The 269,190-nt window shown below is 45.0% G+C and overlaps 2 protein-coding genes and 1 non-coding gene across 12 annotated transcripts; all 3 read left to right on the top strand.

Moving 5' to 3' along the window:
• The first annotated feature begins 54,092 nt into the window (after positions 1 to 54,092).
• On the top strand, positions 54,093 to 168,254 carry UBN2 (ubinuclein 2). 7 transcript variants are annotated; one of them, XM_030547949.1, is made up of 17 exons: positions 54,093 to 54,658; positions 59,698 to 59,787; positions 68,982 to 69,083; positions 84,898 to 85,035; positions 85,961 to 86,073; positions 94,746 to 95,244; positions 106,226 to 106,308; positions 107,128 to 107,257; positions 110,681 to 110,799; positions 111,516 to 111,629; positions 113,544 to 113,687; positions 121,575 to 121,625; positions 123,770 to 123,812; positions 125,776 to 127,305; positions 149,643 to 149,889; positions 150,790 to 150,879; positions 159,087 to 168,254. In XM_030547949.1, the coding sequence occupies exons 1-17, from the start codon at positions 54,215 to 54,217 to the stop codon at positions 159,134 to 159,136; spliced, it is 3,987 nt and encodes a 1,328-aa protein (XP_030403809.1). In that variant the 5' UTR covers positions 54,093 to 54,214; the 3' UTR covers positions 159,137 to 168,254. The 7 variants fall into 7 exon arrangements, with proteins under 7 accessions (XP_030403809.1, XP_030403819.1, XP_030403800.1 ...); XM_030547959.1 differs by having other exon boundaries at positions 59,695 to 59,787; positions 106,238 to 106,308; XM_030547940.1 differs by having other exon boundaries at positions 59,695 to 59,787.
• Positions 168,255 to 169,376: 1,122 nt separating this feature from the next.
• On the top strand, positions 169,377 to 169,449 carry TRNAR-CCU. The gene has a single exon. It is a non-coding gene; the product is annotated as a tRNA-Arg (tRNA).
• Positions 169,450 to 173,487: 4,038 nt separating this feature from the next.
• On the top strand, positions 173,488 to 244,353 carry LOC115643901 (putative RNA-binding protein Luc7-like 2). Of its 4 annotated transcripts, none has more exons than XM_030547932.1 (11): positions 173,488 to 173,664; positions 174,205 to 174,331; positions 197,014 to 197,108; positions 210,967 to 211,065; positions 212,468 to 212,578; positions 214,658 to 214,801; positions 221,140 to 221,316; positions 230,049 to 230,140; positions 232,295 to 232,324; positions 233,310 to 233,498; positions 243,387 to 244,353. In XM_030547932.1, the coding sequence occupies exons 1-11, from the start codon at positions 173,527 to 173,529 to the stop codon at positions 243,577 to 243,579; spliced, it is 1,395 nt and encodes a 464-aa protein (XP_030403792.1). In that variant the 5' UTR covers positions 173,488 to 173,526; the 3' UTR covers positions 243,580 to 244,353. The 4 variants fall into 4 exon arrangements, with proteins under 4 accessions (XP_030403792.1, XP_030403782.1, XP_030403783.1 ...); XM_030547923.1 differs by lacking the exons at positions 173,488 to 173,664; positions 174,205 to 174,331 and adding exons at positions 185,536 to 185,730; positions 195,293 to 195,363; XM_030547916.1 differs by lacking the exons at positions 173,488 to 173,664; positions 174,205 to 174,331 and adding exons at positions 195,348 to 195,363; positions 196,524 to 196,597.
• The last annotated feature ends 24,837 nt before the right edge of the window (positions 244,354 to 269,190 follow it).

Raw genomic sequence — 269,190 nt, 5'->3', positions numbered from 1 at the left:
GAACTGAAAGAGACTGAGAGGTCATAGAATGTCAGGGTTGGAAGGGACCTCAGGAGGTCATCTAGTCCAACCCTCTGCTCAAAGCAGGACCAGGTCTTCTACTCTACACTCTGCATTCAAGTCAGGACTCAGGCCTGGTCTACACTGTGGGAAGGGGGTCAGGGCAAGCTAAGTCGGTCTAAGTTACGCAACTTCAGCTACGAAAATAATGTAGCTGAAGTCAACATACTTACTGCAGTGTCTTCACTGCAGTTGGTCGACTGCTGATGCTCCCCCGTCAACTCCACATACACTTCTTGCTCTGAAGGAGTACTGAGTTGACGGGAGAGCTAGATGTGATAAATAGACCCCTGCTGGATCGATTGCTCCAGACGTAAGTGTAGACATGCCCTAAGTATTATCTAGACCATCCCTGACAGGTGTTTGTCACTGGAGATTTTTAAGAGCAGGTTACTATCTTACATTGCTCAAGACTTTCTCTTGAACAATGCAAGAGCAGGTTAGACAGAGATGCCACAACCTCCTTAGGTAATTTATTCCAGTGCTTAAGTATCCTGACAGGAAGTTTTTCCTAATTTTCAATCTAAACCTCCTTTGCTGCAATGTAACTCCATTGCTTCTTGTCCTATCCTCAGAGGTTAACAAGAACAATTTTTCTCCTTCTTCCTTGTAACAGCCTTTTATGTACTTGAAAACTGTTATGCTTCCCCTCAGTCTTCTCTTCTCTAGACTAAACAAACCCAATTTTTTCAATCTTTCTACATAGGTCAAGTTTTCTAGTTTAATCATTTCTGTTGCTCTCCTCTGGTCTTTCCCCAATTTGTCCACATCTTTCCTGAAATTCTCCAGTTGAGGCCTTATGAGCGAGGAGTAGAGTAGAAGAATTATTTCTCATTTCTTGCTTACAACACTCCTGCTTATACATCCTAGAATGATGGGTTTTTTTGCAACAGTGTAACACTGTTGACTCATATTTAGCTTATGATCCAGTATGACCTCCAGATCCCTTTCCGCAGTACTCCTTCCTAGGCAGTCATTTTCTATTTTGTATGTGTGCAATTGATTGTTCCTTCCTAAGTAGAGTACTTTGTATTTGTCCCTATGGAATTTCATCCTATTTACTTCAGATCACTTCTCCCATTTGTCCAGATTGTTTTGAATTTTAATCCTATCCTCCAAAGCAGTTGCAATGCTCCCAGCTTGGTATTGTCCACAAACTTTATAAATGTACTCTTTATGCCATTATCTAAATCACTAATGAAGATATTGAACAGAACTGGACCCAGGACCAATCCTTGTGGGACCCCATTTGATATGCCCTTCCAGTTTGACTGTGAACCACTGATAATTACTCTCTGGGAACGGTTTTCCAACCAGTTATACACCTACCTTATAGTAGCTCTATCTAGGTTGTATTCCCTAGCTTGCTTATGAGAAGGTCATGTGAGAGAGTATCAAGAGCCGTACTAAAGTCAAGCTATGCCACATCTACCGCTTTCCCCCATCCACAAGGTTTGTTATCCTGTCAAAGAAAGCTATTAGGTTGGTTTGACATGATTTGTTCTTGACAAATCCATGCTGATTGTTACTTAGCACCTTATTATCTTCTAAGCAATGTGAGCTCATGGGCTAATTTTAAACTTTCTTTGAAAAGTTGTATTTTGTGACTTAATTAGAATGTCCATAATTGTCATATTTTAAATATTTCTTATTTTAAAATGTCTTAGTTGTTGTAACTATCTAAGGTTGATCCATGACCAACTAAAACATTTTGATGCATGCTGTTTGTTTTTTAAACAAGTTAAATTCCTCTTAGCAAATACTGTAAACAAAGTGTTACTTAACATAACTTCCAACACATTTCCCCAGTGTAGATCAAGTCTATGTGCTGACATTAAAGGTGATCTGAATTAGGGGAAGGATTGAACTTTTTGCTTTTGTCAAGGTTTCTTTCCCCACTCTGAACTTTAGGGTACAGATGTGGGGATCCTGCATGGACCCTTCTAAGCTTAATTACTAGCTTAGATCAGGTAATACTGCCACCACCCAGAATTTCAGTGTCTGGGGCACTTTCTGTCCCCCCCAAACTTTCCCCTCCCTGGGTTGCCTTGAGAGGCTTCACCAATTCCCTGGTGAACACAGATCCAAACCCCGTGGATCTTAAAACAAGGAGGAATTAACCATCCCCCCTCCTTTTCCCCCACCAATCCCTTGTGAGTCCAGACCCAATCCCCTTGGATCTTAAAACAAGGGAAAAAATCAATCAGATTCTTAAAAAAAGACAGCTTTTAATTAAAGAAAGAAAGATAAAAATTATCTCTGTAAAATCAGGATGGAAAATGCTTTATGGGGTAATCAGATTCCTATAGACCAGAGGGACTCCCCCCCAGCCTTAGGTCCAAAGTTACAGCAAACAGAGGTAAAAATCCTTCCAGCAAAAACAAACATTTACAAGTTGAGAAACAAAAATAAAACTAACACGCCTTGCCTGGCTAATTACTTACAAGTTTGAAACATGAGAGACTGATTCAGAAAGATTTGGAGAGCCTGGATGTACATCTGGTCCCTCTTAGTCCCAAGAGCGAACAACAACACCACAAAGAGCACAAACAAAAGACTTCCCTCCACCAAGATTTGAAAGTATCTTGTCCCCCTATTGGTCCTCTGGTCAGGTGTCAGCCAGGTTTACTGAGCTTCTTAACCCTTTACAGGTAAAAGAGACATTAACCCTTAACTATCTGTTTATGACAGCTTTATAATATATAAAGAAGACCTGAAAGGTTTAGTTCAGAAAGTTCCTCTGAAAAAAGTGTCCCTATGTGTACTCCACTGTAGGTGCGTTCATGCCCCCCTGCGCCTTTGATCAGAGATTTCTCGTAGTGTCTGTTCAGCCCTCACATGCATGTTACTCAGTCTCATGCTCCGTGCTGTCGTTATGTAGCATTGTACAGGCACGTCCTCAGTTCCTTCTCAATTGCCCTAGCCTAAGATGGAGCCTTTGCAGTTGTCCACATTGAGTTTTACCTCAACTGTGGCCCCTTAGTTAGTTTATTATAGTGGTTCTTAGTACTAGTTGTTCAGTTTAGCTATTGTGACGGAATCACTGGGGCACAGCATGGAACTGTGGGATCGCTGTGCCCCCATAACTCTCCAGACTGGGCTGTCTCTCACACTGCTTTGTTAATGACAAGCAGCAAACCCCTCCAGGTGCTGTTATCACTCAGCCACCAGCATACAGAGACACACACAGCTAAATTGCACAAATGCTCTCTAAGCCATTCATGAATGATATAGAGGGAGACACCAGCAAATCCCCTCAGCTTTGCACCCTAGAAATGTACTATCTTACATTGCTCAAGACTTTCTCTTGAACAATGCAAGCTCATTATTTTGTCACTTTGTCAAGGGATAGAAGACATGAATCAGCTTTTGTAGTCAGAGCAGATTCCCCAAGCACTTTAGATAAACTCATTATTAAAGATAAAAACATTAAAATAAGTTTAACTACAGAAAGACAGATTTTTAAATGATTATAAGTGGTAGGCAGAAAGGTCAGAAAATTACCTTAAACACGCATTCTAAATTCAACCTTTCAGACTAAGCAAGATTGGATGCAAATAGCTTTTCTCACCCCACTGGATGTCACACGCAGGTTACAGTTCCTAATACACAGGCTTAATTTCCTTCTCAGTCTTGGACCAATCTCCCCAGGTTAAAGTCTTTGTCTTTCCAGCATTCTTATTGCCTTCAAAGTAGGTAGTGGAGGAGAGAGGTGGTCTCATAGAATATTAGGGTTGGAAGAGACCTCAGGAGGTCATATAGTCCAATCCCCTACTCAAAGCAGGACCAACACCAACTAAATCATCCCAGCCTGTAGCAGTGCATGGGATTCTTCCTTCCTAAGTGCAGGACTCTGCACTTGTCCTTGTTGAACCTCATCGCATTTCTTTTGGCCCAATCCTCCAATTTATCTAGGTCACTCTGGACCCTATCCCTACCCTCCAGCATATCTACCCCTCCCCCCCCATCTTAGTGTCATCTGCAAACTTGCTGAGGGTGCAATTCATCCCATCATCCAGATCATTAATAAAGATGTTGAACAAAACTGGCCCCAGGACCGACCCCTGGGGCACTCCGCTTGATACCAGACTGCCAACTAGACATCAAGCTGTTGATCACAACCCATTGAGCTCGACAATCTAGCCATCTTTCTATCCACCTTAGAGTCCATTCATCCAATCCATACAACTTTAACTTGCTGGCAAGAATACTGTGGAGACAGTATCAAAAGCTTTGCTAAAGTCAAAATATATCACATCCACCACTTTCCCCATATCCACAGAGACAGTTATCTCATCATAGAAAGAAATGAGGTTGGTCAGGCATAACTTGCCCTTGATGAATCCATGTTGACGCTTCCTGATCACCTTCCTCTTCTCCAAGTGCTTCAAAATGGATTCCTTGACAACCCGCTCCATGATTTTGCCAGGGCCTGAAGTGAGGCTGACTGGTCTGTAGTTCCTCCGGTTCTCTTTCTTCCCTTTTTAAAATATGGGCACTATATTTTCCTTTTTCCAATAGTCCGTGACCTCCCCCGATCACCATGAATTTTCAAAGATAATGTCCAATGGCTCTGCAGTCACATCAGCCAACTCCTTCAGCACCCTTGGATGCATTAGATCTGGACCTCGGACGTGTGCATGTTCTGCTTTTCTAAATAGTCCTTAACCTGTTCTTTTACCACTGAGGGCTGCTCACCTCTTCCCCATACTCTGCTGCCCAGTGCAGCAGTCTGGGAGCTGACCTTGTCTGTGAAGACCGAGGCAAATAAAGCATTGAGTACTTCAGCTTTTTCCACATCATCTGTCACTATGCCTCCCCCATTCTGTAAGGATCCCACACTTTCCCTGACCACCACCTTGTTGCTAACATACCTATAGAAACCCTTCTTGTTATCTGTCACATCCTTTGCTAGCTGCAACTCCAATTGTACTTTGGCCTTCCTGATTATACCCCTGCATGCTTGAACAATATTTTTATACTTCTCCCTAGTCATCTGTCCACATTGCCACTTCTTGTAAGCTTCCTTTTCGAGTTTAAGCTCACTGAAGATGTCACTGTTAAGCCAAGCTGGTCGCCTGCCATATTTGCTATTCTTTCTGCACATTGGGATGGTTTGTTCCTGTGTCCTCAGTAAGGCTTTTTTAAAATACAGGCAGCTCTTCTGGACTACTTGGCTGCTCATATTAGCGTCCCAGGGGATCCTGCCCATCAGTTCCTTAAGGGAGTCTAAATCTGCTTTTCTGAAGTCCAGGGTCTGTATTTTGCTACTCTCCTTTCTTCTTTTTGTCAGGATCCTGAACTCTTTCATCTCATGGTCACTGCTGCCCAGGTTGCCACCCACTTCTGCTTCCTCTACCAATTCTTCCCAGGCTGTAGGCAACGGGTCAAGAGGAGCACAGCCCCTAGTTGGTTCCTCCAGCACTTGTATCAGGAAGTTGTCTCCAACACTCTCCAAAAACTTCTTGGATTATCTGTGCATAGCTGTATTGCTCTCCCAGCAGATGTCAGGGTGATTGAAGTCCCCCATTAGAATCAGGGCCTGTGATCTGGAAACTTCAGTTAGTTGTCCGAAGAAAGCCTTGTCTACCTCCTCCTCCTGGTCTGGTGGTCTATAGCAGACTCCCACCATGACATCACTCTTGTTGTTCTCACCTCTAAACTTAACCTAAAGACTCTCAACAGGCTTTTCTCCAGTTTCATACTGGAGCTCTGAGCAATCATACTGCTCTCTTACATACAGTGCAACTCCTCCACCTTTCCTCCCGAATCTGTCCTTCCTGAACAGTTTATACCCATCCATGACAGTGCTTCAGACATGTGAGTTACCCCACCAAATCTCTGTTACTCCAATCACATCATAGTTCCTTGACTGTGACAGGACTTTCAATCTTTCTGCTTGTTTCCCAGGCTTCTTGCATTTGTGTACATACGCCTAAGATAACTAGCTGATTGCCCTACTTTCTCAGCATGAATCAGGAGGCTTCCTGTCTTGTACCCTCCTCCTTGTGTTTCCTCCCGGTATCCCACTTACCTCTGGGCTTAGGTCACCATCATGATGCCACTGGCCCTTATTTTATACTCTCAGTTCATGTCCCAGGAAAGTTACTGGCTTAAACATGTCATGGTATGTCTTGCTGAGTCACAGAGTTGAGCAGTCTTCATTGTGTGGTGTGCAAGTGTCTCCTGCAGAACTGTAAATCTCTTGTTTACAATTCTCCTGCTGTTCAATGGCTCGTGATGGTGGCTTAACACCCATTTGGGGGTGGGTCAACCCTTGTTGCCACTGGAAGGCCAACTGTGGTCATCTCCCAGACTTGCAACATATTTCAACAACAACTATATAGCAAAATCTCAATTTCATACACTTTATCTATATCTATCTATCTATCCATATATACACACACACACACGAGTTTAGCAGATCGTGACCTTTCATATGATAGCTTAACAAGGCATGCTTTGTGTGTAATATCACAACCATATACAAATGATGAATATGAGAGTTACAGGGTGCTACTTTGAGGTATAGTGCATCCCAGCTATAGTAGTTTTAAAAAAATCCTTTATAAAAATATTTTTATAGATATAGTTTCTTCTGTCCTGGAGTTTTACTGTACTGGAAGGGTCTGCCCGGTTCTCTGGGTTTCAAACATTGCCTATCATGCTGGGAGGCAATCCAAGTGAATGCCTTGGGGAATCTCATATTTCCTAAAAGTGCAATTTCTGTCTGGCATTAAAATTTAGAGCCAGAAAAAAAACAGGAGATCAAACTTCAACCACTTATGATGGAGACCTCACTGCACCCAATGTCTGACCCAAGCCAGGGGACCACCCACCACTCCTTGTATGCCAGTGTCCGAGTAAGTTCACTGAACCCAAGCCTCACTCCTCAACAATATTTAAGAGAAGATCCAAGATTCCTCCCATATGACTCCCAAAGACCATCCCTCGAGTTCTCCGGGTAGGAATTCTGTCTCTGATGACTCCACTCATTTCAGCACTCATTGCTCTCCAACCTGGTACCCACAAAACTGCTTGTTCCTCAGGTACCAAGGGTGCTGCTGTCAGATCTAAAGACTGTAAAGTCTCAGGCTTCAAGAGATCATCAGTACTGTCAGTGGAGCCAAGGTGGCAAGAAGAGCTCTACTTCTCGGTATCAAAAAAATCCACTTGAGAACTCTCTGGACTCCTCTTGGAGCAGTCAAGATTCATGATTCTGTCAACTTCCTCATCCACTATCACTTCAGCGCAGGCCATGGATGCAGTACTGACAACACTCTTGGTACACAGAAGCTTCACTTTCCCCAAGACCTTGCTGTGTCCAAGATGCCTGACTCACCACTGCTCTGCTCTGATACACTCTTGGTACCACAGACTTCCAGATCTCCGGACATTAGCCCGGTACCTACGGTTTCATCTCATGCTTCTTCCAATGCTCCGGTGATACAGAGTGACTTGGAAGAGGTGAATTCTGAAGATCTTGCCTCAGTTTCCCAAATATCTGTGCAGGGCTCTTTTCTCCATTCTTATAGAGGCTCCTTTCTTGAGGTCTCTGAAGAGATTGGTGCCACTCATGAGAGATGGCCACAAACACCATCTTGCTGCTATGAACACCCATGGATATTTCCACCCATGTCATACGCGCAATGTCCTTGGCCTCCTAAGCCATACTGACCCTTGTGTGGCCTATCATCAGCAATTTTCTAGGGCCTATAGCACCATCTGTCACAGTGATAGACAACCTTCATCACCTTCCCTCTCTAGGAAACTGGAACCTCAGGAAGAAACCTTTGTGGAACAGAATGCTAGAGCTGATGAAGATTTCTCTCCACTAGCTAAGATCTCTTCTTCATCCCTGGATGAAGCAGTTAGGCCATCTGTTCCATCCTTGGTAGATAATTTTAAACAGTTTCAGGAACTAGTCAAGAGAATTGTGGACTCTTTGCAGATCCCTCTTGAGGAGGTTAAAGAACCACATCATAAGCTGCTTGATATCTTCCATACAGCTTAATCTGCCCGCATTGCCCTGCCTGTTAACCTTTGCAGGGTCCACCAGGGCCTTATTATCTGGCACACCCTAACCACAATTCTGCCCACATGCAAGAGAGTGGATAAGAAATACTATGTTCCAAATGGACTCAATTTTTATTTTCTCATCTCTCTAACTCTTTGGTGTCAATGTAGTTAACAAACATGGAAGGCACATCTTGGACACTCATGCTAAATCTGCACTCTCTGACAAGGACCATTAGTGCCTGGACCTCTTTAGTAGAAATTTGTATTTGTCAGCTACTTTACAATTCAGAAACAGGCATTAATGGCAATAGTACAATCATACAAGTTATACCTAGCTGAACTCTTTTATTGAGTACTTACCAGCTGAACATAGAGAGCACCTTCAGGCAGTTATTGCAGAAGGACAGATTCTCACTGGAACATCCTTGGAGGCTTCCTCGACACTGCTGATGTTGCTGCCCATTCAGTCCCTACAGCAGTAGTTATGAGGAGGGACTCCTGGCTCTAGCTCTCAGGATTTACAGAGGAGGTCCAAAATACAGTTAAAGATCTACCTTTTGATAGTACTAAACTGTTCATGGACAGCACAGACAAATCTCTGTGCATGTTAAAGGCCACTTTGTGTTCTCTCAGGGTCTATACACCTGCCCACAAGGGAAAGTTTAGCAAGTCCCAGGCAGAACAGAGATCCCTGTCCTGCCCAGTTTGTCAAGCTCCCACAGATCGTATGATCCTCAACATAAAAAACAGAGATTTCAGAGAAGAAAACCACCCACTCCTCAACCTTCAACCTTGCAGTCTTCCACCTCCAAGCACCAATTTTGATGGGTTGGTCGAGGTCCTGAGTTACCATCCCCATTCTTACTAGCTGCATCGATTCACCTGTCTTCCTCCCTTTGGCGACTGCCTTTACCACTTCTGGTGGGCTTGTGAGTCAATCACTATCGACAAGTGGGTTTTGGAGATAATCTCCACAGGGTACTCCATCCACTACTTCTCTTCTGCCTGTGAGCCCCCCTACCCTGTCCCTCTTAAGGGACCCCTCTGAGAACTTGCTACAACAAGAAATATATTCTCTCCTACTCTTGGGTGCCGTAAATCAGATCCCATGCAGCACAGAAGAAAGGGATTTTATTCCAGGTATTTCGTGATTCCAAAAAAGAATGGCAGTTGGAGACATATCCTAGATTTAACTATATTCAACATCTTTGTGATAGCACAAAAATTCAAAATGGTGACACTTGCAGCAATAATTCTATCACTGGACCAAGGAGATGCATATTTCCATATAGTGATCTACCCATCTCACACAAAGGATTCCTACATTTTACTGTCTGTCAAGATCATTTTCAGTACAGGGTGCTCCCTTTTGGCCTGTCACTTGCTCCAAGGATTTTTTGGAAGGTTATGTCAGTGATAGCGGCACATCTCAGAAAAAGAATTCTGGTGTTCCATCACCTAGATGATTGGCTTCTGAAAGGTTGCTCCATGGACATAACATCCAGGCAACGTCTGAGGCCACAGATCTCTCTTTCAAATTGGGCCAACAATCAAACATTCAAAAATCCATGTTGACCCCTGTAATAAACATATAGCTAAGGGTAGCATAAAATCCCTCTTTACCCTGTAAATAGTTAAGAAGCTCAGATAACCTGGCTGGCACCCGACCAAAAGGACCAATAAGGGGAGAAGATACAGTACTTTCAAATTTGTGGGGGAAGGTTTTGGGTTTTGTCTTTATTTTGTTTTCTCAGAGTCAGCAAAGGAACCAGGGCAGGGCAAATACATCTCCCTAAGCTATATCTGGACTAAGCATCTAGTATTGCAGAAATAGTAAGTAATAGCAAAGAAATGCATTAGATTAGCTTTTGTTTTAGCTTGTGAATTTTCCCTGTGCTAAGAGGGAGGTTTATCCCTGTTTTTGTAACTTTAAAGTTCTTCGAGTGCTTGCTCATATCGATTCCAATTAGGTGTGCGCGCACCGCATGCACATTCATCAGAAGACTTTTACCCTAGCAACACTCGGTGGGTCGGCTGGGCGCCCCCTGGAGTGGCGCCGCCATGGTGCCGGATATATACCCCTGCCGACTCAACCGCCCCTCAGTTACTTCTTACCACCTGTGTCGGTTGTTGGAACTGTGGAGTGCGGTTTTACTGACCTCCACCTCCCTAGCTACTCGTAGTTCTCTAGTTACTTTTTGTGTATATAGTTCAAAGTTATATACTTGTAGTTAATTCTTAATGCCAATGCAGGTCTTTCCGTCCCCAACCTCACCACCTGTACTCTGCGCCTAGACAAAGACAGGACTTTGGCAGGTGGCGTGGCCAAGGTGGTTGTAGACAACTGTCAGGACTCCCAAGGGGGCCAAAATCAAGGTCCCTCGAAACCACCAGTGGGACCAAGGACGAACTTTTGAAGGTGCGCCCGAGGGCAGCGTAACAGTTACAGGCCAGGATCCTTCTCTCTTCTCCAACCGTCTCTCCTACTTCCTCCCGGCTTGGTCCCAGTTAACTTCAAATCGCTGGGTCCTACGCATGGTGGAGTATGGGTACCACCTCCAATTTATTTCAACCCCGCCCTCCCACCCCCAATCCCATCCCTCTTCAGGGACCCCTCTCACGAGCTTCCTCTTGCAAGAGGTGCGGATGCTCCTCGCCATGGGAGCTATAGAGGAGGTACTGAAGGACGAAAGGGGCAAGGGGTTTTACTCTTGTTATTTCCTAATCCCCAAGTCGAAGGGAGGTCTCAGACCTATCCTAGATCTGCGAGAACTCAACCAGTTTATGATAAAGTTGAAGTTCGGCATGGTATCCCTGGGGACCATTATCCCGTCCTTGGATCCTGGAGACTGGTATGCCGCCTTCGACATGAAGGATGCATACTTTCACATCGCCATTTTTCCTCCACACAGGAGGTACCTCAGCTTCGTAGCCAACTGTCAGCACTTCCAGGTTACGGTCCTGCCATTTGGCCTTTCTGTAGCCCCAAGGATATTTACAAAATGTATGGCCGTAGTTGCTGCCTGTCTCCGCTGATGTCAGATACACGTTTTTCCTTATCTGGATGATTGGCTCATCTGAGGGGCCTCTGAGACACAAGTCACCCAGCATGTGGGCATCATCAAGAACCTATTCACACGTCTAGGCCTGATGATCAATATAGAAAAATCCACTCTGGTTCCCACGCAGAAGTTAGACTTCATAGGAGCTATCCTGGACTCCAGTCTAGCCAGGGCCTGCTTATCACAACCACGGTTTCAGGCGATGGCAACAATCATCCGAGGTCTACAGAATTTCCCGACGACCTTGGCTCGCTCTTGTCTCGGTCTCCTGGGTCACATGGCTGCTTGCACGTTCATGATCAAATACACCAGGCTCTGCCTCCGTCCTCTCCAAGCTTGGCTCAACTCGGTATACTGCCCGGGCAGGGACCCAATAGACACGATAGTCACCATTCCCCCGAGCACCCTAGGCTCCCTAGACTCGTGGCTGACTCCCTCCCTGGTGTGTACAGGGCTGCCATTCCATCCGCCCCAACCCTCAACGTCCCTGACAACGGACGCGTCATCTCTCGGCTGGAGTGCTCACCTTGGACACCTTCGTACTCAAGGCCTGTGGTCATCTCAGGAGCTGGCATTACACAAATATCCGAGAACTGAGAGCAGTCCACCTGGCCGCTTTCCAGCAACATTTACAAGGCCGTTGAGTCTCAGTGTTTACAGCCAACACAACAGCCATGTACTACATAAACAAGCAGGAAGGGACACGATCCTCCCCCGTTTGTCAGGAGGCCATCCAACTCTGGGACTTTTGCATAGCCCACTCGATAGACCTGGTAGCGTCCTTTCTCCCAGGAGTTTGGAACACTCTGGCGGATTGACTCAGCAGGTCCTTCCTGTCTCACAAGTGGTCGATCTGCCCAGACGTTATTCATTCTGTTTTCCAGAAGTGGGGATTTCCCCACATAGACCTGTTCGCTTCCCGCGCGAACAGGAAATGCCAGATGTTCTGCTCCTTCCAAGGTCTCTCCCCGGGGTCAATCTCGGATGCTTTCCTGATGCCATGGAAGAGCCAGCTGCTTTATGCCTTCCCACCGTTCCTGCTGGTTCACAAGGTCCTCCTAAAACTCCGCAGGGACAGAGCACGCCTAATCATGATCTCTCCAGCATGGCCCAGGCAGCACTGGTACACCACGTTGCTTGACCTGTCGATAGCCAACCCAATTACCCTGCCACTCCACCCAGATCTCATAACTCAGGACCACGGCAGACTTCGCCACCCAGACCTGCAGGCCCTTCACCTCCCGGCATGGCTGCTGCGTGACTAAACCAGTCAGAGTTACGTTGCTGTGCATCAGTACGACAAGTTCTCCTGGGTAGCAGGAAACCTTCCACCTGGTCAACGTATCTGGCCAAGTGGAAAAGTTTCTCCTGCTGGTGCAAAACGCATAATCTTATTCCCACTGAGGTCCCCATTCCCTCTATTTTGGGCTACCTCTGGTCTCTCAAATAGCAGGGCCTAGCAGTATCATCACTGAGGATAAACTTGGCAGCCATCTCTACCTTCCACCCAGGGGAAGGTGGCCATTCCGTGTTCTCACACCCTATTGTTTCAAGGTTCCTCAAAGGCTTGGAGCGCTTATACCCCCTAGTACGCTGCCCAGCCCCGACCTGGGACCTCAACCTGGTTTTAACCAGACTTATGTCTCCCCCATTCGAGCCGTTAGCAACCTGCTCACCACTCTACCTGTCTTGGAAGACAGCTTTCCTCGTAGCCATTACATCGGCCAGACGAGTCTCTGAGCTTAGGGCTCTTATGGTGGATCCACCGTACACTGTGTTCCACAGGGACAAGGTGCAGTTGCGACCACACCCAGCATTCCTCCCTAAGGTAGTTTCGGCATTTCATGTTAACTGAGACATCTTTCTCCTGATCTTCTTCCCAAAGCCACACTCAACGTGACGGGAGCAACAATTGCACTCCCTGGACGTCCGTAGAGCGCTCGCATTTTATATTGAATGGACAAAACCCTTTCGTAAAACGCCCCAACTCTTTGTCGCGGTAGCAGACTGAAAGAAAGGCCTACCTGTTTCCTCTCAGAGGATCTCATCTTGGGTGATGGCGTGCATCTGCATTTGTTATGATTTGGCTCATATTTCCCCAAGCCACATCACTGCACATTCTACCAGGACTCAGGCTTCATCTGCCATCTTCCTGGTTCGTGTACCTATCCAGGAGATATGTCATGCAGCTACCTGGTCTTTGGTCCACACCTTTGCTTCACATTATGCTCTGATTCAACAGTCCAGAGATGATGCAGCCTTTGGCTCAGCAGTTTTGCTGCAACATCTCACTCCGCAACTCATTCTGCAACATCTCACTCCGACCCCACAGCCTAGGTAAGGCTTGGGAATCACCTAATTGGAATCGATGTGAGCAAGCACTCGAAGAAGAAAAGACGGTTACTCACCTTTGTAACTGTTGTTCTTCGAGATGTGTTGCTCATATCCATTCCAAACCCACCCTCCTTCCCCACTGTCAGAGTAGCCAGCAAGAAGGAACTATGGGGCAGTTGGTCGGCAGGGGTATATATCCGCCGCCATAGCGGCGCCACTCCAGGGGGCGCCCAGCCGACCCACCGACTGTTGCTAGGGTAAAAATCTTCCGAAAAACATGCACGCGGCGTGCGCATACCTAATTGGAATGGATATGAGCAACATATCTCGAAGACCAACAGTTAAAAAGGTGAGTAATGGTCTTTTTTGCCTACAGAGGAAATCCTTTGTGTTTGGAATCTTTTTGTTACCCTGTAAAGTTATCTTCCATCTTGATTTTACCAAGATGATTCTTTTATTGTTATTTTTTAAATAATCTTCTTTTAAGAACCTGATTGTTTTTCAGTGTCCTAAAGACCCAGGGGGGTTGATCTGTGCTCACTTTGTAACCAGTTGGTTAAGATATTATTCTCAAGCCTCCCCAGGAAAGCCTCCATCATACTGCACCACATATTCCAGCAATGGGGAATCCCTCAAATAGAGCTATACACCTGGTAATAAACAAGAAATGCATCCGGTTCTGCTCAAGAGGTGAGTTGGGTCATTGATTCTTGGGGGATGCCTTTCACCTTCAGTGGCTGTCGGGTCTATAATACATATTCCCCCAACTTCTGTAATATCCTAAGTTCTCCTCAAAATAAAAAGGACAAGGCCGAGTTATTCTAATAGCTCTGATCTAGCCCAGACAGACATGGTTTCCTTACCTGATACAGCTGGCTGTTTACTCGCCAGTCACTCTCCAGGTCACTCCTCATCTCCTCTCCCAGAAAGGCGGGAAGATCCTTCACCCTAATCTCAGACTTCATCTCAAAGCATTGCTGCTCGATGGTTGATGTGATTAGAAACAAACTGCTCAGAGGAAGTAAGAGTGCTATTACATAGCAGAAAACAGTCTACATGCTACACTTACTTCCAAAAATGGACAAAATATTCCTGCTGGTGTGACTTCAAACACATTCTACCAACAACCTCATCGCGGACAGATATACTGGACTACACCCTAGAACTCAGGGCTCTTGTTGAGATCAATTAGATTCTATCTAACAGCCTGTCATAAACAGATGGTTAAGGGTTAATGTCTCTTTTACCTATAAAGGGTTAACTAGCAGTAAACCTGGAACACCTGACCAGAGGACCAATCAGGAGACAAGATACTTTCAAATCTTGGTGGAGGGAAGCCTTTGTTTGTGCTTCTTGGGGTTTTTTTCCTGGGTTCTCTCTGGGTTCTGAGAGGGGACAGACATGTAAGCAGATTCCTCCAATCTTTCTAAAACAATCTCTTCTGTTCAAATTAGTAAGTACCAGTTAGAAAGGCGGTTTAGTCTGTTTTGTTTGTTTTCTTTATTTGCAAATGTGTATTTTGCTGGAAGGATTGTATTTGTGCGAGGGGGGAGGACTCTCCCTAGTGTCTATAAGCTGAAAGACCCTGTAACATTTTCCAGCTTGACTTTACAGAGACAATTTTTACTTTTTCTTTCTTTTTAATAAAAGCTTTTCTTTTTAAAAGACCTGATTGATTTTTTCCCCTTGTTAAGGCTCAAGGGAATTGAGTCTAAACTCACCAGGGAGTGGTGGGGGGAAAGGAGGAGGGGGAAGGCGAATTTCCCTTTGTTTTAGATTCACGGAGCTTGAATCTGTCTCTCTCTCCAGGATAGCCCAGGGAGGGAAAGCCTGGGAGAGGACACAGTGGGGGAAGGGTTTATTCTTCTTCGAGTGATTGCTCACATCCATTCCAGTTAGGTGTGCGCGCCGCGCGTGCACGTTCGTCGGAAACTTTTTTACCCTAGCAACTCCAGTGGGCCGGCAGGTCGCCCCCTAGAGTGGCGCCGCCATGGCGCTCTATATATACCCCTGCCGGCCCGCCCGCTCCTCAGTTCCTTCTTACCGCCGTGTCGGTCGTTGGAACTGTGGAGCGCGGCTTAGCTGTCCTCCACGTCCCTAGCTCTCCTAGTTTTCAATCGCTTATCTCTAGTTCTATATAGTGTTAATTAGTGTTGTTAAGTAAATAGTTTAGTCAATAGTTGTTACATAGTTCTTGGCCGGGGGCTTAGCCCTTCCCGGCACCCGGCGCCAGGCTCATGCCTGTTTCGCCGGGCTTCAAGCAGTGTGCGGCCTGCAAGAAGCCCATGCCCACCAGCGATCCCCACGAAGCGTGCCTGAAGTGCCTCGGGGAATCGCACAGGTCTGACAAGTGCCGCATCTGTAAGGCTTTCAAGCCGAGGACAAAAAAGGAGAGAGATCAGAGGCTCCGAACTCTCCTCATGGAGGCGGCACTTGACCCGTCGACTTCGCGGACCGTGGTCTCGGCACCGGCACCGGATCGCTCCGGCACCGAGAAGACTCCTCGGCACCGACCTTCTCCGGCACCGGAATCACAGCCTAGGCCGTCGAAGTCTGCTACTCCGGCCAGGCAGACCCGGCTTGAGCGCCCGGCCTCGACATCGGCCGCGGCACCGCCGGCACCGTCAGCACCGTTGACTCCGGGCCTGGCGGGTCCGTTGAGTCCGGTGCCGCCGAGCTCCCCCATGAGATCTGGGGTTGAGATAGTGGTCCCGTCAACACCGGAGACCTTCGCCTCGGCTCGGGACCTTATTGCCCTGACGGAGCCCACTCGGCTGCCACCCCCGGTACCTCCGGTGCGGGTCGTGTCCAGGGGCAAGCCCATGATGTCGGCGCCGCCCAGAGACAGTCCTTCGCCATCTAGGTCCCGACGTCTTGGGCGCTCCAGATCCCGACGCCGCTCGCAGTCCCGGCACCGCTCCCCTCAGCGGCACCGGTCGCACTCGCGGCAACGGTCGACCTCCGGACGGTCGCGGTCAAGCTCCAGTCGGCGTCACCGGCACCGCGACTCCAGGAGCAGGTCCCATCGCTACTCGCCGCACCGGTCGACCTCCCGGCACCGAGCTGGTGGCAGGTCCCGGTCTCGGTCGACCTCCCGGCGCCGAGCCGGTGGTAGGTCCCGGTCGACCTCCCGGCACCGAGATGGTGGCAGGTCCCGGTCTCGGTCGACCTCCCGGCGCCGAGCCGGTGGTAGGTCCCGGTCGACCTCCCGGCACCGAGCCGGTGGCAGGTCCCGCTACCGAAGCGACACCCGGTACCGATCAGGATCCCGGCACCGTGACAGATCCAGGTCCCGGTCCCGATCCCGGCACCGATACGACTCCCGGCACCGGTCCCCGGCACCGAGACGATCCTCCGTGCCGACCCGCGCCGGCCCGTACCATCCGGGGTCGGCCCCGCCGTGGCCCTCGAGACAGCCGTCCGTATCTTCGCAGGCGGACAGTGCGTATGCGCTCGGCACCGACCGGCAGGCGGCGCTCTTCGGGGATCCGCCGCTGGAAGACCGAGGCCCACCACAGTGGGGATTCTGGACACCCTGGGCATACCATCAGGCCCAGGGCCCCCAGCAGCTCCCTCCCACACCGGCGAATGCGGAGCGTAGGGCCCCTGAAGCCTCCTTGTCTCGCCCCCCTCCCTCCCCGGAGGCGGAGGAAGGGTCCAAACAGCAGGACTCCGCTGTGGCTCCGGAGGTAGAGGCGAGGGCTGAGGAAGACCCTCAGTTGGACACTATCGTGCCTGGGGTCTCCTCATCCTCCTCCCCGGATGAGGCGGTGGCGGGTACCTCCTCCAACAGTCCCCCCCCGCTGGATCTCAGGGCGCACCAGGACGTCCTCAGGCGGTTGGCCCAAAACCTGAGTCTGCAGGCAGAGGAGGTCTCGGAGATAGAGGACCCGATTGTTACCATCCTCTCTTCGGATGCTCCCACCAGGGTCGCCCTGCCCTTTGTACGGACCATTCAGGCCAATGCCAATACTATCTGGCAGTCCCCGGCCTCCATCCCTCCGACAGCAAAAGGAGTCGAGAGAAAGTACATGGCCCCTTCCAAGGGGTATGAATACTTGCACGTTCACCCGACTCCCGGTTCACTGGTGGTGCAGTCGGTGAACGATAGGGAGCGTCACGGCCAGGAGGCTCCGGCCCCCAAATCCAGAGAGGCCAGGCGGATGGACCTCCTTGGCCGTAAGGTATATTCGGCTGGGGCCCTGCAGCTCAGGGTCTCTAATCAGCAGGCCCTGCTGAGCAGGTACGCTTTTAACTCCTGGGTGGCAGTGGACAAATTTAAAGAGCTGCTGCCACAGGATGCTCGCCAGGAGTTTACGGCCATCCTGGACGAGGGCAAAAAGGTCGCGCGCACGGCCTTACAAGCATCCTTAGACGCTGCGGACTCGGCTGCCCGTACCCTCGCGTCGGGAGTTACGATGCGTCGCATCTCCTGGCTGCAGGTTTCCGGCCTTCCGCCAGAGCTCCAGCACACGATACAGGACCTTCCTTTCGAAGGCCAGGGCCTGTTTTCGGAAAAGACAGACCCCAGACTCAAGAGTCTGAAGGACAACCGGGTCATTGCGCGGTCCCTCGGGATGCACACCCCCGTGACGCAGCGTAGACCCTTTAGGCCACAGCAGCAGCCGTACCGTAGGCCGTTTTCCCAGTTCCGCCAGCGGCAGGACCCTTACAGGCGCCGCGGCAGGAACGGCAGGCGCAGGCAGTCTGGGAACCAAGGGGGGCAGAACCAGGGCTCCTCGAAACCCCCGCCTGGTCCTAAGCCTTCATTTTGAAGGTGCGCCCGAGGGCGCTGTAGCAGTTTCCCCTATGGATCCTTTCCCCCCGTTTTCAAACCGCCTTTCGTTTTTCCTCCCGGCGTGGTCCCAAATAACATCGGACCGCTGGGTCTTAAACCTGGTGCGGACGGGATACCGCCTGCAGTTTGTTTCGTTTCCTCCTTCCCGCCCTCCTTCCTCGTCCCTCTTCAGGGACCCCTCTCACGAGCAATTCCTTCGACAGGAGGTGCAGACGCTCCTCAGCAAAGGAGCCATAGAGGCGGTTCCGGAAAACGAGAAAGGCAAGGGGTTTTATTCCCGCTACTTTCTGATCCCCAAGGCCAAGGGGGGCCTCAGGCCTATCCTCGACCTGCGAGAACTCAACAAATACCTCGTGAAGTTGAAGTTCCGCATGGTATCCCTGGGGACCATTATTCCATCCCTGGATCCGGGAGACTGGTACGCCGCCCTCGACATGCAGGACGCGTATTTTCATATTGCCATTTGGCCGCGCCACAGACGCTTTCTCCGCTTCGTTGTGGGGGCTCTTCATTATCAGTTTGCAGTCCTCCCTTTCGGCCTGTCCACGGCCCCGAGGGTGTTTACAAAATGCATGGCAGTTGTCGTGGCGCATCTTCGACGCAACCGTGTCCACGTGTTCCCTTATCTGGACGACTGGTTGATTCGGGGCACGTCGGAGCAGCAGGTCAGCAGCCATGTCCGCCTGATCACCGCCGTATTTGCAAGTCTGGGCCTCCTGATAAACACAGACAAATCCACTCTGAGGCCCACGCAAAAGGTGGAATTTATCGGGGCGGTCTTGGATGCCACGATGGGCAGGGCCTCGCTGCCTCTGCAACGGTTCCAGACCATGGCGGCGATCGTTCAGCGTTTGCGGTCAGCCCCGTTGACGTCAGTAAGGACATGTCTAACCCTGTTAGGCCACATGGCAGCGTGCACTTTTGTGACCGGCTACGCTCGGCTCCACATGAGGCCTCTCCAGCTGTGGCTTATCAGCCGTTACAGGCCGCAAAGGCAACCTTTAGACATGTTAGTCACAATCCCCCAGAAGGTCTTGGACTCTCTCGGCTGGTGGTTGGACCAGTCCGTGTTATGTGCGGGTCTTCCCTTTCACCCCTCTCAGCCATCGGTATCCCTGACAACGGATGCCTCAGATCTGGGCTGGGGGGCCCACCTGGGGACCCTGCGGACACAGGGCCTGTGGTCCCAGGAGGAGGTGGGGCTCCACATCAACATACGGGAGTTGAGAGCGGTCCGCCTTGCTTGTCAAGCGTTTTGTCATCAGCTTCAGGGTCGTTGTGTCGCCGTGTTTACGGACAACACGACGACGATGTACTATATCAACAAGCAGGGCGGCACCAGGTCCTCCTCCCTGTGCCACGAGGCGATACGTCTCTGGGACTTTTGCGTAGCCCACTCCGTTCACCTCAGGGCTTCCTTCCTCCCTGGAGTACGGAACACTCTGGCAGATCGACTGAGCAGATCCTTCCTGTCGCACGAGTGGTCCCTTCGCCCGGATGTCGCTCTCTCCATTTTCCGGAGGTGGGGTTATCCCCGGGTGGACCTCTTTGCGTCCAGGGGGAACAGGAAGTGCCCAGCATTCTGCTCCTTTCAGGGCAGGGAACCGGGGTCGATAGGGGACGCCTTCCTCATCCGGTGGTCGACCCACCTGTACTATGCATTTCCCCCGTTCCCTCTAGTCCACAAGGTCCTCCTGAAGGTGCGCAGGGACAAGGCGCTCGTGATCATGGTAGCCCCGGCGTGGCCCAGGCAGCACTGGTACACCATGCTGCTGGACTTGGCCATAGCCGACCCAGTTCCCCTGCCCCTTCATCCGGACCTGATTACCCAGGACCACGGGACCCTGTGTCACCCAGACCTGCAGTCGCTGCACCTAGCGGCGTGGCTCCTGCGTGGCTAACTGGTTCCGAGCTGCGCTGCTCCACGCCTGTGAGAGAGGTGCTCTTGAGCAGCAGGAAACCGTCCACAAGAGCCACATATTCGGCGAAATGGAAACGCTTCTCCTGTTGGTGCGTAGAGAGAAATCTCCGCCCTATGGAGGTTTCGGTAACCGAAATCTTAGACTATGTTTGGTCCCTCAAGGAGCAAGGTCTGGCCTTATCGTCGTTGCGAGTCCATCTAGCAGCTATCTCCACCTTTCACCCGGGTGCAGACGGTCGCTCCGTTTTTTCTCACCCGACGGTGTCGAGATTCCTTAAAGGGCTGGAACGGTTATTCCCTAACGTCCGTCCCCCTGCTCCAACCTGGGATCTTAACCTGGTGTTGTCCCGGCTCATGGGGCCCCCCTTTGAGCCGTTAGCTACTTGCTCCCTGCTTTACCTCTCTTGGAAGGCTGCCTTTCTAGTAGCTATCACCTCAGCTAGACGGGTGTCGGAACTCCGAGCCCTTGTGGTAGACCCCCCATATACGGTCTTCCACAAAGACAAGGTGCAGCTTAGACCACACCCTGCCTTTCTACCCAAGGTGGTCTCAGCCTTCCACGTCAACCAAGAGATTTTCCTCCCGGTTTTTTTCCCAAAACCTCACTCCTCAGGCAGGGAGCAGCAGCTCCACTCGCTGGATGTCCGTAGAGCTCTCGCGTTCTACATAGAGAGGACCAAACCCTTCCGCAAATCCCCCCAGCTTTTCGTGGCGGTAGCGGACCGTATGAAAGGGCTTCCTATCTCCTCCCAGAGGTTATCCTCGTGGGTTACGTCCTGTATCAGGACCTGTTATGACTTGGCCCATGTCCCTACGGGCCGTGTGACTGCGCATTCTACCAGGGCGCAGGCGTCGTCGCTGGCTTTCCTTGCCCGTGTGCCCATCCAGGAAATCTGTCGGGCAGCGACCTGGTCATCGGTCCACACCTTTGCTTCCCACTACGCCCTGGTACAGCAGTCGAGAGAGGATGCGGCCTTCGGAACTGCAGTGCTCCATGCCGCGACTTCTCACTCCGACCCCACCGCCTAGGTATGGCTTGGGAGTCACCTAACTGGAATGGATGTGAGCAATCACTCGAAGAAGAAAAGACGGTTACTCACCTTTGTAACTGTTGTTCTTCGAGATGTGTTGCTCACATCCATTCCACACCCGCCCTCCTTCCCCACTGTCGGAGTAGCCGGCAAGAAGGAACTGAGGAGCGGGCGGGCCGGCAGGGGTATATATAGAGCGCCATGGCGGCGCCACTCTAGGGGGCGACCTGCCGGCCCACTGGAGTTGCTAGGGTAAAAAAGTTTCCGACGAACGTGCACGCGCGGCGCGCACACCTAACTGGAATGGATGTGAGCAACACATCTCGAAGAACAACAGTTACAAAGGTGAGTAACCGTCTTTTTTCCCTTGTGTTAAGATTCAAGGAATTTGGATCTTGTTTCACCAGTGAGTTGGTGAAGCCTCTCCAGACAACCCAGGGAGGGAAAGTCTAAGGGGGGAAAGGAGGGGGGAGATAGTCAGTTCCTCCTTGTTTTAAGATCCAGGGGGTCTGGGTCTTGGGGCCCCTGGGAAGGTTTTGGGGGGACCAGAGTGTACCAGGCACTGTAAGTCCTGATTGGTGGCAGCCCTATCTGATCTAAGCTAGTAATTAAGCTTAAAAGGAATTCATGCTGGTACCCCATCTTTTGGATGCTATGGTTCAGAGTGGGGATTCATACCATGACACAGTCATCATGGCTTTCTATTTTCCAAAGGAAGAGTATTCTGTATTTGCTGACCTAAGGACAATGAGGTTTATTCAGGGGGCTTGGAAATCCCTTTCCACCAGTCAAGCGTCCTACTCCAGTTTGGGACCTCAGTCTGGTTCTTAAATTCATTACAAGATCTCCATTTGACCAGATGGCTTCCTGCTCACTCACTCATGTATGAAATGATGAAAAAAGCATTTCTTGTAGTCATCACGTCGGCTCAGTGAATTGGGGAAATAGGGAACCTTATGGCATATCCCTCTTTTCACAGTATTTTTGAAGGACAAGGTCACATTACGACCATGTTCCAAGTTTTTACCAAAAATATTTTCCAAGTTCCATATTAACCAATCAATTCATGTTCTGATCTTCCACCTTAAACTTTGTGTAGGCAAAGAAGAGGGGCTGTTACACACACTTGATGTCAGGAAAGCCCTGGCTTTCTATCTTGACAGACTAAACCTTTCAGAAAGGCTCACTAATTATTTGGCTTGATTGCAGACAGATCAAATGGGTCTGCAATTTCTAAACAGACTTTCCAAGTGGATATCTGACTGCATTTGTTCTTGCTACTGATTTTGTAATATTCAAGCGTCCTTGTTCATATGAACTCACTCTGAGGTTTGTTTCCACCTCTGCAGCCTCTCTCAGAAATGTTCTCATCACTGAAATATGGAGAGCCGTGACTTGTATCTCCATACATATGTTTGCTGAGCATTATGCAATAACTCACAACTCTGCTGCTGATGCTGCATTTGGCTTGGTTATACTTTCTTCGATATTGGACTCAACTCCTGTCATAAACAGATAGTTAAGGGTTAATGTCTCTTTTACCTGTAAAGGGTTAAGAACCTCAGTAAACCTGGCTGACACCTGACCAGAGGACCAATAGGGGGACAAGATACTTTCAAATCTTGGTGGAGGGAAGTCTTTGTGTTTTTTGTTTTTGAGTGTTGTTCGCTCTTGGAACTAAGAGGGACTAGACATACATCCAGGCTCTCCAAATCTTTCTGAATCAGTCTTTCGTGTTTCAAAATTGTAAGTAATAGCCAGGCAAGGCAGATTAGTCTGTTTGTTTTCTCAACTTGGGAATGTTTCTTTTTGCTGGAAGGATTTTACCTCTGTTTGCTGTAACTTTGAACCTAAGGCTAGAGGGGGTTTCCTCTGGGTTATATGAATCTGAGTACCCTGTAAAGCATTCTCCATCCTGATTTTACAGAGATAATTTTTACCTTTTCTTTCTTTAATGAAAAGCTTTCTTTTTAAGAACCTGATTGCTTTTTCCTTCTTTTAAGATCCAAGGGGATTGGGTCTGGACTCCTGTCATAGCATTCTTTCTCAAATCTGAACCTTAGAGTCCAGGAATGAGATACTAGCATGAATTTCCCTAAGCTTAATTACCAGCTTAGATCTAATAGGCTGCCACCACCCAAAAATATAGTGTTTTGGGGCACTCTGACCTCCCCAACCTTCCCTGGGGACCTCAAGAACCCAGATCCCTTGGGTTCTTAAAACAAGGAGAAATAAACCATTCCCCCACCTTCTCCCTCTCAGAACTTCCCTCCTTGGGCTATCCTGAGATACTGATCTAACCTCTTAAATCACCATACAGAGAAGCATCTTCCTTCCCTTCCACAAAGAGGCAAACAGATTCAAGAAAAACAGAGAGAGATTTTATCTCTCCCCCTCCCGTCTCCCCACCCGTCCTGGTGAGTTATCCCAATCCCCTGGGATAAAACAAGGGAAACAGAGAAAAAACAATCAATCAGGTTCTCTAAAAAGAAATTTTTTAATAAACGGAAAAAGTAAAGAATTTTCTCTGTAACTTCAAGATGTAAATATTACAGGGTCTTATAGCTTACAGACACCAGAAAGAGACTTTCCCACCAGTACCAATACAAATCAAAATATTCCTAGCAACTACACATATAAAAGTTAACCAGCCAGATCCACAAATGCAAATAGTGTAAAACAATTAAAAAGCCTAAACTGCCTGTTTTACTTACTATATGAAAAGAAACTTAGAGATCCTGTAGTAATGTCTGGTCTCTCTCAGACCCTCCGAGAGAAGAACAAAGAACTCACACCCAAACTTCCCTCCACCCGAATTTAAAAGTATCTTGTCTTCTGATTGGTCTTCTGGTCAGGTGTCCAGTTTCCTGCTTGTAACCCTTTACAGGTATAAGAGACATTAACCCTTAACACTCTGTTTATGACAATTCCCCAGGAATTGGTGGGGGGAAAGGAGGGGGAATGGTTAATTTCTCCTTGTTTTAAGATCCAAGGGGTTTGGATCGGTGTTCCCCAGGGAATTGGTGAAGTCCCTCAAGGCAGCCCAGGGAGGGGACAGTTTTGGGGGGACAGGTAGTGCCCCAGATACTAAAATTTCTGGGTGGTAGCCATGTTACCAGATCTCAGCTAGTAATTAAGCTTAGAAGTGATCATGCAGGTCCCCACATTTGTACTCTAACGTTTAAAGTGGGGGAAAAAAACCTTGACAACTCCAAAGCCCACTTTTCCTCAGAGAAAACTGCTCAGTAGTCACCTAGAGTGGAGCACCCATAGGGACACTACTTGAAGAAGAAGAAGAAGAAATGATTATTCACCCTGTGCAGAAACTGTGGTTCTTTAAGATGTATGTCCCTATGGGTGCTCCACTATCCACCCGTCTTACCCTCTGCTTCAGAGTTCTCTGATGGAGCTTTACTGTAGAGAAGACAGTTCGCTTTCACAATGCTATATAACAACGTCACGGAGCACAAGACCGAGTAACACACATGCACAGGCTGAATGGACACTGCTCTGAGAAATCTCCAATCAAAGGTGCAGAGGGCACAAGTGAACCTAGAGTGGAGCACCCATAGGGATACACATCTTGAAGAACCATAGTTGCTCTACAGCAGGGGTGGGCAAACTTTTTGGCCTGAGGGCCACACTGGGGTTGTGAAATGGTATGAAGAGCCGGGTAGGGAAGTCTGTGCCTCCCCCAAACAGCCTGGCCCCTGCCCCCATCCACCTCCTCCCACTTCCCGCCCCCCTGACTGCCCCCCTCATAACCTCCAACCCATCCAACCCCCCCATCCCCGCTCCTTGTCCCCTAACCACTCCCTCCTGGGACCCCACCCCCTATCCAACCCTGCTACTCCCAGTTCCTTGACTGCCCTCTGACCCCTATCCACATCCCCCCTGACAGGTCCCTCATCGCCTATCCAAACCCCCCCCTTGTTCCCTGACCGACCCCTCCTGGGACCCCACCCCCTATCCACCCCCCCCCTCCAGCCCTTTTGGAATGTGGCCCTGCAAACATGGGTGCAGGACTCAGGAGGAGCAGGGACGATGTCTCCTTTAAAGCGCCGCTTCTCTCCGACTGGCTGCGCAGCCACCCGGTGCTCCTCCTGAGTCCTCTGGCCCAGGCTTGCAGCGCTCCTGTCGCCTGCACCTCCGGCCTGCTTCCCTGAGGCTGCGGGTGAGCCTCCCTCCTTGCTCTCCCCTGCTCTCCTCTCCCCCCGCCCTCCACAGGGGATGCGCCGATGCTGAGCTGCCCGGCAGCATAGTGAGCTGAGGCTGCAAAGGAGGAAGTTAGCAGGGGAGGGGCCAGACAGAATGGTCCCACAAGCCGGATGTGGCCCATGGGCCAAACTTTGCCCACCTCTGCTCTACAAGGTGAGTTACCATTTCTTTGCTGCTGCTTAATATTTTTAAGATTAAAAAAAACAAGTCTTCTCTGATTTAGCTTGAGATCTTATTAGAAGAACAGAGATGTGGAGCTGGAATTCCTGTAGCTCAGAAAGGGGAATTAAGGGTGAATCCTTTATTAAAGAGTTTCTTCAACTATATATTCAGCCCCCAGCCAAACAAAACAAAACCTTCTCCCTGTCCAATCCAGCTCAGTTCCCCTGACACCAGAAAGCAGAACTGTGGGATCCGGGTTGGAGAGAAACAGCCATGTATGGGGAGAGCAGGGGTCAAGTGGAGATGTGAGGCAGCCTGGAAGGAACAGAAGGAATGTGGAGAGGGAAAGAGCACGGATATGAGGAATGGAGGAGCAAAGAGTGGGCTGTAGGAGGGAAAAGGGGATAAGTCAAATACAAAATGGAAACTGGTAGCTACGAAACACAGCCTGAACACTGAGAGGAGTTATTGTACTGCTAATTTAAGAGAGGCGAGATTGAAGCAGAGACACTTTCCTTCTTCAATATCCAAAATACAAGAAAGTTCAAAAAAGATCTTTCAGACTATCAGGAGTCATAAATGACTTCATCAAACAGTGATGAAGCAAAATTGTACCTAATGCTGTGAGAAAGGAGAGTAATGGTACAGATGGCATGGTGTTATATAGCAATCTGCCACTGGATCAGTAACAACAAATGGACATGGGATCAAACTCCAAATATGTATTGTGATAAAGTTCCTCCTCTACCTTCGTGGGTCCTGTGCTTATTAGCAGATTTTGCTAGCCTCAGAGATCTTCCTGTGCTGGATCAGGAGTTGGGAGGTTTTAGGGGGAACCTGGGCCCACCCTCTACCCCAGGTTCCAGCCTAGCGCCCTGTGGACTGCAGATGTCTAGAGTGCCTTCTGGAACAGCTACAATTCCCTGGACTACTTCCCCATGGCCTCCGCCCAACACCTTCCTTGTCCTCACCACAGGTCCCTTTCTCCTGATGTCTGTTAACACTTGTACTCCTCAGTCCTCTAGCAGCACATTCTCTCACTCCCAGCTCCTTACACACACACACCACTAACTGGAGTGAGAGCCTTTTATACCAGGTGTCCTGATTAGCCTTAATTAATTCTAGTACCTTCCCAGTTGGCTACAGGTGTCTTAATTAGCCTGCCTGCCTTAATTAGTTCTAGAAAGTTCCTGAGTGTTCTGGAATAGTCCCTGTTATCTTACCCAGGGAAAAGGGACCTGCTTTACCTGGAGCTAACGTATCTACCTTTGACCACTCTCTTGTAGCCATCTGGCCTGACCCTGTCACAGTATGTAACCCTATCTTGGATGGGTCCTACTCATCTGACATAGCTGAGGAAAGTGTTTTTTTCTTAAACTTTGGCAACACCTGAATAATTGTCATGCTAATAAAATCTCACTAAATCATACTGTGGGGGAAGGAAGGGTAGTCCTACGTCCTTAACTGATAGAAGCAAGCTCAAGGGGAGGTGGTCTCCTTGACCAGAATCTGAACTGGTCCAATAGAGCAGCATTCCTCTCTTACTAATCCCTGAATCTAGCATGTGGCCATATAACCTTTAAGAACTGACAGTTGGGCCTGAGCAATCTCCCAGTGACAGGTATCAAATTTGTTCTGTGGCAAAAGCCACATTCCATTTTTAATGCTTGTCTGTCGTATACATTTAAGATTACATGCCCCCTCAATCTGCAGTGGGTCTCCCTCTGATGTCAACAGTTTGCAGTAAGGTCAAAGTAGAATATGGTCTTTAGCTGAACTAAGTTTAGTTATTCAGTGTCTTCTTAGATATTTTTACTTCTAAGAGCACAACTTTTCTTCTTTTGAGTGATGTTCCCTGTGTGTATTCCACATGTGGGACACGCAGGTTCCACAATGTGCCTGAATCTGGAATTTTTTAGTAAGCAGTGTCAGTTGGTCCACACATGCACTGTAGTTCTCCTTGTACCCCAAACTGAGGATATATGGGATGGTGCAGACTGACATCTCTCCTGTTCTGTCTTACTGCTGCATGGTCCAAGTTGGAATCATCTTTGTCCTCAGCTGCTTCAGCTGCTGTGTCATTTCTGTAAATATATGTAAATTGTTTTTAGTATTTTTCTCCTTTTTAGACTCCAGTATAGTTTAGTGAAGTAGTTGTTCCCCTTTTTTTCCCCACCCTGGAGAATTTGCTCCCTCAGGAAGGCAGGGATTATGCCCAGAGTCCAGAAGTTGTTTCCTGCCCATGCTCTTTTTTCAGTTAGCAAAGGACATCGATAGTGTCTCTGCTGCCTCAGCAAGGCTCACATCTCAGACTAGAGCACCATTTGTCTCTCCTTTTCCTCCAGAACTTGTGAGGGCTGGGAACTGAGACTTAAGAAACACCTGATGGGCCAGGCAATGAGATCCCAATCAGATCCAGGCTGGGGAGACCCCATAGTACATCAGCCTCATCAAACAGGCAGCACCCCTCCAAGCACAAGCTCAGGAGTGGAAGCTAAGACTTCTAACCATAAAAAGGCAGCTTCCCATGAGAGTAAGGGGCACTCTGATAGGCAGAGGGACAAATTGTCTTCATCCAAGACTGCCCCGAAAAGCAAGCATCCCCTCCAATCTCATTAAAGTCGGGAGACTCTGTGTGCACAGGTGCTAAAGACTTAGGCATGAGTAAAACTTCTTAGTAAGAGAAAGTGGTGTGTACGCCTATGGAGTTGCTGGTTCTAACATGTAATGCACAGGAAAAACATCCCTCTGTTGCTCTCTTCCATATCCAGAGCCAACGCAGTGCCTATACCAACACATCCCTGGAGGGATCCCACTTCCACTATGATCAGGGAAGCTCTGGATTCGACAGATCCACCAATGGACTGACCCCATACTCCCAGGACTTCTGAGACCTATATCTTCCCCGGAGAACATTTTTGCTCTCCCCTTTCCTTATTCACTCCTTCTCTCTGGCCTACCTCTGTTCGGGGACATAGTTACTCCAAAGGAGAAAGCTATTCAAAAGGTGCACAGCTGTTCTCCCCTCAGATCTGCGAGCCTTGGCACGCAACCATTGGTACTGTTGGTTCTGCTGGGAATCTAGGATCTGACCTTTTCTTCCAATGAGTTGGAAGTTCCTCAGGAGTCTCAGAGGTATCAGGTGGAGATGGTCCTAGACAGAAACCCTAGAAGATTAGGTTTCATTCTCCTGCCAAGAATGAGTTGCTAGCGACTGGTAATACTCTATGCCATGCAGCCCTCCCCAGCTGGGTGATCCCTCCTCCTGGCACTATTGGGGCCCATGGGATCAGTACATGAGCTGTAGTTGCCACCATGAACCAGCTCTGTTGGAGTATTCAGAGAAGGAAGGTAAACTGGATATGATGATTCCAGGGACAATTTCATCATTTTCACTGGATAAGGATCACCTGAGGTATGGCTTCCCTCCCATTACATTAATATCTATGGCAGGAGTAGGCAACCTATGGCAAGTGTGCCGAAGGCGGCATGCAAGCAGATTTTCAGTGGCACTCACACTGCCCAGGTCCTGGCCACCAGCCCGGGGGGCTATTCATTTTAATTTAATTTTAAGTGAAACTTCTTAAACATTTAAAAAACCTTATTTACTTTACATACAGCAATAGTTTAGTTATATATCTTAGACTTATAGAAAGAGACCTTCTAAAAACGTTAAAATGTATTACTGGCATGCAAAACCTTAAATTAGAGTGAATAAATGAAGACTCGGCACACCACTTCTGAAAGGTTGCTGACCCCTGATCTACTGGAAATCCATCAAGACAGAGCTTAAATCATCCTTGTGGCACCTAGCAGGCTGAGACAGTTCTGGTTTACAGACCTAATGAAGCCTTTGTCTCAAACGCCCATTAACACCTGCCCATTTCTGGACTAACACAGCACAAGGACACTTTCAGACACCCCAGTCTGGAACCACTGCAGCTCAGAGCCCCATATTTGGATGGGCATCGATGTAGAGCACTTATGTTCCAGAGTGGGGCAATCCACCCTTAACCAAAGCAGGAAAGACTCTACTAGAAGAGGTTATTCAGCTAAAAGGAGGAATTTCTCCTCTTGGACTCAGCAAGGCCAGTTATCTCCAGAATCTGCTGGGATTCCTGCTGTCCTGGAATACCTATTTGCCCTTAAGTCTTCAAGTCTCTCTTTTAGTTCTCTTCGGGTTCATTTAGCAGCAATCAATGCTTTTTGTCCTCCTGTTAATAATCGCACAATCTTCACTCATTCTGTCACAGCTACATTTTTAAAGGGGGTCCTTCGATCTTTTCAACCCCATTGGTGGAATTTGTATCCCAGTGGGACCCCAATTTTGTTCTTTCATCTCTCACCAGATCTTCCTTTAATCCTCTAGCCACACACTGTATGGCCCATCTGTCTATGAAAGTGGCCTTTCTGATCACCATAGTATCATCCAGAAGAGCTAGCAAGCTGAGAGTACTCATGGCGGGCCCACAATATACTACCTTCCATAATGAAAAGGTCTCGCTGTACCCCCTCCCAAAATTCATCCCTGAAGTAGTTTCCAAGTTTCATATGAGTTAAACCATCAGCTTACTAGTATTTTTTTCAAAACTACGTGCCTCAGTTGAAGAGATTCTCTGGATGTCTGAAGGGCACTGGCCTTTTATCTACAAAGAAAAGATGATTACTCACCTTTGTAACTGTTGTTCTTCGAGATGTGCTGCTCATATCCATTCCAGTTAGGTGTGTGCGCGCCGCATGCACATTCATTGGAGAAACTTTTACCCTAGCAACTCTCGGCGGGTCGTCTGGGCACCCCCTGGAGTGGCGGAGCTATGGCGCCTAATATATACCCCAGCCGACCCAGCCACCCCTCAGTTCCTTCTTGCCGGCTACTCCGACAGAGCGGAAGGAGGGTGGGTTTGGAATGGATATGAGCAACACATCTCGAAGAACAACAGTTACAAAGGTGAGTAACCGTCTTTTCTTCTTCGAGTGATTGCTCATATCCATTCCAGTTAGGTGATTCCCAAGCCTTACCTAGGCAGTGAGGTCGGAGTGAGATATGGCAGTATGTAGAACTGCTGCGCCAAAGGCTGCATCATCTCTTGATTGCTGGACCAGTGCGTAGTGCGAGGTGAATGTGTGGACCGATAACCAGGTCGCTGAACGGCATATCTCCTGGATAGGTATGCGCGCCAGGAAGGCGGCTGATGACGCTTGAGCTCTAGTGGAATGCGCTGTGAGGTGGCCAGAAGGGACATGAGCTAGATCGTAGCATGCGCAAATGCATGCAGTCACCCAGGAGGAAATCCTCTGAGAGGAGATTGGCAGGCCTTTCATCCACTCCGCGACAGCCACAAATAGTTGAGGAGACTTTCGGAACGGCTTTGTTCGCTCAATGTAGAAAGCGAGTGCTCCGCGTACATCTAAGGAGTGTAGCTGCTGCTCCCTCCGAGAAGAGTGGGGCTTCGGGAAGAAGACCGGGAGGAAGATGTCCTGGTTGGTATGGAAGGCAGACACAACCTTAGGGAGGAACGCCAGGTGGGGTCGCAGCTGTACCTTGTCTTTATGGAAAACAGTGTAGTGTGGGTCCACTGTGAGAGCTCTCAGCTGGGAGACCCGCCTGGCCTATGTAATGGTCACCAGGAAGACTGTTTTCCATGATAGGTACAGGAGTGAGCAAGTCGCTAGTGGCTCAAATGGTGGGAGCATGAGCCTGTTTAGGACCAAGTTAAGGACCCAGGTAGGGGCAGGGCGACGTACGGGGGGATAGAGATGCTCTAGGCCTTTATTGAACCGAGTGACCAATGGGTGGGAGAACACGGAGTGGCCACCTTCTCCTGGTCGGAAAGTGGATATGGCCACTAAGTGTACCTTCAGGGAGGATGTCGCCAGGCCCTGCTGCTTAAGGAACCAGAGGTAGTCTAGGACCTTGGGGATCGGAGCCTCCAAAGGGGTAACGCCCTGAGTTGCACATGAGCAAGAGAAGCGTTTCCACTTCGCCGAGTACATTAAGCGGGTGGAAGGCTTCCTGCTGCTAAGGAGAACATGCTGAACCGGCGCGGAGCAGCTCAACTCCGTCGCGTTCAGCCATGTAGGAGCCAAGCCGTGAGGTGGAGGGCTCGTAGGTCCGGGTGACAGAGCCTGCCGTGGTCCTGTGTGATCAGGTCTGGATGGAGAGGGAGAGAGACTGGAGAGTCCACAGACAGATCCAGCAGTGTGGTGAACCAATGCTGTCTGGGCCACGCAGGTGCGATCAGGATTAGATGCGCTTTGTCCCTGCAGAGTTTCAATAGGACCTTGTGCAATAGGGGAAACGGAGGGAAGGCATACAATAGGTGGTGCCTCCACGACAGGAGGAATGCGTCCATGATCGACCTGGGAGAGAGACCCTGAAAGGAGCAAAACTCCTGGCACTTCCTGTTCGAGCGGGAAGTGAACAGGTCTATGAGGGGAAATCCCCACCTCTGGAAGAGGGAATGTATGACATCCGGTCTGATCGACCATTCGTGGCAGAGAAAGGACTGGCTGAGCCTGTCCGCCAGTTCGTTCTGGACCCCTGGAAGAAAGGACGCCATAAGATCTATCGACTGGGCTATACAGAAGTCCCAGAGTCGAATGGCTTCCTGACATAGGGGAGACGAATGGGTCCCTCCCTGTTTGTTGATGTAGTACATGGCTGTTGTGTTGTCCGTGAATACCGAAACACAACGGCCATGTAGGTGTTGTTGGAACGCCTGGCAGGTGAGGCGGACTGCTCTCAACTCCCGGACGTTTATGTGAAGTGTCAACTCCTGGGACGACCAGAGACCCTGGGTACGCAGGTGCCCTAAGTGGGCCCCCCAACCCAGGGATGATGCATCTGTTGTCAAAGTCATCGACGGTGGCTGTGGATGGAACGGCATCCCCGCGCATACGAGGGATGGAGTTAGCCACCAGTCGAGGGAGCGGAGGGGGCCGGGGGGGACTGTCACCAGGACGTCTAGGTGGTCCCTGCCCGGGCAGAAGACCGAATGAAGCCACGTTTGGAAGGGTCTCATGCAGAGTCTGGCATACTTTGTCACATAAGTACATGCGGCCCTATGTCCCAGGAGTGCGAGACAGGTGCGAGCTGAGGTGATCGTGGAGGCCTGCAAGCTTCGTATGATCGAGACGATCGTCTGGAAGCGGGGCTGAGGTAAGTAGGCCCTGGCTTGAGTAGAGTCCAGGGTTGCGCCTATGAAGTCCAGCCTCTGCGTGGGGACCAGGGTGGATTTCTCGGCGTTGAGGAGCAGGCCTAACTGGGAGAAAAGGTCCGTAACCACCTCGACATGCTGCCGTACCTGCTACTGGGAGGACCCCTTGAGGAGCCAGTCGTCCAGGTACGGTAACACATGAATTTGCTGCCGATGGAGGTGGGCGGCCACGACGGCCATGCACTTCGTAAACACCCTCGGGGCCGTGGAGAGGCCGAAGGGGAGGATTGCAAATTGGAAGTCCTGGTGTCTGACTGTAAAGCGAAGGTACTTCCTGTGCAGTGGAAAAATGGCAATATGGAAGTACGCGTCCTTCATGTCGAGGGCGGCATACCAGTCTCCAGGATCCAGGGATGGGATAATCGTTCCCAGGGAGACCATGCAGAACTTCAACTTGAGCATCCATTTCTTGAGGCCCCGCAGGTCTAGGATAGGTCTGAGGCCTCCCTTTGACTTGGGAATCAGAAAATATCGGGAGTAAAACCCCTTTCCTCTCTCATCTAGAGGTACATCCTCTATAGCTCCTGCTGCGAGGAGAGATCGGACCTCCTGCAGGAGGGTTTGCTCGTGAGAGGGGTCCCTGAAGAGGGACCGGGAAGGGGGGTGGGAGGGTGGTGAAGAAGCAAATTGTAGGTGGTATCCTTGCTTCACCGTGCGCAGAACCCAAAGGTCTGATGTTGATTGGGACCACGCCGGGAGGAAGTGGGAGAGGCAGTTGGAGAAGGTAGGGGCAGGATCCTGTCCTGAGGCTGGTATGCCGTCCCCGGGCACACCTTCAAAAGCCGGACTTGGGGCCCGGTGGTGCCTTAGAGGGCCCTTGGTTTTGGCCCCTCGGGGAGCTGGACTGGCGTCTGCGGCTCACCCCGTCCGCTGAGGACCTGCTGAGGACCTGCTGAGGACCTGCCTTTGGCGGGGTGGGAAATGTGGGTGGCGTGCTTGGGGCCTGAAGGGTCTACGCTGGGTCGCAGGGGTATGCATCCCCAGCGAGCGTATGATAACTCGATTGTCCTTCAGGCTTTGCAGCCTGCGATCCGTTTTGTCCAAGAACAAACCCTTGCCATCAAAGGGTAAGTCCTGGATGGTGTGCTGCAGTTCCGAGGGTAGGTTGGAGACCTGAAGCCAGGATATGAGCCTCATGGTAATCCCCGAGGCCAGGGTTCTGGCTGCTGAGTCGGCCGTGTCTAAGGAGGCCTGGAGGGAGGTCCTGGCCACTTTCTTACCCTCCTCCAGGAACACATTGAACTCCTGGCGTGAGTCCGGGGGTAGTAGCTCGGAGAACCTACTCACCTCCGCCCAGGTGTTGTAACTGTACCGATTCAATAGGGCCTGTTGGTTGGCCACACGGAGTTGCAAGGCCCCTGCTGAGTACACCTTGTGACCCAGGAGATCCATCCGTCTAGCCTCTTTGGATTTAGGGGCCGGTGCCTGCTAGCCATGTCGTTCCCTTTCGTTGACCGACTGGACAACTAGGGAAGAGGGTGGACGTACAGGTATTTGTACCCCCAAGAGGGTACTATGTACTTTCTTTCGACTCCCTTAGCCGTCGGTGGAATGGAGGCTGGCGACTGCCAAAGGGTATTGGCAGTGGCCTGGCTGGTCTTGATAAACGGTAGCGCTACCCGGGTGGGAGCATCCGCAGTGAGGATGCTCACTACTGGGTCCTCAACTTCTGGGACCTCCTCCACAGGTAGATTGATGTTAAGGGCCACTCTGCGCAGGAGGTCCTGATGGGCCCTGAGGTCTATCGGCAGGGGCCCTGAAGATGAGGTCCCTGCCACGGCTTCATCCGGCGAGGAGGAGGAGGATATTCCGGGGATGAGTGTGTCCTGGATGGCCTCCTGCTCTTGGGTCGGTTCCTGCTCCAGCTGCCCCGGGGAGTCTGGTGGTATCTGTTCTTCCGACTCAACCATGGGGGGGCGGGAAACGGTGGCCTCTGGTACCCGATGTTCCGAGGTAGCAGAACAGGTCTGGACCAGGGGAGCACCCTGGGCCTGATGGTACGCCCAGGGTGTCCAGAAGGACCACTGTTGGGATCCTACGTCCTGCGGACGGGGGTCCTGGAACACACCCACTGGTACTTCTGGATCCCAGTCCCGGTCGTAGTAGCTGTCCGCCTGGGAGGATGCAGATATGTGTCTGGACGGCCATGGTGGAGCAGCGAAGGATGGAGCCGAAGTCCCAACGGACCTCACACCCCTCGGTTGTGGCGACCGGTGCCGGTACTCGTAACGGTACCGAGAGCGAGACCGGGACCTGCGACCGGCTCGGTGCCGGGAGGTTGACCGAGATCTCGAGTCTCTGTGCCTTGACCTGCTCCTGGAGGTGCGGTGCCTGGTAAGGTGCCGGGAGCTGGAGCGGTACCGCGAGTATCGGGTTGACGCTCGAGATGTTGACTGGTGCCAGGAGCCTGACCTGTGCCGGGAGCCTGAACGGTACCGAGGTGAAGACCGGTGCCGGGAGTCCGAATGGTGCCAAGTAGGGGAACGGTGCTGAGACCGGGATCGCCGTCGAGAGTGGGAGCGATGTCTCGATCTGGAGCGTCTGCGGGATCACAATCTGGAGCGGTGCCGGTCCGCCACGCTGACAGATGATGGTCTGGTCAGGGTCGGCTTGCCCATTGATTGCAGTACCCACACCGGCGGTGCCGGGGGTAAGAGCGGTGCAGCATCAGTGATCGCGATCAGGTCTCTTGCCGCAGAAAACATCTCCGGGGTAGACGGCAAAGTAAGCTCTACCATGGTGGGTTCCGGGGAGCTGCCAGGCGCCGGACTCGATGGCCCTCGTGGGGCTGGAGTTGACGGTGCCGGCTTAGGCGGTGCCACGGCAGGTATCGGTGCCGGGCGGTCCGACTTCGGTGCAGGCTCTGGCTGCAAGGCGGGCGTTGGCAGGTTCACCTGGGTCTTCACCATCTTCGACCTCGGGGAGAGGGAGCGGCTCAGAGTAGGTTTCTGTGCCGGTGGGGGCCGGTGCCAGGAGTCCTTGGTGGCAGCGCTCGGTGCCATGGGGGTGCCTTTGCTTACCGGCTGGCTTGTGCTCGGTGCCGAGGATGGAGGTGTCAGGGCCGCTTTCATGAGGAGCTGCTTTAACCTGATGTCCCGCTCCTTCTTAGTTCTCAGCTTGAATGTCTTGCAAATTGAGCACTTAGCCGATAAGTGTGACTCCCTGAGGAACTTTAGACAGGAGTCATGGGGATCTCCTACCGGCATAGGCTTGTGACAAGCCGAGCACTGTTTGAAATCCGGTGAGCCAGGCATGAGCTCCGGCTCCAGGTGCGGGGAAGGGGTTGACCCCTGATCCCCTCAAACAAGTACTAACAACAATACTATTAACACTAACTAAGTCTAACTAACTATATATGTATATATATAGAAAAACTATGAACTGCTAGGGAATGTGGAGGTCAGCTAAGCTGCGCTTCACTGCTCCAACGACCGACATGGGCGGTAAGAAGGAACTGAGGGGTGGCTGGGTCGGCTGGGGTATATATTAGGCGCCATAGCGGCACCACTCCAGGGGGCGCCCAGCCGACCCGCCGAGGGTTGCTAGGGTAAAAGTTTCTCCGACGAACGTGCACGCGGCGCGCACACACCTAACTGGAATGGATATGAGCAATCACTCGAAGAAGTATAAAAGTTATTAGAAAGACACCTATTATTCGTTACCATAGCTTGATCCCTTGATTTCTCTGCAGCCTCTGTGCAGAGACTTTCAAAATGGATCTCTGGTTGTATAATCCTTTGCTACCAACTAGCTCACATCCCACCCCACACTCCCGAGGAGAGGATCATTTCTCCAGAGCGCAAGGAACCTCTATTGCATCTCTGAGAGACGTACCTCTACTAGACATATGTAGGACAGCTACCTGGAGCTCTGTACACACCTTCACAAGGTATTTTGCTTTGGTCCAATCTTCAACTACAGATACAGCTGTGGGGACAGCAATATTACAGTCAGCTATCACTTCTGTGTCCTCACAGCCACCTCTTGTTTGACCACTGATTGTTACTCTCTCTCATGTGGAACACACATAGGGACCATCACATGAAGAAGAAAGAGAGATTACTTACTTGTTACTGGAAGTTCTTTGAGATGTGTGTTACCTATCTGTATTTCACTACCAGCCCTCTGTCCCCTCTGCTGTGGATTATCTGAATTTGTGGTAAACGAAGGAACTGGAGAGGTGTCAACCCACACTGTCCCTTAACCCCTTTATTTGGAGCATGAGGAGAGCTACGGTGCATATGTGGACCAATACTAAAAATACGGTGCACATGCGTATCCCACATGTGGAATACAGATAGAGACCACACATCTCAAAGAACCTCCATTTACAGGTAAGTAACCTCCACTTTCTACATTTTCTCTCTCTTTCCTCTTCTGATTCTCTTTATTTGAACATGCCATGCAAGCATATCAAGTAAGCCAGGTGTCTGACACCTCTGACCAGTGAGGCAATTACTGACATTCTTATAGGGCCTATTTTTAATTTTAATTCAAATGCTATATTAATATTTACTTATACATTTTCAGAAAATTCATTCTGTATTAGTAAGTGTTATAAATTTAGGCTGAATCCCCGTTTTAAGTGCAAAAATCAACTCAACCCTACATATAGTGTTGTGTCCAATGGGTCTATAACATATTTGTTATCTTGTAGGATATGCAGTGCTGTATAAATACCTTAACATCTCTGTACACAGTTTCTTTTTTACATGGATTTTAAAAAGAAAAAAGGCCTTGAGCTATTCAATATTCAAATACTGTATGCAAGTAGTTCATACATAACCATTTCATGTGTCAATCAAACCTGTTTGAAAAATGGGATAACTGATCCAGTGTGGTCCCTGAGCTGTGTTTCCCTGGATGTAGGAATTACATTACAAAGTCAGAATCTTCAAACCACATTTTAAACTGGCTGCAGGAGGGACAATGTGCCTCATCTTTTATCATCTGTTCCTTTAATACACGATCAGTCTCAAGTGACCAATATTCTGTGGGACACCATGCACCACATAGTGCAAAGTAACTGCAGTAGAGAGATTTCTTGCTGTGTGGAAAAGCATCTTATTTGTTATGTAAAACTTAAAGGTATATCTCATCTTGCAGGATTAATTAATTTATGCAAGTAGCACAAAGTGAATGGCTTTAAAATTAGTCCTTAAACTACTGCCACACACAAGCAAACTAGAAAAATGTTGTTACCAAAACTCTGTCAGACATGATCCTGAAGTTTGTGTTTCTTTCTCATCATTGCTGATTATCATAGTATCTGTATGTAATATGGCTCTCCTTTATAGTGTACATCCTACTCTTATCCTGTTCGTTCACGGATGTCACAAATGCAGTGAACTGAGAAAGAACAGAAGGCTGGTTGTTACATTCATAAAGTAAAGATCTATTAGGTCACATGCTGAATAAACTCAATGAGAAGGTATACAAGTTTTCCCACTCAATGTACCTAGTCAGTCTAGGGCAGGTTCTGTACAATGTGTACATTTTGCGTTTCAGTCACAGTACCACATGAAGATATTTCTGCACCTTAACTTTCCTGCTAAATTAATTTCCCTTCTCCTCTATCCTCTAGTGTGTGATTGCTCCTATAATATAAACCATAGCTTTGTCTAATCTGTTTATAAATTACCTGCTGAAGGGGTGGGCCTTCCAACACTTTCTTTATGGTCTATTTCAAAGTTGAATAGATCTCATAATCAGAAAATGTTTCCTGCTAATCAGCTACATTTTCTCTTTTTCAGTTTAATCTGAAAACCCGCTATGCTTAGCTTGCCCTACCCAACAGAGGTATTATGTTGAGACTTTATTAGTTATTTGTTGAGTATACTGAAATCTTCACATAGAAGATTGTATTTAAGTGTGATTTATTAAATAACTCCTCTCATTCCTTGGTTTTAGACAGTGAACCTCTTACTTAAAATGGTGAGCAGTTATGTGAGTAGTCCCACTGACTTAATTCTGATTATTTGTTTAACTGCTCACCAGTGTAAAAGCTTCAACAGGAGAGGTTAAGGGAGCCCTACATCAGACTATCCCATTGATCAGGCGTTCTCAAAATGCGGGTCATGACCAAATAGGGGGTCCTGAGGTTATTATGTGGGGGTCGTGAGCCACCCAGCTCTGAAGGCAGTGCTGCCAGCAGCAGCAGCAGCAGCAGCACAGAAGTAAGAGTGGCTAAGTCTGCTGTGAAAAGTGATATCAAGTTTCTTTGCACTCCCAGTATTAAACATTGACTATTAAAAAATAAAAATTCTGCTTATAACAATAATTCAATAAAAATGTTTGTCTTTATTTAAAAGAGGTGAGAAAAGGTACATTCATTTTAAACAGGATTATAAATTTAGCATTTAAAATGATAAATTAAAAACATATTTTTATATTTAAAAGGGATGGGGGGGTCACACTCAGAGGCTTGCTTTGTGAAAGGGGTCACCAATACAACAAGTTTGAGAACCACTGCCATAGATCAGCATTTAGAGCATTGTCTTGAGAGGTGAGAGACCCCACTTCAAATATTTTCTCCCCCACTGCCTAAGGGGGAAATTGAACCTAGGTCTCCCACATCCCAGGTTAGTGTAGTATTCTGAACACCGCGCTAAAAGTTTTTGAGGTGGACAAAGATACCTTGTTCAGTGGCCAGATTTTGAATGGGACACAATTCAGTGGGCAGCCTCTGAGCACACCTAGCAGGTTGGGTCCCACATGAAAGTTGAGCAGACAAACACTTATTTTCCCCTGGTTCATGGATTGTGCTGGAGCTTAGGCATGAGATACACACCTGATCAGCTAGAGTTGTGCAGCAGTGTACCTGCTGCACTGGCAGAAATTTAGGTGCCTGGGCTTCGGTGCTGGAAAGGGGGGGGGCAGGATGCCATGGCCCTCCCACTTTTTGCCATGGACCCTCCTGCTCCCACCCCTCCTCATCCCCCCAAGGCATCACCCCCCTGGCCAGGCTGGCAGCTGGAGCCTGACTGGGAAGCCTGGGGCTGTTGTTTAAACTGTGCGGACCCTCCACCTGCCTGGGGTGGGAGGGCTGAGAGCAGCCCCTGGCCTATGTCCCTGCCCCTGGGCCCCCAGCCCAGAACAGGTGGAGGGTCCACGGCTCCTCACAGCTGCCCGGCCACGTGGGCTCTTACCATGGCTGGGTGCAGCTCCCAAGCCCCAGCCAGAGTCGGGTTGGAGTAAGAGCCACGAGCAGTTGTGGGGAGCCACAAATCGTCCACACACCCTGGGCAGGGGGCCCATAGGACAGATACATGGGGTGGGGGCTACTCTTGCCCCCCACATCCTGGGCAGGTGGAGAGTCCATGGCTCCTGGCACTCTCTGGCTTCCAGGTTGGCCAAGGGCCCTGGCCCTGACCCCCCCTCCACATTTTTGGGAAAGCTCTGCTGAGGCTGAGCCTAGGGAACTTTTACTGCAAAAATTAGATGATGAGTAAGCTAAGTGCATGCAAGGTTAGGTGGCAGCCAAGTGGCAGTTATTTGGATCGCATTGGAGCCTAAACAGGGATTTAGGCATCCAAGTATCTTTGTGGATTTGGCCATTATAAAATGGCCATCATTTTAGTTACTCAAAGCATTTTGCAAATCACTGAGAGAAAGGCATGAAAGAACCGTTTATGAAATTGGTAAACAGGCAAAAAGCAGTTGAGTGATTTTCCTAAAATCCCACAGCAAGTTGGCGGTAGAGCTGGGAAAAGAACTCAGCAGTTGAGTCCCAATTTCCTGCTCCATTTGCTCCCCAAAAGGTTGATTTGGATCCACTAATCTTTCTGGTTCTCATGGAGACAGCTTAGAAATATTCACCTGAGCTTGTCCTTTCTCTGGGAGAGAACACTGCTCAATGCTTGTTTCCTGCCCTAATAGCCCTTATCTTATTACCTGTTCAGTAGTTTGAATTGCTTTGGGGAATTAATGAAGTACTGGTAACAATTAAAGATGACATTGAAGAGGAAATAGCTAGCTGCTTAATAAGCAGTCTGTTCTGGTCTGAATGTGCCCAATTTTATTCTCATCTAGTTTCAAAAGCAGGATTGTGTCCGCTCACTACCTACATAAGATCCCTCAAAGGGAAAACATTTATAATACAAATATATATATTGTACAATGTGTTACTTACAGGCTTCAAGCAAGAATGTTCACAGCTTCTCTTTTAGAACTATTGCCTTTGTATTGAGAAGTTCCCATTTTCAAGTCTTTGCTGAAAAGGATTCCTCATCAAGGATAATCCTTATTTGTGTTACAAATGGGTGTGGTGGCTGCATAAAACAAATCTGTGACTCAGGGCTTGGCTACACTGGAGAGTTGCAGCGCTGGTGGTGGGTTTACAGCGCTGCAACTTACTCACCATCCACACTTGCAAGGCACATACAGCGCTGCATCTCCCTGGCTGCAGCGCTGGCTGTACTCCTGCTCTGCCTGGGGAATAACGAATGCAGCGCTGCTCCGCCTGTGTGGCCACCAAAAGCACTGTAATTGGCCTCCAGAGGTATTCGGAGGTATCCCAGAATGCCTGTTCAGCCACTCTACTCATCAGTTCGCACTCTACTGCCCTGGCCTCAGGTGACCCACCCTTTAAATGCCCCGGGACTTTTAAAAATCCCCTTCCTGTTTGCTCAGCCAGGTGTGGAGTGCAATCAGTGAATCTTTCCAGGTGACCATGCCTCCACGCGCCAAACGAGCCCCAGCATGGAGCAATGGTGAGTTGCTGGACCTCATCAGTGTTTAGGGGGAGGAAGCTGTGCAGTCACAGCTGCGCTCCAGCCGTAGGAATTGCAATACCTATGGGCAGATATCAAGGGCCATGCTGGAAAGGGGCCATGACCGGAACAAGGTGCAGTGCAGGGTTAAAGTGAAGGAGCTGCGGAGTGCCTATTGCAAAGCCAACGAGGGAAACCGCCGCTCTGGCACTGCCCCCACGACCTGCTGTTTTTACAAGGAACTGGACACAATACTTGGGGGTGACCCCATTGCCAATCTGACGACCACGATGGACACTTCAGAGCAGGGGAGAGGGGGAGGAGAGAGGGGGAGGGGGAGGAAACCGAGACTGAGGGTACTAGGGTGGGGGAAGACACCCTGGAGTCCCAGGAGGCATGCAGCCAGGAGCTCTTCTCACGCCAGGAGGAAGGTAGCCAGTCGTAGCAGCCGGTACTTGGTGAAGGACAAGCAGAGGAGCGGGTTACCGGTAAGCGGCTTTTATTTTCAGGATGGAAATGTTTCGGGAGAGGAGGGAGAGTTAGGGCTGCATGCATGCATGCTTAGATGTGGAATAGCCCATTGATGTGGTCTATCACATCACGGTAATCAGCCTCGGTAATCTCTTCAAAAGTTTCAGCTAGAGCGTGGGCAATGCACTTGCGCAAGTTTATAGGGAGAGCCACTGTGGTCCTTGTCCCAGTCAGGCTAACGTGTCCGCGTTACTGTGCCGTGAGGGGTGGGGGGACCATTGCTGCAAACAGGCAAGCTGCATAGGGGCCAGGGCGGAATCTGCATTGCTGTAGAAGACCCTCCTGCTCTTCCCAGGTGACCCGCAGCAGCGAGATATCTTCCAGGATTAACTCCTGTGGAAAATGTTGGGAGACTGTTCAGTGTAGATGCCCCCTGCAGCAGTTTGCTTTCCCCAATGCACAGAAACCCCAGCACATCCCTGAAGCAATCAGTCCCCCTTACTCACCATTTCGTGGCTCCTGTGGGTTATGTGCGCTCTGTTTGGTATGGGAAAAGTATGCCAAAGTGAAGACTGTAAGCTCCTTCACTGTGTGGGAATAACTGTCTGGGTGAGATTATAAACAATGCTGCCTATGTTAACTGTTGCCATTTTTGCCTTTCGAAAAGTGTCCTTGACTACTCGACTGCCTGTATCATCGACTGCTCAGAGGCTACAAAACCTCAGGAAAAAGCCACGAAAAAGCAAAGAAGACATGCTGAAAGCAGCTATGGATCACTCTGCCAGAGAGAGTGAAAAACTGCAGGACTGGAGGAAAAAACTGTAGGACTGGAGGGAAAGGGAAAGCAGGATCCGTCAGAGAAACGCAGCGGCTAAGAAAAGCACAAAGCAGCTGATAAGCATCCTGGCGCGCCAAGCGGACTCTATCCAGTCACTCGTAGCCATGCAGGCAGAGCACTACCGTGCTGGCCCCACCTCCCATCCCAAAGCTCTTTCCCTTGTGCCCCAGTGTCAGCTCCAAACCCCCTTCCCCAGGATCCAGCTTCTTACCACCACCAGCTGTCCCCAACACCTGTACGTTCACCAACCAGCCCTGAGAACAACGACCCTTACCCTCTGCACTCAACCCCCATCACCATGCAGTATTTTCATCCTGAAGTGCAGCAGTCATTGCACAGCACTCCAGGCAGGACATATTCAAACCTGTGACTGTACAGTTCACCACCCCACCCCCCTGCCCTTTTAGGTTCCCAAAATGTTGTGGGTCTGTCAAGAAAGTTATTTTCTTTTCAATAAATGAATTCTTGGCTTTGAAAACAGTCTTTATTATTGCAGAAAGTGAAAGATACTGTAGCCCAGGAAAGAAACAGGCACTGAAAATCATTTTAGGAAAAACAGATTCCTACTAACATTGTAACCACTGCACTTCACTCCCGTGCAAGGCACCAAACATTATTGTTGATTTTCAGCCTCAAATTCCTCCCTCAAAGCATCCTTAATCCTTGAAGCCCTGTGCTGGGCCTCTCTAGTAGCCCTGCTCTCTGGCTGTGCAAATTCAGCCTCCAGGCATTGAACCTCGGAGGTCCATTCCTCACTGAATGTTTCACCCTTCCCTTCACAAATATTATGGAGGGTACAGCACGCAGATATAACCGCAGGGATGCCGCTTTCCCCCCAAGTCTAGCTTCCCATATAGAGATCACCAGCGCCCTTTTAAACGGCCAAAAGCACACTCCACCGTCATTCGGCACCGGCTCAGCCTGTAGTTGAACCGGTCCTTGCTCCTGTCAAGCTTCCCTGTATACAGTTTCATAAGCCAAGGCATTAACGGGTAAGCGGGGTCTCCAAGGATCACAATGGGTATTTCAACGTCCCCTACTGTCATCTTCCAGTCTGGGAAAAAAGTCCTGGCCCGCATCTTCCTGAACAGGCCACCGTTCTGAAAGATGCGTGCATCATGCACCTTTCCAGCCAGCCTGTGTTAATGTCAATGAAATGCCCACGGTGATCCACAAGCGCCTGGAGAACCATAGAGAAATACCCCTTCTGATTAATGTACTCGGATTCTAGGTGGGGTGGTGCTAGAATAGGAATATGTGTCCCATCTATCGCCCCTCCACAGTTAGGGAAACCCATTTGTGCAAAACCTTCCACAATGTCCTGCACGTTCCCCAGAGTCACGGTTCTTCTTAACAGGATGCGATTAATGGCCCTGCAAACTTGCATCAACACGATTCCAACGGTCGACTTTCCCACTCCAAACTGGTTCCCGACCGATCAGTAGCTGTCTGGAGTTGCCAGCTTCCAGACTGCAACAGCCACCCACTTCTCCACTGGCAGGGCAGCTCTCAATCTCATGTCCTTGCGCCACAGGGTGGGGGCGAGCTCAGCACACAGTCCCATGAAAGTGGCTTTTCTCATCTGAAAGTTCTGCAGCCACTGCTCGTCATCCCAGACTTCCATGATGATGTGATCCCACCACTCAGTGCTTGTTTCCTGAGCCCAAAAGCAGCATTCCACGGTGCTGAGCATTTCCGTGAATGCCACAAGCAATTTAGTGTCATACGCGTCAGGCGACTCGATATCATCGTCGGACTCCTCACTGTCACTTTGGAGCTGAAGGAATAGATCAACTGCCAAACGTGATATGCTGGCGACACTCATCAGCAAAGTCCTCAGCAGCTCAGGCTCCATTTCCCACAGAAATCGCGCTGCACAGAAACCGTTTGGAGAGTCACAATGGCACCAAACGTGGATGGAAAAACAGTGACTGCTGGGATGTGAAGCGATGCATCACAGGGCATTGGGACAGGAAGCGGAATGACCCGCACCCTTCCATCCCCTTCCCACAACCCACGGTGCCAAAATGAGACAAGGTGCTCTGTGGGATAGTTGCCCATAATGCACCACTCCCAACAGTGCTGCAAATGCTGCAAATGTGGCCACACTGCAGCGCTGGTAGCTGTCAGTGTGGCCACACTGCAGCGCTTTCCCTACACAGCTGTATGAAGACAGCTGTAACTCCCAGTGCTATACAGCTGCAAGTGTAGCCATATCCTCATTAAAGTTTTGTTTAAAGCTTGACTGTGAATATAAATAAGACACAATAACCTGGCTTCAACGTTTCGAAGACAGATCTGCAACCTGCCTCCAGATGTGCTGGTCTGATAGAACAGCTTTTTATACCAGTCAGGTATCCCCTTCAGGCAAACTTCTTTAAAGAAACAGTGCAAATAACCAAAACAGCATTTAAGACAAAACTCCAGGGGACACAATCCCTCCTGTCCCTGAAAATGACCTGGCATTTCTAAACTGCAAAATGACCACGGTTTCTACCAATACGTAGATAGACAGCTCAGCTGAATTTTAGCACCACAGTGGTCACAATCAGCATTTTACAGGCATGTGCTGCTCAATTTAAATGTCTCTTTCAGCTAGCCCAGCAGTTCTCAACTAGGAGTTTGGAGCTCCCTGGCCTGGGGGGGAGAAGGGGGGCATGAGCAGGTTTCAGGGTGTCCTCCGAGCAGGGCCAGCATTAGACTCACGGTGGCCCAGGGCAGAAAGATGAAGTACCACCATCCAGGGCTGAAGCCTGGGTCCCTGAGCCTTGCCATCCAAGGCTGAAGCTGAAGCCTGAGTAACTTAGTTTTGCAGGGCCCCAAGGCAATTGTCCTGCTTACTGCCCCATAACCCCGGCCCTGGCTTTTATATGCCGAAAAACAGTTGTTTAGGCACAGGTGGGCCATGGAGTTTTTATAACATGTTGGGAGGCCTCAAAAAGAAGGTTGAGAACTCCTGAGCTAGCCCGTTCAGTGAAGGCTTTTTTTAAAAACAATGTTTATCTTCTATGTTTTCAGGTTAGTGGGGTCTTCTCTTCAAAATCTTTTCTGTATTTTTCTTCTATGTATTTCTTTTTGATTTCCTAAGTGATCTGTCATAACCCCTCAAAAGGAAACAAGCAGCACTGTAATTAGCAGGCCTGTTACATATCTTCAGTGATCTACAGTTCACAGAAACAACAACCAAAAAAACCCCAACCCAACTGGTCGTCACTTTTTACCATAGTTGTTTTGGTCTCCTGGAACTTATCCTTCATCAATGGGAGAAATCCAACAGCAAAGGTGCTACTTCTGTCACAGGCTTACTGTTTACCAGCGGGTTTGCCTCATTTTTTTGGGTGTTCCAAGTCCACCCATGTGCAGTGCCTTTCCTTACTTCAGCAAAATGGCAAATGAAGCAGCTAAACATAAATACACTTCTAAAGGAAAAATGTGTTCTATAGCTACAGTACCTGTCTATGTATGAAAACTACTCTTACTTGCAAAGCTCCTTGTTGGTCACTGAAGATTTGAGCTCTAACCAGAAGCTGCCAAATGGCTTCTGACCTTAGCCCAATGAGCCATAGGTCCAAACTTCCTCCTTCAAACAGTAAGACTGTGACCAGACCACAGAATGAAAAACCTTGGATGGGGGAGCGGGCTGTTTCACAGCCACTGCCCTGAAATAGTGATTTTATTTGGACCAATACCTTCATTAAGTGTATCTTTATTATACATGGCTAAATGCAGGTTTTCTGCACCTCCTCACTGTCGGGTATCTCTGCATCTATCTAGAATCCTTCTGAATTATTTTACTTCACCTTCATCAAAGAAATACCAGACAACTTTACATATTCATCTCAAAATTACTGTTCTTCTGAGGGCTGGTAAACTCTCTTCCTTCCTTATAATTTAACAGATGCCTCCTTCAAGAAGAGAACTTCAAACTCCCTCCAGAAGGCTTGCTCACTGCATTGGATATTTCAGTCTCTAAGTGTTATGCAGACAGGAAACCTTCAAAATAAAGATGCAAAAAAGGGAATCTGTATTCTGTACTGGATCACTTAAATGTTTAAGTCTGAATGGTTGCATCCTGAGGAGAAAAAAATAAATGGTCATGACATGTACATTTACTACACTTGTCTTTTATAGTTTATGATCCTACAATGAATGTTTGTCTTGAAACTTGCAAAGAAAATGTATCCTGCAACAGGACTTTGACTCCAAAGAATAGAGTGGATGACAAAGCAGAAAACTCATAACTTGCTTTGAGAGAGGCCTCCGATTCCTCTTTCCAAACTACTTTGTTGTATGGTAAAACGCCAGAATATTCTGCTGGTGCATTCAAACAAATCTCTAAAGACCAACAGCAGCAAAAATGTTTGAATTGCCTTAAAGTGTTGTGTTCTGTTTATATTAAATGCAACAACTGATTCCAGTGACTACTTTTATTGCATCTGTTGCTGTGTGTCCTCTTTTCAATCTCTGATGTAGATATACCACCCCTCACCACGTCTGGGTTCTCTCATGGTGCAATATTCTTAGGAAATTCTCTGGATAAATCCATTAATGAAACTATTAATCTGAACAACTTTCAGACAATCTGAAAGATAAGAGAAGAACTTTCAGCGTAGGCTTATACACAAGGCTTCTGGCTTTAAGTTTGCACCATAAAACAGTCCCAATTAAAAAAGAAATAGTTTTTTATCCAATAAACTCTGTAAATGGTACGCTATGGAAGTGTGATTTCTAGCATGCACTAATGTGTTGCACATTAATTGGTCTACGTAGACCCTGCTGGTATGCACTAAAGCAATACATTAAAGTGCACTAGGGAACATCTCAAAGAGATTACTCATTACAGTATATGATACTGAAATAAGTGATAATATACATTACTCATTACCATATGTACAAAGAGAGCCCCACAAAACCCCAATTTTTGGACATCTATATAAAACTAAAAAATTGCTAAAAAATAAATCCTGAAAAATCAAATGACTAAATTCCCCCAAAACAGAAGTCCTATTTATACAAAAAGAGACCACTCTCCTTATGAGATAAGTTGACTTGTTCTTGGTAACTTCAATTTAAATCCAAAGAAAGATCCAGACCTAAGATTAGAATTATATAGTGCCAAAGGAATAAGGAAACATGTTGCTGCAAGCTCACAATTTAAATTAGACATATACAACAAACAACAGTGAGCTTATCATGTAACACAAGTCAAGAGGAGGAAAAAATACACCATAAAGACCTGTGGCATAGATGCTGACTCTGTGGGTGCTCCAGCACGAGCACCAACGAAAAAGAAATAGTGGGTGCTCAGCACCCACTGGCAGCCCCACCAATCAGCTACTCCCCTTACCCCGCAGTGCCTCCCACCTACCGGCGGGCCCTGCTGATCAGCTCATCCCCCATCTCCCCCAGGGCCTCCCACCTGCTAGTAATCTGCTGTTCAACAGCATGCAGGAGATACTGGGGGAGGAGCGGGGGCAGGAAGAGGTAGGGTGGGGGTGGGGCTTGAGGAAGGGGCAGGGCCTGGGGTGGGGGGGCAGTCGAGCACCACTTGGGAACACAGGAAGTTGGTGCCTCTGCCTGCCAGAACCTTGCAGGTAGAAGACTGCTACTTTCATTAAGGTCTGGTATGGCATAATTCAGAACAAGTGTTTGTCTGAGAATATTTACAAGAAGTAACTTCCTCTAACTAACATTTCTGTAGTCCAGTCACTTACCATTAACACTATTTCCTGTTTTCTCCTGTCAAAGAAACAAACATTCAGACACTGTACGCAAAATCTAGCCAGGGTGTGTATGCACTCTTTATACCCAACCTCCACTTTGAATGCAAATTCAAGGTAATTTTCCAGCTACGATGTATTGATTAAAAATTTGAGCTGGTCTGCATTCATCATTTCTCTGAATGTCGAGAATGTAGATAGCCAGTTTACCAGTGATTTCTCTGCCTTCCGATCAGCAACTTAGTTTTACAGTATGTAGCCTCCTAAGGGTTGTCTTCAAACTTGCAGTACAAGTTGGCCCATGCTCAACCTAGAAGATAGTATCCATGTGTTCTTTTTTCTAAATAAAAAACAAGCTTCTGTTGGCTCTCACATCCTTGTCAAATTGAAAACAAGTATTCAGCAGAAGGGGTTCACAGCAGCTGGCTCAGAGTTCCATAGATCCCACACAAGACCTGTTACCTGAGCATCAAGTTCCTTCCTCAATAAGTTTCAGTGAAATACGGAGTTTAATCTCACAGAACCTAACAAGCCCTAAAATTTCAATCTGGCAGGGTCAGTAGATCTTAATTTGATGGTTTCCTATGCCAGTCCAGAGAGTAAAGCAGGGGTTCTCAAACTTCATTGCACAGTGACCCCCTGCTGAGAACAATAATTGCTACACAACCCCTGGAGTGGGAACCAAAGCCTGAGCCCACCCAAGCCCTGCCATTCTGGGAGCGGGGGCCAAAACCAAAGCCCCACTGCTCTTGGTGGGGTGGGAGGAGGAGAGAGAAAGAGTCGAATCCCAAGGGCTTCAACCCCAGGTGGGAGGCCTGTTATCTGAGTCCCCCCGCCCCACATACTCAGGGCTCAAGCCCTTGGGCTTTGACCCCAGGCAGTGGGACTCAGGCTTCAGTCCTGGGCCACAGCAAGGCTAATGCCAGCCCTTGCCAACCCCATTAAAATGGGGTTGTGACCCACTTTGGGGTCCCGACCCACAGTTTGGGAACCACTGGAATAGAGCAATGCCATTTTACCTCATCAGATACAAGTTTCAAGAAAACAACAGAGGAAAAGTGTTTTTACAAATCATATGTTTTACTCATTGTAGTGCCGGAGTCCAAACACAAGTTGCTTTTATGAAAACCTGGATGAAAGCTGCAAGTTTTCAGGGCTGAGAAGTCCTCTTGGATAGCAACACTTGCCAAAGACTGCCAGGCTTCAAAGGGAAATTCCACATTTCTCAGAGTTACAGTCCATCAGCAGTGTTTTTCCTATTGCTTTTTTCTACTCAGAAACAAAGCAATGGCCTACACTTTCAAGTAAAAAAGTATGATTTGCACTATCTTTGACCAGGCGATTTGAATTTAGATGAGAGAAAAAACAGTGGCTAATCTATGCAATTGACAGATTATGAGGTGGGAGCAGGAGAACATGGGAAACTGAGAACTAAGTTAATCCTTCACAACATCTTCAAAATATAGGACAAGCCACCCTGGCCCCATTTTTCCACAATAAGGATACATCATATGTTGTTCAACCCTGAAAAAGTGTATGGCTGATTGCTTCTTAAAAATCTACATTTTAGACTCCTACTCCCCTTTCTCGGATTGCCAACATGGCAAACTTTTAGAAGTTATTCTTAGTACAACTCCGTACCTATCTCCTGGGCCCTGGCTTTCCCTTTCCAGGATATGTCTATATCTAAGTGATGGTGACAATGAAGCTGCAAAAAGTTCTTGGCAGGAATGATATGGACACAAGATATTTTCATGCTTTATTCCCTGTTAGTGATTTGAAAGGATTTGTGGGATTTAGCTTGGTTTTTTTTTGGCATACTTGTATGTCCCCACCAGGGCTGTCAGGATTTCCCCCCCGTAATAAGTGACTCTCTCTTTTCCTTGCTTTATTTCCATACTATCCCATGCTCTTGCTTACCCCCGTATACCAGCAGAGCTCAACAGCTATCAGGATCACAGAAATACAGAGCTGCAGGAAACCTTGAGAGGTCATCCACACCATCCGAACAAACTGAGGCAAGACCAATTATGCCTAGACCATCCTTGAAGAGATGTTTGTCTAACTTGTTCTTAAAAACCTCCAATAATGGGGATTCCACAACTTCCCTTGATAAGCTAGTCCAGTACTTAAACTAGCTTTAGTTAGAATGTTTTTCCTAATATCTAACGTAAGGGTCCCATGCTACAGGCTAAGCGCATTAGTTCTTGCCCTACCTTCAGTGGACATGGAGAACAGTTGATCGCCATCTTCTCTATAATAGCCCTTAACATATTTGAAAACTTATCAAGTTTTCTCCCCCACCCCCAGTCTTCGTTTCTCAAGACTAAACATATCTCATTTTTTAAACCTTTCCTCATAGGTCAAGAATTTTATCTTTGTTGTTGCTCTCCTGTGGACTGTCTCCAGTTTGTCTACAACTTTCCTAAAGTGTGGTACCCCAAACTGGACACAATCCTCCATCTGGGCCATCACCAATGCCACATAAAGTGGAACAAATACCTCCCATGTTTTACATGCAACAGTCCTGTTAATACACAAGATACAGAGTATTTGCCTTTTCTGAAACTGCATCACATTGTTACTCATAAACAATTTATGATTCACTATAACTATGAGATCTTTTCCTGCAGTGTTGCTGCTTATCCAATTATTTCCCATTTTGCATTGTGCATTTTGATTTTTTCCTTCCTAAGTGTAGAACTTTGCACTTGTCTTTACTGAATTTTATCTTGTTGATTTCAGATCAATTCCCCAATACAGCCAGGTCCTTTTGAATTCTAATTCTGTCCTCCAAAGTGCTTGTAACCCCTCCCAGTTGGGTGTCATTTGAAAATTTTATAAGCATACTCTCCACCATCTCAGTCATTAATAAACATATTGATTAGTTCTAGACATAGGATAGACTCCTGTGAAATCCTAGTAGATACATCCCTCCAGTTTGACAGCAAACCACTGATAACTACTCTGAGTATAGTTTTGCAATGAGTTTTGCACCCACTTTATAGTAATTTCATCTAGACCACATTTTCTTAGTTTCTTTATTAGAATGTCATGTAGGATTGTGTCAAAAGCCTTACTAAAATCAAAATATATTTACATAGTACTCCCCACCCCCAATCTACTAGGCAAATAACCCTGTCAAAGGAGGAAATTAAGTAGATTTGGCATGATTTGTTCTTAATAAATCCATGCTAACTATATTTATCAAAATTATAAATTAATCAATTTGTTCAGGATTTTTCTGAGTATCAAAGACAGGCTGACTGGTTTATAATTCCCTAGGTCCTCTTTGTTCCTCTTTTAAATATAGGTACTTTGTTTGCTCTTCTCCAGTTCTCTAGCCTCTCATGCGTGCTCCATGAATTTTCATAGATTCCAAGGCCAGAAGAGAACATTGGGATAATCTTGTCTGCTCTCATGTATAATACAGGCCATAGAACTTCCCCAAAATAATTCCTAGAACAGATCTTTTAGAAAAAATCAAATCTTGATTTAAAAATTGCCAGTGATGGAGAATCCACCATGAACCTTGGTAAATTGTTCCAATGGTTAATTACTCTGTTAAAAAATGTCCTGTCTGAATTTGGCTGGCTTCAACTTCCAGCCATTGGATATTGTTACACCTTTCTCTGCAAGACTGAAGAGCCCATTATTAAAAATTTGTTCTTCATGCAAGGATATTTTAGCACTGGCACCATGAGACTGCTAGTACTCAAACTGAAGTACTCCAGGGTCACATAGCTTTTTTCCTACTCACTATTGAGAGGTGCATCAAGAGCTAGTCATCTTATTCCCTAGTGTGAACTGGTAGTCTGTAGCAGGCACCATTGTGTGCTTTATCTGTTTGGACATCAAGCCACAAGCATTTAAGATAATTTTCTTTAAAGTTATAAGAACCAGGCAATGCCCTGACAGAGTGCCACTCCTGTTCCCCTTTTGCCCACTTGATCCCTAAATAGGAAATAGTCGTTGATTTTTATCATTCCCATTGTGCCATTCATACCATCAAGTTTCAGTAATATTAACTATATGAAACTTATGCTCACAAATGAGGAATTCCAGGTCTATTTATTTTAGCCAGGATCCTGGTATTGGTATATAGCCAATGAAAGAACTTATTTTCTTCACGCCCTTTTGTTCTTTGATTAATGTTCTCAACATTGTGATTCTGTGCTAAATAAATGGGCATATCTTCCCCCATTTTACCCTCCCCTTTTGTTATTAGTTTACATAAGGGGAGCATAAAAAGGGAAAAGATATGAGTACTCATTCAGTTTTTGAAGTTAACTAATGGTTCCAAGATTGCTTCACATAGTTCCTTAAGTAAATCTGAGGTGGATTTCATCAGGGCCAGACTATTTGAATACATCTAATTTATCATAATATTTTAACCTGTAAGTTCCCTCTTCTGCCTTGTGTTCCTTTTGTCTTATTGTTAACATTGTGTTAAACATCTAGTCATAACCTTTTTAGTGAAGACTGTGTGAAAAAATGGTATTAAACACGACAGCGTTCTTGGTGATGGTGTCATCCATTATTCTCTCCCTCTCCAGTGAAGTGAAGGCCTTACACTTTCCTTCCTCTTTCTCCTACTGTATTTTAGACTCACTTCTTATTGCCTTTTATGTCCCTTGCTAGCTGTAACTATGTGCTGTGTCTTAGCTTTTCTGATTTTATCACTATAACCATTCGCTAGTCTTTTGTACTCCTGGCAATCTGTCCATGTTTCCACTTTTTGTAAGACTCTTTCTGGATTTTCCGGTGATTAAAGTGCTCCTGCTGCAGCCATATTGGTCTCATTCTCTCCTGTCTTTCCTCTACAGCGGGATACTGTCCTGTTTTGCCTTCAAAGATGACAGCTGAGCCCCCCTGGCTGGCTTGCGCAACGGGCAGGACGGGGCCCTGCGCTCCTGGAGCAGAAGGATTTTACTAAACCAAAGTGTGCAGTCCCCAACGGGGCCGGGGCTCGCCGGGACACCTCCGCTGGTGGCACCGTGAGGACGGCCCAATCCGGGCAGCTGAGTAAAGCAGGTCAGGACTCAGATGCCAGCCCCTCCCCAACCGCGTCACACGCGCCCACACCGGACGGGCCCAGCCGCTGGGGTGGGCCCCGCTGCTCCCTGGGGAAGGCGGACGAGGGGACGCCTCTGGCGGGGCGCCCGGCAGCCGGGCCCGGCGTTTCGCGCTGCAGCCCCAACATGGGGGTCACGGTGCGGCCAAGATCCGTGCCCCACGCAGGTCCCGCGGTGAGCCGCCCCCACTGTCCAGCTTGGCTCTGTGCAGACCCCCGCGCCGTGATCTCCGCACTCGTGGCCCTTTAAGAGCCGTACCGCAGGCAGCGTGCATATTTCCAAGGCAACTGTGGGCGGGAGCTGGCGTCCGCAGCGCGTGGGCGCTGGGGCTGCCGTGACGTAGCAGTCGATGAGCAATAACAACAGCGACGTGGGGCGGTTCGCCCGTGGCCTACGGCGTCTTGCGCATGCGCGGCTTAGCGGCCTGCTTCTATTTATGTGGGGGGGCTCCAAAATGGCGGCGGTGGTAGCAGCGAGGAGAACGTAGGGGGCAGCTCCGATCGGGTGGGGAGGGAGGGAGAGGGAGGAGGAGCCGGCGGGGGAGTGTCGCCGTACGGGTGAGGAGGGGGGTCGGAGGATGGCGGAGCCGCGCCGGGTGCCGTTCATTAGTCTGGCACCCGTGAGGCGACGCGAGGGTGAGAGCCCGTCACTGGAGCGCGAGCCTGGGGGCCGCGAGCCGGAGCAGCAGCTATTGCTAGGGCGCGAGGTGGTGCCGCCGCCCGACCAACAGCACGAGCTCTCCCGGCCGGAGCCACAGGCTCAGCTGCCGCGCGAGACCAGCCCGCGGCCGGAACCGCCGTGTGAGACCAGCCGGCCTGAGCAGCAGCGCGAGCCCCCCCGGCCAGAGCCGCCGCCGGCGCAACAGCAGCAGCGCGAGAGCAGCAGGCAGGAGCCGCCGCCGCCGCAGGAGGCGCCACCGCCGCGGCAGACGGTCCGCCTGGAGGTGGTGCTGAAGGACCCAACCGAGGAGAGCTGCGTGGAGTTCAGCTACCCCGAGCTGCTGCTGTGCGGGGAGCCGCGGGTACGGGACCCCAACACCTCCCCGGGGAGCTGCGCACAGTGCCCGCCCCACGCCCTCGGAGCTGGGCCTGCTCCCTCTTCCCGGCCGGTTTACAGCCGGCCGCGCCCGCAGCCTCTCGGCTCCGGCAGCGCATATAAGGCGCTTGTTACTGAGCGACTTTTCGCTTGGAGGTGGGCCCCGCCGGAGATGGCTCGGGCAGCGCGCTGCTGAGGAGTCCAGTTGCCCTGCTCCTCTACCGTGTGCCCCGTGCGGAGGACGGGACTCCATCTCCGCCCTTGCTGGCTGGTGTCTCAAGCACAAGTCCCCTTTTTAGGCGCCAGTATGTTGCCCCAGTGCGTGGGGGAGGCCGTGCTATTATTACGCGCCTCTCCCAGGTCTTTCTCCCCTGTCAGCGGGTCAAGTGTTGTCTTTCCTGCTGTTATAAGCTCTGCCAAACAGCTGCAGAGTGAAACTGACAGTTCCTGTCAGGTCACAGTTGTCTGCAAGGTTTTCATCAGCAGGATGAAACTGAGTCAGAGCTGTGTGAAGTTATTGGTGTGGCAGAAGTACAGCGTTAGCAGTAGCTGTGCTGGAGGCATGTATCTGTAGATTCAGGCTTAATAGGAATGTTAGAACTGCTGAAAATGTCACTTAATGGGGGGGGAAAACCCTGAATTCTTGGGGGAGACCCCCAAAACTGTTGGGGTAGACCCCCAGAACTCCTCAGAAAAGCTTCCCATTTGGCACTGGTGAGTGGATTACAAAAAAACTTGTGGATACAACTTAATGGGAAATAGGCAGCAGGTGCTGCTCATCAGAGACCAGCATGTGGAGCAATGCTAAAGTAGATACACTAGGCCTATCCTATTCTTATCAGTTCTTGAGTGTTGAATGCTGCCCATCATCATAATATCTGAGCATTTTTTTGTATAATATGCTGGTAGTAGTGAAGTTGCTAGAGGACTCGTTTAACTTGCTTTTCTTTCTTTTAGTATATAGAAAATTCTTGGGTATTTTTTCTCTTTTTGGAGGGAGTGGTGAGGAAAGGGGGTAGCTGACATCATTCTGGTTATGGTGGTTATATTGATTACAAAAGGCTTAAATGCCATTGTCTGTAGTACCACTAGACTTGAACATCCAGAGCACTGGGTAGATAAGCCCTGGGTTCTCATTCAAAGCCTTTCAAACAGGTGGTACTACAACCTTATATTCTACCCTCCTTGACCTTCTCCTCTGTTTGGAATGAATAACATCACTTTATCCTTGAAATATAGAGGGATTACAGAAAATGAGCAACTTAACTCCTAATTATTTCTGTGGGATCTGCTTCCTATAGTGAGATCCTTTCCTACAGCTACTGTGAGCATACAGTGCCAGTGCAGGCTACTTAAATGGCTGGTCTGCACTTTGGTGGAAATCTGTATATTGCAGGGCTGTATGGAATAGTACAGTACCAAATTTGTTCACTATTCCTATATGAATGTTAAGGAGTGTTGGGAGAGGGGGTTGGAAATTGATATTAAATGTTCAGAGGTTTTGTGTTTGTGGAGGTTGACTTCTTCCCAACTTTTCTTTAGTCCAGTTTTCCCTGAAGGTCTTAATATACTTAATTCTGGTAACATATAATATTCATTTCTGGCTGATAGGTGATGATCTGATATAGCTCATTTCCACATCTCTTTTCTATCTTTGAAAGCAGAAGAGCATGAAATATGAATTTTGACCATTGTTAGTGGTTGTGCTGGCAAGGGCCTTGCCTACACTAAAACAGTTGTATTGCTTTAACTATGCCAGTATAGTTAAAGTGTAAACTTCTGCTCATGTGCATATGAATATACTGCATCCAACGAAGTGGGTATTCACCCACGAAAGCTCATGCTCCAAAACATCTGTTAGCCTATAAGGTGCCACAGGATTCTTTGCTGTTTTTTAAAGATGCCTACATCAGTATAGCTATTCCTCTAAGGGAATGGGAATAAGCTATACTAGTCTGAGTCCATCCTGGAGTAGTACTAGTATACCTATACTTGTTTTAAAAAAAATGCCCCCTCAGTGATTATACCAGTACAACTTTCACATGTAGACCAGTTAAAAAAAATATTGGCGGGTTAGTGGATTTTAGTACCACTGGGATGAGAAGGAACATGTTTCACTTTAGGTATTGGAAAAGACAAGAATTATACATGCTCTCATGTTTATCAATTCCCTGCAGAGTCCTACTTTATAATAGCAGGTCATGATGTCTTCTCTCTCCTGAACAGTGTGAAACCATCAAATGGTGAGATTTTTTTCCATAAAGAACCTCCATCCTTTTGAAGTGATCTTTTGAGTTTTCATTCCTCCCATCCTCTTTTGAAACTGTTGAACAGTAGAGGCTTAAAAAAGAAGTCTTAAGTTAAAGACAGGAGTGAAAGTATCCTCATTTAATGGAGTAGAGTAACAAAGGGGAAAAACACTTAATCAAGCTGTATTATAGAGGCACAATTGTACTCCGTAGCTACTATTATTGAATTTTTCACTTAAAGCAGGGAGATATGAGACAAAAGGGTAGCTCTGCAAGATACAGGTGCCGTAGGCCTTGGGGTGGTGGTAATCTTTTTTGGACCTGCTGTTTTTCAGTCTACTTCCCACTTTTCTGGATGTGTTACAGATGCGATTTTTCGAAGCAAACTAAAATAACAGGGAAATGGCTTTCATGGTGTTAAAATGGGAATTGATGACATTTGTTGTGTAGAAGAACCACACTAACATTTTGCCAGTTAATGCAATGAGGAAAATATCCATATTAAATGAGCCTTAAGAATTAACACTCTTATCCTTTATGGCTCTTTCAATAGCATCTCTTTGGGCCTATTCAATCTCTGCTGGAAAGGAAGAAAATTGTTATTGGCACTGTTGGCTTTTTTTTTTAAGTAGTAGTTTTAGCTTTTAGAATTTAGCATAATTTTTAGCAACATATCGGATTTTAAAATAAGATCTTTATATAAACTTGTTAAGTTTTACACATTACTATTGCACAAAGGAAGATTAGGTTTTTTTAAAGCTTTTGTTTTCTCCCAACTTTCTTATAAGGAGTTGCATAACAAGAAAGGGAGTACACTTTTCCATCTTACAGTATCTGATAGAACTGAAATAGCCTTAAAGGAATCCCCAAGAGACAGATGATTACTGCAAGAAGTGGAAGGGCATTTCACAGTTTTGTCGTACATATTTCCAAAGGAAGTTATATAACTTTAAAATATCACTATAATAATTGATCCCTTGTTGCCAGACTCAGTGAAGAGCCCAAAAATTTACCGGCCATGAAGAATGAATTCCTCTTTCCAGCCTAGTGATGGGTTTCCCACCCCAAGTAAGAAACAGATGGCTGGTTTACATGGAAGAAATTTATGCTGCCCTTGCTCTGTTTTTCCTCTGGATAGATGGAGAAATTCATTTGTCAAGGCTTTTAGTTTAGTGCTGACAAGATGTGTTCTACTAACTCTAACTATGAAAGATTGTGGCATGTAATTAGCAGGATGTCTTGGTAAGTTGCAGTAGTAATAGTTGTCCTTAAATGTTAAGAAGCCTGTGGTATTAACTAACAGAAGTGATATAACAATCTAGTGTGGCTTTTAGGGGTCCCAGCAGGAGGAAAATTAACCTAGAAATAAAGGGCTGATATATGCCAGTGTAAGATTGTGCTTGTGAAGTTATTTCTGCTGCCAATGTTTTGTCTTCATGTGACATTTCACTTAAGTATAAACCAGGCTTTTTCTGTTTCAGAATGAAAGTGACCAAGGGGTTAAGTTTAGTTAATCCTGCAGTAAATTTTATACCGTTACAGAATTTCTCAGATAAGTAATTTCTTCTACCTCTTCTCTAAGCACTTGATTCAGAAGCCCTGTGAACTTTAGAAATGTGGGCCTTGCAGACCTACTTCACTGTGACCCCATCAAACTGAATTAGGGAATAGTTCACAATCCTTCATTGGGCTAGAATTGCAACTAGTTGCTCCTAGGTTGGACTTCCATGTCCTAATTAGAAGGCACTTATCTTTCTGTAAGTTTTGAATGTCACCAGTTTTCTTATCCTGAAGTGCTAAAATAAAACTAGAATAGAAAGGCCAGGCTCAGCCAAATTAGTTGGCATCCATTAAGGACTGCATTAACCTGAAAAAACATTCTGTGGACCATTTTAGTATTTTTTGTTACAACTCCCCCATTCTATAGATGAAATCTTGTCTGAGGAAAGTAATCCGACTTCCTTTGCTACACCTTACTCCCAAACAAAAATCCTCATGTTCTTGTCTACAGGTCCCTTTTTGTCCCCATCAGTCCTTACATCAGTTTATCCAAAGCTGAGTGAAAATGGCTTTTTTGAAACCAGTACCTCTTTCCTGCTTATTTGTACTATGAGGTCATAATCTCTAGTTTGCATCATCCCTATGGCTGCCATAGCAGCAGATGCAGACAGTATGTACTGTGACTCCTTATTGTTTGAAAGAGCCAGGAGGAGATGGTGAGAGAATGCAAAGGGAATTACCCTCTTTTCCGTTTTGGCTATGCTTTATTGAGCATCATAGTTCTTTTGCATTGCTTCCATGCTGAAAACATACTAAGTTCATCTTTTTATCATCACAAAAATCACATCCAAATTGTGTTGATAAGCAATAAGTGAGTACGTTTGGTTGGAGGTAATTCTTCCTTTTGTTGCTCCTCAAACAGCAGTTCTCCCATGTCTGCCAAATGCTGAGGCTTGCCAGGTAGGATAATTACTTGGGCAAATGGGTATACTGTACCTTGGAATATGCTTGATTTCAGATATACCAGCAAAAGAGTTATGAACTGAAGTATAAGATAAATGAGTAAAAGGGCAATTGTGTAGCTCTGACTGATCTGAATAGTTCAACTCCTTTTTAATAGCTATTGGAAGCAGAAAAGTTCATCTGTATTTTTTTAAGTGAATTCTAACTACTTAGGCTATCAGAACACAATTTGATATTAAATAAGGCTTCATTTCGTCATGTCTTTCTGTGAAACAGAATGAATGTGTAATTTCCACCTCTCTTCTCTCAGAAGAAACCTGCCCACTCAGAAGATCCATTTAGTGATGAACAACGTGAGCGGTATGAGGTGGAAATGCTGGCCAAGAAATTTGAGGCAAAATATGTGAGTATTTTAGCAGAGCTGCTGTAACACCCCATTTCTTAGTAATAACATTAGATGCTAACATTTTCAGGTTTTTTGGGATATGGTTGCTACTCTGACTTCACAGCTGCTTCTTATACCTATATCAGTCAAGTTTCTCGTCTTATTTAATTTGCTCGGATTGTAATGGACACACTTTCTGTCTGATAAGGCTATACTAATGAAAAGAGCTCAACTAGATATTATCTGTGCCTTGGAACATATTCTTAGGTGAGTTCCCTAAGCAAATACCCGCACCTGTTATACAGTGGTTGGTACTCATGATAGATCTCTCAAGGGAAGAAGTCATTGCACTTCTTCAGTACTGGATGAGAAATCTCAGAGGAAAAACATGTGCTGCAGAATACAAGGATAGTGACGATAGATGGTACTCTTCTCTCTATATTTGTACCAGTGATGCGGACCACTCTGCAAGAGGATTATTTTCCCCACGCTACCATCGCAGTCCACTTCTCCTAGCCTTCAGATGTCAGTCATTATTTAATGCCTTTTCTCAGGCAGCCGCCACATCACCAAAAAAAAAACCCCAAAAATTCAGATGGTGCAGTTCTTCGAATGAAAGAAAAAAATGTAGGTACTGACCAAAGTGGTTATCGTGGTTAAGAACATGATTGTGCCATGGGTATTTGTATTAAAAGTCACTGACAGGATGTGGGCTGTAAATAATAAATCACAGAAATGTACACATACTAATTCAGTTTTCACTAAATCAATACAGAAACTTTTAAATTGTCTATTAAACCGTGTATAATTTTGACAAGATTGTTAGTGTTAAAATGGCCATTTACTAACAGAGCTTTCCATGATTCTGAAAGCCAAAGCCTGAACCTTGCTGCCTATAACTTAGCTTGTTAGCCAGTAATGCCCTGCTTATTACTCACTAACGTTGTCCTCAGTAACAGTGCACAAAATGCTATTTTCAACACTTGTACTGCAGACATTAAAGGGAATAAGTGATTTCTCATTTTTCCTCAAATCTAATGCTTTTATTGGAATTTTCAAGAACTGTGGACATCTGTTAAAATCACCAAACCGTGACCTCTGTGACAGAATCGTAGCCTTACTCCGGATCTTTTTTTCTAACATTAGTAGTGTGAGCCCTATTTGATACCATATTCTCTCTCTCCCTGAATTGTCGTGTAGTAGTATTGGGCACTGTTAAATAGTTGCTACATTCTACCTCAAATGTAGATGCAGCAAGATAGAGCCATACTTGTTTTGGGATGCCTCTGTTGGAAAGTTTTATAATAGAAATTTCAATCTTGAATGAGTTTTATCTGGCAGCCGCCACATCACAAAAAACTTGCAGGCTGCTAGGGACAAGCACTAAAATAGTACTGAGAGTAATTTGAACAGCACTGTGTAGTAATGTAAACAAGCCAGAGTGGATAAAAATCAGTGATTTTTTTTAAAAGTTTTTAAAAATTTAAATCAAAATAATTTTTTCTTTTTAAATAGGTTGTCATAATTTCACATATGTAAAGGCCTAAATTTACTATGATCTATTAAAATCACTTAAAAATATTAAGTAGTATATTTGATGCTGACATTTTCAAGAAAGTCGAACCACTGAACTGGGGGAAGTCATGGGCTAAGCACTTGGAACCAGAGTTTGACAGCAGTAACTGCTGCTGCAGAGAATATTTTTCATTTCAGTTAATTCAATTAGTTTAGTTCCAATGAATAGTTCATTCAGAGTTGAAAAACTGGGAATGAAAAAGGAGGAAAGCTTTTCTTTTTCAAATGTGTGAATAAAAAGTAAGCATGAGAGGATGAGATCTGCTAGTTCTAAAATCTTGAAGGATATGGTGACCAGAAACAATCACTTTAATTTACTAATTGCAGATATTCTTTTTTTAATAAATGTGAGTTTTAAATGCAAAAGTTCTTTTGATTAAATTTGTTTCTTGTGTCTAGCATCTTTTAAGGTAATTATATTAACTAATAGAAAAACTAAACGCTGTTGTGCATTTTTCTTTGATTTACAATTTCAGTCCAAATATAACTTGACAGAAATCATAAGTAAATTAATAATCTAGTGAATAAGAAATTGCCATCTACTGACTTTAAAAAATTCAGAATCCAAATAAATATATATTAAGCTTTGTAATTGCTTAAATAAATGTATATAGAGTATACCCTTCTGGTTAGTAAAAAAAAATTACTGAATTTAGTGTAAAAACTACATTTAGTTGCAAAAAAGCATGTTTGAAATGGTTACCAATGAATGAGGCGCAGCTTTTTCTTTAAGAAAATAGCTTAAAAGTACAAATGCAAAGCATGATTAAAATCAGTTGTTTAAATCAACATTCCCTGCTTGGTAATTCAAATCATGATAATATATTTGAATTGCTTTGATTTTTAAATAGTCCACCGTGAAAAAAGCTTCCACTAATAAATGCCAAAGTAGAAACCAAGAGATGTTAGATAAGACCACACCCAGCCAGCTCCTTAAATTCACATGGATAGTCTTAGGTGATAGATTGATCTGGCAATAAAAACAACTTAATCATTGTATTTAGAAGACTTCAGTATCCAGGGCTGTTAGTGTGGTGCCTTTCACTAGCGAAAATACGTTTGGTATTAATGTTCCTATGTAAACTGATTTTTCTGACTTCTCTGGAATTTTTCTATCAAAAAGGCAAGTTTCTTTAATAGGATAACAAACATTCAGTCTATGATATAAATATATTATACAGAGATAATTGTGTTTTAGACACAATGCCTTAGACGTGTTATGGGGGATGAGATAGGTACATAAAATGTTTGGTATAGAAAAAGGCAGTTGAATATTACTGTTTCCCTTGTCCAATAATAAAAGAGCAAGATGGCACTTATTGAACTTGAGAAAAATTTAAAGTGTTAAAAACAATATTTGTATACAGTACATCATGTTATGAAATGCATTTCTTTGGTAAGGGCTTGAAATATTGTGGAGACAATTTATTTGTATTTAAAGGTGCAACTAAACTCCTATCCTAAGGTCAGTTTTCACCTCCCATTTCCCTTGTAACTTTTTTTAATTAATTATTATTATTATTATTAAAGTTCACTCAGTGACGCAGAACTTTTTTCTGGTATGTAGAGATTTAAAAACTAATTCTTTTTGGAAAATTAACTGGTTAATGTTTGTATATATTGAGAATGGAGTTAAATGCTCTAATTATGAGTGTTTATAGTGTCAGTCACTAAAATATCCAGATCAGAGTTCCCCAAACTGTGGGGCATGCTGCCCTAGGAGGCATGAAGGAATGTTCAGGGGGGCAGAGCGGGGCCTGGGCCAGCCCCCACCGGGGGGGCAGGGAGGGAGCACCACCTAGCCCTGCTCTGCCCCCAGTTCTGCTCCAGCGCCAGTCTGGGTCCATGGCCCCGAATTGCGTCTTGGCCCCTGACCGTGGCTCTGATTCCATTAGTGGTAAGGGGGGGCATGACAGAAAAAGTTTGGGGACCACTCATCTGGATGCTGTGTTTCACCGGAACACCCTGTTCATTCAGCTGGTAAATAGCCAGCATCAGAACCTTATGTGTAGGCTAGTTTTCAAGCAGACCTGTGTGTGTAAAATATATATAAAAAAAAAAAAATCAGGCATAAGTCTCATTGAACCAAATGAAGAAGAGGAAGGAAAAAAGCATGCCAATAGAAATTTTTTGCATAAAAGTAGATGCATTCTGTGAGCATTTGAACAGGAACACTTTACATAGCTGCTCATTTGATCAGGCAGAATTTTCTAGGTGGACTGACTCCTGCATGTTAGACTTCAACACACAAAGTATGCTTTGAATGGCCCCATTCTTGACTTGATCCATGCAGCCATTTTCCTTTCCTGACTAAAATCAAATCTATGGTCTGTGCTTCACATTGCTATCTAAATGACCAATCCGTGTAATTCTTCTAAGATCACGCTGTGCTTTCAAACACCACATAGATTACAGATGCTAGGAGAGAGCGTGGACCCAGAACCTTATTCTTTCTTCTGGATTTAGAGGCTTAAGTTCTTAAAAGGATAGAATCATTAGGCACAGTTCAACTCACTAAGTTTTGGGTGCATATTGTGCAAAGAAATATTTTCATTGTCTTTTTGTGTTCAGAATAATTCAATACATGGTTTCTGCACATCACATTTAATATGATGAAAAGACACAATTACACAGTGCATACTTTACTATGAAAAAAGGTAATTAGCTGAAAGGTACTTGGTCCTTCCTCTTCAACTGCCACTGATATCTGCAGCTAAACTGGATAGGCTTCTGATTCTGAAACTTATCTAAGCGCAATATCTGCATCTTAAAGATGGTGCTTTTATTTCCACATTGGTAGGTGGTGTCTCTTGAATAACTTTGAGAGACAGAGGCAATACCTTGAGTGATGTATATATCAGATTGAATTAGCTGAAATGGATATAATCTCTGACTTTTTCAGTGAATAGCTTTGATTTGACTAGGGATTTTCTTTGACATTGTTACTTGATTATTTTTGAAATGCAGCAGATTGTAGTGTATTGCTACATCTTGACTTAATTCGTAAGGTACAGATGATAAATTTGCATGTGAAAAGGTGAAAGCTTTCATGTTTTTTGCCAAACAATTACTTTTTTTTTTTTTTAAGTGTGGATGGCCAGCACCAATAATAGTCTTGGTACTAAGAGTTTTGCTTAGTGGCTCAATGTCAGGACACTTCACTTCATTCCAACCCAAGAATCCACTTTCTGATAACTTAAGTTCAAACCAGGTGAACCTGGGTACATATGGTATCCACAGGCAGGTCTCAGGGTACGTCTACACTACGGGATTATTCCGATTTTACATAAACCGGTTTTATAAAACATTGTATAAAGTCAAGTGCACGCGGCCACACTAAGCACATTAATTCGGCGGTGTGCATCCATGGTCCAAGGCTAGCGTCGATTTCCAGAGTGTTGCACTGTGGGTAGCTATTCCATAGCTATCCCATAGTTCCTGCAGTCTCCCCCGCCCCTTAGAATTCTGGGTTGAGAGCCCAGTGGCTGATGGGGCAAAAATCATTGTCATGGGTGGTTCTGGGTAAATGTCGTCAGTCATTTCTTTCTCCGGGAAAGCAACGGCAGACAATCATTTCGCGCCCTTTTTCCCTGGATTGCCCTGGCCGACGCCATAGCATGGCAACCATGGAGCCCGTTCAGCCTTTTTTTTTTTTTTTTTTTTTTTTTTTTAAAGTCACCGTATTTGTACTGGATGCCGCGGACAGAGGCGATACTCCAGCGCTACACAGCAGCATTCATTTGCTTTTGCATGATAGCAGAGATGGTTACCAGTCGTTCTGTACTGTCTGCGGCCAGTGTAATTTGGCAATGAGATGAGTTATCTGTCCTTCTGTGCTGTCTGCTGCTATCATGGGTGCCCCTGGCTGAGATCGGCCGGGGGCGCAAAGGCAAAACTGGGAATGACTCTCTGAGTCTATCCCTCCTTTATGGTTTCTAAAAATAGTCAGTCCTGCCTAGAATATGGGGCAAATGTACTAGAGAAGCGTATCAGAGAGTACAGCTGCTCTGTCAGATCCCGCAGAAATGATGAGCTACATGCCCTGCAACAACCCCACCCGTTGCTTCCCTCCTCCCCCAACCTTCCTGGGCTACCGTGGCAGTGTTCCCCTCATTTGTGTCATGAAGTAATAAAGAATGCAGGAATAAGAAACACTGAGTTTTTAGTGACATAAAATGAGGGGGAGACAGCCTCCCGGTGCTGTGATAATCCAGGCAGGACATTAAGCAGTGTGGGGAAGAGGAGCCCCGCATCCCACTGCTATGATAGTCCAGGCAGTACAGAATCTTTTCTTTTCACATGAAAGGGAGGGGGCTGATTGAAGCTCAGCCCCCAGTTGCTATGATGAGGACGGTTACCAGCCGTTCTGTACCATCTACTGGGAATGACTGGGAGTCATTCCTATTTTCACCCAGGCGCCCCCGGTCAGCCTCACCTGAAGTCAGCCAGGAGCACTCACGGGTTGATAAGAAGGACAGTTACCAGTCCTACTGCACCATCTGCCACCACGGAGGGGAGAGGAGTGGATACTGCTCTTCACTGCTGCAGCATCGCGTCTACCAGCAGCATTCAGTAGACATAGGGTAACATTGAAAGAAGTCAAGAAACGATTTCTTTCCCTTTTCTTTCACGTGTCTGGGGGGAAGGAGTAAATTGACGAGCTATACCCTGAACCATGCCGGACAATGTGTTTGACCCTACAGGCATTGGGAGCTCAGCCAAGAATGCAAATACTTTTTGGAGACTGCTGTGGACTGTGGGATAGCTGGAGTCCTCAGTACCCCCTCCCTCCCTCCATGAGCGTACATTTGAGTCTCTGGCTTCCCTTTATGCTTGTCACGCAGCACTGTGTAGCCTGTAGATTTTTTTTTCAAATGCTTTGGCATTTTGTTTTCTGTAACGAAGCTCTGATAGAACAGATTTGTCTCCCCATACAGCGGTCAGATCCAGTATCTCCCGTACAGTCCATGCTGGAGCTCTTTTTGGATTTGGGACTGCATTGCCATCCGTGCTGATCAGAGCTCCACACTGGGCAAACAGGAAATGAAAATCAAAATTTCACAGGGCTTTTCCTGTTTACCTGGCCACTGCATCCGAGCTGAGAGTGCTGTCCAGAGCGGTCACAATGGTGCACTGTGGGATACCGCCTGGAGGCCAATACCATCGATTTGCAGCCACACTAACTCTAATTCGATATGGTAATACCGATTTTAGCGCTACTCCTCTCGTCGGGGAGGAGTACAGAAGCCGATTTAAAGAGCCCTTTATATCGATATAAAGGGCCTCGTAGCGTGGATGGGTACAGCGTTAAATTGGTTTAACGCTGCTAAAATCAGTTTAAACGCGTAGTGTAGACCAGGCCTCAGACTCCAATATCTCGGGTGGTGTCTACAAATGGGTCTTACAATTGTGACTGCAAATGATCTGCAGCAGAGTGCAAGCATGCCCACAAGAAGCACTCTAATTGCAACCACAGGCAGTTCAAATGTCTTCACTTGTTTGAGTGTAGCTTACTGTTCCTTAGTTTTGTTTTATTCCACTGAAGCTTTCTGTTACGTTTATTTACACTTTCCCATGCCTGCATCCTCAGTTGGCTGAAGCAAAGCCCCCTTCTTTCATACTGAAAAACCATTAAGGTTTTACTTTGAGAAGATGACAAGCCTTAGAAGCACTATTCAACTTTTTTTGGCATCTTTCCCTGGTAATATTGCAAGAGGACCATATTAAAATTACTTCCTGATGACATTTCTCAGTGCAGTGATATAGCTGGCCTGGGTCTTAAGGAAAATGTTAGGGTTCTGTTAGTCCTTAACCAAGGCAGCTTCTATTTTCTCCTGTAAAAAGATATTTAAATTATGGGAACGCACAAAGTAGTCATTGAAGCCCTGCTCCATATGTTTATCTGTTGGCCTTGCTCCTGTTCAGGCTGTCAAGCGGGATGTTTATTTTATCATTGTTAGGGCATCCCTCAATCTACTTCCTTTCCAAAAGCAGAATTCTTCCATGAGAGTATTTTAGGGAAGGAAATGGTTGACTACATGTATCAAATATTTATATTTAATCTGGAGACCTGAGTTCTGTTCCGTGCTCTGCCACAGACTTCCTGTGTGACCTTAGTTGAATCATTTAATTCCTTTGTGCCTCAGTTTCCCATCCATAAAATGGTGTTAATACTTCTCTACGTCCGATGTTTTGTGAATATAAATATATTAAAGATTGTGAAGTGCTCAGATACTAGGGTAATGGGCTATATAGATATATACCAAACAATGTTTTGTATATAATTCAACTTTAGGGAGCTCTTGAAAGGAACTGTTGAGGTGTGTTGGATCCAGTGAGATACATGGGGATGAAGCATGCTTAGCTCAAGAGCAATGTTCTTCTATCTTAGAGGTGCCTCAGAAGGCCAAAAATCTAAGAATTGGGGGACTTTCCTGCATGATTTACATTGGAGACCCAAGAGTGAGAATCCAATAGTAACATCGTGTACTTCTTTAAAGAGAATTAATTTCCCTTACAGAACTTTGAAAATGTTCTGCATGTGTGGTGACATGAAGTTATTCCAAGTTTGACCTGCTCTTTGAATGAAGGAGGAGTTGGGGAAGGTGTTATAAAATTAAAACCAGGAAGCTCAAACCAAAAGCTAAATTTGCCCTTGTATATTTTTTCCTTAGTTGCCATTTGCTGTTGAAAGGGATATGCTCAAGTTGTCTTAAAAAAAAAAAATTGAAAAATAAGATGAGGCTTCATTCTTCCCATTTGTTTCTGTCTGCAGCTATAATAATTTATGATGACAGCTGTCAAGTGATTAAAAAATTAATCTCTATTAATTGTGCTGTTAATAATAGAATACAATTTATTTAAATATTTTGGATGTTTTCTACATTTTCAAATATATTGATTTCAATTACAACACAATACAAAGTGTTCTCAGTTTATATTTTTTATTACAAATATTTGCACTGTAAAAAAACCAAAAGAAATAATTAATTCACCTAATACAAACACCATAGTGCAATCTCTTTATCATGAAATTTGAACTTACAGGTGTAGAATTGTTTTTAAAAAAACCCTAAAAACTGCATTTAAAAAATAAAACAATGTAAAACTTTAAGATCTAAAGTCCACTCAGTTCTACTTCTTGGTCAGCCAATTGCTCAAACAATTTTTTTACATTTGGAGGCGATAATGCTGCCCGCTTCTTGTTTACATTGTCACCTGAAAGTGAGAACAGGCATTCACATGGCACTGTTGTAGCCGGCATTGCAAGATATTTACGTGCCAGATGCGATAAAGATTCATATGTCCCTTCATGCATCAACCACCATTTGGTCAACTTGAATGTCAACTGTGTTTGTGGTTTCTGGTGTGGATGTTATAAAGAATTGCACATACCACCAACTAATTTTGTGCATAAGTTAAAATATAGGCATTGGATATTAATGGCTTTTTGGTTTCTATATTCACTAGTTCAGAGTTGTCCCAAGTGTCCAAGAGGTGAAAAACTCTATCTGATTAGTAGTCTCCTAAATTTGAGCCATCGTTCCAGGGTTCCTGTTCCTGTTTCACAGACTTCATTTGATACCAGAACAGTGTGATTCCCAGACTGGCTTACCACAGTTTTGTTTTCTTTGCAGGGTGGAAAGTGTCACAAGCATCGAAAGGATCGCTTGCAGGATCTGATTGATATAGGTTATGGCTATGATGAAACAGACCCTTTCATCGATAACTCTGAAGCTGTGAGTAAATCTCATTTAAGCAGCAATAAAGACGTGAGGCGGTACTTATTTTGAAGGAGGGTGAGGGGAACATACTTTTTATTCTGTGTGCATGATATGAATCCAAAAGACAAATGACTTCAGGCACCCAAGAAACTATTATTGTATTAATTTTTATGGTCATTCACAGGCATCATTGCATCAGAAGATCAAATGTTCACTGTATATTAAAATAAATTCTTTGCCTTGTTACTATCCCATAAATTATTAAAACCCAGTGATTTTAAAAATCAAATTGACTTCCTTATTGATGCAATAGTTCACTTTATCATACTTCACTCAGCTTTGTTAGTGAAATTAGACCAGCTTTGTTTGACTAGGTCTCCCATTCCGGCAAAATGCTGGTATATTTGGTTTTCCAACACTTCAGAAGAATATTTATTTAGGTTCTCCTCCTCTCCTCCAAAAACAATCACCTTGTTTTCATTACCTTTAAACATTTTGTTATTGAAATACAGTAACTCCTCACTTAGTTATCCCCTTAATGTTTTTTTGTTGTTAGTAGCTGATCAGTTGTAGAACATGCTAGTTTAAAGTTGTGCAATGCTCCCTTATAACGTTTGGCAGCCACCTGCTTTGTCCACCACTTGCAGGAAGAGCAGCCCATTAGAGCTAGCTGGTGGGGGCTTTTAACCAGGGTGGGTGGGCAGCCTCCCTATCAGCTCCCTGCTCCCCGAAGTTCCCTGAGCAGCAGCTGCCCAGCAGGCTACCAATTGTCAGGCAGTTCAGCTGTCCCTCCCCACACTATCATGTGCTGCTCCTGCCCTCTGCCTTGGAGCTGCTCCCAAGAGCCTCCTGCTTGCTGTGTAGGGTATAGGGGGGCTAATGTCTGGGTGTCCCCCTCCTCATGCCCCCCGCTTACTCCTTGTCCATATAGAGCAGGGTGGGGACAGGACAGGGCTTAGGATGGAGAGAGCTTGCTGACCGCAGCTTCTGTCTCAACTTCCTGATTTTTTTTAAAGGCAATGTACTTAGAGTGGTGTCAGCATACTTAAAGGGGCAATGTGCAGCTCTCTGTTTCCCACAGACAGGTTCTGTGTCTCTGTCTGCCATGCTGTCTCCCCTCCCTCCATTCATGCTGCCTTGTAGAGTATGAGGCTACATTAACAACAATGTGTTAACCCTTCAGGGCTCAGCCAAATGCTAGTTCATCATTTAGCAGTAAGGCATTCTCCAGGAAATATCCCACCTTCTTCCACCCTCTATCTTCACCATCTCAGCCAAGCTTCACAATAATCATTGCAGTGTACAGTATAACTTGTTTGTTTAAAACTTATACTGTGTGTGTCCCTGTAACCTAATCCCTCCCCCCTATTTAAATTAATTCTTATGGGGAAATTGGATTTGCTTAACATCGTTTTGTTTAAAGTTGCGTTTTTCAAGAACATAACTAAACGTTAAGCGAGGAGTTACTGTAAGTACATAAGGAGTACTGGTGATAAGCAGGTATAGTTTAACAGCAAGGTTCAATAGCTTATTTAACCTAAACTTCAAAAACTAGACATCCAGTTGAAATGAAGTAAATAGAAGCATTAACTCAGTCCAGGTAAAATCTTAGATGGAAATTAGGCTATGGCCTAGTCTACACCTGAAACTTAAGTCAGTCTAACTATTGTTGCACACGGTGTGTGAAAAATTCACACCATTGAGCCAGCCTAAGCCCCGGTATACACATTGCTAGGTCAACAGAAGAATTTTTCCATCAACCTATCTGCTGCCTTTCGAGGGGGTGGATTTACTACAGTGACAGAAAAAACCCTTCTGTCACTGAAACAAGTGTCCATGCTGCAGTGCTGCTGTAGCACTTGCAGGGTAGACCTATCCTAAGAGAGTATTTGAAGAGAAGCTAGTCAGATATAAAAACAAATAACAGGAAATTCTTTAAGCATATCAGAAGCAGTAAACTTGTGAAGAATTCACTGAATATGAGGCAATCAAGGGAGCAAACAGGCTGAGGGAAATTCTGTTACTCGGGATAAGTGAAGTGCTATCCAGGCAAGTAAAAATGTAGGGCTTCCTGCCTGCAGTACAAAGGCAATAGCAGCGCTCTGGGTATAGGCTGAGTCCTATCAAGCCCAGCAGTACTGAGCTGCTATTCCTAGAGGAAGGTGGCCAGAAGGCTTGAGAGAGAATGGAGCAAAGAGAACTGAAGTGAGTCATAGCCAGAGGGAAGGAGAAGGAAATTGGACCCAAGAGAAGTGCATTGGTTGACATATGTCATGCAAAGCCTCATTTGAATGTGGTGTTGGTTAGTACTTTAATTAGAGGCAGAAATTAAGTCTGGGCTTTTTAGTGATAGTTATGTGCTCAGATGCAATTAGAATAGCTAGAAAGACAAGGAACAATTGATTTTTTTTTTTTTTTGTTTGAGGGCCACTGTGCATTCTTACTGAGCTGTGAAACTGCCTCGAATAGCAGTGTCTGTTGTGGGGTGCTCAGGAGATCTCATATGAAGATGACTTCATTGCCCTATTTAAAGGAAGTCAGCCAGCTCTCACCCACCTCTGTTCATTTGCTGCCACTACAGAGAGCAAAGTGAACTTGCTTTCATCTCCTCAGGCTAGAACTTCCCTTAGTCTAGCTTGATATTTACAAGAAAATTGTTAATTTAGAGTAGCATAGGACAGTTTAGTGAAGACACCCCCTCCCATGTCTTGGGAACCTGTCAGGTCCCAAACCAGGCTAAACTAAAAGTGACTTGAATGACCAAATCAGCACCATCTATTCAGGTCCCAGTAACCTTGATGGTGATTCAGGAAGCCTACATTTGGGTGCCTACCCTCACTCAGCACCACTGCCCTCTTCTCTGACACCAGACCTATCCTCCATTGCCCCAGTCTTGGCACTGCGATCCACTCAGAGGCCCATCTGGCTAAAAGGAAGGAGAAGAGGAAGTACATCTCCCACAAGAGAGACATAAGCAGAAGAAAAGGAGGAAGTGCTCTCTCGATTCTGGAAGGCCTGGAAGACACTTAAAACAGTACTTAAACTGTCACCTCTTCTCTGCATACCACTAGAGCTAAACATCTCGGCACCGACTGGACTCCTCATTGCTTCAGATTCTGATAAAACTTTGACCTCTGTGTCCGAGTAGGGAATCCACCATGGAGGCTACTAGCCACCCCACCGCATGGTTTGCTGCCTGACTTTGCTGACTTCTCCAGTCTCAATCTGGAACTGCTGGAGGGTCCCTCAACTTGACCTCAAGATTCTGGTCCTCATTCCTTGCCTCAGATCCAGACAGTCTTCACCTCATCTTGTGGCCCTACATATGGGACTCCATGAAGGACCTGCTGGAGGCTGCAAGATCAACTCTGGCATAGACCTTCACACTGACATCAGTGCCAATACTTCTTTCAGCACCGTGTCCTCCTCTAGCATCAGTCCTTTTATTAACATCTCTATTCCTCACTTAATGTCAATGCAATCTTCCTTGCTTTTACCAGATTCCTCAGATCTGCAGGTAATCCACCTACAGTCTGAGAAATACAATGAGATTTCTTCAGAGGAACCGTATAAATCACCATTAGAGAAACATACAGATGGCACCTCACTAGAGGATCAGATTAATGCTTCATCTCTTTTTTCCCTTCTGACTAATAAATGTTTCAGAAACTATTGGGTACTGGCAAATACTCCAGCTAGCTGCAAGCAGGGATCACAGCACTGGAGAAATCCTGTGATTCTCCCTGTTGAACATATTACAGATGGAGATTGGGGAGAAACTGCCTCTGCCTATTGGCTTCAGCCTTCTCAGTGCAGCCCAAAATTATTTCATTTTATTTTTACTTTTTTTGGCCCTGCCTGTATCCAAGATAATGATCGGATATACCCTGTACTAAAAGACATCAGTTCCTGCTGCAGCAGCATCCTTTGGCAAACTCCATGATTGTATCTGCAATATAGGAGATTTAAGGGCAACAAGGCATCTTATAGGACACGTAAGTGCAACACTCTCGTCAGAGAGAGATGACATGGATGTTTTGGCAGGAGAGCTTTACTTACCTGGTTAAATAGGCCTTCGAGTGGTCAGCTATAAAGCTGTGTTGTCCCACTACAGTTATGCTTTGTTTGATGTCACAAGCCCCAGCCTTGAATCCTTTTTCATGGAACAGAAGGAAGTGGCCAAGACTGTTGTCACCAATAGTTGTATGCTTGCTTGAAGAGCAGCCTGGGTTGCCTTAGATGCCAGTGCAAGGAAAATGGCCACAGGAATGGCTCTTGGGAGGTACTTCTGTCTGAGGGCTTCTGGTCTTGTACCTGAATCCTGGGGAGGGCTGGGGAATTCCCTTTTGAGGGCACTGCCACTTTTAGTGACAAAATGATGAAGGCCTAGAGATGATCATGGCCACTCTCCACTCCCTACAATTAACACAGTCCTCTTCCTCAACTCTGAGGTTTTTTTCTACCTGTCATTTTGCTTCCAAAGATAAGCTCCTAGGCAACACCAAGGGATACATAACCAGAAGTGATATCAGCCATCTCTTAAACCTGCTATTGGCAAATAACCTCAGCAGTATAGAAGTAGGCTTTCTCCCTGTGCATCCTCACAGCCATCAACATCAGCTTCTAAACAGCAATTTTGACTGTATGTTTGTCGTGTACCATGCCTCCAGTCTGCATCTCCTCTCCATTCATTCACACTTTCAGACTTTGTCTTTTTGCAGCATCTGTTGCATGATTACTTCTGATTGCTGGTTACTGAACACCATTTGTGACAGATTCCATCTAGTTCTGCACATGACTGCCTCGCCACCCTCACTTTTCTCTTCAAACACCCATCCTATAAGAGAATCCTGGTGGAAGAAGTTGATTTCCTTTTCAAGAAGTGAGTCAGAGAGGTGGGACACTGTGAACAGTGTCTGCAGGAAAACTCAGGGAAAGTGAGACTAAAATCCATTTCCTGATCCCCAACAAGAGCAACTTTGAGACCCTACCTTGACATCAGGTTCCAAAACAGATATATAAAAGCATTCAAGTTCAGGATGCTCTCTCTAGGGAACATCTCTTCCTTATGCCAGAGGATAGGTGTGCAGCCCTCAATTTAAAGGATGCCTGCTTTCATCTGGCAATCAAACATGCTCACATCAGGTATGTGAGATGGGGCACAAGATGCTACCAATTCAGAGGCCTTCCTTTTGACTTGTCTACAGCCCCAACAAGTGCCTCACAGTAGCTAGTGCACACTTCAGACACCAAGGAATATTTGTCTACCCGTACTTGGATGATTGGCTCCTGAGGGCTAACTCACTGAGGGACCTCTCCTCAGAGATCACTACGTGTGCAACTCCTTCCAGTCTTTGTGACTGTTAACTGGAAGAAATTGACACTTCAACCTATACGAAGAATCCATTTTAATCAGAACAGTCCTGGGCACCACTCAGGCCAGAGCCTTTCTTCCACAAAGTTTTCAAATTCAAGACCCTCCAGCAATTCTCAGGGATTAACAAGTATGTACTACGTGATTTTTTTTTTCCCCCTAAGACTACTAGGCCTGATGGTTTCATCACTCTGTCACACCCTTTGCTTGTCTGAACATGAGACTTTTACACCACTGGCCATGCCAAATGTACAGTCTTCAAAGGAGACTGTTCCTTCTCAAGTGCTCCAATAGCTTCATTAGTGGGAACAGACAGTACTGCAATACAAATAATTCACAGGGGCCATGTCCTCCAGGGAATACCTTTTGCTGTCCCCTCCCTTAACATTGTAATCCTCGCCAATTCCTCCAGTCTGGTCTGGGGTGTGCATTACCAAGACTGCCAAGGACATAGGCCAGGAAACACTTGAGAATCTACACTTCTTATCAAGATACTGGAACTTAGGTCAGCTTGGTGGCCTCTCAGAGCCTTTCAGCTATCTTTGCAGCACTGTGTAGTACACATGCTTACAGACAATACCACTGTCCTGTGTCACAGCAGCAAATAGGGAGGAGTATATTTGTAGCTCTTCTTGCTTTCACAAATATCTTTGGCTGTGGTGCATCCAAAGCCGCTCAGTAGCTCTTTGCCTTGCAGGCAAGGCAAACGTGTGGGCAGGACTTGCTTTGCAGGAAGTCTCAGGATCATCAATAAAAGCCATGCTTGAATCCAGCAGAGCTAGTGTGCTATTTCACAGATGGGCCCAACCAATAATAGATTTGTGACCAAACAAAAGACCAGTTGCCAAGTGTATTGCACAAGTGCACTCTGAGACAAAAACCTTCTTAAGGATGTTTCTCTGTTGGGCTGGAGCCAACATCTTCTATATGTCTTCCATTCCATTCTTGATATTCAAGGTCATAAGAAAATCAGGTCATACTGTCAACATCCTATTAAAAGCCACAAGGTGGCCTCATTAGCGCTGCGAGTGGCCCAGAGAACCACCATACCTGCTGCCTTCTGTCTCTGGATGTTTGTCTCAATAGCAAAGGAAGATTCTGCATCCCAGCTCAGAGATGTTCCATCTTGCAGTGCAGAGGCTAACTACCTGACAAATGTGGACAGTTTGATTTTGGAGGGTTCAGATGTCCTTTTACAATCCAGGACTCTATCTTCTCTATCTTAAAATGCAATATGCAAAAATGGAAACGGTTGACTGTCTGGGCCATAGGTAAGGGACTCACTCCGTCTCCAGCTGAGGTCCTTGCAGTTATAGAGTACCTCCTACATCTTAAGTTTCAGGACCTAGCCATACTCTCCATAAAAGTCTGTTTGACAGCAATATTTGCTTTCTTGCAATTGTTAGGGACAAATCCATCTTCTCATATCTGATGGTATACAGGTTCCTTAAAGTTATGATAAATTTACTTCCTGCCTCTCCTTTCATGACACCTAAATCTCGTTTTAATGAAGCTGATGGGCCCTCTGTATGAGCCTTTTGCACAAGCCTGTTCAACATTTTTTAATCAAAACTAGCCCTCCTGATAGGTATTGTCCCTTCTAGAAGCATGAGATCAGTGCTCTGTTAGCCACTCAAACGTATACTAGTGCACAAAGACAAGCCCCATTCCAGCTTCATGCATAAAGTGGTCTCAAATTTCCACCTATCTCAATGTATTTCCCCCCAATCCCATTCCCACTTAAGAATCTTGTCTACATACTGTAGATGTAGTGAGGGCACTTTCTTTTTGTGTTAAAAAAAGGACATTTTTAGAAAATACTAATGGGCTATTTGTAGCATTTGGGGAGAAATGCCATGTAGAACCTATTACCAAATAGACTTTTATATTGGGCTAGGTGGTGCATAGAACGCTGCTACGTGTCAGTTAGGAAACCAGTACCCCTTGATTTAAATACTCATTCTGCAAGACCCACTATGTCATGATTTGCAGAGCAGCAACTTTAAGTTCAGTGCATACTTTCACAGACATTGATCCTTGGATTTAGCATTATGCTCTGATGCATAGTTTGGAACGCAGTGCTACAGTGCACATTTAGTGAAGAACTCCTTGCCTGATGTACTTCTGATAGAGCACTGTTTGATGATCTGCAAATTAGAATACTCCGAGGCTCTCAAAGAGAAAAAGGTTACTTACTAGTCGCTCTGGTTCCTAGAGTTTCCTCTGTTCATGCTACCTCTCCACCTTCCCCTGTACATCTGAGCCATACATAACACAGCACTTTGCGGTTGGGAGATGTGTCCACACTACACAGTTTTGTCGGCAAAAAGTAGCTTTTGCTGACGAAACAGTGGAGGTGTACATACCACAAAGCTTCTTTTGATGGCAAAGTGACAAAGCATCAGTGTAGTTTCTGCCGTTCATTACGTCAACATAACTGGCCTCCCCCAGTATCCCACAATGTCCACTATGACCACTCTGCTCACTATGCCCCTCCCCTTTCAAAACTCTGGGAAACTTTGACATTCCTCAGGGTGGAGAGCTCTCAGAGCTGATGAGGATGCAGCTCCTGGTATCTTAGGAGTCTGTGGGAGAACTCAAAGGGAATCACAGAACTATTAATGTGAAATCAGCTGTCAGGCAGAGTGGGCAGGTGGTGGGACAGTGTTAGGGGAAGAGGCTGCTAAGCAAAGCTGGGGACTGATATGGTGGTGGGTGTCCCTCTCCCCCAGGATTGGTTGCTTGGGCTGCTGTCTGAACTAAGACAGCTTGCTGACTCACTCTCCCCCAACATACACTGTCTCTCACATATACACTCCCCACATACACAATCTCTCGCATGCTTCCCCAAAACATGCTGTCTCCTTCCTACACGTGTGATCTCTTTCTCTCTTCCCCCCATACACGTCAGGTGAAAAGCAGCTGGCAATCTAGTAGGATGCCTATGGAATGATGGGATTGAGAAACCTGCATCATGTGACACTGTATTTGCCCCAGGAGGCATTGCAAACCCTTCTCAAAGTATCCTGTGGCCAGCTGCATAGTGGGCAAGCTTCCCAAAGTGCACTGCTCTCTGTTTCGATGCAAGAGCTGCTAGTGTGGATGTGCTCTGCTGCCAGACACAAGGATCGTAGTGTGGACATGCAACAGCGGTTTAATTAAAGTACTTTAATTGAAGCAGCATAACTTTTGTCAACACAATTCTGTGGTGTAGACAAGGCCTAAAAAAGTGCACTGTTACCCTCACCCGAGCTCTCTTGACCACTTCTCAATAGACACAACTTTTCAGGGCACATCTGTACCTTGATGCCAGGAGTGTCATATCCTAGGAGTGTGAATGCACTAAGGTGTGTCTTGAACAGTTACTAGCAAGTAACTCTCTCTCTTTTCCCCCCACCCCCCCCCAAGCAGGACAAAGTAGGTGGTATAGTAACTTCTAGAACTTGGCAAATGTCGTGGACAGTTAGTTTAAGATGAAGAATAAAGCTGTATTGCAAACTACAGTCAGATAGTTCAAAGGCAGTTGTTTTTGCCAAGTGAGCCTGAGTAGGCTTTATAGTAAAATTTAACAACAATTTAATTATTTGCTATTTCTATAAAGTGTAATTTGATTCCCTTTTAGAAGGGAAAGGGCCTCCGTAGTACTTGATTCAGCAATTTACTTAAACAGGTGTCTAAATTCAAGCACGTGAGCAATGTCATTGACTCTGAGACACCTGAGGTGCTTAAAGTTAGCCATATGTTTAAGTACCTTACTGAACTGAAGCCTTTGGTGCTGTCAGGGCCAGGAAGCTTAACATAGTGCCAAATATTAATTTCCAAACTAAACATCTGTATTTAAAAAACTTACACACCAACTTGGTTGACCTTTTTTTACAAAGAGAAATGTCTGGAAAACATCAAATCACTCTGAGTTCCTTGGGTTTAAAATTAAACTAAATAAAAATAAAATCCTAAATCACCAGAAGGCAGTACTGATGGCCCTGAGCCAAGTAATCTTAAAGCATGTGGTGCAGAAGAGTATATTAAACCAATGTGAAAAACTTAAGACACTTTCACAGTTAATGGAAATCTAAATACACCTGTACCCCGATATAACTTGACCCACTATAACATGAATTCGGATATAATGCAGTAAAGCAGTGCTCCGGCTGTATCAGAACTGAGACTTTATAGTTCTCTTACATTAGAGACAAACCTAAATATTTCTGACTGAGATTCAGACATGCTAAATATAAGAACAAAAATAAGGAGCCTTTGCACAATAGTCCAAAACAGAATGACTAGCATGCATGATTGTTTAAAGAACTACCTTTAAACAGTCATGAGCAATTAATTTCATTTTTAACTTTTGAGAATGAGTCCGCAACCCAAGAGAGGGACAGCCTTTCTTAAGGCTGGCCACACTGCTTCAAGCCAGTGATCCATCAAGCCCAGTATGTTGTCTTTTGACTGTGGCTGATGCCAGATGCTTCAGAGGAAGTGAACAGAACAGGGAAATATATCTAGTGATCCATCCCTTTTTGTCCAGTCCCACTTTCTAGCAGTTAGGTTTAGGGACACCCAGAGCATAGGGTTGTGTCCCTGATCATTCAGGGTAATAGCCATTAATGGACCTATCCACCATGAGCTTATCTAATTCTCTTTTGAACCCAGTTATACTTTAGGGATTCAAAACATTCCCTGGCAATGAGTTCTACTGGTTGACTTCTGTTTGTTTTAAACCTGCTGCCTATTAATTTCATTGGTTCACCCCTTCTTTGTGTGTTATGTGACGGGGTAAATAACACTTACTCCACACCATTTATGATTTTATAGACATATCATATCCCCGCTACTAGCCATCTCTTTTCCAAACTGAATAGTCCTAATCTTTTTAATCTTTCTGCGTATGGAAGCTGTTCCTTAGCCCTAATAATTTTTGTTGCCATCTCTGTACTTTTTCCAATTCTAATATGCCTTTTTTGAGATGGGGCAACAAGAACTGCACACAATATTCAAGATGTGGGCATTCTATGGATTTATATATTTGCATTGTATTTCCTGTCTTATCTAGCCCCTTCCTAACGGTTCCTAACATTGCTTTTTTGATTGCTGATGTACATTGAGTAGATATTTTCAGAGAACTATCTGCTATGACTCCAAGATCTTTCTTGAGTGGTAACAGCTGATTTATACCCCCATCATTTTGGAAAACACAATCTCAACTATACATACAATGTGCACTACTTTTCATTTATCAACATTGAATTTCATCCACCATTTTGTTGCTCATTAGTTTTGTGAGATCTTTGTAACTCTTCTCAGTCTTCTTTGGACTTTATCTTGAGTAATTTTGTATCATCTGCAAACTTTGCCATCTTACTGTTTACCCTTTTCAAAATTATTTATGAATATGTTGAACCTGACTGGTTCCAGTATAGATCCTTGGGGGACCCTGCTATTTACCTCTCCATTGTGAAAATGGACCATGTATTCCTAGCCTTTGTTTCTTGTCTTTTCAACCAGTTACTGATCCATGAGAGGACCTTCCCTCTTATCTCATTATTCATGTCTTTGCTTAAGAGCCTTTGATGAGGGACCTTGTCAGAGGCTTTCTGAAAGTCCAAGTACACTGTATCCACTGGATCACCTTTGTCCACGTTTGTTCACTCCCACAAAGAATTCTAATGGATTGGTGAGGCATGATTTCCCTTTACAAAAGCCATGTTGACTCTTCCCCAACAAATCATGTTCATCTATATAATAATTCTGTTCTTTATGATAAATTTAACCAATTTGCCTGGTACTGAATTTAGACTTAACAGCCTGTAATTGCCAGGATCGCCTTTGGAGCATTTTAAAAATTTTGGTGTCACATTAGCTATCCTCCTATCATGTGATACATGCTGACTTAAGCAAAAGGTTGCATGCCACAGTAGTAGTTTTGCAATTTCATATTTGAGTTCCTCCAGAACTCTTGGGTGAATACCATGAAGTCCTGGTGACTTATTGCTGTTCAGTTTATCAGTTTGTTCCAAAACCACCTCCACTGATAGCTCAGTCTGGGACAGGACCTCATATTTCCGCCCTTAAAAAGAATGGTTCAGGTGTGGGAATCTCCCTCACATCATCTGCAATGAAGATTGATACAAAGAATTCATTAGCTTCTCTGCAATGGCCTTGTCTTCCTTGAGTGCTTCTTTAGCACCTTGATTGTCCAGTGTCCCCATTGATTTTTGGCAGGCTTCCTGCTTCTGATGTACTTAAAAATTAACAGCAATTTTTTTTTTTTTTTTTTTTTTTTTAGTATTTTGCTAGTTGCTCTTCATTTTTCTCGTCAGAAAACCATATCTAAAGTTTTAGCTTCTATGGTGCTGTAATAAGAATTTTTCCCCTAGTTTCACAGCGAATGAAGAGAATTAGGACATTTCAAAGAAATCATTCGGCTCCTTTGCATTAGGAACAAGGAGGAACAAATTGATGAGGGACCAAATATTTTTCATCCAAGAGTTCTGAAGGAGCTTCAGAGTGGAATAGTTAAGCTACTCCCAAGATTATATAATCACATAATCAGCTAATACAGTGGAACATTAAAAGTTAGCAAATGTTGTACCTATTTTTTTAAAAAGTCATTTGGTGTGATCATGAGCGTTATAGATCAGTTAGCATTATTTCTGGGTTGGGTAAACTGGCTGAAAAGAAAATTAAATATAGAATTATAAATTATGCATGCATGATATGATGGTTACAAACCAGCATAGCTTCTGTAAAGGAAAGTCAAGTCTACTAGAATTTTTTTGAGCTGGATGAATTTTTGTGGGCTTTCAAAAAGCTCTTTGACACTCTTTCACAAGCCACTTTTGAAACATCAACTGGTATATTTTTGTCCATCTGTGTCTCACTGATCTTGTTTGCTATTTGCTTGATTGCTTATTCAACCACTGGATAGTTTACATTCTACTTGTTTGGTTTTATACATACTGAATGAATGCCTTTAAATTTCCGTTTGTCTGGTTGATTGACTAACTTTCTGTGGTATAGTTCCTGCTTTTCTCTGTCATCCCACTTCTTTCATACAACTCTCTTCTCCACTCATATCAGCACTTCCTTCCCAACCCTCAGACAGTTCACTCCCTGTTTTTGCTTTCTTCTCTCTCACTGCCAACATTATCTGGGATGACATTTGTCCCAACTTTGGGTACCTCCAATCTCCCTGCATTCTTGCCCTTGACATCACTTGCATCCCCATTCCTTTGACCTTACATATTCCAACTTCACTAAATCTACTCCTGTTCCCAGTGGAATGCCCACTCCATCTTTTAAAAGATAATCATCATTCACAGCCTTTTCTTTTCCAACTTCCTTTATCTTCTTGCATCACTGAGTCTATGAAGAAAGTTACGTGGCTGCATGGAGTTCTTCCACTACAAGTTCTCCCCTTGTTGATTTTTATGCCTGAAGTCCCTGTTGCCTGTTACTACTGTTGATTCTCACCTTAAACCTCTCTCTGCCTTTCATTCTACCTGTCTTCCACTTTCTCTCCCTCTAACACTACCTCCCCCTCCCACTTCCATTATCTATCTTGTGACTTCAGTGTGCTCCAGTGATCCCCATTCCCTCTCGCCTCCTAACCTCCTTTGCCTCACCACTTTTGTGTCCTCCTTCATCTTCATTTAACCTCTTGCCTTTTTCTCCAGTGCCTTCTCCATTTAACTCTTTTTACCTATGACCTTATCAAATATTATAATTTACAAACACTGCCACATTCATCTCCAACTCCCTACTGGATCCCCTCCAGTCTGACTTCTGCCTCCTTCATTTCGTTGAAACTGCTGTCATCAAGGCTTCTAGCAACCTCTTCCTAGTCAAATCTTAAGATCTTTTAATTCATGTTCCTCCTTCTAGCACTCAACTGCTTTTGATACCATTGATCATACCCTCCTTCACATCTTAGTCACCCTAGGCTTTTGCTATTCTGTTCTTTCCTGATTCTTGACCTACCTCTCCTGGCTTTTGTTGACCATCTCTGTCTTATTATTCATCCTTCATTGTTCTGTTCTTGATTTTTTCCCCTCCTCATTTTATCTCTTTTCATGAAGTGATCTCATATGCTCTTATGTCTTCAGTTACCATCTCCATCCCAGTGACTCTCATTCACTTGTTAGCGCCTAATTTGTCTCCATCTGTTCAGTATTGGATCTTCGCCTGTCTCCAACATTTCCTTTTATTGATGTGTCTCAGCTCAAGCTGACATAGGCAGAGAACAATTCCTTTTCTTTCTTGCGAGCCGCCACTTTCTCCATTTCTTTCATATTTGACAAGCATCAATCTCCTTGTAGCTTAGGCCTGTATCTTTGAGGTCACCTTTGACTTTTCCATCTCCTATGTCTAATACCTCTAAGGCACATCCAAATGCTGTCTCTTGTTCTTTCAAAATAGTTCACGAATCCATTTGTCTGTCTCTATACACTACAGTTGTGATAGTTCTTGTAATCTTTTCTCGTAGGTATTATAAATGTCTTCTCTCTGGACTCGTAGTCACAGGTGTTGTACAGATTTCCCATTCTTTCACCACTCCCCATAAAAAATGCTGTCACCAGAATCACATTTCTCACCCCTCAAGATGACCATCTCATCTCTTCCACTCCCTCTTCCACTTCATCAATCTTAACGTGCTTGTCTCATTTTCATTGTCCTTTCATGCTACTGCTCAATGCCCCACTCTTCTAGTCCTCTTGCAAGCACTTCTTTCATGATACTCTATGGAATGTTGTTCCTGAGTGAATCAACAAGACTGCTACTCTCTGTGTACAGAGCCTTCTTGAACATACACTGCTAGCAAAATATCTACAAGAAATTGACTGAGTGAGGGTAAACAGAGTAGGAATAAATCTATAGTTACCAACATGGCCTGTCAAGGATGGTCTGGTTGTACTTGGTCCTGCCTCAGCTCAGGGAGCTGGATGGACTTGACTCCTGAAGGTTCCTTACAGCCCTACATTTCGATGATTATATTGCATAAGGTTAATTTTCAGGTGGTATAGTGTTTTATGCTACCATTGGTGGTATGTGATACATTCGTGAGCTAGGAATGGTAAGATGGTAACTTTTATGTTCTGTAGGCTACTTGAGAAGATAATGAGGCACTACAGATGACTCTCTAGGCCAGTTGAATGGGCAACATGATGGTAGATGACATTTAATGTTGACAAAGTAAAGCACGGTGGAAGTAATTATATGAACTATTCAGAGACACTGCTGAGTTCTAATTAAGTGTAATTACACAAGAAGACAACCTGGGTATCATTGCAGACAGCTCAGTGAAACAAACATTACACTGAGCAGAGATTCAAAAAAAAATATTAAAAGTATAATACTGAACATATTATAAAACCCCTACATAAATTGATTATAAATATTATAAAGCTTGCACATAAATTCATGGGTGTCCCCCCGCTTACTTGCAATGTTCTGTTCTGTCTAGTCACCCTATCTCAAAATATATAGCAGAAATAAAGGGTCTAGGAAGAGGTGATGAAAATAATTGGAGGCATGGAAAGATAAGGACCATTTAAAGAGAAATTGAGAGAGGATCATGTTAGAGGCATGCAAAAAAAATGAATGGTATAGAGAAGGTAAATTGGGCATTCTTTCTCATACTAGAAAAATAAGAGTGAATTCTGTGAAACTGAAATGCAAATGCATTAAAAATTGATAAATGGAGATATTTTTATTCAACTTATAATAAATCTGTGGAGTCTGTGGCTAGCGCATCTTGGTGAGGCCAAGATCTTAGTAGGATTTTGAAAAAAAAATCCAGGTATACTAAATATTAAACCTGCATATTGCAGTATGCAAGTCACCCAGTAACTGATAGAGTTGTGAAGAAATATTCTGTGTTGACCTTTGGGTGGTTATTCAGTAATTGGCTGCTATATGGTTTCATGTACCGTCATCTGAACCTTCTGGTAGTAGACACTGTCAGAAATGGAATATTGACGTAGATGACTGTTGTTACATCTCCTAATAGGGTGACCAGACAGCAAGTGTGAAAAATCGGGACAGAGAGTGGGGAGTAATAGGAGCCTATATACGGAAAAACCCCCAAATATAGGGACTGTCCCTATAAAACCGGGAGGACATCTAACAGGTGGTGTTTTTTGGTGTGCCACTGCTGCCACTCCATGGATAGTGTGCATCAACAGTGTGGTGACCCTGGCCTTCTCCCAAATATGAATTTTTATTAGTTGCTTCAAAAGCGGTGGATTGATACTATGACACTAGCACTCCACAGCCTTGATAAATAACTTTTCAGCAGCCTGGTATGTTTATGATTTGAAATCTAGCAAGTTATGTAAGATGTTTGTGTTTAATACCTCATGTTCAGAGACTGTATTTAAATAAGTGAATTGTTTCCTATTAATAAAGTGATAGATGTTGGTTAATTACCTGACTCTTCTGTTTCCTGCCCAGTATGATGAATTGGTTCCTGCATCTCTGACAACCAAATATGGAGGATTTTACATCAACACGGGAACATTGCAATTCCGCCAAGCATCTGATTCAGAGGATGAAGACTTTGCAGAGGACAAAAAGCACAGGCCACCTAAAGCAAGTGATCTTAGTTTCTTTTCCTCTTGGAATTTATGGCTGATTTTGAAAATCAGGAAAGGCTTTGTAATCTGGCTACAACAAAATGAGAAACTGAAAGCTTGCTGATAAAGAGATATAGGTGATGCAGGGTTGAAGGCAGCTGGTACGGCATACCGGTAAGAAGCCAGTAGCAGCCCGTACCCAGCTGACATTAAAGCGCTGCTGTGGCAAAGGACCCTCTGGCAGGGACTACTGGCTGGGCTGCCAATGGGGGTGGCAAAAGGGGAAGGTGCCCTGGGGCCGGCGATTTAAAAGGGGCTCTCCCAGCTGCTGCTACTGCAGCAGCGGCCAAAGCCCTGGGCCCTTTTAAATCACCACCAGAGCCCTAGGTGGTGCGGGCCAGGCAGTATAGATGGGGTGGCTGGGGGAGGCTGACCCCAAGCCCTGCCCTTTTCTCCGGAGGCTCGGAGTCGAGCCCCCGTACCGATAAGAATTTAATTACTTTCACCCCTGAGGTGATGTCAGTCTCATTATCTCGTATCTTTTTAATTTTAAAAACATTTGTTGTTAATATTCAAGTATTGACATGCACTCCAATAGCACAAGGGTGGAACCTTATTCACGTAGCTGGAGTAGTGTAACGTAGGTTGACTTCACCTGGGTAATGAAGACAAGCCCTTAGTCTAAGAACACTTATGTCTAATTTGTCATCTGAAGTGGTGAGAAGCAAAAAGAAAGTACATAAGAAAATATGTAATTGAGACCTTGAGCTCTTGGTGGGCTAAACAGGTGAAGGAGTGCCCTTCACCCCTTTTTTTTTAAATCCAGTTGCTTAACAGTGATGATGTCGGTTCTGACTTGCTAGACATGAGGCTGAAGCACTTATTATTGTATAAAAACATTGTAGAGCAGAGGTAACGCTATCACCTTTTTGATTCTTTAGGTGTCCAAACTAAAAGAAGGAGAGGACCATGGGATTAAGAAGCGGAAGCGGAAAGAGGAGGGCACAGAGAAGGAGAAAAAGCCTCGGAAAATGAAAGTTCCTAAGCAACTGGGGTAGGTCCATCTGTCAGGTTTTTAAAAGAGAGGGCACCTCACTGCAACAAGAGAAGCAATAGCTTAATGTCCCCTCATCCCCTGTTGAGTTCGTTTGCCAGTCTTGACTTTTTAGCTGAATATAGTTAAACATAAATAGGGTAGGCAGAACTTGAGTTTTATTTTTTAATTTTGAGGGATATTTATGTTTTGTAAAGCTTTTTTAGATTTTTATCTACTTAAATTTTCACAGCTGTGGAAAATTATGGAAGAGGTCAAACAATTTAATGACAGCTGGTGAGATTCAAAGAAGTTAATGCTTTATCACTGTTGGAAAAAATTATCACATCAAAATATACAAAGGAAATATCCTTAAATCAGACTTCAATAAGTTATCAAACTTTATTTTTCTTTCTTTGCCTATCTATGAATTTCCATTATTATAGATATAAAAATTTTTTTAAGGGTTTGTGTATGGAGAAATCGACGTTGGCTGACACCGATAAGAATCTAATCCTTCCAAGCCTAAATGTGAAGTTGTGATATGTGGATATCAAAAGAACAGTGAGGGAGTGGGATAGAAGTGGGGTCAGTCCATTGTACTAAAATGGATATATATTGCTGTCTTAGGGCTTGGGCAGTGGTGTGTGTCTGGATGTTAGTGGTACAGCCTTTTATATAAGATTTTCAGTCACTATCTGGGGACTTCCTTAGTGTTAGCGCAATAATGGAGTTTATATCATACTTCCCAATTTAAAACTCCTTTTTCAGGGGCTTAAAATAATGTGACCATAAATTTTATAAGAATTGTTCTGGGTTGCAGCTTTACAAGCAATATATATCTCTGATCAATTAGTCAAGTTTGATTTATAAATTTCATTTTTACCATTCCTATTTAAAAAAACAAACCAAAAAACTTGTGTGGAGAAAGTCAGTTGCCTAAAGTTGGAAGGAAACCCACATGACAAGATTAAAATGCAAGTTTGAGACTGTTACTCTCAGTAATAGCTGAAACTTAAGAAAACAGAAATTTGTCATGTAATTAGTCTATAATAGAATATGATGTTGGTTTTATTTTAATTGCTTGGGTAACTAAATGGGCACTGATCTAGTTTTCTGTCCAAAATTTTATTTTCCTTTTTGAAGAGGAGTGAGGGAGAATTTTACAAAATGTAATATGGACAAAAATGTTTTCACCTAAGAGAGTAAGAAAATTAATGGGTATTTTTCCTCTACATTTATACTGCAATATTGTCAACTGAGATAATATTAGTATATGCGAATCAGAAAGTGACAACATTCAGGCTAGTGTGTCATTGAACAAACTGAAGCCTCCATCCTGCAAAGACTTATGCATGTTCTTAATTTTACACACTCTGAATAGTCCCATTGATTTTTGTGGGACTACTCACTAGTGCATAAAGTTAAGCGTGCGCACAAGTCTTTGTTGGTTGGAGACTTCAGTTTTTAATTTCTGGCCCATCACTCTGCTTCACTTGTGAAAATTTGAATAGCTTTAATTGTTCTAATAATCTAAAGTGGTGATCTTAATCAGAAGTAGTGGTATATACTCATTCATAAGCCGAATTTTTTTAGTAAAAAAGGGAAGCACCAGAGGACGTCATCTTATGAACGGGTATAGAGAGGGAGAGGTAGGACACAGCCCCTCCTCCCAACGGAGGGAGCAAGGAGAGGCAGCACAGACAGCAGAGACAGAAGGGAAGAGGTGGGGCCAGTGTGTCTCCGCTTCTGGCCATCACGCTGCTCTCCCCCCACACTCCAAAGCAGCTGCAGCTCTGGGGCTGGCAGGTTGCCACTGTGCTGCTCGGCCCCGCCCCCCAGAACAGGCTGTGGCCGCCAGAGCAGGCTGTGGCCGTGCTGCCCAGCCTGCTGGAGCAGGCCCAGCCTGCTGGAGCAGTTCCAGCCAAGTCAGAGACATCCTCCCCTGGCCCTCCCCAGATAAGGTGGAAAGGGATGGGATGGGGAGAGAGTGGGGGTCCTGGGCTAGGGGTGGGATCATGTGGGGGTGGTCATCTGGGTTACTCCCCTGAGTCCCAGCTTCCCCCCCCCCCTCAAAAATTCCCCACCAGTTACTGTCCAGGCCCATCAGAGTAAGCAGCTGGCACGCCGGGACACCTTGTTTAATTAGGTTTACCTCCGTGCCTGCGGACGTTCAAGGTAAACAAACTGTCTCGGCCCCCCAGCGGTTATCCTGATGGCTCGGGAGTCAGTTTGCTGACCCCTGAATTGTAGGGTCAGGTTATAAAAATTTTCTGTTTTCACTTATACATGTTGGGGGGGGTTGGCTTATATATGAACCAGCTTATGATCGAGTATATACTGTATATATATATTACTCAACATATTAAAGGCTTGCAAAATGAGGCCTTTAAGTTCAAAGATTTATTCTTTTTGAATGAAGAACTTTAAGTAGTTATGCAGAATGGAAGTTTTGGACATAGGACATTTTTTTTAAAATGCCAATATATTGCTATCATAACTTTACCATTCACATCTTCATTATTCCTTCAGCATGATTTTTATCATAAGGAATTTAAGCAGTCTTCTACAAGATGAAATCTTAAATCTGAAGAGTGATGTAAACCTAGATGGTATATATACATATACTTGTGTAATTGTCTCATCCGTGTAATTGTCTCATCCATTACTATCTGCTTTTGTATACTATGGTGATAAGGTTTTCAGAGAGCCTAATGTACACAGACAAATATAGAAATAGAGTTATGACACTCTGTGCTGTTAGTCCAAAAAGGAGTTTGTTACATGCTGTACTAATAGCACTATCTTTAGCTAAGGTTACACAGCCATTCTGATTATAAAGACCCTGTTTTCAATAGCTCAGTTATAAGTATGCCAGATTTTAGCCATGTGAGCTGTAATTTCCCATGCTGGGTGCCTTCCTCAGGGTGGTTTTTTTGTTTGTTTCAGCAAAAATGATTCAGTAGTTTGTGAAAGTAAGATTAGGAAAAAGTAAATGGTTTTGCCCATGTTAAAGTCAAATCCAAAAACTGTGTCATTGAGAAGTTTAGTGGCACCATGCTTTGGAACAGTGACTGGAAATTTGGCAGGGGTGTCATCCTGGCCTTGGATGTTTTATTTTGCTGTTCCTGTGATTAAACCACACATATTTGCCCAAGTTCTGAAGATTTGGAAAAAAAAAAATCTCAAATCATATATGCTCAATAGAGTCTTGTTGGAGTTTGGCAGCTAAATTCTGCAGGGCGGCAGGGTCTGAGCAAGACTTACCTTGCAGTTGCTGCTTCTGGCTGCAGTGGCACTAACTTCAAAAAAGGGAGACTCTCTCTCTTTGTAGTTTGTGTTCCCGTTGTTGGCACTCAGGCAGCAAGGAGGAAAAAGCCTTTTGACTTGAATGAAGATGGGGTGAGAACTGGACCTGGGATGGGTGGCAGTAGAGGGAGTAGATTGGGATAAGAGGATGGAGGAAGACGGGGGCTGAGATAGAACTGTGGAAGTAAGAGCTCGCCTTGTGAGGGGAAGGAGACTAGAAGTGGGAGACAGCTGTGGGGAAGGGAAATGTGGGTATGAGACAGGATTGGGAATCAGTTCAGAGGGAAGATTAGGATTTAGAGCCATTGCAGCAGGGAAGAGAGATCACATGAGGAGCCAGTGGTAGGTTGGGGGCTAGAACTGGTTAGGTAAGGAAGTAAGGAGACTGGAGTGAAGAGCCTGGGGAGGGAAACTGGGAGTGGGAGCTGAGGTGGAGGAATGAAGACTCAGATGTGCTGTTCCGAGGGAAGGCTAGTAATTGCTAGCTGAGAAGACTGAGACCATGATGAGAAGCTAGAGGGAGGATACAAAGAGCTGGTGGGGAGGGCAAAGAGACGATTGGGATGGGTATAACTTGGAGAGCTTGGGGCAAAAGGAGTTAGGCTTGAGGGGACCATTAGAGTGAACTCCCCTCCAGAACCTGGAATGTAACCCACAATTCCCAAACCTTCCATTACGTCTGCTGTCAGCAAATATCTGTGAACCCCATTAGCAGTGTTTCTTATCCACTTCTAGTGGCTGGCCCATATATACATGATGACAGTCTGATAGTGCCATCAGTAACTCTGTTAGCTTAAGTGGCAGAGATGTGTGTTGTGAATCCAAAGATTCCAGCTCTGTTGTTGTCACCTACATTGTTCTCGGTTCCACATGATGGAATATCTGTTTTTTCAGTTGGTTTTTTTAAAAACCAAAAGGATTGCACACAACTTCAAGTTAAAAGAATGTTACGTTTGCAAAGATAGGCACTCAAGTTAGCAAATGCAGAATGAAGGTTACCTGTGCAATCCTAATTTGGTCTCCTTGTCCATGGTGTTATCGCCTTTAGTTACATGATCGCATACTATATCCCTTTGTAAATGACTGGAGGATTGCTAATGTGATGCCAATTTTTAAAAAGGGGTCCAGAAGTGATCCTGGTAATCATAGGCCGGTAAGCCTGACTTCAGTACCAGACAGGCTGGTTGAAACAATAATAAAGAACAGAATTGTCAGACACATAGATGAACATAATTTGTTGGGGAATAGTCAACTTGATTTTTATAAAGGAAAATCATGCCTCACCAATCTACTAGAATTTTTTAAGGGGGTCAACAAGCATGTGGACAAGGGGGATCTAATGTACTTAGATCTATAGTGTACTTAGATTTTCAGAAAGCCTTTGACAAGGTCTCTCTTCAAGGGCTCTGAAGCTAAGTAAGCTGTCATGGGATAAGAGGGAAGGTCCTCTCATGGATCAGTAACTGGTTAAAAGATAGGAGACAAAGGCTCGGAATAAATTATCAGTTTTCAGAATGGAGAGAAGTAAATAGTGGTGTCCTCCAGGGGTCTATACTGGGGCCAGTACTACTCAGCGTGTTCAGAAATGATCTAGAAAAAAGGAGTAAACAGTGAGGTTGCAAAATTTGCAGATGACACAAAACTATTCAAGATAGTTAGTCAAAAACAGACTGCAAAGAACTACAAAGGGATCTCACAAAACTGGCTGACTCGGCAACAAAATGGCAGCTGAAATTCAGTGTTGATAAATGCAAAGTAATGCACATTGGAAAACATAATCCCAACTGTACATATGAAATGATGGGGTCTAATTTAGCTATTACCACTTGAGAAAGAGATCTTGGAGTCATTGTGGATAGTTTGCTGAAAACATCCACTCCATGTTTAGTGGCAGTCAAAAATGTGAGCAGAACGTTGGGAATCATTAAGAAAGGGGTAGATAAGAGAAAATATCATATTGCCTCTCTGTAGATCCATGTTATGCCCACATCTTGAATACTGCATGTAGATGTGGTTGCCCCATCTCAAAAAATACATATTGGAATTGGAAAAGGTTCAGAAAAGGGCAACAAAAATTATTAGGGGTATGGAACAGTTTCCATATGAGAAGAAATTAATAAGACTGGGACTTTTCAGCTTGGAAAAGAGATGATTAAGGGGGATATGCTTGAGGTCTATAAAATCATAACTGGTCTGGAGAAAGTAGATAAGGAAGTATTATTTACTCCTTCTCATAACATAAGAACTAGGGGGTCACCAAATGAAATTAATAGGCAGCGGGTTAAAACAAACAAGAGGAAGTATTTCTTCACACTATGCACAGTCAACCTGTGGAACTCCTTGCCAGAGGATGCTGTGAAGGCCAAGACTATAACAGGGTTCAAAACAGAACTAGATAAATTCATGGAGCATAGGTTCATCAATAGTTGTTAGCCAGGATGGGCAGGGATGGTGTCCCTAGCCTCTGTTTGCCAGAAGCTGGGAATGGATGACAGGGGATGGATCACTTGATGAGTACCTATTCTGTTCATTCTCTCTGTTGGAAGACAGGATACTGGGCTAGATAGACCTTTGGTCTGACCCAGTATGGCCATTCTTATGTATGATTAGTAGACTATATATAGCTATAAAGTAGAATAGTGTTTGTTCATCTACTTTACAAGTCTCAATAATGCATTATAGTGGCTGTTGTCATTGAGATCAAACTTCTTATGGGTGGAAAGGTTGTTTTGAGTTTCTTCTCTCCCCAACTTCAGAGCAGCAATACAGATGCAAAGTTGAGACTGGTTTGTTGCTCAGACAGAAGCTTGTGGTCTAGGTAGGTGTACATTAACGAATTGCATGGAAAAGGCATGTCTATTCTGCCCTGCATTTTGGAGTAAGGGAATGCGAATAGCAGTGTATACCAAAGAGCTGTGCTTTCTCTCTCCTATGAGGATGCTGTGGGTGCAGTCTTAAAGGTCCTGAGTTCACACTAATATAGATTTGAGTTCACGCCCACAGTATCTCCATGGGGGAGTTACCGAGCAGCACTTTGGTACATACTGCTATTCACACCTCCTTAGTCTGAACTGTGGGGCATTATAGACATGCCTGAAGTTTAGCATCAGAATTGAATACCTTAGCTAGTGATTTCCACAGTTTAATTTTTATAGTAATTGTTCTCTGTAGTAGCACTTCCAACCATAACTCTTAGCTAATGAAGTTCTTGCTTGGGAAACCCATGGTTTTGCATTAGTAATTTAATATTTAGATATCCATAGTAATGCCACACAACATTGAGCAGGGAAGAGAGAAGCAGGAGAAATTAAGTACAATAGAACCTCAGAGTTACGAACAGCAGAGTTATGAACTGACCATTCAACCACACACCTCATTTGGAACTGGAAGTATACAATCAGGCAGCAGCAGAGACCAAAAGAGCAAGCACAGTACAGTACTGTGTTAAATGTAAGCTACTAAAAAAAAAAGGAAAGAAACATATTTCTTCTGCATAGTAAAGTTTCAAAATTGTATTATGTCAGTGTTCAGTTGTAAACTTTTGAAAGAACAGCCATAATGTTTTGTTCAGAGTTGCAAACATTTCAGAGTTATGAACAACCTCTGTTCACAAGGTGTTTGTAACTCTGAGGTTCTACTATATGCAAATGGAGCCTGGAATCCATGAAGATCAGCATCTCTGTTCTGCCCAGGGCCCCTTACCAGCAATATTTTCTCTTCTCTTTTCTCTTCTTCTCTTTTCTCTTCCCATCCTTAGTCTCCTTTTTTCATGTCGCCTGTCTTTGTGCCCTTGCTTTCCTTTGCTGCATTCACATTTTGTTAACAGCAGGTGCGCATAGAGGCGTGCAGTGAGAAAGGAAACTATATAGAAAGTGTTGCTAGAAAGGTAAGGTGGAAAGCAGTATTGTTGCTCTTTATGCCTCCAGTCTCCTCCTCCCAGCATTTCTCCATGCCTTCCTATATCATTCCCTGCAGTTTTCTAACTGTGTATATCATCATCAGATTTCATGTGTAAAGATTTCAGTGCTGAATGTTTCAGTGCTTGAAGTGCTGTGATACTCAGGTATTCATGCACTAGTGAAATCCTAATATGTTAAATACAGCGTTTGAGCGCCAATGTCAAGTAACTCATTGATGAGGAGCTCTAAGATGATACTGAATTCCAGGTTGATAATGCCAAACAAGACAGCATTTGAGGCACTTGCAGCATGTGTTTTCCTAATGCAGACTTTTCTCCTCTGATTCTTCATTTTCTCACTGTAGTGATTCCTTTTTACACCTATTCCTTTTTACTTCTGCTGTAAGTTGTCATTCCTTTATCTCCTAGTCTACTATTTTTCATCTTTTCGCCATGTTTCTTCTCGTGTGCATCTTCTGTTTGCTCCCTGCCACTCCACCTGCCCTTCTTTCCACAACTAGACTCTCCTGTCCTGCCTTCTCTCGTTACATTTCATAACCACATCAGGTTTCCCCTCTCAGGAAATCTCTGTTAACCTCTTTAGTCCCTACCTTCCTGCTCCAGGCATCCATCCTATCCAGTCTTCCTACCAATGCAGCCTTTGTTAGGTGAGACTTAAAAATATGTATCCAGTGTGACAGTGTCATGTTTTCTTTTATCTGATCCCGGAGAACTTTTTATAGTCCTCCAAAATCTTAAATATTTGTAACAAACAGGCAGCGTAACTAAACTATCATTTGGTTTGATCCTTCCTGTTCTCTCTGGATAGTACATAAAGGTAAAGATTCTTAAATTGACTCTCGGTTAATTCTTCATGAACTAAAACTGACCTGTTTGTGAGTGTCTAAGAATTAACTTTGAAAACCTGCTATTGCTTATAACGTGCTAAAAAAAAGAGAAATCGAGGAAATATATAAGAACTTCATTTTGATTGAGTAGGATATAAACATTAATCCTACACTTTCAAAATTCTTAGGAAAAATTTCTGCCATATGATAGTTAAATATACCAAATCAAAAGCAAACTGGTCACCATTCAAATATTTGGAAGGCAATAGAGAAAATAGCTTTAGAGTATAAGTTTAGACTCTTGTCTTTAACTATGGAGTCTACTGATTCCTCCATAATTTGCTCTTCATCATTCATTAGTATAAGCTTTACTTTGTTAATACTGTATTGTGTGCAGGATTTAGTAGTGGTGGATGATGAAGAGATGGGCAGCATGGAAAAAGAGCAGTTTGGTTGGCAATGAGGTCTATATTATTTTGATTGGGTAAAAATCTCATGGTGCATGCACACAACCTGACTTTGCTCTTCGTCCCCACTGGTTATTTTTGAGCTGTTGTGAATTCCCATATGCTTGCAGAAAGAGACTTTTTGGCATTGACAATTGTATGCGTTCTAACAAAAGTTTCCATTCTCTGCAGAGTATTGGCTTTAAATTCACACAAATCTGAAAAGAAGAAGAAGAAGTTATACAAGGACTCGCTTTCTTTGGCAGCCGTGTTCCGGAAGCTCCAAAAGGAGAAGGAAGCCCTGAGGAAGAAAGAATCCAATCCAGAACCCCCAGTGACTATTGCCACCTCCACCTCTAGTAAAGCCCCTTCCTCCTTGGCTACCACAGGAAATGATGTCTCAGACTTGAACCTCAGGGTTACCGATCCTGTCCTTTCCATTTTTGGTAGCACAAATGAGCATGAGCTCCTGCAGGAAGCCGAAAGTGCCCTGGAAATTCTGGGAGAAATTGACTTTGACAAGCTGCTTGACGGCACCTCTAATGGCAGCCCAGTGTCCGAGCCATCAGGAGAGAATGGAAGTGCCACTCAGCCAACCAACACCTCTCAGGTCATGACACCGAAGCAGATGCCTGCCCTCCCAGAAGGCCTGCCTGTACTTCTTGAAAAGCGCATTGGAGACCTACGAATAGTAAGTGTAAACTCATTGGTAGGGGATTGCATTCAAGGACCCTTGAGAGCCAAGAGGAATAGTTACAGCCTAAGCTGCATTGTCATACCCTTTAAATGCTGGTAGAAGTATCAGGAAGGGATCATAATTGTTTGGTTCACCCCCAGAGGCTGTGAGTAAGATTAAGTAGGTGAAACTAAGCAAAGATGATGTAGGTTGAATATAAAGGAAATATTTGCCAGAAACAAGATCTGTTGTTTAGTTTATTTCACCTCATTGTGGAATGCTTTCCATAGGGAAATAGTGGGAACTTCATCGCTTGAGCTAAAATGACTAGACAAAACAGTTGAATATTCTGTACAGAAAAATCCAGTACTAGTGAGGTTTGGGCTTCGATAGACTAGATGCCTTAATAAATCTTTTCCATCTTTAACTCCTAATTCCTTGCTCATTTATTTTGCTCATATTGTCTTTTTATTCCTGCCCTTCTTGAGAAGTTCAATCAGGAAGGGGCAAACTGGTGATATTTTTCAAGAGACTTTCCCACTTTGTGTCAGAGAGAGACACAATGTGTCCTTTCAGTTTCAGTGGTAATTTTTAGAACTTGGACTCTTCTGCTAATTTTAATGATTTCTGAACATTTTCATTTGTAGAGGTAGGAAGGAGGACAGAGTCCAAGTTCATTCACAAAGATACTGTCAGGTTTAAAATCTTTGAGGATTTAGTTTTTTATAAAATCTAAGTTATTTTATTGTAACCTTAATCTTGTTGAAACTGAAAGTATTAATTTTTTCACCATGCTGCTTATTTACTGTGTGTATATCAATTTGAAAGATGAAAAATAAACTAGTTAGTTTTTCTTTGGGTGATTATATGTCCATTCCACTTCAGGGGTAGCATGCACCCAGTGCAGTGTGGTCAATTTTTTCTTCAAGGATACCCATTGAAGTGGCACATGCATCCCTAGCTATCCTGCACTGCTGCATGGTGGGATAGAGGGTGGGGCTGTCCCTAACCTCTCCCTCCTCAGTACCTTACCGCCCATGACAGCTGTCATGCAATTGCAAGTTGTGCCTTCTATTTATATATAACTTGTACCCATTTTTATTAGTTTAGTAGTTTATAGTGTTAGCGATGGTTATGTTTTTCTTTTAAATTTTTTTCAAAAACTTCAGTTCCCGTAACTGGGAACCATACTAGGGCATGTCTTGGTCACTAGGATTTAAGCCCTGCTACTCCTGCAAGGAGCTGATGCCACTGAGTGACTTGCATTCCTGTTGCCTGAAGCGTCTTGGGGAGTTGCACATCGGGGATCAGTCTCAATTTTGTAGGGACTTTAAACCTAGAACCAAGAAAGACAGGACAGGCCGACTTAAATTTCTCCTTACGGAAGAAGCGCTGTACCTTCCTGCTTTGAATGGATGCTGAGTGTTCTGGCTTCAGTGAGGACCACTCCGCCTGTATTGTCTGAGTCTCTGCACTGATCACCTTTCCCAGTGCTGAGGAAGTAACATCGCAGGTCTGCCCCGAAAGGGAGAGGGAGAATCCGTGTCACCGAAGTTCAGCAGGCATGCAGATAATGGAAGTAGAGAGCACTCGAAGCTGAGGCACTCCATGAGACAATCATTTGCTCAGTCAGGACTGTCGAATCTGGCACAGGCACTGTCGCATCCGGCCCCTGAAGTGGCACTGTGAAGCTCCTCTGTGCTGTCTGTATTGACTCATCAGCCAGAGGCAATCTTGGTGCCATCGACTCCAGTGGCTTATATTGCTGCAAGTGACTTATTGAGCCTCTCGGTACCATTGTTTCAGGTGGTGTAGGTAGGGTGACAAGACGTCCCAATTTTATCGGGACTGTCCCGATATTTGCTTGTTTGTCCCGCGTCCCGACCAGTGTTAGGTTGGGACACTGGACAAACAAGCAAAGGCTCCGGAGCCCAGAAGTGTTTGCGCCCTCCCCTGCCCCGACTCCGCCCCCTCCTTCCCCCATTGGATCCCTCCCAAATCCCCTCCTCTTGCCAAGCACGCCATGCCCAGGAGACGCAGGGAAGTGCGGGGCCAGGGTGAGTGAGAGTCCGGCTTGACCCCGAGCAGGCAGGGTTTGGGTGCTGTACCTGGAGGGAGAGTAGCAGGCAGCCTGCGGGGCCAGGCAGCGGCTGTTCTCCCCACCTGGGCAGCGGGACTCCAGAGCAGCCGCTGCTGCAGCTCCCACTGCCACGGGAGGAGGAAGTGGCCAAGCACGTGGAGCTCGTCGGCTGCAGCTTTGGCGCCCGGGCCCGAACCTGGGCCTGCTGCGGGGACCCAGCAGCGCGCACGCTGCACCCAGCTGCTGGCCAGTAGCATCTGGGCTGGCTGCCCAGCTGGTGCAATCCCGCGGCGGAGGCATCGGCAGCCCAGCCCCATTCCTTCCCCTGCGGGACCCGAGCGGGCCTGGGGCCTGCTGCCCCCACTCAGGGGCTGCCCGTGGGATTGCACCAGCTGGGCAGCCAGCCCAGATGCTACTGGCCAGGGGCTGGGCGCACACAGTGTGCACGCTGGATCCCCGCAGCAGGCCCGCGCTCGGGGGGTTCATGGGCACTAGAGCCACAGCCGCCGAGCTTGGCCAGCGGCCGCTTCCTCCCCCCGCAGCAGTGGGAGCTGCAGCAGCGGCTGCTCCAGAGTCCTGTTACCCAGGTGGGGAGAACAGCTGCCGCCTGGCCCCGCAGGCCACCCCCTACTCTCCCTCCAGGTACCGCGCCCGAGTTCTGCCTGCTCGGGGCCACAGCGGACTCTCACTCACCCCGGCCCTGCACTCCCCTGAGTCTCCCGGGCCTCCCTCCAGCGCTCGCGGAGGGAGGAGGAATCGGGAGGTGGGGGATTTTTTATTTTTTCTCTACTGCCATTTTTTTCCCCTCTGCCCCCACCCCGCCCCCCTGCGTCCCGATATTTGACCTGGGTGATCTGGTCACCCTAGGTGTGGGAGACTTCTTATCTGGTACCGAAGACCACAGGTCAAACTTTGCCAGCTACTACAATACAGACTTTAGTACCATGGGCGCCTCTGGATATCCAAGAGCCTCACTGTGTGGTGCCATCAAGAAGGAAGCTGGAGATGATTTCTCTGGTACCATCATCCCAGGACTTCCAGTGCTGGTCACCAGCACAAACATGAACAGCACCTCCCTTCCTCCTTGGTCAGAAGAGGCTGATTCATCTTCAGACTATGAAGTCATGTCATGTATTTCTTCATTCCCCTCTGAGGTCTTAACACCCTGGCCCCCAGAGCAGGGACTGTCCTGACTGACCTGTAGCAATCCATGGCCTGGAAGTAATTAGGCTGCTCTACCTAACCAATTGCTGTTTTGGAACCCTTGAGAATTTCCCCCCTACTGCCAGGTCCTTTCCACCCCCACCCCTTTCTGCTGCATCAGGTAAGGTCAAGTAGCATCCCACCAAGGAGAGCATGCCTGGTACCAGGCTCAGTACCAAGCAGGAGGATGTTGCTCAGGTGAATCTCCCCTTTGAAAAGCCAGTGGAGGGTCTTCCTTAGCTAATTTTGGCTTCATCCTGTTCATTGCCTGATGAGGCAGTGGTTTCTGAGGATTCGTCACCTCCACCTGTTGACTGTTTGGCCCATCAAGACCTTTTAAAAAGAGTGGGTTCCACCTTGAATATCCAGGTGGAAGAAGTATCAGAGGGGTAGCCATGTTAGTCTGGATCTGTAAAAGCAGCAAAGAATCCTGTGGCACCTTATAGACTAACAGACGTTTTGGAGCATGAGCTTTCGTGGGTGAATATCCGCTTCGTCAGATGCATGTAGTGGAAATTTCCAGGGGGCAGGTATATATATGCAAACAAGCTAGAGATAACGAGGTTAGTTCAATCAGGGAGGATGAGGCCCTGTTCTAGCAGGTGAGGTGTGTGAAAACCAAGGGAGGGGAAACTGGTTTTGTAGTTGGCAAGCCATTCACAGTCTTTGTTTAATCCTGAGCTGATGGTGTCAAATTTGCAGATGAACTGAAGCTCAGCAGTTACTCTTTGAAGTCTGGTCCTGAAGTTTTTTTGCTGCAGGATGGCCACCTTAAGGTCTGCTATAGTGTGGCCAGGGAGGTTGAAGTGGAAATGAGTGGAAATCCATCAACCTGATGGAGAAACTTGCACAAATACAGACAGATATCATCTTCCTTTTCAAATGCAAACGGATGGACATCATACCAAATGGACTAAAGGTGAAAAATCCACTGCTATCTACATACTACACAGACCACAGTGAGAGGATTATGCCATACTCTATCAAAGAAACTGAGGAACCACCTGATCAGCATCCTATACAGCAAACAGGAAAACATCAAAAAAGAGCTCTCCAACCTGGAGACTCTCATTAATAAACAAATTTCCATACAAACAGACTTCACTAAAATAAGACAGGAGATCTACATTACTCATTTCACTTCTCTACAAAGGAAAAAGGACTGCAATCTATCTAAATTCCTACCTGCCACATGAGGCCACAACCGTGGTACCCCTAACCCACCCAGCAATATTGTCAATCTATCCAACTACACACTCAGCCCAGAAGAAAAGTCTGTCCTATCTTGGGGACTCTTTCTGCCCTGCCACCCCCACCAACATGATACAGTTCTGCAGCAATTGGGAAGCCTACTTTCGCCGTCTCCGATTCAAAGAATACTTTCAGGACAATACTGAACAGCGCACTGATACACAGGTACCCTCCCATCAACAGCACAAGAAGAAGAACTCCACATGGACTCCTCCTGAGGGTCGAAATGACAGTCTCGACCTCTACATTGAATGCTTCCGCCGACGTGCACAGGCAGAAATTGTGGAAAAGCATCGCTTGCCTCATAATCTAAGTCGTGCAGAACACAATGCCATCCACAGCCTCAGAAACCACCCTGATATTATCATCAAAGAGGCTGATAAACGAGGTGCTGTTGTCATCATGAACAGGTCTGACTACCAAAAGGAGGCTGCCAGACAACTTTCCAATACCAAATTCTACAGGCCACTTCCCTCAGATCCCACTGAGGAATACACTAAGAAACTAAGAATAAACTAACACCGGAACAAATCAATATACCCTTAGAGCCCCGACCAGGGTTATTCTATTTACTACCCAAGATCCACAAACCTGGAAATCCTGGACGCCCCATCATCTTGGGCATTGGCACTCTCACTGAAGGACTGTCTGGATATGTGGACTCTCTGCTTGGACCCTATGCCACCAGCACTCGCAACTATCTCCGTGACAACACTGATTTCCTGAGGAAACTACAATGCATTGGTGACCTTCCAGAAAACACCATCCTAGCCATCATGGATGTAGAGGCTCGCTACACAAACATCCCACACACAGATGGAATACAAGCTGTCATGAACAGTATCCCTGATGATGCCACAGCACAACTGGCTGCTGAGCTCTGTGCCTTTATCCTCACACACAACTATTTCAAATTTGATGACAATATATATCTCCAGATCAGTGGCACCGCTATGGGCACCCGCATGGCCCACAATATGCAAATATTTTTATGGCCGACCTGGAACAACGCTTCCTCAGCTCTCATCCACTCACGCCCCTTCTCTGTCTACGCTACATTGATGACATCTTCATCATCTGGACCCATGGAAAGGAGACTTTGGAAAAATTCCACCACAATTTCAACAGCTTCCACCCCACCATCAACCTCAGCCTGGACCAATCTACATGGGAGGTCCACTTCCTAGACACCACGGTGCAAATAAGTGATGGTCACATTACCACCACCCTATACCGAAAACCTACCGACCGCTATGCCTACCTTCATGCTTCCAGCTTCCATCCCGGGCACATCACATGATCCATTGTCTACAGCCAAGCACTGAGATACAACCGCATCTGCTCTAACCCCTCAGACAGAGACCAACACCTACAAAATCTCCACCAAGCATTCTCAAAACTACAGTATTCGCACGAGGAAATAAGGAAACAGATCAACAGAGCCAGACGTGTACCCAGAAGCCTCCTACTGCAAGACAAACCCAAGAAAGAAACCAACAGGACTCGACTGGCCATCACATACAGTCCCCAGCTAAAACCTCTCCAACGCATCATCAAGGATCTACAACCCATCCTGGACAATGATCCCACACTTCCACAGGCCTTGGGTGGCAGGCCAGTCCTCACCCACAGGCTACCTGCCAACCTGAAACGTATTCTTACCAGTAACTGCACACTGCACCATAGTAACTCTAGCTCAGGAACCAATCCATGCAACAAACCTCGATGCCAACTCTGTCCACATATCTACACCAGCGACACCATCACAGGACCTAACCAGATCAGCCATACCATCACTGGTTCATTCACCTGCTCGTCCACCAATGTAATATACGCCATCATATGCCAGCAATGCCCCTCTGCTATGTACATCGGCCAAACTGGACAGTAGCTACGGGAAAGAATAAACGGACACAAATCAGATATTAGGAATGGCAATATACAAAAACCTGTAGGAGAACACTTCAACCTCCCAGGCCACACTATAGCAGACCTTAAGGTGGCCATCCTGCAGCAAAAAAACTTCAGGACCAGACTTCAAAGAGAAACTGCTGAGCTTCAGTTCATCTGCAAATTTGACACCATCAGCTCAGGATTAAACAAAGACTGTGAATGGCTTGCCAGTTGCAAAACCAATTTCTCCTCCCTTGGTTTTTACACCTCAGCTGTTAGAACAGGGCCTCACCCTCCCTGATTGAACTAACTCATCTCTAGCTTGCCTGCATATATATACCTGCCCCTGGAAATTTCCACTACATGCATCCGACGAAGTGGGGATTCACCCACGAAAGCTAATGCTCCAAAACTTCTGTTAGTCTATAAGGTGCCACAGGATTCTTTGTTGTCTATGCCTAGAGGCAATCAACCTGTGGGACTTTTCCATCACCAGTTAAATCAACCTCAAGACCTCTCATGTTCCATGCATGAAGGACAATTTGGCAGACCAGTTAAGCAGATTGTTTTACCAACCACCATGAGTGGTCTCTGTCGGGCATTTCCAAGTCCATTTTCCAGCTGCAGGGGACTCCCCAGGTAGACCTCTTTGCAACAAAAGTCAATAGGCAATGTCATCAGTTTTACTCTCAACAAGATCACAGCTTGGAGTCTCTCTGACACTTTTCTGTTACCCTGGACAAACCTGATCTTGCACACATTTCCTCCAGTTCTACTCTTCCCCAGAGTATTGTTAAAAATCAGATAGGACCATACAATGGATCAGACTTATAGCTCCAAGTTCACCTTGGCAATACTGGTTTTCCACTTGATCAAAGTTAGTCACTCTGCCAGCAGACCCACATCTAATCTCTCTGGACCACAGTCGTCACCTCCACTCCATACTGCAGGCCCTCCGTGTGACAGACTGGATCGCTCTGTGGCTAACCTCCTAGGAAGAGGCTTGTGCAAGAGGAGTTAAGATATGCTTTTTAAATCATAGAAAATAATCCACTGGGTATATTCACCTAGCAAAGTGGAAGAGATTCTCTATTTTGTTCCAGTAGAAATCTGTTTTCCAGATCTGGTTACCAATGCATCATATTCTGGATTATCTGTTATCCCTAAAACATTAGTTGGATCAAACAAAGTCCATCTAGCAACTATTTTGGCTTTTTACCCTCTGATTGATAATAATTGCAATGGAGTTGGAAAAGACAATGAAGTTTTTGAAGGCTCTGGAGAGGTTGTACCCACTTGAACTTGGTGGTGTCAAAACTAATGGGTGCTTCCATTGAGCCTTAGTTACATTTTCCTTGCTATATATATCAGTGAATGTAGCCTTTTTGGTGACAATCACCTCAGCCAGCAGATTAGGTGAATTATGTATTCTAATGAGGTGGGTGACACATCTATTATTCTGTTGGTGAGGGACACAAGCTTTTGAAAGCTTGTCTCTCTCTCCAATAGAAGTTGGTCCGATAAAAGATATTGTCACCCACCTTGTGTGTCTAATGACCTCGGACCAACATGGCTACAACAACACCGCATATGTACTTTGTCTGGTCCTCTATACATGATCTACAAGGACAAGGTTTACATGCATTCACATCCGAAGTTTCTTAGAAAGGTAGTGTTTCGCTTGCATGTCAATCAATCAATATACCTATTTTCTTTCTTTCTGAAGCCTCATGCTCATAAGGGTGAGGAGAGACACCATGCTTTAAAATGTCAGGAGAGCATTAGGTTTCTGTTTGGACAGGACCAAATAGTTTAAATTATCACAATTGTTTGTAACACATTGACTATGGAAATAGATTGGAGAACATTTTTCATTTTAAAAAAAATTGATATTCTCTATATAGTCAATTGCACTGCTGTGTGATTATCACATTATCTGTAGTCTCACGTATTAGAATATCACACTTGCACATTGCTCCAGGCATTCACAAGCACACCCTTTTTCAGTATCCTAACATGCTAAAAATAGCAGTGAAGATGCAGCAGCATGGGTTAGCAACACATGTACCTAGGGTCTCCAGGCCAGCTTGTACAGCCTGTGCTAAAGCCCATGCCACTGTGTCTTCACTCTTATTTTAGTCTCTTAGCTAGATTAAAGCTAATGTGAGTGTGCCTACCAGAGCTGCCAGTCACACCTTCAATTTCAGTGTAGACTGAGATCAATGGGAAGGAGTAGGAGCAAGACCATCTTCCCTCCCACTCCCCATAGGGTTAGGAAGATTCATGGGTTCATAGACTTAAGGTCAGAAGGGATCATTATGGTCATCTAGTCTGACCTCCTGCACAATGCAGGCCACAGAATCTCACCCACCCACTCCTGGAACAAATTCCTAACCTATGTCTGAGTTGTTGAAGTCCTCGAATCGTGGTTTAAAGACCTCAAGGTGCAGAGAATTCTCCAGCAAGTGACCTGTGCCCCATGCTGCAGACGAAGGCGAAAAACCAGGGCCTCTGCCAATCTGCCCTGGAGGAAAATTCCTTCCCGACCCCCAAATATGGTGATCAGTTAAACCCTGAGCATGTGGGCAAGACTCACCAGCCAGCACCCAGGAGAGAATTCTCTGTAGTAACTCATATCCCACCCCATCTAACATCCCATCACAGACCGCTGGACATATTTACCTGCTAATAATCAAAGATCAGTTAATTGCCAAAATTAGGCTATCCCATCATACCATCCCTTCTATAAACTTATCAAGCTTAGTCTTGAAGCCAGATGTCTTTTGCCCCCACTACTCCCCTTGGAAGGTTGTTCCAGAACTTCACTCCTCTAATGGTTAGAAACCTTCGTCTAATTTCAAGTCAAAACTTCTACATAGGAAGATACAAGAACAGCAGGAGGGAGCACAGATAGGATCTCCGCTCCATGAAACCAAAGCTGGAGAGAACACTGGACAGCACCATAGAGGAGGAAGTGGATGTGGCTCCTGTCTGCATGATTCCTTCACAGGGATTCCATCAGGAGCAGTGGAGATAGGTCCTCTTAGGAAGGCAGAGGATTTGCAGCAGGAACCAGTAATCCTAGGGAGGAAGAGAACCCTTAATGAACTGAGGAGAGATTTCACTGTTGCTTCAACTGTTGGTATAATTTATTGAGTCATATTTTTCTCTTTAGGTGAGCCACTGTCCCAGTATGATTTTATTTTTATTTTTTTTACGGTGGGAGGATATCCCTGCCGGTGGAATCTTTTGGAGGAGAAATTAAAACAAAGGTCCTTATAACTTTTCGTTGAAAGGTCCTTTGGCGCTTGTAGTAAGAATGGGGTACTAACCCAAGAGACCTGGCAACATTCTAAATTGAACGATTGTTTTGCCTATCTGCACTTCTCCTGCAGTTTCAATTCGATATACACCTCTACCCCAATATAATGCAGTCCTTGAGAGACAAAAAAAAAATCTCACCATGTTATAGGTGAGACCATGTTATATCAAACTTGCTTTGCCTCCTTGTTCCCTGACCTCCCCCCCAGAGACCCCCATCCCTAAACACCCCCTACCCAACTCCCCTGACTGACTGCTCCGATCCCTATCCACCTTCCCCCCCGACCCCCCCGAAACAGGCACTCACTGGCAGAGGCGGGAAGCGGAGCAGCCCGGCTCCAGTCCACTCCACTCTGCCAGCTACGGCTCCATTTCCCATCATAGGTGGGTGCGGGGAGATTGGGGAAAGGATGCACACCCGCACTCACCTGTGGCAGGAAGCAGAGCAACGCGGTCCCAGCCTGCTTTGCTTTCCTTGCCACAGCTCCAGCCGTGTCGCTAGGGGGCAGCTGGGGAAAGGTCCTGCCCTCACCTGTGGCAGGAAGTGGAGCCCCACAGCTGGGAGCTGACAGAATGGAGCTGGCTGGGGCTGGGCTGCTCCACTTCCTGCTGCCGGTGAGTGTGGGGAGGTTGGAGAAAGGACACCCTCCACGCTCACCAGCGGTGGGAAGCAGAGCGCTGCAGCTGGAAGCTGGCGGAGTGGAGGGGACTGGGGCTGGGCTGCTCCACTTCCGTCACTGCTGATGAGTGCTGGGGGGATGCCTTCCCCCCCAAGCCCCCTTTCCCGAGCCACACAGCTGGAGCCGGGGTGAGGGAAGCAGAGCAGGCTGCTCCTGGCCCCTGCTAATCCCCTGGGCCGCTCTGGGACTGCGGTGCCCCCAAAAGTGCCTCCCACAGCTCCTGCTCCCCAGACTCTGGGGGAGGGGGAGTCCCTGACCACCCCTGAGACCCTCTGCCCTTTATCAAACCCCTCTGCCCTGGCCTGGCCGGGCATCCTTAACACGCTGCTCAGAGCAGTGTGTCAGAGCTTTACCGCATTGTATGTGAACCTGCGTTATATCGGGGTAGAAGTTAGTAATATTCTTCACTTCCTGTTCTAAATAGTCATGTAGTGATTTTGTATTTCACTGTTAGGTGGATGTAATTCAGGACAGAGTGAGATATGGCCATAAAGATAGTTTGTATATTATTTAGTCTGTAAAGATCTTTAGGGTAAAATGTGCTATAAATTTCTTGGTACTTTTATTGCTCTCCTTCCAGGCTGCCAAGCTGTTTGATGAAGAAGGCAGGAAGAAATTCTTCACACAGGATATGAACAATATTCTGCTGGAGTAAGTGTTCACCTCTCTATGTTTTGGGATGTTATATTTAAATTACTTCTACAAAGACCTAAAGGAAACTAAACAAGTGGGGAAGACAAGTTAATCTAAGCCAGTTAGTGACCAGCTGAAGATCTGTACTGGTGACAAGTTCCAATACAGAGATGCATCTGTATGGTTTATCCAGTGTAAAATATTTTTCAGTGCTCTTGGCCTTGAGTTTGTTAGTAGAGTTCTGTGGAAGTTTGCACATCACTTCCCTACAGTCCCATGTTTTCATAAAATGAAATAATTTCAGATTTTATTAAGAAGGAAAAACCTAGCCCATTCTAATTCTCTAATCTTTGCAGCCCAGTGTCTAGTGTGGGAATGTGATTTTTGTTTGGGGAGTTTTTGTATTGGGGGCAGGGTCTTGTATGATCATAGTGTAGGTTGAAAAAGAAATTTTAGAAAATGTAAATTATTTCTGAATAAATGTAACAGCCACAGTTAGTTGATTCATGGCATGAAATTGGCAGAGTAATTGCAAATTTGAATGGTATACAAAACCATGTTTAGTATTGCCAGGATAATATGCATTAGATTAGTATATTTTTCTGAATGTACTCTCATTCTTAGCTAATGGATTTTCATCTCTCTGCAAAAATTAATCTTACTGACACACCTATAGAAAAACACTCCACCCTCAATGTGTGTTTGTATGCATAACTAGAGTATGTAATGTATGCAAAGCTCCTTAGGTTTCTGTATAGTTTCCATTCTCACCCAGGATTGCCTCACTAGTTAGCTATCTCTTGTTTGTTTGTTTGTTTTTGTTTGTTTTTTGTTCAGTATTGAGCTGCAGTTACAGGAGATGAGTCCTATCGTCCGTCACAACGTGTACTCCCATCTTGAGGCTTTTGTGCCATGCAATAAGGACACACTGATAAAGCGTCTGAAGAAATTACATCTCAATGTCCAGGTAAAAGGGGAAGAGAGTGGCTTCTGCAGGAGTCACGTATGTAACAGTGAGGGCAAGGTGTGAGAGACTGAAGGCAAAGCTAGTTTGCCAGGTATTTCAAGACCTTTATGGCGATGGACCTGATTCATCTTGAAGGCTAGATGAGATTAGAAATCAAGAAGGCTTTGCTTGTGCTTGGTTTCTAGCTCTGCTCTAGTGGCAGATTACACAGTTAATAACACACAATGAATGGACACACAAATTGGGGTACCTGATTGATCAAAATGCCATGCAAATCAGTCATAGAATTGTAGAATATCAGGGTTAGAAGGGACCTCAGGAGGTCATCTAGTTCAACCTCCTGCTCAAAGCAGGACCAATTCCCAACTAAATCATCCTAGCCAGGGCTTTGTCAAGCCTGACCTTAAAAACCTCTAGGGAAGGAGATTCCACCACCTCCCTAGGTAACCCATTCCAGTGCTTCACTACCCTTCTAGTGAAAAAGTTTTTCCTAATATCCAACCTAAACCTTCCCCACTGCAACTTGAGACCATTACTCCTTGTTCTGTCATCTGGTACCACTGAGAGCAGTCTAGATCCATCCTCTTTGGAGCCCCCTTTCAGGTAGTTGAAAGCAGCTATCAAATCCCCCCTCATGCTTCTCTTCTGCAGATTAAACAATCCCAGTTCCCTCAGCCTCTCCTCATAAGTCATGTGCTCCAGCCCCCTAATCATTTTTGTTGCCTTTTGCTGGACCCTTTCCAATTTTTCCATATCCTCCTTGTAGTGTGGGGCCCAAAACTGGACACAGTACTCCAGATGAGGCCTCACAAATGTTGAATAGCGGGGAATGATCACATCCCTCAATCTGCTGGCAATGCCCCTACTTATACAGCCCAAAATGCTATTAGCCTTCTTGGCAACAAGGGCACACTATCGACTCATATCCAGCTTCTCGTCCACTGTAACCCCTAGGTCCTCTTCTGCAGAACTGCTTCCTAGCCATTCGGTCCCTAGTCTGTAACAGTGAATGGGAGTTTTCTGTCCCAAGTGCAGGACTCTGCACTTATCTTTGTTGAACCTTATCAGGTTTCTTTTAGCCCAATCCTCTAATATGTCTAGGTCCCTCTGTATCCTATCCCTGCCCTCTAGCATATCTACCACTCCTCCCAGTTTAGTGTCATCTGCAAACTTGCTGAGAGTGCAGTCTATGCCATCCTCTCGATCATTAATGAAGATATTGAACAAAACCGGCCCCAGGACTGACCCTTGGGGCACTCCGCTTGAAACCGGCTGCCAACTAGACATGGAGCCATTGATCATTACCTGTTGAGCCCGATGATCTAGCCAGCCTTCTAGCTCCTTTATAGTCCATTCATCCAGCCTATACGTCTTTAACTTGCTGGCAAGAAACTGTGGGAGACGGTATCAAAAGCTTTGCTAAAGTCAAGGAATAAGATATCCACTGCTTTCCCCTCATCCACAGAGCCAGTTTTCTCCTCATAGAAGGCAATTAGGTTAGTCAGACATGACTTGCCCTTGGTGAATCCATGTTGACTGTTCCTGATCACTTTCCTCTCCTCTAAGAGCTTCAGAATTGAAAGTCATTATCATAACAGGAGGTTAGCCAATTTAACCCTTTCTGTGAGTCTGAAAATGCTGCTTTCATAGAATCATAGAGTAAGAAGGGACTGCAGGAATCATCTAGTTTGACTCCCTTTTGTACTTATTATGACTGTTCAGTGATTTTCGTGCTCCATTTTCACAGTTGCTTTGCTTTTAAATATAAGTATGTATGTTTTCCCTGTGGAGATGAGTAAATTAAGGTATTTTGTGATCTATGATTGAATAGTAAAGCTGCCCTGGTGGTCTGTTTAATGCATTGCTACTTGTGCGAGTAGTTAAAGTTTGTGGTGGAAGAGCTCGGGGACCACGCCTTGTTCAAGGCCTGGAAGTGTTCCATGGAGGCAAAAGGCTTATCTGTGTGGTATGGGGGAGAGGCGGGAGGCGAAAGAAGGAGTAGACAATGCCACGTTGCATGCTACAACGTCCTCTTGCTGATTGTAGAAATGTTGTAAAAGTCATTCTCTGCAAATGGTTGCAGTGGCAGAGATAAAATAATTAAGAGCCGGGAAAATGGTAAGTGCATAATATAATATCAGCTTAACATTTTGCTGGAGTTTTTTTGCGATGAAGATGATCATTCCTCAAAATTTGGCAGTCTTGCATATTGCCCAAATGGCTTGTGTACAACTGGGAATTTTTGGCCACTTTAATTTTAGATTTCTTACTGGCAAGTGTTGGTACCCACTTCAGTCCATTTTTCTTACTTTTCTATCAAACACTTTTAGACCCTTTTTGGTAAAAAAGGGTCATCTGAAGAGACCAGGAGGTAATGCTGTGAGAAATGCACAAAGATAGAAATGTTTTTCTTTTTAGATATTTGCCTTTGAACATTTCAGCTGTATTAGCAATTAAACAGTATTCTATTGTTTTGTATCATTGTTAACCATAATGTGGTAGTTCAGTGCCATTTTAGAGAATCATGTTGGAATTTCCCATGCTTTTTTATTACTGCCAATAAGCAGGTATTGCTTGAACTGTTTCTAAAGTTTCCGTATTGAGATGAAGTGGGACTGTTCTTCATTTTTCCTCTGAACATTGTAGGGGTGCCTCAGTTTCCCCAGGCAGTTCTTAAGTCTCTAAGGGGTGAGATTGTTGCAGAGCAAAGGGCCAATGCACATAAATGGCTGACATTCTATCCCCTGGCAGCTAATGGCTGGGGCCCTTCCCCCCTGGAAGGGGATAGCTGAAGGTGTTGGAAAACAGAGATCAGGTGACCTCCTGGCCTGGGAAAGAGACAAAGGCCAGAAAGGAGGGGCTGTAGAGTTTCAGTTTGGAGCTAGCGGGGGACGAGGGGTGAGGGCAGATGTGGGTGTCTGGCTCGCTGCGCCCCAGGATGAACTCAGCTGAGGGGTCCTGTTCTCTGTACCTGCAAGCTCTGTTTTAGACCGTGTTCCTGTCATCTAATAAACCTTTGTTTTACTGGCTGGCTTAGTCATGTCTGACTGCAAAGTAGGGGTGCGGGACCCTCTGGCTTCTCCAGGACCCCGCCTGGGTGGACTCAATGTGGGAAGCGCACAGAGGGGCAGAGGATGCTGAATGTTCCAAGGTCAGACCCAGGAAGGTGGAAGCAGTGTGAGCTTTTTGCCCTGAAGACAGTCTGCTCATAGAGAGGAGACTTCACCGGAGTCCTGACTGGCTTCATAGGGCGCAGTTCCAGAGCATCGCCTGGGGACTTCGTGACACATGTTTTGATGGGAATATTGATTAGAAATCACTCTTAATGCCTGATTGCAATCTCTGAGCAGCAGCTCATGAAATCTCTTGGGTATGTCCTTTCCAGGACATATACCAAGATTACTTTGTTTTTGCCCCTTCCAGGATGACCGTTTGAGGGAACCACTGCAAAAACTGAGACTGGCTGTCAGCAATGTCATGCCTGAACAATTATTCAAGTATCAGGAGGACTGTCAGGCTCGCAATCAAGCCAAGAATGCAAAGTGCGTACTTTTGAAGTCTGGATATTTGTATTTGGCGAGGGGATTCATGCAGGAAACATAGGTTAAATTTCCATGTTTCTCAATTCTGGGGTATAAATACTGCAAAGGCAATGTACTTGGGCCATATAGGGGTGTAAAAGGAAATTGGAACAGTGCAAAGTAATCCTTGATTCCTTCAGCTAATTAAGTAACACTGTCAGTTAACTCTGAAAAGAGGTCCCATTAAGTGACTTTGAGGTAAGATCTTAAGGATGGTAGGAAAAGGAGGCTGTAACATATCAAGAGTGGGAAACAAGAAGAAGATGGAATTGAAATTTAATTTTTTATGTTCTTGATTATTTTTATCCTGATTATTAAAACTGTTACCTCTTCACTACATGAGGGGAAACTGATTTGGGCTTGGGATTGGATATAGGAGTAAGAATTGACTGGTGAGCATCCTCCATCTGTCATCACATTCACAGCATTAGACTGGCAGTGAGCAGGCCTGAAGGAGTCTACACAATTTGCCCTGCCAACCAGAGATAGTGAGAGTGACATGGAGAGATGGGGTGGGAGAGTCTTGTTTGCCTCTTTGGGAATGGTATAATGAGAACTTGAGGGCTGCACCTCAATTTGTACAGCCTGGTACAAGAGAATTCATGCCTTTCTTAGGGGAATACACCATGTGTCTGTGTCTTTAAGTCCTAATTCTCTCACCAAAAAAATTGTTCTAGATTGCAAGCAGAAGATGAACGAGAGAAAAATGGGTCAGAGGAAGATGATGATGAGAAGCCAGGAAAGAGGATTGTTGGGCCGAGAAAGAAATTCCACTGGGATGATACAGTGAGGTGTGACATAACATTGCCCTTTTTCACCTTGCACAAGTTTTTTAGCCTGCCTGTGGGGACACTGAGCCACAGCACCATCTAATAAACAATGTCAGTGAGAAACAGACTCGATAGAGATTTGGGAAAGGGACAGGGGCAATATGGCTTTATAAAAAAGATAGGTATGAAGAAAGGCATCTCAGTTTCCCATGCAGCTGTTTCTGAAACTTGAGGGGTGAGGGACCTTAATCCCCACTCCAGTCCCTTTATACCACATAAAAATGCTGAAGCAGTATAAAGGGCCATCAGTTATGTAAGATCCTGTATCTGGCCAAAGGGAGGATATCCCTGATGCAGGAATTTCATAAGACAGTTGAAAAGGCTGCATCTCAAGGACTCGCCTTAGAAACTTTAATATAAGAGGATGTGCTGGGGGTGGGCTGCATCACATAGCATTGTTGAGATTCTGGACAGCACCTGGAACCTCACCTGACATACTGATGACTTGTCTACTCCAGGAAATTTAACAGTTACTGAAAATTGTTTTGTTTTTTTTAGCAAATGGATCTCACTAAATCAGTATTTAAAAAGGTTAAATCTCCCAGCCTAGGCAAGACTTAAATTCACTTCAGAGCAGAAACCAGCATTAGTTAAAGGTGCTGGATTTGCAGCTCTTGGACACTGATGAGGTCTTTGCCCATCTACATCTATGGCCAATATATCACAAGCTAACCTAGAGAGACTACCACCGGGTCAAGAAGGGAGTTCAGTTTTTGTCCCATTCATTCAATCTGTCCACCAACGCCTAAAAAGCAATTTTTGTGGTATAACTCAGTGTCAGGTGCTTTAGTGACAGTAAAAAGACAAGGTCCCTGCCCAGATGAGCTTGCAGTCTCAATAAACAATGTACTGTGATGTGGAATATGGTGCATCAATAGAGCTTTTAGGCATCCTCTGTTCTAAGAAGAAATTGAAGCCATGACAGACCAGGTGTGGGAGAACGTTCCAGACATGATGCCATATAAAAGAGGACATGTCAAGAACTGGAGGGCGCAGAGGGTGTTGGTCATAAGTCAGGCTGCTTGTCTGTCACGGAGTCTGTGACTTCTGCAGTGGCACTCCAGGGCTGCCTGAGCTGAGCAGATCAGGCAGCCCTTGGGCTAGTTGCACCAGCTGCTGTTGGGGCAGTCTTGAGCTACCACAGTCCCTCCACCCCCAGCAGCAGCAGTTTGGGTGTGGGAGGGGGCTCAGGGCTGGGGCAGAGGGTTGAGGTGTGGGCGGTGCTTACCTTCGGGGGGACTCCCTGGAAGTGGCCAGTATGTCCCTATAGCTCCTAGGCAGAGGGGTCTGGGGGCTTTGCATGCTGTCCCGCAGCTCCCATTGGCTGTGGTTCCCGGCCAGTCGAAGCTGCGGAGCCAGAGCTCGTGGCTAGGGCAGTGTGTGGAGCCCCCTTGGCCTTCTCTCCCCCTACGAGCTGCAGGGATATGCCATCTGCTTCCAGGGAGCTGCGTGGAGCCAGGTAGGGAGCCTGCCTGGCCTGCACTCCTCCCCGCACCCACACCCACACCTGCGATGGTCCTAGATTTTAGTTAAGGGTATATAGTACAAGTCATGGATAGGTCACAGGCCGTGAATTTTTGTTTACTGTCCATGATTTTTACTCAAAGTGCCCGGGACTAAAACAACCTTAGTCATAAAGCCTGGATGGAAAGTGGTGAGGTGGGTCATCAATGTCAGTTACAATGTTTGTCTTTTACATTAGCATCTTTTCTACAAAAGTGGATTGAGACTCATGAGCTCTTTTCACAGAGGGCAGTGAACAGCCCATTACATGGCAACAACTCTTCCATTCTTCAGTCTTTCTGCTGAGCATTCAAATTGACTTTTGCAGTTCATTATATGGTTCATGCCTGGCTTCTCTCTCTTTCTCAACAGGGCTTTGTTGTGTAACCTTGTCAAGATCAAGCTGGGATGCTATGAGCTAGAGCCAAATAGAAGTCAGTCTCCTGAGGATTACCTCAAGACCTTTATGGAGACAGAGGTGAAACCACTTTGGCCTAAAGGCTGGATGCAGGCTAGGTAAGCTACTTGCTTAGCATCTCCGATTGCCACTTGTGTAACAGCTTCTTGAGTCTCACTTAGGGTGACATGCTTCTACAGACTATTGGTGTAAAGGACACTGTCATAATTTTAAAATACTGTAAATATCCTGTTACTGATAACATTTTAGGTCATTGAAGCTGAAAATTTAAAAACATCTAACTTTCATCACTGATGCAGTATATTTTTTTGCATTTCACCTGGTTTGAACAATGTAGCTACTTCAGGTTTTCTCCTTTGCTCTTTTATACTAACATGATGCTATAATATTAGGTTCCCTTATGGCAGTGGTTCTCAAACTTTTGTACTGATGACCCCTTTCAAATAGCAAGCCTCTGAGTGCAAACCCCCCTTATAAATTAAAAACACTTTTTTATATATTTAACACCATTATAAATGCTGGGTGCCAGGTGGGGTTTGGGGTGGACACTGACAGCTTGTGACCCCCCGTGTAATAATCTCACGACCCCCTGAGGGGTTCCGACCCCCAGTTTGAGAACCCCTACCTTATGGGGAATGTTTTGGTAACGCATCTCCTAATTGAAATGAAATGTTCCTAAAAATATTTTAATTATGTTCTGTAAGTCTCTCCTAAATATACTTAAATATTGTGCCACACTACATGACAGCGTCCCTTTAGAGGGTGGCTGGCAGGCATCTTTCGTCTTACCTTGTTAAGTAATGAAGGTCACGTAAAGTGACCAGCTGTGCTTTAAACTGTGCCAGTTGAACTGGAACATAGTTGTAGGAAAATTGACAGATTTTACAAATTAAATTTGTTTCTGTATTTACATAGAATCTTGAGGGCTGGAAGAAGAGTGCTTTTAGCGGAGGGTCACTCTCTCTGGTGGTCTGCCAGAGATTGAGTTTACTAACCCTCACTGCATGGTCCAAGGCACATCTTTTGGGGGAAATACAGGAGATTGTGGGTTGATTGCTGGGGAGACTTTTCCTGTGATGATTTGGGTGATATAGGAAGTGGAGCTGTCTGTGTAATCTCTGACCAATTTAACGTGACTAGATTCTGATTTTAATTTGTCAGTGCTCTGATACTATAGCAAGAGTGCACAAAACATTTTATTAATAATCCTTTGTACTTTTAGAGTAACTCCTCACGTAACGTTGTAGTTACGTTCCTGAAAAATGTGACTTTTTAAGTGAAACGATGTTAAGCAAATCCAATTTCCCCATAAGAATTAATGTAAATAGTGGGGGTTAGGTTCCAGGGTAGCTTCCCCTACTCTGCAAGCAACAGGGGCAGGACGCTCAACCCTCAGCCCACCCACTCCACCCCTTCCCCCAAACCCCCACCCTTGACCCGCCTCTTCCCCCCCCCCCCATTTACTTCGCATGCTGCGTCCTGGCTCCTCCTCCCCCCTTCTCTCTCCTGCCCTCCTTCCCCTCCCTTCTAAACGCAGCAAGCCATCTGATTGCCATGGGCAGGAGGCGGGGGGTGGGGGGAGGAGGTGCTGATCTGTGGGATTTGCCAAAGGGCGGTAGGCACGTGAGGGGGAGGGGCGTAGGGAGGCTGCCAGCTGTGGAGAAAGCAGGCAGCCAAACAACATAAGGGTGGAGCATTGCGCAACTTTAAATGAGTATGTTTCCCTAATTGATCAGCAACGAAACAAGCAGGGGATTGGACTAGATGACCTCCTGAGGTCCTTTCCAACCTTTTATTTAAAAAAAAACAACAAAAAAACAAATGTTAAGCAGGAAGACTTTAAGTGAGGAATTACTGTATTTCTAAAATGTCCCCTGCTAAGGCACTTTGGATGATGTGCAATGACATAAGTAAAGTACAACAATTTCTTAATCTTGTTAAAATTCAAATAAACCAATGAACTAAGGACAATGCAGAAGGGGAAAGCAGGAGGGACATAATAATGAGGCTAAAATGCAAGTTTGAAATAAAGTCCTACGGTGTTTCAAAAATAGGAAGAGATGAACAGAGTCAGATGGCAAAGAGGTGAATGAATTCCATACTTTAGGGTCCATCACAGAAAAGGCATAATTGCCTGCGAAATTCTAAGACATAATTAGTCTTGGAAGGATAAGCTCTTTGTCAGTAAATGCTGATTTCGTCATACGTACAAAACAATGAAAAATATTTCCATAGATGATGATGAAAATTTACAGATAGGAAAAGAAAAATGCTGCATGAGAACTTTTCAGAGTCGAAATCCAGTTATTTAGACTTCAGAAATAGGCTTGTTACAAATCGACTAGCAAATGAATAGTAAAAACATATGTTTTGTTGATTTAAGGATATTTACTTTGTATATTTTGACATGATGTTGATAATTTGTTTTAACATTGATAATGCTTAAATTTTTTGAATCTTATCATCTACTCTCATTAAATAACTGACAGCACCCCATCACTTTCTGCAACTGTGAACATTTAAATCGATAAATCTTTTTAAAAAGCTTAAAAAATAAACATCAATATTATCCATCAGAATTATTTTAAAAAATGAATTCTGCCATGCTTAAACATAATAGTTGGAGTCCTAAAAGGTGGATGGTGTCAAGAGTTTTGACAATGATCTGAGACTCAGAGGAGATCCTGACTGTAGCCAAAAGTCAACACTACGTATGACTGAAATTAATAACCAACCAACAAGCTTATAACCTGTCTACCATTGCATAGCAGCCAATGTAAAGAATACAAGGGAGGGTGCAATGATTTTCTTAAACTAGTAAGTAAATGTGCTAATGGATAAAAACTTTCATGTTCACATGGGTATGTCTGTTGTTACTATTATTAATGTGTTCACTATTTATACAGTGCTGTAAATATATCTGACTCTTACAAACAATGAAGCACATGCCCTGTCCAGGAGTGTTTTACAATCTAAGATAGACAAGACACAGGACAACAGTTTAGTTAAGAGAGGGTCATGAGAGATTATTGGTGAGGAAAATGAAGTAGCTGAGTGCTGTTGCAAGGTCATCCTAGGATAAATTAAAGTGAAACCTGTGCATAGTTTGCTACTGAAAACATTATACCACATCTGGCATATGGCTTTTGATGGGATGAATGTGTGAAAAGTGTCTTCAAGATTTTTAATCTTATTACCTCCAGATGAGTGATCTCAACAAGTGGGGCTGCGAAGGAGAAGAGTAGTCTCATCTAAATTACTTCTGCCCAACAACAAGATTTCTGTTTTATCAGCGTTAAGGACTAAGCAGTTTTATATATCCATCTGGTAATTACATGACAGAAAAATAACTTGCTGAGTCTACAGAGCAAGACATACATAATTTATATCCACATACTGATACAATTGGGTCTTGCATTTAGAGGCTATTTCACCAAGAGAGCTCATGTATACTGAAAAATGTGGAAGATATGTGGTATACATCAGGGATGTGTCCTATCAAATCAGACATGACAGTTTTCCATCACTATTAAATATGACTCCTTGGTAGTTTTAGAACACTTCAGCAAAGTTTTAGTCATCAAACAGCCTACTTTCAGTCATATCAAAATTGCTGAGAGGTCCAGTATGCCCACCTGACCGTGCTTTAAAACCAGCAGAATATTCTCAATCATGGTTTCAACTTCAGAGAAAGAATGGACCATTCTACCCAGGTTGTCGTTAATTTTAAGTTTGCCTGTAAACCTGAATAGCAGTTTTCTCAATAGCTAAAATGGAGAAATTAGATTGGCTGGTTGACAGTCACTCCAGCATCAAATGGTTCCTTCTTGAGGAGGGGGTGGGCCTCCATGTGTTTCAGGGTGACTAGCACGCATAATTAAGCATGTTGTTGATAATGGTACCATATCCACACTATTTGCTATAGCCAGCCAGGTTGAACAATTATCATAGTTCTCAGTGATGAGTCTTAATGAGCCCAGAAGACCACAGATATCCCCAACTTCCCAACATGTACACAGGAAGAAACAGTGAAATCAGAGAGTACAGAAAGACCAGCCTGAAGTTAGTCCTAGCTACAAACATCATAGCATACTTGACTGTAGGACACGAGTTCATGGTGTGTCTGTCTCTGATGATAAGGAACATTTTGTGCTGTCTATCTTGTATGTATACCCCATAAATTCCTTGTACAGGAAATAATCTGACTTCAGTATGCATCCCTGCCATCATCTCTAATCTCTGCCCCAGCTGCTTCAGTTCCCACAGATGGAACCATGGTGGTCTCTGAGCACAAGAGGCAACCAAGTTTATATAAGTAAAACAGTCTAAAGCTGCTTAATGCAGATGCTAATAACAGTTGCTGAGCTGATTGATTTCTTCCAACACTCCTGTAAGGGAAAATTGAACGTTTCTTTACACCAGTTAGCAGGAGACAATCCGTCAGTCTGAGGGACCGTGGAGGAATGAAAAAACTCTGGAGTGGCATAGCTCCTGCACTGAAATGTGAGGTTGTAATGCAGTTCAGCAAGATGACCAAATACCCAAAATAGACAAGAGCCAAAGACAGGTATATGGCTGTGCTTATGGGAAAGCACTTATATTTCTGTCCAAAAATCATCTGTTTTCTAAACATTAATAAGCACCCCCTGTGAAATAGGCAATGTCCATATTTTATTGATGGGGAACCTGAGGCACAGAAATGTTAAGGGACTTGCCAAAGGTTTTGTAGCAAGCCACTGAAAGAGACAAGAAGAGAACTTAGGTCTCTTGACTCCCAGTTACATGCTATAACTACCAGTCCATGGAGAAGAAAAGGTAAGGCAAAGCAGGAGATAGTGATCTTGTGACCCATGTTCCATTGCAGTGACATTATAAGAGAGAGAATAACTGATGTAGACTTAATCATTGTTGTGTGATTCATGCTGGTGTGACAGCTTGACTTTTGAAAGTTGTACCATTTTTGATGCATCGCATTCTGATTGGCTTGTATTTCAATTAATTGAGCTATAAAATATCATTTTAGGGGGAAGAGAGCGGTGTATGCAAATAAGGTTTTGGAGTGATGCTGGCAGGAGATTTTGTTACTACATCTGATGGATTGGTCAGCGGTCAAGCAATAGTATATTCTAATGGGTATAGTAAACAAATCTGTGCCAACAAAAATTCGATTCAGCTGTGTAGGAGATAAAATTGTGCAATTGCTACTTCCCTGCAAGATCAATACCTATCTGTACAATTTCTGGAGTATTGGCAAGGCTGTACATAGTGACTAGGAAGAGGAAGAAATTTTAATGTAACTTTATACAGAAACTTTTTTCTTTAAGTAAGAATGGGCATCAGCAGACTCCAGAGAGAGTACTTCATAGGCCTTTGTATTTAGAAAGATGTCCATGGAACCTTTTAATCTAAAGGTGTACATGGGAAGGAAAAAGTGAGTGGAGGGAGGGTTCCTGTTGTCTGACAATGGTGAAGATGACATCTAACAAATCATAGTGTGGTGTAAATAAGCAATTAGCACTTAACATGTGAAGTATCTCTTTTATTAACTAGTCTGCCTATTTGATGTGTTTGTAATTATGCTCAGTATGTTCCATTATTTATACCATTTTTTAGCTTTGGACTGGTTTGTTCAGCAGCAGGAACTATATAAACTGGAAATTAATGAAGCACTTTATGTTGAATCAGGAATGGTTGGATAAGCATGTAACATTCCAGATGAGAATGGTTTGATAATATAAACAAGAGGTCTGAAATATCTAGATTCTGTGGAATGACAGGTTCAGCTTTGTTCTTTGCTCTTATGAACTAAATAATACATTGAATTCCCTGTAATTTACTGCATGCAGGGAAACTTCTCAGAGGAAACATTCAAATCAATGTCTCATCTGTTCTGCATGGACACTAATGATCTCCTGGTCTTTGGTTAGTAGGCTGCCCCGGTGTCATTGGCCAAAACCTGTCACCATTCCCCTATCCCATCCCACTTTCATGTGATGTGCTGTATGCCATCTGCCTTACTCCACACCAGGGGTTATATTTTATTGGTGTGCATGTCTATAGAGGAAGTGCTTTGGGATCCTTCAGGATGAAAGGCATTATATGAATGTAAAATATTCTTGATAAACATTCAGTTTACTGATAGCTTTTTTCTTCAGGTGGATCGCCCCCCACCCCCATTGAGTGTTGTGGATGGGATGCAGAAAGTGTGGTTTTTTTTCCATTGTTTTGAGGCTTTCATCTTTCTTGGAGGGAACTTTGCAGTTAGTGTTCTGGCACAGCTGTTGTGGGAGCCCTGCTGCAGCCTCTGCATGTAATTTGAACTACATAGTGTAGGACTAGAAAGCAGCTGTGAGAATGGAGTCAAAAGAATTAACAATGGAATTGAGTAAAGGAAGGGGTTTGAAGCTGTAATGAAAAGATTCTTGGGAGAGTTTTGTATGGGATTTATGAAACCCTTTTCTTGGACCTGCCTCATGCTGCAATACCTCTCATATACTAGGAAACAAGTTTTTCTGTTGTGGTGTACCTCTGCAGCAGGGATCAGCAACCTTTGGCACGTGGCTCACCAGGGTAACTAACCTGGCAGGCTAGGCCAGTTTGTTTACTGGCCACATCCACAGGTTCGGCCAAGCGTAGCTCCCACTGGCTGCAGTTCACCGCTCCAGGCCAGTGGGGGCTGCAGAAAGAGGCGTGGGCCGAGGGATGTGCTGTCCGCCGCATCCTATGGACGCGGCAAATAAACAAACTGGCCCGGCGTGCCAGGGTGCTTACCATGGTGATCTGTGTGCCAAAGGTTGCCGATCCGTTTTCTACAGGGTGCTACCAACGGTGGAAGCTATTTAGACAGCTGTTCAGGATTAGGTGAAATAATGGGTGAGTTGCCTGATGATAGAAGCAGTGCAGAAGAATGCTTCATTGTCCTAGTGTAAATGCCTTGCCTAGAGGGGGCGGTGGGGTGGGAGGGGAACGAGGAAGGACTGTAATTCACCTCTGATGCAGCTCCATCGATGATAGCAACAGTGGAAGTTCTAGTGTAGACAGCATGCGGGTATTTTTACCACCATGTTGTTCAACCTGTCTCAGAGCAGGATCTGATGACAAGGTGGTAACACCTGAACCTTATCAACATTAAAACATTCACCATTGCTATCATTGGTAGAGCTGTACTTGTTGACTCCATTGATGAATTTTGGACAATATTGAAGCAGCCTAAGTGATGTCATTGTGTGTTGCAATTTTTTGGTATTCTGTACATGATGCTGAGATGTTTGGGAGCTAGCATGTCTTTTGGATTCTGCTTTCCTCCTCCACCATGGTAAGGAAATTATGGTGTGTAGATCCTTGCAGTGCCAGAAATTAATTTAAATCAAGGACCATGGTGTTGCCCCATTACAGTATGTTGAAATATTGATGGGATTTTTTGATTGTATGTTGCACTGAGAGCCTTGGCAAGGGGAGGGGGGCATTTAAAATACATCAAGTATCACAGGGGTAGTCGTGTTAGTCTGGATCTGTAAATGCAGCAAAGAGTCCTGTGGCACCTTATAGACTAACAGACGTATTGGAGCATGAGCTTTCATGGGATGCAGCCGACGAAGTGGGTATTCACCCATGAAAGTTCATGCTTCAATACGTCTGTTAGTCTATAAGGTGCCACAGGACTCTTTGCTGCATTTAAAATATGATACTTCTATCCCATTGAAGATAATACTTGTCTCCATTGCTTTCTGCCAGCTCACTAGTTATCTATATCGAATGTGAATTGTAATCTGTTTTGCAGCATTTGTCTGTTCGTGGTTGACTGACTGTTTTTAACTATACGAAGACAACCGTACAAATAAACTGCTTGCTTTGTGCTTAGGGGGCAGATAAACAAATGGCCTATCTGAAAATTTAGTGGTAGATGAGTTGCTAGTAACCATGTCATGGTTGCTCATGTAGAATCACTGTATGTCTTTCTCTTTCTCCCTCTCTCTCTCTTTCAGGATGCTCTTTAAAGAAAGCCGAAGTGTTCACAATCATCTCACTTCTGTTCCGTGAGTACAAAGCTGGCACCTGCTGGTATCCCTTCCTTGTGCTTCAGTTGTCTGGGTAGCTGTGGCGAGCCTTGTGTGTTGCTCTGTTCCTTAGGAGTTCAGACAGATTCTGGCTTATTTTCACTGCTTCTACCTCCTGCTTTTTGTTTTTTGCTTGAGGCGCTTTAGAATGCACCAGGATTTTTTCTTTTAATGATTTAACCCTCTGACCTACAACTTTGGTGTTCTTGAGGCACTGTGGTTTGCGTAATTCAAGCGTGAAGTGGTTAAAAAGCGGAAACAGATATTAATACTGGTATAACGCCTTTCATCCAAGGATTTCAAAGTGATTTGTAAATCCTAAACTTTGCACTACCCTTGGCAAATAGGTATTATAGCATGTGGGTATTTCTTCCACTCTTTCTTTGCTCCACTCCACAAAAGCACATCTATTAAGATATCCACTCTGATTTGAGTGAAACTCTATCTTCCCTAACCCTCAAACACTGCTGCCCTTGTCTGTGAGGAGTCATTGTAGTTCAGACAGAATTGAAATAGTCATTTATAACTCTTAGCACCAAGCAAATTGTAACTCCTGTAATAACAAAAAAAAACAAAAAACCAACACTTCTATGTTAATCTTACAAATAAGTATAGTATCCTGTTTCAGAGAAGTGCATAAAAACAGTACAGTGCACTAAACTATTTAATACTTTTGAGGAAATGGAAGGGCAAAGGTAAGTGTGTGGAGGAGGATGCAGGTGGGAGTATGGTACTCCTCAGACTTTGCAGCTGAGGATTGTTAAGCCCTTGTTGTTTGAGCTGGTATAACAGCAGATACTATTCATATTCATTTAAATGTTTAAACTTTTTTTGAATCTTACTAAACTGGTTGCCTCAATAATATCAGAGTTCCAAAAGTTAATTATCGACATTTTGCCATTTTATTAGCTAATCACACAGAAATTCAGTCTTTATTGCTCTTTTTGTCCTTTTTAATATTTTTTTTTTCTTGTATGGTTTGATAACAAACTACAGATGTGAAAACATTCAGGACACCCAGATGCTAGGTTGTTCTCGAATCTAATAGCAGGTGTATGAGGCATTTTTATCTATGTAATAAGATTTCATGGTTGACTCAGATATTAGGTTTCAAAGTGACAATATGAAGTGACGGAAACCGCTACAAGCATGTTTGAGAGTTCTTTTTATTCAGAATATCACCAGGTTCAATCATCATTAGGATTTGCAGTCTATTACCATCCAATTCACAAGTTTTCAGTCATTTTGACTTTACAGATTAAACCATGCAACAGCAAAGCATGTATCTATGCCACGTCAAGAGTTCTAGACCATTGTGATATCAGTGATAACTCAACCAATCACCACCCCTACTGTATATCTGATTTGCATGCAACAGTTTCCTTGATCACATGAGGGAGACTGCACATTGGTGGATTACTTCTCCTAACTGCCACACCTGTGGAGCAGCACTGACTTTCAGTATGGGTATAACTGTCATAGATCACTCCAGATTGCACAATGCTATAGCGACTATCCAGTAAGCAAACACAGTTGTAACTGAAATAGACTGAAATATGAGTTTACATTAAACAGTGTAGTCTTTGTTATAATTTGGAATACAAATATTCTCTGCCTCAAAAGGACTAAATGAGCCTCTCTTTTAACTTGGTATATATGAGGCAGAATTGATAGTCAGCAAGCATATCAGATGTATCTAAGGAAGCACAGGGAAGTGTGACAAGCATGATAGAGAATCATAGAATATCAGGGTTGGAAGGGACCTCAAGAGGTCATCTAGTCCAACCCCCTGCTCAAAGCAGGACCAATACCCAGACAGATTTTTGCCCGAGATCCCTATTATGGCCCCCTCAAGGATTGAACTCGCAACTCTGGGTTTAGCAGGCCAATGCTCAAACCACTGAGCTATGTTGTACTACATATCTCTGTTTCCTCCTTTTCGCTCGTTCCCTCCCAGTCTAACAACTTTTGTCTCAGGGACCTTTGCAGTTTAAACTGCGGGAAGGAACAGTCTTCTGTAGTCCTGTGAACTTGTTACTCTGATTACATCTTCTAGAATTAGAATGACTAACCCTCTGTTTTTTCTCTTGATTTGTGTGTGTCTCTCTCTTTCCTGCTTTTAGGGCAAAGAAGAAGGTGATTCTGGCACCTAAACCCAAAGTGAAGGTAAATATTGCAGCCACCCATGCAAACGTTCAGGAAGTGATGTTGAACATGGTGCATGTTAAAAAATTTCCTTTTTCCATAACTAAATCTCTAGAACTGGTTGAAAACTTTCCAAGAAAACAGTTTTCCATCAGAAAATGCAGACTTCATGAATTCAGAATGTTTCATGGGAACATTGATTTTGTTGAAATTTTCTACAGAAATTGAAACTTAACATTAAGGTCAAAGTTTTGCTTCATCTTATTATATTATAATTCATAATATATAACAAAAGTTGGTTTTGACATAAATTATACATGAAAGTCAAAACAAAGTAAAAATGAAATGTATAATTTCAGTAAGATCAAACCAGAATATTTCATTTCTCAAAAAATACTGAGATTTCAATTTTTCATCCCAATTTGGGATTAAATCAGATTTTGGAATCTCAGAATTTCCTATGGGCTAGAAATTCCATTTTTTGACAAGCTCTTTTTAGCACACACTTGATGCAGGGTCTTTGAGTGGACCCATTTGGTAACCTCCCTAAAAGAGCATATGCATATTTTAAAAAAAATCTGCCTCCTGTTCGTTGTGACCTCTCGAGTGTTTGGCTTCATAGCGCTGTTGGCAAAGAGGAAATATAGTGGAATCCAGTTAACATCAGTTTGCACAATGGAATCTTAACCATACTAAACCATTTGGCATGAATATATTGCTAATGATCCTGTTTTATATCAATTGAAAATCACTGGTTACTTGTTTCAATCAGCACTTAATTGCATGTGGTGGCATCACATGCCGTTACTCACTTTAGGGACTTATGCCATAGGCTTTAAAGTGGGTAATAAACTATTTGGCTTTATTGTAATTTTAAATTATAAAGACATTAAAAATGGCAGTAAGAAGGTACTAAATGCATTAAAGTAATACACATTTTTTAAAAATGCATGCACTTTGATTACTTCATTTTCGTCTTAAATTAGGTCATAGCACTGGAAAATTTTGTGTAGTTGGGTGGACAAGTTCAATGTAGTAAGCTGATGTAGCCTCTAACTAGGCTTACCATTTCCTCTGAGTTCCATTGTAGTTATGGTTGAGCTCAGATTTGCCTTAACTTTCAGCATATTGAAGACTAGCTCCGTAAGCCTCTATAATACAGTTTACTCTACTCTTCTTTACTGTGATATTCCAAGTGAAACTACAGCTCTAGGTCGTGTTCCTCTGAGCAACACTAGGTATACTGCTAGCATACTCCAGGAGTATGTGGGCCTGGCACAGTAGATCATGTTGTCACTTTGTTACATTATATACACAGGACTGAATTTGACTGAAACTACCCATTTTAAAATGTTGCATCCTAGAACCACTTCCTTGCTGCACTGTCTCTTCTGTGTGTGTTCAGTCATGCAGGCAGAGAAAGGTGGGACCTTATTGATCCCTAGATATTAAGGGGTGAATGCCTTAATAGACTAAATGTAAGTGTCTTTAGAGGTCTTTTGCAAACTTTCACCCAGATCCTCAAAAGGTATTTAGGCACCCAATTCCCATTTTAATCTATGGGAGTAAAGCATCTAAATATCTCGGACTCTGTTCATAGCATGACTATTATCTGGGTTTTTGCGTCAAGATGGCATGGAGGCTATTCACAATGCCTTACCACTTAACTCACATAGTTAAATTCAGTATACTTAATGTGATCGCTTATAGCACGTAATATCTGTTCTTCATAGCTGAATACGGTGTTCTCCCCTTCCTGTACCCTACTACCTGGTGAACAAGGTATTCTGTACTGCAGCATCTAGGTATCAGATAATGCTGAGACTATCTTTAAAGGAAAAATGTAACAGTAGAGCTGTGCTTCTGGATTTGCAGAATGATAGCATTGCACTAAAGTTACGCTGATCTGCTTTGGAGAGGGCATTGTGACTTCCTAATGTTTTTTTTCTCTATTTTTATCCCATACCCTGCCACTCTCCACCAGGACTCCAGTCCAAAGAAAGAGCAGAAAGCCTGTACATCTTTGGTGACTTCAGTTTGTTTTACTAATTCCAGCGCACCTATCAGTACGGTAGCTAGCTCTATCTGTACATCAGCTCCAGAGACCATCTGTTTGGATGACTCACTGGATGAAGACCTCTCTTTCCACCCACCCTCTTTGGATTCTATATCTGATGCTTTGGCAGTTATCAACAATGGAGCCAAGATCTCGCCCGTGGGGTCCACCATAGACACACCAACCTCAAGACCTCGCCCTGGGCTGAGAGAAGAGAAACTGGCAAGCATCATGAGTAAGTTGCCTCTAGCAACTTCAAAGAAGGTAGAGCCAACTCAGACTCCACATTCATCAAGTCTTATTGCTGGTCACACAGGACCAGTACCAAAGAAACCCCAGGACTTAGTTCACACGGGCATCTCTTCAGGCCTTATTGCTGGCTCTTCAATTCAAAACCCTAAGGTTTCCTTGGAACCATTGCCAGCCAAGCTACTTCAGCAAGGACTACAGAGGTCAAGCCAGATCCAAGCTGCTTCCTCTTCGCAGACCCATATTTCTTCCTCCAAGGCTCAAGCAGCTGCTTCCTCCTCCTCTCAGAGGTGCAAGGATGCTGCTATCGTGGTATCCTCTTCAGAGGGCCAAGGTGGTTCTTCCTCAACATTACAAGTGACAAAGGTGCACCAGCATTCGGCTGTCCAACAGAAATACGTGTCTCCTCTACAAGCAACTATTACTAAGTCACAGACCAATCCCGTGGTGAAACTGAGTAGCAATCCCAAACTCTCCTGTTCATCCCCAGTCATCAAGAGTCCAGATAAGCCAGTAATGTACCGCCTTCCTTTGTCAAGCCCCTCATCTGGAAGTGGTTCTCAAGTATCCCACCCTCTAGTTTCTCGGACAACATCCAGCACCTCTACCTCTAGTAACTGTTTTGCCAAGGCTATGGTGTCGCAGGGTTCTTCCCAGGGTTTCAAGCCTCCCTTCTCCATGGCTGCCTCTCCTAAACCAGCTGCCTCTCCCAAGCCCACTTCATCCAAACCCTCTGTCACACCCAAGCCCACAGCATCTCCTAAATTTCCATCTAAATCAACTTCCTCCTCCAGGCCCACAACATCACCCACTTCTTCCAGTTCAAGTGCACTAGTACCCCAGAGTAGTCACTCCAGTAGCAGCCCCCTTCATAAACAGCCCAGTGGAGTAAATATCAGCAGGCAGTCTCCCACCATGAATTTGCTGCCATCTAGTCGCACCACAGGCCTTCAGCCTGCAAAGAACCCTCAGGCCTCTTCAAAGTTGCCCACCTCCTCTCCCTCTGGGACTATTGGCAAAAATAACTTGAGTGGAGTCGGAATGAATGTACCTGCCAGCAGAGGCAGTAACCCTAATTCAAGTGGAGCAAGTAGGACTAGTCTCTCTGGGGGAGCAGGAAGTGGAACACAGGGTGCTACTAAACAATTGTCGATGCCACATAGACCATCTTCTGCCTCAGGGTCTCCAGTTGTAGCAGCGAGCGTGCAGGTATGTATCTAATGAGACTCAATTGTGGGTCTCATAATGAGATTTATTTTGAAGTTTCTTTTTGTCACTATCCTTTCTCATAAATGTGATTGAAGATTGGTCATGAACATGTTTTCACTAAATCTTTCTAATGCATGTGCTGAAATGGTTTCACACTGGTGAAAGGGGTGTTTCTGCACAGGAGCAGGGTTCCAACTGACCTTAGGGTTCGGGAGGGAAGGAATTTTCATCACAACATATATTGGCAGGGCTGTGGTGTAAGGGAGCAGAGTTTGTCTTCTCTAGAACACTGAGAAGAGAGATGTTCGATTCTGTGGACTACAACTACTTAATGGTATTTCTGGAGACTGCAGTGGGATCAAGCATTGGTAAACTGAGGCCATTCCTGTCTACATCTTCTGTGTTTGATTTCCTTTATTGTAATGGTACGATAAAGAAGGGTGTATAGTATTTCTGCTGCCACTCTTCCAGGATTGACTTGCACAATGAGAATTAAGTTGTGTAGGGTTAGAATAGCAAGCATAACCTCTGTTAAGTTGATGGATAACCAGCATAGTTTTAATATTTATGCTAATATGTATTATGTATGCTATGGAATACTTTCAGAAGGAATATGAAAGCCCAAGAGTACACACATCCTGGAAACGAGCTAAGTAAAAAGGGCTTGGACAAGACTTGCTTGTACATGAATAAAAACTGCCCATGTAAGATTAGCCTTCATAGCTGCTCATATGTTAAAACTTGTACCGAATTTCTGGACTGAATTTGTTTAGTTTCCAGCCATTAGATTTTTTTTACCTTTGTCTGCTAGATTGAAGAGGGCCCCTATTATCAAAGTTTTTTGTTTCGCGTAGGTACTCATACACTATGATCAACTCACCCCTTAACCTTCTTTCTGATAAATTAGATTGAGCTCGAGTCTTTCTCTAGGCATATTTTCTAATCCTTTAATTGTTTTTGTGGCTCTTATCTGAACCCTCTTCAGCTTATCAATGTCCTTCTTGAATTCTGGACACTATTCTGGTAGCAGTCACACTTGTTCAGAGTTAATATAACCTCTCTACTCCTGCTCAGTATTCACTATTTATACTTTCAAAGATCACATTAACCCTTTTGGCCATAATGTTACACTAGGAGCTCATGTGTAACTGATTATTTCCATGATCTTCTAGTCTCTTTCAGAGAAAATGTTTGCCAGAATAGATCCTCCTTCCTGTAAGTGTGGTCTGCGTTCTTTGTTCCTAGATGTATGACTTTGTTTGGTTATTGAAATGCATGTTTTGCTTTCTTCCAACTTTTTCCAAGCAATCCAGATTGCTCTGTATCTGTATCCTCTGCATTATTTACCACTCACAAAGTTTTTCTGTCATCTGCAAACTTTGTCAGTAATGGTTGTATGCAGGTCATTGATAAAATAATTAAATAATATAGGACCAAGAACTGATCCCTGTGGCACCCTACTAAAAACACATCTGCTCAGTGGTTCCCTGGTTAAAATTACATTTTGAGACCTGTCACCCCATTTTTAATGTTTAATGTGTGCCATGTTGATTTTTGTATAGTTGTAGTTTCTTACTCAAAATGTCATGTGGTACTCAGTCAAATGCCTTTAAAGGTCTATTATGTCCACATTATTACCTTTATCAACCAAACTTCTAAGCTTATCAGGAAAAGAGATTGTTACTTAGACAAAATTTATTTTCCATTATATTACTCTTTTAATTCTTTATTAATTGAGTCCTGTGTTGGTTATTCCATTTTTTTTTTTTTTGGTCTGGAATTGATGTCAGGCTGACAGGCCTAAGATTACTCAGGTCATTGTGTTTACCCTTTTAAAATATTGGCACAATAACTTTCTTTCAGTACTTTGGAACTTTCCCAGTGTTCCAAGACTTACTGACAATCAACATTAATGGTGCATTCAGCTCCTTAGACAGCTCTTTGAAAACTCTTGGATGTACAATATTTAGACCTGCAGATTTAAAAATGCCTCAAGTACCTGCTGTTTTAATTTCAGAGTTACTGCTGAAATAAGTATTTTATAATCATATAATATGAATAAATCATCTGTATTTGGGGGAAAAGCCAGAACATAAATATTTATTGAAAACTTCTGCCTCTTCTGCATTATTTTTGACTTTTCTACCATTTCCATTTAGTAATGGATCAATACCATTGTTAGGATTCCTTTTGTTCCTAATATATTTTTAAGAATACACACACAAAACCCCAAACCACCTCTTCCTTACTATCTTTATCACTTCTGGCCATTGATTTCTATCTTGTGTGCTTTTTGCTTTCCTTAGTATTTTTCTATAGTTCCTATTGTCTAATTTATATTCATAGCTATCAGCATCTTCTTTTTTCCATTTATTTTATATTATAGCTGCTTTCACTTCCCCTATAAGTCAGGTCAACCAACGTAGTCCTTTTTTTTTTTTTTCCTCTTCCCTCCCTCTCTATTTGTGGATTTGGGGGCATTTAATAAAATATTCTTAAATGGTTCCCAATTATCATTCACATTTTTCTCAAATTTTTTTTCTTCCAGCTGATTTGAGTTATAATTTTTTTCAGATTTGTGAATTGGCCTTTTAAAGCACCCAGTATTTGTATTAGTGGTTTTTGGACTTCTTTCTGTTTGCACATAAAAATACAACTCTCTCAAGTCATGATCACTTTTACCTAAGCAACTACTAGTTTTTGTTTCTGTGATCAATTCCACTTTATCTGGCAAGATGAGGTTTAATATAGAATTGCCCCATGTTAGATGCAACAGATTTTGAGTTAAGAAATTGTAATCTTTAATTTTACAAATTCCAAGAATTAGTACTAGCCATATAGCAGGGCCACCTTACCTGTTCTGGTTTCAAGCTAGGTGCTACTTCTGTTTCTCTCTTCAGTTTCCCCAATAACTTCAACATAAAATTTCATGTATTAAGAGCTCTTCTTGGGGTCTTTGTTTATTAACTAAGTTTTCAAAGAAGCTTGAACTCCTACCCAGTCTTCCTCACTTGCTCACAACTGTTGGTACAAAGTTTGTAGCCCTGTCTTTGCTGAGGCCATCCTTTAGCAGACTTGCTCTCTATAAAGCCTTGCCCATCCCAAGGCAAGCTCTCAATATCTACCAGAACCTCATTTCATAGATTATTAGGGTTGGAAGAGACCTCAGGAGATCATCTAGTCCAACCCCCTGCTCAAAGTAGGACCAATCCTTAACTGGCCCCCTCAAGGATTGAACTCACAACCCCGGGTTTAGCAGGCCAACGCTCAAACCACTGAGCTATCCCTCCCCCCATTGACACCAGACAGTTTGCTTCTCTGCCTGCAGTATCTTTAGTATTCTAAGCCTTCTCATATTTTCTTGATGCTATGTGTAAATAGGCAGAGCTTACAGTCATTGTTCATATAGGGCAAACCCATCTTCCATGTCCCACTTGCTCACAATCAGTGCACACAATTGGCAGTGCCCATGCCTTATTTCCTTTCTGTTTCTATGGCAGTTGACCCACTCTAGTTGCTGGACCTCCTTGATGCTGCTATTGCCTGGATGCTTTGAAAAACTGAAATCAAAACTCCCACAGATAATGCTGCCTCTCCATATGCCGGCTCAAGAGGGTGAACATCTTACCATCGATGAAGGTCGTGGTGCCTACAGTTTTACCACACTCCATAAGATGTTTCAGTGCTCTGATCATTCTTTCCTCTAACCCTGGGTAGCCAAAGTTACTGATCCACTGAGCTGCATATGACCATCTTCAGAAGTTTGAGAGCCTGCCAGGGCTCCTGCTGAAGCCCTGAGCCCCGGCAGGCACACCATGCGGTGCTGAAGCCTCGAGAACCCCTCCTGGCTGTGCAGAAGCCAGAGACAACGTGGTGGGGTGGTGGCACATGGGGTCACATGCCCACCCAAATTTTTAGCAGGGTTTGCTGGCCTTGCTCAGTCACGTGCTGCTACTGGGCCTACTCCCTGCATAGCAGCTGCTGGAGCTGGGCAAGCTGAGAACTGTGGCCGTGGGGAGAGGCAGTGTCAAAATGATGGGAGCTGCTGCTTTTGCTGCTGCCTCTCCTCGCAGAACTAAAGCTGTAGCCCACCTCTGCAGTTCCTAGCTGTTAGCTCTGTGTGAAGATGCAATGGCAAATGCCTGGGAGCTGCAGGGAGGAGCCACTGAGGATAAGAGGAGATGTGTGCCTGTGGAGGGTGTGACTCAAACTGCTGGGGTGTTTGGGGGGTGTGTGAAATTTTAAATTTGCTCCTTAACTCTCAGGCACCAGTGACTTCTGCCAGAAATGACTAGTCTCACCATCCCGCTGCAGGGCAGACGCCCTGAGCTCACCCCTCTCCCCCCCCCCAGTCTGGTAGGCAGAGAAAGGGGAGCGAGGAGAAAGAGTTTGAGCTGGGGAGCTCCATGAGCTGCACTTTAACTGTAAAAGAGTCACAGTTTGGCTACCCCTGCTCTAACCAGTTCTCTTCACTGCTTGGTGTCCTTTGCCTAAGCCTGCAGCTGCTCTGCTTTCCCTGTGAGCTCTCTAAGCTTGCTATGATCAGCATCCAGCTTAAGCTTCTTGTCCTCTCCTGTTTTTGGTTTTTCAATCCAGTCCCCTCTCTCCACCCTTGGTTAGAGAAGGCCCCTTTTTCTTCTGCTGTGTTGCTTCTTCCAGCAGGTTATAGTGTTTCCCCATCTTCATCTCTCTGCCTGAGGATTTATTTCCTTTTAGTTTACCATATTCACAGGTCTTCAAGGGGAAGACCTTCCTGAAGTAGTGATCCACCTTTCCAGACCTGAAACAATTTAAGCAGCCCCTTACCCCTCTATGTCTTTGCCTTCCAGTGCCTCTGCTTCTTATATATGTTCCTGAGGTTTGTCTTCCCTGAGCCCATGCCCAGTGTTCACACTGTTACCCAGGGCACTCAAACCTCTGATGTACAGGTTTTCTACCTCTGAAACACACCAGGACATTCATCTCTTGCTGGTGACACTGGTGTTCCTGTCATAGCTGCTGGGTATCAGCCATGCATCTTCCTGCTTCTGTTGGCTCTCCAGGAGTTGTAGAATGTCCTCCAGCCTTTTCTTTTTACTAAAGGGGGTTTGTCAGATTAATTCTGCAAACTACACCAGTAGTAGCAGCACTGCCTTACCCAGTCTGGCTTTGGGGAAGCCATTTCCTTGGTTTCCCCTCACTCAGGTTGCATCTCCCTACCTCCGCCCTGGATTGTTTGCTGCAATGACTTGGCCCTTGAAATGAGTAAGGTGGACTTTTTCTTTAATGACTTATTTGGAGTACCAAGTCATTACAGCAGACAGTCCAGACTGGAGGTCGGAATACAAAAGTCTTCCACCCCAGACCCTGAGGGTCTGTCTTCAAGTTTTAGACACTCTTCAGCCCACCCTTTGGACCCAGCTTTTAGTACTTCCCACGTTCTGTTCAGTCTCTTCCTGAGCCCTTTCTCGGCTCTTTAGAGTCTCTTCTTGCTCTCTATTGAGCAGCAGCTCCCAGGGCTTTCTAACTTAAATCTTTTCTTCTCTTCCCTGCGGCTCTGCACAGGATTCTGTTCTTCAGGCATATGTCAGGGTGAATCTCACTGTAGGCATACATGCACTTCATGCATATGAGACTGAATTATTTCCACTAGCAGTGTCTGTCTGGGGTTGCACATGCACCCTGAGCTGAACTGCCCACAGAAGGGCATAAAGGGTGAGGTGCTGCGACCATCCTTCAGCTCCCTCTTAGCACCCACAGCGGCGAGACTGAACCTAGCGCCGTCCTATCTGTTGACAACTCTAGCATGGTTTCATCAAAACCTCTGAAAAATTCCAGAGCAACCTTTAAAACTTTACTTTTAACCTTTTGGGCTCTTTAATCCTTGTCCAGATTGAAATCCTTTGACCAGCACCCCCTCTGTAGATCGCCTTGTATAAGATGGAAGAATCAAAATTAGTGGGCTTCAAGCCCTGCCATTGTGTGACAAATTTATCCCACTTAAAGATGAGCACAACAAGTCCTCCTTTTGCCTGGGTGAATCCTACATCCCAAGAAAATCTTGGGATACACAGCTTAAACTTCATCTCTTAGAACAGTCTAGGAGGATGGCATCAGACTCAGAAAATCCAGGCTCAGGAACCAGCCAAACCTGCACCAACCAGGGCTCCAATGAGTAGGCGTGTGAGACCCCTGAAGACTTCAGCAGAGACAACCACATTGAGCAAAGAAAAAGCACTGACAGCAACGTAGACATTGAGGCCATCGATATCTAAGGCATTGCCTCAGGTGTTGAAACAGGTCACTGTCAGATGCCGCCCAGAAACATCTGGGTAGGAATTTGAGGAAGTGCTCTGTCTCCTCCCATGCCATGCAGCGAGGCATCAGAAGGTATTGTCGAATAAATCTTCCGAATCTCAGGACCGAAGAAAAATGTGTGAGAGCAAACTGCATTGTAGCAGACTCCTTTGAAACCAGGCCCAGTATCAGAGGCCCCATTGCCAGCATCAACCCCAGAACTAGGGAAATGAGTAGTGGAAACAGTCATTGACATAAAGATGCTTACAAGTACAGACAAGAGCTCTGGCATTGACAGGGCTATACTGTTTAGTTACTCCTCATCACCGGAGCAAACTTTTTCTCTCACACTGAGAAGAGAGTCATGTCTCATACCATCCCTGGGTGGCATTACCAGGAGAGTTCTTCTGCCTCTCAATCACCCTCCTACCTGTATGGTATGCTTCCATGACCCTTCTGGGGCTACTGGGTTCAGTCTTCCCATTCCTTGAGGAGCCACTTTCCCCCTTCAAGATAGAAACGATCATCTCCCTCCACTACAGCTTCATTGACAAGACACCAGAATACCCAGAAGAATGGGACCTGGAGACAGAGACCACTAACACCCAGTGTTGCCTCCTAAAGACCTCTTTTCATTGCCTGATGAGGCAGTTGCCTTGGCACCAATACAGACATTGGAAAATATTAAAGCATTTCAGGAGCTTCTATTACAATTTGCAGACATATTGGAGATGGAGATTTGGTCACATCGGAGAAGTATCACAGACTATTCAATATTGTGTCAGCTGCAGCCCCTGCCCAAATTGCTATCCCTATAAATGAGGGTTTTCTAGACCAAACTAAAGTTCTATGCAAACACCAGCCATTGTACCACCCATGACAAAATGTATTGAAAAAAGATACCAGGTGTCACCCTCCAGGTGTGAGTATTTTTATTCGCGCCCCATCCCTGGCTCTCTAGTAGTCTCCCCTGCCCAAGAGAAATTACATTTGGTCAAGAACACACCAATAGATAAAGATCCCAAACAATTGTATCTGTTCGGGAGAAAGTCCTACACCTTGGCATTACTCCAGCTGTGAGTATCCACTTGCCAAGCACTCCTAGTTAAATAAGACACTGCATTACACTTACTGAAACATTCCCGGAGCCTTTTACAAACAGAAGTGGCCTTGTTTCTCTGGGTAGGAGCCATAGAAGAGGTGCTTCAGGAATAAAAGGGAAGATGCTTCTCTTCTGGGTATTTCTTCATTCCAAAGAAGAAAGGAGGTCTTTGTCCTAATTTAGCCTTCAGGAGACTGAACAAATGCATATGTCGCCTCAGATTCAGGTTTGTAACACTTTCATTATTGTGTTTCTCCAGGCTCAAGACTGGTTCATGATACATACTTCCATGTTGCTATTCACTCAGTTTGCAGAAGTGCCAAAGATTTATGGTGGTACTCAAACATTAGTAATACAGAGTTCTACCTTTTGGACTCTCCACAAGACTGAATATTCCTCAAATGCCTGGCAGTAGTATCAGCACATCTAAGGAGGTAGGGACTTATATCTACCCGTACCTGGACAACAGGCTGAAGCGCAGGGGAAAACACCAGGATGAGGCAGACAGCCATGGAGTAAGTTGTTTATCCCTAGTCTCTCTATTAAGGCTCCTGATGAGCTATGAAAAATTGCAAATCTCACCACCATAGGCAACAGAATTCATAGGAGCACTACTTGACGTGCAGCATGAGCATACCTGCTGGAAGACAGATTCAGGTCTCTTTTACATGAGACAAGGGTGAGACCATCTATGACAATTCACACACATCTAGCACTTCTAGGACACATGCCAGTATTTACTTAATGTGATGTCACTTGCCAGACTTTACCTGTGGTCGTTACAGCACAGACTAAGAACAGTGTACTCCTTAGACAAACACTATACTTGTGGATTAGTTACAGTACATTGATCTGCTAGAACTTACTGTGAATATGAGGAATTAACTGTCCTTTTCAGCCCCTTCCTTGACAGTGACGCTTATTATGGATGCCTTAGGGACAGGTTGGGCTGACCACCAGAATCCCCTCCAAATATGAGAAGTGTAGTTCCTGAATCATCTGAAATTAAACATAGAATCATAGAATATCAGGGTTGGAAAGGATCTCAGAAGGTCATCTCGTCCAACCCCCTCCTCAAAGCCAGACCAATCCCCACAGGAATTACCTTTTGCTATGGGCCATCAGGCTAGCCAGGATTGTGTTCCTACCTGGAACTCTGTAGTGCAGATCCTGATAGACAATACATCCATGCATCACCTACCACTAGTTCTTCATCCCCCAGGGGTCAACATTTCAGATTTCTTGAGCAGAAACATGGTAACCAACCATTAGTGGTCACTGCAGAAATCCAGCCTGGACTGATATTCCAAAGGTGGAGTACCCTGATCATAGACCTGTTCACCTCAGCAGAGAACTCCAAATGTGACGCCTTTTGCTCTAGGGGGCAACATGAGTATAGGATCTCTGCCAGACACTTTTCTCTTTGAGTGGTCTCATGCTGTCCTCTGTGCCTTCCCACTGATTCCCCTGATCCCCAGGATAATATCCAAGATCAGATGGGACACAGTCACTGTCATAATAGCCCCATGCTGGCCAGGACAGTTTTGGCAATCACACCTACACTAGATGTCCAGCCAGCCTCCCATTCCTCCCCTCTTACCCAGACATAGTATCTAGGGTGTCAGATGCTGCATCTGGACCCACAGTTGCTGCACCCGACAGCTTGGATGCTGGCTACATGAGTATCACTAACAGGGAATGCTCCAGGCAGGTACAAGAGAGTCTTATGCAGAGCAGGAAGGCTTCCACAGGAAGAACCTACTCTGTGAAATGGAAACATTTTTTTTTGTTTTGTTTTGGTTTTTATTTAATATGGCCAATTTAGAACTATGTAAATCTGGTCAAGGACCCAATCCCAATGATCCTGTACTATGTGTTACTTTTGAAACAATCAGGGCAGACATTTCACTCTCTCAAAGTTCATCTACCAGCAATATCTGTGCATCTTGCACCAGTTCTGTCACATTCTGTTTTCTCTCACCCCAGAGTGTCTAGTGTCTTCAAAAGCCTTCTCCATGCCTGCCCTCCAGTTAGAGACCCATTCCTACTTGGAACCTCAGTGTGATCCTCTTGTAGCTCATGGAGCCTCCCTCCAGACCTCTATCAGAATGTTCAGTGTACCACCTTACCATCAAGATGGTCTTTCTAGTCACCATTATGTCAACATCATGTCAGCAATATTCAAGCTCTTATGGCTGGACTGCTGTGAATGTCGTATCACCACCATTTCCCTATGAAGAGAACAAACCCCAAGTTCATTCCCAAGTTTGAAGATTTCACCAGAATCAGACTATCAATCACCTTGCCAGACTTCTTTTGAAAACTTCACTCCTCTCCAGGAGAAAAATTCCATATCCTGGACACTTCCAGAGCTCTACTCTACTATCTAGATAGGACTGAGCCCTTAGCTCGCCTCCTTATCTTTGTGGCCATATCATGTATATCATATGACCCAATTGATCTCTTCTCAGCTACTTTCCAAGTTGATAACAGGTGGAAGTACACTGTGTAATCAGCTCTCCCTCTGAATGTGAAGGCTTACTCCACCAGGGCACAGGGGACCTCATCAGTCTGCTTCAGAAATGTGCCAGTTTCAGATTTGGAAGACAGCAATGTGATGTAACACACTGGCCTTCATTAAACATTACGCACTTGACATGGCAGCTAGGGCAGATGCCAAGTTCAGAAGACCCAGAATGTCTATCTTTAAATCTTTATTTGATTAACACAACTGATAGTCCTCTTAGCCATGCGGAGGAGAATACTGCTTTCCAGGCCACCTACAATGGGATCTACACTGACATATTTGAAGAGGAAAATATTGTTATTCAGCCTACATAACTGGTTCTTTGAGGTGTTGTAGTCAGTGTGGATTCCACAATTAGCCGTCCATCCCCGTTTTTCTGAGTCCTCAGCTGCACAGGCTTTGAATTGTGAGAAAACCAAAGGAGGATTGCAGCCATCCTCCTCTTTTATGCACTTGTGCAGTAGTATGAGGAGACTCCGGGTGTGTGCACAGCCCCAGCAGATGCTACTAATGAAAGGAATTCAGTCTCATGAATGAGAGGCACATGTGCAACTACAATGGGATCCACACTGACTGCAACATCTCAAAGAACTAGTTTCTATAGTGTAAGTAACATATTTATCTCGACCCCAAAGGACTGATTTAGATGCATGATCTGCCTGTCATGTGACTTTGCTAATCTTTTCCACCTGGCGAGGTTGGGGCTGGTTATGTCTCCCTTAAAATACCACTTATCTTGCTGTGGGCAGCATGAGACTGTAAATATATGTCACTCAGATTGATGTCCACCATAATAATTCAGCTTTCTTTCCAACACAGTATAGATAATGCTTACGGAGCCAGTCAGGTGTTCTCTAGTGTGATTTTGGTGGTCTGTAAGAAACCACAACTAGTACCCCATCTTGTGCTTTAGCCTTTAGGATATTGATCTGTAAGCATTCCAGATCATTTTCTTCTGAGTTGTCAGTGACTCAGAAACAGTTAAGGCCATTTTTGACCCCCCCTCCCCTTTTGCCCAGTCAGTGCTCCATAAATAGTTAATAACCATTGATTTTTTAATTTTCCATTATGTGAATCTTCCCACCAGATTTGAGCAATACCAACTAGGCTGAGCTTATGCTCATAAATGTTAAATTCTGATTTCTCTTATTACCAGATTCCTAGCATTGGTAAACATATGCAATTAAATCATTTTTTCTTCATGTCCCTGGGCTAGGGAGGAGCCTGGCTCAGTGCTCAAGTAGCACCCAACCATTCCCGGTATGGTTTGTGTTGTTGCTCCTGTGTGATGGCAGCATGGACCCAGCTCTCTAGAGTGGTTCTTAAGTTATATTTTAGTGTGTTATCAAAATTCTTCTGAGTGACAGAAGGGAAATGGTCATTTTTAATAGCTTACATCAGTTAAAACTGAATAAATTTTGTGAGACAAAGAAAACAGCCTTTTCTATCACAAGGGCTTTCTCCCTGCCAAATTTGTAAAGGCCTGATGCAAACAATGGAGGTGTTAGAACTTATTTTAAAAGTTGAAAGTTTTATAATGTAAAGCCAGGTAACCTAATACAGGGGTCACTACTAGCTCCTCTTTTAATGACTATCCCATTTAAGAAAATGTCATGTAGCTGTCTGAAAAATAATACCAACAAAAAACCAATTGCTTGCGCTCTCTGACTCAGTAGAAGCAATTAACTAACACTTATTCGTTGCATTAAACCCTTGTTGAGAATTGTGGGATTGGGTTATATGTATGAGCACATTTTTTTGCTCTGTTGGAATTGCTGTTAATACATAAAGAAACAAACAAATTAGTTAATTTCCAAGTCAAGTAAAAATATGGGATAGGAGGACAAAAATAAGATTTATTTTTGGCATTCTAAGAGAGTTGGTACCACTTACAATGGAAAATTAAAATGTAAAGTGTTTGGTGTGTTTTTCCAGAATGATAAATTCCAGAATAAAAATAAACTGTTGAAAGGCTTGTGGAAAAAGTAGCGTGCTATATAAGATTGAATTAGTGGTCCATGTATAGAGCCCTATGTGGATACACAATTTATATCCACAGAGCTGTGTGGCTTTAGGGACAATGAGAGAGACCAGGAGGGCCATGGCCAGCAATCGGGCCAGAAACTGCAGAGGCGAAAGCAGCAGCATGTCAGGCCACTGCTTGCACCCAGCCCCGCCCTCAGCCCTGCCGACTGGGATGGGCACCAGGCTCACTAACAGCTGTTCCTGGTCATGCTGGTATGTACAAGAGGCTCGCACACTCCCGGACAGGAGTCCTGTCCACACTAGTATCAGTCTTTAGAGCACCTTACTGATTAAACGTTGGCCACTGCAAAGAGCGAGAGTTTATTCTTACTGTTCATATTTGTTTCTTAGGCCTTCCCTACATTCAGAGTTTCTCCAATTTAACTTTAACAAAGCTGTGATTTTAAATGGTTTTAAACAGACGCATCTTTTAATATAGATTTAGATTTAGCCAGTTTCTAATGCCTGGGAGTACTTTTACTATTAAGTAGCCACAGCGTAAAAGCTTTTTTGAAATTCCAAAAGCTTTTTAAATTCCAAATGAACAGTCAACTGATTTTCTTTTATTCACCGTTTTCACAACACACATGAAGAATTTCTGTAGAGTGGGAAGGCATGTCATCTTTAAGGAAGCTGTGCTTGCCTGTTCCTTCATAGATGAATTTGATGTGTTTAATAATTCTTTTAAATTATTTTTTCAACCAAGTTGCCAGGTACCGAAGTAAGGATCACTGTTCTGCAACTTCTATGATGATATCTAATATCTTTCTTAATTATAGGTGCAACATTTACTATCTTCCATTCCTCAGGTACAGTTGCTCATTTGGATGAGATTGCATATTTTTGTTAACCACGTAGCCACTTCATTCTAACATGCTTTCAAAATTGGTGGATATACACAATCTGATCCTGTAGACTTCTTGTTTAATTTATCAGTGTATTCTGGTGTCTCCTCTTTTGATACTTCAGTTTCTGACAGTGCTTCATTTTTATTACTGGGAATGGGGGAGGCATCTCCCAACCATCCTCCATGCTGAAAACCGGAGAGAAATCATTATGCTTTTCTACAATGTCGTCATCTCTAATTAATAAGAAACCTAGATGGTAGATTTTTAAATAGATGTATGTCTTTTCTTCTTCTCCGTTGTCAGATGGGAATACCTACATCACACTGTCCGGGTTCTGGAAACTTCTTCCTTAAACCCTCCATATCCCCCTGCCCTTTTATTGCTTTATATCTGTTTACATTCACAACAACATTTTGGTCTTGTAGAACTCTATTTGATTGCAGGAATTGCTGTTGGGTGGTTTGAGGCATTGTCCTCTATCCCCACCCCATTCACAGATCCTTTTGGTTCATGGAAATCCCAATTTAATAAAGGCGATTGTGTGTTTGAGGTGTGTATTACTTATAAGACTTTTAAGTCCTATTGCAGACTTCCCAGGCTAATGTTTTCCACATCAAACGTCCTCTGGCCCTTACCTTTGGGTCTGTCCAAGGAGCACTCTGTGAAAATCAGAGTAGGGACAAGGGTAGCTTTGTCCTCCCCACCCTGACCATCAGGCACCAGTCCAGTCCCCAACGTACACACTCTAATTTACTCCGCAGCTAGTGGCCCTCAACAACCATAATTGTGTTGTCAGCTTTCACAATTGTATCGCAAATCTCACAGTATTAGGTATTTTACTTAAAGCTTCAGATTTTTTAAGCCAATCTCATAATTTGTATCATAGGCATAATGGAACACTAGCCATTCCCCTGTCCCAGTGTCCAGAAGAAAAATAGTGGCTCTATGCAAAGTGAGATTCCCCCTACGTTGGGGTGATGGTTAACCAGCCACAGGTTGGCCCTATCTTTAAGGGCTGTTTTGCACTGCCAGAGAGGCACAGAGTATCCCTAATGCACCAGAAGTGGAGAATCATGCCCACTGTATCCAAAATGAAGGATGATGATGTTTTATTTCCAAAGGTTTGTAGGGAGGAGGAAATGAAACCAAAGCCTGCTTTCTTTGAGTGATGGTCCCTATTATGTATCCCAATTGTAGGTGTGCATGCATGCCATGCGCTGGAGACCGTAGGTTTTCGTAGCCATGTCCATTGACCTGCTCATGTGTAACCTTATGCTCACAGCCAAGGTTATGATAAGCCATATGGGTTGACGCCTCTCCAGTTCCCTCTTACTGTCACATGGCTGGAGTTAGAACCCCTGTTCCTCTGCAATCTTAGTGTTTACACTGAGAGCTTTTATTCTACCTTTTATATAGTAGTTCTTTGTTTTTTTTTGTAGTGTAGATAGTTTTAAATAATTCTGATAGTTACTTAGTGATAGTTTTCCCTGGTTGGAGTCTGACCTTGACCACCATCTCCTCCCATGGACTATGCTTTCCAGTCCTGGGTTTAAGAACTGTTTTCTACCCTTGCTTATTCTCCATGAATGACTAGCACCAGCACTGTCTCTACTGCCTCAGGGAAGCCCATATTGCTGTTTGCTTTTCCTGCCGCAGAGCTGGGAGGTGCGATAATTTCACCTCAGAAAGCACCTCAGGGAGGAGGCCACAGCAGATGGCTGTGGACACTGCCGTGTGCTGTACTGTACTACAAACTGCGTATCCTCCTGCATCCATGTATCCACCTCCACACTGATTACTGCTCACTACTCTCCCACGATTGGACTACATACAAGGACCACGACTTGAAGAAGAAGAGACGGTTACTTAGCTGAAACTGGAGGTTTGAGATGTGTGGTCCCTATTTGTATTCCAATAACTGCCCTCCATCCCCTCTGCTGTGGACTAGTGTTATCAGCGATAAAAGGGTCACTAGAGAGACGTCAATCCACACAGCCTGTTATAACCTTGGCTGGGAGCCAAGGAGACACATGACATATGGGTCAACAGACACTGCTACAAAAATCCTCCAGCGCATGGCCTGCACATACATTCATGACTGGAATATGAATAGGGACCACACATCTCGAAGAACTTCCAGTTACAGGTAAGTAACCTCCTCTTATTCATTAACTCATCCAGCCAGCATGAACTTGCAGCACTTACAAACTAGCTAACAAGCCAACTGTTCAAGTCTGCTTTGAAAGTGTGAACAAAGAAATCCTTTTAAACGAACTGCCGTTGTGTACCCATGGTATTGATCAGAGAGCTTTGAGAAAATTTGTTGTGTTTTAACGTCACATCCGTAGAACCTAAAGCAGCAGTTTATTTGAAGTTTTTTAAGATGCACTAAGATCCTTCTCCCAGCTTTCAAACTAGCTTTATTTTTTCTGCTTAGTCACCCTCTTGCAAGCTTGAAACTGACATTTTCCCTTATTGTTCTCAGTGATTTATTCTGATGTATGCGTTCTGGTTGTAGTGTAACACTTGGGAGTGCTGAGTCTGTATGGGTTTTTTTGCTTAGTTTTACCGTATGGCTTTTAACCCTTCCATCTGATGCTGTAATCTCCTCAGATGTAAACCAAAGTGGTCGTATCTGATCAGAATTTGCATTAGAAACTTCCAAAGAGGAGACCCAGCAATTCATTTTTGGGAGACTGTGTGATCTAGTGGATAAAACACTTAAACTGGGATATGGAAGACCTGTGTTCCATATCCAGTTCTGCCATTAGATCTGATACCTCCTTTTGTAAATTGCTTTGAGATCTACAGATGAAAAGCATTTATATAAGAGCAAAATGCACTTATTTTTTATTAAAGAATACCCAGGCTTCTGTAAATAAGATATTCATGATTTAGTGAATGATATTCTTCCCACTGAGCTGTTAGTGAACCAGTAACACAGTATCCTGTTGTAAGGTGCTGGGTTTCTGTCAAAATGTCATCTTTAGAATGAGATGTAAAATAGAATGCTTGACCACTCATCGCTATTAAAGATTCCATGCTACTTTTGGAAGCATAGGGACAATAGCTCTGGTTATTTGGCCAAATTCCAATTAGGGTAATTACATTCTGCCTACCTAAACCAAAAATTAGTCCTACAGTTACACCTAGAAAGATTCTTTACTTTCTGTTAAACAGCTGCAGCATTTTACAACATATGACTTGTGGGGATGGGTATATCTGCTATCTGTCAAGCAGCGATACACTTTTTAAAGCATGCTGTTTATTGCACCATATACAACATCGTATAACTCCAACTAATCAAAGCGTGTATTATGTATGTGTACAGCATGTACATGAAGTATTAAAGGCTTCAGTTCTCTGACAAATGCACTTTTGTTAAAGTACAATGCAAGTAAAAATGCACATGAAGCAGACAGGAGCTTGATTATTAAGGTTTTCTCTACAGATCAACAGAAAGAATATGAACTTGTGGTTCCTGGAAGAATAGGTATTTCATACTTAATGCTTTCTCCATTAAGCTATTACCTGCTGAAGGCTGTAAGTTTTATTTCTATGGAATGTCTTTTCCAATTAATGGAACATCCAGCCACATTGCATAACTACATTGGCTTGATTTTTTTACCCTAAAATGTAAAATTGTAAGTTATGATCATTTGAATGTCAGTATAGTTACTGCAACCTTCTCTCCAGCTTGTCAGACTTGGATATCTTCCTGTTCCAGTTAATCTAAAATGCAGTTTCCTTTTCCTGACCCTGTCTCTTGCTTCTCAGATTTCTGCATTTTCCTGCTATAGTTCCTGCTGTTTTCCTGTATGAAGTTCAAGCTTCTCTTCACCTTTTATGGTTCTCAATAATTTCACCCTGGTCATTTTTTTTGCCTTCATCTCCTTCCACTACCTTCTTTGCTGCTTTCTGCACCACCTGATAGGTCTGAAATACCCTTCCCATTAATAAACAATAATTTCCCTTCAACTTCTGTATCAATAAAGTACTAAAGCCAAAATATATTCTATGAAATGTTTGAGCTTTGCGTAGTCAAGCCTTAACTGTGTTTCCTCCCCTGTCTTGTTTTCACTTGTGCATTTAGTTGATGAGCCCTTCGGGTAGAGGCATGTTATGTTTGGCAGTGACCCATTTACAGCAATATTTAAAGGATGAACACAACTAGGTTTCAGAATAATAATGTGGATCACATTTTGCTGTGGTGGTGGTTCAATTTGTCTAGTTTCAGGACAGAATTGCCGTTCACATTGGAAAGGTTTTCTTCACAATGAGGGAAGCTAGTAACTTGTTTTAAATGAAAGTTTATAATTCCCACCCCCATGCCTCCCACCCACCCCCAAAAAAACCCACTCAGCAATGAGTGATACCAGAAAGTTGACAGTGGTTCATGTGTAGTAAGATGAGGCCCTGAAACATAAACTCTTACCACAGGCCCAGTATGAGGCCTAAGGCCTGAACTACAGTAATGGTCAAGACTTTGCTAACATAAAGCAAAGTTAAGCCGTGAACCAGAGGCAGGCCCTGCTCACAGAAGCTGGCAAGGAAAGGGCTGATGGTGGAAAAAGAGACATACCAAAAAGGTTCTGGACACCAGATATCAGAACATTCGCATACTTGTGCATTCCACACAGATAACAAGGAACAAGCTCACCCATCCCAATGACAGGGTAATATGATGGATAGAGTTGTTTTGTTCAAACCAACGTGTACAAGGTGAGAAGTGGCACCTTACTTTGTAGTAGGGTTGTACCTTGCTATGTAGAGGGGTTGCATCTCAATACATCAGGAGCGATGTGTAACTTGTTTGTACCTGTGTATAAGAATGCACCCCTGACTGGATATCTTTGTCTGGCCTAGGGGGCAGTGGAAGGTCCCACCACAGACTGAGCCAGTCCATTGTCAAGGAGCACATATGTACTAGCTAGCAGCACCTTGGATATTTAATCTGGGGAGCTAGAGACTGTTTCTCTCTTCGACAGTAAACCTGGCCCGGGTGCCTTCGTACCTTACTAGAGTGTGTGGTAATTGGGGGTTCTCTCGGGGTCTGCTGTGTCAGCTATCTGCACAAAGCCGGGGCAGCACACACAGAGAACACACACACAGCCAACTGATAGCAAAGTTTCAAAGAACTAGCCACAATGACTTCAAGATCTTTCTTGAGTGTTGACAACTAATTTAGATCCCATCATGTTGTATGTTTAGTTGGAATTGTTTTCCAGTGTGCATTATTTTGCATTTATCAGCACTGAATTTCATCTGCCATGTTTTTGCCCAGTCACCCAGTTTAGTGAGATCCCTTTGTAACTCTTTGCAGTCTGCTTTGGATTTAACTATCTTGAGAAAGTATTCAATATGTTTATCAATGATCTGGAAGAAAACTTCATTGTTGATAAAGTTTGTAAATGACACTAAAATCAGTGGAGTAGTAAATAATGGGGACACGTTAGTTCTTTAGAGCAATGTGGATTGCATGGTAAGCTGGGCTCACTCAAACATGTGTTTACAGCTAAATCCATGCAGGAACAAAGAATATAGGTCACACTTATAGAATGGGAAAATGTATTTTGGGCAACTGTGACTTCAGGGTCATGGTGGATAACCAACTGAATGTGAGCTCACAATGCAATGCAGCTACTTAAAAAGCAAAGGCAATCCTTGGCTGTATACGCAGGGGAATATTGAGTAGAGTAGGAAGAGCTGTCTGGCATTAGTGAGACCGTTACTGGAGTACTGTGTTCAGTTCCGTGTCCATGCTTTAAAAAAGACAAATTGGAAATGTTTCAGAAAAGAGCTACAAGAACAATTCAAGGTCTGTTTTATGGTGGGTCATTAATGATCAATCTATTTAGCTTATCCAAGAGATGGTTGGATCCAGATAACTTGATCATTGTCTAGCTATCTTCCTGGGGAGAAGATTTTTGACAGTCAAAGGCTTTTTAATCTAGCAGACAAGGCATAAAAAGATCAAATGGCTGGAAGCTGTAGGTTGACAAATTCAGATTTTAAGTGAGGCACAAATTTTTAAGTAAGTAATTAGCCATTGGTCATTTCTCTGTTGCTTGAAGTAACTAAATCAAGATAGAATATCATTCTGAAAGATGCTGTGGCTGAACCAGAAGTTATAGGTTTGATGCAGGAATCGGTTGGTGAAATGTTATGGCCTGTGTTGTGCAGGCTGTCGGCACAGATCAAAAAATATGGTCTTTATGACCATAAAATCTATGGCAATGGTGGTGTTGGCACCTAGCAGCCATGTTTTAAAAGTACTTTTTCTTTGAGTTGTTTCTCATGTGCCTTCCGTCTTAGGCTACGTCTACACTACAGCATAAAATCGAAATAACTAAAACCGGTTTTATAAAACCGATATTATAAAATCGATTTTATGCATCCACACTAGGGCACATTAATTTGGTGGTGTGCGTCCATGGTCCGAGGCTAGCGTCGATTTCTGGAGCGGTGCACTGTGGGTAGCTACTGTAAAATGATGAGGCCAATAACTTCGATTTCCGTCCACACTAACCCTAAATCGATATAGTAATATCGATTTTAGCGTTACTCCTCTCGTTGGGGAGGAGTACAAAATCGATTTTAAGAGCCCTTAAAATCGATTTAAAGTGTGTTGTAGTGTGGACGGGTACAGCGTTAAATTGATTTAACGCTGTTTAAATCGATTTAACTGCGTAGTGTGGACCAGGCCTTAGGTGTGTGTGTATGTGCAGGATCTGAAGTCGCAACAGATCTGGAATTTCATTGCTGGAAAGTTTTCTCTTAATGGTATCCATTGGGCCACTCTAGTGCCCTCTGGAGCTGCATGCTTATGCGCTGGTATAAGGGGTGCTGCTGGCCCTGCACCCTCGCAGTTTCTTCTTACCACCCCTGGTGGTCATTGGAACAATCCTTCTTACTTCAGAAAGGCTTCTTCCTAGTGGTTTTCAGACTTTTCCTACATTTGTGGTTGTCATAGTGTAGCGTATATAGTTTCAAGCAGTTTTAATGTATGTATTTAGCGTGAATGGTTAGTTCTTATTGTGGAGGGACTTCTTAGCTCCAGGGGCTGGGCCTGCCCCAATCCCCAGGCTTCAAGCCTTGTGCCTCTTGTGGCAAGCCTATGTCCGTGAGTGACTTGCACTCCAGCTGCTTAAAGTGCCTGGGCAACACTCGCGTGAAGCACAGATACCAGATCTGTTGGGACTTCAGATCCTGCACCAAGAAAGAGGGGGACATCAGATTGAAGGCTATCTTCATGGAAGCTGCCCTCAGACCTGTCTGAAAGCCAAGCTGCTCTGATTTGGCGCCGAGTACTTCCACGTCAGTGTGAAGTGCTCCCCCAGCACTGAGGTCTTCCCATCACCTTTCTCCATCTCCAGTGCTGAGGAAGAAGCATAAGAAGCAGCATACTGAGAGGGTGCTCGTTGGTGCAGAAGAGAGGCAAGTGGCGAGAACAGAGATTAGTGAGACCCCATGCTGGGCCACTCTTCTACCCCCCGGACCAACACTGAGGGCATTGAGCCTGGTGCAGGACCCTCTGTAGACACAAGGAAGCCACCATGGTGCTAACAGACTGATGGTACCATCGACCCCAGAGGCTTTTCAGGCGGCTAGGGACCTTCTCTCTCTTTCGGTTCCACCAACCCCAGTAGGGCACCTGCCAGCTCCAGTGTCTGGAAGCAGGAGGGAACAGGGTGCATCAAGCACCTTCCTGGCACTGGGTCCCCCAGCACTATCTAGGAGCAAGCCCTACCTGATCCCAGCATCCCTATTTCTGGCATGCCACCAGTCCCCAGACCTCTGGCACCATATGGAGGCAGAAGTGGGTACCACGCCAACATTGTTGCCGAGAGAAGAATCCTCTTTGGAGTCCAAAAGGAACCTTATGTACTGTGGCAAGCCCACCATCTGTACACAGCCTGCTCTCCACCAAGCTTCAGTGCTAATCATTCAAAGCTGAAGCTAGTCCAAAATAATGGCAGCCTGATTATTAAGTGGAGATAGCTTGTCCTGGTGCTGCTTCATGAGCTGCTGTTGGGTTTTGACCATTTAATGCTGTAAATGACTTGGGTCTGAGTTACCAGAGGTCACCTCTTTCATTGTGCCTTGCAGCTATAGGTGAGATCAAAGGCACTTGAGCTGGAACTCTCTCTGTATATGTCTTCAGTCCTGGAATGTTCTTCCCTGACCTTTACTCTGCCACAGCCTGGATTTGTTTACTTTTGAATGTGCTGGAAAGCTCGTCTCCATTTCTCAGACATTTCACAAGAAAACAGTTGGAAGAGATTAATCATAAAGTTTAAGGTCAGAAGGGATCACCAGATGATCTAGCCTGACCACCTATATATCACAGGCCATCAGCACTCACACACTAAAGCCAACAACCAAAATTAGACCAAGTATTACAGCCCACAGGAGACTGTGCCAGAGGCAGAGAATAGGAGGGACTGAGGTACACCAATGCCTAAGGCCTGTACAATGGCAGGGAATTATCATATGACTTCTGTGTCTTTGCAGAACTGGTGATTTATAATGAGCTGGACAGTTGCTGGTATTTAGATGGCAGGCTAATTAATGCAATTTAGAGGGTATTGAAACCTGAATATTCTTGGCTCTTCTTGCTTCCAACCTGGAGATGAAATTAACACAAATGTAATTTGGATATCAAATGATTATGCAGAGATTATATTTTCTCTGAGCAAGATTTTTTTTTTCCTGCCTGCCTTCTGAAATTCTCATTGGTGTGATTATGGCCACTTATTTGCAGTGCCATGTATCTCTTGAAATTGAGCCATTTTATAATAGAGTTGTGGCTTTCAGGACTCCTTATTGTAAGCATCTTGTTATGAAATCAAAAAGCTGCCAGTGTACTCAATGTTTTCAAAGTATATGTTTTGAAGGGGAAGAGGTTCCATGCCTCCAAAAATTTCAGAGCTACTCTTATTAAATTAAAAATAATGCAAAAAATCAATGGGAAATTTCTTCTTTAGAGCTCTGATTACTCTCCTCATGTACAACCAACAAAGAAATAGTGTTATGCCTAGACTGAAGGCAATCACATGAGGTGACCAGATATCCCGATTTTATAGGTACAGTCCTGATTTGGGGGGCTTTCTTATATAGGCACCTATTACCCCCCGCCTCATTCTGATTTTTCACACTTGCCCTCTGGTCACCCTGCAATCACAAGAGATGAACAAGAATGGCATTGTGCCTGAATCTTATAAAGTGAAAGCTGTGCTTATGTAACAAGCCAGCAATGTGAAGAAAAAATCTAACATTGATAGCAAATATTTCTAAGGAGTTAAGCTTGGTATTTTAAGGAACACCAGATATAACAAAAACATTTCAATTCTTTAAATTTTGTTAAGTTTCTGTTCTTGGTTTTGTCCCAGTAGAGCTTTGATTGTAAATTCCTCAGATCAGGAACTGATTTTTTTTCCCTCTGTTTGTACAGCACGTAGCACAGTGGAGTCCTGGTCCGTGACTAGGGCTCCTAGGTGCTACAGTAATACTTATAAAAAATTGTTAATTATTATTTGTAACCCTTGTCTCTGTACAGTCAACAGCAGGAGCATCGTTACTGGCAAATGCCTCACCTCTGACTCTTATGACATCACCCCTGTCTGTAACCAATCAGAATGTGACATCTGCACCATTGACTCCTTTTGGGATGCTGGGTGGCCTTGTTCCTGTGACCGTACCCTTCCAATTTCCCTTGGAGCTGCTTGGCTTTGGGACGGATACAGCTGGAGTAACAACCACCTCGGGATCTACCTCAGCGGCTTTCCACCACAGCCTAGCTCAGAGTAAGTGAAGCTAGTTATTCACACTGCAATCTAATTCAGCATCCTTCCTTACTTCACCACTTGCAAACTCAAATTGGGAAGGAAGTGATGGAAACACCATTGCCTGAGTTCCTTTAAAGTTGTACTGGGCAAAGTACAGCGTTATAATGTGTTATATAAGAAGTCTCTAGTTGTGTATGATTCTAAAAATTAGTCACAATTTTCTTCAAGAAGATGACCAGCACTAACATGTTCATACTATACAGTAGGATTTGAACTTGCTTTTTGTATTCATTTGTCCCACCTTTTTAGAAGAGAGAACACAGTTTTATTAGAGCAGTTTCTGTGCTACAAGTTTTACAGAGCAATGAATCAAAACACTGGTAATGCAGAGATACTTGATCAAGGTCACAGCCATGCTCCCCTCAGTAGCAGCTCACATAGAGCCTCTGATACTGGAACCATTTTTAATTGCAAAGGGGAATATTGACCAGGACAGGATTGATTATCTCCTAGTGTAGAAAAAGCCTTTAGATTTTCCACTTGGGATTATTATTGGAGACAATGGGACCTTTCTGTTTACTGAAATAGTCCAAAGGATTGCATTTCTAACATGCCCTCTGCTCGGAACTCAATAAAACGTACAGCTGAATGGCCCAACTTTTGGTGATGTTAACCCATTGGCCCTTTATCCCACATGTGATAGCGCTATCATGTAATTTTGGATATCTCATTTAAGGTTTGGGGTATGGCTTAAAACAAGTAATGGGAATGTGCTGATGTGCATCTTCTTATTTATGTAGCGCCCATTAACATAGGTCTGAAAATAAGAGGCTGCTTTTTTTAAACGTGACTGCCTTCTTGTATACATTGGATGTGAATTCCTGCACCCTCCACCCCCAATCTTTTAATTTCATTCAGATTTACTGAAAGGTTTGCAGCCAGGTGCCCAGCATGCAGCGACGCTGTCTCATTCACCTCTGCCTACTCACTTGCAGCAAGCTTACACAGGTAAGGAAATCCTTTCCCCTCCTTCATTTCTCAGAAGTTAAAAACCTAAAGGCCAAATTTATCTTTTTGGCCTGAGAATTTATCTGGGCTTCAGCTTCCTTGCTGAGGACCAGACTGATGATGATCTGAAGATAACGAAGACAACAGAGGAAGTGGCTGGAATATTCTCAGGCTGCAGTAATGGCAAATGGTGTACATGCTATTGCAGTTTTATATGTGGAAGTGGAATAGTGGGTCTTTCGTGCATAAGTTGTCACTACCATTACCTCAAAAGGTAAAAAAAATCTTGGAGGTAGTGAACTTCCTTCCACTGGAAACTAGAGACCTAAGATTGCAATGAATGAAATAGAATTATTAATACACAGTAAATAATTATTTTATTGGTTACAAGATGAATGAGGGGCTTATTTGTGGAGCTAGTCTTCAGCTTTGGAGGTGACACTGAACTTCCATTTACCAGCTTCTTGATTTTTCGTTAATTCTTTTGTATGTATACAACACCTCATACTTTAAATAGGACGAGCAGGTTGAAAACTCTTGACTGATTAGCTCAGATAAATATTGTCCCTTCTGAGAGGATTAGTTTATTGATTTTTTAATTTTTTTTATTTTTATTTTTTTAAGACCGTGTGATCTAGAGCAGTGGTTCTTCTTCGAGTGCTTGCTCATATCGATTCCAAATTAGGTGTGTGCGCGCCGCGTGCACGCTCTTCGGAAGATTTTTACCCTAGCAATGCTCGGTGGGTCAGCTGGGCGCCCCCTGGAGTGACACCGCTATGGCGCTGGATATATACCCCTGCCGACCCAACGGCCCTTCAGTTCCTTCTTACCGCCCGTGTCGGTCATTGGAACAGTGGAGCGCAGCTTAGCTGACCTCCACTTCCTTAGCTGCTCGTAGTTTTTCTCGTTATTCTTGTGTATATAGTTGAAATTTGTATACTTGCAGTTATTTTTTAGTAGTTCTTTACATAGTTAGTGTATATAGTTAAGAGGGGTTCAGGGATTAGCCCCTTCCCTGCACCCAGTGCCGGGGCCCATGCCCAGTTCACCGGGTTTCAAACCGTGCTCGGCCTGTCACAAGCTGATGCCAACAGGAGATCCTCACAACTCCTGCCTTAAGTGCCTCGGGGAATCTCACCTCGCCGATAGGTGCCGCATTTGCAAGGCCTTCAAGCTGAGGACAAAAAAGGGAGCAGGACTTTCGTCTCAAACAGCTCCTGATGGAGGTAGCTCTTACTCCTTCGCCCTCGGCACCGAGCGCTGGACAATCTACTGCCAGAAGCGCTTCTTCGGCACCGGATCACACCGGTACCGCTAAGATCTCTCGGCACCGACCATCTCTGGCACCGGTGCCTCCTCGGCACTGTTCTCTTTCCCCGAGGGTGAAGAGGCCTAAGACTTGCGCTGCTTCTGTGCCCTCTGCACCGCAGCCGAAGCACCCGGATAGATCGAACCGCCCGGCACCTACACCTGTCGTGGCACCGACTACCTTGGCACCGTCGATTCCGGTCCCGCAAGAGCCGTTGAGTCTGGTCCCTGAAAGCTTCCCGCCAAGAGCAGTGGTTGAGCTCACGATTCCCTCCACACCGGAGACATTCTCCACGGCGAGGGATCTCATCACAATGACTGAGTCTGCACTGCCTCAACCCCCGGCACCACCGGTGTGGGTCATACAGTCTGTGGGCAAGCCTGCCTTGATAAGACCACCTTCTGTTGGCACCGCAGAATGGCACTGCTCACGATTGCAATCATGCCGGCATTCCCAGTCCTGACGCCGCTTGCAGTCCTGGCACTGATTGCCTCTTCGGTACCGGTCATACTCGTGCAGATCAGCGTCCCGTTCACCGGCCTGGTACTCTCGGTACCGATCCAGCTCCTGGCACTGGCCCAGGCACCGTGACTCTCGCAGCCAATCCAGACGCCGAGCTTCAAGATCCCGGTCGTCCTCCCGGCACCGCTCCGGTCGTAGGTTCCGATCTTGTTCCCGGTACCGGTATGGCTCCCAGTACCGATCCCCGGGGCCTCATAAAGCAAAACCAACTAGAGAGGGTTTTTCAGCCCGTCCTTGGCCATCCCGGCACCTATCCGTGTCATCCCAGACGGACAGTTTATATGCACAGGACCAGGACTCCAATGTGCCCACTAGGATCTTCCAGGAGACCCAGGCCCAAGATCAAGGCCCCCATCAGTGGTCATTCTGGATGCCTTGGACGTATCACCAGGCCCAAGGTGTACCTCCAGCCCCATCTCGCTCTGCCACATCGGAGCACCAGGTGCCAGAGGCGACTATCAGCTGCCCCCCTCCTCCCACTACGGAGGAAGTGCCAGCTCCCCCACCAGAGTCTGAGTTACCAAGGGAGTCAGAGGGCGTCCAGGACCACGAGGCCACACAGGACCTATTTGTCCCTGGGCTTTCATCTTCGTCCTCTCCTGATGAGGCGGTGGCAGGGACATCCTCCACAGGCCCTCCTCCTATTGACCTGAGGGCTCACCAGGACCTCCTGAGACATGTGGCACTCAATATGAATCTCCAGGCAGAGGAGGTTCCGGAGCTAGAGGACCTGATGGCGGATATTCTCTCAGCTGACGCCCCCACAAGAGTGACCTTACCATTTATCCGGACGATCCAGGCCAATGATGATACCATCTGGCAGTCCCCAGCCTCCATTCAACCCGCTGCCAGGGGAGTTGAGTGCAAGTACATGGTGCCCTCCAAGGGGTACAAGTACTTGTACGTCCATCTTCCTCCCTGCTCCCTCGTTGTACAATCTGTCAATGAGAGGGAACACCATGGCCAGCAAGCTCCGGCGCCAAAATCGAAGGAGGCTAGGCATATGGACTTACTGGGCCGTAAGGTGTACTCTGCAGGGGCCCTCCAACTCCGGGTGGCGAATCAGCAAGCCTTGCTTAGCCGCTACAACTACAACACCTGGGCGGCGGTGGGCAAATTTACAGAGCTAGTCCCCCAAGACTTCCATCAGGAATTTGCAGCCCTCTTGGAGGAGGGGAAAAAAGTGGCGAGAACTTCCCTCCAGGCCTTGTTGGATGCAGCTGACTCCGCAGCCAGGATTCTGGCCTCGGGAGTCACCATGAGGCGTATTTCATGGCTCTGAGTGTCAGGCCTCCCGCTGGAACTTCAGCATACCATACAGGACCTGCCCTTTGACAGTCGAGGCCTGTTTTCTGAAAAGACGGACCCTAGGCTACAAAGCCTGAAGGACAACAGGGTCACCATGCGCTCTCTCGGCATGCACATGCCGGTGACTCAGTGCAGGCCTTTCCGTCCCCAGCCTCACTGCCCATACCCTCCACCTAGACAAAGGCAGGACTTTGGTAGAAGGCGGGGTAGGGCTGGCCGTAGACGACAGTGAGGATCCCGAGGGGGCCAAAATCAGGGTCCCTCTAAATCGCCTACGGGGCCAAAACCTGACTTTTTGAAGTTACGCCCGAGGACGGCGTACCAGTTACATTCCAGGATCCTTTCCCTCCTTTTTCCAACCGCTTCTCCTGTTTCCTCCCTGCATGGTCCCTCCTAATTTCAGATCGTTGGGTCCTACGCACGGTGGAACTTGGGTACCACCTCCAGTTTATTTTGCCCCCCCCTTCCACCCCCATCCATGTCCCTCTTCAGGGACCCTCTCATAAGAGGTGCAGTCGCTCCTTGCCATGGGAGCCATAGAGGAGGTACCAAACGACGAAAGGGGCAAGGGGTTTTACTCCTGCTATTTCCTAATCCCCAAGGCAAAGAGAGGTCTCAGACCTATCTTAGACCTGCAGGAACTCAACAAGTTCATGATAAAGTTGAAGTTCCGCATGATATCCCTGGGGACCATCATCCTGTCCTTGGATCTCGGAGACTGGTATGCCGCCCTCGACATGAAGGACGCATATTTTCACATCGCAATTTATCCTCCTCACAGGCGGTATCTCTGGTTTGTAGCCAACTGTCAGCATTTCCAGTTTACAGTCCTACCATTTGGCCTCTCTACAGCCCCAAGAGTATTCACAAAGTGCATGGCTGTAGCCGCCGCGGCCCTCCGCCGCCGTCAAATACACGTTTTTCCGTATTTGGACAATTGGCTCATCCGAGGGACCTCAGAGTCACAAGTCACCTATCATGTGGGCATCGTCAAGGACCTATTCATATGTCTAGGCCTGATGATCAACACAGAGAAATCCACTCTGGTTCCCACACAGAGGATAGACTTCATTGGGGCCATTCTGGACTCCAATCTCGCCAGAGCCTGCTTAGCACAGCCTCGGTTTCAGGCAATGGTAACAATTATCCGAGGCCTTCGACTTCGGCTTGCACGTGTCTCGGTCTCCTGGGTCACATGGCCGCCTGCACCTTCGTGACCAAACACGCCAGGCTACGCCTCCGTCCCCTTCAATCTTGGCTCAACTCGGTATACCACCCAAGCAGAGATGCCGTAGACATGATAGTCACCATTCCCCCGAGCATCATAGGCTCCCTTGACTGGTGGCTGACGCCCTCCCTGGTGTGTGCAGGGATGCCATTCCATCTGCCCCAGCCTTCTATGTCCCTGACAACGGATGCGTCATCTCTCGGCTGGGGTGCTCACCTTGGACATCTTCGCACTCAAGGCCTTTGGTCATCTCAGGAATTGGTCTTGCACATCAACGTCCGAGAGCTGAAAGCAGTCCGCCTTGCGTGCCAGGCATTTCAACAGTGTTTGCAAGGCCGTTGTGTCTCAGCGTTCACAGACAACACAACGGCCATGTATTACATAAACAAGCAGGGAGGGACACGGTCTTTCCCCCCCCTTTGTCAGGAAGGCATCCAATGCTGGGACTTTTGTATAGCCCATTCGATAGACCTGGTAGCGTCCTTCCTTCCAGGCATTCAGAACACTCTGGCAGATCAACTCAGCAGATCCTTCCTGTCTCACGAGTGGTCGATTCATCCAGAAGTTATCCATTCTGTTTTCCGGAAGTGGGGATTTCCCCGCATAGACTTCTTCGCTTCCCGCGAGAACAGGAAATTCCAGATGTTTTGCTCTTTCCAAGGTCTCTCCCCGGGTTCGATCTCAGACGCCCTCCTGATACCATGGACGGGCCAACTGCTTTATGCCTTTCCACCGTTCCCGCTGGTTCACAGGGTCCTGCTAAAGCTCTGCAGAGACGGAGCTCATTTAATCATGATCACTCTAGCGTGGCCCAGGCAGCACTGGTACACCACGTTGCTTGACCTGTCTATAGCCAACCCAATTAACCTGCCACTCCACCCAGACCTCATAACTCAGGACCACGGCAGATTTTGCCACCCAGACCTGCAGGCCCTTCACCTCACGGCATGGCTGCTGCGTGGTTAAGCCAATCAGAATTACGTTGCTCTGCATCAGTACAAGTACTCCTGGATAGCAGAAAACCTTCCACTCGGGCCACGTATCTGGCCAAGTGGAAGCACTTCTCCTGCTGGTGCGAAACGCAAAACGTTACTACCACCGAGGTCCCGATCCCCACCATCTTGGACTACCTCTGGTCTCTCAAACAGCAGGGCCTAGCAATATCATCATTGAGGGTGCACTTGGCGGCTATCTCTACCTTCCACCCAGGGGAGAGTGGCCGTTCAGTGTTCTCGCACCCTATGGTTTCTAGGTTCCTCAAGGGCTTGGAGCGCCTATACCTCCAGGTACGCCGCCCCGCCCCAACCTGGAACCTCAATCTGGTTCTATCCAGACTTATGTCTGCCCCATTCGAGCCACTAGCAACCTGTTCGCTACTATACCTATCCTGGAAAACAGCTTTCCTCGTAGTCATTACATCAGCCAGACGAGTCTCCAAGCTTCGGGCTCTCACGGTAGACCCACCGTATACTGTGTTTCACAAGGACAAGGTGCAGTTGCAACCACACCCGGCATTCCTCCCTAAGGGGATATCGGCCTTTCATGTCAACCAGGTATCTTCCTTCCGGTCTTCTTCTCGAAACCACACTCAACACGAAGGGAACAACAATTGCACTCCCTAGATGTTCGTAGAGTGCTCACATTTTATATCGAGCGGACAAAACCCTTTCGTAGAACGCCCCAACTCTTCGTCATGGTGGCGGACTGAATGAAGGGCCTACCTGTCTCCTCCCAGGGGATTTCATCTTGGGTGACGGCCTGCATCCGTACTTGTTATGACTTGGCTCATGTTCCCTCGAGCCGCCTCACCGCACATTCTACCAGGGCCCAGGCTTCATCTGCTGCCTTCCTGGCTTGTGTACCCATCCAGGAGATATTCCATGCAGATACCTGGTCTTTGGTACATACCTTTGCCTCTCATTATGCTCTGGTTCAACAGTCCAGAAATGACACAGCCTTTGGCTCAGCAGTTTTGCATTCTGCAACTTCTCACTCCGACCCCACCGCCTAGGTAAGGCTTGAGAATCACCTAATTGGAATCAATATGAGCAAGCACTCTAAGAAGAAAAGACGGTTACTCATCTTTGTAACTGTTGTTCTTCAAGATGTGTTGCCCATGTCCATTCCAAACCCACCCTCCTTCCACTCTGTCGGAGTAGCCGGCAAGAAGGAACTGGAGGGCCGTAGGGTCGGCAGGGGTATATATCTGGCGCCATTGCAGCGCCACTCCAGGGGGTGCCCAGCAGACCCACTGAGCGTTGCTAGGGTAAAAATCTTCCGACGAGTGTGCACGCGGCGCGCACACACCTAATTGGAATGGATAAGAGCAACACATCTCGAAGAACAACAGTTACAAAGGTGAGTAACAGTCTTTTCTCAAACTGTGGGTCGCAACTCCGTTTTTAATGGGATTGCCAGTGCTGGTGTTAGACTTGCTGGAGCTAAGGTCTAATCCCGAGCCCCACCTCCTGGGACTTGGGCTTTGGCTTCAACCCTGGGCAGCAGGGCTCAGGTTACTGACCCCCAAACCCAGGACTGAAACCCTTCAGCTTTGGCCCTTCCCGCCCATGACAGTGGGGCTCGAGTGGGCTTAGGCTTCAGTACCCCCTCCTGGGGTCATGTAGTAATTTTTTTGTCAGAAGGGGGTCGCGGTGCAATAAAGTTTGAGCACCCCAGTCTAAAGCAGTGGTTCTTCATTTTTTTGGACCATGTGACAGGATGCTGGGCAGGAACTGTTGAGCCAGCCCTCTGTCATGCCAGCTCCAATTAATGGAGGTAAATAGGAACTGGCTAGAGAAACCTGTGCCTGATTGGCAAAGGGGAAACAGCTGCCAGCCTATTAGCCTGTAGCTATATACAGGCCCAGAGGAAGAAAGGAAGATGGGAAGTCGGGGGGGGGGTAGCTCTTCCCTTGTGAGTGCTGAGGCTAAGTAGTCCTCAAGGCTGAAAACCCCAAGCGGTATAGGATGAGAAGGTGGTGGGATTGCATCCTGTAAATAAACTGCACCGGTGATTGCTGAACCTAAGGGTCTCTTGAGTGTGTTTTGGATCAGAGCAGAGGCAGGACCAAGGGGGACCCTGCTTCGCCCTGTTACAGTCCACGAGCTCAAATAGTTTCACGGTTGTAAAGGATTATGCAATTTAGGACATGGAATTTTCTTGGCTCCTTCGTGAGTTGTGGCTGAGTGGAGCTGGGGGTGTTCTTTACTCCACCCACACAATGCTCAGCTCCACAGGTTTTAAGGAAGTGCTGTTTCAAGAGCCTGTGAAAACAGTTCAACCTTTCTTACTCAACTGTTTACAATAAGTTCCATAGGTTGATTTTTATATGCTTTATTGCAAAAAGTGCTAGAGAGACCTGAGGGTTAGATTTAGCACTCTCCCAAACAACAATTTAACTGTTACTTCAAGAAAGAGTAGTGTTTTTCTGCTGAATGTTAAGCATCAACAATTATAATGCAAATTAAATAAGCTGATGAGAAGATAAGGGAATTCTCCACCCCATGAAGACAGCACATTTTAGTATGTTTGAGTTTGTCATCTCCACTTAAAATTTATTTTTTAAAAACAAACAGAAGCTGCCCACATCCTGTAGATAGCTTATCCGTCAGCCACAGCCTTTGGTGCAAACAAGTATGTTCATTTACTGCATGTCACAGTTGTGCACTCTCATTAGCTGCTGGAATTCACCTATTCAGTGCAACCAATAGGGAATGCAGTTCAGTATTCTGCAGTGCAGGTTGCTTTATTCATAATGTAACTCCCATAATCATAAGAGAACTTTATCTGTTTTTTTCGTTCCTCTTCTTTCCCCCGTCTACCCCCACCCCCAAATTCCAGATGGAGGCCAAAGTAAAGGGGACACTAAGTTACAGCGGAAAACCCAGTGACTTCTGGATGAGCACGGGAGCATGAAGCGGTTCTGATTGGCTGATGGAATCTGCCTGGTTGGAAAAGTGCTTACATGGTCACAGGGCTGCTGTTTCTGTCAATGTTTACATACTCTGATCCCAAGCACTGTGGTGAGAGGAAAGAAGAAAAAGGAAAATACTTAATCAAATAGAGGAGGAAAAGGAGGAAAGGCTTTCATGCAGATTGATCAGAGTTTGAGCTTACCTAAAGAAACTCAGCCTTTTAAAATCTGTTCTGACTGGCAAGTTTCAGTTGTCAAACCCACAGTGGCACAATGTTTACTTTCTGGGTAATGCCTAATGATAAGGAGGAAGCATGAAGAGAGATGGAGTAAATTTCTCCATCTATCCTGGGAGGTAGGAAGCCATCCACTTTAACAATTTGAAGGTCCCTGCAAAAAAATATGAATGGGCCCTGAGTGTATCATATGGTCGTGGACCATATGTAGTGCAGCACAGAGATGGTCTCTGCTTGGGCACTCTGTGGCATAAATAAGAATAAACTTTCCACAAATAGTTTCTGATACAGACATTTGTCCAAAATTACCTCTTTGGAAAAGCCTAATGAATACAGGCACTGTTGGGTTTTGTGGGTCCTGTGGCTAAAGCAGTCTCATTACTCCCCAGGCAGAGCTCCCTTTCAAAGAGAGAATCCTATTGGAGAGGCAGGAGAAGAGTAAAGAGGGGTTTCCATTAGTCTCTACTCCCAAGTTAATTTTAGCATAGAGTGATTGGTATTTAAAGAAAAAAATCTTTTTCTACATAAAATGGAATCTAAATTTTGTTTCAGATCAGACAGCATTCTTATCTCCCCGTACCTAATTTCTTTGGAAGATGAACACTATGGTTTTACACCCTTAAACTTGCTTCATTTCTTCAATTGGTTCTCCTTGTGTATCTCTGCTATTTACAGTGTAGAATCTACATCCTTCATGAAACATAAAGGCACTTCCTCATCCCTGCTAGATCCATTCCCTCTTCCATCCAACTACTTTCAAAAGGTAGACATGGTAGTGAACCCTTCAGCTAAAGAGAGCTGGATGAGGCTTATTTCAGAGCCAAGTTATACTGCTTCAATCATTAGCCAAAGAGGAATCATTCAGAAGTGACCTGGGGTGCCTTTTCTCCTCCTGGGGCTGAATCTGTTGTCTCTTTAGCATTCCCGGCCCCTGCTGGCCTCGGGTACTCATGACCTGAACTCTGCCCTGCATGGTGATACAAGACAGCAAGGCTGGCTTTCATTTTTGGATAGCAATATATTGGGTAGTCCATTTGTATGTTTAGGAAACATTTAGCACACATTGCACTTTGGACAATAGGACAGAAGAGGTTCTTTCATTAAAACTTTATTGTTGAGTCCCATCTTTCTTTAAGTGGGAAGAGAAGCATGGCAGAAATTGCAACATAAAAGTAAGAAAGTATGGGATCTTCTGATCTGGAATATCACAATTTCTGATTTGAGGCCCTTTCTCTTGCAAAGCCAGTATATCCCTGTGATCAAAGATACTGGAATTTTAGTCTGTCTTGAACTTTCCAGTAGTTTTAATCTGAGATTGTATTTATGACTGATGGTCACCTCACACCTTCCAAGTACAAACTTTGACCTCCGGCTATTAAATCTCTAGTGTTTTTGCTAAACCAACTTTTAGCTTTCCATTTTCTTTGACATGTGAACTATTTTTCTTAAGAACAGACAACAATTCTTTTTTCTATTTAGATCTCTTTAATTTTATATATATAAATTATATAAAAACATGAATTTAAAATAATATATATTGTATATATCATATAAAAAATAAATAAATGTTGGGTTGAGCCCAGCAATAAAAGGATTTTGCACAAGGAATTTCTGTAAATGACAGACTGAACCAAAATAAGATCTATTAGGTTTTGAATTTCACCCCGTGGCACTAGGCAAATTGTGTTTTTCTGTTTATGTAAATGTTCTGTAGGTGGCATGTTGGCTAGACAAAATTACAACTCTTAGCATCAAGGTTAATTTCAAAAAGGGTATATATTCATACAGACCCTGGCATTCCTACTCAGATGAAAATTCTCCAAGGCATAAGATTCCATTAACTATTCAGAGGGTAGCATCCAAGTTTTGCTTTTGTGTGATCTTTTACCCCAGGAAGGGAGGAAGGAAGCAGATTCTGTGAAGCCAGAATTCTTTGACCTATGCCAAACATACCACACACTTCTAATAATGCATATAGCTGAGGGGGTGAAGTGGAGGGCCACCCAGCAGCAATATGTGGAAAAGACCTCCACCCCAAGAGAACTCTGCGCTCTTCTATACTTCCTCCCTCAAGGTGTCTCACACATATAGCCATCCTTTACTTTCATACTTTTTTTTTTAAAAGTGAAATTCTAGATCTAGTGACAGGTACACAATTGACAGTCCTGGAGATTGGAGCCCTTTATCCATACAGCACAGACAATGACAGCACAAGTTTCCTTTTCCCCATCCCGCAAGTGTGCCTCATTTGCAAGGTATATCTCTCTAGGATTGAGAGGGGAGTTCAGTCTCCACAGCCCATTCAATTGTTGGCCTGTTTTCTGAGAATGGTAACAAGAAGGCATATTAGTACTAGTTTTGGAAATAGTTGTATGATGTGAAACTTTACTGAGGTCACAAACTCACTTCATATAGGCCACTGAAACAGTTCTGGGAGTATAACTATTTCTAGTTACTACCAGTCTGGTGGGCCACTTTGGAATCAGTTGACCCAAAGGAAAAAGATTCTGTATTCCAACTCCTTCTCTATTCTTCACTTCCTTGACCCGGAAAGGCCAGGTCAAAAGACAACTATAGAATAATTCCCAGAACCGGGGAGCAGGTGAAGGATATCTGCAACATCCCAATGGAAAATTAGACTAATACACTTTATTATTCCTTGCACAGCAACTTGTTGTTTAAGCTGTTTTTCAAGTCACTGTTTTTTAAGGGCCTTTGGTAATGTATATAAGCTGCTGTACATACTAAATAACCCTCAGTATTCACAAGCAATAAGAGCCAGTTGAGCTGTCTTTCTGGGCAGCTGACCTTAATTTGGGGATTGTCTGTGAGCTGAAGTATCAAGCTCACTCTTAACCTCAAATAATTCAAGCAATAATTTCAAAAACAGGTTTTAGATGCTAAAAACCCTTTGGGTAATGCCTTCTGCTACATGTTCCAAAGCTCCAAAAGGCATAGGTAGCAATTTTAAATCCTCTGGGAACTTTGCAAACAAAGAGAAAGGAGCTAGGCTAGTTGAACCACAAGCTGCAAAATTTCTAATCATTTGGATCATTATTGCTGTGTTCTCCACCTCCCCAAGATAGATGTTGATGGCCTAAATTGTTATTTTTTGCCCATCATTCTCTATTAGGTTGCTGTTAAAATGCATTAGTAATATTGAGTCACCAAGTCATGAGTGGATGCTGTGGGTTTAACATCTGTTTTCAGCTAATCAGAAGTGACTTTTAATTACCTGGGTTCTGGTTTTTGTTTCAATCCTGTCAAGGCTGTTTGATGCATAGATTTTGGGTGAAGCAGGTACACAGGGTCTTGTTCCTTTCCCCCACTCCAACTGCCTGATACTTCCTCCACACTCCTCCTCCACTTGGTCCAGGACATTTGAGGACATGAAAGCAGAGAAATCCCGCAACTCTCCCAAGCTGCCATCAGTTGTGCAAACCATAACCTTCTGGGGGTTGTCTCTTAGGACTCCAACTAACTTTATCACATTTGCTGCTACATTTGTAAAATGAACTTTTGGCTGTATTTATTAGCGAATTTTAATCTAGTTTACAGTTCGTTTTTGGAGTAGTTTTTGCCCACAGATGGATTAGGAGTGATGGGGTGTTTGATTTTTTTTGAGTGCATTGTTAAAGGCACAGTGATCCCTCTTCGATTAAGTTAGTTTTGGATTTTCTTTGAAGATTGAATTTCAGGAAAAAGCAAAACCTGCAGTCAAGCAAAGCTCTGGAAGGCTTACACCCCGGACTCCAGCTCCCCATTTTTTTGCTGAGATGGGGATCACAGTAGGGACACTTGCTGTTTTGTTTTCTTAAAATGAACCAGAAGGTAAATATGGTAGGTAAATGACTGGTTAATTAACACTTTATGCAATTTTAATTTTATAGAAGTTTAAAAATAAAAGTTGGTAGATTCTGATTGGTCCTAGCTCTGGTGAAATGGCTGTTACCCCTCCATGACTTACTTGATTCAGGCCTTTGTCCTTTGTTTAAGTGCCTTTTCTTTATTTTATTTCCCCCTCTCCCTTCCTTTAAACTGTTCTCAGAGATCCTAAACTGCTGGGAGGCATTTGGGAGAAAAATCTTAAACTTGCCAAGATGACTTTATGCTGTTATACTATTTTCCCTTTTTGTAATAAGTGTGGTGTTTGTGTGTGTGTGTGTGTGTAATAAGTTATAGCTGCGGTACCATGGCATTCATTCTGTATGCTCTCTCACACACACAAAGCAGTATTCCTAAGAATTCTATTTTACTTCTGAAAGGTGGACATTTGGGCACAGATGACAGTATAGTAAGCTGTGTGTGAGAGAGAGGAGTTGGTTAGTGGAAAAGGAATTTGATGCATTTCCCTTTGGAGATCTGTTTGAATCTTGTTTAGGTCACAAATGAAATTAGTTTGGTAATCTCAGTCTGTCTACCTGTAAGTATTAGACTGTCTGTCATAACCACTCCTAGAGTTTGGCACAATTCCCCACACTGATAGCCCTTTCAGTAGAGGAGACAGCTAAAATACTAGGTTGAAACAAGTCTGAATTGATGTATTACAGGGAAGCTTGCATGGTGCTATCCACGTCTGCCCGACAATAGTCATTCTATCACTCTCTGGCTTAAATGAGTACTTAAATTCACCAAAGTTGTGCCATTTTCTCCCATGCAATAGAAGAATGGAGTGGGCTTCCTTATATTGTTCTCAGCAAATTAGTCTCAGTAAAACCTTGCTATAATCCACAAACTGCTTAAATCACACACCAGAAAAAGTGTATTTTTCCAGCTCTCAAAGATTGGAATGAGGTGTCTTGTTGAGACTTGATTATTTATAGAAGATCTACTAATTAGCAGTATAAATAATTTGCAATATATCTTAACTACAGTGATCAAACTAAATGAACGTATCTGTTTTATTTGTTAAATTTTGCTTGTTATATAATAAGCAGTCTGCTAATAGGTGTCCAAATGATTTAATGCAAATTAGCAAGGTTTTACTGTATGCTGAAAATAATTGAACAAATGTCTAGCTTGCATTTCTATAAAAACTTTCAGAGAAATCAGTGTTGACTAGTCAAAATCAAATGTTGACTAATGCTGAATGTAGCTCAACCTACAATAACAAACATAAGTAAGCTATGGTGGTTCTGTGAGGTATTTCTATTAGGTAGAGACAGGCTTGGTCTGGTTGCAATATGGAGGAGGAAAGAATGGGCTTTCCCCTTCCAGAAACCAGATCAAGGTTTGAGAACTTTCCAGAGTTAATCTAGAAAGTAAGGTGGGCTGTCAAGTACCAGGGTTTGATTTTGTGAGAGAAAATAGGGTATGGCTGTAATTTTAAGTTTTTAACCTTACCCGAAAGCTTTGTTTAACCTGTTGAAAATCACAGCTGTATCTATATAAATTTGTGATCCTGTCAGCACAGAGCAACCCCAAAGCTGGTTTACCCAACTTTCCTGAGACCCAGCAATTTCTGGCTGTTAACATAACCCCTTGGGGCTATGGGTAGGTGAAGTATCTTAGAGAACCTATGAATCTGCTCCAAGGGACCAGCCTGGCGTGCAGCTGTCCCATGATTTGGGGGGGGGGGGGGGCGGGAAAAAAAGTATCCTCCAGCCATGTGTGCATGCCCTACCTGAGTTGTGCTGTGCTCTCCTTAGCTGAGGCAAAGGATGTCTGTCTACATTTTTAGTATCCAACATGTGATAACTGTAACTCTGTAGAGCAACTCTTAGAATGAAAAAAAAAAATTCCTAGTTATTCCATCTTTCTAGAAATGAATTGCAATTTCTCCTTTTCTCTCATCACCCCCTTCTGGCTGTGAAGTAAGCTGCTAATAAATTTTTAATACTAATGAAAGTGTCCAGTACAAGTGGGGTACACTACCTTTGGTTAACTTTGACAGTGTTCTTGACTGCCCAACAACAAAAGAGAGGATGTGAGAGAGGGAAAGAGCTGTTGTCCAACCAAAACAAGTTGGGAGATGCTACCAAGTTTAAGATAAACCAAATAGCTGATGACACCCAGAGCTTATTTGGGACTGATTAGTTTCCACCTGTGGGGGTGAAAAAACTGTTTTGTGTTCTCAGCTTTTTCCAGATAAGGCCTTGGTTTGATTAATAGTCATGAATATCAACTATGCAGATAAGTATTCTTTACATGTTCCAGTGTTATGTACACTCCTCTCCCTGCCCCCATTAACAAATGTTAAACTTCTGCCCAAAGAAACATGATGTAGTTTTTGAATGTCTGTACTACAAAAAAAAGTATTTTTTTCTAACAGGGAAAATGAACTTTGTATTCAAAAAGAAGAAAAAAAGAAAAAAACCCATTCTCTTGCGCAAACTCTAGTGTCAAAAGTGTAATAAAATGGCTTTTGAAGGGAGACTAAAATCTCCAGTTGGTGATAGGTTTGATTCTGAGAGCTTTTTAGATAGTTGCACAATATTCAGCTCTGCAGAACTGGACTAAGAAGCCACAGCAATCTGAAGTAATTCCGATGTATAGATTACACTTTTGGGTGGGTGAGGGATTGATTTCCTGTACTCTTCCTGCCACCGAAATATAGGATTTAGTAAATGCAATGTTTAGTGAACGGACCCTTTCTAATTAAGGGGAGATTTTAGCTAATCAGTGGCTGGATCTCTTATAGATGGTATCTCATCTAAATAGAGGCTGCATTGGGATCCCCACTGCCTTCTCATCCACTGCTCAGTGTTGCACTTGTTACAGCAGAACAATCCAGCTCAGAGGCAAGAGCTGTAATGAGTCTGTTTTAGTCAGTATTTCTATCTTGCTGTAGCAATTTGTGCAATTTTCTTGCATACATTCTCAAGGTTTAGACTGGGATTTGTTTCTCTCCAGAATATTTATTTAGGACTATTGATTTAAAGAAGTAAAATACATTACACAATTAATTATTCCTCTACTTCCCCCAAAAAAGTCTCTGCTGAGCATTGTTATATTTTAGCAGTTAAATTAGTCCCCTTTCTGTGTGATTTTTCTCCTTCTTCCAGCCTCCCTCCCCCAAGGGTTGGAGGTCAAATGCATTTTGTGGTTAATTAATCCTTAGAATGCTGGCAATTTCTAGGCTCCCAGTCAAAGATGCTTACTATAGGAGGTTATCTGTTGCTCTAATTTAGAGAGAGAAAGCGCTGTACTAGAATTCTTCCTTGTGAGCAGACATGGGCAAGTCCTTTTACCCCTGCTTAGTGAAGGGATTTGCTCAACAGCAGAGCTTCCAAGCTTAGAAGCTGCTTATTCTAATTGCAGCAAGAGTCCTCTCAGTGAAAGGGTTTAGGCTGCAGCATCCTGTTTGCTGTTTCATTAAAAAATATATAAAAGAGTTAACCAGCTTAATTCTACTTGGCTGGCTGGTGCTCTTGAGAATGTAGATTATGTAAAGTGAGGGGCTGAAGGCCCTTTACCTGGGTACTTTCCTGACTGTCATTGCCAAGTTTAGAACAAAAAATTAGCAGGCGAGTGCTTATTGTGCCTCAACTAAACAAAAAGAAACTGTCAGTATACAGACTTTTGTGATCCTCCTTAATACCAAGAAAGGGAATGTACAATTCCTGTGTGATGGCAGACACATTTGAAGTGGGGATTCTGTGATTTATTTTTTTTCTTCATTTTATTCCACACGAATTCACGTCTACTTGCTCCTTAGTACCTGCTTACTTCAGAACATGGGAAAAGCCTTTGGCTTGGTGAAAGGAGAGCAGGCCCATGTGCTTACCTGATGAACTCCCCTGTGAAATGCTTCCCCCATATGACAATAAGCATGTATAGCAGCCCTTGAGGAGAGGGGCCTGAATAACCAAATCCAGCTACTTATTGGTGACGGGTGCCAATTACTTTGGTTTTGTTTTTGTTTTTACAAAGATGCGTTCCACTAACTTAAAGGGATACTGTATTTTTAAACAAGTGATTTTTTGATTTCTCTCTCCTTATAAAACTGGACCTGAATACAAATTTTGAGTTGATTTTTTTTTGTAATAATCTCAGGACCTGAAAGATTGTAGCATTTAGTGTGTCTTAAAAATTATGTACTGTACCAGCCATGGATTTTGTAAATACACTTGTCTCCCTTTTTTCTATTATTTTAGTTTTAAAAAAAAGTGTGTAAGGCTCTTTGCCAGAGGAACTGGTGCCTGCTTAAATTCCATCCTGAACTGGAGCAGGAAAATGGGGAAGCTGCTGCCACAGAAGTCTGCACCAGTTCCAAATGTGTATTCTTGCTGATCAGTTTAATACATGCTAGCCATTTAACAGGGAAGCTAGAGTTTCCTGTGTGCATTCCCAAGTGAAGCTGGCAGCGTGTTGGCCACCTGGGAGGTTCCTGATAAAACTCTTCACCTTGATACTGTGATGTTTTTGCTTTCCTCCCAAATATTCAGGTTTATCGTCCTGCATTTTGCAGGACAGTTTGGATTTTTTTTTTTTGACAGGTTGCATATCTCACATTCTGCAAGAAGAGCTGGTGGACCATAATTCCTTTCATCTTGCTTTGGTCCCGCAGGATCAAATAGCAAAGGAAGGCAGTGCTATCCTATAACCACATATGTGCACTCACTCTTGCAGATCTGTGTGGTAACTGAATCTACTGAACCTGCCTCACAGGTCCCAAACATGTTCTGTCCCTCCCTATTTTCACTATCCTAAATAGGGTGCTGATTCTTTGGCAATAGGCTTGCTCTGAGATTCCAAGTGTAGCTAGCAGACTTGTGTTCTAAAGTAAGAGCCTTATTCAATTGAGTGTAAATGTTTCCTGTCCTTAATTGGGACGGGGTTCTTTTTCATGAGTGTATTTTTCTTTTGTATGTGTCACGTGTCTGTGCTGTATTAAATAAAGAGGAATGTACATATTAACACCGTGTGTGTGGTTGTAAGATAGAGAACTTCTCAGCATCACAAAGACTGGACCATTTACATCTATCTAAGCTTTCTGCTATAGCTGATAAATTATAGTTCCATCAGAGACCAAGGGTCAGGTACCGTGATCAATCCCCCAGTGTTTGGGGAAGAACAGGCATTGTTTCAGTCAGATGCCTCAGCTTCAGGCTGCCAGCAGCAATAATGGGACAGCGCCTGAGGAAGATTCACAACTACATGGGGAAGGGAGACTATTATTAAATAAACGTGTAAAGGCAGGGGTGCTAAACTACATCTTATCTTTCCCCTCCCACCCCCACAACATATCACCCCCCGGAAACGACGCTGGTGCTGGGTTAACAGGTCGTGGTTTTAACTTTGCTCCAGCCCCCTAGTTTGTATCTAATCTGTTCGTTTCTGACACTGAAGAGCTCTGCATTAAACTTTGATTGGCCCATCAGTTTAGTGCAACTGGCCTGCGACTGCAGAGGGGCGTCTCTTAAATCACCCGGGGAGAATGTTGGCCCAGATTTGCTTGACCAATTAACCCCCAACCCCACCTGTCACAAGCTGCTGACTGCACAAGAAAACTCAGTCCGCCCGGGCCTGGGATCGGGGTGTGTAGGGAGAGCTGAGCAGCGGTACCTGCTCTCCACCGGCACAGGGCGCCACTCGCTCCCCCATGAGCCACCCAGCAGGCGGCAGCCTGGTGCAGCGGTGAGCAGGGGCCGCACATTGTTTCAGGCCGGGGCGGCGAGCTACCAGTGATGGGTCTGGCACGCAGCGGAGCCGCCCACTTTGCTCCGTGGCCTCCCCAACTCAACGTAGGAGCCAGGTTTTAAGGCCACGCACCGCCCCCCGGCCCATCATCGCCCCACCCCACGCACTGTCGGGGTAAAACTACACTTCCCAGGGTTCCGTGCGGGGAGAGCTGCCGCTCCCATGTACGCTAGTGCGCAGACACGATAGGTCCCAGAAGGCTGTGCGCACAGCTTCTTGTCTGCAGTTGACAAGAAGGTGGGGGGAGGGTGCTAATAGATTGACCAATCAGTGTTCGTTAAAGGGGGAGGGGTCAGATGTTGGGAGAAATGAGCGAATGAAGAATTCATTTTCACGGTAGCCCCAGTGGCCTAATGGATAAGGCATTGGCCTCCTAAGCCAGGGATTGTGGGTTCGAGTCCCATCTGGGGTGAAGAGAATTTTTTCCCCTTTCCCAAACTATTTATCCGTGTGACGCAAATTGCCCTTCACAGGTCTTTCCACACTGTGCTTTCAACTCGGGGGTGGATTGAAGTAACTGGAGGTGACTTGTGCCCAATATAGCCTTATGCATAACTCTGAACACTTTGAAGTGAGATGAGTTGAAGCATAATACCTCACCCTCCCAGCTGAGATTGTCTTTGACTGACTACCCCACACAGCAGGGGAGGAACCACACCCTATCTTGCTGACCCTGATCAACATACAGTTTTATCAACTCCAAGCCTTTAAATATCATGCGTTGGCTTCAAAATTTTGAGACTTTAATGAACATGTTGTTTTTTTTAAATTTACTCACATCCCAGAAAGCAAATAAAAAGAACCCAAAATCTCTTATTTTAAAGGCTCATGATTTTTTAATGCTTGGCATTGATAATATATGGCAATCAGGTTCAATAAGATAGAGTCGTCTGGTTGCCCACCTCCTCCCCCACTCTGGGAGCATAGCTTTTGGCAGATATAGCATAATGAGTTGGTTGGTTCATTAACAAGTGGAAGACAAAATATATGGCTCTCAATGTCACAAAAGTAACCATTAGACTGGATGAAGAAGCCCTAGAACGGGTGGGCAAACTTTTTGGCCCAAGGGCCACATCTGGGAATAGAAATTGTGTGGCGGGCCATGAATGCTCACAAAATTGGGGTTGGGGTGCAGGAGGAGGTAAGGGCTCTGGCTGGGGATGCAGGCTCTGAGATGGAGCCAGAAATGAGGAGTTCAGGGTGCGGGAGGGGGCTCAAGGCTGGGGATTGCAGGGCTGGTGAGAGCTCCACTGGGGGTGTGAGCTCTGGGGTGGGGCTGCGGAGGAGGAGTTTGGGGTGTAGGAGGGTGCTCCAGGCTGGGATTGATGGATTTAGAAGGCTGGAGGGGGAGCCGGGCTGGGGCAGGGGCTCAGGGGTGCAGGCCTCGGGCGGCATTTACCTCAGGCAGCTCCTGGAAGCAGTGGCATGTCCTGTCTCTGGCTCCTACATAGAGGCACAGCAAGACGACTCTGCACACTGCCTTGTCTGCAGGCACCGCCCCTCCAGCTCCCATTGGTTGTGGTTCCTGGCCAAAGGGAGCTGCAGGGGCAGTGCTTAGGGCAGGGGCAGCGTGCAGAGTGGAGCACCCTGGCTGCCCCTATGATTAGGGGCTGGAGAAAGGCCATGCTGCTGCTTCCAGAAGCCGCGTGGAGAGATTCCCCGACCCTTCTCCCCACTGGAGCATCGGAGTGGGTCAAACTCCAGACCCCGCTCCCCAGAAGGAGCACCAGGCCTGGATTAAAATGGCTGGTGGGCCAGATTCGGCTTGCGGGCTGCAGTTTGCCCACACCTGCACTAGAAGAAGTAAGTTATTTTACCTAGCTAAGGAGTGAGATGTGTAATGATGATGACACCATGCTGTTTGTCACACAACAAATATAAAAAAACACCAAAAATATTCATAAACTTGAAAAGATTTGAAAAAGTAACATGATTGGCCCTCACACAAAAATGCTAGCTTTAAAAAACAGCAATGTATCTTGCCTTCCCTCCTTTATGGCATCATGGAAATCTATAGAAGTTGATACGAAAATCAACTGATAGTAAATGCCAATGGAAGATCTTCAAACTCCATTGGAAAGAGTTTCTTGCAACATCAGAAACTCTTAAGCAGAACAATCTAACAGTGGTATGAAGACAATGGACATAGTTAGGACACACATTAAGAATGACAACAACATGACTTCCATGGCAAGTGATCATATGAACAGGCCACTTAGCGAAACATTATACAGACCAATTGAAAAAGAAGCCAGATCCATCAACATGACACTCAGGGCTTGTCTACATCAGAAAGTTGCAGCGCTGGTGAGGGAGTTACAGCGCTGCAACTTTGAAGGTGTACACATCTGCAGGGCACCACCAGCGCTGCAACTCCCTGTTTGCAGTGCTGGCCGTACTCCCGTTTTGTCTCGGGTGTAGAGGATCCAGCGCTGGTGATCCAGCGCTGGTAATCCAATGTAGACACTTACCAGCGCTTTTCTTGACCTCCGTGGAAGGAGGAAGCCTCTGGTAATCAAGCTGGTCTCCTTTCCCGGTTTGCTCTCTCGTTGCCGGAACCCCGAGCAAGTAGGTCTCCTTCCCTGCGGTTTGTTGGGTGGCTCCGGGAACGCGAGAGCAAACCGCGGCGAAGCTGGTCTCCTTTCCCGGTTTGCTCTCTCGTTCCCGGAACCCCGAGCAAGCAGGTCTCCTTCCCTGCGGTTTGCTGGGTGGCTCCGGGAACGCGAGAGCAAACCGCGGCGAAGCTGGTCTTCTTTCCCGGTTTGCTCTCGCGTTCCCGGAACCCCCCTTGAAGCAGCCCAACAGCGCTGCAGTGTGGCCACATCTAACACCACTTGCAGCGCTGGTTGCGGTAAGTGTGGCCACTCTGCAGCGCTGGCCCTATACAGCTGTACTAATACAGCTGTAACAACCAGCGCTGCAAAATTTTAGATGTAGACATGGCCTCAGAAACCTGAACAGACCAGCACAAGAAAGAAATGGCAGAAAATGATGCATGTCTTGTGCTCCAAAGGATGAAGGGGAGAGGTCTGTATTTTTGTTTGTCTGGTGGGGGGGGGGCGGATGATCTTGCTTGGGGAAGAGTTGGTGGTGGTGGGATTTTTTAGCTTTTAGGATTCATGTAAGAAATAGAAACTTTAAATTTAAGCTGAAAGGCTCATGTACTCATTTGACTCCAGTGGTTTGGAGATAGCAAAACAGATAGCAAAATTCAAAATAAAATAAGTTAGTAACACTAGCTTGTGAGCACTAAGCTGCACACCAGTTTGTTGCCGTAGATTTGCTCACAAGGCACTAGGGCTGCAAACATTCGTTTTTAAAGTGCTACTCATCAGTCCTAAGACTCCGGGCATTCAAAATACAGCAAAGGGGGCTTAAAAATAGCTCGGATGCCTAAAGCTCAAGTAAAACACATAAGGAAAAGTGCAAGTCACTTGTTTAGCCTGGATTAATGAATTCCTGGTCTCCTGCCCAGCATGAGTAGATAGCCCAACTAAGTGTCCATCTCAGCTTGTCTCTCGCCAGCCCCTAGAGCAGTGGTTCTCAAATATTCATACTGGTGACCCCTTATATAAAACACTTTTCTATATACTTAACACCGTTATAAATGCCGGAGGCGAAGCAGGGTTTGGGGTGGAGGCTGACAGCTCACGACCCCCCATGTAATAACCTTGCGACCCCGTTTGAGAACCGGAGCTAGAGCCATTTCTCTGTGTCCGAGCAGGGTCACGTGGCGGGTTCGGGCTGTGTGTCCTCTCCATTTTATTTATAATTTGTTATGGGCTAACCTCCCTCCGGCTCAGAGGTTGAGGCCTGTGAGTTTGGCAAGTGTCACAAACTACCCAGAGCCGCGCGTGCCCCGTGGTGGGACGGTACATGCACCAGGCCCCTGCAGGTCACACAGGGAAGCGGGGCGGTGCCTGGGACTGCGACTGCTCAAGGGCGCCAGGCCCGGCGGGATGTCTGGGCACTGGGCACCCCGGGGACGGGACCCGACAGCGCTGAGGGACAGCGGCCCCCAGTCCCCACTCGTTCTACAAACGGGGCGCGGGGGGGGCACTAAATCCGCGGGGAACGAAGGTCGCTGAGGCTGGAAGCAGAGACCGCGCCAGAAACTCCGCCCACAGCCAGCGCGGCTCCCCGAAGCTCCTTCCCTCAATTGCAAATCCGCCTCGGTGCTCGATTGCCCGCCCTGCCAGCGCGTTTGGAGGGTGCGAGCATGCAAATGAGCCCTCTATAGCGCATCCTGCGCTGCCCGTCCTGAGGGCTTGTGCGGCGCCTGCTTTCTCTGACTGCGATGGACAGTTCAGCGCCCGATTGCGCCACCTCCCTGAGTTTGTTTCGGGGTTTTTTAGCGCTCGATTGCTTTCCCCTAATTGGGGAGGAGTCTGCGCCAGATGTCTGCTTTCCATTGGCGGATTGGTGAGGCGGCTGCACCCCATTGGCTGAGGGCACAGGGAGACGGGCGCTGAGGGGGGAGATTGAGAAGATGGCGGCTCTGGGGTCGCCGCTCTGTACCCTGCGGAGCCTCCTTCGGGAGCTGCGCTACGTGAGCGCCCAGGCGGGCCGCCCCTACCGGGACATGGCGGCCTATCAGCACCTCAGGGGGGCCTTCCGCGCCCACCAGGTACGGGGCGGGACGCCGCTGGCCGAGCCACCCCCTCCCCCCGCTGTAGAAAGCTGCCGGCAACACCCCCGTGGCCCGCCCCTCCCGCCTGGCCTGGGGAGCCTCGCTGAGCTCCGCGCGGCGCTCGGAGTCCGTCCCCAGGAGCCAGGGCGGGGCGCTGCTCTCTGCTCCCCCTGCAGCTCAGCCTGGCCGGGGTTCCGCCGCCGCCGCCTTCCTCGCTTTGCGCAGAGTCCGGCAGCGACCCCGGGCCCCGGTTTGTCGGTCACCCGAGCTGCCTGCTCGGGCGGGGCGGGGCCACCGGGGTGGAGCTGAGGCGACCCAACGCCCCACCGCTGCAGGAGCGGGACACTGGCCGTGCAGCGCTAAGCGGAGCGAGCACGTGGCGCGCAGCCCGCCCCTGGGTGCCCAGGTTCCGTTTTTATACACACACTTCCCGTGGTGGGGGACGTTGAGGCCAGTAAGGTCACTGTGTGTCTTGAACAGCCCGTTAGCTTGTCGGGTGTGTGCTAAGCCTGTTGTTTGGCTTCCTCCTGTCTACAGATCACCAGTGAGAAACTCTGCAGGGCCCAGCATGAGTTGCATTTCCAGGCTGCTACTTATCTCTGTCTTCTGCGCAGTGTCCGTGAACACCTAGCTCTTCACCAAGAGTACCACGCCAAAGGGGAGCGCTCCACCGAGGAAGCTGCTGGCCTGGTGGGCCTTAAACTGCCTCAACAGCCAGGAGGGAAAGGATGGGATCCGTAGCAATGGAAGAGCTCACTAGACAGGTTTCAGAGTGGTAGTTGAGTTAGATTTTTGCTTTGTTACAATTCCTATTTATGGTTAAATAAAAATCAGTTTATTGAAACTTCTTTTATTTAGGTTTCCTTGCTTAGGTTTTCTATTATTTTTAGGCTTAGATTCTCACCTGAAGGAGACACAATCTGCTTATCAGATGCTAGTTTCTGATGTGACAGACAAGGTCCAGGGAAACAGGGCAAAAACTCCCCTGACATGAGTGCTAATTTGTCTCATTTTCTAGAAACTTTCCTGAATCTCTGGATGAGATTGTATGTGTCTAATGTTACCTAGATCCTTCAAACAGTTATTTTCTAGCTGTCCTCCATATAGTAATTGGCTGCTTTAAGAGTGAAGACTGCTTGTAAGAAAAATACCAGAGGATTCCTAATGAGCACAAGAGGTCAAGACTTCAGATCTGTGCTTAATTGGAAAGATTTCACTAGCACCTACGAGCACAGTAGCCCATGCAATAGTAATTCAGATAGAAGAGCACCACCTACCGAATCATCAATTTCTACCATAGCTGTTTTTTTTTTAATTTCTTCAGGGAATAGAATTGGGTTTTCTCTAAAGCCTTCAATATGTTGTATATCTTAAATAAATGTTTCACACAAGAGACCCAAGGGACATGGATTATTTAAGTAAATATGGCTACTATTCTTTGCTTAGCATACATGCTGGAACACTAAAGGGAAAAAAACGCCAGCAACATGTTTTCCCATTAGTCAGTAAATCAAGGTCTTCAACCTTTCATGATTCACCCACCTCTGAAAAAAGTTCTATCCCCAACTGTCTACTTTGAGACAGGAAGAGGGTATGAACTCCAAAGTCCTGGGGTCTTCATGGAGAATGCCCTACCAGCAGCTCCTCTGTTGACCTCATGTATAGAAGTATCACAGGAAGAGAGGTGATATCTCACGTAGAAAGGTCCCAGCCCATTTAGGGGTTGATAAGTCAAACTACTTGAAAGTCAAGAGGTAGCCAATGCATGTCTCAGAGACAGATGTAATGTACTCAAAGAGCTATTTTATTTAACAAGTCAGCTCCTGGATTTTTCTCTAGTTTCATTTTCCAAATGGATTTAAGATAAAGCCTCATGCCAAGCTCATTGTGGTAGTCTGATTTAGAGATGACAAATCACTCCAGCCATGTCTGAATCTATGAGGAAATGTTGCAATCTCTAGGCCAAATGCACACGGGAAGGAGCACTCCAGGTTGCTTCTATCTGATTCTATGAGAACAGTTGGCATTTAGCCACCCCTCACCCTTCAACCCTAAAGGTTCCAGTGTTTGGGAGGGTTCAAGGTTCATTGGAGTCAAATGGGGTGTGGATATAACCTCCCATTAACTCCTCAAGATGCTTTCCCCTGCCCAGCATAATCATTTGGATTTTATTAGGACCACTATAGGCTGTTAAAAGCCAAGATGGATATATGCTAGGAATTGAAATGAGTAATGTGATTGATTTCCATAGCACGATTAAGTGTGCCTCACTGCTCAGTCCAGTGAATGTGATTATGTGCATCTTCCTTGTCAGATTTAAAAGCTTGATGACACACGTAGAATTACCAAACTACAATGTAAATTAGCTGAATGAGTGTGAGACAAATTGATGATGCTTCATAGAAACAGTGGTAGAAAAGCAGAGTGTGTTGAGGTTAAAACCGAGTATTACTAACTAGCACTAAGCACTGGCCCAACCACTTTTTCCTTTCTAGCACCTCTTAACCTACTTTTTCCTCTCCTGTGGAGGGGTGGTCCTTCATATACCTCTTGAAATCCTCCATACACAAAAATATAAATATACACATTATTCCCAGCTTTACTTTGCCATTGTTGTAGTGATTACCCTGTCTCCAGCTGAGAAGGGGTGGGGGAGAGGAGGAGGAGGGGAGATTTCCCTTCCTACCCTGGTTAAAGTTGGTTATTTTTGAGCAATGCAACATACTTTTCCCCCCCTTCAACTCAAATTTTTATCAAGAACTTCAAATCTATAATCTTAAATCTGTGTTTTGTTTTATATTTTGGTTCAATACTAGCCATGTGTAAAACTATTTTAATGTGTTCCTGTCAGGGCTGGCTCCAGACACCAGCCGAGCAAGTAGCTGCTTGGGGCGGCCACCGGTGAGGGGCAGCATGTCCGGGTCTTCAGCGGCAATTTGGCGGCGGGTCCCTCACTCCCTCTTGGAGCGAAGGACTAACTGCCAAATTGCTGCTGAAGACTGAAGCAATTGTGGCTTTCCTCCCCCCCCCCCTCATTTTTGCTGCTTGGGGTGGCAAAAACCCTGGAACTGGCCCTGGTTCCTGGACGCAGATGGAAAAGTATGGCTCTCTTGGGACTTGTAGAAATCAGTGGCTCTTTTGGGACACTAGATGGCAACATCGTTCTAGGGATTGGATAACTGGGAGGTTTGTGAGTTTGGATGGATAGCCAGTGCAGCGTTATCTTTTTATGCTGGAGATCTCTTTGGTTTGAGCTAATTCCAAGAGCTCTTATAGCATTGCTCTGAAAACATAAGAAGCACATCCAACCCACTGGTCTTGCCAGATACACCCACAGGGACCTCAATTTTAGGGGAGGAGTTTCTAAATAGTTGCTATTATGACTGTCATCTTTCTACCTGCACTGCCATAATTTCATTCTGCATTTTAACATGCTCTCTCTCTCTGAACTTACCCTGATATGAAAAGGGGAACCTTAAGGTGATGCTCAATTCCATCCAAATAAAGAAGCTCAGAAGGGGAAAAAAAATAACTTGTAAAAAAAATGTGCTCAGGCATACATTGTTGCAGGTGCTTTGACACACAATTCCATTCAAGTATACTTTATTGGCATTAAAGTTATACAAATATTACCACACTGTAAATGGCAAAACAAAAGTATGTCTCTAGCAGACATAGATGCATCAGTCCATAAGCCAGGCAACTTTTTGGTACCATGGGGTAGGCAAATTCCCATTTTCTTATTTTTTAAAGTCCATGCATACACATTACAAAAACAGTTGATTAAACTACCACACATAAAGGTCAAAGATGGAATTGTATGGTTTCCCAGGAAATGATTGATTCACGTAAGAGTAGACACTGGGTGAAAGACAGATAATGGGCCATATTTTGACTAAAAATGAATACATCCTCAGTCTTGGGTAATTTTTTAACATTAAAATAATGAAAACTATGCCCCATTGCCATGGCAACCACTAACAACCTAAGAGGGGGGGCACACACTGCTTCATGTGAAAACATGTTATCATTCTACAGGCATTAAAATCATTATTTTTGGACTTACATCTTAGGTCACAGTACTTTACACATTGATTTTATGTATTTTTCCACTGTTTGCTTTAGATTTGACTGTTATGCAGCTGTGATTCCTGAATGAACAATGGAATTTGATTTAGAAGTTCCCAGAAAGGGTCCTTGAACAGAGCAAAGGTCTAAAAACATGAGTGATATGTAATGTAGATGCTCTTTTCACAGAACTGACCAAACCAAGAGACTTGGAATCATGGATGAATCTTTTAATACCCACAGAGATCCAATAATGTGCTACCATTATGCAATATAAAAGACACCAATGAAATACCCAATGTATTTTACCATCTGTAATAGGGTGTACAAATCCCACACTGAGCAACAAGGGCTTAAGGGCTCATTTTAGGCTCAGCCAACCTCACCTCTCACACCTGCAGCAATGCTCCATGCGCTGGAGGAATTAAAAGGCAGCGAATTAGCTCAGCTAGGGAGCAGTGCTGAGGGGGAGCAGAGGAGAGCTAAACCGAAAGGCTCTGACAGCTGCCCAAGGGGACCCACTGTGAGAGAAGGGAGGATCTTCTGCAGAGACAAGCAGAGTGGGAAGTATCCTGTGGCCGTGGACAGCAGTGACTCCCTCTTCCTTCCTTTTGATTTGGATTTTCCCCACCAGGAGATGGCCTTGGACTGAGGTGACCCCAGTGGGGGAGATGAGAGGAAGAGGCCCAGGGAGAACAGCCTTAAGTAGTCTTGACTGCCAGGTTACTGGTAGCCCAAAGGGCCTTGGGTCGGAGCCTGGTGGAGTGGGAGGCCCCGGACTCCCCTCTCCACACCCCCCTGGGCAGTCCAGGGTTGTGGCCTTGACCACTAGGCCACTCTTCCCAACCAGACCCTGAGTGGAGGCCATTACACCATTTCAACTGTAGAAAGAAAGATCACACATACAAGAAAACTTTGCAACAACTTGAAAAACAAGCAGAACCTTGCAAGTACAGTGAAGAAATTGGCCATGAACTGTACAAATCAATAAGGTGATTGGGCTCATCCTCCACCAGAAAGAGTCTATATATTCTGTGACAAAATACTGACGTATGTGAAAGGGACCAAGTTCAAAGAGCCACTGTGTCTAGCAGTAGATCTCAGGTCAGATAGGAATGCATGGAAAAGAGCAAAACAGACAGACAGACAAAAGAGACTAGCTGTTACATCAAGGGTGCTGGTAGCAGCAGAGGCACACTGTCACAATCTTGTTATAGAGCCTACACAAGATCAACAGAAAAGCACAAGTGTCATTAAGGTGACGATAATGATAGCATATACTCTATGAAAGAAAAAGCAGTAAAAGAGATTATTCAGATGATTTATTTTCAAAGCCTTGTTTTGTATCAATGGTGAATCTCAAACAGAAATGTGTGGCCAATGTGAGCTATCTTGATATTAAAAATTATCAAGCCACAAAGAAACCCATTCAGAGAAAATTTGAAGCAGGCTTTGGTAACAGCCTGGAGATTATATCAGATAATCACAAACTTGTGGTGATACCAAACAACCTGTCTAAGGCAATATTAGATTCTCTCTGACTAAGAATGGCCTCTGAGCTGGATTTACTTTTCTCAGAAGAGCCTGATCAGGTCTCGAAGCCATGTACCATGATCAGATGACTGGATCTGAAGAAATCCAACACTGAACAAGTATAGCCTCCATCACCAGAGAGGCCTGATAATGATTACACCCTAATGCCAAAATCTCATGGACTTTCTCAAGATATTGTTAGCATGGGACAAAAACGAAACTATACCATCCTCACAAATTTGAAGATTCATACAATCCTTTTCCAAAGATTTTATATATGCCATTAGTGGAGGAGTGCTGAAACTTGCCAAGCATATCCGATTACCATGGGAAGTGAAATCCCTTGTGATGGGTTGGGTCACAGAGACCCCCTTGGAATTGTCACCTGATGTGCTGAGACTACCTCTGAGACTGTTTTCCCTGCCAGCTTGTGACTTCAGAACCCTGTCTTGTTGAGTCAGACTCACAGTCTGCTCCAACACAGACCCAGGGTCTGAACCACGTACCCCAAAGCTGCAGACTTAACTGAAAACAGCTTAAGAAGTGTTCCTGTCTCCAGCACCCAGACACCCAACTCCCAATGGGATCCAAACCCCACATAAATCCGTTTTACCCTGTATAAATCTTATACAGGGTAAACTCACAAATTGTCCAACCTCTGTAACACTGATAGAGAGATATGCACAACTGTTTGCTCCCCCAGGCATTACTTACTTACTCTGAGTCAATTAATAAGCAAAAGTGACTTTTATTAAGTATAAAAAGTAGGATTGAAGAGGCCCAAGTGATGATATCTTCATCATCATCTGGACCCATGGAAAGGAGGCCCTTGAAGAATTCCACCAGGATTTCAACAATTTCCACCCCACCATCAACATCAAGCCTAGACCAGTCCATACAAGAGGTCCACTTCCTAGACACTACAGTGATAATAAGCGATGGTCACATAAACACCACCGTATACTGGAAACCTACTGACTGCTCTACTTATCTACATGCCTTCAGCTTTCATCCAGACCACATCACACGATCTATTGTCTATAGCCAAGCCCTAAGATACAACCACATTTGCTCCAATCCTTCAGACAGAGACAAACACCTACAGGACCTCTATCAAGCGTTCTTAAAACTACAATACCCACCTGGTGAAGTGAAGAAACAGATTGACAGAGCCAGAAGGGTACCCAGAAGTCACCTACTACAAGACAGGCCCAACAAAGAAAGTAACAGAATGCCACTAACCATCATCTACAGCCCCCAACTAAAACCTCTCCAGCGCATCATCAAGGATCTACAACCTATCCTGAAGGACAATCCCTCACTCTTGCAGACCTTGGGAGACAAACCAGTCCTCGCTTAGACAGCCCCCCAACCTGAAGCAAATACTCACCAGCAACTACACACAACACAACAAAAACACCAACCCAGGAACCAAACCCTGCAACAAATCCCGGTGCCATAGGCCCTAACCACATCACCTGCCTGTTCACCTGCACGTCTACTAATGTGATATATGCCATCATGTGCCAGCAGTGCCCCTCTGACATGTACATTGGCCAAACTTGTTAGTCTCTATGCAAAAGAATAAATGGACACAAAATCTGACATCAGTAGAAGAACACTTCAATCTCCTTGGTCACTCAATAACAGACCTACAAGTAGTAATCCTTCAACAAAAAAAACTTCAAAAACAGACTCCAGTGTGAAACTGCAGAACTGGAATTAATTTGCAAATTGGACACCATCAAATTAGACGTGAATAAAGACTGGGAGTGGTTGGGTCATTATAAAACCTAATTTCCCCCTACTGTTACTCACACTTTCTTGTCAACTGTTTGAAATGAGCCACTCTCATTACCACTACAAAAGTGATTTTTCCTCCCTTGGTATCCTACCGTTAATTGAATTGTCTCGTTAGACTGACCTCCCACTTGGTAAGGCAACTCCCATTTTTTCCATGTACTATGTATTTATACCTGCTACTGTATTTTCCACTTAATGCATCTGAAGAAGTAGGTTCTAGCCCATGAAAGCTTATGCTCAAATAAATTTGTTAGTCTCTAAAGTGCCCACAAGGACTCCTTTTTGTTTTAGGCAGAACAAAGTTACCAAGCAAAATGAAACAAAACAAGCAAGTCTAAGCCTAATACATTTAAGAAACTGAATGCTGGTAAATCTCACCCTCAGAGATGTTCCAATAAGCGTCTTTCACAGACTAGACTGCTTTCTAGTCCGGGCCCAATCCTTTCCCCTGGTACAGCCCTTGTTCCAGCTCAGGTGGTATCTAGGGGATTTCTCATGATTGCAGCCCCCTTTGTTCTGTTCCGCCCCCTTTTATAGCTTTGGCACAAGGCAGGAATCCTTTGTCTCTCTGGGCACCCACTCCTCCTTCTAAATGGAAAACCACCAGGTTTAAGATGAACTCCAGTACCAAGTAGCATGGTCACATGTCCTGAGAGACCCCAAGCCTTCATTCTTCCTGGCCTGGCTCACAGGAAGGCTTGCAAGTAAACAGAGCCATTTACAACCAATTGTCCTAGTTGATTGGAGCCATTAAGATTCCAAACCACCACCATTAATGGCCCACACTTTGCATAATTACAATAGGACCTCAGAGTTATCTTTCATATTTCTAGTTTCAGATACAAGAATGATACATTTATACAAATAGGATGACCACACTCAGTAGATTATAAGCTTTGTAATGATACCTTACAAGAGACCTTTTGCATGGAGGATATTCCAGTTATATTATATTCACACTCATTAGCATATTTCCATAAAACATTGTGGAGTGCAACATCGCACCGTTCTCCTGAACTTATTGCCAGAGACTTGGACGCTGTCTGCGGCGGAGGCAGTATACCTAAAATTCCTCTTTGGGCTCTCCCCTGGGGCAGACACTGTGTCCCCCAAAAATAAAGGTGACCCTGATCCAGCTCACAGCTATGACAGACCCTTCACTGGTCAGCAAAATCCCTCCCCCAACCCCCTTTTCATTCAGGTTGGGCTTGCTTCCAGCTACAGAGTCCTTTGGATCTGTTCCCACCCCAGAAGGCACCAGGACCCCAACTTCGACCTTCAGGATACGTGTCTCTGAGCACCTCTTCCACTTCATTCCAGTTCATATTTTTGGGTTTCAATTTGTGCTTGTCTCTGGGCCTCAATTTCTTTGTTTTTTTAAGTCCAGGGCTTGCTGGCTCTCTCTTTCCTTCTTAGCAATTTGTAACCTGCGCAGTTATAGCTTCTTCTGAGCTTTACTCTTACCTATTTTGCTAATTTTTCTGCCTGTATTTCCATTACCCAAAATAAGCAAACAGAAAATAAGAAACCAGTAACCACTTTGTCTGTTCTCCAGCCACCACACTCAAAAAGTCACTTAAAATCACTACCAATGTTTGAAAGCAATCAGCTGTGCACAGAGCTTACCAATTATGCCACTGTGATGGGTTCAGTCACAGAAACTCCCTCAAGACTGACACTAGATGTGCTGGGATACCACTGAGAACAAACTCCCCTGCCAGAGAAGGCTTCCCTCCACTCCTGTCTTGCTACGTAAGACACTCCAGTCAGCTTCAGCACAGACCCAGAGGTTGGGCCATGGCCTCCTGCAGTTCACTGAAACTGAGATCCACACAACTCAGGGGCTTCTTAGTTAACAGAGACTTTCCCAACACTCAGTATTTTGGTTTTTCTGGGAGCCTAAACCCCAAATAAATCCATTTTATTCTGTATAAACTTTATACAGGGTAAACTCATAAATTGTCCACCCTCTACAATACTGATAGAGAGATATGCGCAGCTGTTTGCTCCCCCAGGTATTAATTGCTTACTCTGGGTTAATTAATAAGAAAAAGTGATTATTAAGTATAAAAAGTAGGATTTAAGTGGTTCCAAGTTATAACAGAGAGAACAAAGTAAGTTACCAAGCAAAATGAAACAAAACACGAAAGTCTAAGCCTAATACATTAAGAAACTGACTGCAGATAAAATCTCACCCCCACAGATGTTCCAATAAGCTTCTTTCACAGACTGGACTCTTTCCTAATCTGGGTCCAGCAATCACTCACAACCCTGTAGTTATTGTCCTTTATTCTTGTTTCTTTCAGGGATCTCTTTGGGGTGGAGAGGTTATCTCTTGAGCCAGCTGAAGACAAAATGGAGCGTCTTCCAGGGCCTTTTATAGTCTCTCTCTTGTGGGTGGAAACCCCTTTGTTCTTCTGTGCAAAGTCACAGCAACGAGATGGAGTTGTAGCCATCTGGGCAAGTCACATGTCCATGAATGATTCAGCTTTTTGCAGGCCAATGCCATTGTTTACATGTTAGTTTGAACATTCCCAGGAAAGCTCGGCTGTGGACTGGCATCTCCCAAAGTCCATTGTCAGTTAAGTGTTTCTTGACTGGGCACTTACTGAGAATAGTCCTTTCTCAAGAAGCTGACCAAATGCTTCACTGAGGCCTTGGCTACACTCACACTTTACAGCGCTGCAACTGGGGTGTGAAAAAACACCCCCCTGAGTGCTGCAAGATACAGCGCTTTAAAGCGTCAGTGTAATCAGGGCAGCAGCGCTGGGAGCACAGCTCCCAGCGCTGCACGCTACACCCGTAAGGGATGTGGTTTACATGCAGCGCTGGGAGAGCTCTCTCCCAGCGCTGCCGCTCTGACTATACTCACACTTCAAAGCGCTGCCGGGGCAGCGCTTTGAAATTCCAAATGTAGCCATACCCTGAGGCTACTTAGAATCAAACACATTGAGATACAAGTACATAGTCAATATTCATAACTTCAAATATAAAAATGATACACACATATAGGTGGCATAATCATAACCAGCAAACTACAACTTTTCCATAGGCATCCCACTTGACCTCCTCTGTATAAGACCTGGTGCAACAATGATTTATACAGTTACAGTTCATGTCAATGTCACATCCCTCACAGGCAACATGGTTTTTTTTAAGATACTCAGCCAACAGGTATACCATTTAGTCAGCTGAATGAAATGAAATGGACACAGCCCCCTGTCTACAGAAGTGGGTTAATGAGGATGAATCAGGTGTGGCAATACCATTCAACATTCTGCCCTTCATCCCCACACCTTTGGCATGTAACATCAACAGACTTGAGGAGCTATTCAGTGCAGGGATATCACTGAATAATCGGTATTGCAGTGCAGCCTCAGATACCAACTGTTAGAGAATCCAAGAAGCTTCCATGAGCAGAGAAAGTAAATTGAGTTTTTCCAATATTTGTATTATTGTGGGCTTGATATGTCACTTGCCAATACAGTTATGGCAGAACATACAATAACATTAGCAGCATGGAAAAAGCTTCAAAAACATGAAAAGAAAAATTTCTATTACATTATGTAGTATTTAGATGTCAGGAGTGGTTTTATTATCTATTTTGTAGATTGAGATTTGAAATTAATGTCCTTAACCTGATATCAAAATGCAACGGTTTGATTAGATTTTATTCAACACGTTCATTAGCAAAGTGCGTTTCTTTCACTGAAGTCCTTATACAACAAAAATCTGCATATCAGGAATTTTTTCAAAAACAACAACCAGGCTCAGCTCTACTAAACTACTCTGCAAAAAAATCCACCATAACTTTTCACCGTCCCGTTGACACAGAGCTATTCACAATCCAAGAAGAGATTTTGCCCATCCAAATGTTACCAATGGACTATTTTTTCGGTTTAGCTCAGACTACACCAGGCGTGTTCCAGCTGGTCATTGCGGTGACCGCGCAGCCACGCAGCTGCTCCACGTTCCTCAGGTAGAACGCGGATTGTACTAGTCTTGGATCGGGGGGGAGGGGGCGCGGGAAGAGGTTCTTCTTATCGAAAGGGAAATGCACCGATCGGGTTCGCCCGACTCGAAGGGGGGGGTATAGAGGACGTCACACAGAAAGAGAACGAGAGCCGTGTCCAATCAGCACGAGCGCTAGCTCAGCCGGACGAAAGGTTCTAGAGTCCAATCAGGAAACGCAGAGCCGCTTTTGTCACAGACAGAAATTTGTCTACTCGCCCAATCAGCGGGTGCTCAACCTGATAGCGCTGACGTCGAAAGGGGTGGAGTGGAGAGAAGGCGCGCGCGCGCTACGCGGCTTTCCGTTACCGCTGGCGCGCGCGCGCGTCTAGCAAGCGTGAAGGATCGCGCGCGGGGGAAGCGAAGTCGCGAGACCGAGAGCAGCGCGAAGCAGTTTCCCGCTTTGCCCTTCGGCCCGAACCGCGAACGTGAGGCGGAGGCGCCATCGTAGCCCTCACCGGCCGCGGAGAGAGGCTCCGCCCGGACCCGTAAGGGCGGTGAGCCAGCGTCGACCCGAAGCGCTGTAGGCCGCTGTCGGCGGAGCTCACACAGACTCCGCCGGCTCGGCCGGGCCCCGCGCGCTCAGGATGTCGGCGCAGGCCCAGATGCGCGCCATGCTGGACCAGCTCATGGGCACGTCCCGGGACGGTAAGTGCCACCCGGCCGGGGGGCGGGGCTGCTGCCCCCTGCGGTCAGCCAGGGGCATCGGTTGGGAACAGCGAGCGCGCTGGGCTGGCAGCGATGATTGGCAGGACGAGCACCTACTTCCCCTTTGCCGCTCGGGGCGGAGCTAGGGGGTTAAAGGGCGGCGGCGGCGCACTGGGCCGGTCGGAGGCGGTAACACCCCGTGTGGGGGGCGTGGGCGGGGCTGGCTCTGCTGCGGGCCTCTGGTGGCTACGGCGATCTCCTCTAGAACCGGGCTGCGAGTCTGTAATGAAGCCCCCATTGCCCGCGGCCCCGCCAGCCCTAGCTCGAGCCCGGCAGGCGCAGGCGGCCCCAATCCCCGGTCAGGTGGTGGAAAAATCCATCCTTCGTCCTGCTGGTCGGCGCAGGCCTGTCTTCCGGGCCGGCCGAGTCCGCGCCCAGCCAGTGTTCGGGGCCCACGCCGCCTTCCGAGCCGCCCCGCGCCCACAGCAGAGGACTCCCCGCCAAGTCCCAGATAAAACACTTGTAAATCTTCCCTCGTAGCTCATGGTCCCTAGACACCGCACTTTGCATTATTCGGACAGGAGAAATCAGCCTTTCAGATCGTCAGGTGCAGAGCCATGGCGAGAGGTGTAATAGTCCGTCTGAGGGAAGTCTGACCCAAACCATCATTTCAATCAACAGGCGGGAATGATGATCACTTTTGAAAGTGAGAATCGAGTTAATAAAATTTACTCCAGCGGGGCTGAGGCATCCCATTAGAGCTGTTCAGAAAGTAAGATAGGTAAAAGGGAAGATTAATGTATACAGACTGATCCTACAGGAGATAGACTGGACCATAGAACGACCTTCCCAGCGTTACCGTTTGACATTCTTGCTATTCAGTTTTCCTTTTATTAAAACAACTTACTAATAACAAGTTGACAGAATATTGCACTGTCATTGAGACATAGTTTAGATATTTTAAATGTTATATGCAGTACTATTGAGAATGTATCAGACAAAGCATGAGCTTGACCTTCAGGCCACATTGGCAAATCTTACCTGTTGTCCCTGACTCTTTCTGACAAGGGTACATTGAAGAGATTGAGAAATGATTGCATAGGAGCTCAGCTTTTAAGCATTTCTCATTAATGCTGTTTGTTTAAAAAAAAAAAAAGTGGATTGGTAGCAGAGCATGCCATAATTTAAAAAAAAAAACAAAAAACAGTGCTGTGGTGATAGCATAAAACTGGATTAATTAACATAGCTAAGACTAGAGTGAAACTGTGCTCTGGAGGTGTGGAAAATTGTCATATTTAATACAACTACGTCAGGACTTACAAATGAAAATGCTTTAAATATAGGCAACTCAATAAGTGGTCTGACTTTCTGAGGTGCTGAAGTAAATGAAAGCTGCAGATTTAGGTGCCTAACTTTAGATACTTAAATTTGAAAATGTTGCCCATTTTATTGCTTCTTTTGAATCTTTCCCAGCATCTAGCAAACTGAGGCTAGGGACATTAAGTAGTCCTATTTTAGAAAGAAGTCAAAGGTTATATGTCTACAATACATATAACATTCTGGGGGAAAGTGAAGGTATAGCAAGCATATCTCTTGGCATAATAAATTATGGAAATACATTTTTGCATAGTGTTAAGTAAAACAGTCTCTTCCTGAATTTAGTGGTATGTATGTTATGGCAACTTTGAAAATTCTGTTTCATATTTTACTTTTTTTAGCGCTGGAAATACATATCTCACAGTTTTGTTACATATCTGTTAATTTACTTGCATGCCTTTTTTTCCTTTGCATATGCCTTTTTTAATCTCAAAACAGTTTTTGGGATGAGAGGATCAGCATCCAATTCTAACTTGAGTGCTTCAAAACTTGCTAATAAAAGAGAGAGTGTGGGAGGCCCTCAGGTTGATAACACTTAGCCCTGAGCTTATTACATTTACTTTTTTGTACATTTGATAGACACAGTTCTTTTAAAGTGTTTAACAAGAATTAGTGTCAGACTCATACTACAGTTAGGTAGTAGCTTTGTCCTGATGGTAGGCACTCTTTACTATTTTTAAACTGACATATAGTTGAAAATAAATATCTTTAAGTAAAATTGGCAGTGACCGTGTATGCTCAATGTCAAGATGTTAAGACCAGTTTTCATTTTGCTTTACTACTGCTTACTAACAGAACTCTCTAGTATTTACTTAGTAGGTAGTAACATTTTATTGAAATGTTAAATGGTTCAGTATTAAGACAAGGTAGAAGCTTGTCTTCCAATCTCTTATTGATCTGTCATTCCCATCCCGCACAACATGTTTGTTGAGATTACTTCATTTAGTACTTGCAGGAAGTACAAATTTAAGTTTTTAATTATTTTCAAAATTTCACATATGTGCTTGTTATCTTGTAAATACCCAGTATAAGGTATTGAGCAAATAGAGCCCAAATTCTTTTTAAGGTAAAGTGACGTAGCAAGTTCTGTTTATATAGTTCAGGCATTTATCTTGTATGCAAATAACCTGACAAATGATGTAAAGTCAACGTTGAGTAGTCTGTTGATGAGGCTTATATGAGGAAAATCAGGGAGTTAAACAAAATAAGTGATGTAGAAGAAACTATTAAAATGAGTTGAATAAAGTAATCTTGACAAGTAACCTATACAGCTGTATAGTTTTAGATTGTGAGCATTTATAAGAATTGGAATCTAACTGGAAGCAGAGTACAGACTAAGTTGTGGAATTGTCTGTTAATGGAAAACAAAACCTTCTCTAAACATAACATCTGTTAGGATTCTCACCACGTCAGCATGAGACTCAGGAATTCTTAAGCTCTTGAATACATTTAGTCCATATATACATCATTGGTGGGGTGGAGAACAGGCCAGCAGTTCTAGTTATGAGTGCATGCTATCCTATTTAGTTTAACCATTGCCTTTGGAGCATTCAGTTCAATTCCTGAACTGTGGTCCGCAAAGGACCTCTCCAGTCATTGCTCCAGCTCTTTCCCCCTTACTCCTGGAAACACACACAATATTTCGTAGTAAAGTCTTTGGCTTCCACTCTGGTCCAAATTTCTCAAATTTTGCCTTTTGCGCTAGCTGTTTCAGCACTTCAATCGGTGCGTACCCATGGTCTTTTCCTATTTGTCTATCTGCACTTCAGCACCTCTGAAGCAACTTTGCCCGTGTCTTATATTTTAGGCACCTGTTTAGTGTCATTGCCAGTGGTTTTCTTGGAATTGCGAGCCTGTCTTTTGCACCCTGGTGCTGGCATTTGTGATGCATCATTTGAGCCTCATATCTGCTGGTGGTATATTTGTTTTTTTCTGAAGGACATAGGGAGCAAGGAAGGCCACACACAAGCTTCATACCACATCCTTGCAACAGGACTGTTAATGACAAATAAGCATATTGGTTGCATTGTCTGCATATAGAGTCAACCACAATGTTAAGGAGTGCCAGAAATATTGGCAGATGTCACCTTGGGCTCTAAGATGACATGAAGAATGTCTCTAATGCATCCTCCAGCAACTCCAGAAATTTATTTACGTCTGACATGAGTCTGGGCCAGAGTGCTTCAAGGCAGAAGCCTCAGTTGGCTGAGACATCTGAGTTGTTTGACTGTCTGTCTGCCAGTCCTTTTGGCTCAAATGTAGCACTTCTGTGATCAACTCAGTGAAGCAGCCGAGTCATTGAAGTGTCCCACGTCATCACCTTGTAATACAAGTGCCCTACAAGCCTTGTCTCTGCCATACGCTGGAAGCCTCAGTTTTTTGAAGTCTGTGATACTAAGCTCCAGTCAACTCATGAAGTATTAGAAGAAAATCAGTAGTTCTCTGACACATTGCTGACGGCAGACTTCAGTCAAGAGTTCTCAAACTCCATCTATGCTCATGTTCTTGAGGTGGAGTTGGTGATTCAGTGATTCATTATATGTTTGCATTTGATACCCAATACAGAATGGATGGCAAGCTCTTCAGCCTCAATCTCCTCTGATCCAAGACACAGATTATCACTAAATCAGTCATTGAACTCCAATATGCAGATGACTGGGCCCTGTGCGCCCACTCAGAAAACTATCTTAAAAAAATCTGGGGCCTACAACCAACTCAGCCTCACACACAACACCAAGAAAATGAAAGTATTCCTCCAATAGGCTCTGCATCACCAGGATCCTGCTCCCATAATTCAGATCAATGAAGAGACCCTGGAGAATGTCTAGCACTCCATTTACCTTGGAAGCTATCTGTCACAGAAAGCTGACATTGATTGACAAGGAAATTCAACACTGCCTTCCATGCACCAGTGCAGCTTTTGGATGCTTGAGAAAATGTCTTCAAAGATTGTGACATCAAGAACCACACCAAGCTTCTCGTGTACCAAGCCATTTTTATCCCAGCTCTCTTGTATGGTGCTGAAACCAGAGCCATGTACAGTGGACGCCTCAAGGTTCTCGAATGATACCATCAGTGGTGCATCCGCAAGGTCTTCCGAATCAAGTGGGATGACTGGCACATCTGTGTCCGTGTTCTGTCCCAAGCCAAAACCTCCGGCATTGAAGCTTTGATCATCCACCACCAACTCCATTGGTCTGGTTATGTTCTTCAAATGCCAGAAAATCAACCCCCAAAGCAAGTCATGTTCTCACAACTGAGCCATGGCCAACAGACGAGGGCTGGGCAAAGAAAGCACTTTAAAGACACTCTCAAAGCCAACATGAAGAAGTGCAATATTGACGAACTCCTGGGAAGCCCAAGTCCTCAGCTGACCAAAATGAGAAAGGACCTTGTGGCAAGAACCCCAGTATTTTGAGATCTAACTGATTCAACAGGAATTGGATAAACAGGAAAGGAGGAAAGAATGCGCTGCATCCCAACTCAGCAATCCAGATCTACCCCTTCTATTGGGAAATGTCTGCCCCAGTTGTGACAAGATGTGTGGATCCTGGATTGGTCTCATTAGCCACTTGCAGATCCACCAGTGATTACTGGCAATCATATTATGGAAGACAGTCATTCTCAAACTCCAAGGGATTGCAGATGACATATGTTTGCCAAACCAGCCAAATAGCCTCACAGAGGATCTGCAGCGATCATGAGGTCTCTAGTACAAGCTTCAAACCATTTCTTTATCCCTGGATTGTGAACAATTAGAGTTCTCTGTGTAGGTAGGTATGTTTTGTATTGTGGCTAGTGCTCTCAGTGCACAAAAGTTCCAGCTTTGACACTGCAGCTTCAGGTATCTCTTGCACTTGGGTCTACAAGAAAGTTGGTGCTTTCCAAGGCAGTTTCATGGTCACCTTGAACACATGCATTCTGAGAGTTGTCCAATGGAGCTACTTGAGGTTTTCAGAAAACTATCCAGTTCGCTTCTCCTCTATCCCTTCCTTACTGAGAATATGTTCATGCATCTTATCAGGAAAAGATGTTGCAAGAAATCTAGTACTTCCTGACAGAGCCAGTGAGCCCATGTTCTTAGTTGCTACCCTGAACAGGGGGATCAAATAAGTACCTAGATACACAGTTATGGCAGTTGCTTTGTAGTACCCATGGTGAATCTCTACATGTGACAACCTCAGTGGACCCTGAAATCCCAGAGAAACCAAGTGTCGTAGGAGGTCTCTCTCTCATTGTATTCTGGTAACTGCCAATTCCACACAAACCATCCTGGGGAAGCCCTTCTCCATATATTTGATTATTAAAATGTTCTTGTAAATTTTCCTTGAGAGGGACTAAAGTCCTTGCAAACTCCAACAACTTTGGAAACTTTTTGTTTAGAATTGATTCAATAATTTTTAAGAAGACCATGTCAAAGTTGTTGGATATGTTTTGTGTTGCTGTGATGTGGCTGGTATGAACTAGATAGTCATGTCAAACCTCACTGAATCCAAGGCAAGTTTGTCTCCCATGCCTCTCTTAGATATTTGGCTCACAGATATCTTCACCGTTCTTTCTCCAGAGGTTCGCAAAAGATTACTCCTTTTGATTCAGCTATCGAGAGGGAATTACGTTTTGTTTTCTTTGCGCTACAGAATTTGTTTACAGAGTAGAGAATAAACAACTCTTCTGTCCTGAAAAGTTTTTTGTTTCATTTTAGGATATCCTGTATCTGAGTTGGCTGATTTTGAGGTTTTTATACTTTTTAAATGCTGTCTGTGTTTTGTTTGAGGGTAGAAGGTATTTAACCTCTCCCTTGTGTATTTAATTTTTGTTTTGGTCACATTATTTGTTTTGGACTTAGTGTTGTGTGTTGCAGCCTTGCTTTCTTTTGGGACGTCCCGTGTACTTTTTACTCTCCAGGAATGAGAATTTTGTTGGATGGTATCTTTAAAGAAGAGAGAATTCCGAACATGCAATTCTTTTCTGAAGCTGTAATTCCAACAGGATTCTTCTCACCTGCTCATTGCTCCCTCAGAGTTTGGAGGGTTTTTTTAATTGAAGTGATCTTTTGCTTTTTGCAGCTTTATTTTATTTCACTTCTTAATGCAGATTTTTAACATCAGGTGGCTTGTTTCTTTTGGGAGGTTTACGTCCTTCATAACTGGGAACTGATGAGAAGGTTCCTAGGGCAGTGATCATGCTCAGTGACTGACATACATCTGCCATAGGGGGAGTGAGCTGCTGACTTGTGCTCAGCCCTGCTGCTGCTGCCCTTTAAATAAAGAAACATAAAAAATGTTCAAGAACATCTCTGCCAGTCTCAGTCTTAGGATTGAAGATCCTGTTGGAACAACAATTCAATAAAAAATAAATTGGTATCTTCTTGTCTCTTGGGATGGGCATGGGAATAATGTTCCTTCTTGATACATTGCATGTTCAGAAGTAAACTTTAAGTGAACTATTTGACTGTGGCATATAGCTGTCAATTTTATATTGCTACAGTGTAAAGTATGAGGGATTCTGCACTTAGAATATATTATTCCTATTAATATATTATGGTAAATACAGTGTGGTAGGTATTAAACAGATGTAAACTTTTGGTGTTTAAGTTATGAGGAAAAATCTATACCAAGAGCTTGATCCTGTCCTCCAAATGCAAAGACACATTGCCATTGTGTTTGGTTGCATTGCACTTGTGCCTTGGTATTAGAGTTTAAGCTTTAACACTAACTGATAATTCCTGCTAGAATATATGATTCTAAAATGGAAGGAATAAATTGCTGTTCATAGTATGTTTCAATACTGTGAACAAGTGATGGATTGAAACAAAACTAGTCTGTAGTTAGTTATTGCAAAAGATGGGTGAAATATACAAACTCATTGCCAAAATCAGCAGTCAAAATGTAATGTAAATTCCTTCAGGCATGTACCAAAGGAACATGGTGGATGTTCACAGCAAAGTTTGATTTTTTGGAGGGTGTTTAAAATGACTTATTCTTACTAGGCTTAATCTTACAGGTACTAAGTGTGTTCTTAGCCCTTAAATTTTCTTTAAAGCTCAGCAGTATAATTTGGTCTTAGCTGTTGACTCTGGTTGCTTTTTAGTCAACATTCTTTTTATTTAATGTAGTAAAACAGTTTTCTGAAATGACTGTTGCATTATTACTGCCATTGTTTGGGGTCTGGTCACCTCCTGATGTGTGTGTTAATACTAACAGGGGTGTTGTGTGCATGCATCTTAAGAAATGAGATGGTTAAGCATAGAAGCATCCTTGACAATTGGCTGTTTTCCTGAATAGCTTCGTTCTTGTTTAAAGTTCTTCTCCCGCTCACCCCTAGTGTAATAAATCACAGAAATATGGTTTGGGTCAGATATCTTGAATAAAACTGAAGCTGCTGTTTCTTTAGGTGAATTAAATCAATCCTTTTAAGTTTCCATATAAATCCACTGTCAGTCAACATAAATAACAAATAAAATCCAATTGGGAGCACTGAAATGGGTCATAATAGAATAGATGCTGATTGCTGTAACACATTAATAAGTTACCGTTTTACATTTTTAATAAGTGTAATCCCTGAAGATCGACCATGTAGTACTCAGTAGGGACAAGGTTAAGAATGAGTTTGGTTATTTGACTAGTCCAAAAATAATTGACAATATCTGACCTGTCAATTGACCAATATCAAAAGTAGTCAAATATTTTAAAAAACTAATTTATTAGAATAGTAACAAAAAAAGATTAAGGTGTTATGGTCTCTAGTAGGCTTAGCCTCAATACATATGCCTTAATTACAAAAAATAAGTTATTTAACTTAGTTATTTTATCTCAGAAAAAGTTGAAACACGATGGAATCAAAAAAAGGCAGCATAGTGCAATCAAAAAGTTAGGCTACTGCTTACAAAGGGATAGGTTTAATTGTATTTAATAAAGATAATTTAAAACACTTTAAAATTACTACTAAGTGCATTTAAATTTTTTTCCCTTGTGAAAACACAAGTTATATTCATAAGTATTTCACAGGTTTGTTTAGTGACTGTTTTCATATTATAAAATATTAAAGAGAATACTGTGGCTGCTTAATTAAATCCATTCAGACCAAAGAGGAATATTCATTTTGATTAGTAGAACTCTTGTGAACCTTGGCTTATTCACACCCAAATCACTCGATTATTGGAAAACTCTGGGAAGGAACATCTGCTATTGGATTACAAAAATAATTCTCAAAAGGTTTCTCCCTTTGCAGCAGAGTGAGCCCCAGGCATTTGGTGGTTTTTTGTCTTTCTCCCTGTTCACACACCTTACCCAGCAAAGGCACCTACAAAATGGGCCCTCACCTTATCCTAGCAGAAGGTCATCACTGGGTTAGGAGCAAACTACATCTGTGACTGCATCTTCATCTATGACCTGCCAAGACATCTGTGCAGCTTTGGGATAGCACCAATTCATAGAATGCTTGAGACAAAATATTTTTATTCAAGGGGATCTGGCTGTGGAATGGTCTCTCAGATGAACTAACTTATAACTTAACCATCTTTAGGGCATGTTACCAGAGCCTTCTCTTTGCAAAAGCTTTTCTATGATAACAGCAGAGTCGATTTAAAAAAAAAATCCAAATATCTATTAAACCAGTCTTGTAGAACCAGGGAAAAGAGTAGAACAGAATGCTATATGCAGAACCAACTTACCCAGCAAACATTTAGGTATTTATTCAAGTGAAGACCTAATACAGAATCCATAAATAGTGACTATAATGTAAATGTGGAACAGGTTCCTTTTTGTAGCTACCTCTGTTTTCTCTGTATTGTCCTATCCCTTCTTCCTAAGTCTCACATGCTATGTAAATAGAAAGGCAAGAGAGACTGAGTACATTGCTGCTGTACAATCAGCAGTTGATTGTGGCAAAGGCACAAAGAATGCTCCCTTGGAGCTTAGTAACATATCTGAAAACACTCCTATCTCCGAAGGCCTGAGGAACATAAGTCCTTTAGCTACTCCCCAGTCTCAATATCCCTTTCAGTAGTTCTAGTGGCCATCAGCTGTTGTTTTTTTTTTTTTAACACACCAGTTGGTTTGTTCATTTGTTTTTATGTACACAAATCTTTACAGTCAACATGTATTTCTAGATGCTGTGTTGAAATTGCTGGCAGAGTCTATTCTATACAAACTGAACAATCTGGCCCCTTGTTTTATTTATAAAGGTTCAATGTATCTTTGCCTGCCTACTTCAATCTGCAAGGGAGTGTCAGAAAGGCCCCGCATTCGCCGAGCCGTGAGTTATCACTAACTTTTCAGATGTGTTAATGAATGTGGAACAAACGCAGTTGTGTTTTTAAAAAAAAAAAAAAAAATGAACCCCTCCAAAAAACCTTTTACTGCAGTAGCAGGCGTGATTGAATAAGGGATTATTCTAAATTTTTAGTTTTACAAATAACCCATTAAAACTGAAGACTTAGCCTCTAGAAAACCTATTGTTGAACTGCTCCGAAGCTGTTCTAGCCTGTGAATTACTGGTCTTAACGTTGTGTTGCATCCTACAGGCAAATTAAGTGTGTCTTGTTCTGGAAATTTTCAGTTGTTTAACAACTTGAATGAAGTTCAGCCCATCTGAAAATGTTACGTTTTAGTTTCCTATGCATAGCAGTGATATTTACAAATGAGATTACATAATAGAATGAAGGACATGACCATTTTATTGTATAGTTAACAAATGAATTGGGCTTGTTGAACCGTTTCATAGATTTAAAATCTCAGATGTTTCCGGTTTATTAGAATGGAGAAGTGACTACATTCATAACTGCAAAATTTATCCACCCTCTTTAAAGTACTTTGGTAATGGGATGGGAAAAAGTTGCAAACTGAACTCAATGTACTTTTTCTCCAATAGCTGTCCTTGCTTCAGTAATTCACCAGTAGGTTTTCATTTAATAGTGATGTTAGGCGGTTATTGTATTTTAATGAGTAGATGGGCATCCTGTGAGATTTTGAGATGTTTTATAATTCCTGTATCTCTACAGGAAAAAAAAATCTTTGAGTGACCTCACTTCCAGAAATGGAATAGTGGCTGTTCCATTATGACTTTTTAAGGAAAACACATCCTGCAATAAAAAAAGCCCTCAATAATTGGTTATTTGGAACTGAACTATCCAACCTTGTTCACAGATGGGATTTTTTTAAACTTGCAATTGGACCTCATTGTGTGGTAAGCTGGTTGATGCTTCTGCTGTGATGCAGGAGCTACACCATTATGAAAATAGAATTAAAATGTTTCCAGCTCAGCAACATGCAGCAGATGGGGTCTGTGACATGGGGGTTGCAAGCTTCTGTAAAAGTAATGTTACATATAGGCAATGTCTATTTGTGTGATTGGTTCTTTCAGGTTTCTAATCACTTAATCCATTCTTTTGCCCTCTATTTATCCTGCCCCACCAGAAGTAAGGGGATGCTTTGCATCCAAGAAGAAAGTAATGGAAGAAATGGCAGATGGTGTTCAGTGGAGGCTCTAAGTGTGTATTATTACATGTTTGTAAGATTGTTATATGCTAATTGGCAAGTACAAATCCATTTTTGGTAGCTTACACAAAATCTGGAACAGACACTTATATAGCATCTTACATTGATGCTCTCTTGGCAAAGTATTTTTACCTAATACACTGCTTTTTCAATAAAAAAAATATTAAAATATGTGAAAAAGTGGAAGCTTATAATTACATTTAAACAGCAGCATATAGTATATGTAAAAAAAATGAATACATAGTTAATGTTTGGGTAGAGATTAAAGGGTACTTTAATCGTTTAAATTTAAGCTTCCATTAGGGTTTCTTGGTTCATTTTGGGGTAAAGGAATTTTTAACACTTTTAGCAAAAGCAGGCTGGTTTCTCCATTTGTCTAACCTGGAGTGTCTTCATTTCTATATTTCAGGGGATACTACCCGTCAGCGAATCAAATTCAGTGATGACCGAGTGTGCAAGAGTCACCTCCTAAACTGCTGCCCTCATGATGTCCTCTCTGGAACTGTATGTAACTTAATCTTGTATTTTGATTACAGAAACAATAACAGAAATTCATTCTTCTGTTTGTCTTAATTATGCCTGCAACATACCTCTTTTTGACATTTAAGTTAACTTGACAGTTTTTTGAAAATGTCTGCCTTGGTTTTCCTTCTAGTGTTATGGGATAGTTTGGCCAACTTTGTACATAGCCAAAGTATGTGCGTGCGTGCATAAATAATCCTTACACACACTTGTCATCCATGGGTTCTGTGCTATGACATTTCGGATATGTGATACAGATATGCACCTATGTTCATTTGAGGCACTTCTGTTTCATTGGAAAGGTTATAGAGAAGGAATGAATGGTTGAATATTAAATATTTTGTAATAGAAGCTATGATGTCAATTGTGCATGAAGTCTCATTTAGACGAAGTAGTGCTTTCCATTGTAGGATCCACTAAATGACCTCTCCTTCCAGGTATTCTGCCATTTCTACTGATGTTTGAGGAGGTTAACAAAAAAATCCTTCTTGAAAATAAATAAATAAATCCTAGATACTATCACCACCTGTTCCGGCACATCAACAGCTCTGCCTGTTATCCTGGTTTTTGCCTCCATATGCGGAGCCAGAAGTTCCTCTGCTTACTCTTTTTCATGGCTAGATTTTTTTGCTGTCTTCTCTCCCTTTTATAATGGTTAAGTATTGAAGGGTAGTAGGAGGGCTCCGTTAGCCTTGCGGATTTCTGCAGCATTTCCCCACTGCTAGAAGTAGTAGAAGTATTATGACTCAGAGTGATAATCAAAGGGTGTGCCACATGTAGGCAGTCCCCTCCTCCTATTCAGTAGCAGTGCTGGAAAAGGCTTTTGGGAGGCCATTTGAGGCAGAACCTGGTTTGTTGGGTTTTTTTTCCTTTCTCCCCCCATATTTCTTCACCAATTTTGTATGCTTTCTCTTTTCATCATTAAACATGTCCTTCAGAGAAATTTTCCTAAATGGAGCTTGGAAACAACATAAGGATTTGTTGGAAGACAAGAACTGAAATTAGTAGACTTGATGGATGGTTTACCTGTGCCTTGGTGTATTTCCAGGTAGCCATGGTGGCTGGTTCAGTTTACCTTAATTCCTAAGAAATGGCCATAGAACCTTTCAGGGCCCTTCTCCACAATATTCTCAGGTGCATAAAGTGCTCACAGAACACACGTACACAGATTTCCCCATTAGTAATCCTTGCGTTTTATGTACTTGTGATCTAGGAGTTGCAGCTCTGTCCCTCCCTTCTCTGAAGTGGCCTTTACAAAAGCAGAGAAGAGAATGAGAGAGAAATCGAGGAGAAGGAAAAAGAACAAAATAAATAAGCCATGGGAATGATTTGGAGGACTTAGGAGGAAAGCTAACAGTGTGGAAGATAGTGGATTCTAAGCAGCTGAACCTAGAACAGAGAGGGCCATTTACAGAGCACATCTTTAGCTTCACCAGATTACACAGTCATTTGTGTTCCAACTCTCTTTTCTCATTTCCTAAAACAGACTCTTCCTTAGTTTAGCATAACAAAGTTTTTGTCCTGACTTGGAAGAGCATTGTTATTTCTACAGTGAGCTCAACAGTCGTCCACTCCCCCTCACCTCCAAAACTTCTAAAAATGTAAAGCAGTTGATCCCCAAGTCACTGACTCACTTCAAGCTTCATTCTTTTTTAGTCATGTTCAGCAACCAGACTTTCTGTAGCACTCCAGGAATACCATGGCTAATACACATCTCTTTATTCTCAAATCTGTGTACTAGCAGGTTAGAAAATGATGATGGTCTATGTATAACCAATTGTATTGCTCCACCTTTACCCTCTCCTTAATTCATTATTGTAGGAAATATGGAGAAAGGGGGCATGGGGAAGTTAATATCTGTTGGTTGATTGATTTTATTTTCTACAAGGCTATCCGTGATGTAATATGATTCTCTGCAGATCCCTTTTAGTGTCAGTAGCTGGGAGAAGAATGTGGGCCATAACGATACAACATTCAGGTGTGTTGTTAAACACTAAATTGCTCAGAAAATCTCTCTTCTTTCACCCCTCCCCCCCCCAACAAAAAACAAAAAAACAACCTGTAGAAGGTTGTTCTAACAAGCATCTTCCTGGTTTCCACTAATCTACAGATGAGCTTCAGAATCCTATACTGATCATAAAAATGCTTTTGGGTGTGGGCCAAACTTCCTGGTTCAAGAAGAATGAAAAAGCTTAGACTATTTTCAAATGTGTTTGTTCTCACTAAGTGCATCGAAGGCTTCTACCTTGTTCTGGACCTCCCTACTCTAAATGTTGTATTGTTAAGATTATTTTGTGTCGAGTTCATATCTTTTCTAACCAAGGCACCTCAGGAGATCCATCCCCTCAAGACCTGTCTCCATATTCCTAAATATGTTTATCAGCAACACTTTTTCCACCTCATTCAAAGGGAATCCTCAAGATACAGAGTCTCCCACAGTGTAGCTCTGAATCCAACAAAAAACTTAGTAACTTATTCCCTTCATTAGGAGCAATTGGAAAGGAATTCCCAGAGGCACGCCTTTATGTGGCTTATCCTATGTCATACTGTTTACTGAGAAGCCTTCTTTAAGAGCAAGAGTTCAAATGAACTTTCTCACGGTTCTGGGGAAATGGCCATTTCAGGAAGCCTACAGCACCATTAAAAGGGGAACATAAAAACTTCTAGTTTGTCTGAGCAATCTTTGCCCTTGAGAAATGTCTCCATGAGATTCTGTACAATGTTATTACTGTTCATAGGAAAATCATGTTATACCTGACTTCTGGGGAAGAATCAAGAAAGGTTTACCGAACCTCGAGTCCATCAGAATTTTTTGGAGGAACAAATCTCTTGGTCTCAGCAGCATATATCCTACGGTCAAACTTGTGCATTGACTGTGTTTTGCAGTAGAAGATTGGGAGTTCAACCACAAGGTCTTTAAGCTATTCGTGGCCAGATAGTTCAATTTAAAGAAGACTCCATCTGTGGCTAATCCCATCAGCCCAATACAGATTTTCATGCTACATACACACAATTTCTCTCTCTCTCTCTCTCTCTCTCCTTCTCTCCCTCTCCACAGTTGACATTCATATAAACACAAGACAGAGAAACTCAGTGGTGGGCAGAGCTGTGCGCTTATACATGGTCTTGTCTGACTTAATAGCCAAGTGGCCAGAAGGGTCAGTCAGGAAAAGGCTTTAGTCATCCTGATTTCTTTTTTTTCTACCTTGCCTGGGGTCTCCCTGAATATTACATGTGTTGGCAGAACCCTGTATGTAGACTTTCCTGAGGATCAAAGACAGTTCATAAAATTCCTCTGAATAGTTTAGATTTCTACATGTATAACCTGGGATCCATACTGATAATGTTTTTGAGCCATGGATGCTCTAAGTAACTGCTTGATTTCCTTTAACACTTCGAAAGAACTTCACTCAACTTCTCAGGACTATTTGGAGTGGTTGTTTTCCTAGTGCTTCCTCTGGAGGATTAACCTGTTTTGGCTGACTTTTCAGATGAAATTCCAGATGACCTGTAAAGCTTCTGTAAATTCTAAGCTGGAATTTCAAGAGAATTCAAGTCTGTGTAGTAGAAACAATGTACACAAATTCTTCTGTTTCCTACTTTTGCATCCTCTTACATCTTGCTTCCTCAAAGCAGTTTCCTAGGACAGAGCTGTGAGGCATTCAAAGTAGAATAACGGAAGCTAAAGAGAATATTTTGGGCTCTGTCAAATACATCCTTTGAACAGAGGGCAAAAGTGTTAACCATATTTTGACCCTAAAGTATCTTATATCCTGGCCATTGTTTCAGCCAAGAGAGTGACTGTCTCTCTAGTAAGTGACCCTACATGCAGATAAGGTGGTTTTCAGACTTATTTCTGATTTTGCCCCTACAGAGACTATTTCTGCATAATTGGATGAGCACTCCAGTTTTACTAGCTGCAAACATTCAAAAATAAGTTGGACCTCAAATCATGAGTTGCTTAAAATCATGAGATTGTTTAGTCTTTTTTTTTTAATTTTATTTTTTTAAGCCTTTAGAATTCATATTTCTCCCCAGCCATGAGGGCAAGATACTTTTTTCTTTTCTTTTGAAAGCAGAGATTCTTGCATAATGAAATGATTCCAAGAACAGAGGCTTTAAATAAAAAACAAAAACTGACCAAGTATTGCTAGTCTCATGACAAAATCTTGAGAGATGGCAACACTTTAGATTGCTATCTTTCATTGGTAAGCCTTCAAACAGGTTGGAATATCAACTTTGTAGTCTGTGTGTGCTTAAAGGGTATAAAACTGTATTTAGTATAAAGCCATATGGTTTTAAAAATTATTCAAAGGCAGATCAGGAGTTTCTGAAAAGAAATAGTGCTCACTCCACCAGTGACTTGCTGGCTTTGCAAACAGGAAGCTACAGTGCTTCATATGACTAAACCAATAGCCTTGAAAAGCCTTCTGTTCATCTTTTTGACAAACTACTAAGACTTAATATTGGTCTCTTACCTGTTGTTTTCATATGCAGAATCTCCTAACCTTCTCTCAGTTTTGTCTAATAAAACAAAAGCAAATCTATATCACTTATAAATACAGTATATAAATGGTCTCACCATACATTAGATATGCTCTTGCTTTGATTGGAGAACAAGTAAAACACTCAGATGCAAGTGTATCTTCTGCTTCTGTCTTCCTCTTGTTAGAGCAATGGATCTCTAAAATGTACATCTCCCTCCATGTTTTTTTGGAAGGGAGTTTGTGCACTTCTGGCCATTTCCCATAACTACTGCTTAGAGTGATGAATTCTACCATGGAGAAAGGATAAAACTGGTTTTCTTACCTGTCATTTCATGTTTTGTATATAAGTTCTGCTACTCTGGCCAGACCCAGGATATTATGGGAGATTCTGTTGATGACCGAACAGTCACTCATCTGGGATGTGAGAGACCGGAGTTCAATTCACTGCTCTGCCTGATGAGGTGAAGGAATTTGAATTAGGGTCTCCCACAATGGCTCTCCTCATCAGGCAGAGTGGAGAATGGAACTTGTCTCCCACATCCCACGTAAGTAAGTGCGCCCTAACTACTGAGCTAAAACTTATAAGGGAGGCTCCTCTTCTGGCTGTTTCATTAATCCTTTCCTTTGCTTTTGTCAAAATGCCTGAAAGTCTAAACAGTTTTTTGGGGCAAAAATTTGGGTTTGACATTACTGCAGTGTTTAGTGTGTGTTTGGTCAATATATTCATGAATAGTTTTGGTCAACCTGAAACTTCCTTTTTCATTGAATAAACTATTCATCTGAAAATTTTACCCAGCTCTAATTTGAAAGCCACTGCATGGATCTCACACTCTGCTGTCTATATTCCAGTAGAAGAAGCTGGCAAGGAGAGAGGGAAGAGGAACTTTTTTTTGTATACTCTGGTTCTAGGAACAGTGGAAGTAAGAGAATAGAACCTATTTGAAAAAGTTAAAATTAAGGTTAAAAAAACCACAGTGTATACTCTCCTGTGTGAATGTCTGTTTACGCAAAGCCGTCTTCAAGTTCTTTACAGGTAATACTATATCATGCAGTAAGCAGTAATATACTAGTTATCATGGGCCGCAGAAAGTGACTCCATATAAATCAGTGTCTGTTCTAAACTTGGTTTTGACATTCTCCTCTTTTCTCTCACAGAAACTCTTCTTTCAGATTGATATTTTGCATACTGATGCCCTGGTCCTTCAATCTGACTATATGGGCACAGGGGTAGTCTCAGGCCTTATGTGGGTGCAGGGCTTATCCCGAACATTTCAGATTGAGGAGAATTTTTAGAAAGCTTGAGCTTAATTGACCCAGCTCTTTCCAGTTATGAATCTTTCAAAAGTAAAAAGTCATATTTCTCTCACTAACGCTTGTTATATAAGAGGTTTTTTGACCATTTATATCTAAAGTACGTAGTCCTAAAGGCTTCAGACTTCATTTTTATGCCTTTTAAGCCCAGTGAAAACTAGTACATAGGCTTTATTTTTCCTTTTGTCAAGAATTCCTAAATTCTTTAGGTTTTTTTCCTCACTAGTATTACAAACTCTACACAATATTAGTGAAGTTTCTAAGCTATAATTAGTGGTATGGAGCTCACAAGCAGCCTGCAGATGTAAGCCTCTGTATACTTTACAAGGTTTGTGAATCAAAACCTATACAGCTTATACATGTCTTTACGGTGTTACATTTCAAATTTCTGTATAAGTGAAACACCAGAATACTAAAATGAAAACCAAGTTTCAGACAAATACGTAATAAAGATAAGGTCATTAATACATAGGTAGGGCCCTTTTTGTGTTCAGTTTTTATTTTAGTTACATTTTTCTGGGAATTTACCAGAGTTTTTTAGCCAAAAAACAAGTGCAAATCCATGCAAAAAACTATTAATAATTTTTCTGGGTAAATATTGGGGTTTATTTTGGTGGATGGAAAGATGAGGGGAAAGTATTCAATAGATAAATGCTTTGAATTCCATTCATCAATGTAGGTTGCTGCAGAACTAAAATAATGCCACCTCCTGAGTTTAAGAAAACTATACATCTCCAATCTCCAAATAAAACTTTTCATTTGAATAAATAGTTTACTGTTGTAGACTTAGAACTATTAGCCTATAAATATTTACATTTAATAATTGGGCCACTCCATTTGCAGTGCATGCACTCAACTTCATCCTTTTCTCCTGTTTTTGTTTTTTGTTTTTTTTTTTCTCCTGTTTTGTATTTAAACTTTTGAATATTTCCATGTGTTCTGAAACATATTCTGATACAGATTTTTGCTTTCTTCCCATTTTAGTGGTCAAATATTTAAACTGTTATCTGCTAACAGCTTGAAATGTGTACGTGATGGGTATAAGATTAATCAGTACATTCAGATGTGTGCGCACTTCAGAGCTTGTGTGCGTGCCTGTTTAGAAAGTAGAGTGAAAATCAGGGCAAAAAACGAATAATACTTTTTATAAAACATGGGAATTTTTTGGTAAAAATCTGTTTAAACTGAAAATGAAGGGGCTTATATATAGGTTATAATGTGTGTTCAGAAAATTATTAAAACGATATTTAAAAAACATCCAAAATCCTTGAAATTGAGGAAATTCACTTTTGCTTCCCTGCAATAGTCTTATCTCTGTCCCATTAACATTGACCATACTTCCCTATCAGATACTCAGGCATGCCACAAAAATACTGCATGTTGTCTTGCAAAAAATCCCATATACAACTCATGAACCAGAGGCCCTGCCTCTTATCATCCTTTTTCATTATGGGCCAGAGAGCACCTTGTCACACATTTTGCACATTCCATATGCGTACCATAAAGTACGCTATGTAGGTCTGATCCTGCAAGATGCTGAGTACCTACAACATCCCTCAAAGCCATGGCACTCGACACCTTCCAGGAGGCTTTCAGGATAGGACCATATAGATAGAAGTTCCAAATTAGCAAGATACTTAAGTACATGGTTAACTTTGAGCACGAGTAATCCTGTTGACTTTAACAGGACAACTCATGTTGCTGAAAGTTAGGTACATTCTTAAGGTTTTTGTTAAAATGGGCCAGAGCTTTGACTACATTTACTTCACCTTCCCAGTATTGGTCAGACTCCAATCTCTAGATGACTGACCAGAGCTCATATTTTAGTATTTACACAGCTGGTCTGTAAAACCCTAATATTGCAGACACCCTTGCAATACTGCCCTGAAATCACCCAATGTCTGATAGGGTAGGGGAGGATGGTTACAGTCTATATTCTAATGAAAATCTACAATGTTTTAATTCGTGTATCCAAAGGAAAGTATAGGTAGGGGAAAGAGTGTGGGGGGGGGGAGGCAGGGGGAGAGAGAGAGAGAGAGAAAAAGAACATGGAACTCTGGATGGGTATTTTAAATCTGATGCCTAACTAAAAATCTAACATTGTCTTTACAATACTTTCAGGTCATGAGTTTTTTCCACTTAGTAAACTCTTCCACAAAAAATATACTCTGTCCATTCATGTCATAAAATAACTTAAATCATCATCAGTCTCCAGACCCTCCTATGCCTACAAGAAAATATAAGTATTGCAGCATATCTAGAAGACGCAAAGTCTGGCTCTGTTGGATTAAGAAAGGAAGTGAATTCCATAATTGAGGACACATTGTAAAAAACTCCCTTTCATTTGTAGAAATGGTGCTCCAGCTTGAGTACCTCTCTTCTTCTGTCCTTCTGCAGTGGAAGACAAAGGTGCAGTACCTCAGATACCAAACCATTTAAGACTTAAAGCCTTATTTTAAAAAAAGGCACCTTGAACTTTTCCCGGAAATTTATCAGGAAGTAGTGCTGCTCCTGGAAGTTCTGATGTTATATGCTGCTACATTATGGTTGGCTCATCATACGGCCATCTGTGTTGTGTACTAGCTCGAGTTTCTGAATAGTGTCTTTGCAACCCCCTGTAGTGCTCATGATACCAGTCTTGTCTCAAGGTGGTAAAGAAGTGAGTGATTATAGCAAGGTCTGTAACAGAAACAAAATCTCACTCTAACTAGATCCAGATTCTTGGAAAAGACCTATTTAGCTACAGCTGTTAGTTAAAATTCCAAAAGCAACTCTGAATCGTACAGTTCCAAAAGTGAATTTTGGGGTACAAATGGTGGATTCTCTCATCCAGGGTACTATACTCATCTTTCAACTGCTGTCCCTAACCCATCATCGCTGCTCCAGTCTTGTTTTAATTAATACTCATCAAGCTTGCCTTCCTCTGTTCTGTCTTCATAAAGACACTGAGTTTATTCATTTCATTGCACCAGTGGATCTTATGTGATTGAAAAGGTGAGTATACTGAATTCAATGCAATCCATATTTCCTTACAAACTCTGATGGTCTCATGTACATGTTACACAGGGTGGCAAAACAGTTTCCTGTAAGAGCCTATGTGTAGGAGCTCTTAATACAGATTAATAGTTATCTAAAACCCAACTGACTTGGAGCTAGGAAATTGGAGGACTTGAAAAATTGCCATTTAATCTGCTTCCACCTTTTTGCCGACCTTTCCAGAAAAATGGAAGGTTTTACATATGTTGGTAGTTGGCAAGATTTTGTAACAAACAATAGTTTCTGAAGCAAGAGCTCCATGGCAGGATGTCCTTTGCCCTTAAGGAAGTTTTTTCCCACATGGATATATTGATAGCCTCCAATTCAATATTGCCACACTGGCCTTTGCTAGCGAAGGGCTTACATCCAGTTTGCAGTGAGAGAGTTAGCAGATGCTGTGGTGGAGGTGAAGAACTCTTCTTTGTCTCCTGCACTGTTCCTGCTTGTGACTGCAAATACTCTATACATTTGCGATCAAATTCAGTCAGGGACTTCCAGTGCTGTAGCCATTCTGCTTACCCTTTACCTTCCTCTGTAAACCATCATGACTTGTAAAGGTGAAGTTAAGAGGACATTTAAAGATCACTATATCAAGTCAGGAAAAAGATCTTGGCGTCATCATGGATAGTTCTCTGAAGATGTCCCTGCAGTGTGCAGAGGCGGTCAAAAAAGCAAACAAGATGTTAGGAATCATTAAAAAGGGGATAGAGAATAAGACTGAGAATATATTATTGCCCTTATATAAATCCATGGTATGCCCACATCTCGAATACTGTGTACAGTTGTGGTCTCCTCACCTCAAAAAAGATATTCTAGCACTAGAAAAGGTTCAGAAAAGGGCAACTAAAATGGTTAGGGGTTTGGAGAGGGTCCCATACGAGGAAAGATTAAAGAGGCTAGGCCTCTTCAGCTTGGAAAAGAGGAGACTAAGGGGGGATATGACAGAGGTATATAAAATCATGAGTGATGTGGAGAAAGTGGATAATGAAAAGTTTTTTACTTATTCCCATAATACAAAAACTAGGGGTCACCAAATGAAATTAATAGGTAGCAGATTTAAAACAAATAAAAAGAAGTTCTTCTTCACACAGCGCACAGTCAACTTGTGGAACTCCTTACCTGAGGAGGTTGTGAAGGCTGGGACTATAACAATGTTTAAAAGGGAACTGGATAAATTCATGGTGGCTAAGTCCATAAATGTCTATTAGCCAGGAAGGGTAAAGAATTGGTGTCCCTAGCCTCTGTTCATCAGAGGATGGAGATGGATGGCAGGAGAGAGATCACTTGATCATTGCCTGTTAGCTTCACTCCCTCTGGGGCACCTGGCATTGGCCACTGTCAGTAGACAGATACTGGGCTAGATGGACCTTTGGTCTGACCCGGTACGGCCGTTCTTATGTTAATGATGGCGGACAAAAGGTTGTTATGCAGTCCCAACCCTTTGATAGTGGCCTGATGGCAAACAATACGTTACTTCAGAGCTATCTGGAACCTCAAGTTTCATGAGCCTCTAAGGCATGGACGACCACAACATGCTCTCTTTCCTTATGGGAAAGATGTGTCCTGACCTCAAATCACAGAAGATAAAAGATCTGTCCTGATTAACATATTTTCTTGCTCCATCTCCAGTCCCATTCCAAATACTTGACACTACAGTTTCTGGCTCTGTGAGCTGATCTGCAAACTAATTTTTACAGTGCTCTAGTTGTAATGGCACCTTACATCCATGAAAACTTGAACCTATGCAGAAGTCATTAACTTCAGTGAAGCTGCCAAACATTGTCAGCCTTGTGCCTCAACACAGTGAAGAATCTGATCGGTTCAGCAAAGGCCTCTTTGGTGTTTCAGAGTGACCAGTATATCAATATTAACCCCATTCCAAGACCTGAAAATCAGATGGACGCTTATAACTATCTTTAGGTCTGTAGACCTCCTACATGTGAATGTAGCTAGAACAAGCACAGCCATGCCTCCTGCCTGAGTTCCCTGTGTCTAGTGCTGCACAGTATACTTGGCTGAAGTCTGCACCAACAACTGCAATGACATCTAGCCAGGTTTTGCTTATGTCTGCAAAGTTTGGTGTAAGAACCTTTAAATCTGAATTATAGTCTCATGTCCAAAACTTTTGTCTTTGATAGCTTTAGTGTTCTAATATATTAACTAAGTATAATTTGTAATTTTCCTTCTAGTCTAATCTTCTGTCTCTGAATTGGAAAATTTTCAGATTAATTTCCCCCCCCCCCATCTAATGCTGGGCATATTTCAGATCTTATGGCAATATATTCATATCACTTATTACTGCAGATCACCAGATTGAGGTAAAGTTTTGTGTACACCTGGATTGGAGCAGCTCTGTCCAATGTGCTGACAAATTTAACAGTTCCCTTTTAAACCCAAGGTTTTAACTCTTAAGTGGTTATAATTTACCTAGTCCTAAATTCAACAATGCTGTAGATACGATGTGCCGTGCTTTCTGAGGCTGCAAGACGTGCACGTTCTAATGTTAGTTAATTACATTTGTCAAAACATAATTCATTATTCTCATAATCAAATCTTCTAACTCCAGGTTGAATAAAGAATTGGAATCTGCTACCATGGAAAGCAGACCTGCATAATAACTTACATGGCCACTAACTCTTAGTTCAGGAGTTCCCAAACTAGGGGTCAGGACCCCTCAGGGTCGTGAGGTTATTACACGGGGGGGAAGGCGCAAGCTATCAGCCTCCACCCCAAACCCTGCTTTGCCTCCAGCATTTATAATGGTATTAAATATATAAAAAGTGTTTTTAATTTATAAAGGGGGTCGCACTCGGAGGCTTGCTATGTGAAAGGGGTCACCAGTACAAAAGTTTGAGAATCACTGGCTTAGTGGCTTATTTTACTTAACAACATGATTGTCACAAAGTCCTGTGTAGCAACTGTAGGGAAAACTGCAGTCCTCTTGCTCAGCTCAACAATTAAATAAAATTCTAAAGAAAAAAAAACCCTTAGATTAACAAGATGAAGCGTGTGTAAAGAACTAAAAACTTTTTTTTAACTAACCAAGAACATTTAGGGTTCTTTACTTCGCCACAGACATTTTAAAATGTTAAATTTAAACATACTTTTCACTGATGTGAGCTATTGGAGAGTGTTCTCTTAAATGTTAACCTTTGTGAATAATTTATAATGCCAGTAGTTTCTGAACCTCTGGCAATACATTAGGTATTTTGTTAAAGTGAAATTGTCTTTGACAATTGGAGTCAAGTATCAGGTGACTTTCAAATTTCCCCCTGCTATTTAATACTGTGCTTATTTAAAAAAAATGCTTTAAACTCATATTTATTATTTTATTTTGGTTGTAAAATCACTGTTAAACCAGAGCAGTGACTTATTTCCGGTCTCTGACAATGTTCAGGTCTCTCCATGCATACCAACAGTTGCATGCTTGAGGTCACGATTTAGCAAGATGGCCACTGCCAACAAGTGGCTTAGAAATTACAAATTATTGTTTCTTTTCATAGTTTGATTAAATATTTCTCATTGTTATCTTAGATTGTTGATTTAAGGAAAATTCCACACACTTTGTTTTTTAAAATGTTATGTGATATAGTAAAATAAATAAAGATGTTGGTAACCTAATTTTGTTGGGTCTTAAGTATTTTCACATGGGAGAAAAAATCAGACACATCTCTGCAGAATCTCATTTTGCATAGCATGGTGTTTTGCGTAACGCTTTGTTCTTTCGGTATGAACTTATTGGGTTATGTTTATCTTGCTTTGTCTTGCCCTCCTTACAAACTCCTAGGCAGCTGATTTCATTAGAACTTTATGCTTTATTATAGCTGAATTTCAAAATTAGAAACAGAATTTAACTGCTAGCTGAGTGTACCCTTAAGGGCACACTTTAAAAGAATTCTCTGCTCCTTGCAGGCTTTTTTCTCCATAACATATAATGGGCAGTGGCTCAATCCATTTCATTTTCTACCGCATCCCTTTTGCCTCTTTCCCTTTCCACTGCATCCCTTTTAATACTACTTTAGATGAGAAAAAAAAAAAAACTAAGGTGCTGGAGTTTTTTTGTTTTTAGTTTTATTTTTATTTCTTATTTATTTCTCAGTCTTAAGACGTGCACTTAGACTGCTGGTCTTCACTCATCACCAAAATCTTTTGAGGGAGAGGGAGATTTCATCCAGACTTTTTTTATTTAACCTATTCAGTTCTAAACAATGCTTGTCTGTAAGAAAGCTTAGATTGCAGCAATTTAAAGGATGATTAAGACTAAGTTATTTATCTCCTAGTGTGGACCAGCAACTGTCACTGCAGATTATCTGCAAAAAGAACAGGAGTACTTGTGGCACCTTAGAGACTAACAAATTTATTTCAGCATGAGTTTTCATGGGCTACAGCTCACTTCTTCAGATGCATAGAATGGAACACAGAGACAGGAGATATTTATACATACAGAGAACATGAAAAGGTGGAAGTATGCATACCAACAGGAAGAGTCTAATCAATTGAGATGAGCTATCATCAGCAGGAGGAAAAAAAACTTTTGAAGTGATAATTAAGATGACTATTACCCAGTTAGCTGAGAACAGTGTTGCAGTGACTTGGACCTTTTTAAATTGTTTAGCTAAATACTGGATGTCCGTTACTTCAGTCATTTTCATGAACTTTGGTTAGTGAGCATGTTTTAAACTAGGGTGGGAGATGATGGTTCTCAGGTCATACAGCACAAACAGGATCTGATTTAATGTTAGTCATTTTTCTGCTTTATTTCTTCTGACACCTGTATGCTGTAATAATTCCAAATGCCACATTGTTTTGTGTAGCAAAACTGAAATAACCTGCAGCAACACTAAAATAATCTTATCTGAAGGTCCATAAAGAGAAATGGTTCACTTTCCAATATTTTACAATTGAAAAAATCATTCACGCTCCACTATAATAATATTTCTCCTACAGATTAAGCTCTACCTCTTCTCCCACTCCACCCTCAAATAATCATTTTTGTCTATTTTCAGAGGATGGACCTTGGAGAATGTCTGAAGGTGCATGACCTGGCATTAAGAGCAGATTATGAAATTGCATCCAAAGAACAAGACTTTTTCTTTGAGCTTGATGTATGTTTTTTGCCTTAAAATACACTGTTCTCTCTACAAACTGGTTATGCACATACAATAGATGTAACGTGCTAAATATATAGAGAAAATATAAACCTTCTCCACAAAGCTATAGATTTGGAGGATGGGGCACTTGCATGATTATCTAGATACTACAATAATGGGAGCATATAAATAGCTACGCATCTAGTCTGTGGCTAGAGTTGAGTATTGTGTCTGTGGCTAGGCAGTTAAATCTTCATATCTGTTATCCCCATAACTCTGAATGTCATCCAACTGTTGCCATCAACTCCTGTCTCAAAACTAATTGTGGTTTGTTACAATGCAAATTACTCATGAGGGAATTTTGCACCCAAAAAAAAAATACAAATTATGTGCACGATATTTTAAAATTCTGCATATTTTATTTTTCAAAATAACATAATATAATCATGCCAGTTTCAATTATTTTATTAATTTATTTAAAAATACCTGTCCACAAATATGTCTGTAATAATACAGACAATGAAAAAGATTCAGGAAATGTTTTTTTGACAAATAAGTTCCTTACTAGCCATATAGTAGAACCTCAGAATTATAAATACCAGAGTTATGAACTGACCGGTCATCCACACATCTCATTTGGAACTGGACGTACACAATAAGGCAGCAGAAGAGGTACCCCCTTCCACCCCTGCCCCCAGGCAAACAGGATAGCCTTGTGTTAAATGTGTAAACTACTGAAAAAAAAAGGGGGGGTGGGGGAGTTTAAAAAAAAAATTTGACAGGGTAAGAAAACCATTTCTGTGCTTGTTTCATTTAAATTAAGATGGTAAAAGAAGCATTTTTCTTCTGCACAGTGTAGTTTCAAAGCTGTATTAAGTCAGCATTCAGTTGTAAACTTTTGAAAGAACAGCCATAATGTTTTGTTCAGAGTTACAAGCATTTCAGAGTTGCAAGCAATCTCCATTCCTGAGAGAACTCTGAGGTTCTACTGTATTATATAGAACTTTTGAGTAGTAATTCATTTAAACTACACTACAGAAATGTATTTCCTGCACCCATCAGAAGCAGTGCGAAGGCTTGAGGGAGTCAGGGATAACGGAGGAACTGAGGGAGAGGGACATAATTGCTGGGAAGGAGCCTGGGAATGAACCTGGAAGGTTGTTCATTAACTCTCATTTAGAATCCCAGTGATGAAACATTTTTAGTTTTAACCCATATTGGCAGGTTGAGGTAAACTCTAGGCTGCTCTCTAAGGATTTGAACACTGGTTAAAAATGATTTTTTTCTTAGTGAAGAGAACCTAAAAGGAGTTTATTGGGTAATTCCCACACATTTTCAAATATGGCTTTGTCCAGAACTTTTTGTCTAAGTGGCTTTGCTTGTTCTTTCTGGCAGTGATAATCTTTTGATGTTTTAGGCAATGGATCACCTGCAGTCATTCATTGCCGACTGTGACAGAAGAACTGAAGTGGCTAAGAAAAGACTAGCAGAAACCCAAGAAGAGATCAGTGCTGAAGTTGCAGCTAAAGTAAGCATTTAAAACTGGTGTCTGACATGCTGCAAAGCCCTATTGGACTGCTTAAGGGAATACTTAAAATTGGGCTGATTTTCCTGTCTCAGAAAGTAACCATTTCTTATTTAGCACAAGTACACCTGAGGTGAATTCAAATGAGACTACCCAGAAGTGAAATTCAAACCATTTTCATAAGGAAGGAAGTTTAGGCTTTGACAGGCCACCTGAACTGAGCATTTTTGTTTGAGAAAGAGATTCCTTCTCCTCCCAGAATCTGTCCCTAAAACCATTGTTTCCCAAACTTTTTACTAGGGCAACCCACCCAACAACATTTTCTTCTTCTTCTTTTATTTTTTTGCAACCCATTGTTACATATATGCACCCTCCATCCTGGCACCATAACCCTAATCTTGGCCTGGAGCATGTGGGAGTTTAGAGTGGTGGTTTCCAAACTTTTAAGGGTCACACTCCCTTTCTCCCTTCCTCTCCCCCCCCCCCACCCCCAAGCTGGGCTTGGGGGGGTTGGGAGGGGCATGACGGGGTAAGGAGGCAGACGCTGGGGGTGGATTTGGGGCCAGGAACAGAGCTATGGCCAGGGGCTGAAGATGGGGGTGGGTTTGGGGCCGCAGCTGGGCTGCCATGGTGGCCAGGAGCTGGATCTGTGGAGGGGTGCAGCTTTGCTCCTGGCCCTGTCCCCAGCCTCATCCCTAGGCTGGGAATGGAGCTGTGGCCCCCCCACGAGGGGGTTGTGGCCTGCCCCCGTTCCCCGGGACCCCTGCCCCATCCAACCACCTCTTCTCTCTGTTCCCGACTGCCCCTGGAATCCCTGCCCCTGACTGCCTCCCACTGCCCCATCCAACCCCCGCTCCTTCCTGACTGCTCCCCCGTGACCCTTGCCCCTATTCAATCTCCCTGTTCCCTGCCCTCTGACCACCCCGAACACTATCCAGCCCCCCCAAACGCCCCTGCCTTCTATCCAACACCCCGTCCCTGCTCCCTACCCCCTTACTGTGTTGCCTGGAGGTGGCTGGTGGTGCTACAGCCACGCTGCTCAGCTGGAGCCGGGGCAGGCCTCTGCCACCACGAACCACATGGAGCATTGGTGGCTGGAGGCACTACAACCATGCTGTTCGGCTGGAGGTGGGCCACGGTACCTAGAGCACCAGGTCAGGCTGAGCTCGCAGCCCGCCGCCCAGAGCATGCACCAGCGGCGGGGCAAGCTGAAGCTGCGGGGGAGGGGAAACAGTTGGGGACTAGCCTCCCCGGCCAGGAGTTCAGGGGCTGGGCCAGGAGGGTCTCGTGGGCCACTGTAGTGGGTGCCCACCCCGCCCCACCCCTAAGAGCCAGAGGGACTTGCCAGGGGGCGAGGTGGGGAGTTCCAGCGATGCTTACCTGGGGCAGCTCCTGGGAAGCATCTGGCAGGTCCCTGTGGCTCCTAGGGGCGGGGTAGCATAGCTAAAGAGGGAGCAGGGGGTTGCCTGCTGTGGCGTGGGCAGCCCTCCTTGCTCCGCCCCAGCTCACCTCAGCTCTGTCTCCGCCTCCCTGGGCCTGAGCGCGAAGCCACTGCTTGCTTCTCAGCCCACCCAGGCTTCCTCTGCGGGGGGGGGGGGGGGGGGTAGGGGAAGCGTGGCGGAGGTGAGCTAGGGCGGGGAGCTGCCGGAGCTCACGGAGTTGGCGCCTAAGGTGCCACTTTAAATTTAAAAGGGCTTCTAAATTTAACAACTGGTTCCCGTGAACTGGTGTGAACCGGCTCCAGCTCACCACAGAACAGTTACCACCGTGAAAATCCCAGAGGCAGCTGTAGAAATGTCATAACCTGAATACTTAATAACTTGTGAATATGCAGGGTGGACTTCCTACTTTGGGATATACGTGTTGCAGACTACAGGTTGGGTGGGGCCTACACTACTTGTGCATCAGAGGTATTTGTATATGAACATGTTTCCATTGACTTTGCCTTAAAGAGTTTATTTCATATAAGCAATGACTTCTGGATATTAATCCCAACAAGCACAATCTAGCTTCTCTGAGAAAAATCCAAACCTAAAACACATGAAAACCTGCCTGTATTGAGCTCCCCCTTGTTCTTCCAAGGCTGAACGAGTTCATGAATTGAATGAAGAAATTGGGAAGCTGTTGGCCAAAGTAGAACAGCTGGGAGCTGATGGAAATGTGGAGGAGTCCCAGAAAGTAATGGATGAAGTGGAGAAAGCAAGGGCAAAGAAGAGAGAAGCAGAGGTAATTTTGTTGTCTTTACATCTGTGAATTCATTGACACTTCATTCCAGATGGTCCTTAGGAGATGAGACCAGATCTCTTAAACCATATTTCTCTGAATAATTTGGTTTGGAATGCTCAGCATGTATTGCAGGATTTTAAATGGTTTGTATTATTTTTATTGCCAAAATGGAAATGGCTGAGTATGTCTTTGACTTGAACTTTTATGTAAAAGGGATTTTTCTTCCGAAAGTGTGTATTTTGACACCTAATTTTTTTGAATGCCCAAAAATAACTTACATTTCATCAGCAGCTATGTACTATACAATTTATCAGTCCGCAACACTTCCTTAATTTTGATTCAGGGTATGAGACAGTCAGTTGTAAACAGGGTGGATTTGATTTAAATCACTAGTCGGGAAGACTCGATTTAATCATGGATTTCTACATAAAAGTGCATTCTCATTGGGTTTTTATAACATTAATATCTATTCTTCACAACTCAGAAATAGATGTAGGTTTCATTTTTAGAAGGTATACACTATACATTTTTAAAGTGTTTTTTGAAAACTTTTCAGATTAGTTTTATAGCTATATCAGAAAATGAATGATTGTTGGGTTATTTCATTTACCAAAGGTAATTGAAGCAGATATTTATGAAGTCATTGGGAGGTGATCTCCAGTTCAACAGGTTAATCATTAATATTTGGAGGATTTTGTTGCCATGCTGTATTAGGAGGAGAACATCACCAGACAGACATTTAATTTTTTTTATTTAACTAAAACAACATTGTTTTGTATTCTGGATGTTTTTCTTCAATAGCAAACATACAATATTTTAACAAAACAAGCATATAAATTTTTGAATGTAAACATTCAAGTTTTTTAAAATCAGGTTTGTTTTTGTTAAAATAGTTAGTTGATTTAATTTTTTTTAAATAAATATTTATGTCAGCCAGGTCAACATGAGAAACTAAAAATATTGGCTTCTGCAGCTAACTAAGTCATCTTCATCTTCATTTTCCTGTTTGTTCATAATCTGTAAAAGAAATACAATCTTTCCTGCTCTTTCAGGTCCCAAAATGATTTCTCAATTTGGAATGAATTAGTCCAAAGGACGAAAATATTCTTTCTACACCAGCAGAAGAAGCTACTACTGTTAAGTGAGATTATCACTTCAACAGTCTCGAATCCAAGTACTTAAGTGACTTACACTAGTTCACTGGTGTGACTTTCTTTAAAACTTCAGCAAACATATTTCTTGAATGGTTCACGCTTAGCTCTGAAGTTTATTATAGTTGGCATTATGGAGGGATGATTGCTGGATGTGCATGTCATAGCCAGCTCCTCTTCTTTAGCAGTTAAGTTTTCACCTTGGTACCAAGTATTGAGAATATTTGCAAGAAAATGAACTGGAGATAGTGCTTGTCCCATTCGATTTTTTTAATGCTTGTACTTTAACTCTGTCTTTGCTTAATTCTCTTTAAGATCTCGCTCAGCTCCTTCCAAATTTCAACAGCATCAGCAATAAAACAACTATTTCCCTGCATTTTGTTCAAGGCTACAGAAATAGGCTTCAGGGTACTCAGCATGTGGTCAACATTTCTCTTAAGCCCAGTGTTAAGAACTTTGGCTGTGACAGTGACATCTATTTTTTCAGTTTTGTTCACAAACTGTCATCAGATTGGGCCAGTTCTTGATATAGTGCTCAAAACAGTCCACTACTGAGTTCCATTGCATGTCTTGTGGGAGAGTTAGCTTGGATCCTCCCACTTTTTTTCAGAGCAGCTGCTGCATAGTGGTTATTACGGAAGTATTTTGCAGTTTCAACAACATTAGCCTTTATTTCTGGAACACTGAAGTCTTTGGCTAGGAGGTGCATCAAATGAGCATTGCAACCGTATGTTGTTAGCTTGGGACTCTCTTCTAAATTTCTTCTCTTCTCATTTGCAGCATTGTCTGTAACCAGGCTGTGTACTAGACAATTGAATTTTTTTTCAGTTTGTTATAGCTCTTGCTGCTGCTACTTGTAAGTATTCTGTGTGTGCATTTCCTGATGTATCAAGTGCTTCTTTAAGGAAAACATTCCCTTCTTCTGTTGTCACACAAGGATATACACCAGGATCATTGTGGACATTGCTCCAACCATCAAGACTCAGGTTAACAATTTCACCCTCTAGACCTTTTGCACAGTGCTCAATTTCTCTTTCATACACTTTATCCAGCAATTTGCCTGTGAAATCTGCTCTGTTGGATGGATTGTATCCTGGTCTTAATGACTGAACATGTTAATGAAGTGTGGGTTCTCAGTCATACGGAAAGGAGAGTTTATTGCGTAAACAAACCAGGCAAGTTTTCATCAATTACCTCTTTTTATAATCTACTGGTTCTTATCACAGATTTATCTATGGTTGTTTCAGGATGATGGAGATTTTTTTTTTCCTTTCATCTTCAACGCAGCTACCTCCTGAGAGAGAACATTTCTCATTATGTTGTTTCGTTCAGGCGACCAGGCCTTGCATTTCTTTATTGCACTGTTTGTATTTTGCACATATGCCTGTCTTACCCACAGGTAGAGGAACTTCATTAAAATATCTCCAAACTGGGTCTTTTTATAGACTCATAGACTCATAGGTCAGAAGGGACCAATCTGATCATCTAGTCTGACCTCCTGCACAAGGCAGGCCACAGAACCCCACCCATCCAATTTTATAACAACCCCTATCCCAGGATCGAGTTATTGAAATCTTCAAAATTGGTTTGAAGACCTCAAGCTGCAGAGAAACCACCAGCAAGCGACCCGTGCCCCACGCTGCAGGGGAAGGCGAAAAACCTCCAGGGCCCCTGCCAATCCGCCCTGGAGGAAAATTCCTTCCCGACCCCAAATATGGCGATCAGCTAAACCCTGAGCATGTGGGCAAGAGTCACCAGCCAGCACCCAAGAAGGAATTCTCTGCAGTAACTCAGTTCCCATGCCATCCAACATCTCCCCGCAGATCATTGAGCAGACCTATCTGGTGGTAATCCAAGATCAATTGCCCAAATTAACAATCCTATCATAACATCCCCTCCATATACTTATCAAGCTTTGTCTTAAAGCCAGGAAAGTCTTGTGCCCCCACTACTTCCCTCGGAAGGCTGTTCCAGAACTTCACTCCCCTAATGGTTAGAAACCTTTGTCTAATTTCAAGTCTAAACTTCCTAATATCCAGTTTATACCCATTCGTCCTCGTGCCTACATTAGTACTAAACTTAAATAATTCCTCTCCCTCCCTAACGTTAACCCCCCTGATATATTTATATAGAGCAAGCATATCCCCCCGCAGCCTTCTTTTGGCCAGGCTAAACAAGCCAAGCTCTTTGAGTCTCCTTTCATAAGGCAGTTTTTCCATTCCTCGGATCATCCTTGTAGCCCGTCTCTGAACCTGTTCCAGTTTGAATTCATCCTTCTTGAACATGGGACACCAGAACTGCACACAGTATTCCAGATGGGGTCTCACCAACGCCTTATATAACGGTACTAACACCTCCTTATCCTTGCAGGAAATACCCCGCCTGATGCATCCCAAAATCGCATTTGCTTTTTTAAAAGCAGCAAAGAATCCTGTGGCGACTAACAGACGTTTTGGAGCATGAGCTTTCGTGGGTGAATACCCACTTCCTCAGATGCATGCATCTGAGGAAGGGGGTATTCACCCACGAAAGCTCATGCTCCAAAACGTCTGTTAGTCTATAAGGTGCCACAGGATTCTTTGCTGCTTTTACAGATCCAGACTAACACGGCTACCCTCTATTTGCTTTTTTAACAGCCGTATCACATTGGCGACTCATAGTCATCCTGCTATCAACCAGCACCCCAAGGTCCTTCTCCTCCTCCGTCGCTTCCAACTGATGCGCCCCCAACGTATATCCAAAATTCTTATTATTAATTCCTAAATGCATAACCTTGCACTTTTCACTATTGTATTTCATCCTATTTCTATTTCTCCAGTTTACAAGGTGGTTCAGATCTTCCTGAATAGTATCCCTGTCCTTCTCCGTGTTAGCAATACCCCCCAGCTTCGTGTCATCCGCAAACTTTATTAGCACATTCCCGCTCTTTGTGCCAAGGTCAGTAATAAAAAGGTTAAATAAGATCGGTCCCAAAACCGATCCTTGAGGGACTCCACTAGTGACCTCCTTCCAGCCTGACAATTCACCTTTCAATACGACCCTCTGGAGTCTCCCCTTTAACCAGTTCCTTATCCAACTTACAACTTTCATATTCATTCCCATCTTTTCCAATTTGACTAACAGTTCCCCGTGCGGAACCGTGTCGAACGCCTTACTGAAATCTAGGTAAATTATATCTACCGCATTTCCTTTATCTAAGTAATCCGTCACCTTCTCAAAGAAGGAGATCAGATTGGTTTGGCACGATCTACCTTTACTAAATCCGTGTTGCAATTCGTCCCAATTACCATTGACCTCTATGTCCTTGACTATTTTCTCCCTTAAAATTTTTCCCTTAAAATTTTCACGGCCTGCTGCCATTATAGGTTTTCCCTTCTAGTGAGAGAATGGGATGGTAGATGGTAGATCTCAAATCGATGAAGGCTATACTCAGAAAGACCTCAAGACTTCTGGAATATGCTGCTCAAACAGTTTCACTTTTTTTCCTACTGCCTGGCCCTCCCTTCTCACATTTATCTCCAGATGACTTCTCCTTGTCCAGATCTATTCTGCCCCCACAAATCTTCTATTCATTGAACTTTTTGAAACTTTGCACTTTTAGAGAGAGGTAAGGGATTGACACAAATTTGCAGAGGGACAATAGGGTTGAGGTCTGTTATTTCTCACCTCTGCATATAATTTATTTATTTAAAAATATTTTTGCTGTTAACAAGCATGTTCTCTCTGGAGACACAAATCCACAGTTTGAGAACTGCAAAATTAAGCATCTCTGATGGTATCTTCTAGACTGAGCACTGAGTCCCATTGGGTAGATAGAAAGATAAACCTAAATAATCTAGACAGAAGACCCATGAACCCCATAAGATTGGTTCCCTAATCCATGAACTATTGGAACTCATTTACAAAACTTTTCTTAACCATTACATGAATATATTGTTTCATACTATAGAATTAGAATTTATAATTCCTATTCCATGATGAGATATCTTTGAGCTATAATGTATCTTAATTAAAACTATCTTTAGGTAGGTTTTTTCCTCAAAAAGCATTTAATCAAAAAAATCCGATTTTAAATAAAAAAAAGTGAGTTTTTAAAAAAAAATTTAAATAATTTATTTGTATCTACCCTCATTGTAAAGCTAACTTTGCTTCAGAGTTAGCCTAAATATAGCTCATATTTTCACCACTATTCTGTTGTTATTCCCACTTTTTTTTTAAGGTAGTCCTGCACTATTTCAAGTGTATTTATTTTCACAGGTAAGGCTTTTACTTAAGTTGAGTTATGTTGGTCTGTTTCGTTTCCATGGACAGTGTATTTGGTTCTACAGTTGTTAAGACCAGATGGTATTATGGCTCGTGCTGGTAAGAAGACTAGTTTTCAGCCTTATGCATGATGAGTTGCACTGAGTGAGACTTTTTCAAAGGTGTATAACACTGACAAGACAAACCAGTTTTCACTGGAGCTCTCAAAAGACTCTTCACTGAGAGCTATTTCGATGTCATATTTCTGCTTTCTATCTGAGTATTTGATGCTTGAGCAGCTTAAAATAACTGCAAATATTTGTTGTTGTTTTTTTTTTTTTACAGAGGATTAAGTGTGGCTTTGTTCCTTTTCCCAGCTGTCCTCAGATACTCAAATGGCCAAACAAATTTTGCTCAATTAAAAATAACTCTTCAGTAGAGATCAAGACTGGAAAGTTGATTTTTCAGGATAGCATTTTAAATAGATTCACTCTGGAAGCCACTGTGCAATCTTCATAGATATGGTGCTCACTGCTAATATTTACTAGCTATGTTGAACTCTCAAAAATTGTCAGACTCCTCCAGAGTAACCTACTGTGGAGGAGAGATTAAAGAACAGGTCCGTTTTCTTTTGTTTTTATTTGAAAAGCAAAATGAATTGCCCACGGCTCTATTTTTTTGTAGTTAGTGTCCAAATAATGTTTTATTTAAAAATAATGAAATTTCTTTGTATTTTAATGGAGACATATGATTTATACCTTACATGGATAAAATTAATAGTAAAACAGGTCTAATATAGTATCCTGAATTACTCTGACTCTTAATTGGCAGGATAACCCTTTATGTATGTTGCTTCTGGTAAGAGGTTCTTGTGTTCATATTTTCATGTATTGAAGAGTAAGAAGCTCTCAAAATGTATCTCCTCCCCTCCCCCCACCCCTCCAGGAAGTGTACAGGAATTCAATGCCTGCCTCCAGCTTTCAGCAGCAGAAGCTCCGTGTCTGTGAAGTGTGTTCTGCCTACCTTGGTCTTCACGATAACGACAGGCGACTTGCAGACCACTTTGGAGGAAAACTGCACTTAGGGTTTATCGAAATAAGGGAGAAACTTGAGGAGCTCAGGGTAAATCAGTTTTACTTATTTTTTCTTTTTCTCTTACTGACAACTTAAGCTCATGTGAGAAGATCTTAGTGGAAACTTTTTTATTGTATGTGAATTTATTTGTTCATCTTGTAAATTTAAAACTTTTGAGGCATGCCCGTATTAAAAATTGGTTGAATGGTAAGTTAAAGATAATGACAGGACAGTGTTAATAAATGATCTCTTGGCATGGTGAGTTCATATGAACAACCTGCATTTTAATATAGCCAAATGCATATCATACATCTCTGAACAAAGAACATAGGTCACACTTACAGAAGAAGGAAGTATATCCTGGAATGCACTGACACTGAAAAGGACTTGATGGTCATGTTGGATAATGAACTGAACATGAGTTCTCAGTATGATACTATGGCTAAGAGGGATAATGTGATTCTTGGATGTACAAGCAGCGGGAATATTGAGTAGGAATAGAGGTGGTATTTCTTCAGTATTCGGTGTGAACAGGACCATTACTGGAATGTGGTGTCCATGCTCTGGAAACCCTGCCTTATAGTGAGAAATGAAAGAAGCTCTGTTCAAGAAAAGGTTAATAGGTGACTTAAGCACCCTGTAAAAGTAGCTACATGGGGAGGGAGATCTTGGTAGTAGAGGGCTCTTCCCTTTAGCAGACAAAGGCATGACAAGATCCAGTCCCTTGAAGTTGAAGCTAGATAAATTCAAACTAGAAATATGATGCAAATTTTTAACAGTAGATTAACCATTGAAATAACTAATCTCGAGATGTGATGATTCTTCTTTGAGTGATTGCTCATGTGTATTCCACAGTAGGTGTGTGTGCTTGCCACATGCACCGGTGCCGGAAGTTTTTCCCCTAGCAATACCCATAGGGGAGCGCCCCAGCGACCCCTGGAGTGGCACCTCCATGGTGCGGTATAACCGCTGCATGCTCTTCCCACCCTCTGTTTCTTCTTGCCGCCAGTGAAGGTGATTTGGAACTGCTCTGCTCCAGCTTTGCTGTAGCTTGTCCCCAAAACTGCTTGTTCATTCAGTGTATGGTACCTGTAGTTAGTTTAGTTCAGCTAGAGGACCCAGGCCTGGGCATGCCCCGTGCTGCGGGTTTTAAGTTATGCAACATGTGTAGGCGATCTGTGCCCCTGAGTGATCCGCATACAGACTGTCTGAGCTGTTTGGGGGAAACCCATCTCAGCGGACACTGCAAGATTGACAAGTCGTTTAAGCCTCGGACCGAGAGAGAAAGGGACATTAGGCTCCAGGTTATTTTGATGGAGTCAGCGCTGACCTCGGCTCTGGTGCGCTGCTCTGAATCAGCACCGGGCACTATGGTGTCGGTGCGCGGCAACTCTTCGGCACCATCAACTAGTCGGCACTGCTCCCTGTCCACGGGGCATGCCAGGAAGGCTAGAAAGAGGCTTTCTTCGCTGCAGCACCTGAGTAAACCTGGGACAGAGGCTAGACCCATATCGAGCAGTCCTCAATCCCCACCGGCCTCTAGGCTTCCGACTCAAGTTGAGCAGAGTAGCCTGGCCCATTCAGAGTAGGTCTCCCCAGATATCCAGGTGTCCTCCACACCGGAGGCCCTGCAGGCGATCCGGGATGTTATGTCCATGCCAGTACCAGGAGCACCGCCGATGTCAGCCTGCACTCCAGAGGCAAGCTGCCGCTGCGATCTCCACAGTCACCCCGGCTCGGTAATGGTTTCGGTTGAGGGAACATTCTCGACACTGTTTGCCGCCCAGTGACGGTTCAGGGCAAAGTCCATGTGGATTGCCCTTGACGCCCACCAGACTGTCTGGTTGGATTCCGTCTAACCTAGACTCTCGGCACCGTTTCACCTCAAGGAGCGAACACGAACGGGACTGAGGCAGACAACGCCAAAGGTCCTCATCTCGGAGGGGCTATTGCAGCAAGTCACAGCACGAACGTCAATGTTGTTCCCGTTCGGCATCCTGCTCCAGGGGCTCCCTGAGATCCCAGCACAGGCACAGACTGGGGGAATTCAGAGCTTACAAGCCCCGACACCACCTCTAAACTCCCAAATTTCTCTGCTCTCCCTGCTCTGCTATTGTCTTTTCTAAATGAGAATCTCTAGCCTAACTTGAAATTGTGGGCTTGAGGCAAGAAATACTGAGTGAAATTCTGTGTCCTGTGTTATGTGGGTGGAAGGACTATATTATCATAATGGTCCTTTTTGGCCTTAAAAATCTATGAATTATGGTTTTGCAATTCAGTGAGCTGTGTGAGCATGCGCTTAAGGCCCCTTGATTTCAATTGGAGTTAAGCACAAGTTTTCCTCAATTGAAGCCAAATGCAGTAAATGCTTCTGTTAGGATCATGAGTAAAAGTGCTAGTGGACTCAGAGTGTTCTTCTTTGAGTGCTTGCTCATATCAATTCCAGTTAGGTGTGCGCGGGCCACGTGCACGTTTGTCGGAAGATTTTTACCCTAGCAACACTCGGTGGGTCGGCTGAGTCATTGAGTCCAGTGCCTGACAGCTCCCCGGCTCATGCTGTGGTTGAGCTTGCCCTCCGTTCTACACCAGAGACCTTCTCCACGGCAAGGGAGCTCATCACCATGACGGAGCCAACACGGCCTCAACACCCGGCACCGCCGGTGCGGGTCATACAATCGATCGGGAAACAAGCCCTAGTAAGGCCACCTTCCATTGGTCCAACAGAGAGACGTTGTTCGAGATCAGTCTCACAGACGCTCTCGATCACGCCATTCCCGCTCCTGGCACCACTCGCAGTCCCGGCACCACTCTCCATCACGGTACCGGTTGCACTCGTGGCACTGTTCGACATCTCGTTCACCGGCCAGATACTCCCGGTACCGATCCAACTCACGGCACCGCTTTCGGCACCGTGTATCCCGCAGTCGCTCCAGATGAAAGAACTCGAGATCCCGGTCGACCTCCTGGCACTGCTATGGTAGACGGTCCCGGTCTCGCTCACAGTACTGCTATAGCTCCTGATACCACTCCCTGGTACTGCCCTGGGATCGAGCATCCAGAACAGTGGCGCCCTCCCAGGGCCTATCGGCACCGCCGTGGCCATCAAGACACACACCGGTAGCGCATCCTATCCTCAGGAGCGTGACTCTGACGTCCCCAGCCATATATTTCCAGAGACCCAGGCCACGAGCAAGGGCCTCATCCACTGGTCCTTCTGGACACCGTGGGCATACCACCAAGCCCTTAGGTGCTCCATCAGTGGCTCCATGGTCAGCCCCGTCAGAACACCAGGTACCAGAGGCAACAGAAAGCTGCCCTGCCCCCCAACCCCCCCAGCACGGATGAGGCTCCGATACCATCTGCAGACACCCAGGTTCCACCTGACACAGATGACGCTCCTCAAGTACAGGAGCCTCCACAGGATCCCCTGGTCCTGGGCCTCTCCTCCTCACCTGACGAGGCGGCGGCGGGAACATCCACCTCAGGCCTTCCACCAATTGATCTCAGGGCCCATCAAGACCTTTTGAGACGAGTGGCTCAGAATATGAATTTACAGGGGAGGAGGTCCCTGAAATAGAGGACCCCGTTGTGGACATCCTATCGGCTGATGCACCTACTAGACTGGCTCTTCAGTTTATCCGCACCATACAGGCTAATGCGGACACCATTTGGCAATCCCCAGCCTCGATTCCACCTACAGCATGGGGAGTAGAGAGAAAATATATGGTCCCCTCAAAGGGGTATGAATATCTCTACATTCACCCACCTCCTTGCTCTTTAGTGGTGCAATCGGTGAATGAAAGGAAGCATCATGGCCAGCAAGCCCCGGCTCCTAAGTCAAAGGAGGCTAGGCGCATGGACCTCCTAGGCCGCAAAATATACTTGGCCGGGGGCCTCCAACTTAGGGTGGCAAACCAACAAGCCCTCCTAAGTAGATATAACTTTAACACGTGTGTCTTTGGGGAAGTTTACGGAGCTTCTTCCCCAGGAGTCCCGTCAAGAATTTACAGCCCTACTTGGGGAGGGTAAAAAGGTAGCAAGAACCTCCCTCCAAGCCTCTCTGGATGCAGCGGACTCTGCAGCCAGAACTCTGGCGTCAGGAGTGACGATGAAGCATATCTCCTAGCTCCAGGTATCAGACCTTCCCCCTGAATTACAACAAACTATTCTGGATTTGCCCTTTGAAGGCCAGGGCTTGTTCTCAGAAAAGACTGACCCCAGATTGCAAAGTCTGAAGGACAATCGCGTTATTATGCGCTTGCTGGGTATGCACACACCAGTGACCCAACGCAGGACCTTCCGGCCCCAGCCACACTGCCCTTACGCCCCGCCTAGGGCCGCGTCAGGACTTTAGCAGAAGGAGTGGTAAAGGGAATCGTCGGAGGCAGTCTGGCCCTCAAGGAGGTCAAAATCAGGCGCCCCCTAAACCACCAGCGGGGCCCAAGCAGAACTTTTGATGGGATGCCTGAGGGCGGCCCACCAGTTGCTCTACCGGATCCTTCTCCTCCCTTTTTCAACTGCCTCTCCCAATTCCTCCCTGCCTGGTCCCAGCTAATTTCAGATCGTTGGGTCCTGCGCACAGTGGAAGTGGGATACCACCTCCAGTTTGTTTCAACCCCGCCTTCCCACCCTCCCTACCCGTCCCTCTTCAGGGACCCCTCTCACAAGCAATTCCTCTTACAAGAGGTCCAGTCACTCCTAGCCATGGGAGCCATAGAGGAGGTGCCAAAAGACATGAGGGGCAAGGGGTTTTATTCCCACTATTTCCTAATCCCCAAGGCAAAGGGAGGTCTGCCACCAATCCTAGACCTGCGAGAACTCAACAAATTCATGATAAAGCTGAAGTTCCGCATGGTAAGTCTGTGCACCATTATCCCATCCCTGGATCCGGGAGACTGGTATGCCGCCCTCGATATGAAGGACGCATATTTCCACATCGCAATTTACCCACCACGCAGCCGGTACCTCCGTTTTGTGGTCAACCATCAACACTTTCAGTTCACTGTACTTCCGTTTGGCCTTTCTACGGCTCCGCATGTGTTCACAAAATGCATGGCTGCAGTCTCCGCCTCCCTCCAGCGTCGTCGGATACATGTCTACCTGTATCTCAACAATTGGTTCATTCGAGGGACTTCCCAGTTACAAGTGTCGCAGCACCTGCGCATCATCAAAGACCTCTTCGGGAGCCTAGGCCTGATGATCAATACAGAGAAGTCTACTCTGACACTCGCGCAGAGAATAGACTTCATCAGAGCGGTTCTGGACTCCAATCTGGCCAGAGCCTGCCTCCCACAGTCGCGTTTTCAAGCAATGGCTTCAATTATTCAAGGTCTTCAAACCTTCCCAACAACGTCTGTATGCACCTGCCTCAGCCTAGTAGGTCACATGGCCTCCTGCACCTTCGTGACCAAGCACGCGAGGCTACGCCTCCGTCCCTTTCAAACCTGGCTTGCTTCAATATACCAATCACACAGAGACAGCCTGGACTCGGTGCTCACTATTCCCCGGAAGGTTCTGGGCTCCCTAACCTGTTGGCTAAACCTCACTCTAGTCTGTGCAGGGATGCCATTCCACCCACCGCAACCCTCGATGGCCCTAACCTTAGACGCGTCATCTCTGGGTTGAGGTGCCCACCTCGAGGGCCTTTGCACTCAAGGCCTCTGGTCGCCTCAAGAGCTGGCCTTACACATCAATGTCGGAGCTGACAGCAGTCCGTCTAGCATGCCAGGTGTTTCAAGACCATCTCCAAGGCTGTCATGTATCAGTGTTCACAGACAACACAACGGCCATATTTTACATAAACAAGCAAGGCAGAGCACGCTCCTCCCTCCTTTGCCAAGAAGCCTTCCACCTCTGGGACTTTCGCATAGCCCACTCGATCGATTTGGTAGCGTTTTTTTCTCCCAGGAGTCTAGAACACTCTGGCGGATCACCTCAGCAGATCCTCCCTGTCTCACGAGTGGTTGATTTTTGTCCGGACGTCATCCATTCTGTTTTCCGGAAGTGGGGGTTTCCCCACATAGACCACTTTGCCTCCCGAGAGAACGGGAAATGCCAGGTGTTCTGCTCCTTCCAGGGACGCTCCCTCTCAGACACATTCCTGATCCCGTGGAAGAGGCACCTACTCTATGCCTTCCGCCCGTTTCCGCTTGTCCACAGAGTCCTACTCAAGCTCCGCAGGGACAGCGCCCACCTGATCCTGATTGCTCCAGCATGGCTGAGGCAGCACTGCTACACCACGTTGTTTGACTTCTCAGTGGCAGACCCGATTCCCCTGCCACTCTGGCTGGATCTCCTAACACAGGACTTCGGCAGGCTTCACCATCCGGACCTGCAGTCTCTTCATCTCACAGCATGGTTGCTGCGTGGTTGAGCCAGTCTGAGTTGCGTTGCTCTGCCTCAGTCCAATAGGTGCTCTTGGGCAGTAGGAAGCCTTCCACTAGGATGACACATCTGGCCAAGTGGAAGCGTTTCTCCTGCTGGTTCACTCAGCGTAACTCAGTCCCCAGGCAGATGTCTGTTCCTACTGTCCTGGACTACCTCTGGTCCCTGAAAGAACAGGGCCTAGCCGTCTCTTCCATAAAAGTGCATCTGGCAGCCATCTCCGCCTTCCACCCAGGGGAAAATGGCCGATCAATCTTCTCTCACCCCATAGTTTCAAGGTTCCTCAAGGAATTGGAATGTTTGTACCCTCAAGTCAGATGCCTGACCCTTACCTGGGATCTCAGCCTGGTGCTTGCCAAGCTTATGGGTGCTCATTTCGAACCACTGGCCACCTGCTCGCTGCTGTACCTTTCCTGGAAGACAGCCTTCCTTGTCGCTATTACTTCGGCAAGACGAGTATCTGAGCTTCGGGCCTTGACAGCGGACCCCCCGTATACAGTATTTCATAAGGACAAGGTACAGCTGCGACCACACCCCTCCTTCCTCCCTAAGGTGGTGTCCGCCTTTCATGTCAATCAAGACATCTTCCTCCCAGTCTTTTTCCCGAAGCCGCACCCATTGTGTCGGGAACAACAGCTGCACACCCTAGACGTTCACAAGGCTCTCACCTTTTTATATCGAGAGAAAAAAACCCTTCTGAAGGTCACCTGAGCTCTTTGTAGCTGTGGCAGACCGGATGAAAGGCCTACCGGTCTCATCCCAACTAATTTCATCTTGGGTAACATCCTGCATCCATTTATGCTATAATTTGGCTCACGTTCCGGCTCGCCACCTCACCGCCCATTCTACTTGGGCTCAAGCTTCATCTGCCGCCTTCCTGGCCCACGTTCCCATCCAGGAAATATGTTGGGCAGCTACCTGGTCATCGATTCACACGTTTGCCTCACATTACACATTGTTTCAACAGTCCAGAGATGATGCAGCATTTGGCTCAGCAGTTCTGCATTCTGCAACATCTCACTCTGACCCCACCACCTAGGTAAGGCTTGGGAATCACCTAATTGGAATCGATATGAGCAAGCAGTCGAAAAAGAAAAGACGGTTACTCACCTTTGTAACTGTTGTTCTTCGAGATGTGTTGCTCATATCCATTCCAAACCCGCCCTCCTTCCCCTCTGTCGGAGTAGCCAGCAAGAAGGAACTGAAGGGCCGTTGGGTCAGCAGGGGTATATATCTGGCGCCATAACGGCGCCACTCTAGGGGGCGACCCAGCCGACCCACCGAGTGTTGCTAGGGTAAAAATCTTCCTATGAACGTGCATGTGGTGCACACACACCTAATTGGAATGGATATGAGCAACACATCTCGAAGAACAACAGTTACAAAGGCGAGTAACCGTCTTTTATTTTGTGTGGTTATGTGTGATATTTATGAGAGGAAGGCATTAATGCAAATAGTTCCCTGGAACAAGAATAGTTATTAAAAATAATTACAAGTAAATTGTCATTGTTTAACAAGGAATTACTTGACATCAAAACTATAAGAAATTGAATACTAACTATAAAAATTGTCCATGGAGGATAATTCCAAATTCCTAAAGTACCCTGTATGTAATCTTTGAAGTACGTCACTTACAAAAAAAAAATAACTTTCCTCCTTCCTAAAACTCTCCTCAGAAATCTAATCAAGATGGTCTGAGACAATTCCACAGCTCAGAAGATGACCTTTAGAAAGAAATGAATCTCTTTCATTATGCCCAGAAGGTGGAAAGACTTGGGACTTTTCCTAATGTCCAGTTGCAGTGAGTTCCACACCTAAGGGCCCTGTGCCGAGAGTGCCATGCCCCTAAATGTAGTGAATTCAACCTCCACATACTATCAGCTGAAGCATCCTTTCTGTGATTGTAACTGTCATGTTCACAGTGTGGAGACAAGTAGCCTCAGATCCAGGCACCAGCCCATTCAGGGTCTTTCTGATGCAGACTAAGCCCTTACTTATCTTCCAGTGTAAACGAAGGAAGCTCATAAAATTTCTAGCTCTGCTCATTCTGATTTACCACCCACTGGCCAGAGTATGACAGAATTAGTATGGAAACTCTAACACTGAAATCCTGACCCACTGCTTTTTAACTCCTTTCCATGCAAAACTTTGACTTAGTATAGTTCTACTTCCTTCAGCTCTTGATGTTAATACCATCACTTCTGTGTAGCTCTCTTGTAATAATGGCCACTTCCGAAACAAAGTAAATAAGTCAAATATGATGCTAAGAGAATGAGAAGAGAGTTGATAATATACATGCACAGAAAGTGAGAAAGAAACAACTATTAACTGTTTAGATGACTTTATATCACCTTTCAGCTGAAGTGATGTATTGAAAATGTCCCTTTATTTTTTAGAGGGTTGTGGCTGATAAACAGGAAAAACGGAATCAGGAGCGCCTGAAACGCAGAGAGGAGAGGGAGAAAGAAGAAAGGGAGAAGCTAAGGAGGTAGAGATCTGCTCTATTTTTGGCAGCATACATTTAATAGCCATTGCAGAATCTATGCAAGACTGAATTTTCTTGCATGTTTGTGTTTGTGTATGTATGCTTGGTGGCAAAACAGGCTGCTTTTGCTGAAAATTCTACATGAATTGAAAATTATTTGCTATTTGACTGCTTTTCTCAAGTCTATAATTCCTTGTTTCTGGTGGAATACAGTAACTCCTCACTTAACGTTGCATTTATGTTCCTGAAAAATGTGACTTTAAGCAAAACAATGTTAAGCAAATCCAATTTCCCCATAAGAATTCATGTAAATAGAGGGGATTAGGTTCCAGGGAATTTTTTTTGCCAGACAAAAGGCGTTGTATAAATTTTAAACAAGCAATTTAATACAGGTATACGTTTTTTAAAATAATTTTAAAGAAACAATTTAATACTCAACAATGATGATTGTAGTATGAAGCAATGGGAGGTGCCCCGCCTTACCCCACACAGGCACAGCCCACTGGCACTGCAGGCAAGGAGGCTGAAGGTGCCTTGGCTAGGAGAAGCACATTACGCGGCAGCCGGTGCAGCTTCCCCTACTGTGCAAGCACCAGGGGCGGGGGGGCTCAACCCTCACACCACCCACTCCACCCCTTCCTACAAACCCCTACCCTTAACCTGCCTCTTCTCTCCCCCCACCCTTTACTCTGCATGTTGCATCCTGGCTCCTCCCCCCTCCTTCCCCTGCCTCCTGCTGGTGGCAATCAGCTAGTTTGCGGTGTTCAGGAGGCAGGGGAGGGAGGGGGAGCCTGCGCACAGAGTTCTCACTTCTGCCTACCTCCTGAATGCCTCAAACCAGCTGATTGCTGCGGGCAGGAGGTGGGGAAAACAGGGTGATAAGGGAGCTGCCAGCTGTGGACAAAGCAGGCAGCCAAACGACGTTATAGTGCAGCATTGCACAACTTTAAACAAGTATGCTCTGTAATGGAGCAGGGACGTAATAGCGAAACAGCATTAAGGGAGAGGACGTTAAGTGGGGAGTTACTGTACTTTTTCTATATAAGTAATGGATACAACTGGGTGAATATAAACATGAGCAAATATTGACTTCTCAGTGATTTCAGATGTAATTTTCTCTGAGAATTAACAAGTAAATTATACGTTAGGTGTCTTTTAGGGAAAATACGCTGCATAGATAGATTGGAAAGTATCTGAAATACTCAAATTAGACCTAAAGAGGTTGAATATATGATGGGCCCTTTAGGAGTGGTCCTGAATCTTCTCAGTGAAATACACAATCACTGTTTCTAGGAATTCACATGCAGACTTGTTTAAACTGCTGTTTGCATGCATTTTGTTGTGGACTTAAGAAGTCCACAGTGAAGTCATTTTCTTGTGAACTTAAGAAGTCCACAGTGACTTTCTACAGCAATGTTGATGAGCTCACATCTCAGCTGTGAAATCCCCCATAAAATCAAGTGTTCTGTGCATCAGAAGAACAGAGGGTCAGTATTTTCCTTAACTCTCTAAGGTCTTCATAAAAAAGAAGAGAGTTTAAATAAAATAAGGAATTTTTGTGGTAAGCTATACCCAGGAAGAAAAGAGAGAAGAAGCATTTAAACAGTCAGATCAATGTAGCACTGGGAAATCTTTCTCTAAAGAAACTGTAACTCACATTTTATTGGGGCCTTTATCTTAACAGTTTCATAGAATAAGAAATGTAATGGTAAGTCAGGTCAGCAACCTTCGGCACACAGCCCGTCAGGGTAATCCGCTGGCGGGCTGTGAGATATTTTGTTTACGTTGACCATCTGCAGGCACGGGCCCCCGCAACTCCCCGTGGCCACAGTTTGCCATTCCTGGCCAGTGGGAGCTGCGGGAAGCGGCAGGCCGCAGGGATGTGCTGGCCACCACTTCCTGCGGCTCCCATTGGCCAGGAAGGGTGAATCGTAGTCACTAGGAGCTGCAGGGGGGTCGTGCCTGCGGACGGTCAATGTAAACAAAATGGCTTGTGGCCCGCCAGCAGATTATCCTGATGGGCTGTGTGCCGAAGGTTGCCGACCCCTGTGGTAAGTAATCAATTACTTTAGCTTGTTCTCATTGTAATATTCTGCATTTTCTAATTTGTGAATATTTGTATAACAAAAGCTGATCGCCATTTTCTATTTGTTTCAGGTCCAGATCCCATAGCAAGAATCCCAGAAGGTATGTAATCTGTAGGAAAGGGGCACTAGTAGTGAAGCCAAGCTTTTAAAAGCTAGAACCTTTATAAATTTCATTGTCAAGCATTATTAGACTGCAGCATCCTTGTTTAGTACCAAAACATCATAGATGATGGCTGTTCTCAACAGAGTTATACTGCACTGATCGCTATGGTGTTGGACTGCATATGCACGTGTTCGCTCATGGCCAACACAATGGTTTTTTTTTTTTGTCCTCTGGTGGTAGTAAGAATATGTCAAAAGGCTTGCGTCTGTGACTGCTTGCAAGCTAATGGCCCAGTCCTTTAGCTTAAGCAATGGACACTTGTGCTTTTAGACCCTGAGGTCCCAGGTTCAGGATCCACAGGTGACCCATCCAGTGGTGTCAGTACTTAGGCAATGCACTTTGCCTCGTAAGCTTCAGTTGGAAGCCACTCATTTACATTGCTAGCTTTTCAATAGGAAATTATTTGTAGTAATAAACCTTCAGAGGTTTGAGAGCCTGCAAATATAATCTTATGTTAATGGCCCTAAATAAGAATATAGCTCTTGTTTTAAAACTTCAGTGGTATCTGGTGCATATCAGGTCTTAAATAGAAGGCTTCATAGACAGAACTGCAACATAAAGCACCTGCCAGAGGCTCATTGTCACTACATCTTTCATAACATCAACATTTTTAACTTTATCTGTTTGTTAAATAGACTCTGTCAAATAAGCACTTGGATTTCTTTGAAGGGTAGTGGCAAAGCACCAAACATGCAGAGTCTTCCCTTCATCTGCTCTAAATTTGGTTGGACTAGTCACAGGGGAATTTGGAGGATTCCCCCATCACTTTCCTCCTTCAGGCTGGTCTCTGAGAAATATGTAATAGCTGTGATAATTGGAAACTGATCTCTGTACAGACTCACTACCATGTACAAAGCACTACATATTAGCATATTGGTAGAGCTGCTGACTGCCTCATTCACCATAAATCCTTTGTTTCCAGATCTAGGTCTCGAGATCGCCGCAGACATCGGTCTCGCTCTGCCTCCCGGGAACGAAAGAGAAGAACTCGCTCCAAATCCCGTGAGAAACGCCACCGTCACAGGTCTCGCTCCAGCAGCCGCAGCAGGAGCCGCAGCCATCAGAGAAGCAGGCATAGTTCCAGGGACAGGAGCAGAGAACGCAAAAAAAGGTAAATGTTGGCCTTCTGAGAGAAGCAGTTTCCCATCCCTGATACACTGATCAAAAAACAGTCGTAACTGTTTCCAGAAATTTAAAGTAGAAATGTAATTGTTTACCAAGAACACTTAGGCCTGGTCTACACTGGGGGAATTGATCTAAGTTACGCAACTTCAGCTACATGAATAATGTAGCTGAAGTCGATGTACTTAGATCGACTTACCATGGTGTCTTCACCGCAGTGAGTTGGCTGCTGCTGCTCCCCCATCGCCTTCACCTGCGCCTCTCATAGTGGTGGAGTATAGAAGTCGACGGGAGAGCACTTGGGGGACGATTTATCGCTTCTAGACTAGACGCAATAAATCGACCCCCACTGGATTGATCGCTGCCTGCCGATCCAGCGGGTAGTGTAGACATACCCTTAGTAATTTTAAACACCTTGTGGGGCATTTCCAGATTTCAGTCATTTTTTAGCATGAACACTGATATAGAAACAGGGTTACCTTTTTGTTTGTTTTGGTGGGGGGAAACTGCTGTGACAAAGTACAATATATTTGTCAAATTGTGAACCCTGTGCCGTACTGTGAGTGAAAATAAGCCTGAATGTTCCTGAAGACAACTTATTGTACTGCATTCCAGACAGCTTCCCTGCCTTGCAAAGGTATTTGATAGCTCATTGAAGGAGTATTGCTGAGAACCATCTGTTGTGATTGTTTGCATTACTGTAGCACCTCGGAGCCCTGGTTGTGGACTAGGACCCCAGTGTGCTAGGCATTGTCCAAACACAGAACAAAAAAAACCCAGCTTCTGCCTCAAGAGCTTGCAATCTGGTATACGACAGGAGACAGCAGATGGATACAGAAAGACGAGCACAAGGAAGCAGTGAAACAGTATCTGTCAGCTTGATAAGCAGTGGGCTCAGCACATGAGCAGCCAAACCATTGTTAATTTTTTTTGTAGGCATCGTGACAAAACAGTGCTTTGAGGAGGGTTTTGAAGGAGGATAATGAGTTGATTTTGAGGAAGTTTATGGGGAGCTTCTCCCAAACGTGGGTGAAAGGACAAAGATGCCTATTAGAAAATTTAACAAGTTAGCGATGGAGGCTGGCATCTTGGGTCACTTGTAGGTGAGGATCAGCATCTCATTTTCTAATGAGATGTTAGGTAGGTGAGAATACACCATCCTTAAAAGTGAAGACAAACAATTTATTTATGTTGTGGTAGAGAAAGGGGAAGCAGTAGAGGGTTGTAAAGAATGTTGTCAAAGCAACAGGCTAGGAAAATGATCTTTGCAGCAGTATTCAGAATAGATAATCAAGGCAATACTGTATTGTCCAGAGTAGGGAAAATGATGTTGCAGTAATTGGGAGAGAAGATGAGAGATTGGATGGGAGTTTGAGCTGTGTGGATGGATAAGAAAGGCAATATTTTAGATGTTACACACAAAGAATCTGCAAGACTTAAACTTGGCTTAGATGTGAGGACCTAAGGAGAGGTCTGAATCAAAAATGATACCCAGGTTATAGGCCTGAAATGCTGGCAAATCTTAGACTCACAAAAGGGGAGAGATCAGACATGGGGAAGTTGAATCTTAAGACTTTGTTGTTTTCAAAGATCTCTCACTCTCAAGTGCTTTACGAGTAAAGTCACTATGGTTAAGAAAATCCTCTTAGCCTGTGTTGTTCTTCATTAGGTCTTTGTTTATTCCTATTTGTGGGGATCAAGGCAAGAACACCATGAGCTTCCAGAGCTTTCTGGAAAGATGCATCCTTTAGGGCCACTTGTTCCTTCCTCCTCTTCTTGTCATGGAGGGTTCTGAGGGTAGGAAAAAAGGAGTGGTCCTAACCACCCTCCAATTCATTTTAACCGCCACAAGGGCAGAGAACCCATACTGAACACAGCGTCCTTGATGCTTTCCTCATCTGCTCCTGCCCCCCGCCTCTTTGGTAAACTTTGGGGCAAATTTTGTTTATAGTTGGTTTGTGAGATTTTTCTTTTAAAAGAGGAGAGCAGATGCTTGTTTGACACTGGCTTTGTCTGGACTGGCCGGAGAGGGTTGGGCCATTCAGTGGCACCCAGCTGATGGGGAGGCTCCTCAGGCTCAGTCAGCTAAATCTGGCCATTTGTAAGTCCTAGCATCAGCTTGGGTATCTGGTTCCAGGGTCTGTCCAGGTTGACCTAAGAGACCTAATGTGCCTAAAGGGACTCTCTGGCCACTGGATCCAGTTGCCAAAGGATCATGATCAGCAGAGCCAGGATCTTGACCTGCAAAATCAGAGATCTGGGTCTGCAGCCAAATTTTACAGCTAAGCATAGATGAGTGCCTGGCAAGTACATATCCAGAACCAACGTGGATCCTAAGTAGCAACATGGATCCAGATTCAACAGCCAGATATGAATAACTGCCAAGCATGGTTCCCAAGATCAAATTGCCTGGGATGTAGCCAACATGAGAATCAGACGTCTTTGACTATTGAGTGTCATTTGTCTAGTGGTTCTGCACCACTAAGACCATGGTACTGAAATTCCAACACCATGATCCTTGCAAAACTATTTGCCTTATTGATTCTGTACTCAATATAGTGGCTTGAGGAAACAAATTCAGTGTGGAAGCCCTCACAGCACTGGAAAGGGGGAAGAATAAGATTCTGATCAGATCCAGGATGGTGGGTCTCTGTTACAGGGATAGTGTTTTAACATTGTGCTTCCTGTTTGGCCATTTTCAGATGCAAACACTCAGTGCTCTGCATGGCTGTTCCCCAAGGAGAGGGTGTTTCTCTTTCCGATGCTCCATCAGCAGCCCAGAGCCAGGTTTGCAAGACACAGATGCTGAGATCTGAAAGGCTGAGAACTGAGATCTGGATGAGAGACTCCCTTCAGATGTGAGGGTCTATACCCACTAAAGTTCTGTTGATTCTGAGGTATTTCAAGGATCCAAAGATTTCTCTGCTGGGCAGCCTTTGTAGGAGAGACAGGTTACAGTGTCAAAGGAATCTGATCCAGAAAGGATTGTCTTTTGGCTTCCAACCCTCTTTGTAGCCCTCAAATGCAAAGGCAAAAAAGATACTGAAGTCCTTCCCACACAGCGAATTAAAAAGCATGTTGCCAAGGTTCTGCAGAGAAGATACAGTGCTGTAGGATCTATTTAGATTTAGAGATGTATATGACGGGCTTTGAGGCCTACTCTGATATCTCCTAGATCAGTGGCTCTCAACCTTTCCAGACTACTGTACCCTTTCAGGGGTCTGATTTGTTTTGTTTGCCCCCAATTTTCACCTCATTTGAAAAGTTCTTGCTTACAAAATCAGACATAAAAATACAAATGTCACAATATGCTATTACTGAAAAATTGCTTACTTTCTCATTTTTACCATGGAATATAAATATTGTACTTACATTTCAATGTATAGTGTATAGAGAGGTATAAACAAGTCATTATATGACATTTTAGTTTGTACTGATTTTGCTAGTGCTTTTTATATAGCCTGTTGTAAAACTAGGCAAATATCTAGATGAGTTGATATACCCTTTGGAAGACCTCTGCGTATCCCCAGGGGTACATGTACCCCTGCTTGAGAACCACTGTTCTAGATCAGACATAAATAGACACATGGATCAATCAACATGACCTCTTGCAAGAGGAAATTTTATTAGAATAATATTGGGCTCTGTATAACTAGCTTCTGGTTCCAAATGAGGAAGGAGTACAGTGTCTGGGATTGGCTACCAGTGACATTACTCCTTCCCCCCATGAGTAGTAGAAACACAGATAGGCACCAATTCTTAGCTTTACTAAGCCTTCCTTGGCTCTAATAGAGTACTCTGTCCAATGGAGCAGTTGACCCACATTTCAGGTCTCAGTAAACCTGGCTTCTGTTCTTTCCAATTTGGAAGGACAATTGAACGTGAGGGTTGAAACATCCATTGCCTACACTTAAAGACAACATAAGGTTTATTTCCTGGCCACAGTGTGAATGAGATTTGCCACCTATCATACAATGTGGACAACAGGACTACATGGCATGGAGCAGACTGCTGGCTGGTGGTTGTACTAATATCCTGAGGGGGGACATACTTCTGAGTTCCAGAGAAAGAGCTCTCTTTAATTTCCAGAAATGTTCCAGACTCTACCCCCCCCCCCATGCAATTGTTGCATATCTATTTCTTTATACATATTTCTTATTGGAGTCAAAGAAGACCTCTATCAGTAAAGCTGTACCTTTCCGTTTGCCATTTCTACGGCAACAAGTGTTGCTGGCTGTCATGACTCTTCTCCTTGAATGTTCGGGTGTTTGTCTCTATATAGACTTGACCCTCCATGTGTCTGGATGGTTCTTCCCTAGCAGTTTGCACAACTTTCATACTCATTTAGAAGATTTGTGGTCACTAAAGCCGTAATATATTCCAGACTTGTAAGCTTGTCTGCGGTTGACAGGTTCCTTATCTATACAGGTACTTGATAGTTTTAATACCAGGTTATGTCTGAGATTTCAGCAGAACTCTTCAGGATTTTACAACCTTTTCTAGGAACACCTCAGCTACAATGCCTCATTATCTTACAGTTGCAAGATTTCATAAGATGGGGGGAAAGAGCATGCGCTCCAGGGAATTCTTTATCATCTGGCTGTGTGCAGTAATAATCCTAGAGGGTGGAAAGGAATCTTCACCTTCATCTCCATCTACTCCCAAGTTTGTGATCTTGGTGGAAGAAGTAGCTCCACGTAAAGATACGGCAGCTGAGTGAAAGATTGCCCTGACCGGCCAGGCTCTTCTCCCCGCAATCAAATGCAAATCTGTCTAAATTATGATGGACGGCATTACATTAATGTATCTCTCACACCACTGAAGAGGAATTCGCTCTAAACAGTTCTGCCAGGGAAATTTCCTGTTCCAAAGTCCAAGAACTTCATTGGATTGGTCCTATGTCTCATCTACCAGGAAAAGAAGATGTATTGACTGATTCTTTGAGAAGAGTTTTTCTTTCAGTTATACAAGTACTCTGCCTAAGGTCTCCATCTTATATTATCTTGTTCTGCAAATAGGTTAAATACTACTAAAGTCCTTTCCAAACAGGGATAAAACATGCTTGCCTATGGTTCTGAAACAGAGAGAAGCATGTCCTAATGTAGCACTCCTTTCCTGCACTTAGAACCGGAAATTTTTTGCATGTTGCCCCTGATTTATTGAACCAGAAGGGATTTTGATGTTAGGTTGGTATAAAGTTGCTATCAGTATTTGTGGTTACATATTGGCAAGTGTGTCACTCAGTATCTTGGTTATGGTGGTATATCCATCAAGTCCAGCTTTCCAAACAACTGGGTCTCCTGTCTCCATACAGATTTGAAGTTTCTCTGGTTGACATCTTGACTCAATGTTGTTGTGTCTCTTGACTGAGTGTTTATGCGGATATCTGAAAGTCTCTGTTGAAAAACAGGAGCCTTTACGCTATGAATCTCTTTCAATTCCCCATCTGAACGGTTCCTAAATTGGTGAACTTGATAAGGCTTCCTTTACTGTTGTTTTAGACTATTGCATTTGGGGGTTTTTTTGTTTTTGTTTTAAGAAACAACTCCTGCCAAAGGACATTTGGTTGTCATCTCTGTTCCAACATCTGATGCACATTGACAGCCTTTCTTCGCTTAGTAATAACTTTCTGTGTGATCGGGTTGCTCTGTGTACCTCTAGAGCTGCTTGGGATAGTTATTTTGCTGTTAAGAGCAGCATTAAAGTAGACTAAATTATCCATTGTAATGCTTAGGATGTACTGCTAATGCTGCAGAAAAATAAGTTCATTTGTCTCACCCTAGGGTGTTCCCATCATTCTTACAGAACAGGTGGTCCTGCCCTCATGTCTATCCTAATTGAGATGCCTGGGCTTTCCATCTTCTTCTGACTACTTGCATGTCTATATGTCCCTAAGTCTCATTTACATTTATTGAGGAATTATAGAAATGTAGGATGTCCACCCTGCCATGCTGAGGAAGGATTAAATATACCTGCAGCATCCCTGACAGATGTTTGTCTAACCAGTTCTTAAAACCCTCAATTATATGGATTTTACAAGCTCCTAGATAACCTGTCCCAGTGCTTTACTAACATTATAGTTAGAAAGCTTTTCCTAATATCTAATCTAAATGTCTCTTGCTGCAAACAGTGTCAGTTACCTTTTGGTATCATACTTTATATATTCAGAAAACTTTGCCATTATTTATATGGGGCCAAAGCTTATCTAGAACTTCTTCAAGCCCTTGGAGAGAGGGAGCTGATACAAGAGGAGTTAGGCCCTCATGGTTCAAAGATTGTCCATGTAAAATGCACTGTTTCAAATTATCACCTGATAGGGCTTCAGTCTCCTGGAACTGTTAGCCCTGATCCAGGACAAAGGCAACATCCATGGCATATCTTCACACTGTCATCATCACATGTTGCATGACTGTTACTGTACCTATATATGTGGTTTTGTTATATTTTGGGGTTTTTAGCAAATTTTTTCCTTCATTAAGGTGACTTATTTGAGTGCTTACACATGTCCATTCCAGTTTAGGTGTGTGCATGCCCTGACCACAGTTGCCAGAATTTTTCCCCCTATTGGCATCTCTTGGGTCAGCTCTAGCACCCTGTGGTGTTGCACGCTCATAGCTAGAGCCCTGCGTGGATATAAAATTAGTATCCATATCCATCCATCCGCGATCTGCGGATATCCACATCCGCAGATGTAGATATAAAGTGGATATCAGCAGATTTACAGGGCTCTGCTCCTACCATTGGTGTGAAGGGTCTTACTGACACCACTCCCCCTCCGTTCCTTCTTACTGCCTGTGATGGTTGCGGGAATTCCTCATTGCTTAGGCAATTTTCTCCTTGTTTTCCAACTGACACTCTTGCTTCCTCAGTGCCTGGACCCACCTTACCTCAGATCGTTGGTTTCTAAGCACAGTAGAATTGGGATACACCATCCAGTTTTTGTCTACCCCACCTTCCCACCCCCACCCTCCCATCCATCTTCAGGGACCCTTCTCATGAGCAACTCTTAGAACAAGAAGTTCAGTCCCTCCTTCAGGAGGGAGCTGTGAAAGAGATTCCTTTCCACTTAAGAGGAAACGGGTTGTATTCTTGTTACTTCCTAATCCTGGGAGCCAAGGGTGGTCTCAGGCCAATACTAGATCTGCATCATCTCCACCACTATCTTAAGAACTTAAATTTCACATGCTCTTCTTGGTTTCCATCATTTACTCACAGGGAGTGGTATGCTGTTCTCCATCTAATGGATGCATACTTCCATACATGAATCTTCCCAGGCCACAGAAGGTTCCTAAGATTTGTCATGAACCAAGTTCATTACCAGTTTGCACTTCTTCCATTCAACCTGTCAGCCGCCATACTGGTCTTCACCAAATATCATCACCTGACTAGCTAGAAATGACACCAACTTCGGTCATGCAGTCTTGCAGTCAGCCTGTCCTTGAACTACAAGCCCATCTCCTGTGCAACTACTTGCGTCACCTAAATTGGAATAGACCATGTGCAAGCACTTGAAGGGAAAAAAAAAAAAAGGTTATTAACCTTTCTGTAATTGTTGTTCTCCAAGAGGTGTTGCACATGTCCATTCCAAAACCCACCATCAGTCTCCTCTCATCAGAGACTCATCAGTTGATAAGAAGAATCTTAAGGGGAGCAGAATCGTCAGGGACCTTTATACCAGTGCTATGAGTCCACAACACCAGAGGGCGCTTGGAACCAACTTGATGGATACCACTAGGGGAAAAAATTCCGGCAACTGTGCTCAGGGTGTGCACATACCTAAATTGCAATGGACATGTGCAACACATCTCTAAGAACAAGAGTTACAGAAAGGTTAGTAACCAAAGGGTTTTTTTGTTTTGGTTTTAGTTTTTTTGAGAAAGCGAGAAGTTTGGTTACTTCTGTTCACTCTATGCAGAACTAATGCTTGTTTTAAATGTTCTGTTGACCTTGTTTACCTAGAACTCCTCAGCCTACTTTCTTGCAGGTTGAACTGCTTACTAAACTCTCACAAGCGGGAATGTATAGATGCCACTCAGAAGAAATGAAGGTTATTTACCTGTAACCAGAATTCTTCTAGATGAGTCTGCATATTCTCTCTCTCTCTAACTTCTGGAATGGCTCAGGTTAGAATTCCCAAAGTAGTGGAAAGAACTGGAGAGCAGTTAGGGCCACTTACCCTTTCTACCCTCAAAACTCTCCAGGGTGAGTGGAGGAGAGAGGAGTGAATGGCCTCAACAGGCACTGCTTTCCAGAAGGTACTGAAAGCTCACAGCACAGGTGCCATGATTCCCATAGTGTGACTATGCAGAGGCTCGTCTGGTCCAGCTACAGATAAGTAACCTTCATTTCCATGCTTTCCTGCAGGATTTCTCCCCAGAGGGGTTGAAGTAGAAGCTGAGTGCCCACTGGCTTGGTGGACCTCTGGGGAGCAACTTGGGGGTGAGGGTGCACAGTAGCCCTCATGCTGACTTTGGGGTGTAGGGCCTCTAGGTGGTGGCACCGTAAGTCACAAGGTAGAATGTCAAATAGTTCTGAACCTGAATGTGTATCCATAGTCCTAGAGCTAGAAACAGTTACTAGATTCTACCCAGTCCCAGTTGATTTGGAACTGCAGTGGGATGTGCTGATTGGACCCACTCACAACAGACTGACCATAAAGGGTGGTAACTGGGCCAGGTTGTAACAAGTCTTGTCTTTTCTTAATTCTTTGGTCTGTAATTTGAGTTATTCTGTGTGATTGATACTAGGTACTTCTATATGACCCTCCATCTGAGAACCTCGAGATGTCTTTTAAATATTTAAGCTTTGAAAAACTCCTGTAGAGTAATCTCCATTTTACAAGCGGGGGAACTGAGGTTGTGACTTGTCGAAGCTCAAAAATGAAGTCTGCATCAAAACTTGAGAACAGATTGTAGATCTTCTTTCTTACAGTCTTGTCCTTTGAAGAATTAAGATGAGACACTAATACAAACTCTCAACACCATTCCATTAGTGGAGACAGGGCAATCTCCTATACTAGTTTTAAGTACACAGAATTTCTTGACCACTGTAATAATTTCTCTTTCCATCATTTAGTTTTTTATAACATTGTAAAGCTTCAGTGGTACTATTACTTACAAAGAGCCTTTTCATCTATAGAGTTGAAGTGCTTTACAAAGGGGAGTAAGAATTAACCCCTTACGCAGGGCTGGGAATATGAGACACATTTTTACTTGATTAAAGCTATACCACAAATCTGCAATAGAAAATTCCTGTGGCTGCCTGGCAGAGTTCTTGGAAGTTCAAATAATCATAGTTAAGCATCTAAAAAATAAAATAAAGCATGCAACTTTCCTGAAATTACTCAAAAATGCTAGTTTTCATGAGAGGGTCAATGAACAAAACAACTCTGAAGTCTGTAAGCAAAGCTGTTCTTGAGCACTCCAAAAACTAGAAGACTTCAGTAGTTTGCTTTCTGTTTATAAAAAGAAAAGAAAAAACTTTCGTATCTCAAACCACTTTAAATTGCTCTGTTATCAACCTCAAAGTGTGCCAGAAAATTCTCCTTGGACTAAAGACCACACATGGGAAAATTCAGGCAGAAACTTTTATTGATGAAAGTTTCAGGGGAAGGGATCAAAAGGATTAATGAAAAGCAAGTTCCAACCTTAAGCTTAGCTCCATAATAAGTGTACTTCAAAAATGCTGCCTCTGCTAGTCTGTTTTGAAATTGGATATGGGTGTCCGTGTCTCCTGATGGCTTCTCATGTATTTGTCTATATGGTACCAAACTGGGTATGTCTGTGAAAGATAAATACAAATTTTAACAAATCATGTTCTTTATGGCAGCAAAAGATTCATGACTAATTTGGGTTCTCAAATGTATTGCACTTTTCAGATCCTCAAAAGAAAGATCTTCCAGAGACAAAGAACGGTCAAGAGATCATGACAGAACATCACGTGACAAAGACAGGAGCTCAAGAGAGAGGTCACCCCGAGATAACAAAGACAGGAAACGTTCATATGAAAGTGCTAATGGCCGATCAGAAGACCGGAGGAGCTCAGAGGAGCGTGAAGCAGGGGAGATATAACTGCTGTACAGTCACCGGATCCTCTAGCTTCCTACGGAGTTGCATACTATGGTTTAGTTTACAGTTGTTCAAAAGGACACCAGTGGGCAGTTCCAGACACTGATCCAACTAGGGTAGATGTACAGTATATAAAAGTGGTTATAACTAAGTCTAAATTGAACCCCTTCAATTGATGATGCCTAAAGCTGTGTCCTTGACTTTGACCAAGCTGTAAAACTTCTCTGAACGATTTCTCTTTATCCAGGATGACAGTTTTATGTACCAGGGTGCAGATCTCACTGTTTTACTCTCCGTTCCAAAGCAAGTTAAATAGTGACAAATTATATTGCACTACTTGCCTTGGGTGCTCTCAAACCTTTATAAAATTCTCTAATTCTGGTCCAGTCCAAACAGCAGCATTGAAGGCTTTTTTAAGAGGGCGGGTGGGTACTAAAAACTTTTATTCTAAGGTTGTTTCCCAATGATTATATGGGAACTTAGGAGTTGTTTACAGTCAGAGCATTTAGACTGGAATATGTGCCAGAGAAAGCTGAAATGTCGTTTTTTACAGTGCCTATTTAGACTGGGGAATTGAACAGCTGTTGCATTACATCTTTTTTTTTTTTATTTTTATTGAAATTTTGAAATCAAAGCCAGTCCCATCTCTGTACCATTTGGTATGTGTTCAGTATATTTGGGTTTTTTTCCATAAGGACTTTTTCTGCTTTTTCTTGTGGGATGTAGGCTGTACATCCTTAATTGTAAAAATAAATAAATAAAAAAAATTAAAGTAAACTGCATTGTCCGGTAAGTTAACATTGAGCACCTTGGTGTCTCAAGGTGAATGTGGCTAATTGTTTTTGTATGTTCTTTGGTTAGGTCAATTGTATGAGAAGAAGCAGTACAGAACTTTCTCATTTGGAGGAAAATGTTTTAAATACACAACTCTACATCTCAAAGTTCTGTCTTTCTGATGAGACCTAAAACAGACAATGGCTACTCCAAGATCATGAAGAGACAAAAGCTCTTAAAATCATAGTGTCCTGGCTGTTACTAATGCATACCTTTAGCAGCTTCAACTAAAGTTAGTCTTTACTTTCTCCTCCTAAAAATGAACATTGTGTTGCTGACACAGAATGTGATCCATGTTCCACCCCAGAGGCAGTTGTGATTCAGTTGAGAGTGAGTGATTCCTTATAAAGGGATAATAGAATCATAGAATATCAGGGTTGCAGGGGACCTCAGGAGGTCATCTAGTCCAAACCCCTGCTCAGAGCAGGACCGATCCCCAACTAAATCATCCCAGCCAGGGCTTTGTCAAGCCTGACCTTAAAAACCTCTAGGGAAGGAGATTCCACCACCTCCCTAGGTAACCCATTCCAGTGCTTCACCACCCTCCTAGTAAAGTTTTTCCTAATATCCAACCTAAACCTCCCCCACTGCAACTTGAGACCATTACTCCTTGTTCTGTCACCTGGTACCACTGAGAACAGTATAGATCCATCCTATTTGGAACCCCCTTTCAGGTAGTTAAAAGCAGCTATCAAATCCCCCCTCATTTTTCTCTTCTGCAGATTAAATAATCCCAGCTCCCTCAGCCTCTCCTCAAAAGTCATGTGCTCCAGCCCCCTAATCATTTTTGTTGCCCTCTGCTGGACTCTCCAATTTTTCCACATCCTCTTTGTAGTGTGGGGCCCAAAACTGGACACAGTACTCCAGATGAGGCCTCACCAATGCCGAATAGAGGGGAATGATCACGTCCCTCGATCTGCTGGCAATGCCCCTACTTATACAGCCCAAAATGCCATTAGCCTTCTTGGCAACAAGGGCACACTGTCGACTCCTATCCAGTTTCTCATCCACTGTAACCCCTATCCTTTTCTGCAGAACTTCTGCCTAGCCACTAGGTTCCTAGTCTAGCATTGCATGGGATTCTTCTGTCCTAAGTGCAGGACTCTCCACTTGTCCGTGTTGAAACTTGTCCAATTTCTTGTGGCCCAATTCTCTAATTTGTCTAGGTCCTTCTGTATCCTATCCCTACAGCATATCTACCACTCCTCCCGGTTTAGTGTCATCTGCAACTTGCTGAGGGTGCAATCCACGCCATCCTCCAGATCATTAATGAAGATACTGAACAAAACCAGCCCCAGGACTGACCCTTGGGGCACTCTGCTTGATACCAGCTGCCAACTAGACATGGAGCCATTGAACACTACCTGTTGAGCCCGGTGATCTAGCCAGCTTTCTAGCTACTTTATAGTCCATTCATCCAGCCCATGCTACTTTAACTTGCTGGCAAAAATACAGTGGGAGACCATATCAAAAGCTTTTCTAAAGTCAAGGAATGTGTGTATATATACATAGAGAGAGCGAGAGAGAGACCTATCCCACAGAGCTGGAAGGGACCCCAAAAGGTCATTGAGTCCAAACCCTTGCCTTCACTAGCAGGACCAAGTACTGATTTTGCCCCAGATTCCCTAAGTGGCCCCCTCAAGGATTGAACTCACAACCCTGGGTTTAGCAGGCCAATGCTCAAACCACTGAGCTATCCCTCCCCTGCCCCCTGAGCCAGTTATCTTGTCATAGAAGGCAATTAGCTTAGTCAGGCATGACTTGCCCTTGGTGAATCCATGCTGACTGTTCCTGATCACTTTCCTCTAAGTGCTTCAGAACTGATTGAGGACCTGCTCCATGATTTTTTCCAGGGATTGTTCCTTTTGGGATCCTGCGCGATTAAAGGTGCTTAAGAAATGTAAGTTATGTTTATATATATTTGTCCTAGTTTGAATTTCTGCACCCTTGAACTACACAGCGATGTGATATACTGTCATTGTTCAAAAAGTTCCACAGTGTATCCTTCGTACCCTCAGGTAAGGGCACATGTGAGCCCTTGCAATGCGTACATATGGCATGTCTCTGCTCCGTTCTACCTAGTGACTGTTACCACATGTATTTCTTTTTCATTGGGTTACTGTACCATTCAGTTTATATTCCAATCCTGAAACGGGCAGCACAGTTGCTCTGTACTAACCAGGTATACCAGTATAGTTCTGCCAGTATTTTAGCCTAAGATAGATGGTATGAGCAAGGCACATTTACATTTTAAACTATATCTAGGAGCATTCTAGTTGATTGGAACTGAAATTTGTTTTTGTACCCTGTGGCTCATTCTATCCTGTTTTTTAGGTCAGTGACTTCAGGAACTTACAAAGATGTTACAGCAGTTTTGATGGACAAATTTTACAATTACATGAAATCATTCTTAAATCTGGAGCATGATTTTCCTTCTCCAGGAATGTTTTGTGAAATTGTCTATATTGCCAAGTGCATTGTAAATACAAATCACCAACATCTGTCCCTCTAGCTTAGAAACCTACTGTGATACTGCACCCCATATTGTTCAGTGATATTATGATATGATTATGGCATAATTATGATGCATTGCGTGCACGATAGGTCATGTAAGCTGTCACTGAAAAAGTTATGATTTACGAATATGATTCTTATTTGTATGCATGCATCATTTTTGTATCTGAAATTATAAATACCGAGTATGTATCTGTACTTCAAATGTAGTTACACCTGGGTAACACTCACTAGATAAGATGCTTTCAGTCTAGATAACTGATTGGGAAGGACCTATTCAGGGCAATGAGCCATTAGGGAAAACAGTAGGCCTTCGGAGAAGCTAATCTCCCACCTGGTGAGCCTTCCTGAGAATGCAGTAAGTAATAGCTGATATGACTCTACAAGGACATGTGACCTCAGGCCACATGATTCTGGACTCCATCTTGGGATGTGTGGTTTTTTTTCCACAAATTGGTCGGGGAACCAAGCTTTGAAGCAAAGGGTTTCCTCCATATGCTAAAGCTATATAAGGCAGAGAGTGACATCTGGGGTTCTTCACTCCCCACCCAAGAAGATTCCTGGAAACAACTGAGGAATAAGATTGAATTTATGGAAGTGCTGGACCCAGGCTAAAGGGATTTCTAGCTTGTTTATGAAAGACCTGGGGATTCCAAGTTGTAAAGCAAGTGCAGCTTACCCCTTAAGAAAATGCAGCCTTCTTGTATCATTTCTCAGGGTGAGAATCTGCTAATTCATATCCAATCTATTTAGTATATTAAGCTTAGTTTGTGGGGTTTTTTTGTTTTGCAATTGCTAGGTAGTCTGCTTTGAACTGTTTGCTATCACTTTTATAATCACTTTTGTTTAATAAACTTGGTTTTGTTTTAATTGAAACCAATGAGCTTTGACTGGAGTGCTTGTGGAAAATCTCTGCTTGGTTACCACAAGTGTGCATCGTCCTCTTCACATTGAGGGAGAGGCGGACTGGGTATTAAACCCATATACTGGCCAGATTTGACCAGGGCTGGTTGGTACTTCTCTGGGGTCCTAGGCCTGGAACCTGGTGGTTAGAGAGCCTGCGTGTAACTGCATGTGTGGATGCTGGTGAAAGTGCAGGCTGGAGGGCTTTGCAGCTTGTCACAGCAGTACAGTGTGAAAGGAAGCCCAGGCTGGTGAGTCAGACGGTTCAGTGGTATCCCAGTTCCAGGAGGCAACTCAGGGGGAACCAGTCACTGTGTCATGGTTGTACAGGATTAAATGCACTGCTTGTTGTTCTGAGTGAGATTTGTACTTCATACACTAGTGATGATTTTATGTCATATTTAAGTGTGGTGGCTAGAGATCAGTCAGAGTTTACCAGTTTTTCTGTTTGCTTATTTTGGGCAAGAGACATAGAAACAGAAGAACAAGAAAGTGAAACTCGTAAGAAATTGGAGCTGTGCATATTGCAGGCAGGAGAGAGAAAAAGAACAAGACTTTTAGAATTAAAATAATTACAGATAAAAAAAAAAGGAAGCAGAGAATGCCAGGCAAGAAGCTGCACACTGAAAGGCAATGGGACTGCAAGCCGAAGAAATCAAGGCCAGAAAGTAGCCATGGAGGAGAAGGAAAAAGAGAGAAATCACCAGCTGCACTTGATAGGGAAGCAAACTACAGTTCCCACACACCAGGGAGTCCCACCTCTCCAAAAATCGACAGATAGGAACAGTTGTGTCCCGCATACAGTGAGATGGGGATATTGCTGAATATTTTATCACCTTCAACAGGTTGTGTGTACTTCTTGAGATTCCTGAGAATCAAAAGATGCCCACTTTGGTTTCAAAGGTGTCCTGGAAAGCTCTGGATATAGTCAATAATATAAATGCCAATTAGAGATGCTTCAGATTATGGTAAATTAAAGGAAATAGGTTTAATAGAGTTTCAGATTACACCTGAAACATGCAGAGTAAAATTTCAAAGCCTTAAGAGGAGTGCTGGGATGAGTAATGTGGTATATGTGAACTAGATGAATGATTTGATGGAAAAGGTGTTACAGGCTTTGAAGGAACGTGTGATCTTGTTGCTCAGGAACGTTTCCTGAGCATATGCAGAGATTATGTGAAACAGTGTTGATGGGATAAAAAGATGAAAACTGTTGAACTGGCTACCCTACGTGATGAATTTGAGAAAGCTCAAGCATCTATTGCAAATAAACCACAGATGAAGGGGTTTAAACCTGGTGAAAAGCAAGATCACTGCTTTTCTTTGGAAGAAGGAGGATGATCAGGAGGCAGGACACTCACCTCTCTCCCCCTGCCCCTGCCTCACCAGAACCCTACCTCCATAAAAACAGGAAAACCCAGAAGTAATTCCGCAGAGCACCTGAGGAATAAATGCCCCAAATTGAAGGAAAGTAAGCCCTTGTTGCCCAAGGTCCCAGGGGGACCCAGGTGGGAACACCCATAACTTACCTCACAAGCTTGAGGGAAACAGGGTCTGATGTCAGTAACTGAGGACATTGTCCCAAGTGTTAGGAATTCGTGGCTAAGCAAAAGGCAAGACCCCACTCTAGAGAGCATAAGGAAATGTATCCTAGAGGAAAGGAGTGGGAGAAGTTTTTTTTTAAGAGGATGGGAAGCTGTCTTGCAGGCTTCTGTGGGAAGAAACAGAGGCTCTGAGCAGCCCTATAAACAGTTGGTTTTACCCAGCCAGCCCCATGGAGAATTGATGCTGGTAGCGCATGTTGGGCCTTTTGCTGGTCACTTGGGGGTACAGAAGACTTAACAGGATAAAGAGGAATTTCTCTTGACGTGAGAGATTATTGCAGGTGTTTTGTAGCATGTCAAGAGAGGAAAAGATGCATAGGACCCCAGAAAGCTCCCCTGTATCCCTTACTTGTCATACAGGAGCATTCCTCAGGGTGGCAATGCACATTGTGGGGTCTATGCTGTGCCCAACTCAGAGGGGGGAAAAGTATTTCTTAGTGCTGATGGATTTTTTCACTAGATATCCTGAGGTGGCCACTGTCTAACATAAAAGCTGAGACGGTGGCAAGAGCCCTTCTCGCTATATTCAGCAGAGTGGGCTTCCCTAAGGAGATTTTGTCTGATCGAGGGGTGAATTTCATGGTGCAGTTATTCAATGAGCTATGGAAGCTATGTGGTGTGCAACAACTTAAGACGGCCCCCTATCATCCGTAGGGCAGTGGGTTGGTGGAAAGGTTAATGGAGCCCGAAAATCCATGCTGGTAATGTATGCCAAGAAAAGGGGCCAAAACTGGGACAAGTTATTGTCTTTGCTGTTGTATGCTTACAGAAAAGTAACCCCAGGAATCTGCAGCGTTTTCTCCATTTGATCTTTTATATCGGAGAAAAATAAGGGGACCTCTTGATCTCATTAAAGATGTATGGGAAGGGAGCAATGAGGTGAGGGAATAACCAGTATCTGAATATGTTGGGTGGGTCAGGAAGGAGTTAATAAACATGATGAGGGGGAGGGATAGCTCAATGGTTTGAGCATTGGCCTGCTAAACCCAGAGTTGTGAGTTCAATCCTTGAGGGAGGGATTTGGGATTGGCTCTGCTTTGAGCAGGGGGTTGGACTAGTTAATCTCTTGAGGTCCTTCCAACCCTAATAATCTATGATTCTATGGAAGGTTGTCCAAGACAGGCCAAACAAAAGGCATGATATGACAAAAATACTTGTAAACACACTTTTGACACAGGAGATTTTGTGATAGTACTTAACACCGTGAAAAAATTCAAAATGTAATACTGCTGGAAGGGGCCCTTTCAAGTGATAGAAGTGGGAAATGAAGTCACATCGAGTTAGGAAGCCCCAGGAGAATGCTATCCCACAGCTTGTACACATGAACCCTCTCAAAGCCTATCACAGCAGGGAGACCGTAGTAAACATGATCTGTTGTGTGGAAGGGGAAACTGAGGTACACCCACTCATTGATTTGATGGCTGAATGCCAAGGTGGTTCAACTCTGGAAAGCATTGACATCTGCGAAGAGCTAGCACCAGCGAAAGGGGAGAGGTGTTAGCTGTGCTGCAAGGATACAGTGAGCTATTTTATTTTACAAGAAGCCAGGAAGAACATACTCACTAACCCATAAAATCCCCATCAAAGGGATACAACCTCCCCCTTACAGGGCCACTGGCAAGGTGCAAGAGCAAATTCGTATAGAGGTACAAAGCATGTTAGACCTGGGACTACTTAAGGAATCTTGACAGCTCGTGGGCATTCCCTGTGGTCTGGTCCCCAAAAAGGATGGCACTGTGAGCTTTTGTGTGGACTATAGGAAATTTAATGCTGTTACTGTAACGTGTACTCCATGAAAAGAATTGATGATATGCTGGATGTACTGAGCCAAGCACTTCAGTACTTTTGATTTAATTAGAGATTACTGGCAGATCCCTCTAGAGGAGGAGGCACAGCAAAAATCCACTTTTATAACTGCCATAGGGCTCTACAAATTTTGGGTTAGTCAATCCTGATGTAACCTGACAGAGACTGGTCAACAAAGTGTTAAATGGTTTACAGAATTTTGTAAGGGCATATACAGGTGACATAGCAGTTTTCAGCAACACATAGGACAACTATAAAAAACACCTGGGGTTGTGCTGTCAGAGCTCAGAGAGTCTGGTCCTCTAAGTGCAAAATAGGAGCAGCTGAAATCCCTGATCTAGAGCACTGGGTTGGAGGGGGGCAAATATCCCCCGACCCTATTAAAGTGGAAGTCATTGTAAATTGGGCTGTGCCCCAAACTAAAAGATAGATCCGATCCTTCATAGGCCTGGCAAACAACTACAGAAGGTTTGTGATGGGGTTCAGCCACGTATCCCCCAATCGCAGACTTGTGTATAAAGCACAAACCTAATAAGGTGAAATGGTCAGAGGTGTGCCAGAAAGGTTTTGATAAGGTAACAGCACTCTTGTCTGCAAAGCCTGTGCTAGCCAGTCCTAACTTTACTAAGAACTTTGAATTACGTACAGGGGCAATGCTAGGGAGGGGCAGGAATGGTCACATGCCCCTCCCCAACATCTGGGGAGGGGAGTTACAGCTGCTCAGGTACATGTCTCAGGTCAGGAGAAGAGTACTTTGCCTATGCTCTGCAGCTGCTTGCCCTGCCCTAGTGAGCTGCTTTCTTGCAGTGAGGGGCAAAATGGGAGGGCCCAAGGGAGGAAGGGGGCGGACTGCCATGGACACTGGAGATGATTGTGTGGGATCATGGGGGGGGAACAGGAGGGCAGCATAGGCCAGGGCTGGGAATCTGGGGGTGGCCACAGCAAGGAAAGAGACATGTGGCCTGGATGGAAGGGCATCTGGGATGCGGGGGGCAGTGGGGCCAGGGGCTAGCGATGGGGGGTGTTTGGGGAGAAATAAACCCATGGTGGATGGGAGGGCTCAGGGAGGGAGGAAGCAGGGCCACTGGGGACACTAGGGATGATCGTGGGGATCATGGGATGGGGAGGCAGCATAGGCCAGGGCTGGGCATCTTGGGGGAGTGGGAAGAGGTGGCCGCAGCAGGGAAACAGCCATGTGACATGAATGGATGGATGGATGGATTCTGGGTTTTTTTAAAGATTGAAACAAAGAGAAGCGCTGAGCCCCTTTCAGGCTGGTAGGAAAAGGGTGGGCTAGAGTCTGTGTATGTCGTGGTAGCCCAGGGGTGAATGCTTGCTTGCTCACTTCATTGTCTTCCCAGAATCCCAGGTCAGAATTAAAATACCCTGCTTTTCCTCCCTCACATGATGAATCCCTTAGGATTAATTATGGTTAGGAGCACGATTCCCAGGGATTTTCTGTTCATGCCATTGTGTCTGCAGACAAGGGAACTTCACCATGCTAAGGCACCTACTATTGGGATTGACCAGAGCAGCTCAAGGCCATGGGCCAGATGAGTTCTCTGAACTGGAGTGTAACTACTTGAGCTCTCTGGTTGGATGCTCAAGTGGTTTGAAATGGGACTTTCTAACATGCCCAGTGCTGTTTCCTTGCCCCTCTTCTGAATGGGCAGGTCTAAACTGGGAAAATAGGCAGTGTTTAAAAATGTTTGCTAACATCTTGAACTATCTTATTTTTCAATACAACCTAATTCCTAGTCTAGACAGGGTGGGTCAATGTCATATCCCCACATTCCATTCTACCCTCAGATACAGGCTTTAAAGATGGAAATTGCTCTATTGTATAGTAAGCAGGGCTGTGGGTGAGTTTTCCAGCAATGTCTTTTGGTTTTTATTATTAACCCTCTCTCATAGCCTTGAGACAGAAGCAGTTGCTGACTCTTGGCTCCTCTGAGAGCCTCTCCTGCTTTTGCTGGGAGTGTGATTTGTATCTAAAACTAGAAGAGCTGTACAGTATGTTTAGCTGATCGCCTCCTTTCACACTGTGTGGGTCTACAGCTGTAGGTGCCCTATTCCCATAGTAGCATTTTGATGGTCTTGCTATGTAACAAGAGAGCCACTTCCAGCTCACACTGGAAATACAGAAAGTAGCACTGATGGCAATGTTTTCACTGCAAAGCGTTTTCCAAGCAAGGATAAGGACAAAGTGTTGTTAGCTGCTCTTTCCCACCAGGTGCAAAGTACACAACGGGTATGCAGCAATCCTGAGTGTCACCACACCCATCCCTGCAGTGGCTGAGTGTTACATAGATACATACTTCAATATTATTTCTAAATTACAAGCTCTGACAATACTGTGTACAGAGTGGGGTAGTAGAAGGTATGCTATACTGTATTGTATGCAGTGAGGTATTGAAAGTAGCATATTGTTGCACTTTGAAAGCTAGGGCTATAATTAATCTGTTGTACTTCCACTCACTCCAGTGAAAATTACAGCAGGGGTAAAATTGGCCTAGTAGATTTAATTATTTTTCTGTACTGCTCCAAAAATATCTTATGGTTTACATTGTTCCAGAAATCCTCAGCAAATATACAGTTAGTTATTGTTTGTTCCCTGCACTTCAGTGTAACAAACAATAACATGACAAGAGAAATGTAAGGCTCAAGCCATAAAGCAGAAAGGTCAAATGTATAATTCAAGTTACTGAGCAACACAGTAGCTGGGCTGCTAAGGAGAACCTGGTGTTTGGTGGAGAGATGCAGTAGACCTGCTCTGCTCCCAAAACCAAACAAAGTAGCCGGTCAGTGGTGATAGAGGAGGCAAACCTGGCCTAAGATAAATCACACCATTATCCATCCCTCATATTACAGACCTAAAGTGACAGCTCTCTGCTTATGCAGCACAGAGTGGACTTGAAACAGCCAAAGGACTCTCCCTAGTGGCAGTGATCGTTCTGCTGCCTGCTGCATCTGCCATCTACCGTGCTGGAACCCACTGCGTGGCATAAGGGAAAGCAAAGGCTTCTTGGAGGCAAGGAGGAGACAGAGCATGTGAGGGAATGGGAGGAGGCAGAGTTAGGCTCTGATATACCCAGTTCACAGCTGGCAAGGTCCTTAGGGGATCTTTCCATTTGGGCACAGTGGAGAATTAATCCCAAGTCTGAAATAAATGAGTGTAATCGATCACTGAAATAAGTATCGGCCTGGTATCCCCATTTAGACAGCTATTGTTACAGGAAAACGGTCTCTTACATTTTAGCCCATGGCTGATCTTTTTAAATAAGTAATACAGAAGTAAAGATGGATCAGCTGTCTCCTTGGTTTGATGGGGATCTAGCAGCTCAAGGGCATAACATTCTCATTCACTTTAGAAGGGTTCAAAGCCAGCTCGATAGCAAATCAGTGACACATTTTTGTGCACTATCTGAGCAAGACCTTGCTAATTTGCTTCGAAGTCCCCATTCTATTGTCTAATTTGCACTACCATAACCTTTAAATTGTGCCCTCTTACTAACAGCAGTTACTAGTTGCCTATGTACTGATGCATCTGACACTGGCTTGGGTGCTGTATTGCTGCAAGCAGGGGAGGACAACAAGAAGCAGCCCATTGTCTTAAGTAAAAAGCTGTCCCCCACTGAACAGAATTACTCTGTCATAGAAAAGGAGTGCTATGCCATAGTGTGGGCTGTTAAGCAACTGAAGTCTTACATCTTTAAAAAAAAGTTCAAGATTTTAACAGGGCACTCAAAGGATTGATTCAGGATCACATGGTTTTTCACACACAACTAGTGTGATCATCTTCCAAGGCCCATCCATGCCCAATAGGAGAGGGTAGTTTGGGATAGTAAACTTGGCATATGAATGCATCCAGTGCATTTATGACTTCATCAGTCAGTGTCTCAGCCATTCCAAGCTCCTTACCAGTAAGGAGAGAATCCTTGGAGGCTGAATCAAATGCCTTCCAGTAAGAAAGCTTGGTCTTTCTCGCCAACCTTCCAGTAGTGTCACATTTTGAAAGGATATGGAAACCTGGCAGTGGAGTGGCTTTTAATGGCCTGACTGATAGGAACACATCTCTGATGGATATACAGTAATTCTGTTCCCCAGCAGGCACAAAACCAGAATCTGATGGAAGTCTTGGATAGCATCTTACAGAAAGCACTAGAACATTTGCATCTAGCGCAAAAAAATTGAGTCTAATAGTCTCCCCGTGACATTTATGGCATGCAAGATAATTTGTCAGCCTCCTCGTGACTACAAAGAAATTCCACTGAACAGTGTTAAGCAGCAGCTTCGTTATGCCATGTGACTATGAAATTCTTTGAGCAATTCTTTACATGCTGGAGCATTTTTCCTACAAAAGTATGCATTTAATTTGTCCTTTGTGTGCCTATGAGACAGTCGCTTCTTCATTGAGATTTTGGAGATATTTGTGGAGTCAATGATTTAGTATTGGACAGTTCTTCTTCGAGTGATTGCTCACATCCATTCCAGTTAGGTGTGCGCGCCGTGCGTGCACGTTCGTCGGAAACTTTTTACCCGAGCAACTCCAGTGGGCCGGCAGGTCGCCCCCTGGAGTGGCGCCGCCATGGCGCCCAATATATATCCCTGCCGGCCCGCCCGCTCCTCAGTTCCTTCTTACCGCCGTGTCGGTCGTTGGAACTGTGGAGCGCGGCATAGCTGTCCTCCACGTCCCTAGCTCTCCTAGTTCTCTATCGTTTATCTATCGTTCATCTCTAGTTCCATTATAGTTGTTAATTAGTTTGTTAAGTAGATAGTTAAGTTAAATAGTTGTAAAGTAGTTCTTCGCCGGGGGCTTAGCCCTTCCCGGCACCCGGCGCCAGGCCCATGCCTGTTTCGCCGGGCTTCAAGCAGTGTGCGGCCTGCAAGAAGCCCATGCCTACCAGCGATCCCCACGAAGCGTGCCTGAAGTGCCTCGGGGAATCGCACAGATCCGACAAGTGCCGCATCTGTAAGGCTTTTAAGCCGAGGACAAAGAAGGAGAGGGATCAAAGGCTCCGAACTCTCCTAATGGAGGCGGCACTTGACCCGACGGCTTCGCATGCCGTGGTATCGGCACCGGCACCGGATCGCTCCGGCACCGAGAAGACTCCTCGGCACCGACCCTCTCCGGCACTGGAGTCAGAGCCAAGGCCGTCGAAGTCTGATACTCCGGCCAGGCAGACCCGGCTAGAGCGCCCGGCCTCGACATCGGCCGCGGCGCCGCCGGCACCGTCAGCACCGTTGACTCCGGGCCCGGCGGGTCCGTTGAGTCCGGTGCCGCCGAGCTCCCCCATGAGATCTGGGGTTGAGATAGTGGTCCCATCCACACCGGAGACCTTCGCCTCGGCTCGGGACCTTATTGCCCTGACTGAGCCCACTCGGCTGCCACCCCCGGTACCTCCGGTGCGGGTCGTGTCCAGAGGCAAGCCCATGATGTCGGCACCGCCCAGAGACAGTCGTTCACGATCCAGGTCCCGACGTCTTGGGCGCTCCAGATCCCGACGCTGCTCGCAGTCCCGGCACCGCTCCCCTCAGCGGTACCGATCGCACTCGCGGCACCGGTTGGCATCGAGACGGTCGCGGTCAGGCTCCAGTCGTCGACACCGGCACCGCAACTCCAGGAGCAGGTCCCGACGCTACTCGCCGTACCGGTCGACCTCCCGGCACCGAGCTGGTGGCAGGTCCCGGTCTCAGTCGACCTCCCGGCACCGAGCTGGTGGCAGGTCCCGGTCGACCTCCCGGCACCGAGCTGGTGGCAGGTCCCGGCACCGAAGCGGCACCCGGTACCGATCAGGATCCCGGCACCGTGACAGATCCCGGTCCCGATCCCGATCCCGGCACCGATATGACTCCCGGCACCGGTCCCCGGCACCGAGACGATCCTCCGTGCCGGCCCACGCAGACCCTTACCATCCAGGGTCGGCCCCACCATGGCCCTCGAGACAGCCGTCCGTATCCTCCCAGACGGACAGCAGGTATGCGCTGGGCACCGACCGGCAGGCGGCGCTGTTCGGTGATCCGCCGCTGCAGGACCAAGGCCCACAACAGTGGGGATTCTGGACACCCTGGGCGTACCATCAGGCCCAGGGCCCCCAGCAGCTCCCTGCTAGGCCGGCGACTGCGGAGCGTAGGGCCCCTGAAGCCTCGTTGTCTCGCCCCCCTCCCTCCCCGGAAGGGGAGGAAGGGTCCAAGCAGCAGGACTCCACTGTGGCTCCGGAGGCAGAGGCGAGGGCTGAGGAAGACCCTCAGTTAGACACTCTCGTGCCTGGGGTCTCATCATCCTCCTCCCCGGATGAGGCGGTGGCGGGTACCTCCTCCAACAGTCCCCCCCCGCTGGATCTCAGGGCGCACCAAGACCTCCTCAGGCGATTGGCTCAAAATCTGAGTCTGCAGGCAGAGGAGGTCTCGGAGATAGAGGATCCAATTGTAACCATCCTCTCTTCTGATGCTCCCACCAGGGTCGCCCTGCCCTTCATACGGACCATCCAGGCCAACGCCAATACCATCTGGCAGTCCCCGGCCTCCATCCCTCCGACAGCGAAAGGAGTCGAGAGGAAGTACATGGCCCCTTCTAGGGGATACGAATATCTCCATGTACACCCGACTCCGGGTTCACTGGTGGTGCAATCAGTGAACGATAGGGAGCATCACTGCCAGGAGGCTTCAGCCCCCAAATCAAGAGAGGCCAGGCGGATGGATCTCCTTGGCCGTAAGGTGTATTCGGCTGGGGCGCTGCAGCTCAGGGTCTCCAACCAGCAGGCCCTGCTGAGCAGATATGCCTTTAATTCCTGGGTGGCAGTGGACAAATTTAAGGAGCTGCTGCCACAGGATGCTCGCCAAGAGTTTACGGCCATCTTGGACGAAGGCAAGAAGGTCTCACGCACGGCCTTACAAGCCTCCTTGGACGCTGCGGACTCGGCTGCCCGTACCCTCGCGTCAGGAGTTACGATGCGTCGCATCTCCTGGCTGCAGGTTTCCGGCCTTCCGCCGGAGCTTCAGCATACTGTACGGGACCTTCCTTTCGAAGGCCAGGGCCTGTTTTCTGACGGGACAGACCCCGGACTCAGGGGTCTGGGGGACAACGGGGTCATTGTGCGGTCCCTCGGGATGCGTGCCCCCGTGGCGCAGCGTGGACCCTTTGGGTCGCAGCAGCGGCGGCAACGCGGGCCGTTTTCCCGGTTCCGCCGGCGGCAGGACCTTTGCAGGCGCCGCGGCAGGAACGGGAGGCGCAGGCAGTCGGGGAACCAAGGGGGGCAGAACCAAGGCTCCTCAAAACCCCCGCCTGGTCCTAAGCCTTCATTTTGAAGGTGCGCTCGAGGGCGCAGTAACAGTTTCCCCTATGGATCCTTCCCCCCCGTTTTCCAACCGCCTTTCGTTTTTCCTCCCGGCGTGGTCCCAGATGGCATCGGACCGCTGGGTCTTAGGCGTGGTGCGGATGGGATACCGCCTGCAGTTTGTTTCATTTCCTCCTTCCCGCCCTCCTTCCTCGTCCCTCTTCAGGGACCCCTCTCACGAGCAATTCCTTCGGCAGGAGGTGCAGACGCTCCTCAGCAAAGGAGCTATAGAGGCGGTTCCGGAAAACGAGAAAGGCAAGGGGTTTTATTCCCGCTACTTTCTGATCCCCAAGGCCAAGGGGGGCCTCAGGCCTATCCTCGACCTGCGAGAGCTCAACAAATACCTCGTGAAGTTGAAGTTCCGCATGGTATCCCTGGGGACCATTATTCCATCCCTGGATCCGGGAGACTGGTACGCCGCCCTCGACATGCAGGACGCGTATTTCCACATTGCCATTTGGCCGCGCCACAGACGCTTTCTCCGCTTCGTTGTGGGGGCTCTTCATTATCAATTTGCAGTCCTCCCGTTCGGCCTGTCCACGGCCCCGAGGGTGTTTACAAAATGCATGGCAGTTGTCGTGGCGCATCTTCGGCGCAACCGTGTCCACGTGTTCCCTTATCTGGACGACTGGTTGATTCGGGGCACGTCGGAACAGCAGGTGAACAGCCATGTCCGCGTGATCACCGGCATGTTTGCGAGTCTGGGCCTCTTGATAAACACAGACAAGTCCACCCTGAGGCCCACTCAGAAGGTGGAATTTATCGGGGCCGTCCTGGATGCCACTGTGGGCAGGGCCTCGCTGCCTCTGCAGCGGTTCCAGACCATGGCGGCGATCGTTCAACGTTTGCGGTCAGCCCCGTTGACGTCAGTGAGGACATGTCTAACCCTGTTAGGCCACATGGCGGCGTGCACCTTTGTGACCGACTACGCTCGGCTCCACATGAGGCCTCTCCAGCTGTGGCTTATCAGTCATTACAGGCCGGCAAGGCAACCGTTAGACATGTTAATCACAATCCCCCAGAAGGTCTTAGATTCTCTCGGCTGGTGGTTAGACCAGTCCGTATTATGTGCGGGTCTTCCCTTTCACCCCTCTCAGCCCTCGGTATCCCTGACAACGGATGCCTCAGATCTAGGCTGGGGGGCCCACCTAGGGACCCTGCGGACGCAGGGCCTGTGGTCCCAGGAGGAGGTGGGGCTACACATCAACATGCGGGAGTTGAGAGCTGTCCGCCTTGCTTGCCAAACGTTTTGTCATCAGCTTCAGGGTCGTTGTGTCGCCGTGTTCACGGACAACACGACAACCATGTACTATATCAACAAGCAGGGCGGCACCAGGTCCTCCTCCCTGTGCCTCGAGGCGATACGACTCTGGGACTTTTGCGTAGCCCACTCCATTCACCTCAGGGCTTCCTTCCTCCCCGGAGTACGGAACACGCTGGCGGATCGATTGAGCAGATCCTTCCTGTCACACGAGTGGTCCCTTCGCCCGGACGTCGCTCTCTCCATTTTCTGGAGGTGGGGTTATCCCCGGGTGGACCTCTTCGCGTCCAAGGGGAACAGGAAGTGCCAAGCGTTCTGCTCCTTTCAGGGCAGGGAGCCGGGGTCGATAGCGGATGCCTTCCTCATCCAGTGGTCGACCCACCTGTACTATGCGTTTCCTCCGTTCCCTCTGGTTCACAAGGTCCTCCTGAAGGTGCGCAGAGACAGGGCTCGTGTGATCATGGTGGCCCCGGCATGGCCCAGGCAGCACTGGTACACCATGCTGCTGGACTTGGCCGTAGCCGACCCAGTTCCCCTGCCCCTTCATCCGGACCTGATTACCCAGGACCACGGGACTCTCTGTCACCCAGACCTGCAGTCGCTGCACCTAGCGGTGTGGCTCCTGCGTGGCTAACTGGTTCCGAGCTGCGCTGCTCCACGCCTGTGAGAGAGGTGCTCTTGAGCAGCAGGAAACCGTCCACAAGAGCCACATATTCGGCGAAATGGAAACGCTTCTCCTGTTGGTGCGTAGAGAGAAATCTCCGCCCTATGGAAGTTTCGGTAACCGAAATCTTAGACTATGTTTGGTCCCTCAAAGAGCAAGGTCTGGCCTTATCGTCGTTGCGAGTCCATCTAGCAGCTATCTCCACCTTTCACCCGGGTGCGGACGGTCGCTCCGTTTTTTCTCACCTGACGGTGTCGAGATTCCTTAAAGGGCTGGAACGTTTATTCCCTAACGTCCGTCCCCCTGCTCCAACCTGGGATCTTAACCTGGTGTTGTCCCGGCTCATGGGGCCCCCCTTTGAGCCGTTAGCTACTTGCTGCCTGCTTTACCTCTCTTGGAAGGCTGCCTTTCTAGTAGCTATCACCTCAGCTAGACGGGTGTCGGAACTCCGAGCCCTTGTGGTAGACCCCCCATATACGGTCTTCCACAAAGACAAGGTGCAGCTTAGACCACACCCTGCCTTTCTACCCAAGGTGGTCTCAGCCTTCCACGTCAACCAAGAGATTTTCCTCCCGGTTTTTTTCCCGAAACCTCACTCCTCAGGCAGGGAGCAGCAGCTCCACACGCTGGATGTCCGTAGAGCTCTCGCGTTCTACATAGAGAGGACCAAACCCTTCCGCAAATCCCCCCAGCTTTTCGTGGCGGTAGCGGACCGTATGAAAGGGCTTCCTATCTCCTCCCAGAGGTTATCCTCTTGGGTTACGTCCTGTATCAGGACCTGTTATGACTTGGCCCATGTCCCTACGGGCCGTGTTACTGCGCATTCTACCAGGGCGCAGGCGTCGTCGCTGGCTTTCCTCGCCCGTGTGCCCATCCAGGAAATCTGTCAGGCAGCGACCTGGTCATCGGTCCACACCTTTGCTTCCCACTACGCCCTGGTCCAGCAGTCGAGAGAGGATGCGGCCTTCGGAACTGCAGTGCTCCATGCCGCGACTTCTCACTCCGACCCCACCGCCTAGGTATGGCTTGGGAGTCACCTAACTGGAATGGATGTGAGCAATCACTCGAAGAAGAAAAGACGGTTACTCACCTTTGTAACTGTTGTTCTTCGAGATGTGTTGCTCACATCCATTCCACACCCGCCCTCCTTCCCCACTGTCGGAGTAGCCGGCAAGAAGGAACTGAGGAGCGGGCGGGCCGGCAGGGATATATATTGGGCGCCATGGCGGCGCCACTCCAGGGGGCGACCTGCCGGCCCACTGGAGTTGCTCGGGTAAAAAGTTTCCGACGAACGTGCACGCGCGGCGCGCACACCTAACTGGAATGGATGTGAGCAACACATCTCGAAGAACAGTTACAAAGGTGAGTAACCGTCTTTTACAATACCATGGAGTCTCTTCTTTCTGAGAATATTTTAATGGTTTCCTCTGCATACATTTCAAACACAAGGGGTGGACTTTATCACAGATCCCTTATTTTCTCTGTAGCCTCATAATGAAGCGTTCAACCAAATCTTGGCAGGTGTTTAACAGTTTCTTGTTTGTCAAGAGCTGGCGCCTCAGCCATACCTTCTGTGATTTCTATGTTGAAAGGTCCCTTCTGGCAAAAGGTATCGATCACATTGTCAGTTGGTCCTGTCTCAGGAAGACCATACAAGATGTGCTTTATCTTGCTTTTTGCTTGTTCCATTACATATTAACATAAATCATGATACCACGGAGGACTCACACTTTCTCAAAGTCTCACACAGATCAACATCACACCAAGATCTGGACATGACCAGGAAATGAGCCATGACCTGTGTGTGGTTCTCTGTGATAGTCCCTGCCACCTTCACTCTGACTTTCTTTCCATTTGAGCACAGTGTGATGGGATGGACCCCTTGGGACGTCACCTGATTGGCTGAGATACCACTGAGTCTACCTGTTCTGCCACCATGGGCCCCCTTTAACCTGTCTTGCTGAGCCAGGCTCTTTAAACCTCCTCTAACACACACACAGGCAGAGCCACACCCAGCTGCAGATCAGCTCTAGGAAGACTCAGTTTAAGAGACTTGCTCCAGCACTCAGATGTCCTCTTCCCTCAATGTGGAAGACGGTATGCACAGTTTCTCAAACCCCCACCCCATTTGAAATCACAAACTGGGTTGTATTATAAACCAGAAATACATTTATTATTAACTATTACAGGTGTATTTTAAGTAGTTTAGGAGGTAGCAGACAGAACAAGGCAGATTACTAAGAAAATAAAACAGAGCATGCAAACTAAGCTTAATACACCAAAGGAACTGGTTACATGTGAGTTCTCACCCTAAATATGGTTCTAATAATCTTCTTCACAGGCCAGACACCCTTCCAGCCAAGGCCCAGTTCTTTCCCCTTGTTCAGTCTTCGTTGTTTCCAGCAGTCACCTTGGGTGGGGTAGCAGGGGAGAACTGGTGACCAGGATTACCTCACTCCCCCCCTTAAATAGGATTTGCCTAAGGCCGGAGTCCTTTATTTCCTAGTTTGACCCCCCTTCCCTTACAGTGGAAAGTTACAAAAAGTCCCAGGTAGTGTTTTAATGTCAGGTGACAGGACCACCTGACTCTGTAGGATTACAGTGTCCATGAGTCAGGGGCAGTATGGAGCATACACAGGAAGGCCAAGCTTTTCACAGACTATTGTCCTGGCTGAGGGTCATCTGCCCCGTCTGGCTTTTCCATTGTTGTACTTGAAGTGTTAGCAGTGGGCATCACTCAAAGTAGCATAGTTGAAATACAACTACATAGTCGATATTCCTAACTTCAGATACAGAAATGATACAGGCATACACACTGGATAATCACATTCAGTAAATCATAACCTTTCCAATGATATCTCACATGAGCCATCTTTCATAAAGTCTCTGTTATGTCATTCATATCAGAAGCATATTTTCATAAAGAATATGGAATGACACATCACACAGTTTTAGTCTGTTCTTGATTTGAGCCCATAGATTGACAGAGCCTAGGATAATTATTTGGACTGTGAAGGCTTCATACAAGTCATGACCCAAAGTATCCATTCAATTGACATCTTCACTAAAGACTGCGCTAAAGACTTTGTCATATTAATGAGCTTTGGTCCCTTATATGTGAATGGGTTGCCAGTGCGAACAAGCTCATCCTGTAGCTTGCAAATTGCCCCTTCTTGGCATTTAACAGTACCTAATGAGTTTAGATGGTGCTTGGTTACTTCTGGGGATGTCATCCCAGCCGTGCTCAATGTTCTTTCAGAAATTTGATGGTGTTCTGGGGTTGTCAGGAAAAATTGGGAAAGAGTATTTGGATACTGTGATACTCCCTGATGACTTTCATTGCTCTGTTTTCATGCTCTAGGGCTTCATCTGAGCTAAGTGCACAGAAGGGAACTGGTGACACCACTGAGTGTTGTATTTTATCAGGTTTTCCGTGGTAGTAGTCCCCAAAGATTCAATTACCACCACGTCACAGAGGGTTGACACCATTGCTTGATTCTATAGATTTTTATGAATCAAACGTCTCCCTTCCCTTTCTATCATTCACTTGCCCATTGAATTACACATGCTCCCAGACTAACAGGAAGATTGTGGTAGAGACAGGAGTACAACCTAAATCTGATTATCAGTGCTTTAACTACAAGGCCATTCTTCCTCTCCTTCAGAGCTGGGATTACCTAAACTCTAGCCAGTAGGGAGACTGTACAGATGCACCCTAAAATAACTGTCCTCCCTCCCTTCACTACAAGCTGTAATGGAACCAAGCTGCCTTAGACAAGTGATTTTTAGGGGGAAGAAGCAGTACGAGCTGCTTATCTGAATAGCTCCTGCTGGCCAGCTTAGTGCGACATTGGGCTTGATGTCCAAGCTGGTGGCTTGCTCACCCCTGGCAACCATTAAAGGGATCCTGATTGTATCCCCTTGTGAGGCAGCAGAAGCCAGAGTGATACCCAATGCTCCGAATATTGAAGTCAACACAACACAATAAAACCATTAAATTGGGACTGTTTGCTGGGCTTCAGCATGGCTGTTCAAATGAAGTTGACTTGCGGACTACAAACCTGCATTCTCCAATTGAACAAACTGGCAGTCACGATCTATTTTCACAGCAAGCTTTCCCCTCCCCCCCAAAGTGTGGTAATTAAAGATTTATCAAACTTGGTAGGTAAGTGAGACAAAAAGGCAGGTATTGGAACTGAATAACTAGGGGTGGTTGGTTTTCTTTTCTCTGCTGGAAGCCTGGTTCTGGCATATACTTCCATGGAGTTTCTAAACATTTTCTGGTGTGGCATTTCACTAGCACTTGGTTGCTGCATCAGTTCTCACTTGTTTACCATGGGCTAGTACAGATTCATTACTTCTGCTTTCACACCTGACAGCAAGTTTCTCTCTGACCAGCTCTCATTCTTATAGAAGAATGGTCTCAAACTCAATTTACCTTAGGGCCAGTGCCAAGTCCTCAAATCCTCCCAGCAGATCAATAATGTCACTGAAGATGATGTTCAGAAAAGAATGTTTATATTGTAACTTTTATTTGGATTTCTTAGAAATAATAAAAATGTCTGTAGACAAGCCAGACTCACCCCTGCAGCACCTCCTGCTGGTGACTTCTGGGAATTAGCTCAATTCAGCTCTGGAGCACCCTCTGCAGGCTGGTGATCTGCCTGTCCTCTGGCCCCCATGTCCCTCCCTGGACCCAGTGCCCTTTTACATGGGGTGCTGCCCCCTGGCAGTAACCCCTTTCTCTCAGGGTCTCCCCTCCCCAGGGAACTCCCACCCTCTATCCCCACCTTACCTCAGTATAGGGCTACTGCCAGTCATTGTCTAGCCCCATGCCCTGGGACAGACTGCTGTATCAGCCTACTCATCACTGGCAAGGAGAGTTTAGACCTGCTGCCTTGGCCTACCCCTGGGCTGCCCTCTGCAACCCCCAGTACCTATTGGCCCAATGCTAGGCTACAGCCTGGGGCTTTCCAGGCTAGAGCTCCCCAGCCCCTCTGCCTTTCCCCAGCCCTGCTTCACTCAGGTACCTTAGGTCCAGCTCCCTGCAACCAGGCCCATCTCCCTCTACAGCTAAAGAGAGACTGACTTCTGGATTCCCTGGCCTTCTTATAAGGCCCTGTTGCTCAGTTTGGGGCATGGCCCCAGCTGCAGCCACTTCCCCAATCAGTTTAGCCTAAAAGCTGCTTTCTCCAGCCACAGCCCTTTCCCTGGGCTGTTTTCACCCCTTCAGGGCAGGAGCAGGAGCAGGAGCAGGGTAAGCACCCCTGATCCCAGGAGCGCTCTGTGTCTGCTTGGGCTGCTTTGCTGGCTGGAGCGTTCCCCCCACCCTTTCCTGGCTGCCCTACTGGCTGAAGCTACTTCTCCCTTCCTGGGCTGCTGCTGCTGTTGCTGCTAGCTGGAGTGCTCCCCTCCTGGACTGCTACTACTGCTGCTGAGCGAGGGGTGGGGGGGCCCTGTGGGCCAGCCCCCACTCCTCCACCTCCGGAGGGAGAAGCCAGGACCCCACCACCGCCACCACCACCGCTGCTACCACCTGCGTGGGGTTCTTCCTGCCTGGCCACCTGGGTTGTTGGAGGAGGAGCCGCTGCTGCTGGAGCTGTGTTTGCCTGGGGAGCTGCTGGAGCCTGGAGGCGCCTGAGGCCTGAGAGGACCACCGGCTGCTGGGGGAGCGCACGGGTAGACCCTGAAGACCACTGTGGAGGGGGCCCTCAGAAACTGAGTGACTTTTTGACTGTGCTCTAGTGGTGGGGGTGTAGACTGTGTTTGTGGGGGCACAGGGGGTGTGGCGTGGAGCCTGCCCCCTGGTCCATCTGTGTCCCTCCAACCCCCGCCACCACCGTTGCCCCCTCCACCACCCCCACAGACTGCTTACCATCTGCCTCGGTCCCCACCTCTGGGACTCCGCTGCTTGCCTGGCCAGCCACGCCCTTTTTCCACCATTTGGGCCTCCAGCAGCAGCCGGCCAAACCTTTAGCCCTTGCACAAGTGCTCGTGGGTGCATGCACTCCCCCAGCCCCCTCCCCACACTGACCCCTCCCCCTCCGTGACAGGCCCCCCAGCCTTTTCCCCTTGTTGCCTGCCCCATTGCCCCCTGTAGCCTTTTGCCCATCCACTCCCAGCTTCAGTTTGTTTGCCTGCCCCGCCCGTCCCCCTTTGTAGCCTTGTTTGTCCTGCCTCAGCCCCGCAACCGGCCCCTTGGTCCCTCAGCCCCACTCCCAACCTTGTTGAGCCCCTTCCCTACTGCCCCTTCGCCCTGTTCGGCCCCCCCCCTCGTGCGCCTGTACCCTTCTCGTGCGCTTGTGCCCCCCCATTTGAGTTTTCCCCTCTGGCACTGCACCCCCCAATTGCTTTTGTATCCCTTCCCTCCCCTAGTGCGGCTAGAGGAGCCGGTTTTCCCTCCCGTGTCCGGTGACTGATCCCCACCCCCGAGTCCTTGCTTGGCCCCTTGTCTGCCCCCCCCCATTTTTGCATCCTCCTCCCCTGCCTGCAGCCTAGCGGGGAGGAGTGGTTGCCCTGCTTCCCCTCCCCTCCCTTTCTCCAGTGTTTCCCCTCCCTCCCCACTTGCCATGGCGGGGAACGCAGCGGATGGGACCCCTGGGACGACCCCTGTCCCCCCCGCCCACCCTGCTCCCTCAACGACCCCCCCACTCTCTACCGCTGCCACTGCTGCCGGACCGCCTGCCACCACTCTCGCTGCGGCGCCGGCAGCAGCGGGTGCAGGGGTGACCTCTGCTGCCGCCACGTCCCTCGCCCCCTCTGCTTCCGGAGGACCCCCTCCGGCTGGCAGGAAGGGCCAGGGCAAGAAGAAGGGAAAGGACCCCGCTAGGAAACCTAAGCCCTCCATGGCGGAGCCTGTCGCCTCTGCCGCGGCCCCACCACCGGCCGCGGCGCCCCTCCCCGCTGTTCCCTCCACCAGCTCTGCGGGTGCCCCTCCCCCAGCCCCCAGGGCATACGCCCAGGTGGCGGCGGCCCCCCCGCCTGCCGCTTCGTCATCTCCCCAGGCTGCCGCCTCCGCTACCATCTATAGTGGCCGGGGCCCCTTCCCCACCTTGACCAGGAAGCACGGCGTCCGTTGCCTCCTGGTGCCCGCCTCGCCCCACGTGGAGACCTACGTGCGGGCGTTGGCGAGGGTGGTGGGGCCCACGGCCATCGTGGCGGCCTCCAAGATGTATGGCAAGGTCGTCTTCTTCCTTGCCTCGGAGGCCGCCGCCCAGGAGGCGGTGGAGAAGGGCCTGGCGGTGGGGGGTGTGTTCGTCCCCCTGGAGCCGCTGGAGGACCTGGGGGTCCGTGTCACCCTGACCTCTGTCCCCCCCTTCCTCCCCAATGCCGCCCTGTTGCCTGTCCTCTCAACTCTAGGGAAGCCCATTTCAGTGGTGAGCCCTCTCCCCTTGGGCTGCAAGGACCCCGCCCTCCGTCACGTCCTCTCGTTCCGCCGGCAGGTGCAGCTTCAACTGCCGCCGGCGGCACGTGGCGGAGAGGCGCTCGAGGGGTCCTTCCTGGTCCCCTATCAGGGGGCCCATTACCGGGTGCACTATTCCACGGGGGAGGCCCGGTGCTACCTCTGCCGGGCGACGGGGCACGTCCGGAGGGACTGCCCCTTGGCTCGGCTCGGAGGAGCGCCCGGGACCCCCGAGTCCCGGCAGGGTGCCGGCCCCGTCATCGCCGGCGCCCCTGACCGCCCGGTGCCCAGGGCCGCCCCTCCTCCTCCTCCATCCATCACTGCTCCCGCTCGGGCTGCAGGGGTACCTCCCTCGGCATGCCCAGACGAGCGGGTGGGCCCTGCCTCCGCTGCTTGCACTCTGGCGGGGCCTGTGGAGGAGGGTGTGGCGGGGGTATTGCCGGGCGTGGGAGAGGGCCCTCCCCAAGGGGTATCTTCCCTTCCTCCCGCTGTCCCACCAGTGCCCCTCCAGGTCCACGACCCACCAACCCTGCTCTCTGACCCGACCTCTGACACCCAGCCCGTGAGTGACGCCATGGAGGGCTGGACCCTGGTCCAGGGTAGGCGGGGCAAGCGGAAGGCTCGAGCTTCGCTCTTACCACCTGATGCGGGAGCCCCCTGTAAGACCAGAAAGGGGGCCACGGATGCCGAGCCTTCCGCCGTGCCCTCGGGGTCGGCCCGTCCGCCAGTTCCGGCCAGGGACGTCATGGCGGCACCAGAGGGTTCCACCGTCCCTCCTCTGCAACCCCCCTCTGTGGCGGCCTCGGATTTGGTCCCCCCTGCTCCATTGCCCCCTGCGCCCCCTGCAACAGTCGGGGCGCTTATTGCCTCCGGCTCCAGCGGGGAGGACCCCGGGGTGGTGGGAGGTGAGCACCCCTCCATATTTGAGGATATCGAGGCCCTGGGTCTGACCCCGGTTACCCAGGGGGAGGATGACCCTCCGCCAGCGGGCCTCGACCTAGCCGTCCTCGCCCCAGCTCCCCTCTCCCCGTGTTCCCTCCTCCTGGCCGCTGCATCCGCTCCCGCCTCCGGGGGACCCCTGGACTCCCCGCCCTGCCTGGCCGTGGTTGGCGCCCCGCTGCTGGCCGCCAAGCCCGTTGAGGCGGCGGCCGGTGCCCCACGGCCGGGAGACAGGCTCACGGGGATATCCCTCGGTGGTGCGGAGCACCCACATCCCTTCCCGGGCGGGGGCCCCACCGACGGTGTTCCATCTCCCGATGCCGTGGCTAGCGCGCCTACCACCGAGACTG

Source organism: Gopherus evgoodei, chromosome 1 (assembly GCF_007399415.2).
Source record: "Gopherus evgoodei ecotype Sinaloan lineage chromosome 1, rGopEvg1_v1.p, whole genome shotgun sequence".
Lineage (NCBI taxonomy): Eukaryota > Metazoa > Chordata > Testudines > Testudinidae > Gopherus > Gopherus evgoodei.
The sequence above is the reverse complement of the archived record's forward strand: the minus strand, read 5'-3'. Positions and strand labels throughout refer to the sequence as shown.

Bases quoted from the DNA above. Each gene is read 5' to 3' on its own strand.
- UBN2 (XM_030547940.1), top strand. From the start codon at position 54,215: ATGGCGGAGCCGCGCCGGGTGCCGTTCATTAGTCTGGCACCCGTGAGG. The intron at 86,074-94,745 runs GTAGGTCCATCT...CATTCTCTGCAG, and splicing joins AAAGTTCCTAAGCAACTGGG to AGTATTGGCTTTAAATTCAC. The intron at 106,309-107,127 runs GTAAGTGTTCAC...TTTTTTGTTCAG, and splicing joins ATGAACAATATTCTGCTGGA to TATTGAGCTGCAGTTACAGG.
- LOC115643901 (XM_030547932.1), top strand. From the start codon at position 173,527: ATGGCGGCTCTGGGGTCGCCGCTCTGTACCCTGCGGAGCCTCCTTCGG. The intron at 173,665-174,204 runs GTACGGGGCGGG...TCCTGTCTACAG, and splicing joins GGGCCTTCCGCGCCCACCAG to ATCACCAGTGAGAAACTCTG. The intron at 221,317-230,048 runs GTAAATCAGTTT...TTTATTTTTTAG, and splicing joins AGAAACTTGAGGAGCTCAGG to AGGGTTGTGGCTGATAAACA.